The sequence below is a fragment of the Polyodon spathula genome, chromosome 3, assembly GCF_017654505.1.
Source record: "Polyodon spathula isolate WHYD16114869_AA chromosome 3, ASM1765450v1, whole genome shotgun sequence".
In the NCBI taxonomy this organism is placed as follows: domain Eukaryota; kingdom Metazoa; phylum Chordata; class Actinopteri; order Acipenseriformes; family Polyodontidae; genus Polyodon; species Polyodon spathula.
The window spans coordinates 17,068,220-17,352,488 of NC_054536.1; the positions used below are offsets into that span (position 1 = coordinate 17,068,220).

At 37.5% G+C, this 284,269-nt stretch overlaps 5 protein-coding genes and 1 pseudogene across 12 annotated transcripts; 5 read left to right on the forward strand and 1 right to left on the reverse strand.

The window, feature by feature from the left end:
• Positions 1-6,093: 6,093 nt before the first annotated feature.
• Positions 6,094-66,609, forward strand: LOC121312787 (RAB11-binding protein RELCH homolog). Of its 8 annotated transcripts, none has more exons than XM_041244546.1 (31): positions 6,094-6,674; positions 24,767-24,856; positions 31,320-31,391; positions 31,504-31,559; positions 32,213-32,326; positions 33,026-33,217; positions 33,397-33,488; positions 33,671-33,973; positions 35,346-35,421; positions 36,872-36,967; positions 37,875-37,898; positions 43,632-43,744; positions 44,517-44,607; positions 45,342-45,413; positions 45,738-45,878; positions 47,654-47,818; positions 48,850-48,997; positions 50,898-51,054; positions 51,678-51,801; positions 51,942-51,990; positions 52,533-52,612; positions 52,708-52,814; positions 53,290-53,349; positions 54,729-54,828; positions 57,936-58,018; positions 58,263-58,326; positions 58,686-58,824; positions 59,385-59,501; positions 60,339-60,427; positions 63,555-63,625; positions 64,713-66,609. In XM_041244546.1, exons 1-31 carry the CDS (start codon positions 6,227-6,229, stop codon positions 64,831-64,833), a joined length of 3,654 nt encoding a protein of 1,217 aa, XP_041100480.1. In that variant the 5' UTR covers positions 6,094-6,226; the 3' UTR covers positions 64,834-66,609. The 8 variants fall into 8 exon arrangements, 6 of the variants coding, with proteins under 6 accessions (XP_041100480.1, XP_041100479.1, XP_041100484.1 ...); XM_041244545.1 differs by lacking the exon at positions 57,936-58,018 and adding an exon at positions 56,996-57,078 and having other exon boundaries at positions 6,095-6,674; XM_041244547.1 differs by lacking the exons at positions 53,290-53,349; positions 57,936-58,018 and adding an exon at positions 56,996-57,078 and having other exon boundaries at positions 6,096-6,674.
• A 7,940-nt stretch (positions 66,610-74,549) lies between these two features.
• Positions 74,550-101,508, forward strand: LOC121312788 (tumor necrosis factor receptor superfamily member 11A-like). Its single transcript, XM_041244552.1, has 10 exons — positions 74,550-75,090; positions 91,094-91,175; positions 91,324-91,449; positions 92,861-93,007; positions 93,996-94,086; positions 94,646-94,728; positions 95,226-95,327; positions 96,244-96,290; positions 97,180-97,942; positions 100,752-101,508. The coding sequence occupies exons 1-10, from the start codon at positions 75,013-75,015 to the stop codon at positions 101,078-101,080; spliced, it is 1,848 nt and encodes a 615-aa protein (XP_041100486.1). The 5' UTR covers positions 74,550-75,012; the 3' UTR covers positions 101,081-101,508.
• A 10,077-nt stretch (positions 101,509-111,585) lies between these two features.
• Positions 111,586-118,064, forward strand: si:dkey-73n8.3 (uncharacterized protein LOC100150965 homolog; the record flags this gene model as incomplete). Its single annotated transcript, XM_041240177.1, has 6 exons — positions 111,586-111,713; positions 111,961-112,118; positions 112,880-112,984; positions 113,555-113,764; positions 115,342-115,534; positions 117,792-118,064. Coding segments are annotated over 6 exons (897 nt in total), but the record flags the coding sequence as incomplete, so codon positions are not given.
• A 2,118-nt stretch (positions 118,065-120,182) lies between these two features.
• zgc:112332 (uncharacterized protein LOC553712 homolog) lies at positions 120,183-132,249 on the forward strand. The gene is made up of 7 exons (XM_041240498.1): positions 120,183-120,196; positions 120,779-120,894; positions 121,389-121,544; positions 122,537-122,641; positions 124,825-125,034; positions 130,513-130,705; positions 131,417-132,249. The coding sequence occupies exons 1-7, from the start codon at positions 120,183-120,185 to the stop codon at positions 131,517-131,519; spliced, it is 897 nt and encodes a 298-aa protein (XP_041096432.1). The 3' UTR covers positions 131,520-132,249.
• A 663-nt stretch (positions 132,250-132,912) lies between these two features.
• sec61g (SEC61 translocon subunit gamma) lies at positions 132,913-135,073 on the forward strand. The gene is made up of 4 exons (XM_041244553.1): positions 132,913-133,019; positions 133,537-133,641; positions 134,339-134,441; positions 134,920-135,073. Exons 2-4 carry the CDS (start codon positions 133,548-133,550, stop codon positions 134,927-134,929), a joined length of 207 nt encoding a protein of 68 aa, XP_041100487.1. The 5' UTR covers positions 132,913-133,019; positions 133,537-133,547; the 3' UTR covers positions 134,930-135,073.
• A 162-nt stretch (positions 135,074-135,235) lies between these two features.
• On the reverse strand, positions 135,236-196,874 carry LOC121307876 (annotated as a pseudogene).
• Between the last annotated feature and the right edge of the window lie 87,395 nt (positions 196,875-284,269).

Consider the following 284,269-nt stretch of genomic DNA (forward strand, 5'->3'; position numbering starts at 1 on the left):
GTTCATGATGGCACAAGACCCTCTGGTGCTGCCAAAACACTACTGGTAAATAAAAACATAAAGCCAGGTTGCTCAAGAGCAGGTGACAACTAATTGCAACCATTCCACTGATTAGCCTTCTGGGCGCTTGAAGTACTTAAAAAATAGATGGTGAGTAAGTAGATTCAAGAAAATGCACAGAGCCCTTTTCTTCAATCAGTTGCCAGGTTTATTGAAATATGCAGGGAGTCTGGTCCCAGGTACAGGACATACAGAACTCAAAATTACAATGTTTGCGTGACATTAAATACCCTTCTTTATAGATGGTCCACCTCCCCTTTCTCTGACATTAACCAATGGTCAAGGTACAACACTTTATTCTGTTAATTTAGTGTGTGTGTGTGTGTGTGTGTATGTGTAGTCTAATGTGACAACCCCTGAACTCAGTGCATTCCTCACACTCCCGGAGACAAAAGGTCCATACATCTGCCTTTTGTTATCTCCTTGCGACCCCCTTTGATGCCAGTGGGATTATCTCTTTTGATCTCTCTGAAGTCTAGAGCCTGTTCCCTTCTAGTCCACAGCATTGTTATCTCATTAGCTTGCAGTCATTGTTGGGCAGTTTGTAGACGCATCGTCTCTATCAGTGGTTAGCAGAACAGTCTGCTATCTGCAATATTAGTCTCTTTTCAGAAAAGAACACCAGTATAGCTCTGCCAGTCCACATGCGTAGCAAACCCCTAATCAATTCTCAATCCATGTTTTCCAACAGCGCTCTATCAGAAAAAAAAGAAACAGTCCAGTTTGTTTACATTACCAGGTTTTGTTTAGCTTCAGGGCACAAGGTTCCAACCTAAAACTGACAAACTGGGGTGCAAATTTGGCGCTATGGCTGTAGATTCTATAGGCAGTGTAGCTCATATAGGGCCAGCAACATTAAATTCTGCTACTAATAGATACTTAAGGGAGAGAGAGAGAGAGAGAGAGAGAGAGAGAGAGAGAGCGAGAGAGAGAGAGAGAGAGAGAGAGAGTTGTATTGTGTAAACACTGTAAAAGTCATCAGTACCCTTTATGTAATAACTGATGAATTATGAATATTGAATTAAAAAAAAAAAAAAAAAAAAAAAAAAAAAAAAAAAAACTAAGTTTAAAAAAGACATAATGAAAACAGTTAACTCTATTTTAAATTGTAATCTCAGTTAACAATGTGCCAAAGGTGGTCTTCAGACAAATGGCAAGTTTAAAAAAACAGCTATGACTACCCTGTTTACACTCCACTCCACTACACGATTCAACGTACAATAAAACACATAGGAACAAAGTTTAATCAATTGGAATGCTGGTCCAGACTATTGTGTTGCGGATGAGCATGGGTTTGGGGTATCCACCTTCCTTGAGTACATTTTGGTTAATAATTAATCTGACCTAAATTACTAAAATTGCATTTCTAATTCATAAAAGAAAAAGAAAACAACAACTCTGGTTAATTTAAAGTTATATAATTTGCAACTTGAATTAAGAACCCTTCCCTGAATGGAGTGTACATACTCTTATGTTCATAATGACAAACTTGTGGTTTTACAACTATGTTTTATTTTGCGGGTTCAATGACTGTCGCCGGGTCTGCGGTTTTAAGGTATCTTGGGTGGTCTGAAACATACAACTAATTTTAAAACTAAAAGTACCCGAATAAGAAAGCGTTTCGTTAGAATAAGTCCGTACTGAAACGCGACTTGCTTTTCAGATCTAACGAATGAACTACATGAACGCACAGAACCTATGCAGCAGTACTGGTGCTTATTATTATACAGAGCAACATACAGGGCATTTATGTCCAAAACACTCCATCATTGGTATTATTTTAAACTGTTAATAGTTAAATCCAACCGGAAGAAATATCTTCCTAACGACTTTGCATGAATGTCCACAACTTCCTCACCATCTTGTTGACCTCTGAGCAAAACAGTTCCGCAAAGTATGCTGGGAGTTGTAGTTGTTTAGGACAATAATAATAATAATAATAATAATAATAATAATAATAATAATAATAATAATAATAATAATAATAATAATGTCAAGTCAATGGAATGAGTTTCAGTCGAATAAATCAACCCATGAATATATGTCCAATTTAACAGTTAGCTGTTACAGAATGTCCAGTGGCAAAATACCATATACCACTACACCACCATATACCACTATATAAATATATTGTATTTTTTATAAAATGAGGCTGATTGCATTGTTGGCAAATGGCTATGTGTCGACAGAACTATCTTTATTTTACTAACCAATAGAAATTTAGCTAAACTGAGAGACCTCTTCAGCTCGTTTTCTGAGCAAGGTTAGTTCCCTTTCAATTCGAATGACAACCATTACCGAACGGGAAGAGCCTCTCTGACCGTCAATCTCTGCGCAAATATACAAAAGCTGCCCTATCAGGTCCCTGCTGTGAGGGGGAAGTCCCGCCCACCTCCTGTTGAAGAGGGACATCCTCACAGTAACACATCGCCATTTTCTCTCTCATCTCTCTGCTTATGCTTTTCACGTACCGAATTTGGCTAATTTGTTGGATTTATCTGCAAATTAAGGAATAATTCACAGTAAAATCACACTTCAAGCTTGTCTAAAAGAGTGCCCTTGCTTTATTCTCGTGTCAGTTTTTCTGACTAGAGCTTGGTTTCGACCCCTCTGAAGAGATTAGCGAGCCGCCATTGCTTGCGGCGTCATCCTCTACGCCAATTTAATCAGTCACAGCGACCAACAAAAAAAAAAAAAAAAAAAACAGCTCGGGCCTAGCGCCCCCTCAATCCTTGGGCTATCCTCGCGCGGCTGCACTTGCCCTCGATGACCATGACGATTGAATCGGCTGCATACCTCGGCATCGACCGCGGTTTTTCTCGACGATTGCGAGGTTGAGAAAACAGCGCCTACACGGTCCCGATTGACTCGGCACCAGTGTAAACATCTTCGGCTCTGACCGCGCTACATGTCGACACCGACCTCCCGGCACCGGCCGCACTCTTTTCAACGCCGATCCCTGTACTGATTGATTCGGCACCGGGAATAGCTTCGAGGCCGTCTACAGCCTGGTATCAACCGCACTACACGTCAGCACCAACCTCGGCGCCGATCGACCGGCACCGTCTGCGCGCATCTTGAAGCCGACCTTGGCACCAACAGTGCTCGCCTTGACGCCGATCCCGGCACCAGTGAATCGTTTTAAAAATGCGTCTGCAGGCTGCTCATTGAGCACAGCAGTTAAAAAAAAAAAATGCAAACATGTCAGTGCAGTCGAGTGGGTCTTCAGCTGGCTTCCACCAATGTGCCCGGTGCTCAGCTAAGCAGTCCAGGCAGGGCGAACATCAATCCTGCGCCAGGTGCCTAGGGCCAGAACACACGGCCAAGGCACTGGCAGGTGAGCTGGACTGCTGTCCATGTCAGAAGTTCTCGAGGAGAACTAAGCGACGGAGAGCAGCCCTATCCCCAGCAGAGTCTCTCTCCTCCAACCAGGGAAGAATGAGATCAGTGGTCCAAGAGCCTCCGCAGTGGTCATCCAGGAACCCCCTGCTACAGTGACCAGGGAGCTTTCACACTCATCTGGGTCACCCTCCCCTAACCAACCACCGGTACAGAGACGCAGACACCTCTCAAGGGAGGCAAGATGGTCACCGCCGATACGGTACCACTCGAGGGGACGCTCACCAGGGGACAGGCGGTTGCTGCGCAGGCACCGCTCCCCTTTCCCAAGGGACAGGTGGTCGCCGGTCAGGCACCGCTCCCCTTCTCCATGCAGATGCAGACTTTCACCATCACAGTCGCCTCAAAGGCGCCCAAGCTCGGTCGAGTGGCGCTTTGTGGAGCTGGCAGAGACTGTAACGGCTCAGCAGACCATGCTGGAGACCCTATTGTAATCTCAGGGCAGGCTGCCCCCTACCACCGGGCAGCCCCAGCCCCCACAGTCTCGTTCTCCATCCCCTCTGCCTAGACCCCTAGCCCAGGCAAGCTGTCCTTGTCCACATCCAGATTGGACGTCTCCAACCCAGCCACCTCCATCGGGCAGGCCACGGTGGGAAGCTGCTTAATGCCCTTGCCACAGGTGTCGCAGAGGGAAGAGTTCCGGGCCCTAATGCAGCGTGCAGCTGCAGCCACGGACATTCCCTGGCCAGCAGAACAAAAGGGAAAGGGGAACCACTTCCGTCAACAGAAAGGGCACCCACAGCATGCCCTCACCCTATGCCAGGACTTCCTAGAACTGGTGCACTCCTCCTGGAACAACCCAGCGTCTGCACCCTCAGCCTCCAGAACAGTAGAGTTTCTGCTTCTTACTGCAGGAGCGGGCCTAGGCATATTCCCCACTATCAGGGACACGGTCACAGTTTTGGTGCAAGATTCCACCTTCACCAAGGGGGATAAGTACCCAACCTGTCCGTCTAAACCTTACAGAATGACAGATACGATGCTGAAAAAAGGAGGAAAAAAGGGAGGTTGCTGGCGGAGCTGGTGGTCGTGGAGACGGAGAAGGTGGCGCTACTGGACGCCCCCATTACACCGGGGCAGACTTTTGGGGTGACCATTAATGTGAGACTTGAGAGGTCCCACAAGGCCACAGAGGTCGCCTCCAAGTTTTCGTACCTTCTGGCTTACCGTCAGTGGTCAAAGTGGCATGGGCAGCCTGCCAGGGTGAAAGGGTCTGAACATCACCCTCCACTCCAGAATAGACAAGTAGGCAGAGGCAGAGGCAGGGCCAGCAGCAGGGGACTGCCGCAGTCCAGGGGTAACCAGTTCTCTGGCTGGAGACCGAGGCCAGAGCCTAAGAAAGACCCGCCACCTCCCAAGCCCAAGGGAGACCACCCCTGAGGGGCCCTGGCTGCCACCAAACCCCCCTACAACCGGACTGACCAACGGCAACGACCCATGGCAAGGCTGCACCCAGAACTCCTGGGTGCTATCAACAATGAGACACGGATAAGCTTTACAATTCTGCATAGGTCTGCCACCTTTCAAGGGTGTACTCCCCACCACCGTCGAACAAGCAAGGACAATACCCATTCAAAAGGAAATCGCCAATCTTCAAAGGAAGAACGCTGTACGCTTGGTAAGCCCAAGCGATGCCCTCTGCGGTTTTTACTCCAGGTACTTCCTGGTTCCCAAAAGGGATGGCGGTTTCAGACCAATTATGGGCCTCAATGTCCTCCAATTGTTCCTCAAACAGAGGAAGTTCAACATGTTGACAGCACAGGGTATCATCCAGTCCGTCCAACTGGGTGAATGGTTCGCATCGATCGACCTGCAAGATGCCTACTTTCACATCCCGATCCGTCCTGCGCACAGAAAATATCTGCGCTCCGCCTTTCAAGGCAATGCGTATGAATTCTGCGTGCTGCCTTTTGGTCTCTCGCTGGCGCCCCGCACTTTTTCAAAGTGCATGGATGCAGCACTGGCTCCACTCAGGCTGCGGGGTATTCGGATCCTGAACTATCTGGACGATTGGCTAGTTTGCACGCATTCAAAAGCACGCTGAGAGGTGCACACAAAACAGCTCATAGATCATGTGACGAAGTTAAGGCTCTCAATATATCAACAGAAGAGCAACTTCGTACCGTCTCAGTCCACAGTGTTCCTGGGGATCAAACTGAATGGTGTGAGCATGCTTGCCTCACTGTCAGAAGACATGATTTGGTCGTTGGATGCCACACTCAGCTTTCCCATTCGGTAAGGGTTGTCATTAGAATTGAAAGGGAATGTTAGGTTATTACAATAACCCTGGTTCCCTGAAAAGAGAATGACAACCATTACCCTTTAAGGTCGTGAACCCAGTTGACCTTTGTTTTCGAAAGAAAAAGGCGATATGCTACTGTAAGGACGCCCCTCTTCAAAATGGAAGTGGCGGGACTTCCCCTCACAGCAGGTCCCTGACAGGGCAGCTTTTGTATATTTGCTCAGAGATAGACGGTCAGAGAAGCTCTTCCCATTCGGTAATGGTTGTCATTCTCTTTTGAGGGAACCAGGGTTATGGTAATAACCTAACGTTCTCACTTCAGCTGTCAAGCATCCCTCGCCCACACATCCAACCTTGCCAATATCCGCTTTGCATGACCCAATCCCGGCTTCACAAAAAGAGGGCAGGAGGCGGGCCCATGGTGACATTTCAGTAAAGCCCACAAAGTCTCGCGTTTTTATTTATTGATCGCAGATATCCAGGAAGACAGGGTTGAAATAATAAATCTTTAGTGTGAAAAATAAAATGGCTACTGGCAGCAGCGTTAACCCGTTTAATCTCAGCGACTCCGAGGAGGAGGCTGAGCGGAGGCCGGACAGATCAGACAACAAGCGGGGCCCTAGTGATGGACCGGCGGGGCAGCTGAGCGGACCCCTCTCGCTGCAAGCTGACTCAGACCCGACAGGTCTGCTGTCCAGCAATAGGACGAGTCCCAGTATGGAAGGTGTTTCTGTGGCTGCTGCAGCTGGAGGAGGTGGTGCAGAAGTCCGGGTGCCTGTGGACGTGATCGCTGCTCAGTTGCTTCGGGATCAGTATGTCCTCACGGCTCTTGAGTTCCACACCGAGCTGTTGGAGGCCGGCAGGGAGCTGCCCCGTCTTCGGGATTACTTCTCCAACCCGGGTAACTTCGAGAGGCAGAGTGGGACCCCACCCGCTTGCAAGGATCAGGGATTCGGACAGTCAGGACAGCTCAGTAAGTGTCTTTTTTTATTTTTACCTCCCAAGGAAAAAAGTATTGGATACCGCTGTTGCAGTGAAACATTATTCTCTATATAACAAAGAAACCTAATCTGGGAAACCTGCTAAAATAAATATTCAGTATTATAACACAGGTTTGATAATTTCAGGATATATATACGCTATTACCCAGGTATATATATATATCATATATATATATATATATATATATATATATATATATATATATATATATATATACTGTTTTTGTAATTGCTTTTGGCTTTGCTTTTCATCTGTAGACAGTTTTGATCAACGTTTTATTTCCTGGAATTGACCGATATTGGTTATTGTATTGGTCACGATGTTATATGGGTGCACGGACTGCTAGATGGAAACAGCTTGCCTGGGATCACACGTTTAGGGAAACCAACTAGTGTGCAAATCAAAAAAACCATTTGTTTTATATATATATATATATATATATTATATATATATATATATATTATATTATATATATGATAACATAATAATGAACGAAACATAATGTGTCGCTTCTTTACAGTACTGACACTAGTACCAGTAGGTTGGAATTTAATTGCATTGAAAGGGTGTTTCAGATTTCAAGTGCTGTTATTGTTTTTTTGCAGGAAATTACTCAATTCCACAGCAGGTGATAAAACGTAGGTGTATGAAATAAGAAATACAGTACTAATGCTATCAAAGATGTGTTTCCAAGGCTAAAGTAAGTAAAAGATTGGGTGGTTTTAAATGTAAGTCATATTTTCGTATTAATATGGGAATTATAAAGCTGCTTAATGCAAGCCTTCAAACAATACTGCTAATTATTGCATTTTAGGAGAAATGAAAGGAAATAAAAGGGACACTATCCTGTGAAGTGGTATGTATTCGCTATTTTTCTTGTGAAAGGAAACCACATCAGTAATGCTACTATAAACCACTTGGTGGACTTCGGAGCCCATCTAATTAAAACTAACAAACAAAAAATCCTCACAAGTTTTATATCATTGCAGTTTTATTTTTCTTAAGTAAACATGTTATATTTCACACTGGAGTTAAAGTTGTGATAAATAGCTGCATTGTTTATTGAATTCTGTAGAACCAATCACTTGGGTTCTTAATAGTACTGTTCGCGTCTGCCATTTGTTAATATGGCTTGTGCTTTAGTGCTACTGACAAACAGGCTTATGGCATTTTATGAATTATAAAGGGAAGTAAGCTCCTGTTAGTTCATGGCAGTTTATGGCACAGTATTTCATTACATCCCCCCAAGTGTGTTCAGTTTTTGTGGCGATACAGGTGCTCAATGAAATACCCTGCCCTTATTGTCAAATAAAGATCTGTTCCTGCTTGTTTTGTTGTATAAATGCATTCTAGGACAGTGGCTCTACAGTCAGACATATACCGGCAGGCACTATAAGCGTATCCCCTCACACCTGTGGGCTAATATCCACCTGCTGTGACCTGTGTGATAGGAGCTGGAATGCCTTCCTCCCATCTGCTATTTTTTAGGACTAAATGAAGTTGTATGCAGACACCCTTTTTATTTTTCCATTTATTTGCACTGCTGTAAGGTAAAAAAAAAAAAAAAAGGTTTGGTGTTTTAGAATGCTAAAGCATACTGTGAATTTAAGGCATGCCAGTGGTGTAAACTGCTTTGGTTTTGTGTAGCTTATTATAAAGGCATGAATGTAGGCTGACTACATATTTCACAGCACCTGGACTGTGCTGCTCCTGGGTGAAAGTTGTTTAAGTACTGCTCAATAACGTACCACAGTTTCTGAGGTTTGGCATCTTTAGCTCAAAAGTGGGGTGGAAATATCCATTCTGAGTTACAGTGGCAAAGGCAACATATTTTACAGAAAATGGGATTGGTTTAATGAATGTGCCTTAATAACGAATAATTCATTTTTTGCGACCATTAGGCCCTATATCTCCATCCATCAAGGTGGAGTTGAAAGTCTGTATAATCTGTAGATGAAATGAATGCAGAGGTCACTTTTCTGCATATGGCATGGATGCCATTAGAATGTGAGTTAATCAGCGGGGCGAGGGGCTATGCATTCACACCAGTGTGTGCTGCATAGTCCACATGCTTCATGAGGTTGTCTGTATACAGTGTAACATCTCAAACTCGGTCCTGGTGGTCCCCTGTGGCTGCTGGTTTTCACTCCATCCGAGCTCTCAATTACTTAACTAGACCCTTAATTGAACGGATCATTTGCTTAATTAGACCTTTCTGCTTGTTTTCAGCTCTTGAACAAATTTGTTGTTGCAGTCAGCGGTGGGGTGTGTGTGTGTGTATGTATGTATGTATTATATATATATATATATATATATATATATATATATATATATATATATATATATATATATATATATATATATATATATATATATATCTAATATATAATAGTATAATAGTTTTGCTTAGGTTCCTAAAATAGATTGCTTAGGTTCCTTCAATGTAGCTTTATTTGTAGTTATTGTAAGTGTCCTTGCACACAACGCGCAATGTGTATTTCTGTTGGTGGTTTGGTGTTTTGTATTGTAGGGAGTGGTCAGTACTGACTCTAGCTACACCTACAGGAAGTTTTTTTTTCCAGGAGTGGGGTACAGTAGCTCTTAAATTGGGGACATTTAAATTAGGGTTCAACCAGCACTCCCTAATAGAAGCCTAGGAGGTAGACTGGGGGTTGTACGGACTCCCCCTATAAAAGCACCAGAGGTTGTGGTTTAAGGGACACCCCTTATAGAATGACTGGGTTTTAAAGGGGGAGGCAGCTGAGATGACCAGGTGGGGGAACGGGTACTGTATGTGACAGGGTGAGAATCCTGCACGTGAGAAACATGCAAATAGTATAATTGTATTAATATAATTGTATACATATAATTCTTGTAACCTTTTTTCTTCATCCACAAAAGCAAAACTTCTGCTACAAAAGATTTTTTCTAAAATTCATTTGTTTTTGAGAAACAGTATTTAAATTATAAAAAAAATTATACATTTCCATTGGGGTATGTAAACTTTTGACTACAACTGTATTCTAAATTACAAAAAACCAAGACTGTACTCCAAAAACAATTAGTGCTAAATATTAAAAAAAAAAATAAAATAAAAATTGAATTGTGCCAAGTCGAAGGATGACATCTGCACTGGAATTTTGACAAATATGTGATGCAATTTTGGTTAAATTCTTAAGCATGATTGATTTATTATAATTTTGCATAGCGATATCATGTTATATTGTACAGTAAGCCAGTGTTAATAAGAAAGTTAGAACATCAATTAAAAGCTTTTGTGTTCGCTTCTTTAAATAGAAATGGTTTTGCTTCCTTGACGGGTAATTACTTTGCAGTGCAACAGTTTTTCACTTTTGCTTTCCTCTTGTGTAGGGCTGACCTGAACAGTTAAGTCTAGGGAGGAATGAGTTTCACCTTGTTTCGGTTTCTAAGCAACGAGAGTTGGCAGCCTATCATTTTACTTTGAAGCACTTTCTGCATTTAGTCTTTCAGTCTAAGTAAGATACGCCTGTAGCTGACGAAGAGCACAACAGGACGTAACGTTGCTGCTGCTGACAGGGTATGGATTGAGTGAATTGAGGCTGGATGAAGCACTCAGCTTGTGTTGCAGAATAAATATCTCATTTTCACTCAAGGGCAAAGGCACAATTGCATCCCAGAGCAATAGCCATTAGTTTTCAGACCACTGTATTTTGAAAATAAAGGCTTAGTCCCTTCCAATGGCATAACATTTGTGGAGCAATAAGGTTGCTAACAATAAATAGTAGTTGGTGTTATGAGAGTATCAGGCAAATACTGTACAAGAGAGACCGAGTTTGAGGATCTATTTCAACCCTTTCTGTTTGGAAACCAAAAAGGCTTCAGAAAATAAATAACACCGCTCTTCATTCATTAGGGGTTTTTACAAAATATGTGGAATCTACAGTAGGAGGTGTAGAGTACCATTAAAGCAGATTAAAAATACCACTGAATGTGCAACAGAAATAATAAGGAAAAGAGATCTAATTTTGAATAATTTGTGGGTGAGGGCTTAGAACATAGTACTGTACAGACATTTATTTTGATGTAAATACCGCAACTGTATAGACAATTACTTAGAGCTTTTCAGATTCTTCAGACATTATGACAAAAACAAACAAGCGTGGTTCTCTGTATGCAGAATTATGGGGTCCTTAATGGATGTTTTAAATACTGTTGTATTTAGCCACAGACTTTATCCCCAAGGAAGGGGAACATACTGGAGGTAAAGACATTCTATACGGTAGCATGATCTCTTCAGGCTCATATTGCAGGCATGGACACAGACTGATTCCTCATGTTTTACCCAAGAGGTTTCTTACTTTAGGTTATACTGTAGGGCCTATTCACAAAGCTTTATTTTAAGATGTATTACAGTGTACTCTGATTCCTAAGAGACCTATAAGTAGCTACGAATGTGTCTGTTTTACACGGCTGTCTATTTTATGGTGTCTGTATTTATTCTGAGTCTTTCTTGATTCTATTTCTCCAGTTGTGAGAATTGCATTACATTGCATTACATTGCATTACATTAGATTACATTGTCATGTGATTTGAATGGAATGAGGATAGCTACCCCACTCTTGTCTCTACAGAGTAGGTATATAGACAAGTTGTTGAGTAGGTTGTCTATACCAGCTCAAAGCCAGGTCAAGGCAGACCTTAAGCTGTGGTTTAGCTTCCAAATTTGTATTTATTAGTACACTTGTAATGGATAAAGTTATTCATCAGCTAGTTTCTGAATTGGCATTGCATTTAAATCTGGCAGTTTACAATAGCATGGAATTTGATTAATTTACAAACAAGCAGTGTTTTGTGCTACAATGTAAAGCACTGTATGCTTTAGAAAGCAGTTAATGAATGCATGTAATTAGTCAATGTAATTGAATAAGTTGTACACACTATATTGCATTCTCATTTCTTACCCAAGTCTAGCATAATTGTTCACATCCTTTTTTTTAATTGTAATTTTGCTTATTTTTTATAACCCTGTCCCAGTCTTGTTTTGTCCCGTAGTCATACATTGGCAGGTCACCTGCTATACTGTGTGTGTGTGTGTATGTGTGTGTGTGTGTGTGTGCACGCATTGAAGGAATGCTCTGTGCTATAGCTTTTTTCCTTCAGAAAGGTTGCTAAAAGGTACAGTTTGTTACATTAGGTGATTTTTTTTTTTTTTTTACAATTGTTTTTATTTTGTATTACTATGTACAATAGTTATATTGGAGATAGTGTGATACTGTTAATATCTTAAATAACTTCACGTGACTGTAATCTGTATCCGTTGCTGCAGAGAGAGATGTCTTGCAGTACTTTGAAATGTACTGAGAAGCAGTTACATTTTTATCGGCCACATGCACTGTAGCTAACCTTTTGCATCTTTCCTTGTTTGTTGAGCTATGCAGATGTAGGTTGAATCCATAAGAGCATAGATGAGATGCAAAAACACCCAAACTGCATTAACCCTAACACTAACCCTAACACTAACCCTAAACCTAACCCTAACCCTAACCTCTTGCATCTTTCCTTGTTTGTTGAACTATGCAGATATAGGTTGAATCCATAAGAGCATAGATGAGATGCAAAAACACCCAAACTGCATTAACCCTAACCCTAACCCTAACCATGACCATGACCCTAACCCTAACCCTAACCCTAACCCTAATGATGGACAATTTTAAAAACTATGAACAGCAGGGTAGTTGCATTGAACGTGGTTTGGAATCTCATGCAGTGAATCATTCTTGAGAGCAGAGGTTACAAAATGAAAATCACCTCGGAGATGTGGTTCTGAGAAAGTGTGTGAGCAGGCTGAAGAGGGGTGGCTTTCTAATGTGTTACAGTTGTAAGACCAAGGTCATTGCAGTGGAGTACAAAAGCAATCTCTTTATTTATCTTGGTGGCATTTCAGAGGCACTCCCTAATGAACACTGAGAGCAGGTCAGACAAATCCAGTAAGTAACTGAATGTGTTTTCCTGAAGGCTAGTGTATGTACTGTACACGGTCCCAGCCAGAGCCAGGCATGACTCAACAATGAGCCCTCCTCAGGTGCAGCTCCTCAGTCATGACATTGCTTTCATTGCCTTGGAAGCCCTTCCTGATCACACCAGATTCCTGCTCCTCTGTTTGGGAGATGTCGTTTCCTGTGTGGTTTCTAAAGTTCCCTGAATAAATTCTAGTATAGGGGTAGGCAGCTCCAGTCCTGGAGTGCCACTCCAGTGCTGGGTATAATTCAAGTGCTTTAGACTAATCGGTTCAATGTAACGATAACATTTTAGTTAGAGATACAGCAGTATTTCAGTATGGAGTAGTTTTAACCTTCATAGTGTTGTGCAGACATTCTTTTTAACTGATTACCTTACTTGAAAAAGTTTTCCATGTCGGATGGACCAACCTCCTGCATGGTGGCCAGATAAATTCCCTCTTGCATTTAGATCACGGAAATAAAACTCAAATTCTGAGTGCGAGCTGAAAAATAATGCTGACTTGTTTTTAAAAGGTTCCTACAAGAGCAGACCTTCTCACCTCAATAGAAGTAATCTGTCACCCAAATACTAGCGGAAGAGGAGAAAGACACTCTGGTTAGCTGCTACTTAAAGTACTTTACGGTAGCCTATTGAATGAATGCATAAATACAGTAGCCAATACGCAAGATGTGCATTTCTCTTGCATAGCCAGCATACAGTTTAGAATGGAGTTAACATCATGACACAAGGTTACAACCAAACATCGTGGTTCTGACCTGGCTCGGGTCACAACCAGTGCAGGCATGTAAATGCACCCCTGGTCTTGGTATTAATTTATAATTACACTATGTAGCACAATTTTTGTTCCTGGGTAGTAAGTGTTATTTCCTAATTGCTTATGCCTCGAAAGTATAGAAAATGGCTATTATTCCCCACAAACTTTGCTTTTGTGGCCAGGACAGTGATATTTCAAAATATCACTATTTCCAATGGGAAAATGGGCAAATGTGTGTCTTTTCGTTCACAAGTCAGAAAAAAACAACATATGAATCCAAATTAACATGTATTTATACTAAAGTAATACAAAGATGACTACAAAAGATTTAGAAGCGAGTAGTTTGAGATTTAAAATTATACTGTAAATACTGTGAAAGAAAAGACACACATTTTCCCATTTTCCCATTGGAAATAGTGATATTTTGAAATATCACTGTCCTGGTCACAAAAGCAAAGTTTGTGGGGAATAATAGCCATTTTCTATACTTTTGAGGCATAAGCAATTAGGAAATAACACTTACTACCCAGGAACAAAAAAAATAAATGTTTTTGTTACGCAGTGTTACCGTTGCAGTAGGCATTTCACAAACAGTATAATGTTTCAATGATGTCTGAAAATACAAGCAGTAGTCCACTGTGTTTCATTCATCTGTTGCATCCTGATTTCCAGCAGGAGTTTGTATTGCTTGGTATCGTCAAGGAAAACGCATCAGGAGCTGTGAAACACCCATGCACTGTAAAGTGGTTCCTGTCTCTGCTGTATGTGACAATTTGCACGTTGCAGCTGCTGTTTGTAATTTAGCCCAGGGGAACTCTAGCTTAAGAATACGTGCATCCACTGACTTTTATTGAGGTGCACCATGGATGCTAATTCCGGGACGGGAGCAAAAATGTAAACACTGCCCCCGTGCTTCGGGATAGATTGGGCTTGCCTGAACGTTTCATTATCCTGAAGAAGTACTGCATCGTATTTCAAGTTATCCAGGATGATGGAAAACAATGCAGCAAGTTCCATTTCATCTTACATGTGTTATTATTTAGATAGACGTGGTACTGGCTCTTAATGAAATCTGTACTGTAACTCAATACTGAGTTACAGCTTTATGAATTGGGACTCTGGATTACATCTAAACACCTAATCCTCAATGTTCAGCTGTGGAGAAGAAGCAATATATTTTGTTTCCAGAACTGTCATGCAATATGCTGCCACTGGTACAGTTCATTTGTGTTAAGAGATTCAGTCTAGGGGTCTTCGCTTTAAGGTGTATGCATAACAAATTAATTATGCCTTGTTTCCAGTTGCCTCAAGGATCTGAATGAGTTGATCTCAACAGAGTATGTTTCCAGCAGCAAGGAAGAATTCAGTAAGCTTCCAGTTGGTTACAAAGCGGTCGAGTGGGTTGTTTGTGGCTATACTCATGAGTGGAATACCCACAGCATAATATTTTGTTGATATAACAAGTACAATTGGAGGGCTACTTAGATCAAGTGCTGCATCTGCTTATCGACACAGTGGTCATTGTAATATGTTCTGATTTAAGTGAATACAAGAAAGATTCATTATATATATATATATATATATATATATATATATATATATATATATATATATATATATATATATATGGGAGGGGTGGGCTGCAATATAAGAATGTTTTGTTTTATGGCAGGGACAAAGTCAAAGCCTCCCTGCCAAGGTGATTGCTTCTGTTTAATTTAATTTACCTGCACCTGGCAGTTATTGAGTTGTTATTTGTGTAATTTTATTGTTATACTGTGTGTTTACCATAGTTTATGCTGGTTTGCCATGTTTATTAATATGCTTTACCATACTTTGCTATTTTTTTTACAAAGTGCACCTATTCTTTACCATTCTTTTTCTGTGCTTTATTACATTTTTCTAAGCTTTTACTATGGGTACCTTTTATAAATTTTCCCGATTTCCATTACATGAGAGTTGAACTTCATGCTGATTTGAACTTGGCTCTTGCCAAGATAAGCACCAACTAAGACATAGGTTTGCAGTAAACTAATGCGAGCCATCTGCATCTCCATCCGTTTGCATTGTTTTCCATTTGATGATGTAGGTATCCTTCTGTCTGGTGTTGATTGCTGAAGTGTAATGCTGGCTCCAGGGATCAGCTCATTTCGCCTCTCCAGCACATCAGCACACCCAACAGCTGCGATGCTGGCTCCAGGGATCAACCACAGTACAGTCTCCCCAGCGCATCAGCATGACAAACGTGTGGATTGAGCTAAGTAGGGTACATCTCTGGGGTCTTCAAGTGGGCACCTTCCATCCTCAGTGTTTTGTTGACTAGCCCACGACACCTCAAGAGGGCTCAACAGTGATTCTGGCATCCCAGCGTCACCCCCCTCCATCCCCCACTCAGCTCAGCCCAGCTTACTTACCTGTTCATCAGTGTTGCTTTTTTTCTATTGTGCTTGAGATCACCATCCAGAATCTTTCCGTCTCAACCACAGCCAGTTGCTGCTCCTTTCTGCTGCTTCATATAAGTTCTTCACTGTGCGACGCAACTCGTGGCCACTGAACCCGATGTAAAACCGGGTTTTAGAGTGTGCCACAAATCCTCGACAACCCATCTCCACTGGGTAAACCCGGACTCTCCATCCTCGCTGTTCCGCTTCAGCAGCTAGTTGAGCATACCGAAGTTTCTTATACGCCTCATCCACGGCATCTTTCCATGGCACTGTTAACTCTACCAGATGAATAAGGCGTGCTGATCCAGACCACAAGACAATGTCTGGTCAAAGGTTAATGGTGGCAATCTCAGGTGGTAAAATAAGCTCTTGGTTTTAACACCTTCTCTTGGTGGTTGCTCTCCTGAATGGAAGAATATTGTCTTTTGTGTGTAATGCTTTGATGGAACTGGTGGCAACTTATTGGTCAGGTTACGCTTGTCTTCCAATGCTAAGGCCTAACATCGCAGCACCTAGTCATGGCACCAACTAAACAGTCCTTGGCTAAGACCCACCTTACATACTGTCAAAATGTGCCTCAGTGTTGCAGGTGATGAACACAAAGGACAGGAGAGATCCTCACCCACCCAGAGGTTTAGGTTCTGTGGTGATGGGAGAACATCATATGCTGATCTGATGAGGAAATGGTACATCCTGCAATTATTCCAGCTTCTAAGCATTGCCATGTAGTGCTGAATTCTGAAGTTGAACAACTAAATTGCAACTCTCCAAAGTAGGCTTTCACTAAATTTGTTATTGTCATCGGTACACTGAAAAAATCAAATGCTGCCCAAAGAAGTTCATGTGGCACTGAACCATATTCATTAGCCAAATCCAGGAGTGTCACATGGAGCTCCTTCCTCTCCTTTTTTGCTGTTTTGAATTTGTTGCCAGATTACGCTGATATGTTCTAAGCATCCTAGGAAATCTGGAATGCCGGCTTTTTGTACTGAAGTGTCAATGAAGCAGTTCTAAGGTTGACCAGCTATACGCAATAATGCTGAAGAAAATCTTGCCTTCTACGTTTAATAGGGAAATAGGACGAAACTGACCAATGCTTGTAGAATCTTTTTCTTTTGGTATAAAGACTGCACCTTCTTGGCGCCATGCTCTTGGTACAACCTGTTTTTCCCATGCCACTTTCATCAATTTCCACAGGATTCGTAGAACTCCAGAAGCACTCTTGTACACTCTGTATGGAACTCCATTAGGCCCTGGAGATGATGATGCCCTTACTTTTTTCACAGCTTGCTCTACTTCTTTCCACTTAGGTGCACCGTCCTCCATTTGGCATTCGGTTGGATTGATAGGTGGGATGTCTGAAGGAACTGACATAGGCTCCTGCCTTTTTGAATCTGTATGTGTTTCCTCCAAATATCTCTCCAGCTAAAACTTAGATGATTTTAGTGTGCCATTTTTCTGACTGGTGAATATCTTCTTTACTAATTTGAATGGATCTTTATAAAAGTTAGCTCTCGCACGCTCCTTCTTTTTGTAGCGTTTCCATAGGCGCTCAACTCTGCGCAAAGTTGCAAGCTTATCTTTTATGACCCTTTGTAAGGGATTGAGTTCCTCCTTCTGACTTTGTTCTGCTCTTCTCCATTGCTTCCTCAACTGCCTCCTTTCTCTAACTAAGCGTTCAATCTCCTGCTGCCATCTAGACTTTCCAGGAATAGTTTGTACTTTTTCCTTCCTTTTTTCAATTCCAAACCTCTCTCTTCCATATGCATAGATGATGTCCCCAAATTTATCCAGCTTCTTTTCAACTGTGCCATTTAACCTTTCCAAAGTAAAACAGACATACTTGTTTACTGTGTCCCACGCAGTTTTCTCACAAGCTCTTGGCCATTTAACTCCAGGCTTGTGCCCGTTGAGGTTCTTTTATCTCTTAAATTAATTTGTGCTTCAATTGAATATACAGTAAATTTCTTCTTTGATTCCTGTTTTAAAGTAAAGGGATATCAGGTTTATTATTATGGCTCTTTCTGAGCACGTTCAGTAAAGCTGCAAGCAGCAGTCTGTTCCCAGATACAGCACCAGTATGCTTCTTCAGCAAAAAAAAAATGTTGGTGTATGCTTAGCCCTAAACTTTATTTATTTATTTATTTATTTATTTATTTATTTGCTGCTGCGATTTTTCTGAAAAAAAATGTTATGCATTTCAAAAACACAAATCTAAAACATTTGTGAATTAGCACAATAATACCTGACTGGCAGTGTTCCAATGACAGCCCTACAGCCCACCTGACTGGCAGTGTTCTCGAGGAGGTTTTTCTGTTTCATCTATGTCTAGACGTATGTATGTCTCGCACATAAAAAATAAAAAAAATCTACTGATAATATAAGTCATGGTGAGCTATTTTCTGTGATGCTGATTACTTTTATTTAGTATTTACATCATTCGAGAGGTTTTTATTTTTTAACAAAGCATCAAAAGAAACTTAGCATATGCATATGCACTTAGTTGATTGGACACTGGATATGGAGTGATTTCAGCTGTTGAACTGCAAGCTTGAATATAAACAAAGAACAAACAAAAAAAAAATATATATCAATGTCAAGAGAGCAGTGCCTTTGTGCAATCGGCATGTTGGAGGCTGGACTAGGGCAGTGTACTGTGGCTCGCTATCTTGAATGCTCACAGCCAGCAATTTCAAACCTGGCAAGATGGTATAACCAGACACACTCTGTCAATGACAGGCCACGAACTGGGAGATCAAGAGTCATAACGCCTGCCCTGAATTGACAGATTTTGCAGCGTCTTTGTGATGTTAGTTGTTAGTCAGCACAATAAAAATTCACTGCACCTGCTCTTAAACAGAGTTTGTAATTTTTCAATCACATCCAGTGAATTGTATCCAAATATAAGTGCTAAGTTTATTTTAATGCTCAGTATACAACATGAACACGCACTATTTTGTAGCCATGAATATCCAGTAAGACTTGTGTACTGAGTAAAGTGTTGAATTGTAACCTTACTGGTTAAAGAACGCACACTAGACTAACTGTGGTGGAATGTGTTTAACCTCTTCAGAAAACTGAGAATGCCAAGTAAAGGTTAGAGGCGGGTACAAAGATTTGTTGTGGCCTGGGGTGAATGATTTACTGGATCTGGCAAATCCTGTTTTAATTTTCCCCAGCACAGGTCAGTCCTGTGTTGGTATAATTTGTAGCTGAGGTGTTCAAGGCACAAGGTGGTTTATTGTCCTGCATTGTTTGCTTTGAATACTGAAGGGTTCTTCAAGCACAGTCTAGTGATCCTGGCAGCTAAGCTGGTTTTACTACATTCCCTCAACAACCATTGCAAAGTGGACATTCTCCCATTCATTGTATGGACTAGTTTGTTTTCTTTCAGTGTTGAAATTAGTTTAGATTTTTTTTTTTTTTTTATGCAGTGCTTCACACCTGGGTGGTAATGAGATGGATCTCCTAATTGACCCAATATTGCTGAAATTGCATGTACTGTATTGGACATTAACATTGTATACAGTGGGTGTGCCTTCATGAAACAAAGTGCCACATTCCTGGAAATTAAAGGTCTCATTAGCATGTGTTTAGATACCAGTGTCACGGGTACATTTCAGTGCAGGTTTATGAAATTCTGGAAACTAAAGAGTTTAGTGTTGTAGCTCTCAAACATAAGGGCTCCTTTTTAAAAAATGTAAAAAAATAAACTTATTTTTTCTTAGACTTCATTCATCAGCTTTGTATTTCAAGGAGTTACTGTATATTTTGCAGGCCCTAGATGCCTTGTAAAGTAACTAAAATGGTGTGTGATGTTCAACACTGCAGACTCTGAACTGTGCTGGCCTGGAGAAAGGTGTCACACGATGAAGCCCCAGACTTGGCGTGATAAAAATATCAACACATATTTTGTCTTATACCAAAACTGTGGCATATACCAACACTCTAGCAAGGCAGCCTTGTGAAATACTTTGTATGAAGTTATGTTCATTTAAATTAATTAGCAAATTATGGAAGTTTTTAACCTATCAACTTTTGTGTTTTGTGTACTGTGTAAACTTTTCAACAGTGTTCCAATATCGGTCAAAGATGGACCATTTGGTGTTAATTTGAATGAATACAATTAATATGCAGTAAATATCCAGCTTCCTTGCTACTTGTCCTTCAGCACAAGCAGTGACTATCATTTCCTATAGCGGTACAGCTGGTTCTGCAGAGATGTGGAATATGTTTAAATGATTTAATTTGTCCTGCACAATTACACAAGAGTCCTTAGATCTACAAACTTAAAGGGATAGTAGATGCTTCAAATACATATCCCAATATAGAACTTGGGCTGCAAAGATTGCTTGTTTGGCCAAAAGCATGACCTGAAACCTGACTTGCTTATAGTAAGATGCAAGGCCTACACAGTAGCTAACCTTAAGTTTCTGCTGTAAATAGACACATGCTGAAATGTTGCAGACAGTATGAAATTTAATGAGCATGAGCCAGTGTTTTTACATCTATTTTATTCCACCATTTCCAGCAGTTTTTAAGCATTCTCGGAACAGTAAATCAGATTTCTGAAACTACTGGTAGATGAATAGGGTCATGTTAGCCAGCTAGCTCGAATATAGTTTCAGCATCCTGGTGCATTAAATGTCTCGGACAATGAAACAGGAATACAATAATATAAAGAAGGTGTTGCGTTGTTTATATATTTTTCTGCAGACAAAACTGATTTGTTATGGTCAGTTCTAGGAAATTAAAAACAACTGTTGCTATACAGTGACTGGCAAGTCGCTACAAGATTCAGTGACAGGGTAATATTTTGGGTACAACTGGAACAGTGGTAAGAATTGCTCATTACAATCCTGCTGCACATTTGAAAAATAAATAACTCCCATTGTATTGGAAATCCAAAATAGACATTAAGAAAGGCACACAATTTTGTCAACTAGAATAAGATGTTTCCTTCGAATTGGATGACGTCTGTGTCAGAAACAAGCTGGCAAACCTGCAATGACTATAAAAGAGTCATATTCCCAGCTCTGCATAACCAGTTCCTGCAGTCAACCATGACACAGCACCCACTGCTGTGTGTGAACCTGGTTCCAAGGTGATGCAGCACTCCATTGTGTACACAGTAGACAAAATGACGGTTCTAGTCATCTGCTATGTCTGTTTTCTATTCTTATCACAGCCTGTTGAAACCCAGCCTTTCAGGTACCAGAGCCACAACATAATGAGAGCCAGAATACAATAATCGTGTGTGTCTTTGTGTGGTTTAACTTTTCAGACGTGAAACGTGACTCCCTTGAGGATAATATCTCTGTTACCAAACAGTCACAGGGATAAATGATTTTATTTTTATTATTTTTTTTTTTTTTTTTTTTTTTTTTTTTTTTTTTTACAATCTACTGTATTTCTCAATGACATACTGTAATACAGCCTTCAGATATGGTTCGTTGCAAGTATGGAAACTGATGTTTACTGTAGGAGAGAGGAATGTTTCATTGCAGTACACTGAAATGAGAAAAAAAAAGCCAGAATTAGCCCAACTAAATTTAAATGTCAGAGTATCAATGTTAGTGAGGCTTTTAGTAAGACATGGCTTATTGCACTGCTAGATTTCCTATATTACTGTAGTGGTCTTTTCCCTGGCCAGCCCAATTGACGGACTTGGCCTACTTTTAAAACGCTTGCAATGACACAAGTGAGACGTATGTGCAAGACTTGACTTGGAGGACAGGCAGTGTTTCTGATATGCCACTAATCTGGAACACAGAGCATGAAACTGTACTTTCTGTCAAAGTGGCAAGTGTTTCCTCAAATCTCACTGAAGTATCTAGTTCCTGCCTTCAGGTTTTAGAGTTTCTGTAACTTGTTGATAAGTTACTGAGGCATTAATTGGCTTTTCTTATCAGTTTCACTTATGCACATGATCCAGAACTTCTCTATTATTTGACATTAAAACAAAGAAGTACAAATGTATACTGCTTGGCTTACTGTACCTGCGTAGTTTGTATTAATTTTATATTGTGCTGTATTACCACTGTTTACTTGTCATGCATGAAAAAATATGCTAGCAGGCTTTAGGCCTAGCTAATCAGAAGGAAAACAATTGTCATATAATATTATTAGTGCTAGAGATGGAGCCTGGATAACAGTGAAATGGACAAGGAATGTTTGAGTCGTGTGTAAACACAGAAAATGAACAGCCACCAATACACCTATTGCCTTTACATCCCCAAGTATAGTGAGGTTACCATAGAGATATGATGTCATCAGGAGATGTGCATGTGCACTGGGTAGCAAAGTGAGCAGGGCCCAGAGAAAAGTAGGATCTGTAAATTAATAAAGATCTTAATAGTCATACAGCTGTAAGTCCACTTTGGTCTACTTTGTAACAAGAAGTATGTCTGGGTCTGTTCGCTTACATTTGCAGTGTTTTGCCAGAGGTCTGTTTCAAATTCTCAGTAAAAAGATACTGCCACCTTCTGGTGAAGAGTGGTGAACATGGATGTGCAATTACTGTATTAGCAGATCCATTTCTATTATACAGTACAAGTGTTTAGTCATACTTACAGTACATGCTCTTATTGGCCATTTTAATTCAAATAAATGCCACTGAACACCTCTGATTCCTGACAACATTGCCTTCAAACTGCATGTATAAAACCTTGCTCCTGTTTGTATTTTTATTATCCTGCCTTTGCATATTATCCTGTCTTTGTCTACTTCACTGAAAGCATTTTAATAAGATGCGTTTACTGTCAGCTGATGTACAGTATTGCACTGCTGTGGAACTGACTGCAATGCAGATCACGCAGTGTCTTTTAACTGGTTTATCAGTAAATTAACAAACATGTAATTTACATTTTCAAACGAATATAGTGTATACTTTCAAAAAGACATGATCTTTTATTGATTTTACAAAGATAACCTTGCCAAGGCCATGCAGGAGTTCATGCTAACATTCATGCCTTTGCAGTCAGGCCTAGTGTGTTCACTATGGGTTATTAAAGACCTTTCTAGTAAATCCTGTTCCCCTGTGGTGCTTATTAGTAAGGACAGCCCATGTTCTATTTCTGTAAATAGACCTTGATTAATTTTAATTTAATAGAATCCAGAATGTCCGATAGTTTGGATGTACAGCTACTCCATCTCGTCCAATAATAATGTTGTCTGGCTACTGGAAAACTGGATTGTGGGGAGTGGCCAAGTGGAAAGAGAGCAGGACGAAAACATAATATCCAGTCTTGAACACTGCAAAAGTGCTGTGTGCTGTAAACGCTATTTTATTCAAAAAGCCCAAAACTTTCCAGGTACTGCAGTACAGTATCAGTGAGACCCACAGGCTACACTGCTTGGATTGATTCATAATTCACAGGCATTCAGGGCGTTCCAGTAGTGCGCTGTACTGTTCTGTTGTCACCATTTCTCTTAACGTAGCCAGGGGTGTGAGCTGCAGGCAGTTCCAGTGCAAGCTCTCTCTCTTGCTGCTTTAACAGTGTGCTAGCCGAATCAGCCCCCTATGGGGACCCACTACATGTGCAATGTGTTTCTTGTAGTCTTAAAAATTCCTTAACAAAACATTCCTTAAAAAGGTCCCATGACACTTGACCACGACTGAGGAGATTTTAACTTTTTTAAATGCGACATAGTTTTATTTTTTTAAGTTAACAGTAACGTTAGGCTTACATTATTACACTGGAGCAACACACAACCCTGGCTTCAACTGCACTCGTAGCGACACATTTTTTTCAACAGTAGGCCTACTCGAATTTAAAATAAAATTATACCTAAGGCTTTAGATTCACCTGATTGCATTTGGGGGAACAACGTGTTGTGTTTGGATGGGGAAACAAACCACAATACAAATCTACATCATAATAATAATAATAATAATAATAATAATAATAATAATAATAATAATAATAATAATAATAATAATAAAACTGCAGTTTCATTTTAAAAATTGGATGATCTGTGAGCCGAATCACAATTTGAGAAACTGCAGTTTGATTAAAGCACAGAACGTTAATTTGTAATAGAATAGACGGGTAATACAGTAAAAAATTGGATTGCCCGTCGGGCAAACAGCCAAAAAAAAAAAAAAACACACGTTATCCGACCAGATTTTTTTGGTTGTTCTGGAACTTTGGGCTAGCGATTTTGCGAGCCCTTAGTAGTTTCAGATGGGGGTTAGTAAAATTATTGATTTTGCAAATGTTGTAAAAATGTATTTTACAAACCTGCGTTAATGTTGCTTAAGTGTGTATGTGGGTTTTTTATTTATTTATTTATTTATTTTTGTGGTCGGTTGGGGTGGAACAACACATTTTGGGACGGGCCGTGTCTTGTTTCTGTGTTGTGCCCCTTTGCTGCATTATTGTACAGTAATCCCCCAGTCCTGTTCTTTTCACACCTGTTTTAGTTGCCTTTGTAGTCTTAGAGCTGTGTCTCTCTTTTCACACCTCGTTTTAGTTGCCTTTGTAGTCTGAGAGCTGTGTCTCTCTTTTCACACCTGTTTTAGTTGCCTTTGTAGTCCTGAGAGCTGTGTCTCTCTTTTCAGACCTGTTTTAGTTGCCTTTGTAGTCCTGAGAGCTGTGTCTCTCTTTTCACACCTGTTTTAGTTGCCTTTGTAGTCTGAGAGCTGTGTCTCTCTTTTCACACCTGTTTTAGTTGCCTTTGTAGTTTGAGAGCTGTGTCTCTCTTTTCACACCTCGTTTTAGTTGCCTTTGTAGTCTGAGAGCTGTGTCTCTCTTTTCACACCTGTTTTAGTTGCCTTTGTAGTCCTGAGAGCTGTGTCTCTCTTTTCACACCTGTTTTAGTTGCCTTTGTAGTCTGAGAGCTGTGTCTCTTTCTTTTCAGACCGAGCCGGCAGCATCAGCACTTTGGACTCCTTGGACTTTGCACGGTATTCTGATGATGGAAACCGAGAGACAGATGAGCGTGTGGCAGGTAAGCAACATTTTGGGAAAGTATCATATGTACAGTAGAGATCAATATAAAAAATAAATACATACACTACATGTAATGTATATAAAATCATATCAACTGTGCAAGTCAAATGAGGCTACAGTGTTATATTAAGACCCTCAAGCTAAGTACATTTCCATCTTCAGTTCAGTTAAAAAACATCACAGGCTTCTAGAAACACTTTTCTTTGTAGTAAACGGGACTTCATTTGGCGGAAGACATTTGTTTTAGGTGTTGTGTTCGTTTCTATGTTTAGAGGTCTTTGGTGTTAATTTTCCCAGCTTTATATGAGTTGCATTCAGATTTCTGCTGTTAAGGGAGACTGTAACCTAATAGTGGAGACAGTTAGTTACTACAGCAATATGTGCACTACAGCCACGTCATTGGGATATACAGTAAATGCCTACACCTCATACTGAGATTTCTGATACACTTTTTTTTTTTTTTTTTTTTTTTCAGGCAACATTCACCAAAATATTAGTCTGCTTGACTTTCACACTACAGTACAGTACCTCCAGATTGTAAATTAAGCCTAATGCAAGGGTTATTGACAATGGGCTGTCTTTGTTCGTCCTATTATCTTTACTTCAAGTATATATTTTTTGGTAAAACGGACAGTAGTAAGCACATCACATGGTAACAATGAATGAACTAGTTAAGTCTTATTTACAAGATATCGTAATACTGCATCTCTCGCTGGATGAATACTCTTCAGTTAAAATAAAGAGAGTGGAGGAAAGGGAACATGGTTTTCACATCCTACACCCTGTATTGTACTAGCAGGTTTTAAATCATGTCACCAACCCTTACATGTTGTTAATCAATTTGAGAAAAAAAATCTAGATGAGCAGCACATTGCCAGTTTGAATCACCAAGAGGGAGAAAAAACATGCTATGAATCTGTATTCCTCTTAATACAGTCTGCTGTGAATCTGAAACAGTACAGTGCACCCTCTCTATAACAAATCTGTTGCGGTCCAAGCCTTTTGTTCATTATAGTGAGGGGTTCATTATAGTGAAAGGACAACCAAAATGAAGTGTAAACTGTTGGAGTAGGATAATGAGATTCTGAATAAAAGTAGAATTGATGTACCTGCTCATCTCGTGTGTGCAGTATTCAGCCTTTGCTTCATCCAATTTGTTCAATTAAAACGCAGTGATTTTTGTACAAAAATCACTAATTGAAGCAGAACTTTTATTCAAAATTAATCTGACCATCAATCGTTTCAAAGTGCACCAAATCTTAATCCAACATGCAAGAATCCCAAATTGATCTTTTATTCCAAATCAACCCGACATGAAAAGTTCATCAGATCCTCAAGTTGTTGTGTTTTTGTTTTTTTCTTTTAATCAGTTTTTCTTCGCCGCATGGTTGCTGAACAAGCCAAAATACAAAGTGCTTTTTGACAACTTATATCCAGGACAGAGAGATGCCTACGTTACTCCTTTTTTTTTTTTCATACGATCAATATAGTTTCCAGCTTTGTTGCAACCTAAAAAATTTTTTGTTTCGGATGCACAGTTACGCAGCGCACGCTTTCTATTAAACAAAATTGCTGACTTCACTGCGAGGTGGCTTCCCGTGCATACAGACCAGGATGTTGACAGTGTGTTTTGTATTTATCTTTTTAATATTTTTTATTTAGGGTCCAAGGGCCAGGTTCGTTATAGCCGATGGTTTGTTATAATGAAGGGCGTTTTAGCGAGGGTGTACTGTATATCACCTTTTCAGTAAATAAATAAATAAATATGTTGAAATGAAGTGATTATCTTAATCCCATCCACCACCAGCTTTCTTTTTTGGCGTTGTCTGTCCTTATAGTAACAGGGGTTGCGGTTAATTTTTTATAGCAGATGTTGGTTCAGCAGTATTAAAATAAAATAAGTGTTCTCACAGAACAGAGGGATGACCTCCCCCCTTATTTCAAGTCCACATTGACACTGGCCGTATTGTTTTTGACTTATTCTTTTATCTGTGCTGTTGCAGATGAGGTTTTCTTGGGGAAACAGGAAACTTATTGTGAAGTGTTTCTTTCGTAAACTCTTTTGCTGGGGTGTATCATTTTATAGCACCATTGCACTTTTAAATATACTTGGTTTCTGTAAAAACAACAAAAAAACAAAAAAGTCTGACGGCTACATGGAGAGACTGCATGGCATGTGTCTGTCAAAGCACTGTTGGAAAGGCTTCTTTGCATGATTTTCATTGGAGTAAATTGAGTTCAGTCATTGTATTGTACTGTATGTCAGTCTTCATTTTTGCATTTGCATATTGTGCATAATTGTATTCAATAGGTTGTTCAGTAACATTGACACTCATAGCAGTTATCAGGCTGATTTTTTGTTGCATGGAGTGAGGCTCAAACAGTCTCAAATCTCTTGATTTAAAATTCGTAAATACAAACTTGTTCATTAGGTTTATTGAATATTGTTCAAGAAAAGTCTCTGATTGTCTTCTGTTAAATTCACTCCAAAGGGTTTCCATATACTACAAACAGAAAGTCCTTCTGTAACTTGCCACACAAACGCACCATTGGTTTGCTGTTGATGGAAGAAACCATCTGATTGGCTCCCAGATGCCTCTTGCAGAGTCACATTTTGCCTTTTGTCCAGTTTCAGTATCACAGGCTGTATTACAGTAACCTTTGTGTGCTCTGCCAACTTTCTATATTGTGGGGATGAATGATTTTTTTTTAGGAAGGCCTCTGCCCACTTTCTGCCCCCTTCCACACTTTATTTTATTTATTAATTTATTTTTGAATCCTGGGTTTGTTCTTGTCCGCTTCCAGAATAGAGCAGCTGAGAGAGGCCTTGCTGGTGGATTGATGTCTTAATTTTTTTTTATTTTTTTTTTTTATCCAGGCTGCAGTTGCTGTTTTTCTTGCACCTGCCAGGCTTGTTTACATGACTACTGCTGTACTTGAACGTCTGCTTTCTCAGACTTTGATTAGCCAAGTCTTGCACTACCTTACCGAATATATCACTAGATAGTCCAAAATGAGTGCTTGTCAGGGACTGTGAAGCCAGTAGGGTTTCATATTTCAGATTTTAACTGGTTAACATTATGACTACACTTTCTGTTTTAAAAAATAAATAAGTTAGGGTTCATCCCATAGGAATGTAAAATCACAGGAGCATCCTAGAGTAACCGAGGGCATTGTCTGTGTCCAGTAACATCCCCATTAGTGCTGCAGTGCATTTTGCCTTTTTAAGTATATGATTTTTTAAAATTAAAACCTAATAAATTTGTAGTGCTATTTGTTTTGTTTGGCCTGGTTTCTAATGAATTGTATTTCATGGGAGATTTATTTAAAAAAAACAAAATGTAGTCCAATAATATTTTTACAAGAAACTCCTGTCACATGAGGAGTGGTTCAATCAAAACTGTTCTTTTTTTTTAAAGATTTTTATTTTATTGTGTTTAAGAATAATCCATTACTGTACTATAACACGTTTCTTTTAATGGAGTTCATGCTTGCCTTTTTTTAGTTGGTTTCAGTGGTACTGAGAAATCCTCTTTTGTAGCCCTTTCACATGTTAATTAATAGGAAGAAGTATTATATTGTAGCTGCTGGATCTCTCATTTTAAGCTGACAATTATGGAAGGTGATCCTGAATCTTGTAAGTATAGGGGTGTTTTCAAATACTGGAAGTGGGTGAGCTCACCATGACAGTGTAATTCTATGTAATACAAATTGCACAGTTCAATGGTATCGGTATTAATCAGTGGAATTGGGAAAGCTAGTATTGAAACCGTGCAGCAGAGGAGAGAGCCTGTGGTTTCAGGTTAGTAACTGAAAGCAGTGTGGTGCTTCCATGCCTCCTCTCCAACCTTTGAAAAAGAAAGAGATGCTGCACATCATTCTCCTGTGTTTCTGTCCTTACTGTGTCGTATGACATGGGTTTTCCTGGCTTTCTGATACCTTTTTTCTCTTTCCAGTACTGGACAACACCCCATATGTTAGCTAGCAATCCATTTGCCATCAGTAACTGTTTTTGTTTGTGTTTGTTTGTTTTTAAATTTGGTTTCATTTGTTTTGTTTTTCATTTTGTGCATTTTGGATCTGCAGTGTGATACTATAGATCAGTATCAATACAAAATATATAGGAATTGAAAGTTAATCTTTTTTTTTAATTTACATTTTAAGACATAGACCAAATTTTAAATGGCTGCTACTGCTTGCACAGTATGATTGCCTATTGTATACATGTTTTAGTTAATAGCCTAAACAGCATGAGGATTTATTATTTCCATCTATTATCTCAGACAACCTTAAAAGCACCATTGCTGCAGATCATTCAATGCACAGATATATGCAAAGTATTCTGTACTTTTCATGCTTTTTGAAGAGCACTCAGGATCTCTTAAGTCTTAATTCAGCCTTCCTCTGCATTAGTTCGATGCAATGCAGAAAAGAATATGTGGACCATTAAATGAAATTAATTAACATGTCTAAAGTACTTGTGGTTGAAATAGGATAGACGATTCCAGGATGTTCTGCACAATGTTATCTACTTGGTTCCACCATTGCTGCCATACCTGGTGTCCTCGGACATTCCTATTGAGACAGTTCATTGAACTTTTTTCAAAATAGTGCATGGAAGTAGGTGTGTGCAGGATTTAGAAATGGCCCGGGACAAAACCAAAAGTGTCCGCGGTCATGTAGAAAGTGTACAGTACCTCCAATTGGCCTTGCCTACTTTAAAAACATAGTATATGAACGTGTGCAAACCGAGTACACGAGCGTCCTTAACTGCACTTTATGAGGAAATACATTAAGTTTGTGAGTGTCGGTGACAGAAAGTGCAGGAAATCAATATTTTGGAGATGATTACAGGCCATTGCCCCTGCTTGTCCCCCCTTTGTGCACACCCCTGATTTTGACAGATGCAACACTTTAGTACATCTACCGCTATGTTTAAAAAGATGTGTCATAATGACTTAAAAGTAGTTTCGCTATGACCTTTAGGAAAAAGTCACGCAAGATTTCCCAGAAAGTTACCTTTTGATCACAGATGCAAGGTAATCACATCTGACTTATTGATGGACACAGATATTGCTGTTTCCAGCCATGTAGTCCATCAAATTTAAACCTCTTATCTCTGACAGATGTACCTGATCAGCATAAACAGTATTTGCCCATTTCAGAAGTATATTAAATAGGATTCACCTCATTGTGTTTTACAAACTGTATGCAAACCCACTGTAAGCCCCTCCCCTCCATTTAAATCTTAACATTGAACTCTACAGATTTATTATATTATAGCAGTGAGAAGGTTTCAGCTAATCAGCGTGAGCATGCCCCAGTACATCCCATTCATGACCTCAAATGTGCAATATTGAGTCTCCACTGTCCTCTTTTGTCCGGATCGTTGATATCCCCACCTTCAAACATCCTTTACTTAGTTATAACATTCCTCAGAGGCACCACCCTGGGCTCTCTTGAACAGTAAAGTCAGTTAGAAACTGTGAATGGAGCAACAACAGAATGTCACAAGAAAGGCTACTATACAGCTAGCATCAGAAAGATAACAGGGGGTTGGAAATTGTACCTTTACAGCATTTAAATGAAAACTCTGTTAGCACACTACTTTCCAGTTTGTTTATGCTTCTGTGCAACAAAAGAACCAATGTTTGTTGTTGAACGAAGTCCAAGTCCAATCCTAACAAGCTCAAAGAAATGGCATCAAAAATGGTTAGGGAAGAATAAAATAAAGCTACTGTTTTGTTTGAGCTATGTACCTTTTTAATAGCGACATGGGTAAGGTGAAATGTGTTTTTATTTTATTTTTTTACACATGTCATTCAGTAGTGTAATAGCTTTCATATCAAAGTTAACAGTTATGCTTTTGGAGTGTTGTACCCAGTATTCTTGTATGCCTGTTGACCTAAAACAAAAAAAAATAATTGGCTGTAAATAGCCAATTTAAAAAAAAAAAAAAAAAAAAAAAAATGCCTTGACCAACTTAGTCTTTAGTACCTGGCTTTTCCCTCAATTTTGGTTCTTGTTCATTATTTAAATGAAATTGGCTTTTTGCGACATATTACGCAATTCTGTGTTTCTGTCAGTTGTATCAATTACCGGTACAATCTGGCCTACTTCAGCTTTTGTCCCTTCAAATAAATTGACGACTAGGTATGTTTTAAAGTCCTGTGTCAGACAACTCTCAGCATTGATGGTAATGCTGAGCTAAAGTGCTCTTCTGAGTATGGAAATACTATCACCATTCTGCTTTTGAGTAACCTCTGCTACATACGTTCATGAGTTTCGTAGTTTGCATGTGCTCTTATATTTAGTTTTTATTATTTTATTTCAAACAAACTGTACCGTTTCTTTTTTTTTATCTTTTTTTTTCATGCCCATTCTTGTTTATTTCTTTTTTATTTTTTGTTTCCTTTTCTTGGTTGGATACCTGTGTGTGTTTTAAACCACCCCCTGTCCAGTCCTGGAGTTTGAACTACGGAAAGCCAAGGAGACCATTCAGTCCCTTCGTGCCAACTTGACTCAGGCAGCAGGTGGCGTACATTACACTTTTACTTCTTTAGTCTTTCTGCTTGAACTCTGCTCAAGAGCTGGCTGGAAGATGCATGGGTGTATACAAACCTCTGTTTTATTTGTTTGTTGCAGAGTGTGAAGTTCCTTCACAGGAACGAAAGAATTATAAATCGAGTCCTGAAATTCAGGTGAGAATCTTTTTACAATTTAGACAGGGAGAGAGAGAGAGAGAGGGAGGTTTTTTTTTTTTTGAAGCAGGTACAGATGCAAAATTTCTCAGAGCAATAAAATCAGTGGTTCGTTTATACCAGATCGCACCAAATTCCAACAACAACTTAGTTGCAGGATGGAGCTGATTTATTGTTCCGAGTAGTTTTAATGATCATTTTATACAGTTACTACTTTATTCTCTGTTAATTCCAGTGGAACTTTAAAACTGGGCTGATTGCGTGACAGATAGGTCTACAGTATCTTTTTTTTTTTTTTTTTCTTGAGAGAAAAACATAGTATATTTATCTAAAGCTATAAGACTCTCCTGTATTATGCAATTATACAAGTTAACATTTAATTATTACCATAATAACAATAATAATAATAAATAATAATAATAATAATAATAATAATAATAATGTAATAAATAGTCTCAAATCAGACTGTAAACTGTTATTTCTGAGGAAGCTCTTTTGGGAAGAAATGCGATAAGTAAGGCATGTGCCATATGCACACTATTAATAACTGGGAAATAATTTGCCGAGGTGCCAAACAAGCATACCCATTATACTGATAAAATGTTTTGAGTATTACCCTCATGTGTGTGTGTTTTTTTTCTTTCTTTTTCCAGGAAGCAATCCGACCTCTTGAAAAAAGAGCACTGAACTTTCTTGTGAATGAATATTTATTAAAGAATAATTACAAACTCTCGGCAATCACGTTTTCAGATGAAAATGACGATCAGGTAACTGGGATACTGTGTGTGTGACTCCTGGATTTATCAGGCAGAATACAGTACTTGAACAGGCAAATCCAAGGAGCATTTGGCTTTAGAACTTAAAAGGCTATTTGGGGGAAAGTTTTATTAAAAAAAAAAAAAAAATTGAAATCCATTTGTATGTAAAGTTAAACTACACAATTAAAATTGTGAAATTCATACTAAAGCTACGGTATTTAGCCATTCGATGCCAAGACAAAAAAAGACCTACTATACCTCTGATTGTGCCACTAAAAATGGGAGCTCACATGGCCGGAAAGCTGCAGTGTATCATTTATTTTAAGACTCAATTATGTCGTGAGCCTCTCATTATTGGTACGTACAGGAAACAAAGTAAAATGACGAGACTTCTTGTAAAAAGCACTGAATGTTAATGCAGCTAGGAGAATGTATGAGTAAAACCATAATTCCAAAACCTCCCTTTCATTTTATACGAGTTGAAATAATACATTTTGTAATTTTTGTAAAGCTTTTGCACAGAGTGACCATCCCTTCCAAACCACGTTAGTATGGAGTAGAATTAAATAACCGGATTCCTGAATGTTTTCCCTTCCTCATTAAACTCCCCAAATTGGAGCAAGTGAATGGGTTCTTTCTGGTTAAAACAAGGAATCTCTCTGCTGTCATCCTTTACCTCCCATTGTATTCCCGGCCCTGTGTATACAGGATTTTGAGCTGTGGGACGATGTCGGGTTGAACATTCCAAAGCCTCCAGACCTGCTCCAGCTTTACCGGAGCTGCGGGAGCCACCGGACCGCCTCCAGGGATGCGGTCGACACTGCTGTCGGGGAGAAGCTTGGGGAGCTTGAGGTTATCGCCACCACCAAAGAGGCCCTTCGCACTGCCGAGCAAACACAGGTAACAATGACCAGCTATGAGAAAGCACCACACTGAAGTCAGGATGAGTTTCACAAGCTCTAAAGAGAAATAGTACCACTCTTAAAAAACAAAAAAAACTAACAAAAAATAACAACGAAAGGTATTGTAATTTCATAAATATTACATTATGAAGTAATTGGTCTCTGTCTTTATTTCAGCAACGTGCCGTAGTGAAGGACCTGGAATACCAGATCAATCTCTTAAACAGTGAAAAGCATCTTTTAGCTGAACAGATCAAAAAGCTTCAGGGGTAGGTATTATTTTTTTACCTTGGGGGTTGGGGGTTGGGGGTTGAGGAGGAAGCAAATGGTTTTTAATGACATGTTAAACCTGGAAACAAAAAGAAATGTGTGATTTCTAATAAAGGCTATAACCGTTTATACAAACATATAATGTAACTGACTTTTTAAATGTATTTATTTATTTTTTTAGTGAAATAGATGCCCTTAAAATAAAGAACCTCACTGTTCCACCGTTCGTATCAGAATCAGGGAAGCCAGCGTCGGATCAAGTGCCTCTCGCTGTCGCCGTTGACAACAGACAGTATCTGGACGTCACAGGCCCTGACGCGGTCAGCAGAACTGCACAGCAAGATCATATCCCTAATTCCATTGGGACTAACGCAAACACACACTCTGACCTCCCTACTGCTGAAACACTGTCCGCACACTACACAAAGTTAAAAAATCAGATATCCCGGAGCAAAGCATCTGTACAGTTTGATCAACCCAACAGGTAGGACTTTATCATCTGAGAGATGTTGTACAGGTACAGTGTTATTATAATGGGGCAACCAAGGTGCTCCGATTGAATTTTTGCTATTCAATCTCCACACAAGTCATTGGTAACAGTTGAACCTTCTGCTGAAATATTAGCAGTGCTTGGGAGAGGAGTATATTTTATGAGATCTTAAGCAGTACCAAGATTGCAATGTTATATATTTTAGGATGCTTGAGTTCAGGAGCTGCTCTTCAGTTCCTGTTGCCTGTGTAACTCCATACTGAAGTTCTGCAAGAGTCGGCGCCATCTAGTTCCAATGTATTTTATACCGTGTATGCTGGTAATATGGATCTGCACACTATATGGTGCTGGAGATTGCTGATTTACTGTAGAGAAACAAAGAGCTGAACTTCTAGTCCCAGCACCTTGCCACACTGAACTTCTAGTCAAAGCACCTTACCACAGACTTGTGAAAAAAAACTGCAACAAGAAGCACTCGAAATAGTGTCAAACATCGCAGAAAGGTAAGGGGGAATGCCATTTAAAGCTGCTTGCTTTTAGTTTTTGGTGCAGCTGTTTCCTAACTACTAAATGGTCATGAATTGCATTCTTTTTGTGCTAGAAATAACTGCTAAACGTAATGCAAAAATATTGTTAAACAACTTGCTTTAAAATCTAGAGGTTCATTTCTGTGCAGGTTTAGGGAATAATATGTGATGATTAATATATGTATATCAGAATGTACAGCATATACTGTACACTGCTTTGCTACTCTTATATGTATACACAGTATATTATTAATTCTAATCGATTCAGTCTTGTTGCTCTGGCATTTAGTATGCTGTACTGAGAAACATGCAACAGTACTCTGAAAAATCCACAAATACAAAATATCAAGATAAATTGGCTTGTCACCCGAGACTCATTTTCAGTGACAAGCTAGCAATATGTGTATTAGTGGATGAGCGTTTAAAAACCCCCTATAGATACGGTATACTACCAAGGGGTTCAGAAACAATATCCTTTTGACAAAAGAGCAACACACAACTAGGTTTCTGGGTTTCAATCCTGAGTTTCACTTGAGGTGAATTACGTTTGAGGGGGAAGGAAAACGATACACTCATAATGTGCATGCAGATGGCCTACAGATAAGCATAGTGCCTTCTCACCTGGTGTTTCCCTTAACTGCAACAAAAAGCATTCCCCTTATCAGAACAAACTGCTCTTCATGTGTGCCAAACCAAAGAGATACAATATGGCCGGTCATTTGCCAGACATTTCATAATTGTTTGTAACGCAGGTTATACAGTAAGTTGTGCGTGAAGATGAAGAAGCATTGCCCTGTGGCACAGCTCCCAGCTGACAATCCCTCTTTGATTGTTTACAGAAAGCTGTCCCCTGCATTCCATCAAGCGCTGCTGTCTTTCTGTCAAATGTCAGCTGACAGCCGTCTAGGCTCAGAGGTAAACAAATACTAGAAATCCTGTACCGGAAAAAGGAGGGCTACTGACAATGAATATAAAACAACAGCAGAATCTCAAATAAACAGGTTGTTCCTTATTGGGTTAAAGCACATCAGCAGCAGTATTCATCCACACACTGGTTTATTCCTTCTGTTCTGAACTTGCTTTTCTTTAATTTCTATTCTCGAGTCCCTGCGACCGGTTGTAACTTATTGTCTCTTTCATTCCCTTTTCTCTCGCCATTGACCTGTAATAAAGATTAGATCAAGCACAAGGAATCTAGACAGAGCCATCCATGTCTAGATCATGCCTTCTACAGTCCGTAGTCTAGCTTTTTAATGTGCTTCTGGTGACTCCTCTAAAAAGAACAAGCAATAGCAAGACCCTGAAGTTAGCTCACAAATGTATATTACGAAATGCACTCACAATCACTCACATTTTTTGCAATTGACTTAACTCATTGGGTTTGTAAAAACCAGCCCAGCATATCATTGTGCTCAGACGTGAACCTATCCACTGGACCACATAGCTTGGCCAGTGTGTTTTTGTTTATGCTCTTTAGCGTAATAGGTTTGTGATCAATAAAAGAGACCTATACATATATTTTATGGGTCTTGGCTTATCGGTGCTGATATAAAGAAATGGATATAGTCTTCCCCCTTGGGGCACTAATGACATATTTGTTGCTTTTCTCGTGAACAGAACCACATTCTCGCAAGTCCGATTTTGTTTTGTTGATGTTTTTAATTTGTCATGACTTGGGTGAAGTCCATTGTACCTAACTTACACATGCACTGTCTGGTAGAATCCCACCTGGTCCTTGCTGCCACTTCTGTGCTTTCTATAGTAAACTCAGCAAGGTCAGATGAGAGAGTCTGCCTGTTCCAAAATGAAGTATACGATTTTAGCAATGCCAAAAGACGAAATGTAGCATTCAATAAGAAATGTTTTCAATGACTTGTAGTCAAAACATTTGTTGTTTTAATTTTAATATTTATTTTAGCAGTACTACAAGACGTGTACCTCCATTGAGTGTTTATACCATGGATAAAACACAGCAAAGTACAATGAAGCCTGGTGATAGCATGGTAAATCCCAGAGATGTATGATAAAGCATAGTAATGGTCAACCACAATAACACTCAATAAATACATATTAAACACAAGAGAAAAGCATGGTTAACTCTTATAAGGTTTTCTTTTAGTTGTAACACAGGAAGTGAATGGGGAATACATGAGCTCTTTGTATATCATACTGAATACAAAGTCTGGAAACCAAATATATAATTAATAAATCATAAGAAGCTTGTGAGAATGTTTTGCTAATGAGAGGTAGCCAACAATGTCTTCGTCATTACAAGCTATGTATATGAAGCCAGCAAAAGGCTTTGATAAGTCCACCGTGTCACTAGTTTGCTAGTACAGACCAGGCTGTGTTTTGCCCCACACAGGTGTCCCGTATTGCAGACAGTGAAGAGAGCGTCACGCTGATGCTGGGGCGCTGCTTACCACACATCGTGCCCAACGTGCTTCTAGCGAAACGGGAGGTACGAGTCACTGTTTCATTCTGAGATTTCTGGTTTTGTTAAATTTTTTTGTTTGTTTTTTAGTGTTTCATCCAGCGCTCCAGATAAGGTTTTGGGTCTGGGAGTAACTTACCCTCTAATTTTAACACTGAGAGAATAAAATGTAATTTCACGGGGGAAAATGCAACATTACCTTCAAGTCATGACTACTCTCAATAAATACTGTACAGTCTTTAATGGTAATGGGGTAGGCATTAAAAAAGCCTCTATTTTAACTGCAATGTTACTTTGAATTACTGTACAACCACGCATGTGTTCTATGAGGTTCTTTATAGGCTCAGCGCATGTTTTTCGAGGTATCGCTCACACTGACTGCAAAATTACATTACTTCTATTTTAGCATTCAATTCTTAAACTCAGTGAACATATTAAAACTTCATTATAAAGCCATACATATGAAGAAAATAAGGAAATGCATTAATACGTTATAAAACAGTTCATTTAATATTATAGGCACCTTTTTTTTTAACGGTTGCCTCTGACGATGGTTGCAGTTGGATTTGTAGCTGGACTGGGGTTCTTACTGTGATTGGCTACAAAGACAATGGGGCTAGCCAGATATTGGATAATGCTGGTTGGGTTGGTTTTTCTTGTCTACAGTTTCCTAGTAACTGAAGACCTTGTATTCTGGGAGATGTAGTTGTAAGTTTTAGGGAAGGCAGGATGGAAGGCTGACAAGCTGTGCAGCTAAATTGCGATGCATATTTTTACGCATTAAATTTAAATATTTGAGATTTTTGAATGCGTAAAAACGGCAGGTACGCAGCTTATCTGGACCGCTGGTTTCATCTATGTTCATTTTTCACTTTGTGACAGTCTGTTACTTTCAATCATCTTCTTACTTTTCTGCATGCGTCTCTGCTCCCAGAGAATGGTTGTGCATCTTTGTCAGGTGAGTTAAATGGAACTGCATGCTGTCACTGTTTTTCTAATCGCTTAACTGCTTTGCTTTGATTTTACTGCTTTATATACTGTAGGCCAGTTTCATGTTCCAAAAACATCAAGCTGCATGTCTTTATGCTGCCCATATTATGCACTGAAACACACATCTACATATCTGAGTTATCTCATGATATAGTTATAAGGATACCTTAGGGTTAACATTGGTTGTAACTAATGGTATATGTATATGTTTAAAAATCTTATTTCCAGCAAAACCTATAATAATGCTTGTGCATAACAGACCATAAATATACACCAAACTCTAACATTGCACAATTCAGAACTGTTTTCAGAAATGCCCCAAAAAACTTTTTTGTAATGGAATAAAACTAACATGAAAAAACAACTGTTCCTTCTTGTAATTACCCTTAGGAGTAAATATAAATAGGGATGTTGTTATGTGAATAGCAGCCTTTAAAAAGTAAATAAAATAAAATAAATCAGTTTCTGTTAATAATCAAGAGGCCTACAGTATTTGTTGCCCGACAGTGTGCTTTTCCATAAACCCATTTTAATTAGTTTTTCACATTGCCATCCAGACAACATGCTTTAGTGAATGTTTAATGGGTTAATGTTTTAATTTTGCCTAAAAAGGTACAGTATAGGGGGAAAACATTTTTGCTTGGCTTTTATCAAAATAAGTACTCTTAGCAGTCTAATATTTAAACTCCTTTATTAAAACATACTGTTGTATTTGATATTTACCAAAGCTGTTGGTTAGGAAAGTGCTGTTTTCCTTAGCAATGTTTTTTGGTGATGTTTTTTTGTAATTAATTTCTTTAACGGTTAATTATATTTTCAATATGCAGACTTAACAAATTTGTGAAATGTTTTGGAAATAACATTTACTATGCTGATTGGTAACACCAGGTGGAGCTATAGAGCATAGTCTTCACAGAAGTGCTCTGTCAAAAAAGTTTGACGTCTTGTTTTTTACCGAATGGAAAAAGATTGCTTGATGGTTATGTTGACTTGCCTGATTTTTGGCAGTAGTTCACTCTGAAGCAATACTCCCCCGTGCAGGTTATTTGAGAGAGTGCTGAATCAGTGAGACGTCATGCTAAGTCTGTTGGATGCAAATGTATCCGAGTAAAACGAAGAAAAAATATTATTATGATTATTATTATTATTAGGCTGTTTTTGAATGGGCAGTTCAGTGACTCCGTGTTGAACTACCCCTGCTGGTTTAAGGTGCTTGGGGGTGGGACACTTTTTGACTGTTTTACTACATCTCGGTTCCCTTGCTTAGTAAATACCCCTGAATCAACCTATTTTCAATGTCAGTGATTTCAATAAGCACGTCACAACAAAATTGGATCCATTTTCTTCTAATGACAAACAGATGTGATCCGTTTTCGACACAGAACCCTTCTTTACTAAACATTTTGGTATCCCTGAATGGTTAACTGTCCCCTCTTCAAAGTGGTTGACCAACAAGTGCAGTGGTACTCCAAGTGGTACTCCATTCACTGCCAATGCAAAAATAACTGTAAACATTATTTACAGTACACCAAACCCTTCTCTCTCTCTCTCTCTCTCTTATATGAATATGATAACAAAACATAAACTTCATCTCATAGAATATACATATTTAAATATCTGCTATTCTCAAACCCCAACCAAAAATAAAAGGAAAAAACAGGCTCCTCTTTCTTTACTTACAAAGTTATACATCAAGATTTCAGTGTAAAAAAGGATAAACAAGCCTAGTCTTACTGTGTTCCTTTGTTTTGTTTTTTTTTGGCTAACAAAACAATATCATTGAAGGTTTAACCAACGTACTATATTTGCATGACTCGGTTATGCATTAGAAGTGACAGTTTAAGAGGGCTTGGTATCCCTCCAGGAATTGGGGGGGGGGGGAGAAAAAACAACCAGGAGTGGAAGCACTTCCTCATTTCTCCTCTTCCAAACACTGCAAGGCCTGTCTCATAAAATCAGTCGAGTGGAGAGATTGGTAACCGTTTAATGTAATGCACTGTTCACTTTGGGAAATGCTTTGGCAAGGCAAACATTTCAAGCTTGAATTTCTGGATTGAAATAGCTTTATTCTGTTAACCCTCACCTTCTTAAACGTCTGCTAAAGTCACCTTTATCCCATATCGAGTGAAAAGAAACTACTGATGTACATCCATGTAATGGCTAACAGCCAGTGATAGAAATATCTAGCTGCTGCTTTGTTGAGCTGTACAATGTTGCCGAGTACACCCTGGTGGCCGATGGTAACCTCTTTTTAACCCTGTGTGACTACAGAATGTGTTTTGTATTATACAATAAGGTGCATTAGGGTATCACAAGTTGTGTTGTGCTCTATAGAGAATTATACAAATATTATATACACTGTATTTAAGAAGGGGTGTTGAATATATTAGCGAGACCTGGAGTCAATTAGAATTAGAATTGCAGCATAATTCTTTGCTACATAAACAACTGCACATATTAACTTGTTGTTCTAAATGACCAAGCAATAATCACAAGTACAAATACCAAAAAAATGTTTTTAGAACTTTTGATGCAAATGGGGTACCCAAATGTGATTGAAAATACAAGAGTAATTGAACCGTAATCAGTCAGTTATATGGTACAATTACAGGTTCAGCGACAATTCAAATGACAGTGCAATTGCAGTAAATTCCGAATTGCACAACTCCAATTATAATTTCCCTGAACAGTGGAGCTCAAAATGGTATTTATACCCTCCTAACGCTGAGCCTGTTGTGGTAACTTGGCTCTCGTTGCTTTCTAACTTGACTGTTTGCTTTCTTTTTTTGTAAACCTGCGAGATGTTTTTTTTGGTCGGGCAGACATGCAAGTCACCTATATGTTTCTTAAAAGCGCTCTTTCACCAGACAGACATATTATTTGCTCGGCCAGAGGGCAGTGTATGATAAGAAATCTGAAAGGGTTAAACAATGTTTTGAATTTGATATTGTATCAAATCGCAATAAAGGCTGAACATTTGCCAGTAGGACAAATGCTTATTTTAGTGCTTTGACTGGCTTGCTTCTGATCGTATCTTGATCGCTTACAGTAGCTAATCCTTGTTAAGTTACATTTTATTTGAAGGCCAGCAGTTTCCTGTGATTGTATCGCTTTAACTCTCCCACTTTTACAAAACTGCTGAGTGGTTGAAGACTTCAGATTGTATTTGTGAGGACGTTTTTCACGTCTTGCACTGCGGTTAGGGGACATTAAACATTGATAGCTGTTGACAGCTCAAAATGACCGACTTAAAAGGGGCAATTGACACGTCTGAGAGATTAATGTTTCCAGCTTAAAAGGAGATTGTACAATTGAAATGTATCAATTAATCTTTCACTTCACTCAACTAAGGCAGGTGTTTTCAAATTGGGCAGGTGTTCACACTTTTATTTCAAGTCAATACCGTATCTGTCACAAGAGGAGGCATATCAGATATATACTGTGCAATTGTCTGGCTTGTGTACCACAGAGATGTTCTGTGTCTGTTGTATATTTTGGGGCAGAATTTATTAAATCCACACTGGCCAGGGTTTCCTGCATCTTTGATTAGAAAGCGAAGCAGACACATGTTTTGGCTAGCAGTACATTAAAAGGAGGGTTACATAATACTTGCTTTAAAGTGATATACCTGGTTACAGAAAACCTTGCTGATCACACTGACTTCCTCACTGTTGCCTTGTTGACTTTTACATATTTCATCTATCTGCTGATCACTTCTCGAATCACACTGCCATTAAACCACATTCTCAGACTATACTTTCAGTTAGGAGAAGCAGACAGACCAACTCTTCCTTTTAGCTTCTTAGAACACTGTGTGGTGGTTCACATGGTGAACCTGAGGTCTAAACGTTAATGTCTGGCTGTATTGAAAACAACACATTGGTATTCGCTGATTTTTTTTTTTTTTTTTTTTTTTGTTAAACGTGCAGTAAAACAAAGTGTATGCACCCAGTGCAAACACTTACTGTAATTCTGATGATTATAAATATTCCAGGTTTAGAAAGAGAGGATGATAAATACAGGTATGCTTATTTACTGGAGACTATGTGTGAAGTTGAAAACTGTCAGACAATTCAGTAAGAGCTGCATGACACGATTATCAAACTTGTCAATTCATCTGTCAGTTATTGCTTTGATTTTTGGATAATTAACTCATGGGACACTTATGCATTTTTAAGGAGATTTATTTGCCCAATTCAGTGTACACAATTCTGGATGTTAGAACCTTGTATTGTTCTAGTACAACAACAAAAAACAGTATAATTTCTAAAGTGTCTAATATAATGAAGTACAGTAGGCTTCTAAAGAAAGTTAATCATTCACTATGTGTGTGCCAGTAACCCTAGGACAAGCACAATGATGGCAAAACATAGGGAATTAAGGAAACAAACATGCACTGATAACTTTACACACCTTTATATCCATTGAAATGTTTACAATACAGGTGTGTTTTAAGATGTAGATTCTAGGAGGCCCAGAGAGCACAATCTCTTTTAGTGTCTTAAGGGGTATGGAGAATGAAATAAGGTTTTTGTGGTAGAAAGAAAAAAAACAATATTTAATATTTCCCATGTTTAATTAGAACCACCAAACAAAACAAAAAACTGTTTCTATAGCAACTTTATAATGGCCTAAACATGCCTAACTGCAAGGTCCCAGAGGCATCTTGGGATCATACTTGCCACTGATCCTTTTTAGGCACAACACTATACGATAGTTATTCAGATCTTTCCTTATGTATAATCGGTTTGAAGGCAGCACGCTTCATACAAACAGGTATTTTTATATTTTAAAATAGTATGCATCCTATTCACAAATAATAAAATACAGTTTGATATTCATGACACTGCTGTTTTTTTAAACAGCAGCCTTCCATAATCCCATGAATGTCAAACAAAGTTAAGTCTTTCTGAATAGGGATCAATATTTGGAAATAATTTGAAGACGGACATTTCATAAATAATGATATGTTTCTCAAAATGAGTTTTACATTAAATATGAAATGTATGCAATTGTTTTATTACTCTGAAGTGGTGCTAGCTAAGGAAATACAGGATTTTACCTGGCGTTCACTTATTTTCTCCTGTGCAACTTGCACGTGCAGTTTTGAAAATGGCACATCTTGTAACATGTATTTTTCAAAAATAAAATGATCTGGTACTGCCATACTAAATTAAAGCAAATACTCTGCAAGACTGGTGTTTCTTTCAATTTGTTAAAGTTGCACTTCCCAGATCATTTTGGTCACCTCAGCAGTTTCTCCTTATAAATAACCTAGGAAGTGTATGATTACCTGAAAGTAAGGCATGCACAGTTGGCTTTCGAACCAGATATCAACTTTTTTTACTTAGCAAAAAGTTATTTCAAAACTGAAAGACCTGTATAGTGAATTATTTATTTAGCTGTAAGAAGGTAGAGGTTTGCCTGAAACAAAATAATATCTTTACTAAGTCACAACAGACAATTATAGATGACCATATTCACAACTAGCAGTGACAGGGCAGGGTAGCTGCAGATTGACCCAGAGCTGCTACCTTTCAGCTCCTACTGCTGCTTCACCGTGTTCTTAACTGAATGTTTTGACGGAAAGCTCCGTTCCCTCAGGTATAGTTGTAGTGTTTTTTCTTTTTTTTCTTACAAGTAAGCAGAATATTATCTCCTCCCAATGCATTGTACATTAAACGCTATCTTCCCCTTGTAGGAGTTGATCCCACTGATTTTATGTACGGCCTGCCTTCACCCTGAGCCCAAGGAGAGAGATCAGCTTCTGCATATTCTCTTCAATCTGATCAAGAGGCCGGATGATGAGCAGAGGTAAGGGGATTTTTGCCTCAGACCGCAAGGCTGCCAGTCCTGGTTTCACAATACACTGTTTAATCTTGGGACACTCATTTACCAAAAAAGGGAACTGTTAATCTCATATCAGTAGAAGTTCTCAGGCAATACATCAGTAGCCCACAATTCCAGGGAGATAGGAAGTTTGAAGTTACCTTATAAACCAGATGCAAAACTTAATGTGATAGCCAGTTTAGGCACTTAAGAATTGGAGTAAAGTGATAACTAGTTTGAGTGTGGGTCATGGTTTTCGCTTCCGTGTTCTGTATCAACAGCAATCTGTTTAAGGAGACATCTGAAAACCAGAGTTAGAATAATCAACACATGAACTAACAAAAGCCTGATTCAGGACCTCAAATTCGGATGATGATAGCATTGGCTTTGCAACAACTATCACAAAGCAAAAGGAAAATGTGGCTATCCTGTGTTTCTGTCATCCGTCCTGCCCATTGTCAGACTGCACAGAGTCACTTTTACTGTTTGGTTTTGCTTTTTGGTTAAAAGGCTATTATAACAGTGGGTTATAGTGGGTTGTGGGTTAGCACTACATTGTTCAAAGAATTAAACTTTATTCAATTTTTTAATTTTTTTTTATAATTTTTTTTTTTTTTAAGTGGTTAAAGAAATGCGGTGAGTTGGTATGAGATTTCAACCAGAAATCTAAATCCGTAAACCATTACCCAAAATGCTACCTAGGCCTCCATTCCTCAGAGTTGTTGTTAACTCGTTTTGGTTGCCGCTTTTTTTTCAGACAGATGATCTTGACGGGATGTGTGGCATTTGCACGTCATGTTGGAGCAACGCGTGTCGAAGCTGAGCTTCTACCGCAATGCTGGGAACAAGTAAGCACAGACTTCTGGTTTAAAATATGAGAGATAATCTTCATCCTAGTCGTGTCAGCAGAGAGGAATTCATTGTATCCAGTAGATTCATTCTGGAGTGTTTTTTATAAAAAAAAAAAAAAAAAAAAAAATGTATAGAACAGTGAAGTACATAAAATAGAGGTAAGAAAAAGAATCCACTAAGTCTTACCTAATTTGTTCACCTGTATAGTTCACATTTTTAACATGCAGTGTGTTCATGATGCACTCCTTCCCTTGAAGCAGCTGGACTATCTCACATCACAGATTAATTTTGACATTTCAAATAATAATTGTTCCAATACAAGAGTAACTGGTTTTGAAAAAGTCAGTCAATGTTTATGGTGTTTAATTGGAAGTGTGGTATTTCATTGGACTTCCCCTTACTGAGATTACAAACAAATGTGATGTCTCTGTCTGACAAGGGGGGATTCAGTACATTTTAAAATTGAGATTCTCTATCAGAATAGAACACCTTTATTTGGTTTCTGTATCGTTTAATTAAAATGTCATTGCGGACCAGATCTTAGAGAGGCTGGGAGTATTAAACTTTTATATTGAGAGCTTTTTGTTGCCGTAATTTGCCATGCCAAGCAAGGAGCAGGCATCCATTTGCAAAAGCTATCAGGAGCTTGGTGCTGTTTCATTGTGGTGTTTTTTGTTATTCGTGTCCATTGAACTTGAGCACTGGTATTTCCTTTTTAACTTCCCTTCAGATCACCCACAAGTACCCGGAGAGAAGACTGCTGGTGGCAGAGTCTTGCGGAGCTCTTGCGCCTTATTTGCCTGTAAGAAAGCTTGATTCCTTTGCAGAGTCTCCCCATAATTGCATTACAAGATTGTAGAGCACCTGTTTTTGGTCTTATATGTGTGTGTTTATATATAAATAATCCATTAATAAAACTGCTTTTATTATTCCCATTTGCAATGCATATCCCTCCGGTCTCACTTTATTATCTGCAATTATCCATGAATTAGAATCTGGGGATTGATGGAGCAACCTAATGGATATAGTGCAGTATCCTGAGCAGACATTATCAAGCAGTACTATGATATTTATAGGTGTTCATGCGATGCTGTTGAAAACCTATATTGCTGCTTGTCCTTTTCAGAAAGAGATTCGCAGCTCGCTGGTGCTGTCAATGCTGCAGCAGATGCTGACGGAAGACAAGGCAGACATGGTCCGAGAAGCTGTGGTCAAAAGCCTCGGCATCATCATGGGGTACATTGATGACCCAGATAAATATACCCAGGTATGAATCCCACCCACCTGCACCAAGATATCAGGAGCTGGTTTTTAATCTTATAAATGGCGACATAAGCTGGTACATCCAGTAATTTAGTTTCTTAATCATACTGTGTATTGTTGTCCCATTGTGAGGCGCTGACCATACTTGCTTTTTTTTTTAAAGAATTGTCAAAATGTCTACCTGCAATATTTAACACACACTTAAGAACATAACGTTTACAAACGAGAGGAGGCCGTTCGGCCCATCTTGGTTGTTAGTAGCTTATTGATCCCAGAATCTCATCAAGCAGCTTCTTGAATGATCCCAGGGTGTCAGCTTCAACAACATTACTGGGGAGTTGGTTCCAGACTCCAGCAATTCTGTGTTTTTAAAAAAAAAAAAAAAAAGTGCCTCCTGTTTTCTAATCTCTATTTGCGATCCCTTTTAGAATTTTGAAAGCTTGAATCAGATTGCTGCATAGTCTTCTATATTAAATTATTTTAGCATGTCTGCACATGACATGCCTTTTAAACCCAGAATAATTTGGTCACTCTTCTTGGCATTCTTTCTTAGAGCAACTATATCCTTTTTGTAGCGAGGTGACCAGAACTGAACACAATATTCTAGATGAGGTCTTACTAATGCATTGTACAGTTTTAACATTACTTCTCTCGATTTGAAACATCTGAAGACATTTCTGAATCAACATAAACGCCTAGATATTTTTCATAGATTCCTTCTTAAATTTCAGTATCTCCCAGATGGTATTTATAATGCACATTTGTATTGCCTAAGTATAGTACCTTACACTTTTCTCTGTTAAATGTCATTTGCCATGTGTCTGCCCAGTTATTTTGAATGACCTTTGCTGCTGCAACAGTGTTTACCACTCCTCCTATTTTTGTGTCATCTGCAAATTTAACAAGTTTGCTTACTACACCAGAATCTAAGGCATTAATGTAGATTATGATTCATCATGAACAATATTCATAAAGTTCCCTGTATCAAATGAGCTTAACAGGCCTAACAGAGGTTTGGTTGAAAATGTGTTTATCCACTACTACACAGATTCCTGACAGTTCATTTGGATCAGTCTCAAAAATGATGCCTGTGGGTCATTTTGGAAAACAGTTTGACATTCCCAGTTTTCTCAGAAGAATGACCCCCCCTCCTCCCACGAACAGTTTGAACACCTTTTTATGCAAATACATAAATGGGAAAATATTTGACAAGACAATTGCTATGCAAACATTGAAACAGTTCAAGTAACATTTACTGATTGTGTGGACAGGTTTGTAAGATGAACTTGACAACACATTGAAGTTTGACTGCCACTTTTGATTAATTTATGATTTAACTACCAGTATATATGTATTTGTTTGTTTCTGTACACTCATAATATCATCAAGTTACCATGTAAATATGGGCATTTCTGTTTTTGTATTTCTGAATTGTTCTTGTGACCTGTGCAGGTATTTTATGGCATTTTAAAGCATGCTGTGTGTGTACTGGAAAACACTTCATGAAGACCACATTGCACTGGTATAATTACCATTGTAATGCTATTAAAACTTTACAACAAAAAAAGCAAATGTTGAATATTGTAAAACCAGCAGTTTACTAACTTGTCCTGATCAAAAATGCACCACCGGGACCATGTAATTTAAGTCAACTTAATTTAAGTAAATTGATGATTGTGTTACCTCAACATAGTCAACACTATGATATTAATTCTAATTAGTATTGTTTTTTTTAACTTGCTGGTCCTGTCCTAAGTGCGTCTTGCCCTGTGATTGCAGGGCTTCGAGCTGATGCTGATGGCCCTGGGGGACCCATCAGAGAGGGTAATCTGTGCAATACACCAGGTGTTCATCCCAGCTTTCGCTGCCTGGACCACAGAGCTGGGCAGCCTGCAGTCCCAGCTCATTCCCACACTACTCAGCAGGATTGAGAAGCTGCTCAGGGTAGGTTCTCATTGTGTTAGAAGCAAATTATCAACCTTTATGCTAGTGTGATATCACTGTTTGTGCTTCACTTACTTAAGAAATCACTGTGACTAATTGGGCATAGTTTCTTAAACCCTCTGTGAACCAGCCTAGACTATCAGTGCTGACTTCAGATTGAACCTCCACCCAGGCTCTTGTTTGAAAGAAAAATAAAACCTGTAAAGTTGAAGTCTTGAAGGTTACACTTTTTCTATTCTTCTCTGAGAATTCTCTTTGCACTTGCTTCAGGGCAGATAGAGTTTATGTAGCAACTTTTATAGAAGCCGAAAGGGTCCTAGTTTTGAGGTATACCTGTCACTGGTCCTGAACAGGGATAGGAAACCAATGATTGCAGAGCTCAGTTTTGATGAAATGCAAATGCAGACTTTCAGAGGAATAAAATAATATATATTTTATTCATCTCTCAAATGTTGCCAAAAACTAATAAAAATCCACAGCAAAACATCAGGGATTTGAGAATACTGTTCAGCTAAGGAGGGATCTGCTAAGGTTCTGCTAAGGAGTTTTGAATCAACCTGTAGAATGAACACATTTTGCTTCATAAAATCAAATTAAACATGCTGAATAATGTTGCATTAACAAATTGGAGTGCATATCGCTTTGTAGTTTCCCATATATTTAATGAAAAACTGACAAATTGAAAAATGTGACGTTTTGAAATTTAACATGAAATACCGTTATAGCTTCTGGTAGTTTCTTTAATTACATGATGTTAAATAAAAGGGTTAAGTTATATTCATATAGTTGTGCTTTCTTTTATTTTTTAATTACCGGTAATCTTAAAATTCTAGGTGAAGCAAAACTTTTGGCCATAGCTGTACTGTCTGAAGACATTTGATGGAAGAATTTTCAGTTGCTGATTTAGCAGGAGTCCTCAGTAACAGTGAATGTCTTTGGACAGTTCTGGGTGTGGCAAAAAAATGTCTGGCTAAATGATTAAAATGAACAGGTTTTATTTATTTATTTATTTTTTTAAAAATCTTTTCCAGAAAGGAGAGCACGGACTGGATGAACATAAGCTCCACATTTACCTGTCTGCACTCCAGTCACTGATCCCTGCCCTGTTTGCAGTGGTGATACAGAATGCCCCCTTCACGAATACAGCCAAGCTCCATGGAGAAGTGCTGCCCATAGAAGGTAATACAAGTTGTTCTCAGGACTGTCAAGCATTCAAACACAGCACAGAACTTAAAAGGACTGCATTAGCTTCAATCTCCCCTTTACCATTCTGTACGTTTCATAGATATTTGAATTGTTACTGTATGCATTATAATATACCTCGCTTATAGTTTGTTTAATAGACACTTCCCCTGGGTCGTCCCTGTTGGTCATTCATTTTTAAGTAAAAGACTGGAAATAAACACGTGTTGAAACTTTTCCACAGTGATTCATTGGAAGTACAGATTATTCTCTTTTAAAAAATCAAATAATAAATTCAGACAGTGTGGCGCAATATTACTCAGGGTTCTCTGTAATATGACACACCCATGTAACTGCTTTTTAACTGACCTATGCCTAAAGGCACACTCCTAAGTAATGAGATACCGTGTGTGTGTGTGTGTGTGTGTGTGTGTGTGTGTGTGTGTGTGTGTGTGTGTGTGTGTGTGTGTGTGTGTGTGTGTGTGTGTGTGTGTGTGTGTGTGTGTGTGTGTGTGTGTGTGTGTACATATAGTGCGGTTACTATATTACCATTCAAATGTTGACGCTAATGAGTAGTTATGTGTATCTAGAAATTCAGTAAAAGTAATGTACCTACGTGCCTAATCAGCAAAAAAAGGGGTTTCAATTAAAATCGATTTCTAACAAAAAAGCTGGCCAGGGTGCTGACTTCACCCATATAAAAAAGAGCATGAGGCTGTGGTTGCTATAGTGCCCGTTATATACACCCCTCCCCTTGTTTATAAGCTTGGTAGTTTCATGAGTATGGGCAATTCATATCTTTTTTTTTTTTTTTTATTTTTTTTTTTTTTTTTTTATGGAGCTGTTATGAACAATTCAAAGCAAAATAAAAGTTAGAGGTGCTGACATGTTTACTGCCTTACAGAGGCTGTAAACCGACAATTTTAAATGTGTTGTTGTTATTATTATTATTATTATTATTATTATTATTATTATTATTATTATTATTATTATTATTATTATTGAGCATTACCTTGGTACTTTACCATGCTTGTACTCTAGTGTCATCTAATCAGGGATACAGCATTAAGTCATTTTATGCACTGTAAAAATGTAATGTTTCAACCCTTTTAAAAAAAAAAAAACATATACTTTTTATATTGAATACTTTCAATAGATAAGCCTAAAACAGAAGCCACAGCGCTTCATGCCTTTAGCATGGAGGCTGTGTCATTTATACAAGATGTCTAAATGAATGGAGTGCTTCTCATGTGCCACTTTGTCACTTCCCAATTTTGCCACCACGGAAATCCTGCCACCATTCTCTCACCACAGATGTGTAAAGGTTACAGTGTAGGGCTTGAGTGTGTTGTGTGGTTTTTTTGTGTTTTGTTGGTTTTTTTAAACATGACCATGTTGATGCTATTTTATCATCAGGAACTGAATCTGAATAGCAGATGATGACTCAGTTTAGATATAATTAAAATAGAACAGTACAAATCTCTCTGTTTGCATTCTGTTAAAATGATTACGTGTACAATTCCCATGTTAAAATAAAGTCTGTTCTACTGTTACATTTCTTCTAATCACATAATTTCTGACATTTTCCTGCCATTTGGTGCCCCTACCTGCTAAAGCAAAAAATCTGTGGTGAGTCACAGATTAAAGATCTTGTTTTTTCAAGTCAAGAGTTGATGATCTGTACTGGGGGCTCACAAGGAGCGTTGGCGTTGAGCTCCGTTGGATTTCGGAGGAAAATCATGTGGAATAGTTCTCTACTGCAAACCCTGCTCTTCAAGCACCTGCCGAGTCCCGGCCTCACCCACAGGGTTCAGTAGCGCCAATTTAATGTCTGGGACCCTTTGTTTTCAGCCCCTAGCCACTTGAGCTTATTTTGTTCCCTTATGTGGTCGTTCAGTTACCAGGTTCCCTCGGCCAGCCTCTCCTCTCCAGGACGTGGCCACCATCATCGGCAGCAGAGAACAGCTGGCGGTACTACTTCAGCTCTACGACTACCAGCTGGAGCACGAGGGGACCACCGGATGGGAGAGCCTGCTCTGGGTGGTCAACCTGCTGTGAGTGCCTTCTCTCTACACTCTGGATTTGCACATGCAATACAGGCAAAGACTGTTGAAAGCTAGTCCTTCAGTTCACAAAATGAAATGGTATTGTATAGCTGGAGCTAGTAAGAGACATGCCACCCTTTCAGAGGGCCGTCCTTTCATTACATTATGAAAACGTTCTGACTTTTCACGTTGGAATTGAAAAACAGATTCTCTGAAACGTTTCATAGTAAAATCATATCTACAGAAAAACTAATAAATGGATGTCAAAATAAATATTGTTATGAGAATGGCTACACATTTAATAAATCTGACCTAAACAGTGGCTGGTCTAAAAACTACCATCTAAATTTATAAACTTGTTTTTTTCTTTTTTTTTTTAACGTCATTCCACAACCTTTTGCTGCCACTGTAGTCAATATTATCAACTTCAGGCACGACTCCCTGAGACACAACCTCTTCTCTGCGGAATGCTCTGTTTACTACACTAACTAACAGAATCCCCCCATTTAAAATGGGACACACAAAACAGACTGGTATTGAATAGATTGGTATTGAAAAGAATAATACAAATTGAAGCTGTGAAGTTCTAAATTCTGAACTCTCATGCTGTCTTCCTCTTTTGCTTTTCTCAGGCTGCCGCAGCTCATAGAAATAGTTGGCAGGATCAATGTTGCTTCCACAACTTGTGTCCATGAATTTTCCAGATTCTTCTGGAGGTTGTGTAGAACGTTTGGGAAAATCTTTACAAATACAAAGGTACGTGTGGTTGTGTGTGTGTTTGTTGTGTGTTTTTTTTTTTTTTTTTTTAAAAAGACCTATTTATTTATTTTTCTTCCTTTTGGCAGTGAACATGTATTCTCAGTTTCTGTATTTATTTACTTATTTATTTATTTTAGGTGAAACCGCAGTTCCAAGAAATCCTCCGGCTTTCTGAAGAAAACATTGGTAAGTAATGTTTCTGGTCTTTTAAACAGCAGATCCTCATTTTACTTCACCCCCTGACAGTATTATTACTGGTATTAAGATATTAACACTGGAGCTGAGGTGTCTGCATTAAAGTTGTAAATAATAATAAAAATGATACAAAAATTATGAAAAAAAAAAAAAAAATAATAAAAAAAAACCTAAAAAAACCCAATACATAACTAAAGTTTTTTTTTTTTTTTTCATTCCCATTAGCGCAGAGTCTGACTCTTATCAGACCATTTGAACTATGGCATAGGAAATGAGAACAGCACAGCAAGCAGTCATTATACTAAACTAGTTAAAATATACGCATTCCAAACTGAAATGTTTCAAAACAAACTTCATTTTATTCATTAAAAAAGCCTTGTCTTTTAAATGTATTTTAAAGCCTTGGTTCTTTCTGTATGGTACCATCTTTTAAAGCAGTACCCAGCTAATTGTCAAAACAAATGCAGTATTTACAGCAGGATATGGCAACATCAATATTGTTTTCGACCAATGACAATTTTCTTCATTTTTAGATGCCACAGCTGGAAACGGCATCCTGACAAAGGCCACGGTACCTATCTATGCAACAGGTGTCCTAACGTGTTATAATCAGGTAAGAGAAAAACGTTGTGTGGCGCCGGTTCACACCAATCTGTTTAACAACAGTAAGGGGCTTGTTTGTTCCTAAAATGTTTGTCTTTTCTTTAGGAAGAAGACCGAAAGCTATTGGTAGGATTCTTGGAGGATGTCATGACAACCCTTTCTTTGTCGCATGCGCCTCTTGACAGCCTAAAAGCTTCATTTGTGGAGCTGGGGTAAAGCTTTTGATCTGTTTATTTTAAAGTTGTACACCATTTTAAACCCTGCTTTTAGCATATTGAATATAAATGGCATACATAACAACCTCTGGGGATTGGGCGTTAGTTATAAAGCTTTCTGGTCAATACTGCCATGTTGGAAAATACCAGTATTAAAGCTTATTTTGCTTTGGTTAGCACAAGTTATATTTGGATCAGCAGACTTCTCTAATAAAGCATACGGTTGTTACCGTATGCTTACCGTTTTAGTAATATCGACATTTTAATTTTAGTCTTAAATACAGTAGCTTAAATGAAGCACATTTTAACACTACTCACATGGCATAACCTTTCCCTCAAACTGGTTAAAGTCAGCATCAGCGGTCAGTGATCCCTACCCCACCAAAGACTCCTTACGGACGCAGTGACACTTTTTTTGCTAGTCATACCATTTTTTAATTTTTTTTTTTTTTTTTTTAAAACATTTATACAGGACGGGCCTGCTGAGATGTAGCAACTCATTCAGGGAGACATCTTGTCAGCAAACAGCAGGGTTAGTTCCATGTTGGGAACCTACATGGGATCACATTTCATACATTAACTGCAGTCAGGTGTCAAAGTGTATACTGTATAGCTAATACTCTAATCCTTGTTGTATTGCTGAGCAGACCTGGGGTCCATTACTGTTGCTAGTAAATTACAATGTAATTGGTGACCCCATTTGTTTAAAAATAAGTGATATAGTATGTTTGTGTATTTGTACCTGCGATTATTGCCTGGTTGTTTAGAATAAATAGAGTAAACATGTTTGTGTGTAGTTTGTTACTTTTCATTGTAATTACTGCAGCAGAATTGTAATTTGACAAAATAGCATTGTACTGTAATTGTAATTGCAAACAATTTTGCTGTAATTGCAATTATAATGATCATAATTGACCCCAGGTCTGTTGTTGACTGTTTTGTAGCATCAGGCAGTACAACCAGCTGTCAAACAAAAGTGGTTGTGAAACAGCATCCTCAAAGTGTGTCGACTCACACAGCAACACACTCCGGATCTGTATGGGTCTGGTCTGACTTGCGCTTTGCGTGTTCAAGTTTGAATCGTCATCTCAAACTATATTCAAATAAGTAAATACGTAAATTATTTTGCCTTGCCTTACCTTCCTTGGGCAATATTTACCCCTTTATTGCTTACTATACACAAATGCATACATCATTTCTGTCACTCTTTTTTTTTACTTTTTTGCAAAAAATATACTTAACAGAAAAGGTCAAGTTTTATTTTAAGAGTCACGTCATTGCTTTAATTTCTGGGACACCACTGCAGTTTTAGCTGGTGAAATAAAAAAAGAACTCTGTTAATTTTTAAATTTGCTTGTGTGGTTTCTGGTTGATTTTGATATCACAGTTGTTTTTTTATATTAAAGACGACTACATCAACGGGTAGCACCAGAGATCAAAAAGGGAAACGTCTTACTTTTATTAGTGATTTGATTTGTTCTGTATTTTTTTTGTTAATGGTTAGTTCATACATTAAAAACTGAATTAAAAAAACAAAAAAGCACAGTAATTTAAAGAAATTGAACATCTGTGGCGGTTTAAGACAGATTACTTGTTCATTCAAGGTACTGGTGCCTTAAAATACGCCTAATGTTTGACCAAAGAGATATTATGCTCTACTCTTTATATAATATATATATATTATATATATATATATATATATATATATATATTATATATATATATATATAATATATATATATATAAAACATGAATACCGAAAACTTGAAGCGTCTATGCCTTTCATGCAATACATGCCTTCAATTTCATAAGTTAAAAATATAATTTTACATCTCTTGTAGAGAACATGTTTACAACCTTATTATTAGTATTATTATTGCTATTAACAGATATATTTGTTTTCTTTTTCAGTGCCAACCCTGCATACCACGAGCTGCTCTTAACAGTTCTGTGGTATGGAGTAGTCCACACATCAGCACTGGTGCGCTGCACTGCTGCAAGAATGTTTGAGGTAAGTTAGCAATTCGTGCCTCGGTTTGAACTGTACAAATAATCAAACTTTTAAAAAACTGTGCTTTGTATTTGATAGATGCAGATATGTATATAAAAGCAAATCTGTTTTGTATTTGATAGATGACAGATATGTATATAAAAGTAATTGTGTCAGAATAACAGTTGTTGTGTACTGTGTGATGGAGCAGCAGACTAGGCTTGCACTGCAGCAAGCCTGTTCTCACACCCCACTCTCATTACTCTGCTGTCAGTTGAAGCATTGTCGTTTAGGAAGTTGTTTGGCTTTGCATTTTGTGATTCACTTACAGGAGTGTGAAGAACTAAAGCCTCCAAAATGTATTAGCTTCCTTGAACCCTGGTGAAACCAGTGTGGGGTGTAAACACATTCATTATAATGCTTAAAAAATATCTGTTTTACAAGAGTACTCACTGCGATGTGATGTGTAGCTGCCACTTGCTGGTACACACACTACAGTTTGTGGGTTGATTTATGACAAGCAGTAAAATCCCCTGGAAAGCAGCAAACCGGGATAATCCTCCTCATTCAAAAGAGAGAGGGAGACAGTGTCAGTGCTAGAAATTAAACTCCAGTACAGCAGGTTTTAAAAGATGTGTCAGTATTTAAAGAAGGTCGTCTTAGAGGCTAATATTGCAATACGTGTCCTCATCTAGCAGCAAGCCGTGTCATTGATGCATGTTTTCCTGGCAGATGTGTAGACTAATTGTACAAGCTGTTCACACAGAAGGTGTGCGAGATCAATTACACTGATCCAGTTCTAATAAGGTGCAATTGCTAAAATATAAAAGCTAATTTAATGATCTAAAAACAAATATCCGTGCATACAAGGATATGACTCCTACCTTGTATGGGGATTGAAAATATTGTTGGCTGTTTGGCCGTTCGGGGCTCAGCATAGCTAGCACACCGTTCACCGAAAGCTGTTTTTTGAATTACCTTAATTATATTTGATTAAATAATGAATTCTCAGTCACATAGTGGCACTACAACCATGCTCCTCCAACACGAGTCGTATATAAACATGTTTTATGTCAAACCTTATAAATCTGTTTTGGCAAAAAATTAAGTAATCCCGGTAAAAGTTAAAGTGATATTATACCATCTCCATTTTGCATAATATTGCATAGTCTTGTTTTCAAATCCCATTATACATTTTCTGTCTATTGTAGTATTGTTCAGATCTATATTAGGTTTACTAATACCTTTTCAATCATTTTTTTTTTTTTTAAACATTGAGGCAAGTTGAAAAAAAGCTATGTGATTTTTGTCTTCAATTTTCCATTAAACAGAAAGCATGCAAAGAGAGTGCGGGGAAGGGGGCTCCAGTAGAGAAAACACATACACACACACACACACACACACACACACATTGAAATAGTAAGAAATTACATATAAAGAAAACGCACATGATCGAGTATCCCAAGTATCCCATTAATCGTCACTTTTTCCCAGAGAAATTAGGTGTGGAAATACAGCCACTATACGTCATAAAAGAGGAACATTGTTATAATGTAGACAATTGCAGAGGATTTAAATATGTGTCCTTTTCTAGTGTATTGCAGGATAGGTACAATACAAAGTACCTTGTGTTTGTTAGGAGTTGATTTCTATCGCATTTGCCCCTGTCAGCGCTTTGGGCCATAAAAGGCAATGAGCTATGACAAGAGTAGAAGTTAATACCCTTGTAATAAAATGAATTTTTATTACATGATTGGTGGGGGCTTGCGGCTATGACAAGAACAGGGGCTTTGACAAAAGTGTACAGTAACTGGTACCGTGGCTCTGTCGGTCACACACGTCCTGTCTAAACTGGCAGTAATGAGAAAGGCTTTTGCTGCTTGATGTCCGCCATTACTTTCTTTAAAAACTGACAAACCCCCCACTTTTTTTGGTTTTGTTGTTATTTAAACCTGGAGTAGATGAGGAGTGCTAGTATACTGCAGCATTCCTTCGCACAATGTGAAGCAGTAGTGTAGAACTATGCTTGGCCTTTTAAAATTTTGGTTTGCTTTTGCTTTTGTTATATTTTTGTGTTTTTTGTCGTTTTTTGTTTTTGTTTTTTCCTTTTCTCTCTGCGATGTGCCATGACACTGTGCTCGCTCTTTCCATGCATCCCGTGTGACATCACCCTGCTCTGACCAATCAGCTGTTGGTGAAGGGGGTGAATGAAACTCTAGTAGCTCAGAGAGTTGTTCCTGCACTTATTACTCTCTCCAGTGACCCAGAAATGTAAGTCTATTCCTGCCTTGTTCATCTGGCATTCCCTCCAGCCTTGGCTCCTTAAGCAAATCCCCTCTGTTTTCACTTGGTAGTTCATTGCTACACCTTTACATTTGAAAGTAAACATGTGTTGTGTTTTGTGTGGCAAACACAAAACCAGACATACCAAAAATTACCAGTGGCCTTTGTTCAGCCTTTTTTAGGTTCCTCATGTACCTCAAACACACCACAGTAGTCGCTATCAGTAAATAGGACACACAGTATGCTGACACTAGAATGTTAGGCCCTGGTGCTCTAAATTATCCGTTAACTAATTTCAGCAGGCTTCTGGGATTTAGATTTTCAACTATATATACTTACAGACATTCCAGTACACAGTGTGTTCCACGTCTATTCATTCAGATCAAATTGTTTATTAAAATTCTCAGAATTAATTCTGCCCCATTCGCAAAGCTTTCTGTTAATAATCATGACACCTGTTTTGGACCGTTAAAGAACCATTTCAGGAATATCAATCTGTATTTTGTTCACAAAAACAGAATAAGGACCAAAAAGGCATATTGATAGGATTTTTTGATCTGGGCACATAACAAAACTCCATAAACATCTGTTATAGTTTTGTTCAGTATCTTTTGATATAGCTGTATAAGCAGTGTGGGTGACTCTTTGAAGCCAAGGAGGAGGGTGTGTGCTTTGCTGTAAAGTAACCCACTAACCTCTCTCACAGGTGGCTGATGTCGCTAACCAATCGCTTGCATGTTAGGTGACCGAAAGTTTGGCTGCCCATCCACAGTCACAGCTAGCCCAGGTCTTCGCTCCATAATTTATACCTGCCCGTTTCTCTTTTGCATTTTGACCGGTTGCAGCAGATTCTGCGAGGCATGAGCGAAGCCTTAATTGACAAGAGAGTAGCTCCAGCCCTTGTTACCTTGTCCAGTGATCCTGAATTGTGAGTTAATGCAACCCTGAGACCGTAAATAAAACCCTCTGTTTCTTTAGCATTGTTTTGGTTTGGTTTCCACTGACATCTGAATGAACATATCAATGATTCCATGCTTGCATACAATGCCAATTACTTTAACAAATTATTATTATTTTTTTCTTCTAGTAAGATTATTTTTTTGGTCTTTGCTTGTTGATTAGTTTCAGCAGACGTGACGTAAACATGATTGTGTATTTTCCTATTTTTCCAGTTCTGTAAGGATAGCTACAATACCAGCGTTTGGTACGATCATGGAGACAGTTACGCAAAAAGAGGTACGCGTTTCCAGCTTGTATTAATAATACATGGACTTAATTAACAGTGTTCATTATGCTGGTATCACCTTAACCAGTAAGGTTCAGTTTAAATGTGAAATATTTCCACCCACCCATCACTTTTTACCAATAAAATCCAGAGACATTTCAGGAAATAATCTTGAATTGTTGAACCAGTTTGTCTCTCTTGTCAACGTGAGTATGAAATAATTATGTCATTAAGCTGGTGGTTCTGAGTATCCTGGATATTTTCCACTGCAGTACATCTAGTAAGCTGTGGATGCATGCAGTGGACACAGTGGAGGCACCAGTACATGTAGAGGCTTGAATACTGAGTCCAGTGCTTTTGATTGTTTTAGCTGTTGGAAAGAGTGAAGATGCAACTGGCCTCCTTTTTAGAAGACCCCCAGTATCAGGATCAGCATTCTTTGCAGATGGAGATCATCAAAACATTTGGAAGGGTTGGACCGAATGCTGAGCCCAGGTTCAGGGATGAATGTGAGTGACTCCGATACAGCGTTCCTCAATCTGTCACCTTACTGGTAAAGTGCAATCGTCACTCGGACGTAGTGTTCACTGGATACAACTCTGCAGTGACGTACACAGCAATCCAATGAGGACCACTGGTCTAGGCACTAATTCTGAGCGGTTTATACAGGGTTTACTCATGCTTCTGCAAAACAAGAGGTCATGGATGTCATCTTTAAGCTGTGTTGTAGCTCGGGGAATCAAAACAAAAAAATTTTTTTTTTTATATATAATCAAACAAGCAAAGAATGAAACACAAAAGATGAGACTGCTCCTTCTGTTTCTGGGGCTACTGTGTCTTGGCATGCGATGAAGAGCCTCTAGCGCTACAGAAATGCAGAAGATTAACAGAGCAGAAGGATTGGGGGTTTGTTTGTACATGTTTGTAAACATTGAACACATTTACACAGCAAAGTCAAAAGTGACCATTAACAATTTTAAGAGTAAGGGGGGGTTGCTTTGTCTCACCTTGCTGAAACAAGGTGTAATTACGTCGTTTGGTTTTCTTTGCATTTGTTTTTGTTTTTCAGTTGTGCTTCCTCATTTGCACAAGCTGGCTCTCGGTAACAACACGCAGATGGTGGAAAGCAAGAGGCAAGACATCGCCATGCAGCTCTTTGAAGCCTACAGTGCACTGTCCTGTTGCTGTATCCTTTTCACTACGAATTTATAGTTCCATAAATCTGATTTAAACTATGCACCAACTTTTATTACAGATAGTAATGCCATATACTGCTCTATGAATTAGCTTTTGTCATGATACTGACCTCAGTTATCTGAGTGATATTTGAAACTTCCACATGTGTTGAACATCAGATGTGAACAGTGTGTTTTTCTCATGTCTGTGCCATCAGTGCATCAGAAAAACAACAAATACTATTACAGGTTTTTGTTTCATAAGAATAACTCTTTGAAAATGGGAATAGTCTGTCGTTTTGGTCGCATTTCCCAGCACATGCGTAGGTTTCCCACATAATTGTAAAGCCTTGACATGCTTAAGGCTAGATTCGGTTCCAGACAGCCACCTGAGGTCAAACCTTAGCAGTGTCCAACACATTATGGTTTCCAAACCTACCACAGCAGATGTCAGCTGATCACTTTGTTTATTATATATCTGCTATAAAAGCAGGATGTGGGCAAGTAAGATTTGCCTGTGGTCCTGTTAATTTGGACCAGGGGCAATGATGTTACACTGAAAGCAGCAGATTATATATATATATATATATATATATATATATATATATATATATATATATATATATATATATATATATATATATATATATATATATATATATATATATATGTGTGTATGTGTGTGTATGTATGTATGTATGTGTATATGTATACTTTGGGAGGACCCTTGGGTTATAGCTAAAGTAGTTAGCACCATGTGTTTTTTCATTGTGGTATTATAGTAGTTGTTGCTATCTTGGCAACATACATGAAATGAACAGGTAGGCTCCTTAACAGTACTCTCTCAGTTATTTCAGAAGACTTGATGGTAAACCATTTTATGCCAGGTCTGAGGTGTCTAAGAACTGATATGGAACATCTTTCCCCTGAACATGAGGTGCATTGTGGAATGTTTACTCGGTTAACATCTATGGTTTATGCCACTATAATAAAGGGTTTTTTTTTGTGGATTTTTGTAGGTATGCATACTTAAAAGAACAAAGGGTTCTCTTTTTTTTTTTTTTTTTTTTTTAATATTTGAGTTTTCATCTGGGTTTAGGCACTTGGGCGATCCACCATGGTAACCCTGTGTAAGAGATTTGTATTTGATATGTTAATCAAGGTAATAGAGATAATAGATTTGGAGATTTGATTTAGTAATCTGTGCTGAACCTGCTTACTGGGGAACTTCTGTCTTGTCATTTCTGGCACCTTCCCGATACACTAATTGAAATATAATGGTTAAAAATATATATTTTAAAGTAACAAATTGGTGTAATAAATATGTACACTTGGCTATTTAATAGTTACCAAAACAAGAGCAGGCTTTTCCTCACAAAAGCTTGAGGAGTTGAACCCTAAATATGATGCATAACTTATTCAGTTGGTTCAAGGTAGAATGTTTTAACCATAAGATACATTTTAGGTGCTGACAAGTTAAGAAGGACTGCTTCACACACACCTTGAGGTTAAGCGCTTTTGTGCACATTTATTTACACTAACAAATAAACAAAGCAAAAACACAAACAAAATAACTCCCATCACCAGGTTTCTTTCAGACCCAAGGCTGCAGAGCTGTCTGACACCCCCTCCTGCCTCTGTCTCCCAGCTATCCGTTTTACTCAAAGCTTTTTTCCTTGATTCCTCCCCCCCCCCCCCCCCCCAACACTCTTTCATAAATAGGTTGTTGTATTTTTTTATACCTGTAATTGCATAGTGATCAGATACTGATTTCATGTTTTTAAAAATACTGTACAGCTTTATGCTGTAGCTTGTCTAATTTATAATTTAAATTATAATTTAACACCTTAAATACATGGTTATTTAGTTTTATGCATAAATTGTCACCAGATTACAATTTTCATATCCCAGCTCTTTTAAAGAAATGTATTGGATTTAAATAACTATTCATTGCAGTTTCCCAGAACTCATAATCCACATGAAATTTGTTTTTAATAACATGTCCAAATTAGGGCTTAAATGACACGTTACACTCAGTTAGATGCTTATCTTAAACACAATGTTGTCATTGTAATATTTAGAAGGCAAATGTTAATTTTATTCAAATTTCAGTCATGTGGTTCTGTGAACTGTAAAGTAAACATTTAGACCACAATCTGTAAACATGTGCACACATACAGTAGCTAACAAATTACAGGTTGATATCCAACATTTACTGCAAAGTAAAATGGAATGCTATGTAAAATTACTTTGTGGTTGTAGCAAACCAAAATATTCCCAGAGGTGTTAGCTGGCATGCTGTTTAATTCAGGTACACTCGGTTAGAGAGAGCTCTCAGTTGTTAGTCTGTTCTTGTTGCACTTCCTCTTGTCATTTCACTTTGGCAATATTTTCAAGGTCATGTTACAGGTTGTAAAGCAGGGAAGCATCTGTTGGTTTATGACAGGAAGGAACTTTTGAAGAATGGGGACAGCCTCACTTTGTATACAAATACACATATTAACAGTGCTGGGACAAATATCTGAATATTCAAACTAATATTTTTAACATTATTCAGATACAACAATCAGATGTTCGTATTCACCAGAAGTGACAAAAATACCTTGCACTTATTTACTGTCTTACCAGAATTTGCGCAAGTTTCAAAAACTAGCAAATGAAAATGATCTCTGTGTGAGATTTTAGATAGAAGTGACAAAAATACCAGAGAGAGAGAGAGCAATACAGCAACTCTGGAGCCTCTAATTTAAAAGTGCCTCTAATTTTAAAGTTTTAGACAGCAATAAGTAAACAAACCAGATTATGCACATGCATAGTGATCTCTATGGAAAGCCATCTGGGATAAAAATGTGTTGTGCTGCTTTAGAGCAAGCCAGAATCTCATGGGACAGAAAAAGGTCATGTCATTCTGAAATGTCTCGCTTAAACAGTTCCCAGCTTCCTGAATAATGTTGTGAAGTGATTTTTATATAGACTGTATATGCTTTATGAATGTAATAAATGAGAACCAAAGTGATGAGTTTTTTTTTTCCCCTTCACTTTACAATGCCATTTCTATGTTTTTGTTTTATTTGAAGTGTTTAAGTAAAATTTCAGTTTTCGTTGCTTGTTCAGCTACAAAAAGGCACAAGTAACCCTCATGTTATTACTTTATGAAACCATGTCGATGGCCGCTGTTTACTGTGAAGAAATGGCAAGCAGTGAAAATAAACAAAATAATGTTTAACTTGACCTGCTATTTGATATCCTTTGTTTTGTAGTTAATTCACTGGGGTAAAGTAAGTCCTACACAACTTATTCTTTACTCCTGGGATATTTTTCTATTTTAACGTGTTTCATATTGTAACGTCTTGCTGTAAAATAAAGGCTCATGCACAGAGGCCACGCCCCCTTGCCCCTGCTGCTATGCTCTCTCTGCCTGCATCCAGAGCAATATAATGGCTTTTATTACTTTTTGAAAAACAAATAGATATCTGAATAAAATATTTAAATTGAGTGAATATCCGAACATTAAAATCCTGTGTTCGTCCCAGCACTACTTATAAAACAGTTTAATTTAAAAAAGAGCGGTTTCTAAAATATGTATTGTACATTTATATGGGTTATATTTAATATAAGGTTTTCTGAAGCAAGAACCGCGGTAAAAGTTGCCTCAGGTGATCAGTCATTGCAGTTTCCATCTGAATTGTAAATCCTACTCCGTTTAAAGGGAAGCAGTATTTTGTGCTACATCGTCCCTAAGATTTTTCTTTCTTGCCTGTTTAATCTACTATTATGTGTGTTCTGTATGGTTCTGTGTGGTTTCCTATTGAGAGAATTCTTTGTCATGCTTACTAATTATCTCAGCTTCTGAAAAGACTACCTGCTGATTGAGAGAGTGTGATACTGGCTGAATGAGAGAGTGTGATACTGGCTGATTGAGAGTGTGATACTGGCTGAATGAGAGAGTGTGATACTGGCTGATTGAGAGAGTGTGATACTGGCTGAATGTGATACTGGCTGACAGAGTGTGAGTGGTCTTATCAAAAGCTACATTCTTAATCATGTTCTTGTTTATCTTTCAGGTTATTTTAAGTTCCATGATAAAGGAATGCGAGCAAAAGGTGGAAAACAAGTCGGTTCATGAACCGCAAGGGTAATAGCACTTGTCTTCCTTTGAACTAATATTGTGTGAAGTGTCATGTGTGGTCATATGAATAAACAAGGTAATGTGATGTGTTTTTATGCAATTTTATCCCGTCACATTTAGTGTTTTTTTTCTCACTCTTTAAACCTTGCAGCAGGAGTATTTTAGATTTGTGAAGTTAGCTTTTGTCTTGAAACTTACCTGGGGAATAGGTCCCAGTGTCTAGTTTTAAAATATGGAATTCTGTTATTAGATAATGCAAAGCTTCTCTCAAACCTCAGGAATACAAATTTAAGCAGTTTGGTGGACAGAGCTTTATCACTGTATCACAGAGGACGGAAAACGGCATCTTTAAATAAATAAATAAATAAATCCCTGAATAAATCTCAACCACAGATGTATTTTATAGTTGTTTTCCTCTACATCACTGAGCTGCAGAGTAATATCACAATGTGGGTTTTAAAAAGAGAAGAGTGCCTGGGAGAGAATGCAAAGAACAAGCTGAACATTGTGCATCCCACCCCCCCCCCACCCCCTTCTGATTGCTGTGTTGTGCCCTTATTTGTAGTTACATTCAATGTTGCCACTTTCAGTTAATTAAGGAGCCCATCACCACTGCTCCATTTTCTAGTGTGTAAATTTGTGAAGGTCACAAAATGACATTTTTTTTTTAAATGTATATATGAATATGATGCATATTTTCTAGACAGGTTATTGCTGTCTGTATGCAGTAATTATCATTACATTATTTTACATACATCTAAATAATATTTTCTCTGATATGTAATTAAACTTGGTAAAGACATTTTTGTAGCACAACTTACTGAAGTTATCAGAATACGAGACTGAAGAGAGTCTGTCTTGATATCCTTAACCAGACATTTACAATGTCAAAATTGGGGATGCACTGTACCTACAGTGGATGTAGATTCACTTTTGTTTGATGCCAATACCTCTACTGTTTGCAGTCAGGGCAGTGAATACAGTATTTATCTGACCTACTTGTGTACTAAAGGTGTTTTTAATTGTTTATTTGTATTGCGCCCTGAAAGCATAACGCTGCATTTCATAGAATGGGTTTCCCTTTTTCTTACAGTTCAATGTCCATTGCTGCAAGTCTTGTGAGTGAAGACACAAAGACCAAGTTCCTCAACAAAATGGGTCAGCTGACCACCTCTGGGGCCATGTTGGCCAATGTATTCCAGAGGAAGAAGTGAAGTTGAAGGCCCTGCTCTCACCTGACACTAACACGGGCCTCCTGCGGTCCAACACCTGAACTCAACTTGAATTCGGTCATCTGCCTTGTTTGATTATTATTATTATTATTATTATTATTATTATTATTATTATTATTATTATTATTATTATTATGTTTTCTGGTGATAATTTTATTCAAACTTCCAAAGAAGTGTGCATTTCAGTTGGTTTAATTTGCTGTATTTCTGTTGTATTTTGTTTCAATTTATTTTTTTTAATGTGTGGTCAGTTACAAAAAAAATAGTTACATTTGCTCCTCCCTGTCTTGTCTCAATTGTTTTTTGTTGCTGTGTTTCTGACATGGTTTTTATAAAGTGGGTAATAATATTTTGGGCTTAATTTTATTTATTTTTTGACTTGGTTTAAAAGTAAATAACTGTATAATACACTGAATTATTAGATCGGTACCTGTATAATGTAAATTTGAAGTCAATGTCATGAAGTAATAAAAGTGAAGAACACTTGTGTACTTAAATTGTGATAGTCATGCAGACTGCTTTTTATTATATAGTTTCGTAAGCCATCAGCCCTGTGCCTTCTGTAATAATACAACACTCACAGGCTTAAAACAGGATTGGGTTTATAGCAAGGCAGTCACATCTACATCCCCAAGTATCATGCAGAAATATCCATAATCGAATGACATAAGACTTTTAAGTATTGCTGGCAACTTCATGTGAATTCCTGCAGAATCTCCTAAGAGTAACAGTACAAGAGTAAAGAATACATTTTTAATGAAAGCTCTAGTTACACCAATGCCCACGTATTCACAAAGAGGAACACTGTTTGGAATTGGTATAGGTCTGAATTTACAGCTGTTATTTTGTAGTGTTGAATGATATTGTAAAGATCACTTGGATAGTTACAGATGTATTGGAACGAGCAGTGATGTCTCTGTATGAGTTTGAATTTTTTTTTTTTTTTACTATGCCAACAGTAGAATTTGGAAAATACACACACTGGAAAGTTAGAGAGGCATGTGATTAATAAGGGAAAACAATAGGTTTAGGTGTTTTATTGTATATATTTTCGTGGTAAGAGAGCAATGCAGTATGTCCAGCACAACAAACCTCAGGTAAGGTTGGTGTTAATGTGAATTACCTGTGTTGGCAAAGACTAATACTTTGAGGGAGGGACGTAACAGTAGGCTCCCATTGTTTCTAATGGACCTTTTTGTATTTCTGTTAACTTTACTCAAGCTGGTGTGGGTAATGTTATTTCAAAGATCCAAGCCATTGGCCAGTGAGCTGAGCACCACTAGGACACAAATTGCCAACAATACTACCCACATCCACTGAAATACCTGCCAAGTTGAATTACTCCATAGCGTGTACCATTCAACCAGTCATATCTGTGAAGCGCGTAGGGGACTTCTGAAGCACTTTGTACTTATTGGTGCTGCTGCTGGCAGGGAGGACAGGCTGCTGGTTAGTTTGTGTTTTTTTTTTTTTTTTTTTTTTATTTTTTAAAAGGCAATTTTCACTTTATTCTGAATTAAATGCTTCCTGATGGCAGAACGGCATAAAACCTTCAGTAATTTACTTACCTGTAAATATCACATAAGAGAGAGGTGGCTGGAAGTAAGTTAATTGTGAAAGTCTTATCTACCCATGTGATTCTGCTGTTGTCAGATGTAAGATGCCAGAGGCTGGGTCTTGGGAGAACAAACTACATGCAGTTTGGAACATTTCTGTCAAAAAAAGTCATTTTAAACTAATAAAATGGATGTATGTGTGTATGTATCTTGGTTTCTTTTGTTTTAATAAATCACTGTACTTCATTTCGAGCTTACTAATCTATTGATTGTAGTCACCATGGGCAAGGGTGTCTTCTAAGAAATAAATAATAATTGAATTAATGAAGGGATTCCTTTATTACTCCCCATTAGAACTGTTTGTACCATGCATTGTTCACATACGATTACACTGTGTAACAATTATTATTATTTTTTTTGTTCCTGGGTAGTAAGTGTTATTTCCTAATTGCTTATGCCTCAAAAGTAAAGAAAATGGCTATTATTCCCCACAGACTTTGCTTTTGTGACCAGGACAGTGATATTTTGAAATTTACCTATTTTCCAGAACATTCCAGATAGATTCAGTGCTGAGTAAACTTGGAGTAACTTCTAGAACTTTCCAGTAGTATAAATGGTAGTATAAATACAGGGGCCTTAAGCCCACCAGTTCAATTTAGTTCCAGCTGCCTAAGTGGATACAGATCTGCATTTCTCTGAGATGGCATCAAGAGGCTGCAATGGTGGCATTCCTGATGGGTCTCCAAGGCGGTTTTACCAAGTTTCCCTGCCATTTTTGCCTTTGGGACAGCAGGGACACCAAGGTGCACTACCACAGGCGGGACTGGCCACAGTGGACCGAGTTCTCTGTGGGGAGGAACAACGTCAAGTGGCAGCTACTGGTGGACCCCTGGAAGGTGCTGATGCCACCACTGCACATCAAATTGAGCCTTATGAAACAATTTGTCAGAGCTCTAGATGAGTCGGCAGCCTTCAAGTACCTTCAAGACTTCTTCCCTAAGCTGTCTGAGGCAAAGGTCAAAGCTGGTGTCTTCGTCGGACCACAGATAAAGAAGATCCTGGAGTGCAATGAATTCCCCAAGAAGCTCACTAGTAAGGAGAAAGCGGCTTGGAACAGCTTTGTCACAGTGGTTCGGAGCTTCCTGGGCAATCACAAGGCCGAAAACTATGTGGAGCCGGCTGAGACTCTGGTGAAGAACTACAGCACAATGGGCTGTAGGATCTCCCTCAAAGTCCATATCCTTGATGCTCATCTTGATAAATTCAAGGAGAACATGGGAGCGTACTCGGAGGAGCAAGGCGAGCGCTTCCACCAGGATATACTGGACTTTGAACGCCGCTACCAAGGACAGTATAACGAGAACATGATGGGAGACTACATTTGGGGGCTGATTCGTGAAAGTGATTTACAGTATAATCGCAAATCTCAAAAAACTACTCGCTTCTAAATCTTTTGTAGTCATTTTTGTATTACTTTAGTATAAATACATGTTAATTTGGATTCATATGTTGTTTTTTTCTGACTTTATGTGAACGAAAAGACACAAATTCGCCAGTTTTCTCATTGGAAATAGGTACATTTCAAAATATCACTGTCCTGGTCACAAAAGCAAAGTTTGTGGGGAATAATAAACATTTTCTATACTTTTGAGGCATAAGCAATTAGAAAATAACACTTACTACCCAGGAACAAAAATTGTGTTACATAGTGTTATCAGTGCAGTCATATTACATTACTTCCAGGACACCTTTTTCATTCTGTCTGAAATAGTTTTAATGTGGTTGATCGTTGTATCAATTAATACAATAATAAAGCTCACATTTTAAGGGATATAGTCAATAAAACACTGCCTAAACTTTAAACGAATACAGCAAATTGCTAAAATTCACCCCTGACGAAGCTGCACAAGAAACTTTTATGAATAAGGCCAAATGTTGATCTACTCTACTGGTTAGAAATATTTTCATAGCAGGACGAAAACAGGTGAAAACACAGCTCTCTTGAACAGAGGCTGCAGTGATTTTGCATGTTCTATCAGCTTCCGATTGCATTACAAGTTCTCTTGGAACAAACCATTTGTCAAAAGGCCCGCTGTTCTTTTAAACACTCTTAAATGTACTGGATACTGGCCACATATGTAATTATTTTATTTTGTTTTTATTTTATTTGATTACCTGTTTAATTGCTTTAGAATTTAATTAACAGGATAAACGTTAAAATCTTTGCTAAGGGCAGGCTGCAGTCTGTGTGGAGAAACCTGTGTGGGTAAGATAAAGGGTAGTGTGTAAACCTTTTTTTTGTTTGTGTTTATAAAAATAAGTGTTTTGTGACTGGTAAATAGTTTAGCTGTCCAGTTTATTAGTTTAAGAGCTGGATTATTTTTCTTTTATTTCTGTAAAATAATAAAACGGCACAAAAGTGCTTTAAAAACTTCAAATTTTGTGTCTGGATCTGTTTAAAAGGGGCACAATAAGTGAAATCTTTCACATATGGTGGCAGTGGTAAAAAGCCCTACGGACCCAGCAGAAATAAACATGGATATAAAAGAGATGATCAAAGTGATCAATCAGGCCATGGCAGCACAAAAAGAGACCAACCGGGAGTGGAGACAAGGGGGGGTTGCCAGAACTGGAGGTGTCGGAGCTGCTGCTGGAAAGAGTGGTGTTGCCTGCACCACAACAAGAGTTGCCCCCGCAAGTTCCCACTGTCAGCTACGGAGAAGGGGTGGAGGTGAGGAGCCCACTTACCCCCACAGCCCCGACCACCACCCCTCCAATACATTCCGGTGCCACTGGGTACGGTCCCTTGACCCATACTTCCGGACACCCTGTGATGGACCTAGCGCCCAGGTCCGTACATCACTATGCACAGTTGTTCGCTTGGTCTTAATGCTGACGTTTTTTTTTCACAACATGCTACATGGATCAGTTTAGAGAACTTACAAATACAGGGTTTAGAAACATGTACCTTGTTTAAATAATGTCTGATTCTTGAAGTACACTTTTGTGACACTACAGTTGTTCCCTATGGTGGCTCTTTGAGGACGTGTTATCTTCTGATCGTGACATAATACACGTCTGTTTTTTCTACTGTCCTTAATGTGCCACCATAGTTCCCAGTTCTCATCTATTCATTTAGAGATTTTACCCACAGAGCACAATCCATAAGCTTTTATTTTTGAAAGAATTGCATGATAATACTGTATTACAAGTGGTAATATTTAGCAGTTACTGATTATGTAACATACTTATCATGCAAGGAATAGATTCAACTAGGATGCTTATAGGAGGCACCAAACTTCTTTGTGGCTATAAGCTACATGTACTGTAGTGGTCTTCTCTAGCTCTGGAATTCTGAAGGAAACATCTTTGCAGAATATACCGTAGGATGTTTCTTTTCCAGTGGTGCTCCTTCTCTCTCCGGAAGGACGGAGCCACATGAAGCAAAGTGAAACAATGAGTCATTGACTTGGTTAAGATCCAAACCTAGCTCTTCTGGCTCTTATTCTGTTTCAGCTACACATACAGAAAGTGCAATAACATGGATGTTGCCATGGCTGGGAAAGCCCTGGGGAAAATTACGTTATTTTCAGGGTTTATTTAGAAGACATCTTTATCCAAGGCAACTTACAGATACTAAAGTGTGTGAGCTATGCATCTGCTGCAGAGTCACTTACAACAACATCTCACCCGAAAGAGAGACTTGCTCAGGGTCACAGAATGAGTCGGTGAGTGAGCCACGATTTGAACCGGGGACCTCCTGTTTATAATCCCTTTTCTTTAACCACTGGACCACACAGCCTCTTTGTTCAATCTTAAACTTCATGTTTATAATTATTTTAGTTCCCAATCCTCTAAAAACTGATGTACTCAAATTTCAGTACAATAGGACAGTAATATCTACTGTATGTAACAGAGCCACATAAATAAACCCTGCCCATTTTATAATGACGGAATCAAAATCAAGAACAGCCTAATGTTTACTCTGCTTCACTAAGGGTCTTGTTTCCTGCAGGCCTGCTACATTGTTGTAGTTTTGGTTTATGTTTTAGGGTATGTAGAAGTAGCCAGAACTGAAGTATTTCTCATGGAGAGGACTGAACAGAAACACATCGGCCATTTTAAAAAGTAATGTATTTGTCATGTGTACTGGTTTTATTCAAAGCTTAACCTGCAGTATTGAGAAACATACACAGTACCATGTGATGCAATGGGTCAGCAACCCTACTGCCATTTTTTGTACAGAACATTCATGTGTTTTAATGGCCCTTGTTACTTCCACAGGAATGGATAGAAAAGCAGACAAAACAGTTCTCAATTCTGATTATAGGCAAAATACATTTGTTTCCATGCTGTAACTGCAATATAATTAGGGTTTCTGGTTTTCGGGTTTTATTTTTGATCACATGATGTCCCTTTAAACATATTTTGAGCTGGTTCGCTTTCTTAATTAAACACTATTTACCAAAGGAAGTTGTTTCTTTTTTACCCTTGTATCATGATGAGTTAACAAACGCCGTGGATTGATCTCACCTGATTCTATTTGAACCTACATTTCGTTCTGGCTCTAATCGCCAAAGTCAGTTTATTAATTTCCACTGCATTAGTTTCTAGTAGTGCGTACCTAATTTTTAAACAATCTGGTATTCAGTTAAGGCTTAACAACTATTAATTAAGGTTTAAAGGGAGGGAGAGAGAAGGAAAATAAAAACCAAAAACTAGAAGCCCTAACTATAAATGAAACCCTAGATCACCACATGCCCCAGTTGTGCCATTCATGTAAAAATATAAGTGTGATGAAGGGATGAATAGAGATTCAACAATTTGTGGTAAAGAACATTGACGTTTTTTAAAAAATGGAATAACCAGTTCTCTCAATTTGTCTGGTCTTTATTGATCTGACAGTTTATAAAAAATAAAAAAATGCCACCTTCTTGGAAAGTTATGGTGAGGACATAGTAAAGAATGTTTAAATAAAATGTGTAATGTCAAGCGATTTGAAATAATAACCCTGAGATTATTTACCTTTGGATTGTGACATATATTTTTTCCTTGTCCTTGATTATCCAACGGAAAAATGCTACATTTATAAACCAAACCTTATTTTCTAGCACATGCATACATAAATACTCCATATTCCAACCAGGTATTGTTTAAAACTCAAATTTGAAAGTCATATAACATGTAATGGATGATCTGTAATTGTGAATAAAAGTGAAACAGAAAGAAGCTTTTCATGGTTTCTATTCCCTGTCCAATAATACATTTCATAGGGGTGTCGTTTTTTTTTCCCCGCAGATTTTCATCAAATCTACCTGTAAAGAAAAATAGGTGGGAAATTCCATGGTAAAGTGCTTTTTTCCCATTTTAACAAGTTTACATCTATTGTGTAAAACCATAACCTTAAAAACACATCAACACAAAGGAATGTGTTTATTCAGGACAATGTGTTTTGAAGTGATTTACTGTATAATGCAATTCTGACAGCAATGATTCTGGGCTGTACAAAGCTGATTTGATAGAAACTGGGCGAACCAGAATCCTGCCCCCTGGTGCTGGCCAATCCAAAGAATCTGCTGGAAAACACGACATAGCTGCAAGTGGCTGCCTCCGTCAGTTAGTGAATTATAGTTCGGCACTAACCACCTCATAGCCCTTGCAGTGGAACTCTATTATTTGCAACAGAGTTAATTAAAGTATTGGTGCTTATTTCCCTACATTTTAATTGTATAATTGCCAGGCTCATTGTGTATTTACATATTGCAAAGTTGTATCACAAGTAAGCTTGGTATACTAACAATGGTATTAAAATAGTACATCAGTGTATAATACTTTCTCAAACTAAATGTTTGAATCAAAGTTAATGAATTGGTATTGATTGACGTGGAGCAGGTTGAGTAACTGCACGTATCCAAGGTAAACACATTTTGAAAATGATGCGCTCTGCAAATATTACAACAAATATAAATAGTTGGCTATGGAAACACAGCATTTGTGTCTTTAATTGTGTTAGTCTGCTGTAGTTTAGTGGGGGGGGGGGATGAAGAATAAGGAGAAGCTTACAGTCTTGCATTAACTAGAGATTACTTTTATAGAATAAAGTAGTGGCTTGAGACATTGCTTTTGCACTAATGTCTCAAAAGTAAATCAGGGACTTCACAAAATGCTGCAGACTCAAGCTCCGTTGGTGAATTTGGCTTGTGTGATTAATGAAATAATGCAAATTGGTTCTAGGGTCTGAGCAGACACAGGTCTTGGTCTGCCTGGTAACAGTACCGACTTTAGGGGAAACATTACCTTTTATTAATCACATTCTATACTTAAAAAATTTATTGGTTCAGTGTTTTTATAGTGCTATTAACAGTTACCTGCTTGCCTGTAATTTAGTCCATCAGCCACAAGATGTCAGTATTAAGTATAATGCGCAGGGTTATTGTGTTTGTGGACACTTTTGCATAGTGGTTAAGATGCTCACTCGCGTGCGTGGGGTTGCCAGTTTACTCCCAGCCTCGGCTCTGTTGCATAAACAATAATTAAACACTCATGCCATTACTGTTTTTACCATTCATCATCTTTACTACAAACTACAGATTAGCAGTTTATTAAACAAAACTGTGTTGATGGCTACTGGTATTTAACTTTATGCATTGCAGCTTATATCATTGACGCAATGTTCTCGTCTTCTGAACAGCTCATATGAAATACGCCATAAATTAAAAAGTATATATACAGGTATTTATCTATTTTAAAAGTATGCTAACATATATCCTGTATGACATATTTGTAAAATATTGAAACATTAAATTGTTCATGTTCTGAAAATCCTTCAGTTACCTTCAGGAACTTGTGAGTTGGTTGGGGTGGATACAAAATATAGACCAGTCTCAGATTGGCCAGACATTGACCAGGTCAGCTAGTAAGAGATTTAAAGAGAAAAGGGACAGCGGCATAAAGAAAACAAACCCCCAATCCATACTCCAATCCATTTAGAGTTATATGAAAGGAATTTAATAATAATATCACACTGACTGAAACAGAACTGAAACTATAAAGAAAATGAAATTGCTACTGACATCAGAATAGTTAAATTAATTTATATAAATACAGCATGTTATTAAAATAAAAGCAAATTCCCCTCGGATTTTCACAGGTTCAGTACAATCCTATATTTTGTATCGGTATTCTGTGAAAGCACGGCAAAGCAGGGTAAATCCTGGAGAAGTGTGACAAACGTTCTCTGCAGGTGTAATTGAAGCATTCTGGTTGTCACTGTGGCTTTTCTCTGAGAATGGTTTCATATAATTATTTGTTAAAAGGACCTCATGGAACAAAGATTTGTTAGAGTTCTGTAATGCAAATTCTACTTATTCCCCAGCATCAATGCTTCTCTGTGGTTTGATATACTGTAGACTCCTAAAACAAAACTCTACACTAAAGCACTGCATTTGAAAAATGGATTACCACTACTATATGAATAATTATTTTGAATTAAACAATTGGTGATATGTTGTTCAGTAAAGCCAAAATAACCCTGACATACCAATTCCAAGCATGCTTTAAACACGCTCCATCTCCATATTACAGTGATGGTATTCCAACATCACAATCCTAGAAAGAGGGTGCAATCTAGCTTCAGTCAGATCATGTGGCCTACAACAGATAGCAGGATAAATCATTGGATCTATTGCATTGTATTTGAAAAAAAAAAAAAAAAAAAAAAGAATACAAAAAATGTGAAGAACCAAATGATTCTGGAACACCAGTAATAATGCTAATAAGAGACAATAAAATTGATTTGAAAAGACTGGGTAATATTTCATTAAGCATCAGGCAATTCACCTAAATCCTACCCTGAAGAACTACCCCTGCCATGCAAGCTTCCAGACGAGAATCCATCTACTATTGGCACTACTGCACCTAGAAATACTATTAAGTGCCCTTTACTAAAGCAGGAAATGGTTTACATAATATTACTTGAACGGATTAGAGAAAGTTTTTACTCAGTGGGAACTCCAGTATTGTGAAATCATTGCTGTTCAGAATAGGTCTAGCTTGTAAATCCCATGGAAACCCCATTTCAAATAACCTCAAGAAGAAAGAATCATGGGGGCGCGATTCACTTATAAGTAACTGCGCACTATGAAACAGCTATATACAGTAGCACAACCTGCATATCATCAACAAGGACGTTGCTTTAAAAAAAATAAATACATAGAAAAGATCAGTGATGTGGAGGGAGGGGCTTGTGATATGTATGCAAGTTCCTCAAAAGTAGATCCTGTAAGAGCTCACAAGAATGAAGAACTACACGTACAGAGCGTGGGTGACTGCATGCCGACGACCAGGCTGTCAGGAAATACAGCGCACTTGTGAATTTCAGGGTTTCAAATTCAGATACTTTTTTCCAATCTGCTTGCTCTTCTCACCAGAAAAAAATGCACAATAAGTGATTCATACGTAAAATAAGGGAACTCTGCTGGGTAGTGGAAATATATGTGTATATGTGTGTGTGTGTGTGTGTGTGTGTGTGTGTGTGTGTGTGTTTTATTATTATAATTTTTTTTTTTTCTGCTGGAAAGAAGTTGTTTGTTAATAACGTTAAAGAATGGATTTTACAGCAAAGTGGATTGCCCAAGGATGGATTATGCTTGTACTGCTGTGTCAGGTCAACGTTTACACCAAGGTATGTTGATTATTATTATTATTATTATTATTATTATTATTATTATTATTATTATTATTATTATTATTATTATTAGTAGTAGTAGTAGTTTATTTTATGTAAACTTTTGTAAACTGACTGGAAGGACCAATTTGTATTTAAGATTAATTATTCGTTGTGAAAAATGAACACAGAAAAACTAAATTTAAACTAAACTGTAAAGTTTATTTTTACTTTGAACATCTGAAAATGATTTAATAAATAAATACATAAATATAATGGCCTTACTATGGAGCACCACTTGTGCCAAAACTATCCAGCCATTCATTTGTCAATTTGTTTGTCAATTCGTAAATTGGTCTATTTGTCCAGCAATTCGTCCATAAATTTGTCAGTTCATACAGTAATTCATAAACGTATTTGTTAATTCATGTAATAATTAATTTGTCAATTCATTAATACGAAAGGCTTCCGTATTAATGAATTGACAAATTAATTAATGGATTATTAGATTAATTAACAAATACGTTTGTGAATTACTCTATAGATTGACACATTTATGGACGAATTGCTGGACAAATTGACCAATTCACGAATTGACAAACAAATTGACACATTTATTGCTGGATAGTTTTGGCACAAATGGCGCTCCATATTTTACAGTCAGTACTCTATTGCTTAGTAAGCAAAAACGTATTTGCAAGGTAACTGAAGTCTGTGCACCAAACATCTCTTTCCTGCTGTGCCCGTGCATGTTTCTCTGCAGAGCGTATTTTTCTCAGCAGTGGTTGAAGTAGCTCTGAAAATCTTGGCAAGATGTGAGCCAGAATTTGTGCAGTGCAAGCAGGATCCTTTTCAGAGTCTCACCAGTCAAGCTGTTCCTTTCCTTTTTCCATTGGCTTTGCATCAGTGAAAACACTAATTCTACATTTGTATTGTGACAGGGAACAGCAAAGAACTGTGCAATCTGTAACAGTGCTGAGTGACATTCAATGTTTTTGGACTTATCAAAATATTTGGCCCATTTTTGGAGTGCTAGCAAGTTCTTGAATTCTTCGTCACTTTTACAGCCTTCCACACATTTCCTGAAATGGCTGAACTGATCAAAGCACTTACCAAAACAACAAGAAAACGTTTTAAGTTTGGAACTCACTGTAGCTAGCTCAGTGTTGTTTACGTTATCGTCTTTGCCATGCTGCAGTTTGACGGTCAAGCAACATCTTCATATTTTAAGTGATGGAAACTCAAACTTTCAAAGTTTTTTTTTTTTTTTTAAATACCAATACAGTACTAGTAACATTTAATAGCAAACTGTATTTATCTTACGTACCGGTATTTAAATTTCAGCGTTTCCAGAAATATATTTTAAGGTGAATTGTCATACCTCCCATTAACATCTACATTATGCCACACTCGCTTTAGCGTTCAGGGATAAAGAACAGATTTTAACATGAAAATTGAAAGGTCTCATTTTGTTATGCAAATATCTTTGATTTATTTGTGTAGGTCAACTGAATTAAATCATTCCTGTTTATTTATTTATTTGGTATGTATGTATATAATGTATAGGCCTATATAATTTGTATTTATTTATCTATTTATTTTCAGTTTTTTTCTAGTCATGGCCAAAAAACAGAAATATAAAAATGATGAAGTCAGATCTTTTTTTAAATTGGTTACATGTTTTGACAATGTACATATTTGGCTTGTTTAACAATGTGTGTTATATTATAGTAGTACCAAACAATTGTTTTTGGTTTTGTTGTTTTTTGGTGGACGTGATACAAATGTATTCAGTGCATTTATCTGAAGCAAAACTAAAGGATTGCAGAGCACGCTATAACTAACGCAATACACCCAAGGCTTTTGCCGTTCACGAAATACGCAATCTCGTCTTTCAGTCTGTGAGCCGCTGTAGTTTAAATCCCTCCATTTAAAAACGTTCGATCAGAATCCTGATCTGATTGTGATCCTGCTCTGAAGCAAGATCGAGTTAGCAGCAGATTTTGGGCTCAGACTGAGCTCAGGATCAACCCTGATGCTTTTAGTACAACCCAATACGTCACAGGAGCATGGTCAAATCCGGGATCCAGTACAACCAGCCCCAATGAACAATGCAGTCGTTCGAAAATCCTTCCGGACAGAGATCGGTAGGCCAAAAAAGAGGACATGTCCGGGAAAAAACGGACGTATGGTAACCCAATACACACACAGCTTTCCAGGCAAATTGACAAGCTGAATCAGCAGTTAGAAACCTCTGGGTGCTTCCGGTTTGGCACTCAGGGCGGAAGTGCGATATCCGGGATCTGAAACAGATTTGTGGATCGTGTTTGGAAATTAAACGATGATTCTGAGTTCTGGGGTTTGAACCAAAAACACCACTGCATTCCAAGTAGAGCCAGAATATGCGCGCACCTTTCTTTTAACTTTCATTTTATTTTATATGTGTTATGTTTACATGGATTTTAAACATATTATTATTATTCCAGAAGATCAAAACAACTGGGTTCTCAGTTGCTGGTTACCATGCCATTGGGCTAGAAATTGTATTTCATCCAGATGGAGACACATCTGTTTCTGTTTAGGTGAAGACAATGTGCCAACATTGGATGTTTTTTTTGTGGTCCCCAGCTGAAAATTACAGCAACCGCTGGTGAGCTGGAACGTTTACTTTTTTTAAAATTGGATTCCCAGCAGATATACACTGGTTTACAGCAATTTGACATTTACAGTAGATAATCAATGTTGATTATAGGCTGTGTGGTCCAATGGTTAAAGAAACAGGCTTGTAACTAGGAGGTTTCCGGTTCAAATCTCAACACAGCCACCGGCTCATTTTGTGACCTTTAGCAAGTCACTTAACCTCCTTGTGCTCCGTCTTTTGGGTGAGAGGTTGTTATAAGTGACTCTGCAGCTGATGCATAGTTCACACACCCTAGTCTTGTATCTTGTAAAGCGCTTTGGTCCACTATGAAAGGCGCTATATAAAAATAAAGATTATTATAGAATTTTACAGCTCTGAGAAGTGCATTACTAGCTCTGATCAAGGTAGACCACTGAGTTGTTTTTATATACTGAAGGTATTGATAGGTATGCTGAAGTTTCCAGTAATTGAATCCTATTGGTTCTTTGGTATCTAATGGATGGGAAGTTACTTTGAATCACAAAAAGAAAAGAGGAAAGGAGTAGGCTGAAGCATTCAGAGCAAGTACCTATCCTATTTCTGCTGTTCTTTGGTGGTTTTTGTTGTTCTTGTACTGTAAGACACATTTTAGTTCAATGTTTTTCTGGGGCATGACTGATAACAGCCAAACCTTTGCCTACTTGACTTCATTTCTGAGGTTAGATCTCATCCATCAACTACCTGGGAAAAAAGGACAAGAACGTTACTGTTCTGTTTTGAAGTTGTCTCATGCCTCCTTGCTTCTAAAGGTTTCCTGTTAAAATTAGACTTGTGAGTGAGTGTCTGGAAACTGCTGATAGGTCTCATGTCATTTACTCATTGGTCATGTGATGAGGAGATTTTGGACTTTCGTTTCAGCACCTTGTACCCTATCACAGTGATGTAGGTTTAACAAAAAACTGAACAATGTTGTTTGCCTCGTATCCCAACATAAACGTCTCCTATATTGATAATAGGTATAACTGTACACAAAGGATATAACCATATTATAGTTGCACAAGTTGTTGCCTGTTTTTGTTTTTCAAGGTACATAGCAACGTAATCATTACCTGAGTAATTTCACCTGAATAAACACAACTCTGACAACACACTTCTGATGACTCACGTATAGAGCAATCCTACGTTGTAATCTACATTTTGGATATCCCATTTTGTGTGTCCTCTATCATCCCAAAGTATATTGTTATTTCAGAGCTCGGATGATCTTGTCTTTGGAAAGCTGTTGTTTATTGTAGTAATGAACAGCCTTTTTAAAATATCACCTCATCGTTTCTGTGGCTATAGAACCATTAGTAAATCAACAAAGATAATGGCAGATTTAGCTTGATGATGCTGGTGGGGACGAGAAAAAAGAAAATGTTGGTATAGTGTATATTTATTTATTGGTTTACTTAAATAGGGTCAACACAAATGATTCTGTCACAGGCAACATTGTCCGTGTATTTGGTGGGGTACCATACCCATACTATACTGTACTTCCCACAGACCAATCCACATGTCTCAGACTTGCAGTCTCCTGCTATACCCTCTGGAAAGTTACTCAGTCTGAATTGCTTTTTCTTTACTAGTGTAACGGGCAGTGTTGTGTGATACACTGCCATTACAGATTCTGTCTCCTGTCGCAGTCAGTGAGATGAGATGAGGGGAAAAACTTTATACCCATAAATGCAGATAAGCCCCGCTCTTTTGCATTGTGGTTAAGATTCTTGTTCCTCTGCCTTGTTACAATAGGATCCCCACATTCAATCCCCACAGATTCGGCACAGTAATGAAAACAATTCCATACCATTGATTCCGGTTTGTGTCGTGCATACAAAAAGCATTTAAAATGACCTAAGGTTTTAAATAACCTTGGGTTTTTCTCACAGTTGTCCAAAAAGGGTTTTTTAAAGACAGTGGTTGTATAAACTGAGGCCATAAAATCATATTATTTGGAGAATAGGTGATATTTAAGCCAGGGTGAGTCAACTGCAGTATGCATCTGTTTTCCTTTTTTTATTCTCATTGTAAAACCTCAATATGTTCCCACCACTTGCCAACTGTAAGCTGGCCCAACAGCAGAATCTAAAGGGATTTGTTTACAGTGTTCACCAATGAGGAATATTTTCTCATATTACATGCTGCAGAATCCCAAGCTGTGAAAACTGTTTTTCTGCCGTTATGCAAATTTCTCAGTAGTTGTTTTAGAGCAAGAGCAGTGAACTTTAGATGCCTGTTTGAGTGGACTCCTCTATGTGTCTCACATATGATTAATGGTTTAAGAATATGCTTCCCGCAACTACTAAATCTCTGGCAGTCTCTCCTTCAGTTGGGCTATGCCTTTGACTTGATAAACCTTTTTGTTAGTCTCTGTTTTAAACTGCCAAGTAAAGTGGGAGCCATCTCACTGGTGTACAAATTGTTGCAACAATCTGTGCAATTAGATCCACTATGACTGATTCACTTGACTGCCAGTTCACTTTGACAGGGGTGGTGTGGGACTATGGGGTGCTATTTTATAAGCACAGAAACATACTCTAGGGGTTTCAGATAGGAGCCAGTATAGGGGAAAATACTTCAACACTGTAGGGTCTATTCAGTTGACTTAAACAGTGGTGGATAAAACAATAATAACTGAGAAACAAGGTTGGAAGAATTAAATTTCTAGTGGGAAGCTCCATTTTAATGTCCTGTTAAAACAACACGATTTCTAACACTGTATTGCTATAGCCTGTTATATGGAATAATGTGCTTTTAATTATATGTATCTACTCATGTTAACAAATGCTGGACGTAGCAGCAATTATTTAAAAAGATATTAAAAAAAATATTTAAAAAAATGGAAAACATCTCAAAATTGGCACTTTCACTCACTCCAAAACGAATGAACAATTATCAGCTGTAAAAACAATGAACGATTGACTAGATTACATCATTGGGCCTGAGGAGATTGACTAAAACTGGTCACGAATCCTCTGTGATGTGGCTGTTCAAAACAAAAATGAATAGGTCCCCAACCACCTTCCTTAGTTCCTGTTTTTGTTTTATATGAAAGCGATGAACATACTTTCCATGTTTGACCTTTCCAACATGCTTTGTAATGAGAAACCTTAACATAAAGATTAGAATATCCAAAATGTGTGAAGCATAGCAATATGAGTCGACTCACCTAGGAAAAGCAAGCTGCAGCCTACGGTGCAATTGTGATGCTTCCCTATTAGAGATGTATTAGCGCTCCAAGGTGATATTTCTTTGTATAATACATTGTAGATTTTTGATGTTAATGAGTCACTGGAAATTCAGAGCTGGGTAGAAACGTTGCAGATTATGTTTCTAATGTTTTCTTTTTAAAATTATGTATTTATTTTACAGCTGCAATTACATAAATACAGTAGCCAGCTGTAAAACATATAAATCTGCTTTATCATATTCAGTTTCCGCTATATTTGTTATTGTATTCAGTTGTGTTAAGTGCCTAGGTGACACTTCTTAGGGAGATCAGATAATATAATTTGCAAATTGAATTGTCAGAAAATGTCAAAGCTTCACTTTAAATGTCTGCCTCAATGTTCATGTTTAAATGGTTTGCAACAATGCTGCCACCCTTCACACATCACAGATGCCTTTAATACAATTACCTTTCAACCAAACACCTGGCATGTAATTTAAAGTTCCTGTGTGATAGCCAAGACAGTTTGTGCCATGTAAACGGAACCTTTTTCAAACAATAGTATACAATGATACACATTGATACAATACTGTGATTGAGTATAAGCTTAAAGCCCAAATGAATAAGAAGCCTAGAGTTTTGTTTTTACTTCAGATCTCATTTGTATGTTTAAAACTCTATTCAGGTGCATTTAAGTATTACAGGGCCTAAGATACCTTTGAAGAGCTATACTGTAAATGGCAATCACACTAATAGTTTCTGAGTCAATGCTTTTGTGTCATTAAAGAAGGAAACAGAAAACTATTTTTGTAAAACTCCCCAGGGTTGGTTCAATCCAGCTCCCGGAGCGCTATGACAAGGAGATGTGTAGGAAATTCACTACACATTTGGGGCCATTATATCAGGTGGAATGTTCCACTTTCATCTTCACTTCTGAGATTTTATCTCTTTGAGGAAACTGTCTTATTTATTAATCAAATTGTCATACCAGAAGAATAAATGTATGTTGAACGTAATTTTAAGAAGTTTTTATTATTATTATTATTATTATTGTTATTATTATTATTACATAGACACAATATAAAAATACATGTTGTTTCAAAGCAGAAGGAGTATATGAAATGGGTGTAATTACACAGTGTGTGATACACTAAATAAGGCATGCATGTCTTTCATTTTCAAGTTAGATTTATCTTCCCTGTGGATATTGTATAATACTCATAAAACTAAAACCAAAAAGGAGAAGTACAGTAAACTAACACAGTCACCGAGGCCAAGGCCTGGAGCCAGCTTTATAAAACTCACATACCAAAATAAAATAATGTAGTGTCATCCAAAACACACTAGTTTAGTATACTGCAATTCATACTCTATTCTAGGAAGCTACAGTCTTTCTGGACAGCATTGTAGTGTTTTTACACCGATTCTATGGGTTTTCCTGGACTAGCTTACCTACAGTAAGTTAATATCAGTGACAGGGTTCTTGAGAGATGATGGTGTATTCTTTTATTTCAGTGTGATTTCTTCTATAGAACTGAACTGATGTCTAGAAGCGCTTTGTGAAACTGGCCCCTAGTTTAAGATCCGACAAATTCAAATCCCCCCCCCACACACACACACACACAATTTAGCACACTGACAGTTAGTTGGGTGGGTATGTAGACTTCTCTTTCCTCTCTCACTGGTGAGACTGGGCCATGATCAGACTTGATCATGTACTGTATCGTGGGGTAAGAAAGGGAATTCAAACAGCCACAGAGTTCAGTCTCCATGGCCTTCAGTCTCAGCAATGTATTAATAAACCTTTGTGTACTGTGAAATTAGAATTACCACCGCAGACCACGACATGGAAAGGCTGAATCCTGACCACACCAAGAACCCTCAAATCCAGTGTTTGACCTCAAAAGATTAAATTCCAGTGTTGATATTTGCTCTATCAACATATTATAAGCATGTGACATGAACCATTGCCTCGTGTTGCAACAAGTGACTGTAATCTGACAATAAATTCAATAGCCCCCAATTAACCTTAAACGTTCTTTATTTCTGCCAACCTTTCTCTCTGCTGTTTGTTTGTTCGTGTGTCTGCTCACCAGGTAGGGGCTGTGCAGTGTTGCATATTGAAATTCTTTACTGCTGCTCATTTGGGTTATCTTGTTACACAATCTTTGTTCTCCTACAGGAATTTCCGGTAATCATCAATTGTGTTTATAATTTCTGAAATGAATCATACTGTGTGTTTATTGAAGTGTTCAAGTGCTATAAAAAAAAAAAAAAAAAACCTCTTGAATATGTGTTAGACAGTGTGTAGGCGTAATCCACATTTGCCTGTGTTCAAACTGATATTCCCAGAATGTGTATAATTTACAGTAGAGGATAAATAGTGTAAATGAGTTGGTCAGAAGAGAGAATTTGTGCACCTGCTTTCTGACTAAATTTTCGAATCTTACCAAAACATCTACGTTTACATTCTCATTAACCCACTACTTTTAAACCAGTTAAGAAATCATGTTAGATTTTGTTTAACAAACCTATTGGTATTCTTATGAGAAGCCCTGCCCTGCTGCATGTACCAATGAAAACAAAAATATAAACAGTGATAGCATTTAAAACGACAGTTAAGCCAAAACTGAGGCCCTATATTTCGTACAGCCATTTAAAACGTATGTTAACTTACTGTTTTAATCCATAGACAAGAATATTGTAGATCCTATGGAAGTGTGTTACTGATAATGAAGACCGTTTTGGACTGTTTAATCTTTAAAAATGTGTTAATTATTTTTGTTGGACCCTAGTCTTAAAGCTTTAACTTCATTATTTAAAATTATATAACAAGCCTGTTCTAGAGTGTTGTTTAAGAAGACAATAGCAGTCTAAAATGTTTTCTTTAAAAAAAAAAAAAAAACATTCTTAAAGTCATTTTAAAATGAAAGCTTTGTGACTGGGGTCCACTATTTTAGGATTCTGCTACCTCAGCTAAGCTTCATGTCTGATTCTATGAAATGCTATAGTTGAAAAGAATGGCACCGTAATTTAATATTCCAAAATGTTGGTGTTGTTCTTACTGTTAAATATTGTATAATATATACTATGTAGGTCGACTCTTGCAGCCACTATCAGCTTGTATAAATACCAGCACTCCTACAGAGTTTGGCCTATTTTGACTTGCTTGACTTGGCATGAAGTCCTTTGTGGTTAACCAGTAAGCAGCATGGCATCTACTTTGCTATGCGCAGCTCTTAGTCTTACTGATGCAAATATAATATTATTCATACTTTCGTAATTTAGAGCACTTCTGAAGACTCTTAAAGTGAAACGTGGATAGATGTGGATGTATAATTGAATATCTTATTAGCCTTGTATCAAATCACATCAAATCGAGTTTCTTTAATGTCTTGGTAGTTAATGTGTGCATTACTCACACACAAAAAAATACAATATTATTTTCAATGTAAAATATGCATACCAAAATATCAATATGCACACAGAAATGATGTAAAGCTTAAATTAAAAAGAAAATGATGCAACAAGTTGTAAGGTGAAAAAAAAATCCACATAATTACATTATGCGTGACAAAGATCACTGAATTGCGTGATAGGATTAATAAATTAGGTCATTGTTCTTATGAAGTACCCAGCCCAGCAAACACATTTTTGACCAGCTATAAAAATACATGTAGATACACACAAATAACCCTGGGTATGGTAGACTGTGAACTGTGACTGTTGATACAGTTCTAAATCACACAAGTAGCCTTCTTTTGAATTATGTTTTGTTAAAGGTTATGCTCAGAAGTTCAGCCTATTCCCTCTACATTTTGTCAATTTTATTAACTGGCCTCCTTAACTTAAAATGTACTAGATGTTTACACAAAGATATCATGTTTCTAATAATACCCTGTCCCAGCTCCTCCTATGCCCATGGCACATATTTATTATGTGAATGTTTCTATATCAGGCCTCGCAAGTGATGCTGCAGATTTGTACAATGATTTATTTAAGGTTCTTCCTGTTCTGTTAGCAGTAACAGTACAACAGACAACAGTCACAGTTATATTCAAAAGTCCTGAAACATTGCAATGCATTGCTGAATATGCACTCGTCGTCATCAACTACCAATTTAACATTCAGCGAGAAGAAAATGTGTCTACTGTTGTTCACTTTTCACCGTGGTTTCATCTTGAGATAATACACATTGTAATTTTAATGTATTCTCATAAATCTCATACTGCACACAATGCAAATCAATCAATCAATCAATATTTATTTTATATTGTGCCTTTCATAGTAGACCACCATGACAAAGTGCTAGATAGTGAGGAACAATGCACAATACATTAAATAGAGTGAAATACAGGGCACAGTACATTAAATACAAGGCTATGGTGTGAATTCTAAGCATTGTGGATGCGTGTGTCAAACCTGAAATAGCAATTTAGACAACAGCTAAAAACAGATATCAGGCTTAAAGAGCACTGAAAGCAAGAGAGAACAAGTGGGTCTTGAGAGTTGATTTGAAGCAAGCGACTGTGGGAGCTGCACACACTGAAGCTGGGAGAGAGTTCCAGAGAATTGGGGTCAAGAAGCTAAAAGTTGTGCACTTCAGCTTGGCTATAACAAGCAAGCCAGAGTCAGAAGACCTCATCTTGCGTGCAGGGACATAGCATGTCAGCAAGTTGGAGAGATACTCTGGACCTATGTGATGAAGGGCCTTGTAGGTAAGCAGGAGAATTAATTGAAGGGCCTTGTAGGTAAGCAGGAGAATTAATTAATTAATTAAAGTTAATCCTGAACTTTACAGGTAGTCAGTGCAGGTGGGCAAGACGGGGGAATGTGATCATGTTTTTTACATCTGGTAAGGATCCTAGCAGTGGCATTTTGAACCAGCTACAGTTGGTTTATGGGATCACCATAAAGAGAGTTGCACTTGACTGGAGGATTTGACTACAGAGGAGATTTGGGCATCAAAGGAGAGGTTACTATCCAGAAGTACACCAAGGCTTCGTACAGTGGGGGAAGGCAGCAGCAGACAGTTTCCAAGGTTCAGGGAAGCAATATTGAGATTCTTGAGTTGAGTTTTTGATCCTACTAGAAGAAGTTCAGATTTGTTAGTGATGAGCTGAAGAAAATTAGCAGACATCCAGGCCTCGATGTCTTGGATGCAAGCTGAGAGTCGGATAACGGTAGAGGGACATCCAGGGTCGAGTTTTAGGTAGAGCTGGGTGTCATCAGCATAGGAGTGAAACATGAGGCTATGTTGGCAGATGACCCAGGGGATGCATGTAGATGTTAAAGAGAAGAGGCCCAAGAACAGACCCTTGAGGGACACCGCAAGTGACCAGGTTTGCGTCAGCACTGCTTCCATCATAGAAAACAGACTGCATGCATTCAGATAGGTAAGAGGACAGCCAGGAGAGACAGGGATAGAGGCAGCAGCAACATCATCATTATGCAGAAGGTCAATTACAATTCGCAGCAGAGCAGTTTCGGTACTGTGATGCGGCCGGAAGCTAGTCTGCAGATTGTTATCCGTGAGATGTGTCTTCAACTGGCTGGCTACAGCCCTTTCAAGAGTTTTGGAGAGAAAAGGAAGAGGTTTGCATCAGCACTGCTTCCATCATAGAAAACAGACTGCATGTGTCCAGATAGGTAAGAGGACAGCCAGGAGAGACATGGATAGGCAGCGGCAACATCATCATTACGCAGAAGGTCAATTACAATTCGCAGTAGAGCAGTTTCGGTACTGTGTGGCGGCCGGAAGCCAGACTGCAGATTCAAGCAGATTGTTATCCGTAGATGTTTCATCAGCTGGCCGGCTACAGGCCTTTCAAGAGTTTTGGAGAGAAAAGGAAGATTGACTATGGGACTGAAGTTAAATAAGACAGCCGGGTCAAGTGAGGGTTTTTGAGCGCTGGTGTTACTCGGGCAGTCTTGAAGGCAGCAGGAACCAGGCCTGAAGCCAGGGACAGGGTGAGAGTGTGCATAATGGAAGGAGCAAGGTCAGAAGCACAGAGATGGACGAGATTTGTTAGCCAGGGGTCCAAGGGGCACGTGGCAGTAGTTGATTTCAGCAATAGGCTGGAGACATCAGGAATGGAGAGAGGAGAGAAGGAAGAGAGAGCAGGAGAGGCAATCGGAGGGGAGTCAAGGTGGTCAAGCACTATACTGGGTTTGTGGTTTGAAGTCAAACTAATATGTCTGGTTTAAAAGACCCAGATTAGCACGTGGACTACCTTACTTAAGGTACTATTAGGTAATCAAAGATTAGTTCTAATAGAGGTCTGTAAAACCAGCCAATACTGTAACCATTAAAATGAAAAGCCATCGTTACAATGCTTACCTACATGTTTTACCATTCTTTCACTGTGCTTTATTACACTTTGTTATGCTTTTACCGTGGGAATCTTTTCTAAGGGATGGTACGTTGCTAAAGGCTATCGTGGGTTGTATTGTACTTGAAAAGGCAAGAGGTTGTGACCTCATGGATGAGTTCAAGTTATCCTGTTAATTCTTATGCAAAATATCCTATGAGTAATACAAAGGTAAGCCATGAGGCAGGACTGTAGTTAAAATGTAACTCAATTTTATGATTGTCTGTACCAGTCTAGCACAAGATATATGTTTGGAGGGTAGAGTATGCCAACCAAGCCAATGGGTCCCAGTTCAATCGTACAGAACAAGACGCACAAGACCAGGCATTCCTAAGGCTGCATTTTAATACATATTTAGTTTCACTGAGTGTGATTGACAAGGACAACAGGGTTTCCTATTGTTAAAGTGTGGTACCTCAGCGGTACCTCAATCTGGAAACCTTTGAGCATCAACAGGAACGGAATGGGAAGTGTTGTTTGTTTTAAATAAATATATCATCTATAAGGCAACTGATTTTTACGGTCCCAAAACAGATCTTCAGGACATGTCAAACAAGCATCATATCGTACTGTACCATCCTACTGTGTTTAAGCAACATCTGATCAGCTTACCCTGAACTTTAAAAAATGTATATCAAATGCCTGTGACCCTGATTGGACTTCAGAGGGAATCCCGCAGCTGTGGAGCGTTGCAGCTAAACTTCACAGCACTACAGATCTTACCTACCAACAAAATACAAAAATAAAAAAAATACTCTAAGCTGCTTCCAAAAGAAAATGAAAGGGCGTTAATTATATATATATATATATATATATATATATATATATATATATATATATATATATATATATACATAATAAACTACACATACACATGCACATGCATGTAGATATACATGTTAAAAGAAAACAATTTAATTACAACTAAAACAAGTTAATCTCAAGCACAGATGATTACTTTGTCAGTGTCAGGTTTGTTTGGAAAATTATATTTCTGCATGTTATTTTGAGGGGTATTGTTGTCTACTAGCCCTTTGGAAGCTGCAGCAATTTTGCAAGTAATTACAGTACTGTAGATATAAATGTAAGGATCGCAATATAACAGCACGCTTGTCATTCTTATAGCTCACGCCCTTGCGTTATCTGTGGGGTCATGCTCCATGTGCATTTTCTGCTTACAGAAGATAAATACCCCTTGGCCTCTAGTTTAATCTCTTGCTTACAGATAGAGGTACGTGTTATGTGCCAGTGTGGCCTCAATAGAGCTCAGCGATGCTCTGTACTTCTGGTGAGATGTAAAAAATCAACCAGCAGATGATGATACATAGTTCAAGCACTAGTCTATATAAGTCGCTTTGGATAAAAGTGTCTGCTAAATGACTCGGTAATAATAAAAATAATTTAAGAAATACATCAGTAAAAATATCACATAGAACAAATGTGATATTTCTTATGTCCACCAGGTGCAGGTGAGGGGGACACTGGTACTCATCTCTGTGTCAGATGTACAGGTGTGATTCTGAGTGTCACAGGATGTCAAGACTGAAATAGAAAGTTAATCAGATTAAAAAATAAAATACATACTCTTTTATTTCATACCCATACCAAGTTGCTCTTTAAGTGTAGTGTATAACATAGGGAAAATATATCCTATACAATTGCCTAATCTAAACTGTGTACTGTTGACAAAATAGTCCTTTACTTAATTTCCCCCCTTAAAAACAAAGTCACTTTACTGGTAATGCTCTTATAAGAGTTCATTTGTAAGATAGCTTGGGCTGACAATGAATCACAGGATCAGATTCCCAGGCTTTTAATTCTTAATAAATACTTTTGCCTCTTTTCCAGTTCTTTCTGAAAACCACTCTGATGTAGTATTTATTTAATATTTATTGCATTTATAGAGCGCTTTTTATACAAAAGTATCACAAAGCACTGTACAGTACATAGCAGAAAAAAATAACAAACCACAATACATTTGTATAGCATGTCACACATCAACTGCCACAGTCAGAACATTTAAGTAACACATTTAAATAACGGTATACACATAATAATTATACCAAAGCAGCAATTGTAAAGTTACATTAAAACCCACTAAGATAAGAAAGCCATTTTATAACAGTGTGTTTTTAGCCTTGACTTAAAAACTAATGGTCCCAGCTTCCCTGGCAAACGAAAGCAGAGCATTCCATAATTTAGGAGCTCTACAAGAAAAAGCCCTTCCTCCCGTGTTGCTTTTGTTGACCGTAGGAATAACCATTACCCCGCATTCTGTGATCTCAGTGTGTGGTTTGGTTGGTTGGAAGATACAGGGTCAGTAATTCCTGCAAATAACTGTTGGTTCAGTGCTATTTGTATAGGTGTTCCACTGGTCCAGACCAGATAAGAAAGCGACTGCATTAGTTCCCTAACAGCGTCCTTCAGAAGAGATGTTAAACTGAGGTCTGTCCTGTTTGTCTTCTTGTCTTTAGCACCTCAGCTACCTTGGAATAAGTTTCTTTATATTTGTATAAACATGTCTAACAACTGTGATTCTAAAAACATGTTCTTACCTCTTATTAACATACTGGAAACAACACTGTACAAATGCTACAAATGTTTTCTAGTTGTTTTTTTAACAGAATGGCACTTTTATTCTATTTTTTATTCTGCCCCATGTAAATAGATATGAAAGCAACTCTGAATGAAAATAAAACTTTACAAAAAAAGTAAATTTGAGCCTGCATGTTAAATTCCAAACTATGGAGGCTCCCAAGTGGTGCATCTGGTAAAGGCACTCCACGTGGAGTGCAGGATGTGCCCTATAGCCTGGAGGCCACTCGTTCGAGTCCAGGCTATTCCACTGCCAACCATGGATGGGAGTTCCTCGGGGGCGGTGCACAATTGGCTGAACACCACCCATGTGGGGAGGGCCCAAGTTAGCCATGGTGTCCTCGGATCACCACACACTAGCAACCCCTGTAGACTTGCCAAGCACCTGCAGGCCTGCCTGTAAGTTGCCTAGAGCTGCATGGTCCTCTGACACCGTATCTCTGAGGTAGCTGCATGGCAGTCCTACAGAGTGAAAAGAAGCAGGCAGCAGCAAAGGGGTCAGTGGTGAGCCATGTTGAAATAGAAAATAATTGAGCTTTCCAATTTGGGGTGAAAAAATTATTGGCAATTCCAAATGTATTAAATAAAAAAAAAAAAAAAAAAAAAAAAAATCAAACTTGCATTGTTGCAATGCTGGGTTGGAATTACAGGTCAATACCATTCTTTAGAAGTTTTACCAACTACAAAACATAGAGGAGCTTGCTCTTCATACCTCTGCTCCAAAAATCATTTACATGATTTCTCTTTTTAACGAGGGGTCTTCCTGACATTACTGTGGTACTGTAGACCTAATGTACAGCATTAGGGGTGTGCTGATACTTGTACTTGTAATTGCCTTTAAGATGTATTTTTTGGCTGGTATTAAATAAATCCTCTCATTAATGTGATGGCTTCAAAACATGAACGGCTCTCCTTCCCTCACCTTTACGATTGAGTATGTGACAATTAACGTCCGGGTACTGTGTTTTAAAAGCTGATTGGACGCAGATTTTCCACTCGTCCTGGGCCCTGACAGTTTTTACTCTAGTACCCAAAATATGAATTGTCAGTTTATGGCCTCTGTACTGTACAGCAGCTGTAAAAAGATCAGTGCTCGGGATGAGAGCTTCAAGGAGTGTTTCCTTCCAGAAAATGTGGTGCTATTGTGCTTTACCATAAATGGCACTGCTAACAATGAAATGAAGCTTCTGTTGCTGATATAAAACTAGCATTGTTTCTATTTAACAGGTAGCCCCAATGGCATCTTCTCAGTGCAACAGTGAGCGCGAGTACCTGCAGGATGGAAAGTGCTGCAGAAAGTGCAAGCCGGGTAGGAGCTCTTTCACTTTCAAGGACTAGTCCTTCATCCTCCTTCAACTTCCACTCTAGGTGGTCCCACCTTACTCAGCATATCTGAGCGGGAAAAAAAAGTTATAATTATTGAAAAAAAAAAAAAAATTTGTCATTCTTGAATGCAGGAGAGTACTTGTCAGCTCGTTGCACAAAAACATCTGAGACCAATTGCAAGCCTTGCGGAGAAAAACAATACCAACCTTACTGGAACACAGACAACAGGTGCATGTCCCAAAAAATCTGTGACAAAGGTTAGTATCTGTTATTAACACAAATGTTACATTCATAAAATAATAGACAGACAATTTTAAGTAATTCACAATCATGCTTGTTAATTACTTTACAAAAACAGAAAAAAGTTAATTAAAAGTAATTTAGTAACCTTTTCTGTTTGCTATTATTATTGTCATTATTTATTATATTTAAGTAATTATTTTATTTAGAGCAAGTACAAATATTTGCAGCCTGATCACCATTAGTGTCCTACCATTGCCCTTTTTGGGAATAGAATGAAAATAGCACATAAAAGCAGAGAGGTTTTAAACAGGTACTGTACTTGATATATTCCATACAGTATTTAGACTGGTCTTACTAGCCATGCATTAATGTATAGGGCTTTCAAAAAGGCCCCCCATGTCATGTTGAGGTGAAGCTTTGAATTAGGGCCAGACAGTTAATATCCCAGTTCCTCTTGACCTCTGTTTCACTTCTTATCGGCAAGCGATTGGCAAACACCAGAAATGAAGAGATGAAATGTCTAGAAGGAATTCTAAATACCGGAGGAACACTGGATATACTGTAAAGCTTCTGCTTTTTACTTACATTTTAACTAAATAATCATTTGACCAGTGTGGATGTCAGGGATCTTGTGACAGTCAGACACATTCATTGGACAAGATTACTCAAGTGGCAGGTGCTGTTAGAAACTCTGTAAGCTCAATATCGAGTACCTTTGCATTGAAAGGACTCACACTGTAGATTATCACTGTTTTGCACTGCGACTTGTTTTAAAGCTTTTAGCATTTTCAGCATTTATAATATTGATTTTATCTGTTTCTTTTTTTTTTTCTTGGCTGGTCCAAACATGCATGAAAAAATGATTTTCCATACATACTGTATGAATTGCAGAGAGCATCTTATACACCCTCACTAGCCTCCCCATCTGTCATCATCAGTATAGTACAGGTCACCTGAGAGCCAGAGGCAAGGCCACATGGTTTGAATACTGTTGTCATGTACTTTCTTCAGCATGGGTGCAATGGAGAACACAAATCCAAACCGCATTTATTGCATGCAAATCCAGTGTGCAGAACAAGCGAATTTTCTGTAAAATCCACATTTGTCAGGTATTGGAGTCTGACAGTATTGCTATGGTACAACAGATACCTTGGCACTTTGGGTCCAGCACAGAACACCATACAGAACCGTACATTTCTTGAGCCTGGGAACATCCAACTAACTATACGCATCAAGCTTTGTTGGATTTTAACCCTCCCCACTGTATCTTTGCCATTGGCGAGCCAGCAGGCAAGACTGGTACTGGTATGCCACAATAATAAACATTGAGGGCAACTAGCATTCGTAGGATTCTGAAACGTTCCCTTTAAATGTTTCCTTGAGAGATCAATATGGGATTTCATGGTTTATAAATGTTTATTTCAGAGAGGGGCTTGCAAGCATCTCAACATGAAAACAAAACAGCCCCTGTGAAGTGTGAATGCATGCCTGGCTTTCAATGCTCAATCATGGACTGTGAGTTCTGTGAAAGAGTGAGGGTGTGCGGCCCAGGATATGGAGTCATACAGGGAGGTAATTTCTCAAGTGTGGGACAGCGCTCTGTTCCTTGTAAGCTATTGCTTGCCTCTTGTGTAATATGTATTGCTGCAATTTCTTTTCAACTACAGTCAAGATTGGAAATATGGTAACTTCATGATAAAATTGCATAAAATATCTATCTCGATGGGAAATAACCGAAATGAACATTTATTTTACAATTAGCCTTGCACTTGATGTCTAGTAAGTACGGCGAGCCAATAACACTATGTAACACAATTTTTGTCCCTGGGTAGTAAGTGTTATTTCCTAATTGCTTATGCCTCAAAAGTATAGAAAATGGCTATTATTCCCCACAAACTTTGCTTTTGTGACCAGGACAGTGATATTTCAAAATATTACTATTTCCAATGGGAAAAACGGCAAATGTGTGTCTTTTCGTTCACATAAAGTCAGAAAAAAACAACATATGAATCCAAATCACAAAAGCAAAGTTTGTGGGGAATAATAGCCATTTTCTATACTTTTGAGGCATAAGCAATTAGGAAATAACACTTACTACCCAGGAACAAAAAAAAAAAAAAAATTGTTACACAGTGTAATTATATTTAGGCCAGGGCATGTAAAAATGATCCATGCAAGGGGAGAAATCAAACATTGTAACCAAAGACTGTAATTTACCATTAGCTAAGCCAGAGCTAGAGAAGAGAGCGGAGTTGAGAATGGGGTTGTAAAGTGGACTCATGAACCAGAGCGCACCAAAGATGAAGAAACAGAAAAAGCAGGAAGGCGCCGTGCTGACGTTCACGGTTCAGGGCCTTTTTTTATTTTATTTAGTTTTATTACAGACAGACAGAGATACTTTTTTCCTGTAATCAGGTACAACAACCAAAAAAATGCATAATAATTCAGTGTGTGTCACAGTTAAAGCTGGTAATGGTTAAAATTCTATGGTTATCCAGAAGTGTACAGCATTATGTCATTCCACTTGCAACCTCATGAAGTCTTTATCTTCGCTCCACAGTAAATATTCATAACAATCTATGTGAAAGGTGTCCCCATGGCTCATTCTCAACAGTCGCCTCGGCAACAGAACCTTGCAAGCAGTGGACTGAGTAAGTGCGCATTAATGTGTCTACCTTTGCAGTGAGATCATCACTTTAGAATTAATAAAATCTAAAAATGAACCAGCAGTGTCAGTTTCTGAAGACCATAGCAGCTGAGGTACACCCACTATGAAGCCTCAAGCATTACTTCCTGCAGTGTCTAATTAAGCAGTGAGAAACGCCAAGGTGTGCATTGTTGTGAAATTACACGCTTTAAGTCGAGTTGTTAGGCAAGAAGTGAAAAAGTAATGATTAGACAAAATAAATCAATTTCTATGTATTTTCAGTCAATCAAACCAATTCACTGCTTTCTGAGAAAGTATATAAAAAAAGCTTGTTTGTAGCATAAATATCCAAAGTAAGGAACCGTCCTCTTTCAAAAAGCTCCTATAGACTTACTGTAGACTGTGTGGCTTTGTGACTAACTAGTGTACCACTTCTATGGAAAGAATTTACAGTATGTGATTAAATCAAATACATTTGTGGTAAATGCCAGACTAGACGGATATAATGTGATAAAATTAGAAAATCATAAAGGTGTTTTTTTTATGCACTTTTTTCCTTCCAGCTGCAAGTCTCTTGGAAAGACTGAAATTCATCATGGGAATGAGACAGAGGATGTGCAATGTGGGCCTACAGCTACATCTTTGGGTATATTCGGTGTACATTTACAGTGCCTTTCACACTGCATGTGCTTAGGAAAGAGATGAATATCTCTCATTGAACTCTGAATAGAAATATGATGCATATGAACCAACTGTAAATATAATTGTGTAGCTTTTGAGTGCACCAGTCCAATAATACCAATATTCGTTTTTAAAGGATTTCTTTGGAGAACAGTATGTGTATTTGAGTTTGTTTTATGATATGTTATAATTGAAGCTAGCAGTGAGACCAGGAGCAATGTGTTTGTGATTCAGGCGTAGAGCCAATTAAAAAGTTCTTGCTCAGATAAAATACTCAACTGTAGTGTAAAAATAAATACATTACTTTGTTTTTGCAATAACCACCATTATAAATATAATAATACTGTTTCTGTCTTAAATGAGCAGTTCCTGAAAAGCAAAGTGTCTTGATATTTTTGGCATATACATCACATCCTGTACAGTATTTAATGGCATTTATTTTCCTGTCTTTCTTTACTGCAGGGACTGTGATAGTATGTGTAGTTGTAGTTCTTTTAATAATCCTTGTGTCAACATTTGGCATATGCCTGGTTTGCAACAAAAACAAGATGAAAGGAATTTCTGGTAAGATTATGGTGATGGTGATGATGATGATGATGATGGTGATGGTGGTGATGGTGATGGTGATGATGATGATGGTGATGGTGATGGTGATGGTGATGGTGATGATGATGGTGATGATGATGATGACGATGGTGTGATGGTGATGATGATGATGGTTGTTGTTATTTTGAAGGCAGCAGGTAGAAGAGTTTGGTGTTTTAATCTCCTTCATGGGGTTTTAACATCTCTGCTGCAAAAATGAGCATTTCAGTCAGCAAAGTCCCCTTGTATGTCATGTCTGGCTTTTACTACATTAGGTGTGATACAGGTTATCACAAGGCCACGTTTGAACCCGTCTGTCACCTTTTGCACTTAAGCTATTGTTTTATTACTGTATAAATGCTGAGCCAGCACCTTCCCCTGTAATACTACTCCACCTACATCAAGTTTCCAAAAGCATATGAAACTACAGTGGCCCAATGCAAGTAGGGTTCACGGAAACCAAGCCAAGCAACAAAAGACTGCTGTGCACACTGTTTCCTTATCTGTGTTTCATATCAGTTCAAGGGAGACTTTTCTACAGTTCAATCATAAACCATAACAGTGAACCATTTACTGTTTATATAACCATACATGTTACACATGCTACAAGCCTTGTTACAACTGTATCAGTGTAAACTTCAGTATCATATTAACACACATTAAAATATACTTTACATAACTGCATTGAAACCTGATTGACTGCTTTCTCTGTATTGTCCTATTAGTTCAGTGGTTGTTTGTAAATTAAAATCTTCTAAAATCCACTACATTTGGATAATTGAAACTGTTGTTCCCATGTAAACATCAAAAAATCACACCCAATTTGAGTATTTTCAATGAAAAAAAAAAAGTTTTTTGACAGGGTTGTTCCAATTTGTTTCTTTCTTTTTTCTAGAGGATTTTCGAAAGATCTATACGAATGTTCATGGAAGGACACAGCAGGTCAGTTTAATATGACATTATTTATTTTTAACTTTTGTAGCTAATTTTTATATTCCAGGAAAGTGTCACACCTTTGCTGTGAGTTCCATTCTTCTTGCAAATGGTAAAGGATGAGTAACAACAGCTGGGGCAGTGAAATTCTGCCTTCATTATGTTAATTTAAAGGTGAAATCTCAGTCAGGTTGAACTTATCTAAATGACAATATGTCCTCCAATAAGAAGGAGGCTTCTTCTTCCTAGAATCCCCCTGTAAAATGATGTTAAAGTGTGGTCGAGAGTGCACCTCTTAATACATTCAGTAAACCGATTTCGAGAGAGGTGTGAAACCTGATGGAAGGATTTGCAACTTGACACCTTCTTAATTCATGAGTAGGGAACTCAATTAAACAAGTGGGTTTGGTAACAGTTCCAACGTGAGCACTTGTTTTATGGTTTCCAGTGCAGGCTTGCATGGAACATGAGAGTTCATGGGCATAACATACCTGCAGTATAGCAGTCCGACCACTACAGGCAAGCAAAGATTTCACATATAAAAGAAAAACAACATTTGAAAACATGTGGTTCAAAAGCCTGCATTGTATGTATCAAAATTGTGTTTATTATTTAAAATGGGTTTACAAAACAGTTACATTACCACTGTACCAAGGTGGATGTTTTGTCATACTGCACAGAATACTTGACCAATGAGATTAAATGACATGCCATGTCACAGTGTGACAAATACCCTAATTTGCAAAAATTGCTCAGATTCTAAAAAATTGCACACTTCATGCTGATGCCAAATTACACCTGCTGCCACGAAAGAAAAGATAAATTGACAAATATAAACGTTGCATCATGGCAGGTTTACCATTTCGTTATTGATATCTGATTTCCTCCCTCCATTCAGGAGACAACACATCCAAAGGAAAATGATTCTGTCCTAGAAGTCACACTTCTGTTGAAAAATGAAGAGAAACCACGTGACTTTCTGAATGCTTGCTCAACCAATGATGTATTGAGTGAAGTCACAGCTCCACGTGAACCAGCAGCAAGATTTTCTGAACCTGTAGAGGACGAGACTGAAGAGAGTGCCTTGAATTCTGAAGTTGATAGTGCATACCATGGCCCTGCTCCCTTAGCATCTAGCAGCTGCAGTTCATGTAGCTGTGTGTCCCATTTAAAACGACCCGTGGAAGCAGGTGAACAGGATGACTTCAGTCAATTTGTTTCAATAGGAAACTCTGTGAGCTGCGTTTGTAGAGGAAATGGCACCAACAGCAGGCCAAAATCCCTCCATGAGGTTTGCTACTGTAGTCACTGCTGTGGGAGTATCACAGGAAGCGTGGACTGTGAATACAAAGGCGACTTGCAGGATAGTCAACGTCTTTCAGTGGATTGCTGTAGCTGTACTACAAGGGAAGCCACGCTGGGGGAGAAAGATCCCAGCTTTGGGAATCATGCTGGCAAAACCTCTTCAGAAAACAGGTTGAACGGGCACTGCTGTTGCAGTATGGACTCAATGAATGACCCTGTCCAGTCTTCACTCAGTGACAATGGTGAGGGCATTCCCTCCGATGACTGTCATACACAGAGACAAAACTCAAACAGTAAAACTCCTGACCCTAGCTCAAATTCATCAAGCCATAACTCAGACCCTCCATCTGCATCTGGTAAGTGGGTAACTAAGGTTGAGAATAGTGTTACTAATTCCCTTGTGTAAATATATTGTGAAAGATTAATGTATGGTTCGTATCCCCTTGAAAACAGACCCAGACACAAGATTTGAAGTGATTAAGCACTTTCATGCGATTATATTAGTTACAGAAATAAAAGAAAATAATCAAAACAAAGCCTAACTCCCACACGGAGTACTAACTAAACTTATTTTTTAGATCCTAACTAAAATCGGACGGCTAAGCCGTTTACCGATTCAAAAAACATTATAAACACACACAAACAAAATGGTTCACACAGTACCTTTTGATAAACCACAAAGGTCCATTCACAGTGACAGCCTCTTTCTTCACACAGACTGGAGACTGCCCTGAACAAACATTTCTCCTTGTTTAAATCGCAGGCAGGTGGCGTTCATTCATACTTAGAGCCAGATGAGCTTCATCCTGGCTCCCTCCCATGGCATTCTGAGGGATGTAGTCCCTCAGCCCCTCCTGGACTACATTGTTCTCTTCCCCCTAGTCTGCCACTATATATATATATATATATATATATATATATATATATATATATATATATATATATATATATATATAATTAGTCAAGTGTATATAAAACTACCATAGATTACAAAGAAAATTTACCACAGAAAACATTTGTTGAAAATATTAATAATATCATGCTGCCAAAGTAAAAGTATAACATAATTACTAGTTCACATACTACAGTAAAACCTCACTTTTAAAGCCAGTCAACAAATTAATGTAATGTGGCCTTAACAGGGGGGTGACCTTATCACTGAAGGTAGAGTGCATTGCACTTCTTGTAACAAAGTGTTGTGTGATTCACTGCCATTATGGATTCTTTCCGCTGTCGGCAAGTTAAAAGCTCTATAACCACGATTGCAAACGGTCCTGGCTCAATGATGCTTACTTGAGGTGTGCAGGGTTGCTGGTTTGCCCCGGTTTACACACACAATTTTGACAACTGACTATTGAACTGAAACGTGCACTACCTTGCATCCAGGTTTTCAGATGTTTTTTTTTTTTTTTTTTTTAAATAGTTGGTAGTTTACAGCGTGTTGGTCTAGAGATGGTAGCTTGTACACTGATTACAGGGTGCCTTTTTCTGAACAACAAACTCCTCTTTCTCCATAGCTTTACAGAAACCCAGTTTTCTGCGTTAGCTCACCCATTTTACATGCCTGCTCCATTCTCAGGATGCCATATCTATGAATCATTCTGCTTCACACACTCCCATTAGGCACAGCAGTAACACACCCAGCTTGCATAGTAATAACTTTTCATGTGTGCCTTTATTGTGCTATGGAGTATGGACTACTTGTTTTTAATTGTTTTGTTTATTAAATCCCCCAAGAAGTATTTTTTTTCTGTAATTGGTCACTAAGGCTTCCGCAATGTTTCTTTATTTTGAAAGGCAATTTTATATTGTTATAGCACACAGAAAGACTTGCAGCACCATACAGTAGAGTCTGAAGGTGGATTGGGTGTACTCGATAACTAGGTGAAAGTACAGTAACTGACACTTGTTTGACAGCAATAAATGACAGAACTCAAGGCAGGGATTAATTGTAGTCTATAGAAAAGCTCCTCCAGTAGGGTAGTGAAGCTCTATCTGTCCCTAAACTGCATGTGTCTGCACTGCAGCTCCCACAGTGTAATAGAAACATTCTGTTGTTTTGTTACATCTAAAGTATGGAAGTCATTGTAATGGTTAATGTGGCGCATGACTAAGTCATGGAAGAACAGTTACTCACGCTGTCCATCTCGAGCTCACCGTTCTTACAGTTGAGTGTGGTTATTCATAACTTGCAGAGCCCAAACAGTCCTGTCAGTAAATAAAGGAAGCAGACGTGATGTTGAAATCGGAAACATTAGAATAGAAGCAAAAGCCTGCCCTAGACTTTATTTAGAACTGGACGATGTCTATATGACAAAAACAGTCTGTGATGCATTTAACAAGACTATAGCTATATCTTGCACATGGTTCTTATTTTAATTGTGTTTAGCAGTTAGAACAATTCTGGATGGTTGTGTGTCACATTTTGTATAGTGCTGCATTAGAAAGGCAGGGCTTGCTGGACCAGTCAGCAAAGACAGTTTCTATTGCAGGAGTAATAGAAACTGGATATCAGACTTGGTCTGTCTGGTCGCCTATTTCAAGGGCACTGAAAAAGCTGTGGTGCAAAATGTTTATTTTCAGTGTTTGTCAGCAGTGAGACTGCACGTTCTAGGAGATTGTTTTGTGCCATCTGTAATCTGTGGCTGAGGCTTCTTACAACTTCCCAGTTAAAAGTCTTAGTTGTTTATATCTGGTTTGGTAACTTTATTGGCAGTGTAACTCCTTTCTGAAAAAAAAAAAAGAGTAACGATTTTGAGTAAATAGCTTTGAAAATGTAGCCCATTGTATTTTAAAGTGCTGTGGTTCCCAAACTGTGGCTTAAAGTGTTTATTTAAAGATAAATAAAGACATGTATTCTGGATACATTGTCAGTAACTCTTAAATGTGTGTGTGTGTGTGTATATATATATATATATATACACACACACACACACACACACACACACACACACACACACACACATACATACATATATACAAACATATTTTTTTTTTCTTGCATCACATGGCAATTCCTTGATGTTATGGCATAAAGTAAAATAATTTAAAATTGGTGAATTTAAACCAAATACTCCAAGTAAACCATGTTGATATAATAAAACTAAACCTTCATATTAATTGTATATATCTATATCTATATCTATATATTATTTTGTTTTTCAGGAAATGTGACAGGGAACAAAAACACCACATTCATATCTAACGGACAAGTAATGAACTTCAGTGGAGACGTCATTGTTGTTTATGTCAGTCAGAACTCCCAGACAAACACTGACAGGACTGAGGAAACGTTTTGCTCTCCGGTACAAGAGGAGAACAGTGGGGGTAGTTCTAAGGATGACACCAAACAGGAGCAGGATGATCTCCCACAAGTTAATGTAGCTTATCCATTGCAAGAGGGAACACAGCGCAGGAAAGAAGGGCCCGTCAGGAACACCACAATCCCTATTCAAGAGGAGAGCACACAGTGGACACAGCAGAAGTGTGTGTGACATCAGGGTTTTCCTCATAAACAAATGGGAAAGGTGACAAGTCTGCACATACTTGTTATCAGTGGTGCTGAAGTTTGTAGACAAATGGAGGGGGGGGGGGGGCATTTTTGTGAACTTACATGCATTCCTTAATGATAAAGGCATCTGCCAAATAAATAATAATAATAATAATAATAATAATAATAATAAATAATAATAATAATAATAATAATAATAATCATTTGGAATTAAATACAGGTCCAACCTTCTTATCAGCCAACTGAGTCTCTTTTTGTGGGATTTTCCAATGTTGATGACAAAGATGCTGTGAATTTGATAAATGAAGGGATGTCTGAACATTAATTGCATTATGTTTTATTATTTAAAAATAAATGTGTGTGCTCATTACAGTGTTAATAGCGGCTATTTAAAAAACTATTTGAATTCAATGTATGCATTGTTTTTTTATTGCAATTTTAAATGTAACCTCAACAAACAGTACAGTACCTGTTATTTTGAGTGGTTATTAAATGAATCGCAAGCCACTATTAAAAATATTAAATAAGTACAGCAAAGTCAGGCATTGACATGTTCTGGAAGGCCAATCCAAACCAGGTTCAACAGTTATAATTAACAAAACAACTGCTTTAGACCTAGAGGGGCATTTCATTGGCCTGGTTTGAAAGGGTCCCTCCTGGTTTAAGTCACTTCTTCTGGTTTCAGTTCAGTCCTTGGTAGACACAAAGCCAACCACATAACTGTCATTAATTCTCTGCGTTGTGTGTCTCTGGGGGAGATTTACAGTGGGGCTGGTTTCTAACATAGACACTAATTGACCCCTTACATAAGATCCAAGATTAGTGCTTAGCAGAAGCCTTTCAGAGTTTTACATTGTTTATGTCAGAGCTTGAGGACCACAACAAAAATGCAGTGGAACCATGCTGTGTGAAAAACCACTGCGGGAGGTTCATTGTTATAAAACATGTTTGCTCATTCAAAATAATACATTTGACATTTCTGTTATACTTTTGTATATGTTAAGTGTCCTGTGTATTTAACGCACTCTTAATCATTCAGTAAATTGTACAGCACAATACGTAACAGTGTCTAGAGGCAAGGTAGAGACTGGACCAAATCTCGGTAGTTAAATGTTTATTATTGAGTGTTTGCAGTTAAATGTGTGGGAACTATCTCTAAAAGTTCACTATACTGAAACATGGTAGAGCACAGGTAAGCATTGTAAAGCCCATAGAGGTATGGTAAACCATGTTAAAAAGCATGGCAAACCAGGCTATAACATGGTAAATGCATAGAATAACTACTGGAAAAGCTTGGGGGGGAAACTGCAAAATTACTGTGCAAATGTACCTTTTATAAGGGAGGTTTCAACAGGGCACTAGGTATCCAGGCCTGGTTGTGTGCAGGAATACGGTATTTACAGCATGGGCATACACCAACATGGTATTTACAGCATGGACATATACCAACACGGTATTTACAGCATGGGCATACACCAACACGGTATTTACAGCACGGACATATACCAACATGGTATTTACAGCACGGACATATACCAACACGGTATTTACAGCATGGACATATACCAACACGGTATTTGCTATTTAATGGTGTGATTCAGTGCCTTCCCATGGCTTTGTGAAGCAACAGAGGTCCCGAGAGCTCCTGTAGAACCTGGTTGAAGTCATGCTCAAATTATCTATAACAATTGGATCACATTTCTGCAACAAATTAGTTAAATGGTGGTCTTTGGTGTTTTTTTACACCCATCAAGTACTTTTTCATTGGAAAGGTTTGGAAACTTAAGGCAACATGCATTTAGGTGTCCATGTCTTGATTATATACTTTTTTTTTTTTTTTTAATTTAAGACATACAATAAAAAGAGCACAGGGAATCACTTTCACCATGAATATGTACTTGAAGCATGCTCATATGAGCAAGAAGCCTTAAAAAGACACTATGATTTTTATCATGCTCTTGACTTTTGCATTTTGCTGTAGCATTGGAGGGTATTTTTCAGTTATTTTGTAACTTAAAAAAAAAAAAAAATCCCATATTTTTTCAATGTAACCAATTTTGCATTGAAATTGGTCAATTCAGGTTAGGAGAAAAACAATGGCAGGGTTTAGAAGGGTATTGAAAATGAGCTGTAATATCAGTAGTTGCAAATATTGGAAACCCATCATCAGGATAGGTTGCCAATACAACAAAAGACTTTGAAAACTCATATTAAATAACATTCAAGACATTCAGATGCAACGATAAAGCCAACGAGTTACCCAGTATGGCTACCACTGCCACTATTAATGGTAACTGGTGTTTTGTGTCAATACTTATCACAATGGCTACAGTAGAACATCTTGAAAAGATATGTGAATATATCAGAGATTCATGGTTGATCTCCAAGATGAATCAGTATCAGGTGTTATTCTGTAAAAGCTCAAAATAAAATATCCATCTGACTGCTGTATTAACAGATCACCTGATGAATAACTACATTCCAAACAGTGCCCAGACACAGCAAATAAAAAGAAAGGCGCATACCAAGCATGCCACTGGTAAACAAAAAAGGCAAGGCAAGGTTTGGAATGCATTGTATATGATGCACTTTAATAGCATCAAGGAACTAAGGGAGTTTGTATTTATCCCAAACACACCAATCTTTGAATTTTACCCCCAGTTCTTTCTAGAAGATTTTCAGTGGGGGAAAAAAAATAAAAATAATATACACTCCTAAATCTACAACATAAGGGCACTTTGGCCTAACCAATTGTGTTGATAAGATAATACTAAATATTAAGGAAAGCCAACACTTTCCAAAGAACTTAACTCAGAACTCACACTTTTGAACAGTTGCATTCAGTTTCAATACTGCTGCCTAACTTATAGTCAAGTTATTCGCAAGTTCAAACATTTTTTCTAAGTATTTAACTCTTTCCCTTCAAATTATTGGAATTTATAATTAAGAAATTAAAATACTATAAAAATGACATCATAAACATGTCTTTAAAGACATTCTCTCTTTTCTTTATCAACATTTCTTATTAAATACTTTATTGTTAAGTTAACATTTCAAATGACTATCTATCCATGTTACTATTCACATATATTATACAATCTATGTATGTTGTATTAAAACTTCCAACCGCATTTGAACATATTTTGATTAACTGTCAAAGGGGACCTTAATACAATTCCTTGCATTACAAATATATAGGAGTTAAGAAGTAAATGAAAATGTGGGTACAAGATTTTTTGCGTAAAAAAAGTAACAGTTTACTTATTTTTTTTACATACAGTATTTATTTTAATGTATTTTTTGTACGTCAGGAAACTAAAACTCAAAACCACACATTAAAAACCTCAACGGAGTGAAATTGGCTGCCTGTGTACACGTACACTAAATGGAAATCATGTAGCGCAAATTGAGCAAACCTCCAGGACTACTGTGAGAGGCCTGCTCACCTGCTCCCGTGGAACCGTATCACGACACAAACCTGGTTTCATGTACTGAGGTTCCGCTCCATGAAGCGAGTTCTGACTTTTCTTTCTGAATATAGTTCTTATTGTTATTGTCTACCAACTGTTCATTTCATGAAGGGTCCCCTGAGCAATAATGCAAGTGGGCTTTCTGAATGCCAGCCAAAGAAAACCATCAAACTTAATCTGCAGTCCAGTCCCGCAACCCTGTTCGCAATCCTCGAATCGCATGTAGTGTTCTTTATTGTTTAACTAATACACGTCAGAAAGGTGTATATCAACATCTTCTTGACAGCATCTTCTTTAACGATGCATGTTATTCTAATTGTAAAACAGGTTGCTGCAAATTTTGAAATGGAAAAAATAATTACATGTCTGACCACAGACACGCATTTCTCAGTTACAGTTCATCAATTCTGTTATTGTCAGGTTCTACTGCCACCTTGTGGCTTAACGGTGTCCATAAAAAAAAATCTAAATACTGTGCAAGTACACATTGAATAGTACAGCAGAAATTCAATGAACTGTCTGTGACACTGGCATTTGGAATACTTTCAATGATTTAATGTAGGCATACTGTATTAAGAAAAGGTCAATACCTTTGACCCAAGGAATAATAACAAGAAACCACAGGACAGCTGTGTTTAAATAGTAAAAAGTCCATTATGATCTGGAGCTCTGTTTAAAGTAGGGTGTTTGGTTGAATAACACTATGTAACACAATTTTTGTTCCTGGGTAGTAAGCGTTATTTTCTAATTATGCCTTAAAAGTATAGAAAATGGCTATTATTCCCCACAAACTTTGCTTTTGTGACCAGGACAGTGATATTTTGAAATGTACCTATTTCCAATGAGAAAACAGGCGAATTTATGTCTTTTCGTTCACATAAAGTCAGAAAAAAACAACATATGAATCCAAATTAACATGTATTTATACTAAAGTAATACAAAAATAACTACAAAAGATTTAGAAGAGAGTAGTTTTTCGAGATTTATGATTATACTGTAAATCACTTTCACGAATCAGCCCCCAAATGTAGTCTCCCATCATGTTCTCGTTATACTGTCCTTGGTAGCGATGTTCAAAGTCCAGTATATCCTGGTGGAAGCGCTCGCCTTGCTCCTCCGAGTATGCTCCCATGTTCTCCTTGAATTTATCAAGATGAGCATCAACGGTATGGACTTTGAGGGACATCCTACAGCCCATTGTGCCGTAGCTCTTCAGTCTCAATCAGCTCCACATAGTTTTCAGCCTTGTGATTGCCCAGGAAGCCCCGAACCACTGCGACAAAGCTGTTCCAAGCCTTTTTCTCCTTACTAGTGAGCTTCTTGGGGAATTCATAGCACTCCAGGATCTTCTTCATCTGTGGTCTGACGAAGACACCGGCTTTGACCTTTGCTTCAGACAGCTTAGGGAAGAAGTCTTGAAGGTACTTGAAGGCTGCCGACTCCTTATCTAGAGCTCTGACAAATTGTTTCATAAAAGGCTCAATTTGATGTGCAGTGGTGGCATCAGCACCTTCCAAGGGTCCACCAGTGGTTCCCACTTGACGTCGTTCCTCCCCACAGAGAATTCAGTCCGCTGTGGCCAGTCCCGCCTGTGGTAGTGCGCCTTGGCATCCCTGCTGTCCCAAAGGCAAAGATAGCAGGCCACCATTTTAAAGTCTCCTATGACCTCCCAGCCGTACTCATCATACTTCAAGGCGTCCAGCAAGGTCTTGATGCTGTTGTAATCCTCTTTGAGATGCACTGAGTGAGCCAGGGGAAGAGACGGGTACTTGTTACCATTATGGAGCAGCACGGCTTTGAGGCTCCTGGATGAGCTGTCAATGAAGAGGCGCCACTCATTCTGGTGACAGGCGATTCCGATTACCTCAAACAGACTGGTCACATTGTGGCAGAAGCAGAGCCCATCTTAACAGATGAAGAAGCTGGAAAAAGGTTGGTGACACGTCCTCTGATCTGCGACTTGCACACTTTCATCCAACAAGTTCCATTGCTTGAGCCTAGACATCAAAAGCTCGGCATTGGACTTGGTGAGAACAAGATCTCTAATCAAGTCGTTGAGGTCTTTTTGGTTGGGGTAGTATGGGTTTCTCTCCTCAGCTCCACCTCTGAAATTGTCATCTGGATCTACAACGTCTTCCTCGCTCTCTGACTTGCTGCTCTCTTCTAAAGACAGCTGCTCTCTCTCCGGGGGAGTGGGTACTGGGAACTCATGGCAGTGTGGCACTGGGGCGATGGATGAAGGAAGACCCGGATACGTGATAGCAGGTGCATTCTTGCCAGTCCGACGTTTGGAAGGGTCCACCATGCAGAAGTAGCAGTTGCTTGAGTGGTCAGTGGGTTCCCGCCAAATTCTTGGGATAGCGAACTTCATGTCTCTCTTTTCCCCTCTCTACCATCCTACAAAAATACATTTATTTCACCCATGACTAATGTGTAAGAGATTCTCGCAACATTTTTCATATATGACATATTTTTTCAATAACATTGAAAATTGTAAAACATTTTAAAAAATTTAAAACTTTTACAATTTTAAAAATTTTAACAAATTTTATAACAAAATTCCGAGCAACAATTGTCCATCTTACCTTTCAGAGTTTTTTGCAGTACTCGCAGGTGAAATGAGGTGCCCAGGGTTTGTCTTGATCCCCGACAAGCATGCCGAAATATGCCTTGTAGGCCTCACACATCTTAGCAGATGCTTCCACGGAGTACTTTTTCGCTCTTGTCTTCATAAATTGGCCGCAGACATAGCAAAATGCGTCTACCCCTTAACTGGTTACACCACCTTAAGCAGCAATAACTGCAACCAAACACTTCCTGTAGTTATTGATCAGTCTCTCACAGCGCCATGGAGGAATTTTGACCCACTCCTTCTTACAGAACTGCTTCAACTCAGTGACGTTTGTGGGTTTTTGAGCATAAGCCGCTCGTTTCAGGTCCTGCCACAACATCTCAATGGGGTTTAGGTCTGGACTTTGATTAGGTCATTCCAAAACTTTAAATTTCTTGTTCTTCAACCTTTCTGATGGTGGAATAATGAACACTAACCTTAGCCAAGGCGAGAGAGGCCTGCATATCCCTGTATGTTGTTCTAGGGTTCTTTGTGACTTCCTGGACAATTTTACACCTTGCTCTTGGAGAGATTTTGGCAGGATAGCCATTCCTGGGAAGATTCACTACTGTCCCAAACTTTCCCCATTTGGACAATATGGTTCTGATTGTGGTTTGGTGGAGCCCCAGAGCCTTAGAAATGGCTTTATAACCCTTTCCAGACTGATATGCATCAACAACTTTTTTTCCGGATGTCTTCAGGAATTTCTTTTGATCATGGCACGATGTGCCTCTAGAACCTGTGTGCTGACAACTTCACTCTGATGGTAAGGGTCAAAGATAGTCAGATTTATATTGGGCAGGGCTGGCCCAAATCAGGCCCAATTGTTAACCAAAGTATTCAAACAGCTGACCCTAATTATCCCTTTAATTGGGTTGAGTTAACTAGAGAGGCAATAACTTTTTCACACCTGAAGATTGCATGTTTGATTACCTTGCACAACAAACAAATGAAAAAAGCACCAAACTTTGGTGTTATTTTTTTCTATCAGACTCCCTCTATATACTACTACAACCCACAAAAAGATCTGACCAAATTCAATGTAAAAAATGTGCAAAAATGCAGAAAATCAGACAGGGGGCAAATACTTTTTCATGGCACTGTATACTGTAGTGATCTTGGTTCCTGCAGGCAGGCGCATCACACAGGGCGAGGCAATCCACACACAGGTGGATTGAGCTGACTTTTATACAGCGGTATCGGTGCTATGCTTTAGTGCGAGAGTTCCCAGGTTCGCGCCCGCCCTCCGCCTGTGTGTGGATAGCCTCGCCCTGTGTGAGGCACCTCCCTGCGGGAAGTGAGATCGCTAGATATAACTATATGTATAAAGATGATTCATACCTATTAGCTTTAATTATTTAAAAGAATCTGCCAGAATAAATAATATAAAAAATACAAAAATCACATTGAACGTCGATTTTAATCAGAAAGTAGTTCTTTGTTATATCAATTTCTACTGGATCACCAACAAATACCTGTATATAATCTGTACAATATGATACTTATATAAAATATGAAAGCTCAGTCTAGAAAGAGAATAATTTCATTCCTATACCCGTACCACATTTAAAAATAAAAGAACAGCATTATTTTATCAAATTTCCTGGTTGTTTTTTGCAAAGCTACTGCAAGGCTGCATTTAGTCAGCTACTGTATTTATAAAGTACAGATGACAAGCTACATACATTTGTCACGTTACATTAAGCTTACCATTTCCATATCGCTTTTAGCAAGAATGTAACTCAAAAGACTCAATAGAGCAAGGAAAATAACAATATGTTGTGTCCAGCATTGTTAGAAAGCTTGCTATAATATATGCTGCCTGTCATTTATAAATAGAGTAATATATTTGTTCCAGTGTTCACCATTTAAAAAAAAAAAAATACTGATGTACAATACGGGACCATTTATACTTATTAAAAAGTGAAACTAAAGAACACAAGCTATAATACAGTATGTATGTACAGATACACATAGCAAATCGATACAAATTATGTCACTTAGAAGCTGAAAATGAAAGACAAGAATGTGTCGGGCATATTTTGTATTCTGTTATATTTTTGTGAAAAAATAAATAAAATTATTTTTTAAAAGTGAGTCAGACAAAAGTTTGAAGTCAGTTCAGATAAATTATTAAAAAATAATGTCTGAAAGAAGATTATTATTATTATTATTAATAATAATAATAATAATAATAATAATAATAATAATAATAATAATAATAATAATAATAATAATTAGTCATTTAGCAGATGCTTTTATCCAAAGCAACTTACAGAAACTAGAGGGTGAAATGCATTAAAAACTGCTGCTGCAGAGGCACTTACAATAGGACCTTGGTTTTTCATCTCATCCGAAGCACGGGCCCAGCCCCCTTAGCCATTATACACAAAAACTGTACAATTCAATTCTCATTGTGTGGGATAATCTTAACAATTGTTATTTAAATAAAACAGGACACAAGTAACAGACCACCACCAAATCTACCCAAACAATGTTCTTCTCCCTACCTTATATAAAATATATAACACATTATATTTGCTCCCTTCTCTGTTCTATATGCCTATTTTCTAGAAATTTTAAATGGACTACAATTCCATGCACCATATTAGATGGTCTAAATTTGAAAGACATAAAACAAAGAAGTAACCGTATTTAGAAAAAAAAACCTAATACCGGTTCCCAAACAAAGCAACGTACATCGTACAGATTAGGGTTAAACGATGAGGAGAAAACACTTTAATATACTTTAATATTGAATATTTATATATTTATATATTTATAAATATTTAATATTTAATATTTACTTGCAATAAAATATTATAATAAAATGTTGTGCTGGATAAGAGGAATGATCTAGTGGGTTAGACACGGCCCGTGATCTAGGAGGTCATTCTCAAAGTGAGGGTCAGTAAGGGCCCACACTCTGACCCTTTTGGCTCTCTGATTTCAAGCACTGCAAGTACTCTCAGTTTTCACTTTTTCAATCAGTTCTGTATTGGGTGTAATTTTCTTCACCATTTTCCTGCTGATTTTATTCCAGATGTGAGTCATGTGAAAGTGCAATCAGAGGCTTTGCATGTGCTGTCAGACAGCCTGTTCAAAATGCGCTGATAACACCCTGCTGCTGCTGGAAACAAACAGGTTTCTAACACTGAAGCTTTCAACTGTATCTCAGTGGAAGATGAAAACAAAGCAACATTATTTTATAATCACATGGTTTACAGCCTAGGTATGAGAGTAGAACTGAGAGATTTTTCTTTTTTTTAATTTTTTTTTTTTGCTTTTTGTATTAAATTGACGAATCACATGTTCAACCATTACTTTCTTTGCAGAAAATTGATTTTTCCTTTGTCTACTATCTTTCTACTTCCATCTACAGGAGGTCATGAATAGAAGATCCGACACTTCTGTGTACAACAGTAGGGTTTATTGATGGAAAGAAATGTAAACAATATTGATGGGTTAAACTTGTAAAGAAAGGAAGACAGTGCTGTATAGGCATGTTTTCCATGCTCCACCTCATAAATAAGTTACAAGAGTATAACACATCATGCTTTTAAAAATTAGTCACCATAACTTACCAGAAAGAGGTTTTTATTTTTTCACTACCCTGCTGCAAATGTGGGCAGTACTTCACAGCTTGTTATTTTAACAATGAGCACAGTATGTCGCTGACACTATAATTACAAGCCATCATTTTTTACTTAATTTCACGAAATGCTTCAAACTCATCTTGTGTCATTTGACCTTTATAAAAGTGTCTGATGAGACAGAGACAGTTTATGCCTGGGAGCACCTGCTGTTTCACTAAAGGTTAGAGGAAGCTGCATAGGAGGATTTACCTCAGTTTGCTCAACAGAGATGCAACTTGTCAGGTAAGAGCATGATGCTAAAAATTACAAAGAATAAACCTGTTTTGTTTTCTTTTGTGCTGTTAAAATCATGTTTATCACTAGTACAAATAGCCATGGAGAAGGAATTGAAATGCATTTTTATTGGTCAGCTTCCAGTACATCTTTTGCTGCATACTTTTCAAACACAAAACCAACACATAGTTTAGAAGGTTTGGTATTAATGAAACCTTTCTTGATGGTTTCTAAAGAGGGTTTAGTTTATTCAAAACAGCTAGTTATAATAGTTATAATTTGTGTATAAAAACCAGTAAGTGTTACATAGTTCCTGAGTTGCTAATTGCTACTAGCTCTGTAACATCAGTTTATTTTTAACATTAAGAAGAAAAAAAATACCAATCATCTTATTTTCAGAATAGATAGAAAATGTAATCACTTAATATCACTTAATATCCACACAGTGGGCTTTGACTTATGCTGGATGAACCTATGCAAGTTATATGATTTGCAGATCAAGTCTACAGAGTAGAGGAGATCTGTGTAACCTGCTAATATAATTTCTTACAGAAATTTTATTATCAAGAACTGGTCCTCTGATGCCAGACTTGATGGAAAGACTGCCATAGTAACTAATGCCAACACCGGCATTGGCAAAGAAGCAGCTCGGGATCTTGCCAGGAGAGATAAATATTTGCTTGTCCAGTTTACTTTCATTACATCTTTATAAGCATAATTTTATTCACATGCAAATATTAATAGTGTTATGGTCAAGTTTTAGCTATTTAAAATGTGTTTAGATACTTCCTTTCAAAAGTGTCTTTTTAGGTTTAAAGCTAGGAAAATAAATGACAGCATACTGTATGGGATACATTGCAAAGCAAGAGCACTATGTGGAGTCACACCATATCGTCCCTTTCTTTTCTTTTACAGGGGCCAGGGTTATTTTGGCTTGCAGAGATATGGAAAAAGCAAGGGATGCAGCAAACAACATCATTAATGACACTGGAAGCAACACTGTCATCCCATGCAAACTGGATTTGGCAGACACCAAGTCAATCTATGAATTTGCAGACCATATCTACAACAGTGAGCCTCAACAAATAACTCAAGCAGGTCTACAATGTCTACTTTGTCCAAATACAGTCTGTGACACTAAGCTTTTTAACATGTCCTCCACTATTCTGGGATACTTTAAAGTTATCAAACATATATAAATACTGTGGAAAATTCAACGGTCAGCTGCTTTTGGATGAAAGCCAGTCTCATTTCAGCCACTTATGTTTATATGTTAGGAGTCAGTTTGAAGAGTGTCATGCTAGTTAATAGGGTAAAGGGGCAATGCAGAAAGGGGGTAGGGGTTTCAAAAGCTGTCTATGTGCTTCCATGTAGCTTATTACTAATACTAAATGTTTAACCAGTCACTAAACTTTGAAACTAAACTTGGACACACCAGCCACTAAATTCAGTCAGTACGTTATTAGTTTGCATTGGAGTTACTTTACAGTTTATTTGCGTATGTTGTGGTATTGCTTAATAAACTGGTAGCGTTGTTTAATTAAAAAAAAAAAAAAAAAAGGTTTGCTCCTAGATTGTGCCAAATTCACAAAGCAGCACAACTGATGTTTGTAAATAGTTCCATTTAGCTTACTGCTGTCAGTATAAAGTTTGTAAACATGAAAGCCGTAGAGGGGTGACATCATCCAAGACAACCGAACAGCCCTGCCTGCAATGAGGGGTCATGTGACTTGTCATGATCTTATTCTATACCTATACACCCTGACCAATAGATTTATTTTAAATGTACTTCACATTTTGGTATATCACTTTTGTGTCTTCCTATGTTCCAGTGGAGAAGCCAGTCAGCATTTTGATTAACAATGCAGGAATAGCAATGTGTCCATATTCCACCACGACTGACGGCTTTGAAATGCAGTTTGGAGTCAATCATTTAGGTAAGAATTTTATCAAAATTAAATACTGGGACCAAGTATCAATTGTTCCATGGCATCAGCTGAAGGTTTGCCTAGTTACACCTCGTAGACTACAGCACCTCCCCTTTTCAGGCTTTAAAAGGGGGCTTGGGATCCGCTAACAGAACACAGAGACTGTGGTGCCCGAAATGTATTTACGTAATTATGATCTGTTCCATTACAAGACAAACCACACTGTCACAAGAACAGTCAAAAAGAAAACACTTTTAAAAGTCTTTACCTTCATCCCTTTTTTCCTTTGTGAAAAATAGGCATTTGGGCCTTAAAGATTTCCACTAGTCTTTCCCAAGTTCTTTTTATATCTATCTGGAATATGCAGGGCCACAGCCACATCCCATCTTGGTAGCCTTTATACTGCATACAGTATAGTCTAAAACCCAACCCAGCAGTTAAAACACGCCTCTGTGATAATGCAATACTGATTTTTTTTTCATGTCAGTTGTTCCTGTTTTTTAAAATGTATTGTTTTCGATTTTTTTGTTAAATATACACTAGTTCAATCTCTAAACTTGTTGTTTTATTGTACTATAGGACACTTTTTTCTTACCTTTTTACTGTTGGACCTGTTAAAGCAATCTAGCCCTGCCAGAATTATCAACCTTTCTTCTATCACACACTCCATGGGAAAGATCCAGTTTGATGACCTGAACAGTGAGAAAAGCTACCACCCTGTGAAAGCCTATGTGCAGAGCAAGCTGGCCAAAGTCCTCTTCACTCGAGAGCTGGCCAGAAGACTGGAAGGTGAGTGAATCAATAGCAGGCAACCAGCGCTAAAACACAAATGTTTTTCAAACAGAAAATGTAGAACTGTGTTGAATCATCGTCCCCCGCTGACATAGAGGTAGAGGCAAAACATTGAGTCATAATCTGGAGGTATATGGAGGCTGTTAGACTGCCTATAATCATCTGTCTATAATGTATGTCATCATTAGAGTTCCCCCAAAAACAGGTCAGCACCACAGATTCACTCGCAAGAGTTGTTTCGCAAACAAAATAAACAACATACCCTTAAAAGTTTTCTCATGCTTTCCCCTTGGTTATACCATGCATTTATCATGGTTTGCCTTTTTTTTTTTTAATATGCTTTACCACACTTTTCTGAGGTTTGCAATGAATGCTTACCCATGCTTTCACTATGCTTTATTACACGTTGCCATGCTTTTACTGTGGTAAACTTTTACAAGTCTTAGTGACTATTAATCTTACATCTTTCATCATTTAAATATGAATTTGAATGTAACCCTTGTTAGTTCCTTGCTTATTGTGCAGTCTTGTGGGGTCAGTATGGACAGCTAGGTAGATGACTATGGGTTATTTCCCAGACTGCATAACGAACAAGAAGCAACACAGTTTCTACTCACTGAAAAATTTGTCATGTGAGACATCAGTTTTGTAATGGATTAAAAGCATATACCTTAACAGTTATAATTTCCATATATAATCCATTCACGTAGTGGGGGTGCATGAAGAATGTGTCACATGTCAAGTCATGATGTTAACCGCATGATTATAATTTAAAATGTAAGATTTAAAAACAAAAAAAGAGCTGTACAGATTAGTAGCATTGTAAAATGACAATTTTATAAAACAACTGAACCAAGACTGTGTCATAAAGTGGGACTGCTTTCAATCTTCATATTGAATCAGTGACTCCCTGGAGGTTAAGCATAATTCAGTACTTCTGAAACACTTACCACATCTTCCTTTTGTTAGGGAATCGGTTTGCTTGATAGGCCCCATTCAAACTTAACTTTATTTTAAATTGCATTTAATTAGTAGAAATTCTAAATCTTGTTATCATCCTATACTGAATCAAACCTTTCCACAAAAAGAACAAAAAAAAAACAAACCAAGCTACTGCACAACAATGACAATCAGTAGTGGCTAGATGCTCAAACATTCTACTGGAGTGAACCAGGGGCCAATTTTCATGAAGGGATTAGCACAATAATGCAGCGTGGGACCCCTCACCTTGTCAAAGGGACCCAGACAGCTCTCTATATCACCTTAGTGAATTCATATTTTGCCCCTTAAGTCTTTCCCTTATACAAGTTTACCATAGTAAAAGCATAGCAATGTGTGATAAATCAAGGTGAAGCATAGGTAAGAACTATAAAGAACAGAGACTAGGGGGTGAACTATGCATCAACAACTGCTGCAAAGTCACTTACAGAGGACCTCGGTTTTACGTCTCTTTTGAAGTATGAAACTATGCATCATATTCCTGGGTTACCATTTTGTAAAAAAAAAAAATATAATAAAATGAAATAGGCAAGGAAATGAACAGAAGTAATTCTTTCCTTTCTCTCTGTGAACAGGGACCGGGGTGACAGCCTACGCTGTGGACCCTGGAGTTGTTTACACAAGCGCAGTCAGGCACATGAAAAGTTTTATCCAGATGTTTGTGAAAGCATTTCAATTTCTCATCAGAACCCCAGCTGAGGGAGCCTACACCACTCTCTATTTTGCCGTGACACCAGAATTGGCAAAAGAGTCTGGAAGCTATTACTGGTGAGGAAGAATACTAGTGTTTACCAGAGAATAATAATATTAAATTTTTACTCAATTAACTACACAATTTAGGACATACCATAATTGACTTTAACAAAGCATACAAATACTCTGAGAGGGGCTAATGTAACACAAGCAGTAGCAGTGAAAAAGCAATCCTTCTCACATTGCTGCCTCTTATTGCTGCTTCTTTCACAATCTTCCTCTTTCTCACACTGCTGCCTCTTTCTCTTTGCTCCCTCTTTCTCATTGCTGCCTCTTTCTCACATTGCTGCCTCTTTCTCACACTGCTGACTCTTTCTCACACTGTGGCCCCTTTCTCACACTGCAGCCTCTTTCTCACATTGCTGCCTCTCACACACTTCTGCCTCACACATTGCTGCCTCTCTCATTGCTACCTTTTTCTCACACTGCTTCCTCTCTCATTGCCCTCTTTCTCACACTGCTGCCTCTTTCTCACTGCCGCCTCTTTCTCACACTGCTACCTCTCTCATTGCTGCTTCTTTTACACTGCTGCCTCTTTCTCACACTGCTGCCTCCCTCATTGCTGCCTCTTTCTCACATTGCTGCCTCTCGCATTGCTGTCTCTTTCCTACATTGCTGCCTCCTCCTCATTGTTGCCTCTTTCTCACACTGCTGTCTCTTTCTCATTGCTGCCTCTTTCTCACACTGCTGTCTCGTTCCTATTGTTACCTCTTTCTCACACTGTGGCCTCTTTCTGATTGCTGCCTCTCACACATTGATGCCTCTCTATGCTGCCTCTTTCTCACACTGCTACCTCTTTCTCAATGCTGCCTCTTTCTCACACTGCTTCCTCTTTCTCACAATGCTGCCTCTTTTCCACTGCTGTCTCTTTCTCACACTGCTGTCTCTTTCTCAGACTGTGGCCTCTTTCTCATTGCTGTCTCTTTCTCACATTGCTGCCTCTCTCATTGCTGCCTCTTTCTCACACTGCTGTCTCTTTCTCATTGCTGCATCTTTCTCACACTGCTGCCTCTTTCTCACACTGCTGTCTCTTTCTCATTGCTTCCTCTTTTTCACACTGTTGCCTCCTTCTCACATTGCTGTATCTCTCATTGCTGCCTCTTTCTCACACTGCTGCCTCCTTCTCACATTGCTGCCTCCCTCATTGCTGCCTCTTTCTCACACTGCTGCCTCTTTCTCAATGCTGCCTAATTCTCACACTGCGGCCTCTTTCTCACATTCCTGCCTCTCACACATTACTGCCTCTCACACATTGCTGCCTCACACATTGCTGCCTCTCTCATTGCTGCCTTTCTCTCACCCTGCTACCTCTTTCTCACTGCTGCCTCTTTCTCACATTGATACATCTGTCATTGCTGCCTCTTTTACACTGCTGTCTCTCACACTGCTGCCTCTCACATTGCTGTCTCTTTCTCACAGTGCAGCCTCTTTCTCATTCTTGACTCTTTCTCACATTGCTGCCTCTCTCACATTGCTGCCTCTTTCTCACACTGCTGCATCTTTCTCATTGCTGCCTCTCTCATTGCTGCCTCTTTCTCATTGCTGCCTCTTTTTCATACTGCTGCCTCTCTCATTGCTACCTCTTTTTCACACTGCTGCCTCCTTCTCACATTTCTGCCTCTCTCATTGCTGTTTCTTTCTCACACTGCTGCCTCTCTCATTGCTGTGTCTTTCTCACACTGCTGCCTCTCTCATTGCTGTGTCTTTCTCACACTGCTGCCTCTTTCTCATTGCTGCCTCTTTTTCACACTGCTGCCTCTCACATATTGCTGCCTCTCTCATTGCTGCCTCTTTTTCACACTGCTGCCTCCTTCTCACATTGCTGCCTCTTTCTCACACTGCTGCCTCTTTCATTGCTGCTTTTTCACACTGCTGCCTCTCTCATTGCTGTCTCTTTCTCACACTGCTGCCTCTTTTACACTGCTGCATCTTTCTCACACTGCTGTCTCTTTCTCATTGCTGCCTCTTTCTAACATTGCTGTCTCTTTCTCATTGCTGCCTCTTTCTCACATTGCTGCCTCTTTTTCATTGCTGTCTCTTTCTCACATTGCAGCCTCTTTCTCACATTGTAGCCTCTGCCCCAGAGGGAAAACCCTGCCAGTAGGTGAGGAAACTATTGCTATAAGTCCTCAATTTCTGTTTTTGACAAAAGCTCCTTAAATTAAGATGATTTAACTTTTCATAAACCATAATACATTAGTATATTCATAATTCAACTGCAGCTATGTGACTTGATGTACAGTATATGTGACATATTTATTTCGTGCACCAGCAACTGCACCCGAGCCAATTGCTCCAGAGCTGCCAGCGATGATGAGTCTGCCCGGAAACTCTGGAAAGTCAGCTGTCACCTGCTGGGAATCAGGTGGAGATGAAGAGCTGCTGCAGCACCACCCCCTGGACACTATTACTTTCAGTGTCATTATTAACAAATCTTATCTATCTATCAAAGAAAAATATTAATGTAAAAAAAAGCAAAAGACACAATTCATATGACCATGGCAAGCAAGTCCTGGCAAACACAGTGAGGAAATAACAGAAAATTATTTAGGTGCAACATATCGTACAATCAAGATATGAGGAAGCTCTTTTACTGAAAATCTGCAAACACGAGTATGACAGCCTTAATCTTGTTTTCTTATTTTTTACTTCCATCTACAAAAATAAATAAATACATTTGACTATTACCTATCACAGACTATTTTCTTTCTGAGGAAGGCTTCAAATGCATTTTTCATCTGGTCTCATTTCTTACACAGTTCCAGTAACATATTAGAGCAATACCTTCAGAAACCAAACCACTGCTTCTGTCCAACAACCTTAGCTTATAGACATCATGAAAAATAATGACAGGTGCATTGTTCTCTGTGGTTCTCTATTACCCCAGCTTGATCACCAGGAAGTGTGGCTGTGCAAAGTGTATTATTGTCTGATTCTGGAATCATTGTAGCTCTTCTTAGAGGCTGGAAACTGCCTTATAACACTTGGCTTTATATCCAGTGCTTGTGCTTTAACACTAAACCCTCTTGGGTTTTTGGGAGCCTGGTGTATTTATTTGGGAATGCACTGCCTTGACCTTTCATCTTGTGTTTAACTGTCTACTTGGTACTTGTGACCAGTCAACCAGTCAGAAGACCTGCTACATCTCAGCCGCTTCCATTTGTGTCCACTGGCAGAAAAAATGGTACTGTGAACAAAGATTGCATAAACCCAACATTAAGATTCAAGACTCAATAATGCATTACTAGTATAATGCTTAATTTCAATAGAACTTATATCGAGAAAGTCACAGAGTACAGTTTTTGGTTCTTGGTAATGGTACTTTGTGAAAGGTGAAAACAGACATACTTCAAATTCAATAGCAACCAAGTTTGTACTTAATTGTTCAATTCTACAAAATGTTATCCAAATTGGACCATCGAATGTGAGAACATTGAAAACAAAGAATCGACATGGTATTCTGTGACTTTGACCTGGAGGCCAAAAGTCAAAGGCTCCCATAATCCTTGCATGTATATGCCTTAGTCTACCTGTGTATCAATGACATCCAGAATCTACTTAGTTTGCGAGTTAAATAGCGTGAAAGATGGACAGAACGCATCATTTTAATAATCGGTGCCCTGCTTTGTGGGCTGCACATACCACATATATGAAATAAACTAATAGATCTTTTACTAGCCTAAAAAATGTTTAATATTGAAAATGTATTTGAAGCTGGCATTTTAAACATACTATAAAAAAAATCAATCAATCAATATATATATATATATATATATATATATATATATATATATATATATATATATATGACAGAACTTGATTTTTGAGAGTTTTTGTGAACAATTTAGGCTACAGGTAACAACCTTTGTAAGAAAAAAAAAAGTTACTTTGTTTAAATTGTGAAATTGGGTTAGGATGACACCACATGCAATTTCATGAAGAAGGGGTCTGCGCGTTAAAGTTTGCAGTGAAATAAAAGGTCTTGTTTTAATTTTCAAATTCACAGCTGTTTTCATAATTTACAATGCTGTATTGTACGTAGAAAGACATGCAACGAGAAAGGCTGTATTCGTAAATCACACACATTTAAGATTAGTAATATGTAAACTATCTGTCTTAATGTTTGTAAACATTGCTTTAAAAAGTATACTGCTTACTGTGTAAAATAACGCAATGAATTAGAAACACGTGATTCTGTGTTAAGAAGTGCATGTATCCACAGCAACCATTTAAAGCAAGAAACAAGAAAGAAAATTATAGAAAACACACACAATATGATATAAAACTGGCAATTAAATATCAAGAAAATGCGAGATCGGAGAAGTACCCTTTAAGTTTAAGTGTTACAAAAATACAACTTTGTGTTTCTTCAGCAAATTAAAATGATGACGTCTTACTGGAAAAAAAAAAAAAAAAAAAAAAAAAAAAACTAAAACAGAAAACTAAAATAGTTTCAAATTCAAGCATATATTTTAAAGACATTTTTATGCTAGACTTGCTCTGATAAAGGCTGGTGACTCGACTTTAAGTGTCACATGTACAGTATTTGTGCCAGCATTCGGAATGTGAGAGCAGCACTTCATTGACTGACAGACTTCATTTGCAGCAACAGGGGAATACAGCATCGGCGGTTCAATAGAGATACCTTTGGAAATTTGAAATAATGAGTGCTATAAGGTAAGTTATAAAATCGCTAAATGAACATGTTCAGGATATCTACTAGTACTTTAAAAATGCAAGTTACTCATTGAATATCTGTATACATGCAGACAAAACAGGAAGCGCTTACACTGAACATCGTTATACGTACTAGGATTAGTGTTATAATTACCCTCATGAAAATTCCAACAACTACTGGTGGCGCACGAAGAGTTGGTTGTTTTGCTTAGCTTTTTTGCTACCCTTTACAGATGCATGTAAAACTAATCACTAAGCATGCAAAACAATTGGATTAATCCGACAGTGGAGTAATTTGACTTTGTAAAACATTCAATACGATATTAACATAAAACTAAATATAATACATTGCGTTTCGATTTCTAATAATCAATTTAAATATACTAACAAATATATGCAACAGTATGCAACTGAACAGCAGATAACACTGATTTTTTTTTTTTTTCCAAGTTGGAAATTATTTGTGGAAGTGCAGTTATAGCTACTCAAGAAAAAAAAAAATGTTTCAAATGTATTTTTTATTGTATATCCCAGCCCTTTTGTACTAAACTATGGAATACACTTTTTTTGTATTTCTTGTAGAAACTTCTTCTGTCGTCCGTGGTCCTCTGATGCCAGGCTTGAAGGAAAGACTGTGATAATAACTGGTGCCAACACTGGCATTGGTAAAGAGACTGCCCTGGATTTAGCCAGGAGAGGTACTCTTCTCACTCAGTTGGGAAAGAAAATAGTAGATGTGGTTAAAAGGTTAATCAAATTAAAACTCAGATTCCTATTAGAATTACCGTATTTAGTACATGCTTTATTGAGCATTAGGGGATTACTGAAATTTGTTTTTTTTTTTGTCAGGGTATCATGCTAAAGTAAACACAAGCCCATAAAGGCTTGGTTTTCATACTTAAGTTGCATTAGCAGTGTTACCCAGTCGAAAAATAACCTTTTCACGCCCGCATTTTAAACTCTGACCGTATCAATGATACAGACCACATGCTTTGACATGGTTGGTACACAACTGTGTTCTGTGATTCTCTCAAAAGAGTTCCATTACAGGTGGTGTTAATTGAGCATTAACTGTTTCAAAGCCACATTTTTTTTTTCCATGTCGACATTCTTCTCCATGGAAGAGTTACATAACATGTATTTTAATGAATTTGTGCCATATTCATATGATTATTATAATTATTTTTCAAAGGGGCAAGAATTATTATGGCCTGCAGAGACATGGAAAAAGCTGAAGGTGCACAAAAAGAGATCATTGCAGAGTCTGGAAATGAAAACATCATTGTAAAGAAACTGGACCTGTCTGACACCAAGACGATCAGGGAATTTGCAGAACAAATTAACAAAGGTAATTTATTTCAAAGCAGTGACATTATCAACAATCTGTCAAACCCTGGCTCCAGACAGAGGGGAGAGACCGATTACAGAAGCATACACTGGAGCAGTGCAGGTTTCATTTGACATAATTCAATACCAATGAATGGACACGAATCCACCAATCAGGAATCTCCATTAGCGAGCATAAGTAGCTGACTGATGTAACTCTTAGATAGAAACTTACAACAATTAAACTCAAAAGACAAAACCCCTATTGTTTTAAACTAGCTACCATACTAAATACTGTTTTGGAACCCATTGGAAACAAAAGGAGCTCCACAGAGCTGGTAGATTGTGCATGGAAAATCCATCGGCAAGAGGAAATACATTTAAAAACTCATTAGAGTCAAGATACTATACTGCATTCTGGATGCTGTTTTAGTGAACGTGGTATTGCTTGAAAACTGTTCATTAAAAAAAAGCTATTTAATAATAATAATAATAATAATAATAATAATAATAATAATAATAATAATAATAATAGAGCACAAAAAAGATAGGATATATGTTTGTAATGGACCTAGTTATGTAATTGGTATTTGTAGTTGCACATATTCTTCTAACTGAACCTGTTTTGTGAAGTTTTTATTTTTAATTATTTCCAAAAGATTTTTTAACCACTGTTAGTCAGTATCTGTGTAGAATTATATTTGCTTCCACTCACAGAGGACTCTGTCAGCCTGAAATTCTACATTTAAATGTTGCCAGTGCAACATATGTAAAAAGAACATGGAAAATGCAAACAACATACTCCAAATGTTCTTCTTGACAGGGGGAGCACAGTGAATACTGAAGATACTTTTGTGTGGGGTACACAATTGTGTGCATTTGGCACTTAAAGGCTATAGAAAGTGGAACATCTTTTACGCATAATCGTAGATATGGTACAAAAAAATGCAACTCAAGCAACATTCTGACATACTGAAACAAATTAATCTATTCTTTATTCTTCCTTTTTTTCAGACGAGAGTCAGGTTAACATTCTCATTAATAATGCTGGGATCATGATGTGTCCATACTCCAAGACAAAGGACGGCTTTGAGATGCAGTTTGGCGTCAACCACTTGGGTAAGTATGGACACAATTAGAAGTGTAGCCTTGTTGACTTCTCATGTTACGTGCAATTAGTGAACCACGACCTGCATGAAAAGCTAGCCACATCACTGACAATGTTATAAATCTGGTATTAACCTATATAATAATAATATTGGTAATATAAAGTCTTGACCTATATAACCTACTTAACTGCAAATCTCTTTAGGGGTTTTAAATGCTAGTCATGAAAAAAATCTTAATCAGCCTTTTTCTTTCTGAAATAGCCCTATTCACACAAAAAGCATTGCAAAACAAATAAATGTAACTACATTTTGAACATTATTGTTATCCTTCCCGAGCAACAGGAAGCTTGCAGACTTTTAATTAAGAAATTTATTGTCAGAAAATAAAAATAAAAAAATGAAAGAGGCTCAATACTAAAACTTTTTAGAAGCTCCAAAAGTTATATAAACCTTTCTTCCCGGGACAGTTTCTTTGCCATGTAAATATGAGTGCTTAAGCTGTTTTTATAAAATGTAATCCAAGAATGGAACTTTAAAAACTGATTTATATAAACTCTGGGAAATCAAGGCCATATTATTGATTCAGACCACATGCTTTGTTTTTGTTCACAAAAACTCCCATCTTTAGTTATAATAATAATATCTTTACTTTTATATAGCACAGTTCACAGTGGACCACCATCACAAAGCACTTTACAGAGGTAGGCTGTGAACTGTGCATTACATGCAGAGTCACTTACAATAGGACATTGATTGTCCACAGGAGGAGCGGCTGCAGTTGTTTACCAAGGGGTAATGTGTGACGGTACAAAAAGGGGACGAAGTGACATAGTCCGTTCCTTCGTTTTGGTTAAAGAACAACCCGGAAGTACCTGTGTTTTGTGAAACTGTATTGTGACTGTTCGTTTTGTTTTGTCTCTAATTGTTGCTTGTAATTTAGTAGACAGCTATACACACCCGGAGCTGTCGCCAGAGGCCAGCACAAACCCGGACAGCACTTCACTTGTTACCACAAGAAATTGTATTATAGCAACACCCAGGACTGGTGACTGTGTTTATTGTTTGGAACTGCAATTCCATTGTTTAGAACAGTGCAGTACCCATTGCTGGGTATTGCCTGGGAAATATTATTTACGGTCACCAGACCTGGATTATAAATAAAACCACTTGCACTGGATTACCGTTGTCTGCCTTTTCATTTAATCACTGCATTACTCCTGCACCTGTACACTGCAGGCCACTTTGCGACAGGTCCCTATTGGCGCAAGAAAGTATGGTTCTTCTCAGATACTGGTTGATCAGAGTAACACTATTTGTGGTCCCCACTGGACAAAAAGGAACGTAATTTTTGTCTGAGAATTAGCTATGCTGAAGGATGGTCTATATATTTGGTAAAAGTAAAACATTATAAATATTGAAATAAATGAATACATAAACATTTCTTTATTTATCTATCTTGATATTTATTTATTTATTTTTCACTATCATGTAAACACAGCCATTTAATACTGTATGAAACAAAAATACTCAACAGTTCTTGTTCAACAGTATATTAGTGAAGATTTTTCTACATAAAGGTTGTCATGCTTTCATATATTTTTACTTTCAAATTAAAAAATATATATTGTAACGACCCGGGCAATTGCTTTGTTGTAGGACTTGTTGTCTGTTCAGTTTGTCTCATCTGTCTTTTATATGTTACATGTATTGTAAGGGGAACGGGTCATGCTGTTACTTAGCTTGGGAAGGGGGGGGGGGGGAGTGAATGAGTGGGCAGATTCTGTGTTGTTGTTTTCAGGGGTTGCAGAGAATGGATGTGACTGGTTGATGAGCCAGTCCAGTGCTGAACTTGAATGAGAACTGTGGGTGTGACTGTGCGAGCGTGTGAGCTGTGACCAGAGAGAATATGCAGTGAAAGTGCCAAGACTAAAAAGTAGGGTTATTTTTACTGCTTTATGCTGGGCAAGGTTGCCCCAATGGTTTCTTGAAACTTGGTTTGTGTTTTTGGTATCTCCACTTTAAATGGCAGGGTACCTTTTGATAACTTGTCATTTTTTCACTTTCCAATGTGTTTTTGTTTCAGATTGACCCAGATTACTACATATAGTAGTTTACCTGACAGTGTTTATTTTATTAATACCTTGTATTGTTTTATTTTTCAAGCCAGTATTTTTTGTTTTTTGTTGATGTTAGGACACTTTTTGCTCGTCCACTTGCTGATTGATCTGATAAAGAAATCTCCTCCAGCCAGAATCGTTAACGTCGCCTCGGTTGCACACAGGTGGGGAACAATGAACTTTGAAGACATTAACAGTGAAAAAAGCTACGATTCAATGAAAGCCTATGGACAGAGCAAACTGGCAAACATTCTCTTTACACGTGAGCTGGCACAAAGGCTGGAAGGTAAGAGGGTCTGTGAAATTTTGCATCAAAACTGGCTTCTCCTTTGAATCCAGCTTAGAACAGACATAACAGTCGATGATGAAAGAGCGTTGAACTACAGTGGAAGAACATTTATTTTATATACTTTGATATAAACTTCCCTATGAGGGCTTTGTATAAGAAAAAATGACTTTCATGACAGTGTTTTTTTTTTTTTTTTAAACAAATCTGCCAAAGCCAGAATGTGAAAGCCTAATATCTCAGAAACCATTTGAGGTGGTGACTTTATATTTGCAGTGCTCTTTTCAGTGGCCTGTTTAATGGGGTTATGAGTAGGCTACAGCTTGTATGGCTGGACAGCACATTACCGCCTGTGAAAGGGGTGTGGGTAATTCACTGACCAGGAGACAGACAGGTGTATTCGGGAAACACCACACAGGTGCCCAGTTTTATTTTAGACAAGTTATTTTTTTTTTTTTCTTTCTCTCCGGCAGAGGGCACTGTTGACCGTGGGCTGCCTATCAACGATGATAGACAGCACCACGGAAATACCACAGCTGGTACACGAACCGCAAACGCACTCGCAGGTGCTCAAAGAAATAATAATGAAAACAGAAGGCGAAAACAACAAGGGAAAATAAAACAGTAATAAAACTACAAATAAAAGGTGCTGCACTCGGCAGCGTTATCCCGGTCGCCGCTACCCGCACGACCCGGATCACCGTCCTACTCTGTCGGCTATCTAGCCTGCTCTTTTATAATACGTCCGGGGTCTGCCCAAGGGTTCCCCGCTCTCTCTCTCTGTCTCGCTGATTCCCGGTCCCGAATCAAAGTGTCCGCACCCTTAGCGCGTCTAAGTGGGCAGACCTGAGGAAACAACAGAGCGTTATTTTATAGGACCGACAATCACCCAAGACCCGCCTCTCGGCCATTCAGAGAGGGGGAAAGTCCACACTCACACTTTCCCACCTCCCCGTGTCACTGCCATGACTCACAGGCGGTTGTTGGGCGACTGCCGCCCTCTTCCTGCAGCCCGTGAACACGCCAGCAGAGTCAGCACAGATCTCTCCCTGTTACATATCCTTCCCCTCAGAATGACACCACCGGTTCATTCGAAAATCTTACACCCCCATGCCTTCCCGAGAGAAAAAGTCTGCGTTTTGATGCAGCTTTCCTGCTCGGTGGACTACCCTGAAGGCATAGGGCTGCAAGGCCAAGTACCACCGCGTGATTCTGGCATTGCTATCTTTCATCCGGTGAAGCCATGCTAAGGGGGCATGATCTGTAACCAGGGTGAAGTGTCGCCCCAGGAGGTAGTACCGGAGTGACTCGACTGCCCATTTTACCGCGAGACACTCCTTCTCGATGGTGCTATAATTTTTCTCGCGGGGAAGGAGCTTCCTGCTGATATACAGGACTGGGTGCTCGCTTCCCCGAACCTCCTGCGACAACACTGCCCCGAGACCTGTCTCTGACGCATCCGTCTGCAGGGTGAACCTCTTACCAAAATCCGGGCTGCATAGTACTGGCTTACTACACAGCCTCCGCTTCAAGGCGAGAAAGGCCCTCTGGCACGACTCCGTCCACTGAACCGTATTTGGGGCAGCCTTCCGGGTGAGGTCTGTCAAGGGAGCAGCGAGCGTAGCGAAACTCGGGATGAACTTTCTATAATAGCCCGCTAGTCCCAAGAATGAGCGCACCTGGGTTTTGGTTGTAGGAACCGGCCAGTCCGCCAAGGCTTTCACCTTAGCAACTAGCGGTCTGATCTGGCCGCCCCCTACTCGATACCCCAAATACTCCGACTCACTCTTCCCAATGGCACACTTCTTTGGGTTAGCAGTGAGCCCCGCCTCCCGCAAGGATTGCAGCACCGCCGCTACCTTACACAGATGACTCGGCCAATCCTCGCTGTGGATAACCACGTCATCTATGTAAGCAGCGGCGTACTGCTGATGGGGCCGCAAGATGCGATCCATCATCCGCTGGAAAGTGGCGGGGGCTCCGTGCAACCCAAAGGGCATGGTCCTGAATTGGTACAACCCGAAGGGAGTCGAAAACGCCGTCCTCTCTCTAGATTCCGGAGTCAGGGGTATCTGCCAGTACCCCTTCGTTAAATCCAGTGTCGTCATAAAATGAGCCGTGCCTAGACGCTCCAGCAACTCATCTACTCGGGGCATCGGATAAGCGTCAAATTTCGATTTCTCATTGATTCGTCTGAAATCAATGCAAAATCGAGTCGACCCGTCTGGCTTATCGACTAAAACGATCGGACTGTTCCAGTCACTTTGGGACTCTTCTATTACCCCCAGTCTCAGCATTTCGTCAATTTCCGCTTAACATCGCCATCCAGCCCCAGCCAGAAGAACCGTGACACAATCCTTGCTTTAGTTTTATCCCTTCCCAAATGACCAGACAGGGGAATAGCGTGAGCCAGCTGCAACAAATCCTCCTTAAAGGGCTGAGGAATGAGCAACTGATGACGCACTTCACCGGTCTGGGGTAATTTATCAACACGATACAGTAGGTCTCGATCAATTTCAAAGTGGGGGTACGTGGCGGCGCGTCTGGGCTCGACCACCCGACCATTAACCACCGCTGCTTGGTCAAAGAGCCTGCCCAGCACGTCGTCACGCCCTTGCTCGAGTCGGAAGTCACGGGAGCGAGCTAAGAAATCAGCTCCCATGGCTTCCAACTCGGGGTCAGGTCGGTCCCGAGCAGAGGCAGCCGAGCCAGACGCCTGCGCTGGCTCCGCGACCTCCCCCCCGGACTCTTCACCAACCGCCCCCACCTGGAACTTCTCCGACTCCCTCCATTGCCAGCCCTCATTCTTAGCGATCCGACGCTCCCGTTTAGTTTTACGGGGTTTAAATCTATGGCAAAACCATTCTGGATCGCGAAAGGGAAAAATCTCTCCAATTACTTCCTCTTTCTTAGCCAATAAAGAAGACGGGGCTGTCAGAGCAGCCAACCAATCTTTAAACTGCTCACAGTCCCGCCCCAGAACTACTGGTACCGGCAATCGAGGACATAATCCTACCTGCACCTGCGTCACCTGCTGGCCAATAGTCATACACACATTTATCTTGGGATAGGAGCGGACATCCCCATGAATACATTTAATATGCACCCGTCCCAATATACGTTTATGCCCCGGTGAGATTAGGCTCTCCTGTACTAGAGACTGACCACACCCTGAATCCAGGAGAGCCTGGGTTTTTGTACCATCCACTGTCACAGGAATAACAAAACCCGTGTGCTGAAGTGACTGAGGTAATTGAACGTGCTTACCTGGTCGGCTGAGGTCACACTCCATCACGGGGCAGTCCCGGGAGAGGTGGCCCACCTCCCTGCACGTCCAACACCTCGGTGGGCTGGTTTCTCTCCCCGAAGTTTTGGAAAGAGGGGAAAACACTGGAGCCATAAAAGGGGCCCGCCGATAAGGCGTCCGCGCGAGACCCCGGTCCGACACTGCAGCAGCCCGTGGGTATCCCCACCCTGCCCCAGTACCCGGGCCGGGAGCTCCCGCCGACACCCCCCGACCAAATCCTGGACTACCCCTTCCCCCCAGTCCCTTCGCCCTTTCCGGGGCCAGTTGATGGGACGATCCAGCAGCCACACTCCTCCCGGGCAGTTTCGCAGGCGTTGGCTCCGCTGCCTGGTACTGCTCGGCAAGTTCGACCGCCCGGTCCAGCGTGTCTGGTGCCTGCCGCTGGACCCACAGCCGAGGTCCCGAGGCTAGACACTCCAGGAAGCGCTCCACCACGATCATTTCCACCACCCTGGCTTTGGTGTTTAGGTCAGGATTCAACCAACCCATGGCGTAATCCTTCAGACGGTGGGCGATGGCTCGTGGGTGTTCCCCTGCCGCAAACTGCTCCTCCCGGAATTTCTTCCGGTAGCCCTCCGGTGTGGCCCCCACACGGTTTAGGATGGCTGCCTTCAGCCAGGGGTAATCCAACATGTGCTCCGGGGACAGCGTCCTCGCAGCTGCTTGAGCCTCCCCGGTGAGTTGGGGCAACACATAGCTAGCCCACTGGGCTTGGGGCCATCCGGCCGAGATCGCCATAGCCTCGAACACCTCCAAGTAGGCGTCCGGTCGATCCTCGGCCGTCATTTTGGTGGGTCTCTGGATGGAGTGGTCTGGAGCTGCGGGTCTAGCCGCCCCCTGTACTGCCGCGGTGAGCGTCTGGCGCAGGAGGTCCATCATTGCGGCAAACTGAGTCGCATCCATCGCTAGTCTGCTCCTTCTCTAGCTGCACTGCTTGGGGCAGTGCCAGTGAATCCCACTTCTGACACCACGTGTGAAAGGGGTGTGGGTAATTCACTGACCAGGAGACAGACAGGTGTATTCGGGAAACACCACACAGGTGCCCAGTTTTATTTTAGACAAGTTATTTTTTTTTTTTCCTTTCTCTCCGGCAGAGGGCACTGTTGACCGTGGGCTGCCTATCAACGATGATAGACAGCACCACGGAAATACCACAGCTGGTACACGAACCGCAAACGCACTCGCAGGTGCTCAAAGAAATAATAATGAAAACAGAAGGCGAAAACAACAAGGGAAAATAAAACAGTAATAAAACTACAAATAAAAGGTGCTGCACTCGGCAGCGTTATCCCGGTCGCCGCTACCCGCACGACCCGGATCACCGTCCTACTCTGTCGGCTATCTAGCCTGCTCTTTTATAATACGTCCGGGGTCTGCCCAAGGGTTCCCCGCTCTCTCTCTCTGTCTCGCTGATTCCCGGTCCCGAATCCAAGTGTCCGCACCCTTAGCGCGTCTAAGTGGGCAGACCTGAGGAAACAACAGAGCGTTATTTTATAGGACCGACAATCACCCAAGACCCGCCTCTCGGCCATTCAGAGAGGGGGAAAGTCCACACTCACACTTTCCCACCTCCCCGTGTCACTGCCATGACTCACAGGCGGTTGTTGGGCGACTGCCGCCCTCTTCCTGCAGCCCGTGAACACGCCAGCAGAGTCAGCACAGATCTCTCCCTGTTACACCGCCATTTTGGAATCACTTCATTGGCTTCTGTTGCGATGCAGGGGGATGTTATGGTTTAATTACTGACCTACAAGGCCCTACATAGTCTTGCTCCGGCTTATACTGCAGAGATCCTCATTCCATGTGTCCCTAGCTATACGCTGCAGATCTTGGATCATTGGAGGAGCACAGTTCGACTCTACCCGGGGAGCACATGCTTCCTCAATCGATGCGCCTAAGCTTTGGAACTCAATTCCAAAAGGCATTAGGGACTCAGATTCTGTTCAGTCCTTTAAAACAAACTAGAACTTATTTATATAGTTTGGCCTTTGCAACTGCTTAGGCCTGTATTTTTTATTAATTTTATTAGTGTAGTTTTATATGCTGTATGTACATCACATAAAAAGAGCTTTATAAGTCTACATTTATTGTGGTTGTTGTTATGTAAACCCTGTATGTTAAATTTGTTGGTGACCATGAAAGCGATGCATACATTTTCTTTTATACAACAGGAACGGGTGTGACGACATATGCCTTGCACCCTGGGATTGTAAATACGGAGCTAGGAAGGCACCTAAACTGTGCTAAGAAGATGGCAATGCAAGTGGTCAGACCTTTCACCAAGTCATCAATAAAAGGCGCTCAGACCTCAATCTACTGTGCAGTAGAACCAGGGCTGGAAAGGGAAACTGGAGGATATTACAGGTGATTAATAAGCATATTACAGGAAATTAAAAGGGGTTATTTGTCTTGAAGTCAGATACCTTAAGGGTCTACAAATAAATGTATTACTTACTGTTCTCAGTTTTACTGCTGAAGTTTTGTTTTGAAATAAAGCAAAACTGGACATGTCTGCGACTCTGTGTTAGAAGTTCTGCACCAAAAACCAGGGTCTGCTTGGCACACACTTTCATGACGTGCGTCACCTGCAGGATTTACAATCCATAATGGAAGTGCATTACACAATATTGCCAGTTACATTTAAGACAACTTGGTTTGCCTTCCAAACATTTTTTTTTTTTTAAATAATAATAACATATATGAAATCAAGCAATCACTGCAACAGATTTGCCAGAATACCTGTGCATCTGTCATGTGTACAGATGCCCCCCTATGCATGGAACGTACAACCAGAATTATAAAGAGCAATAACCCTCTATGTTTATTAACTGTGGTATTACCACATCTTAACTATTGGAATATCATGTTTTGTTTCAGTGTTTCTTTACAGATCTAGATACTTAACATTGATTGAAAAAAAAAACTGCATTAAAACATATATTTAAGATTAAGTTGTACAATCCTTATCTCCTTTTTCTTGAAGAATAACACACTAACACACATAGTAGGCAAAGGAGGATTCTTGGCACAGCTGATTGTTGTAAACCTTTTTCTTTTGTTTCCTTTGTACCACAGTGACTGTGCCCCTGCATCTAGCTCAAGAAATGCTACAGATGTTGAGGTAGCTAAGAAACTCTGGGCCGTCAGCTGTCATATGCTAGGAATAACATGGGACTGAGAACTCCAGAACTTTACTTACATAGTGTCACTGTGAAATAATCATTTATTGTCTCTCTGAATCTAAGTGATGTTCTCTTCTTTGGTTGCTGTTGGTTATTCAGCACAAGTCTTACAAACCATATTTTTCAGTGAAAATAATCGAAATTGAAATACTTAACTATAAGAATAGAAAAAACATACCTTCTAGTTTTAACATCCACGTTCAGAGTTTGTATACAGTTTTTACAAGAACAAAAACATTATAAAAGATTCAGCTCTGAACATTCATTTAACTGCTTCTGCCTAAATGCAAGTTGTTGTTTTCTTTGTTTTATCAGGTGCTGTAAGTCTGAAAGTGCTATGTAGGGTAGAAACATGCAATGATTATACTCTATTCTGGATTGTATTACTATTTATAAGTGTACCGTTTTTAAGATGCTTTTTCTATGAACCTATATCTGACTTATTCAGGTAAAGCTATATGTTGTAATAGGCTGTTGTCAATATTGCCAATTGCTAAAAACAATGTAATATACAATAAATGATGCTGGTTCTGTTTTAGTTATTCTGACTGAATGGTCAAATATTTTAACCCTGAATTGTAAAACGTGCTTTTTTTGACAATGTAACAATTAAAAAGTTTGCTGTAGTAAATAAATGTATATCCTGGCACTTTGTAGCACTCTTGGAGTTATTTACCAAACTGTATTTCTGCTATACTTTCATGGGGCAACCAGGTCATGCCAGTGTATTGCGGATGGGTATCTCAGAAAAAATGTAATCTACCACAACACTAAGCTGTTTGATGCTCTGGTGTGTGGCTGATCCTACAGAATTCCAAAGCTAAATTGGTCCACTCCAACATCTTTAAAATTGTTGCCGAGTCAGGGAACTCCCTTCGTTTTTTAGTTGGGTAAAGATATGTGGTCAACAGGAGTAAGAGTGAGTATCTAACCAATACTTGCACGAAGATAGTCTCAGAAAAAAACGCCCAACCTGTGTAAATAACATACCTGCACGTATTTCAATCAACCCAGGTAACAGCCTCATATACACTCACAACGCTTACCCCAGCTGACCGCATTTGTATAAGTCAGATTCTAGTCACGTGTCATAACATGGCATGTCTTCGTCCAGAAGCATGTTAATTTAGCATAATAAATACATAAAAATACGATAATTCATTTAGTGCGAAACTTGTAACATACAATCCACTTCGTAACAATCTTGTTTTGTTTGTTACGTGCTCATTTGTATGTATGCAGGATCAGATTACAATGACCAGTCATGAAAAATCAAACAATCCATGTCTCCAAATTTATTTGCTAGGAAACTTCAGGACAATGTGAATTCCAGTTCCAGGTCAAAATCTTGGGGTTTCCGCTCGGCGCTTGCGCAGAACCTACAGTTCCTAATGCGACGTCATCTTTGCAGTATTAAGGTCTTAGAAAAGCTACGTGGACGTTCTAGCAGAGAGGAAACGCACAAGACAGCAGCAGGGTAGGGAGTATTGACATAGGTAAGAAAACATGTTTATTTTAAACTAAAACGTATTATAGCGTTGTGTACTGTGTTTTGTTTTCTTTTTTGAGACTTCTAATTTTGAGAGCTGTTTTTCCTGAAAAGGCAAATCTCAGCTGATTGGAAATGTTAATAAGAAATCACACACCTAGAAGGCCGCAAAAAGAAAGACAAGCGAAGTGGAGGGCAAAACAGTTAAGGGGAAATGGATCCTTGGTTGCAGGTTTGCTACAGGCTAAAGACCGTGAAACGTACTTGCTATGTCAGTTTCCCTGTACACGAATACATAAATACGTGATTTTATTATATAGTAGTAATAAGCGCCGTGCGCCTCCCGACGGATTTTAGGACGACATTATAGTAATGTACTCATCAGTTCTTTAAACGAAAACCTGGATATGTAACTCCATTGCTTTTTTTTTTTTTAATAAAGTGGAGGATCTGTTGATTTTTAGAAACACAAACTTATGTCTTGCTTTCTTCCCCACCCCACCCCACTACCCCACTTTATAAAGCCACAGTCACCATGGACCAGGTTATGCAGTTCGTTGAACCCAGTCGTCAGTTTGTGAAGGACTCCATTAGACTTGTCAAAAGGTGTACAAAGCCAGACCGAAAAGGTAATACATAATTATCTGGATTTTTTGGGTGTCCTGTTGCAAAAGTGATGCTGTGTTAAAGGGTCAGTGAGTGTTCTGTTTCTGTGTTAAAATATTTGTCACCTCTGCAGGATCTAAAATAACACGCCTGTGTGTAGCAAGTACAGTACCAGAGGAAGACACGTTTCATAGTTTTCTTTTTGTGTGATTTGAAAATACATTTCTTAAATCAGCAATATAATCAATCCACTGCCAGGTGAACATCCAAGTTTAACAGTAAAACAGGCCTATCTGTTGTGACAACAATTGTGTTGTAATGTTTATTTTGTCAAAGTATTATTGGTGAACCCCTGATACTTGACTGCTTATTCCTTTTGAAGCACAAGAAAATGGACTCCAGAATTCTGAATTTTAATATTGATTACCAAGATGGTAACTTCATCTAAGCTGTGCACCTTTTCATAACTATTCAAGTTGTAAAGTGTAAATGTTTTGAACATTGAAAAATGGTGGGGGTGGTGGGGATTTGTACTCTTAGTGTGATTCCCTTTGTACTATATGAAATGCTTCAAACTGAAGAGATAAATAAATGTGCATTTGGGGAATGTGGTTTTATGTATTTTACAGGTCAAGTAGGGAGCTCTACTTTAACTAGTAAACAAAGGTATGGCAAGTGACCGTTTTTTTTATATAAATGTTGCCTTTTTAACATTTTCAGAATTCCAGAAAATTGCCATGGCAACGGCAATTGGTTTTGCAATTATGGGATTCATTGGCTTTTTCGTGAAACTTATCCACATCCCCATCAACAACATCATTGTGTAAGTGCCCCATATAGCCGTTATTTTAACACTACCTGCTTTTATACAAGCTGCTTTGTACTTAACTCTAGACAACCATGCTAGTTTTTCCTGACTGGTAAAGTTCTATACACAAATGCAAAGAAGAAAATAAATAATACTGCTCTTGCTGTATAATACACATGCCTGACTTCCAGGTGAAAGAATTTTTGCAAATTCATTTTGTATTTCTTTTATTATTCAGTAATATCATTGTGTACAAAGCTTATAAAAATTGATATTGTATATTGTCAGTTGCAGTAAATAGAAAGTTGATCAATTATTACTAGTACAGATATTTCCAGTGTTTTGCTACATTGTCTTCCCTTTAAAAAAATATCTATCTAAAATCTCGCTGGGAATGTGATAACTGAAACAGCAGCATTTGTGCATCAAATACCATGAAGCTTGAATTTTAAAAATAAATATGGATTTTTTTTTTTTTTTTTTTTTTTTGTAGTGGTGGTTAAACATCTTACCTGCTGAAAGACTATGACCTGACCTACAAGTGTGGACTGGAGAGGAGAGGAGAGGAGAGGGGTGGGGTTAGAGACTGATTTTTTACATTTGTTGTATAGTTGTATGTGTTAATAAATGTGGGAGACAAACTAAAACGGTATTCGTTTCTTCTATTTTTCCAGTACTAGAAACTTAAGGCACAAAGTTTGTTTGCTGTAACCCAAATGAACAGGATGGGGTACGGTTTTGAAATGGAAAACTTTACGCTTTTATATTTCGGGGGGGGGGGGGGGGGGGGGGGGGGGGGGGGGGGGGTTTAGAGTTAGGCTATTAGCATTTTATCTTTTTAAAAATCAGATATGGGCAGATTAAACAGGAGTATGCAGACTGAAAATGTGGAACTCCATTAAACAGCCCCATTCTAGCAGATGCAGTCTATGAGTTAAGTAACGCAAAAATACAAGTCTTTGGCATAATTAAAATAATGGTAGGCATTGGGAGTTGAATCCATTTGATAAATTAGTGGTGTTCACGTGCCTTTTTTTTCTCAACATACAAAAACAGAATTCCCTTTTTACATGCAATTTTTAAACCTACATTCTAGAGTACATGCAAGTATTTGTGGTGCAGTATAACAAACCAACTTTTTTTTTTTTTTTTTAATGGCCTAATTTGGTTGCATCCCCTCGTCCATTTGTTCTGATTTCATGATCCCCATATTCCATACCAAGGGCTGGTCTGTTTGTATCGACACAAGCTTTCTGTCCTCATCAGGATTGTGTGATTCATATGCATTTGAGGTACTGACCAGTTTTCCAAATTGTAGCAGTTAATCATCTGAAAGAAAATAAACAATCAAATTCAAGCAAACAGTGCTTCCTATGACTTTTACCAATTTAGCTGACTCCACTTTGCCTCTTGTACAAATCTACATTTGAGGGGGTTACCAAACCAAAATAGCAGCTTGATGGGAGTATTTTTCTAAGCATTTGTATTTTAATTCAATGTGTAGTATGCTCTGTACCCATCTTTGACCATTTTGGAAAAATATACTGTATCTACTAAAGCTATTGAGCCTCTGGAATACAACATATCCACTACAAAACAGCAGTCAATTATTGTTTTACCAAACAGTGACATCTAGTGGTCAGTATCGGGAGGGACATGATTTGATAATTCATGGGAATTGCTAAATTCAGGCACAACAAATTATTTTTTTAACCTATTGCATTTACATATGAATCCTTACTTAAACGGGATCTAGGAAATACCTCTGCCTGTTGACTAAGACCTCCTTTAAAGAAAAATGCAACTGAAAGTTCTCCTTCACTTAAGAACATTTTATGATATTTAATAACGACTCCACTGTCCATGGCCACACATTCATAAAACTGCTCTATTTTGTTACATAAAGTATTATCTGCACATTTCCAATACATTAGCTGATATACCTGTGATAAATTAATTTAGTTTGAGGCCATTAAAGTGAGTAAACTTCTCAAACACTCACATTTCAAAATGACATCACATGCAAAGGAAAAACACATTGCCCACCCATAGGCATACACTAGATTAGTTTACTTTTTTTGTACTATAATAAGAGCTAAACAGAAACCCTAACTTCAATATTGAACACAATGCATTCAATCCAACCTACACTGTCCTTCTATTTAGCTATTGGAACAATTACATGTATTCTAGTGATTATTATAATCAATATATTGCATAGCCAAATGGGATCTTATGTACAGCTTTTGATTGTCAATACAGATACACCCTACACACCAGCATTTCTAGACTTTAGTAGCACAGAACCTCTGCGTATCTCAACAAGTCCTCCTTCAACAACTGCAATTTATATGTAAAAAGCACTTCAGTTGAACATGTCTTAGTGGGGATGAATCAGCTGGACTTTGGGGAGAGAATATTTATTTAGCCATTGTGAAAATAAAAAAAAAAAATTAAAAATTAAAAAGATGTAAAACACATCAAATTAATATAAAATTGTGTGAGGCAGGATTTTGCCTACATTGTTTCACACCCAGATGTAGCAGTTCCTGTAGTACACTGATATTATTGAAGGGCCTACATGAATGGTGTCATTTACAACCCTGATCTTTCCCTGGTGCAAATCACCTCCAAAACTGACGGGTTCAAAAACATCGAACTCTACATAGTACATGCAAAAGAAAATCACATAATGGGGTATATCCAATTAATCAGCACAATGGCAGATCTTAGTGTTAACAACATTTCAATATTATATTAGGGCAAAACAGGTTTAATATAAAAAATAAATGAATAAGTAAACACTTACTCACAGACACTTAGAGATGTTGATTCTTTCCCAAGTTTCCTTGTTTTAGTGATTTAAACAATGGCAGTGTTTACAGTTGCTGGTAAAAGTTTTGTTCTGTTTATATATATATTATTAATAAAATGTTGTTTGTCAAAAGGTTGTAGTTTCTAATGTGGACAATAACTGCATAGGATAGTCAGGAATAACACCCGACTATATTATGCACTTCCTCCGAGTTCTGAAGTAATTCATTTTAATTCAGCTCTGTTAATTCATCATGATTTAAAAACATTTGGGTTCCCCTTTCCCCTCCATTTGTTCCTAATGAATTCACTGTTTGTTCTTCACTAATTCATACCCTCTTACTCGCTCACCAGGGGATTGTGAGACCTGTTAATTCATGCATGAATACATGCCTTACATATGAAAACACAATGTGTTACAAAGGAACATGGAATGAATACAGGCAATTAAATCCACATTAATTAACAAAAAATCTGTAAAACATTTATTACTTCAAGATATTGCCCCATCTTTCACAATATGTACAATACAATAAATGTTTTTTTTTGAGCGACTCCCTTTATTTCAATAAAAGAAACCCCATCTTAATATGTTTTGACAAAGTTTCCTCAAATGTGTCTCTTCATGGGCCTTTCTGTTGAAGACAGCTGGTTACAATGCAATGCATTTAAAATGACAACTAAAGAAAGATTATTTTAGTTTTTGCTCTCCAGATTTCTGAAATTATAACATTATCAGTGGTGGGTTGATTTGCAGGTCCATTCTTAAGGTGGGTAGTAGTTCATTCAGCTATATGTTTGTTTGTAAAGGTCACTGGGGTCTCTGTGTGGAAGGGAGGTACTACAGAAAAGTAAATTCCATTCTTGTCATAACAGAAACCATTTTTGGGGGCGGGATTGATATGAACTTTGTAGTATTTGAGGAGCACTGCACAATCTGATGAAGAGGTCTGCATGGGGGGTAAATCGGGCAATAAATGCTCATGTCCAATCTGGAGACATGACTCCAATACTGGAACTAGCTATGTGAAAACGAGGCATGCACCTTTAAATTCATAGCAAAGAATGTGCCCCTTAAATTCATAACAATAAAACCACACCCCTTAAAAACCAATACCGGTGCAGCAACACGACATCTATCTGCAATTAGGAGCTGCTCTGTACTTAAATGGGAGCTTTAATATAGGAGTCATATCTACTGAAAGGTACAAGAGCTCTTGCAAACTATATTCTGGGTTGAGGGAGCTTACACATTAATACTTTATCTAATTACCTTTGGTGAGAGAAAGCTTTTGCTGTATAGCTGACGCAAGCAGAAAGACTGGAGCAGCTGATCATCCTCTGATGTATTGTAAATGTTGGGCACTCAGCCAGCCAACCCCAGTCACCGCAGTAATGACTGTATAGCACCACATTTTTAAATAAATTTGCTTATTTTATTAAGAGCTTTCTGGAATGACTAAGCTTTAATGAGTATTTACATGTTTGGTTAGGCTTTACTGGAAACCATATCTGAGGTGATCTTAAAGGGAGATAATCCTGTATTTAAAAAAAAAACAAAAAACAAAAAAAAACACTCACTTACATTTAGTAGTGTCCCCGCTGCAGTCGCCACAACGGTTTATATGTTTCTGTGAAGAAGCCGGGTGACATAAGGAAGTGAGGCACACCCCTCTTATGAAAGGGGCCCTCCAGAGTTTGAAATGATGAAAAAAAACATTGCATGCTATGCATAGAATTAACGGCTGGTTTCACAGATCCTGATTAACACAAATCATGGACTACTGTACCTAAGGTAAGATTAGGTAGTCCAATATTAGTGCTAATCAGGATCTGTGAAACTGACCAAAAGTTGCCAAAATCATTTCATTGCCATTATTCTATATTACACTGTACATACTGTCAATATATTTCATGGTCAATGATTTTGTTCATCATACTGATGGCTCTGATTTTGAATTTACAGCCGTGGCAGGAGGTGTATGTTACTGACATACTTGTTAGAAAGGGTCACGCTGCACAAAAACAGAGCTGGCTCCACTGTCAGAGTGCAACACAATTATCAGGACGGGCTAATTAATCCATCATTCTATGATTTTTTCCTACTGCTTTTAGAGATAGAGTTTTTAATTCATGCATTTTCATATGTGCTAAAAGATTAACAATTTAATAGTCTCTTGCATTACAATGGATGCCACTGTGAGGCTGTATTATGAAGTGTAAATAACTTGGATAAGCAATCCATGTTTACCATCTGATCTGCATCCACAACATATCTGAAAATCACAATGGTGTTTTGACCTATTGCCAAATGTGCTTACAGATTTAGATTGTAGCTCTAGGATGCTTTCACAACAGCAGCTTGCCCAACATTAACAGACAAAAGACTGCTTCATATCAAGCTACCAGCACGACGCGGAATGGCTTGAAAAAGGAGTGTTTTAATACCGTGCAGTACCCTCTACTCGACGCGCTGCAGCTGGCATTGACGATAGATACAAATGACATGTATCATTCTCCCTTGATAAATTATTATTATTATTATTATTATTATTATTATTATTATTATTATTATTATTATTATTATTATTATTATTATTATTTACTTTACTGTAAATACTATTTATTATATTTTGGGTTTGGATTTTGGTTGGTAGTGCTGTGTTTTTAAAACTGAACTCGGACAGCTACAAACACTGCACGTCCAACTTTGTATGTATTTGAAAGCACTGCTAAGTAAAACCAAAGCTTGCAAGAACCCTATTGAACTCTACTGCTGTATGTCGAATGCCTGCTGGCAGTAAAATAACACTTCTGACATGAAAGGAGCCAGCCTGCCAACAGGCCGACATTGAACCCTGTTTTAAAATACGCCCCTATCTAGGATTTTGACAAACTGAATTACACTGAAAAAATATATTACAACATTTGTTTTACCTTACATTGGTAAACAAAAGGGACTGTTCTGGCTACAGTGAATCCTGGGCCTCTATCAAGCAGAGAACAAAAATTGAGCCAAATTGTGTGGTTGTTTTGTGATATGGCCTTATGTCCCTTGACCATTCGTCACCAAATATTAGTATGTTTAAATTCACTTCCAGCTAAAGTAAAAACATTTGAAGTACACCCTTAAGCACAGACACACACAACCAGTAATAATGATTCTAAAAACCCCTGCTGTTCTGTGAAATAAAACTGTCAGGCATCCCAGCATCACAAAACAAATCTGTTTCTTTTTTATTTCATTTTACTTATACACAGCAGTTTGATTGAACTCTGGTATGGTTCTTTCTTATAAGAAGATTTTAATGTTGGATGGTACAACTCAGCATTCTGTTCTGAAATCTCCACATTTTGTAGTGGGGAAAACGTCAACAGCATTGAAAACAACCTGTGAGGTACGCAAGGGAGTTACACTGACTGACTGGACCAAAAAGCAAAAGGATTTCAGCGACTTTGGGAGGGGCTTCATAGTGGATTTCCAAAAACATTAAACCCCATTTTCCACTGTGTTGTGTTTTTCTTAATTGAGTAACCTCGACCGGCAATCGAGTAAGGACATGGGCTGTTTCAGGGGGTTTCTGTGTTATGTGTTGTTATTTTAAATGTTTATAATTCTTCATTTGCTTGTATATACCTGCTATGTCTTTTCATCTACCACTTCTCTCTGTATCCTTATTTTTTCTTTTTTAATTTAATTTTTCCTTCTTATAAGAAACATTTATATTTTTTTAATTTAGTATTTTTATGTTTTGTTTAATTTCTGTAACCTGCTTTTTATAAAAGCATCTGCTAAATATTAAAATAATGTATTTCGCTCTACATACATTAAGACCCTATGGTACACAAATATTTTACATTGAAATGACTAGAATGATGGTTCACCCAGAGCAAACACTCCGAGGTAAGTGTTGCAGCTATTGCTTTCAGTTTTACTTTGGGACAATGGTTCATATTTTACTAGGCTGAGAAAACAATTCACAATAGAGTTACAGGCACACATCTTTAGAGCTCATCTTAAAGCAATCAAGCAAATGTTTTATGAAAATAATGTACCTGAAATAGTGGCCTGAAAAAAACAGAACGCTGAAAAACTCAAACTCAGAATGGTAGAAACAGAAACAAATTACAGCCAGTAAACTACAGTAAATTGCTCCATTTGTAAACTTCAGTTAGAAAAAGCAAGCAAACACACATACACACACACACACACAGATATCACTCTTCTCTGTAAGAATCACTACACAGACTACATCACCTTTAGAAAACTGCTACGGTAAAGCTTTTGATTATATACCTTTTTCATTTCAAACAGCTTACATGATAGAACATTAGCCTCATCTAGCTCAGTTCCCAAGTGAAATGATTTTGATGGCTCAACCTTGCCCTTGCTGCATATTAGTACAGATCATAAAGTCAGCACAGAAGACATCATACAATTGTTAGTCTTTCAGAGAGAGGCTCAGGAACGAATAAGCAAGGAGACACCGAAGATAAAGCAATAGTCAGCCCATGCAAATGGTACCACTGATTTAGTCTAGTTGCAGGCCTAAGATTTTAAAAAATTATCAGATTCTGCATCAATATTCAGTAGTACTGAACCAACAAAATAAAGAAATAGTACTAAGCTGTGTATTGATGCAATGCCCCTCCCCTCCCATCTATGGCTTTACTCCAATTATTGTAATTATTCTTGTTCTACGCATATTAATACTTTTGAAGTTCAGTGGTTACTTTACTTCTCATACATGCACAATAAAGAACTTTAAATATAATTTCTATATTACTCGAAAGAATAGTTTACTACTACTACTACTAATAATAATAATAATAACAACAACAACAACAGAAAAATAATGCTGCATAGTTCAATATATTATCACTGTAGCTTTAAAACATACGTCATGGTGAAAATGTGTATTAAATAGCTGCTATGGCAAGCCAAACTAATTCAGCTTGTGGATGAAGAGAAGGAAACACATGGTTGCATCTAGATAGCTCCTGGGAACCATGCAGTTTAGAAATGAAATGAATACACAAGGCTACTTTTTCATCCACCCTGGGCTCTCGGTCAAATCAGATTTTTTTTTTCTGGAAGCACTGCTAAATTAATAATAAGCTCCGCAAGTCGATTTTAGGAGGAATGACACTTATGAAGTGACACAGGGCAGCAGCACCACTCACTCCTGTTAAAGGCAGAAATGTGTTCCTTTACAATGAATAGGCTCTTATGCTCCAAAATTGGATTTAGTATAAAACACCAATATACAGGCAGTTGTCTTTTTTTGTTAATCTCTATAACCACTCTGTCAATTACCTGGTTCTTTTTTTTTTCAGATTTTTTTTAAAACGAGTGAGTGTGATAACATGCAAATGAGCGGGTCTCACAACACAGATGTCACATGTCTGTTAACATTCTACTGTATGCCAGCTGTTAAAATAATTAACAGTAATCAGCTAACACAGTCATTTTCAGGACCCACAGAAACAACCAAGATGGCACACAGTACTGCTTTAGTGGAACTTAAACAATGGGCCATCTTGGGCTTGCAATTATTCTAATATCGACGGTACCACTTTTCATGAGAGTGACCCTATTGCTGTGCTCTGACTAACTGCAATCCCATGATTTTTTTTTTGTGGTTTATCTATCCTAATACACTAAACCTCTTGGGTTTGTAAGTAGTCTGATATTGAGGAGTTATCCAACGCAACTTGATCATGAAATGGCCTATTTACTGCCCACTAAAGCATTGCTCTGTGCCGCCTTGAGTGGTTTTGCAGGTCGTGAAAATGGAAGCTAATTAAGTGCAAGCTAATTAATGTTAATTATTATAAACGCTGATAAGCAGTATAATGTTAGTAATAGTGTGAAGCTGCCTTTGGAATTTGAAATGTGATAGGGCACTCATCAGTAAAAGAAAACAAACTAATTTAGCAGTGAAGGTGGTTGACATGAAAACATCACAAAAAATGTTAACTGCAGATGTTGGGTGGGACCTAATTCCTTACTTGGAAAGCATTTTAAGGTAACCTACTGATAAACACCAGATGTTTTGATGATCACAATTTTGTGTATTAGAATAGACCAACCACTAACTGCTTATGCATAGAAAAGCCTAAAACTAGATTCATCTTCTAACATATAACAGTCACTGAAACACAGCAATAGTGATCAATGAACAAATTCAGACAAACAAACCAAAACAACGCTGCAAGCAGGACAAAGACCACAGCAGAATTACCAATATTTAAAATATTCTCATCTGCTGTGCAGAAGGATTTCTTCTCAAGCACCTTCAGCTAAAACAGAAGGCATTAATGGATTAACTAACTTGTGTCACTGGAATGAGGTTTGAGATGCACCATGTTGTTCACATGGATGTCCTGATGAGGACAGCAGAGCACAAGTCACAAACATCTCACAGCTCCACGAAGTGCAGCAATGCCTAGGAAAAAAAGTTGAACATAAATTCACTTTTTATGTGAACAAGAATGCAGTGTAAAAGCTAAAGAAGCAACAAGCCTGAACGGGTGCAACATTGTTAATAACAGTTCCTAAGATGATGAAATAATACAAAACAATCTGTTAAAATATGGGTGCACTGTATATGACCGTTGACTCCAACTTACTATGGTTCATCATGTCACCATAATTTAAACATTAACATAACATTTATGGTGCCATCGGGGTACTGAACAAAGTCATCCGGCATGGAGGTCACTATTTTCTTTACCAAAAAGAACTTAATTGACCAACCATCCACATTTACAGCCCCTAATGCACCCAATTGCTATTAGAAACAATAAAGTTTCAGTGTTTCTACCCAAGATCATTTGATCTACACCTTATTGTAAAACAGTAAAACCTACATTATTAATAAATTAACTAACCAAATGGGACCAGATGGGCTTGTATAATCCTATTATAACACACTCTTAATATTGACACTCCCAGTCAGGAAAGAATCCTACAATCACTTCAACACAACCCAATTAAAATAAACTTGCCGAAGCTTCTGTGACACCAGGGCACAAATGCACTGCACACATTAACAGCTGAGGATAAACAGTCTGGATAATGGCAGGCTTGCTGTGCCTTAAGATTAAATCATACAGAAATATTTTGGAAGCTAGGATTTAAAATCTTGACATGTCCCCCCCCCCCCCCCCCCCCCCCATCCTGGATCTGAGAGATGCAAAATGATCAGAAACTCAAGTACTGTAGACACGTTTTTGATAATGCTTTTTTTCAGTGTAAATATTACAGAACTAATGAGACCCCACCACCACCACATATTCTGGCCTCCCTATACCTCTGTTCACTACTTGGCAAAGTGGATGATTCTTCACAATGCCCATGGCATCAGAAAGAAAGAGGCTGGTGTCCCTATGGTTCCCTTTTATATGTTAATAGGCAGCTCTGCTGTTGTGTCCCCCGACTGGTTCACATCTAGCTGCTGAGTTCAGCTCGCTTTGAAGGAGGAGTGATGAAAGGTTGGTAAACTGTTGGGTATATTTACTCAGTATTTCTTTCAACAGAGTTCCTCTAATTTAGAGGACTTGTGACCTCTAAATGTTAAATATCCATGGCTTTGGTTTTTGATTGTTCTCATGATTTTTCATTTGCATTTATTATGCAAATTCAGGATCGGGAACATCACAGTGTCTCAGAACTATTCTCCATGGGGGCTGGAGTGTCCCACTCTTTACTGATTCTGTCTTCTTAACTGCACTCACCGCATTACCATTCCCATTAAGATACCAATGGGACACACATAACTACAGCTATATAACGATGGAAAACCATACTTCAGTAAAATGTCAAGTGCCTGGACTAATATAGGGGATGTAAGCATTCTGGTTAGCTAATTATGTGTACAGCCGGCTGAACATTATCAGCATTTGCCATTTTAAATGTTTCTCGTATAAGGTAATGGTATACAGTACTCCCCATTTACTTCAAAATTAAATAATTAACAAATTTGCTTTTATAAAATTTGCTGTTCTACTCTTTCACAAAACAATGGTGCATGTGAATTTTGGTGGCTGCATCTGTGGCACAGAAATTCATTAAAATGTCACATACAGATGAAAAGAATGTGCTTGCAGTGGCATCACTAAACACCTCAAGAGAGAAAGACCACATTTATTTTCAGAGGTGTTTACAACATTTGTGCCTCTCTTTCCCTGTGGCTAGGGAATAACACCATATAACCACCTGCAAACAGGAATCCGGCTCTCCTAATAAAAACAGCAGCAACAGCTAAACTAAAAAAAAAGCTTCTTTATAATCTAACACAAACAGCATTACAGCAAAATAGATAATGGAGTTGTTAGCTCTGTAATCTTCTAAATTGCTAACAGTTTAACAGTAGGCTATTATTTATTTGCCCTGTGTACTTGAGTTCAGGGTTTTATGTCCAACTACAATTTATTAATACTTAGGCTTAGGGAGGCCAATACAACTTACAAGTTAAATTGTACAGTTTACAAAAAAATAACCATTTATCTAAGATTTAACACAGAAGCATGTAATGTTGTTTTAATTTCTTAGAGCAGGCTCAAGTGTTTTACAGTCAGTACACAGAAAGCTAGAGCCAGACAGCCTATATTAAAAACAAGAAAGAAAACTGTAAATAGCAGCTCCTTAATTATATAAACTTTTTACACGCCCTCTTTAATCTCCTTTCTCACAGGATCACCGTGTAGCCTTAAAAAGGTCACACTGCTGCCAAGCGCTAAGACTTAAAAATACTGGATCCCAACTGCATGAGCCCTGTCGGTTTATCTCAACTCCTGCAGAACTAATTATTAATTCCAGCGGATTTTCTACCTTTTTATGTTCAAATTTTGATGAGATTACCAAAAACAAACACACTGACAGGACGGCAGGCATGTGGTATTTTACACCATTAACCTCTTCCTCTTTAATTTTATAATCTTTGAACTTACTGACTGTGGCTTTATTGTCTGAAGTAAAAGCTCTTTCATACCACACTAAAACAAAGAAACCAACAAACAAGCAAACAGTCAAACAAAACCCTTCACTCAGAAGTAGAAGTATTTTCAACCATGTCTAATCTGAAAGCTTTAAAAAATGACCTCCGTGCTTTAAACAAGCATGTTCAAAGAAGGGCACCGATGTCCACATGAGAACAACAATCCTTTTGATTCCCTTTCCAGTTCTGTCTGCCCTGCCAATGGCTAGAGGTATCAGGGTATGTACTCCAAGGTGCATTGTGCATTCTTTAAACCTTCCCTGTTGTAAACTTCTGTTCTGAATACAGGAATGACATGAAGTATTTTAAAGAAATATCGGGTATTCCATACTTAAAGAAACTGCACAGTTTGCAGATCTTAAATCCAGGTAGTTTGTTATACTTGCAGTTCCTAGGTCATTTCACAACTGAGGTAGCTCAATGGTTTTTGCTTGTTCTAGGGCAGAAAATGTATTAGTGCAGATATACCAACAACTTAGAACTAGACACAAAAAAAAATGGTCAGAATTAAAAAAAATAAAATCTGAAAAGTCATAAAATATTTAGGATTCTGAAAAATGTAAACTTGCTTCTGTACAAGAATATCGGTCAGGTTAAAAGAACTAAGCCCCTTTCACACTGGCAATCTCTATCCAGGTCAGAACTACCTGGGTCAGGACCCGGTGTTATGCGGGTTGGATATGGGATTTCACACTGCTTTTGATAAAGGGTGACCTGGGTGACAGACGCAAGTACACAATGTGCGTACCAATGCCTTCGATACAGCTTGTTACGAACGGTTCCGCCCAAGCTTCTCGGGATTGAACCGTCGGCCCAAATGTTGATTAGAGCAAATGTTTCTTCATCCCTGCTGCAGTCTGGCTCATTGTGTGTCTCAAGCAACAAAAATATGCCTAAACAGAATAAACAAAAACGTTTCTTGCGGCTGATTGTTATTTAGTCATCTTACAAACAGACGTTGTCTCGCTCAACCTGGGTCAAAGCGTGCCCATCCACATCCTGAGGTGGGTCTCTACGACCTGGGTCAAAGCGTGCCCATTCACATCCTGAGGTGGGTCGCTACGACCTGGGTCAAAGCGTGCCCATCCACATCCTGAGGTGGGTCGCTACGACCTGGGTCAAAGCGTGCCCATCCACATCCTGAGGTGGGTCGCTACAACCTGGGTCAAAGCGTGCCCATCCACATCCTGAGGTGGGTCGCTACGACCTGGGTCAAAGCGTGCCCATCCACATCCTGAGGTGGACCCAGGTACGACCCAGGCAAGCGGTTTCACACTCCGCGGGACCGTGACCACGGTAAGGCGAGCCAGGGTGAAAGGGGCTCTAGTTTGCTGACTTTCTCCTTATTAAGTTGTGCTAGAAATGCCCCTTCACTGAAGTTAAATAGTTTTGCTTTGTTTATATAAAGCCTGTTTATCATGTAAACTTAGTTACAAAGCCTTTATGTTACATTGCACTTTTGGAACTCCATAAAACTTTGAATCGATTCAACCACAACTTTCCTATGCGAATGCCAGTTTGAAACACACAGCCTCACCTTTCGCTAAGATGAGGACCATACCAGCTTTTCTGATTATTTGCTTATTCAAACAATGTTATATGCGCTATCTAGTGATATCCAGTGTACTGCACTACCCGGAACCACTGACTCTCCTCTGAAACAAAGGTTTGCAAGAGGGTAATTTCAGACCTGGAAATGAGGTGGGATTCAATAACAGGATCATCAGTTTGGAGGAAAAGCCCATCAATTACAGAGAAATTTGTTTATGATAAAATCCTTAAGTAATAATATAATTATCTAATATTATTATAATTTATATTGTAATTACTCTGGAAATTGAGTAAAAGGTACTGGGCTTTGTAGTCACCATTTCTTTTTGGAAAAAAATAGTATCTCCCTAGACAAATGTAAATTGAATTCCGAAATGGGTCTGAACCACTCGATCCACATTGTCAATCTGTGGGTGTTCTTACAAAAGTAGTTTGTTAAATTATATTTTGTAAGGTTATCCGTGAGCAGGTTTTCCAAGATTTTTTTTTAAGTTAACATGCTATATATATATATATATATATATATATATATATATTTTTTTTTTTTTTTATAAAACATACTTAAACTGTATTACTATTACAACTATAAATGCACCTACAGCAACATTAAGCACATGCTAAACATAATACATTCCTATCATACTGTTGGCTTACTTACTGTAACAGCCAATAATACAAGTCTATCAATATCAAACCAACCAATTTACCTTAAATGACTTATTAGTTAAAGCTCTGTCAATAGACTTGGAGAATCTAATGAAATATCACATTTCCATCCTATTGTTACAGTTCCTTATTGGTGAAGAAAACACAAAGAGAAACAGAAAAATCTGCAGACTAAGAGATGTGCTGAGTTTTCATTGGAAGTGCCTGGAAACTTTTAAAACCTCCGCAACTCTGAGGGAGCAAGCCCAACAAGCAAGGAGATGATCAAGCAATAACTTCAGTAAGTGGATCAGTCCACTACCACATCACATGATATTAGAACCCTGATAGAACACTGGAGAAAAAACACGCAGTCTGATTGGTTACTGAACAGGTCTTTAATTCTCTAGAAAAGGCTCGACAAAGCACAAACCATTTAGCTTATATCACAATTCAATAGAGCTCAGTTTGAGTTTGTGGAACACTTAGACTAGCAGTTATGAAGAACAGGTAAAACTGTTTAAAATGGTGTTTATTCATAGTATTTCACTTGTAATGGATGGCTTATAATAGCTTTTCCTTCGGGCCACCAACTCACCCAACCGGTCATAGATCCCCACGAAATGCCCTTTGCTGAAGTTATTATTGCTTATTAATGGAAAACAATAAATAAATCTCCCTAATGCACTGTAGTTAGAAATACATTGCTACAATTATGCTTTTTTAGATACACATTCTAGAAGAATCTGGGTGGGGATATTAGTCAAACTAATTAAATCAGAAATTGCATAGAATATTAACTGTAATAAGAGAAGGGTCAGGGCTTGCATATATAATTAGTTATCCGTGCAATCGCTATAGAAACACATATTTAACTGCAGGGGGCATGGAATGAGAAATTAATCTAAATGTTTCAACATGCTTACTGTGGAACAGCAGTGTAGGTAACTAGGTGACACAGTGAGCTAACGCACTAACCCAGGGGTCTCCAACCCTGGTCCTGGCTGCTGATTTTCATTTCAACCAATCTCTTAATTTCAACCAATTACTTAATTGAACAAATTATTGGCCTAATTAGTCAAGTGTTCCTGATCTTTAGCCACTGATGATATAAAGACACCTATAAAACCTGCTGGATCCAGGACCAGGGTTGGACCCCTGCACTAACTGATGCATTAGCATAGATGTTGAGGCAAAATCACTTGGATCAATATTGACCCAATTTGCCAAAATTCTGAGATCAATCAGCTTCTTGGAACCAGATGAGCTTAGATAGGACAAATGGCCTCCTCTCGTTCGTACATTTTCTTATGTTCCTATTTTTCTTCAGCGGTTTAATTGTCGAATTTCTAGCAAGCATATTAGTAGCATACAATCCCCTTCCACAGCAATACATACAAAATCAGAGCGATCAGCATCATGAAAATGTGGATGCTTCCAGTTACAGGAAACTGGCTGATAACGCCTTCAAACTAGATCCAACAACCAATTGAAATATTTATACACGAATGCAATGACATGTGCATTTGGAAGATTCAGTATCAATCCCTTGAATGTGATTTCAGTGGCTGCATGATAAATCACATCAGTATAGTTAAAAGTATCCCATAATCACATGTGTGCAGTAACAGAAATGTGCTACTGCAAGTCTATCAAATATTGATGCAGCTGGTAGATATATCTGAAAAATGTTAAACAGCTAGTTAACCTCGTTATTAATACTGCACACAGCTCATTAGAGTCGTTCAATGGACTTTGACATTTTCACAACCAAAAGGTTAATCTTGTTCATTTATTTAACCCAACTTTTTTTTTTTTTTAAGCATACACAAATTTCAATTTGATTTGGCACTCTTGTGAAGCAAACATATCTACACATATATTAATAGAACTGTCTGCATTTCTAATGAGGTTTGGTGAGCAGAGTATAGCACTTTAAGGTATTTAATTGACAATAAGGGTAATAATGACACTAGGACTGAGAACAATATGTGGAATAGCATACTGATTTGAAAGGATTTTTTCGATGAATGACAAGCATTTTTGTTCATTTCTATCCTGGCATCCCTTATTGGATCCACTCTTCAAAATTACAATGATCAAGCTGCCTTTTTGGGACTGATGGCCCACTGGGGGAGGGACATTTATCTTGCTACCTCAGAATAAACAATTATCCCCTAGAAAATATGCAGGAAAAAAAACACTGTGTCACCCCACAAAATGGGATTCTACAAAAGTGACTGCCAAAACTTGTACAATTTTAAATTTAAAAAACCTGAGTTATTTTAAAAAAACATATACAAATTTCTGCACTGAAAGTCATCAAAAGTGACATACACAAAAAAACTGAATTGGGCTGGAAGGCTCTAAAAGACCTGAAAAAGCTTTCAGACAGAGAACATTTCTCAATTAGCAGCAGATGAAAAGAACAGCTGTCAATATAATATTCCTTTCACCTTAAAATATGCAAAACTATTCTACATTTAAAATTCATATGTCTAACAAAAATAAAAAAATAAAATGTACAGCATGTTCATTTCAAAAGGTTTGGAGTGACTTTTTTTTAAAGCAGTGTGATAAATAGTCCACTGGCAGGACTCCGTTAAATAGAGAATCAGACTGTCAGCAAGCACCTTTATGGGGTGGAGTGTAGACTGTTCTGCTCCATTGTTTTCAGCTTTGGCTTATTCACTTTAGAAAGCACTCCTTATAAACCCAACACAAGAATAGTAAGCCATTGTTTTCTTCCTTTTTCATTTTCGTGAGACAGCCAATTTGATAACCAAGCGAAGAAGTTCAGCAGCACAATCCAGTCCCATTAATTTGCATTAGCATGTCACATCATTCCCAGACACTGTTCTCAAGAATATGTTCTAATACTTGGTTTCCAATTACGTTTGAGTTTTATTGTCAGTTTAAAATGCGAGTTTTACTGCTGTTCTGTTTGGTTGGAATTAAAAGCAAGCATGAAATCGCCAGTTGTCGATGTGCACCCTTCATGTGCTGGCAACGTTTACCCTGACAACGTAATATATTCCAGCAGAGAGCACTTAAAAGGCTTTATTGATATGGTGTAGCATTGGATAGTAAGAACAACAATAACAGTATCAATACTAATAGAGTCAAACCTTTCAATACCACTCCAAAGGGCAAGACTAGAAAAGGATGACAAGAGGAGGATGACTATCAGTTCAGCAATGTACACTGCAGGTTCGAGTCCTGCCTGCAAAGTAGTCGGTCTTTGCAGGGAACTCCGACGGGAACATTGCATTGACTCTGGCACTCCCGTGGGTTAGGAAGGCAAAACCAGCAGGGAGTGTTTCTCCTCATCATGCTACAGCGAACCCTGATAAATGTGACGGATAATGAAAGTGGCATTAACAGAAAGGATATTAAGTGAGTTTGACTGTAATATTAATAATAACACCACCTTCAACATGCATGAAGGAGTCAAGTACATTTCTAATTTCTAGTGAAATTACAAAGCCATTTAAACAGTTTAAAAATGCCACCAGAACCACTCGATTAAATTGAGACTCTTACTGTAGGTACCACTCTTGTGTTTCTGGTGGTTGTTTTTTTAATATTCCTTTTAATCCTTCCAAGAGAAAGCATATCACGTATGGAAGCTACAGTTGTTTTTTTTTTTTTGGACAGTGTTCCCCAGAACCCAAGGAATATCAAATTGGTGTACATTAGTGCAAAGCACAGTTCTACCAAACTGGAGGATATAAAATCATATAAAAATCTTGTAATTGTTATGCAATGGTTTTGGCGTCACAATCACAGCAACTACCAAAATTCTTGGCTTTGCCAACACAACGTAACAATTTTTCAATGTAAATCAGAATAAATAATTTCACATTAATTGTATTTACAACAAAGAGACAATGCTATCCAATGGATACTATCCTTAATTTGACTGCAAAGAGCTAAATATGGAATTGAACTAACTAGCAACCTAGCCTGACAATGACTCTCAGCTGCTGTTACCCCCTGATGGGCCTGTTGTCTGGTTACTGCAGTGTTCTCTAAGACACTGTTACTGAAAGCCTAAAAGGACCCAGCTAGAACCCCTGTATCTAAAACTAATTACACTTTAACAGACAAACGAACAAGTTGATATTTCATTCATGCCCCTGGTATCCGACTGCCAAATGAGTGTAACACAATTGAGCTGCATAAAGGGATAGACTATGAACAGTAACAAAAAGAAAATGCTAGCGCTCCATTTTTTTATATATATACCTACCTTATGATTACTGTTAAAAACTGCTCTACTCTGATGAGGAATTATCTGTGATGTGCATCTGTGTGAACCATAGTGTTGAAAATAAATTAGTTCACACTAGTCAAACTATATCTATATTTCTCAAGACTTTAAAAAAGACAGCGGGTAACTGAATTTCCAAAAACTTTTTTTTTTTTTTTTAAATCCATTCTGTTCTGCTAAGACTGGAATTTAGTACTTTAGACCCTTAATAAAATGTGCCTTGCTCAGTTTCCATCTGTACTGTTCAGTTGTTAGCAGCTTGTGTAAATGACACGTGCCAGAGGTCCATCAGCCAGAGGGTATCATATATTACAGGCTTGGATATGATAGGCTGTACTGTATGTCTTTGAATGGATGTATTTATATATAGATTTTTAACTACAGGATATGCCACCCATGCTGAACATTATTATTTAATGGAAATAAAATCCGGATTCCTTTGTGTTGCACTGGCTCAGGCACGCCCAAGGGTTATGGTGGTGAAATCAGAGGGCAGAGTGGATTTACAGAGTCAGTAGGCTCATATTTAGAAAATAATATATTAGCTTTAATAATAGGTTGCTTATGTATCATCATGATTTATGGTTTTTATTTTGTTTTGTTTTTTACTGGCTATTTTAGTTGCAAGAAACAAAAAAGAACATTGCGATTACTGGGTGGCTTTAGAAAGCCACAAATTGAAGCAGTACTGCTCTTCGGGGTCCAAAGCACTTCAGAACAAATGTTAAATCCTGGAGTAGACATGTGTCAAGCACAGAAAATTAACTTTGTTTCGCTTTATAGAATTAGAGGATTTTAAGGCTGTGATTACCATTTTAAATACATGAAATTTACAGAAGAAAAATTCTGTCAGACAGCACGACAGAATGTTTTTTTTTTCTAACTCCTCATAGTTGAATAACCCTTTCAAAGCTAAAACTGTCTCGAAGCTGTACAGTGTGCTCTGTCCAGTTCATGATGTGCTGCATCTGAACAGTTTACCGACACTTGTCGGGAGAACCTCACAGAATTCAAGTCGATGTACAAATATGAACTGAAAGAAACAATATAAAAACACGTCTGCTCGGACAGTTCAACCCTTACAAGAATGGACAAATATCACCCAGAATCTTGGTCAGTATGCTTAGTTAGTGGCTTGTCTAATTTGATGGCTTAAATAGCAAAAGTTAACAAACGTACATTATACAGAATTAACTTGGTGAACAAAAACAATAATAAACAACTTTCAGTTTCACATGGAACTCAAGCATTGTCAATTGTTTTGCGTGCAAAAACACCCGCTTTGAAAGTCCTGCTGACAAACTTGTTATCCAGAATAACCTGAGCTGTAAAGCCAGTTGAACGAGAATACATTTTTTGCTTCTCACTCACTGTGAACCGATACTGTAACCAGCTATATATATATATATATATATATATATATATTATATATATATTATATATATATATATAATATCTTTTAGTCCCTGGTTCTGTGATTCAGCAAAGGTAAGTCGCGTTTTCCACAGCTCAAAAGTGGTCAACACAATTGAGCAGTTGTGTTAACCGAGTTTGACTGCATCTACTTTCCTTAACCAATTGAACCAAATTTATATGATCAACAAGGAGCTCATAATTCCCAAGTAGGGATCTGATGTTCTGACAGTTTTAGCTGGCCTTTGTTTTATTAGTTTATTTATAGGTTACCATTAACTAACCATTATAATTAAATCAACAACAGCTGATGTAGAGTTTAGTAAGTTATTTGGGATACAGCATTTTCAAATGACAAGAAATCGAGTCTGTAATTATACGGTGACATGCACAAACCAGACTGAACTCGAAGGAGCTGGAGTCTCCTGTGGTTTCTTAGGCTGCTGTTGCAAAGAAAGTTTCCCTGTCAACATCGCAGGTGCCTCATCTTGTGATAAGATGCAATTTCATTCTTTTTCATTTCATATATAGATAAAAAAAAAGCTATTAATTTTGTTTAGGAATACAAAATAATCCACTGTATTTTAAATTATGTATTAACATTTAATCATAATGTGATTTGATTTAATTATTTTTCTTTTCATTTACAAAATGCCTCTTGTTTAACTGGGATGGCCTTCATTCAGGACATTTTTTGTTATCCCAAGGTGTCTTGATAAAGCGGCACCGACTGCATTTACACACATTGAAAACATTAATAAAGACTAGTTGTTTGTCATTGAATTTATTAAAGTTTTTTAGTATTTCTGTATTTAACAAAGCACAACAAAAAATGGATAATGTGTTACATTGTCGGTCTTTTTAATAACCCTTTAAGCATTACTGTCCAAACGCAGTTCAGGCCTCAACACTTAATCTCTGAAAATAGGTACAAAACAACTCATTATAACTAACATTAATCATAGTTGCAAATAATGCTATGTATACATATTGAACGTCTTCTATCTACACTACAGGAATAATCAGAAGCCCCTGAATAGCCTCAGATAACATATTCACAATTAGCCTGCATTACCCTTAGGCTGTACTATAAATTCACCTTATACACCAGCTGTCGTTTGAAAACCCTCAATCATAATTGGAGGCTAACACTATAAAACTAGTCAAGTAGACCAATTTCCCAGCTAATTTCTTAATCAGCATTATATACAAGTACTTTGAAATCCTCTGTAGTATTAAATTGGTTTTGTAAAGCTGACAGATTCTTAAAACATACCTTATTGGTTATTCTCGTTACCCACCAGAAATGCAAATCAAAAGCCGCTGTCAATGAGCAGATGCCATTAGGGCTTCTTAATAAACACCCTACGAGGGCACTGTTTGTCATATATGCATAACTGGCGACAAACATCACAAGTCATTATCCCTGCTGATACTACAAATTACATGGCATTGGTGAGGAGGCAGAAGGAAGAAAGACCCAAGGGACCTGGAGCCAGCCTGAAACACAATAATCTGTGAGGATCAAACAAAGTGGGACCTGAATGGGGAGCAGTTATAAACAAACAATTGTTGAGAAAAGTACAAGCAGAAGAGAAATAAAAAAGAAAGTTAATAATCAGTTGGCAGCCGCTTTTCCATCATAATATTCCTCTGAGGGATTTGCTGCTTTTCTTGAGGGGTGTAAGAAAACACCAGGGAAGCTCCAAGACCATATTTCTTCCTGCATTTTTCAAAGAAACCAAACTTTTCTAATGCTTCTCGGAATTATTCTCTGTGCAAAAAGATCAAAGGAAGCATCTGCTTTAACATACAGGGTGATTGGAAAGCCAGTTTACCATGCGAGATATGGTGCGTTGCTGTGATAAACTTACTTTCTACTCACCCTACATTTCTTATTCCTACTGAACAGGATCTTAAAGCACGACCCAGCTGGAATGAGACATGCATGCATATTGCTCCTTTCAGAAGAACAAGCAGCACCAAAATTTATATTTTTATATAATATATATATACACACACACACACACACACACACACACACACACACACACACACACACACATATATACAGTGCTTTGCAAAAGTATTCAGATCCCTGACCAATTCTCTCATATTACTGAATTACAAATGGTACACTGAAATTTCGTTCTGTTCGATATTTTATTTTTACACACTGAAACTCAGAATCAGTTATTGTAAGGTGACATTGGTTTTATGTTGTAAAATATTTTTAAGAAAAATAAAAAACTGAAATATCTTGCTTGCATAAGTATTCAACCCCTGTGCTGTGGAAGCTCCCAGTTTGCACCGATGAAAGAAATTGCCCTAACGAGGACACACTTACCTTACCATTGGCCTCCATTAAAGTTAAAGTTGCTGTCAGATTTTCTGGATAAAAACCCCCACTATTGAAGGATCATTGGTAAGGCTGTGAATCTGAAGGAAAATGAAGACCAAAGAGCATTCTACAGAAGTTAGACATAAAGCAATACAAATGCATAGATTAGAGAAAGGGTACAAAATAATATCCAAGTGTTTGGATATCCCAGTGAGCACAGTTGGATCAATAATCAGGAAGTGGAAGCTGCATTACACCTCCCAGGCACTGCCAAGAAAAGGCCTTCCCTCAACGCTCAGCGCTCAAACAAGAAGGAGACTTGTGAGAAAAGCCACAGAGAGGCCAACAATCACTTTGAAGGAGCTACAGAGTTCAGTGGCTGGGAGTGGAGTAATGGTGCACCAGTCAACCATATCAAGAGCTCTGCATAACACTGGCCTGTAAGGGAGGGTGGCAAGAAAGAAGCTGTTACTCAAAAAGTACCACCTGAAAGCACGTCTGGAGTTTGCCAGAAAGCATGAGAGTGACCCAGCTGCGAGGTGGGAAACGCTTTTGTGGTCAGATGAGACCAAGATAGAGCTTTCTGGCCAAAACTCAAAGCGCTATTTGTGGCACAAACCTAAAACTGGCCATGCCTCAGGACATACCATCCCTACAGTGAAGTATGGTGGTGGCAGCATCATGTTGTGGGGATGCTTCTCATCAGCAGGGACTGGGCATCTTGTTACAATTGAAGGAACAATGGATGGAGCAAAATACAGGAAAATACTGCAAGAGAATCTGCTTCAGTCCGCTAAAAAACTGAAGCTTGGGAGGAAATTTACCTTTCAGCAGGACAATGATCCCAAGCACAAGGCCAAAGCAACATTAGAGTGGGTCAAGAACAAAAAGGTGAATGTCCTACAGTGGCCCAGTCAAAGTCCTGATCTCAATCCCATTGAGAATCTGTGGCACTATCCGAAAATTGCGGTCCACAAGCATCGTCCAACCAACCTGAACAACCTGGAGCAAATCTGCCAAGAAGAATGGGCCAAAATCACTCCGACACTGTGTGCAAAGCTGGTACATACTTACCCCAAAAGACTTAAAGCTGTTATTGCAGCGAAAGGTGTCTCTACCAAATATTAATGAGTGGGGGTTGAATACTTATGCAAGCAAGATATTTCAGTTTTTTATTTTTCTTAAAAATATTTCACAACATAAAACCAATGTTACCTTACAATAATTGATTTTGAGTTTCAGTGCTTTAAAAAAAAATATCAAACAGAACGAAATTTCAGTGTACCATTTGTAATTCAGTAATATGAGTGAATTGGTCAGGGGTCTGAATACTTTTGCAAGGCACTGTGTGTGTGTATATATATATATATATATATATATATATATATATATATATATATATATGAACACAAAATAATAATCTGTGATCAAGTTGATTGATATTTATGGTATTCTGCAAAACAGCAATTGTATTTATTACAGCATTTTTTTTGGTTCCTCGCTATAAAGATACAACAAACATGTCAACCTGCTTATCAAACACTTAACAGCAGCCCCCGACATGCAGTCAGTTCTGGGATGGAACAAACCATAATTGTACCAAATGAAATGGATTTGAAAAGAAGCATCTAGGTTCTGATAATAGAAACTGACAGAAATGATGCATCTGTAACACAATCTAAATTTCCTATCATAGAAATATTATTAAAAGGGTTTCGACTTTGCAGATCCCTTTTAAGATGCTTAAGATTCTCTCCAGAGACGGACCTTCCCTCGCAGTCAGATGAGTCATGAAAAACATTTCCTGGTGCTGCTCCAACTAGAAGCCATGAAGTAAAGCACAAGCACCTGAAACAGCTATCAAAGAGGCAATACCCTTTTTAAAATCTACATTTTTCACCAAAAGACAACATACCAATGCAGAGAAGTTTGCCGTTGATTGTACAAATACTCTTAAACTCAGAGCTTACACTGAAAAGAGTTGATTAGTATACATTATATCATTCTGTTTGGCTGTGGGATGACTTCACACATGCACAACACCCAAATCAAATGGTATTATTTTAAGAAATAGTATTAGATAAGGTGTATTTCAACATGGCTGTTCTGCTGCAAGAGTATTTATCGAATATTCGATTATGCAGCACGAATTGAATGCACTTTTACTTCCCCTTCCTGAGATTTATGCATTTTTCACAATTCAGTGAAAACATTGTACTAGGGCTGTGTATTCAATACTACACCTAACCCTAGTGTGAAAACTGAATTTAAACAATAAAAGTCCTTTAAAAAAAAAAAAAAAAAGTCAAACTGTTAGCATGATTACTCCAACTGCTGTTAACAGCAGCAAATAAGGCAGAGCTATTTTCTGTGAAATAGTTGTCAGAAATCAGTCAGGTACAGCCATGGAACATTGACTTGCTTTCAGGCTACTCCCACCCCCTGCTTCCATTAGAAATGGCTGACCACGTTCTTCTCTGAAAGATAAAGAACAGCCACTTACCAAGGTTCCATTTGAGGCCGGTGGTTGTGGTCTTGCAAGGCCCCCCCACTGGAATCAGGCTGCACCAATCCCCCTCCAATCCTGTGTTCACATTCAAAGTGTGCCGTTTATCCTGCCAGGGAAACAGACATGTCTGTTTAATGTACAGATCGTTTAGTTTAGAATGCAGCTACACCTGTTATGAAGACCACCTGTCTGTATTGTTTGCTGCAAATGCCCAGAGCCACAATGTTGTAGAGCAATTCTACAGTAAGTAATGTAACAAGCTCTTGTTCTTTCACTAGCTTATTCATATACTGGCTCTGCAGTATAAGAATTGCAAATAACCTGTAAACAAATATTACCTGTGCTTTTGTTAAGTATTCTACAATTGCAATAGTGTTCATAAAATTACAACTGACTGCCAACTGTTCATGAAATCTGAACAGTTAAGGAGGAACAATTTCTTCTTGTTGTCATGCGGGACTTTTCTATCTTTTCAGATCATCACAGATTCTCTTATCACTGTCCAGTTTTATTTTTCTGCTTTCAAATGGTTAATCATTTCCCCTTAAAAACATTAAGATTTAAGGAACTGCAGCACTTACATTATAATACTGCTTGTTTAACTGACATCTTTCTATTCCACAGCCCTTCAATGATGTTCTCTTTGTGATTCACACGATAACAAAACTAATTTCAGTAACACACTAATTATACAATACAAATTTATCTGAAAAAAAATGTTGACTGGGGCACATTTCCATTTTACAACTAAATGTCGTTCAAGACAACAAAAAAGAGAAACATCAAATCTGTCACTTGATGACACCACATGTGAAGTCCTGTAAAACAGGAAGCTCTCTGAACCTGTCAGTAAATACAAAAGACTTGACAAGCAGATCCTATAACTCCCACATACCTGTGAAATAAAAAGGAAAAAAAGACAGCCTGACAGGTAATCCCATCTGTCCCTGACAACTGTCTGCACTAGTCAATTTTGAAATATGATGTACTCTGTACCACACTGTAAACTGTGTATTTTAGGGGTTTTCAAGAGCTGTCACGACTGAATCACTTGAGTATTTCCATACTTGCAAATCAGAGAACACTAAAAAGAAAATGTCAAGCGGTTCAAATTTTACTACTCAATAAACACAAAACGTAGTGCCTGCGAGAGTCCATACTTCACTATTAGCACCCGCAAAAGCTTTGCTAGACCACTAATTCAAACTTACAAATTAGACACATTAGACCACATTTAATTATTTTATAAAATGCTGTCAGCACATTACCTCAAGTTAGTTATACAGAGCTATTCATATAGAAGTCCAGGATTCACAGTTTGCCATAAAACACACCATCTGTAACCCTAACCCTAACATTTGTAGATCAAATAAATTTAGTAATAAACACGTTGCTAGTTTGGAATATAACAGTCACAACCATCTCTGCATCCAATACAAAGGGTAAGCCACTAAAATGATTATATTGTATCACTTTGAAAACTAGCTAATACAAAGCAACTTCTACATAATCAAAGCAAATATCTCCCTAATAAAAAGTGACACACCATATATTCAGAAGTGAGCTAAGAAAGGCTGAAGTAGGTGAGATTTACAGACCCTGTTAATTAACACTATTAATCTGATGCAAAAGGTATCAAATGAAGTGGTATCACACGCAAACCTAGATTAAGCAGACCAGATAATGTAGGCCCTTGCTACATCACAGTTTACATAGCTACATTATTTATCCTCTGTGCTTTCAAACTTAATGTAAATGAAGCCACATCCTGTTATGCTGATGGAAAAAAAAAAAAAAAAACAGGGAAAAGCATTTCTCTAAAGAGGGTCCCGAGTGGACTGGTGGCCTGTCTACCTCTGCTCTGGATTTCTCGGCATAAAAGTGATTCTGTATTTAGGCCTGTGAGATTGGAGGAAACTCACACGCCCTCAGAACGTCTGTTCTGTGTGGGGACTCGCTGCAGTGAGGAGAAAATACAAAATTGGACATTCTAAAAAGCAGTATTCGACGCACTGCGCTTGCTTGCGCCTTACTAAACAATTTCCGATAATAAAACAGGTAATCGACAGCAGCACTTAACTTAGGCACCCCAGTACAGCAGAAAGAAGTTAGGTTGAACTGGCTGATTTGTATACGGAACCAAAGTTTTCAAGGTCATGTGGTATTCTGAACTAAATGGCTGTGCAATGAGGACCTTTTCTGAATTGAACATAATGAGGACAGTCAAGACCACCTATGTCCCCACAAGCAGTTGCAAGAGACAGTAATCTTGTTGCATTTCTACCCACAGGGTAAACCATGATGCAATGTATAGGATTTGCACACAAAAACCACCAACGTCCAATATACATTTTCTCTCAATTTTACAAATGAAATAAATGTATCAGAACGCATTAGTTATGAATCCAGCTTCTTAATGAACTTCCTTCCTGGGAAGTTTGCTGATAATTAATGCAAGCTCGGCAATACTTCTGCTAAACACACACTTTTCAATGGCATGGGGATGTTCTCCTCTGGAGTAAGAGCTATATTTAAGGAAATAAACAAGGCAGGCAAAAAAAATGGACCTCTAAATTGATGGTGATATAGCAACAAAAGAACGGGGTTTAAATAAACAAAAGGACTGAGTTTAGTAGAGATAGCATTTATATTATAATGAAAAAGACAACAGCATGTTTTCTGTGTTTCAATACCCAATTTCTTTTCAGATGTTTCCTCCTTCTCCTGCCAAAAGCTTTTTGTCAATTTGAGTTTCAAGATGATCAAGGGTTTACCAAAGATGCACTGCACACTATTAGGCTGATAATACACAAGCACTTGATTTACCTTAAATTGGCAGCCATCTGTGTGTCAGTGTGACAAGATTGTCAACACATGTTTGATCAGCAATCAAGATGTTAAAATAGACCACAGGTTAATTTTAATTGACTATTTTTAGGTGTTCAGCAAACTACTTTTTATTTATTTATTTATTTATTTATTTGTTTATTTTAAAGTGTCTTTCAAGCATCTCCTTCCCTTTGTCCTATCTTCACTTAATTTCCAACAGTGTCCTCTGGTCCTGGCTTCTGTACTGTGCTTAAAGTATTGGTTAGTGTTAAGGTATAGCTATATACCCTCTCCCTCCCCCTTCCCCTTCCCCTCCTCTTCCTTAATTTTTCGATCTAGGCTAAATAAATGTAGTTCTTTCAGTCTGACTTCTATATGTCAATAAATACATTGATATAAATGCAATATATACTAATTAATTTGTCATACTCTTCCCAGCCTTTAACAGACTTATTGGCTAATTGCTAAAATTGTACAGCTGGAATGCTACTTACTTGTCATTTTAATAGACTGAATAATTGTTCAGTCTATTAAAGGCTTGCTCTAGAGAATAAAGCTGAGAAATTATACAGAAGCCCAATAGGAAAGTGCTGCCTGACTGCTACCAAGGGGATGCCATGTTTTTCTATTGCCATGTCCCTGTTTTTCCATACAGAACAAGGCCCACAGCATGGTAGTCTAACCATTAATTATTATTGGGAGCATGTTAATGGTTACACTCTGATGTGCCAGATGTACCTGGAGGTTAGATGTACTTGAAGGTTAGACATAATGCTAAGAGCTATATTGAGACCACTTAAAAAAGTCACCAGGATGTGATGACTGAAATGTAAAAGGAAATGAAGTGAATTAAAACAAAAAGTAGAATACATTAGTTGAGTAGTTCATACCCATGCACGTAAGGATTTGAAAAGCATTGTTCTCTTTTATTAATCTGAAGTGTTATCCCCTTTGTTGTGGTAATACTCCACCCCCAGCCACTGTTCATATTGCAATTCAATCCAAGGTGAGGACGTATGCCCTGGTGATTACAGTTACAAGGTGGAACCATGTGTCCAAAGGTCTTTTGGTAACAATGCATTTCTCCTTACCTGAGGGAGATGGGTACTGTCAAGATAGTGGCACAGGAGTTAAACAATCCAAAGCCTAGGGAATAGTTTAATGAGCACAGTGGGGCGCCACAAACCTTCGTCGAGTTGCACACCAGATCTCAATACAACACCTTATAACAGGGCAGCAATGAACTTGGGGGAGCCCACTGCATGGGATTTCTGCATTAGTTTTGCTCCCATGCGTCTGCATGGGACTAAAACTCATGCAGAAATAACTGCTTTGAAAATCTGACTGGCTTGTTGAATTATGTTTGTTTTGCTATGCCGTGCCTCGTAAGCCCCATAACACAGCATAGAATTCCCAGTTGCCAGTCTCAATAACGATGTCCAGCAAAGTCTGAAATTAACATGAAATCAAACTAAATATTTAAATGGAAATTCCAACATCCTCTTCCCAATCAACCATAAGTCTTAATTAGTGAAGAAAATATGAACACAATTCAGGTACAATATTTATGTGCACTGCAGGGTTTCAAGGAAACTAGGGATGCACCGAAGCCAGGATTCAGATTCGGCTGGAATACCTACTTTTTGAGCAGGGTTTGGATTCGGCCAAATATTTAGGATTCGGTGAACCGAATCTTACATTTGCCCAGACATACATCCATTTTAATACATCCCTCCAATGCTTGCAGTTCAGTATTGAACATAACTGTTCTATTTAATAACAGGTATTCAAGAACAAGAACACATCTGATGAACTCTATCGCAGCTCTCAACTCCTTAAATTATACTGGTGGCGCATGCACTAAACACTTCACGCAGCTGCTGAATGCAAACATACCCCCATATGCAACAGGACATTCACATCACACTTTTCATGGAGTAAAGTTATGCCGTAAACTATAAGATGTGCAAGATGTTGTTGAACATTATGCTTTAGTAAATGACATTGTAAATTATTGCAATGTGTCAGTACAAATTGAACCATTTGGGAACTGCTGTGTTTTATTAAAATAATTATATTTCGTAGCCTTTTTGATTTGGGTTACACACATGGTGCATTTAAATCAATGTGGGTTTTATTTCGCAGGGAGATTCTGGTCATACATCATGGTAATTTTTTCGTAATGTCAATTTACACATGTTTACAATTATACTGTACTTTTCTGTTTCATCTTAAGTGTATGTTTTATTTTGCTTGGTTACAGTAAGTGACGTTGTTTAAGTAAATATGCACAGAATTGTATTTTACTTTATAGTTCTAAAACTTTTTTTGCACAGATTTATTCAATAGATTTGATTGAAACAAACAGCAGCCCCTACATATGCTGTTGAGTGGAGCACTGGAAAACACTGCCTGGCCACAGCGGCCATGAATAGGGTCAAACCCAGCACCCCAGCTAATCCTGGCTCCATCACAGGGAGAAGTGGAGCTCCTGCTGCCGCCGTCGCCTCCCGAGGGTCCACTGCCGCCATCGTCTGGGGCCACTGGCGCGTCACCGCCCAGGGATGCCACCCCCGCTCTGCTCAGGGATGCCACACCTGCATCACCCGGGGTTGCTTGCTGTTCCTCATCGCGTGGGGTTGCCTGCTGTGTCACTTCGCCTGGGAGAGCAGTTTCTTTTGTGTCTCCTAGGGTTGTTGACGGTCCCGCTTCGCCTGGGGTCACTGCCAGCTCTGCTTCACCTGGGGTCGCTGCCGGTCCTGCATGGCAGCAGGAAATACTGTGGCCAGAGCTCCACAGAGGGGGGCTGCCGGCCATGAAGAAGGGAGGGAGTTCAGGAGACCAGCTCTCCTTCAAGCAGTTTCACTGCGGGAGATTGTGTGACTGGAGCCCCAGAAGAGGGAGCTGCCAGCCATGAAGAAGTGAAGGATGAAGGACCTCCCACCATGGCCGTCACCATGGACACCTTGATTCCCCTCTTCCGGGACTTTGAAACTAAGGGGGGAGGTGGCCGTTGGGGCCAAGTGTGCATTTGTTTATTTATTTTTAGAACAGGGTCTCCCCCTGACTGAATCATTTGTGTTATTTTGTATTTGTGTTTTATGATTAATTTATTGTATTTATATATGGATGGCAAAAGCTGTGCATTCTTGTTTTGTTTAAATGTGTTCTAGCAAAGGTGAGGTTGGCAGCCCGTCCTCTGCCAGTTACTAATTAAAAAAACCTTGTGCAGAAGGTGGCCATCTCCTGAGGTAATTAATTTGTTGCTAATCGGAAGGTGGTCACCTGCATATAAACCAGCAGCAGTCTCGGTTCTGGGTGGGTGTTCGGAGGTGAGAACGAGCTGGAAGCTGCTAGAGACTGGAAAATGCTAGCAGATGTTGGTCAACGGCTTATTTTTCCACCTGAGATTGCCACCACTAACCTTCAACCAGATATTGTCTTGTGGTCTGGATCAGCATGCCTTGTTCACCTGGTAGAGTTAACAGTGGCATGGGATAATGCTGTAGATGAGGCAGGAAGAAAGTGGTATGCCCAACTAGCCGCTGAAGCGGAACAGCAAGGATGGAGAGTCCAGGTTTACCAAGTGGAGGTGGGGTGTTGATGATTTGTGGCACACTCTACAACCCGGTTTCTCAAAGAGGTCTGATTCAGTGGTCAAGAGTTGCGTCTTACAGTGAAGAAATGATCTTAAGCAGCAGAGAGGAGCAGCAACTCTACTCTGTATCAATAAAAAAATTGTACTAGTACTGGGATGTGGTATAATAAATGTATTAGGAACACACTGGTATTGTTAATTTATTTCTAGTTATTTTGACAGTGTTTTTACAGAAACAGTCATTTTTATTGGGTTAGGGGAGAAGCAAGAATGCCAGTAAGTTTCCATTTGTGTGTTGCATTATTTAAATTTACATTAACATTTGCAATTCTCTAGGTATTAATTATAACTTATTTTCCAATGTCGATGTATCCAAGAAACTTTAAGCTTTCATAGCTGTGCACTAACTGTAAAGCAAATGGAAGAGCTGCTAAATTAAGCAACTGATTAAGTAAAAATATATTTTTTAAAAAGCTCTAGGATGTTTATGAAGTGTAAGGGACACATCATAATTATGGCAAGGGATTTATGCAGTTATAATTAGCTTGTTGAGATTTTTAATTTTTTTTTTTTTTACTAAATCTACTATGGTTTTATTTACGCAACCAGAACGAGTCTGTAGGTCTGTTGAAGGTGGGTTCCAGTGAGATATTTACAGCTCCTGATATTGAATAAGTTTCCAAGCGAATGTACTCTCTGGTATTTTAATTTCGTTATGGAAATTCAGTTTAAAGCTCCCTCTGAGAGCAAATTGCCTCCCTATTACCAGGCAGATTCCAATACAGTTAGAAAGTGTACTGTAAGTTTATTTAATTTCATTAGGAGTGCAGAGAGTTCATCAAGTTCAGCATGGCTTGAATAAACCCCTTCTTCCTAATATCTCTGTCTTTTTTAATACTTGCTTCTTTCCTATTTTTCTCTCACTGAGCAAATGTTCAAGATCCCACAGCTCTCAATATGAGTTTGGCAGTAGCCTTACAATTAAGTTCAATTATGGCCTTCTTTTCCCATTAAAGAGCCCATGTCTGTACCCTGTTGAGTGAGTAATGTAGTTCTAGGATTTAACATTTTACACCAGCTGACAAAACAAAGGCCTGTTTATGTAAATTTCACCTATAGGTGCTGGTATCCCAGACAAAATAAAATGTTCTGGTTTTCTGGTTACCAAACACAAAAAAAAAAAAAAAAAAAAAAAAAAAAATATATATATATATATATATATATATATATATATATATATATATATATATATATATTGTGTTGATACCGTTAAGATGAAATTTTTGTAACATGACAAAATAGTTGTACTGTTGATGAAAATGACAGCTACTGTAACGTTCCGCTATCTTTCGAGTAACCTTTGTTGTTTGTTCAAGTTCTGCTTCTTTGTGCTGGTCTTATTGTAATTTTAAACACAACATGCTGACTTTTTCCAAGCTGCACTGAAATAGAGCATTGTCCATGATGAACAAAATGTTGACAAGAGACATAAAAAAAAAGAAAGCAGGCCAGACTCTCCTTGGGTATAAATGGAAATAGGAGAATCTAAATCACCAAAAGCATACAAAATATGCTGCACAATTTGATATGCAGTTGGAAATAAAATTGCAACAAACACAACACACTTTTTCCATTACATTATAAAACAACAAGGTATGCTGGATTCATATCACTGACATTTCCTCCCCTCTTAATTCACTGTAGGTCTTTTGTTATTCTTTCATGCTCTTTGTATTCCTCATAGCGAACATGGGTAGCATTCAGTGAAACCATGCAGTGAAGGAAATGGGCCATTCTGTTGGTAATTTTTGTGACCTTGTTACTCCTATCAGTTGCTTCTGTGCTAAAACTTTCCACAAAGACGATAGCACACCTTCTTTAGTATGGGAAAATAAAGCTAAAACAGAATGTGCATATCACCAACAAGACAGTTACTGTTTTAAAAACTCACTTGCACCATTTGCCAGGAGTTATATTATATATTAATTTGAGCTCCATATCATTTGTTGTAGTAATTATTATTTGAACTGTGAATCTGTCAAAATCAGCTTTAAAATATATATATATATATATATATATATATATATATATATATATATATATATATATATATATATATATATATATATATTATGCACATGCTTCTTATCCTGTTAGTTTATTTAAGAATTTTCTTGACATTTAATACATAACAGGTGATGGGACAAAAAAAAGAAAAAGGACTGGTCCTATTTGTTAGATCGTAGTGTAAGAAGATATATTCTTGATACGGAATTCAGCACTATGACTTACACTATAGGGAATTGGGGGGGCTGGAATGGCTTTTGTATTTTATTTATTTTTTTAACGTAATGGTGTTTGTGGTGAACCTCCTGATTACCTGACGCATCTACAACAACTAAGTGTGTTTCTGTTTTATATCCACATAGCTGGTTATTTTTAGACATCTGTTTGTCCATGGATGCTCTGACTTCAAAAAAACAAAATGTAAAAAATATGTAACAGAAATGACATTACATTTCTATTTCCACAGTAAAACAGTTTTTTGAAGGTGCCAATTGGTATCTGTCTTTTTTTATCTGCTGTCAGCTAAGTATTTTTAAACAATCATAAGCATTAGTAAGAACTCATCTTGAATATTGTGTTCAGTTCTGGTCACCTCGCTACAAAAAGGATATTAATGCTCTAGAAAGAGTGCAAAGAAGAGCAACCAGAATTATTCTGGGTTTAAAAGGCATGTCATATGCAGACAGGCTACAAGAATTGAATCTATTCAGTCTTGAACAAAGAAGACTATGCAGTGATCTGATTCAAGCATTGAAAATTCTAAAAGGTATTGACAATGTCGTCCCAGGGGACTTTTTTGACCTGAAAAAAGAATCAAGGACCAGAAGTCACAAATGGAGATTAGATAAAAGGGCATTCAGATCAGAAAATAGGAGGCACTTTTTGATACAGAGAATTGTGGGAGTCTGGAACGAACTCCCCAGCAATGCTGTTGAAGCTGTCACCCTGGGATCCTTCAAGAAGCTGCTTAATGAGATTCTGGGATCAATAAGCTAGTAACAACCAAATGAGCAAGATGGGCCGAATGGCCTCCTCTCTTTTGTAACCTTTCTTATGTTCTTATAATAATGGATAAATAAATTGAACATGAAATAAAATAGTGAAACGATTAACAATTGAAACGATTTTCATAAATTAAATATCTATCTATCTATCTATCTATCTATATCTATATATATATATATATATATATATATATATATATATATATATATATATATATATATATATAGAGAGAGAGAGAGAGAGAGAGAGAGAGAGAGAGAGAGAGAGAGAGAGAGAGAGAGAGAGAGAGAGAGAGACATAGGAACCTCGGGGTAGACCCGTTTTATACTTTCTTAGTGTTGTTTTTTTTATTCTTGTTTTTTATTAATTCTTTTGATAGAATTTGAGCATCTTCACCCACAGCCTTTATCCATAGCAATGCCTCAAAAACTATCTCAGCAACAGTAAAATTAACTTATGGAGGTGAAATACTGTTACATAGCTTGCAGATAAAGGAAATGGAAGAAATAAGTGCAACAATATGATAATATATAATAAAACAAGAATCCATTGTCCATTGTATTTGAATGTACTGTAGTGTTCTTTTTGTCATGCAAACATCTCTACTGGCAAAAGTTTTGAAAATCGGTACACAGTGTGAACTTCCATTGACAAGGAACAGAAATCACAGCTAATGACCGTACCAAACAGTTATAAAGACACTTTCTCCACATTAAATAGTTTAGGCTGGTTACAAAATTGCTATCTGTTTTCTTTGGCTTTTTGGAAAAAAAAAAAAAAAAGTTGCACGCATTCATTAATTGGACAGTCCCAACAAATGAAAGTAATCCATCAAAACCAAAACCATCACTGTATCATGCTGTCCAAGAATAATAAAGAAGAATACAAAAAGGCTTTAACATGGAACAAAATGAAAGCAGTAAATATTTACCTGTAGACCCTTAGTCTTTATTTCGTCCACTAGTATGCGCAGGCACTTGATAAAGTCTGTTAGGTCTTGATCTTCGGTTTCTATAAGCTTGCATTTCTAGTTGGCTGCATCAGGGGAGAAAAAAAAAAAGAAAAAAGATGATCTCACTTAAAGACCTGGAACATATTTGCCACAGGAACCATACTGGTTTGTATTGTTATTCACATTTATAACGTTCTTAAGAGACTAGATTTTCCCTACTTTATATCAGCTGTTAGATTTTAGATGTTCTATTCCCACTCACTCCACAGTATACAGCATAAACAACTTTGTCAGTTTTCTGGGGTTAGCTACATTAAGCATCCCTGCTAGCATCAGCATCTGCTAGTGTTTCACAGATGGTGCAAAATGATGTGTTTCCAATTATTAATCTGAAGTCACAATAACAACATGAACATTTTTTTTTTTTTTAACTGAGAAATGGGTTTCTTCTTTTACACCTCTTCACAGTCCAGGGCAGTACAGCTTGTTCAATACATGTTTGGTCTACTGTGCATTTTGCTGGTAGCCTTTTTCTTTCCCTTTCTGGCAGCAGTTGTATTTAACACATGTACTGTAGACTGACCAGTTTGTAAGGCAGTGTGAATTACTCTTCAGGGGCAAGGGCTGGATTTATATTTATAAATATGTGGCAGAGCACAGCTCTGCTCTTTAGAAATTGGCAGGGATGGGGTTAAATTCCCCTACCTGCCTGGGTTCATTGTGTTCAGGTGGCTGGGGTTGATTAGATGATTAGTTTAATTAACGATCAATCAGCACCCAGCCACCTGACATAAAAGGAGGCCTCTGCTTCCCATTAAAGAGGAGGGAGCTGAGGAAGCGAGTTGGGGTTTTTGGTTGTTTGGAAAGTTTGAATCCAGTGAAGGCATTGCCCAGCCTGGAAATTGTTATTTTTGTAAGTTTTGTTTTTTTGTGTTTTAAATTGCTTTGTTTTGGCCCTTGTGCCCTTTCATTTTTGTGTTTATTTATAATAAAAGTTATTTTTCTGAACTACAGACTGTCTCTGGGCCTCGATCCACTTGCCAGCCTGCCACAAAATACATGTATTTAATGTTGCTTTACAACACACCCATCTAACTGTATTGTAAGTATTTGTATTGTTTTATTTTTTGCAGCTTTTAATGTACCTTATTCTTGTAAAACTCTTTGACTTCTGGTTTAATCGAATCAAAATCTCCAACGATGTAGTTAGGCAGGACGCTAGAAAGCAAGAAGAGAGAAAACACAATAAGAGAAACAATCACTTCAGCAGTTAAGTACTTTCTTCTCGGATAAAACCCCACTGCGACTCTGGCATAGTGAATTCAGAGATAGATCTTTCATAGAACCGTTGAGGCACTGGTATTCTAAATTGCTATCTCCCTTATTGCATATCATGCTGGAGGGGAGGCGTAGGGACTGGTAGAAGACAACCTGTCACACATTTTGAAAATGTAATCTTTAGTATTTGCAAGGCTGAGAGCATTTATAGAAAAAACAAGACAAAAAAACCCAAAACATCTTAAATAGGTTTATACGTGTTTGGGCTTTTGGCCTCTTAAAAAATGGCACAGTTCCACCTAGCTTGAAACAGGAAACACAATTACTGAAAGAGCAACCTAGTATGGGCATAACAGAAAGTAGTCTGTTATTTCCAGGGAAGAAAATAAGACTCCTATCACAGAGCAGTTTCAGCCATTCCAGGTTTTAATATGTGCTTGATTAGTCCCATTGCATAGGTAACAAGTACAGGTGCTTCTTATTAAAAGTCCAATTAAAACCAGTAATGGATCAAACTGCTTTGCAATTGGAGTCTTATTTATATTGCCAGAAGTTTCCATTTCTTAAAAGCTTCAATGCAATAATACCGACCCAAACATGTAGGGTTTACTCTTCCCTGATCTATGAAATCTATCATTTATTCATTTAAAATACTGTATATGATGAGATTAGTTAAGCAGTCTGTTTACACCTCTAATGGGTTTTAAAAGCTCAAGTTCTCTCGTCCCAGTACTGCTTGTTCCAAATGAATCGCTTGTAAACAAGAGGACACAAATAACCTTCAGCGATGGCAGGTCAGCCGTGATATTAAACTGATACCAAACGAGACCTTTCCACTTGACATTTTTTAAGTAACACGGTTTCCTTTCCGTCAGCTATAACACAAATTGAAGACAAAACGTTCAATTTCACATTCAAATTGAAGTGTCACTTAAAATGAATATAAATGTGGCAAGTCTTCCACGACACAAGCAGAGTTTAGGTCCTTGCTTTACCAATTTAAAATAAAATAAATTGAAGTCATTTCTGGAGGTCAAAATAAGAGAAACCTGTAACAGACCATCTTTGTTAAATATAATGGTCAGTCTGCTGCCTACTAACACTATCTACAATTAGCTTTAGCCACACTAAGATATTGGCTGTTGCCTTTCTGAATTATGGCTAATTAAAAATAAGTGCTGGGACTGCGCTGGCTTCTCAAATTCGCATGAAAGCAATGTTACAAATTAAGAACATTTCACTTCCTTAATCTGTATTAACACAAAAGGGATAGACATCTAATAATTTATTAAAGACTTGTCTTGCTCTTTTGGCCAGAGATCTTTAGTTGAGAAACATGCATAGGATTTGGTTATCTTATAATGTAAGCTGAGCTGGTATGACCATCAGAAATGTGCCAGAAATTTAACAAAAGTAACACCCTTAGATTCATTTCCATGGCATCTATGCCTTGCTGATACTAAGCTTAAAAGAGTAAGTAGCGGGGTTCCAAAAATTATAGCATTATACATCCCCATGTGTTGCTACAACTGTTTATTAATGTAGCTGTAATTAACTACCCAACAATGTTTTACACTTAGAACTTTAAAGTCTGTTTCAAAGCGCTTTTCAAAATGTTTGCTCTAGTGCACTGGGGTTTGAGATCTATTCTCTAAATCAATGCAGGAAGAGCGATTTAAAAAAAAAAGTGATCGTTGCTGTCTGGGTTAACCAGTTTGCTTGGTGTTTGTACGCACCTATTCAGAGCTACTATATAAAAAAGTATTTAATGTCCCTTAAAGCTTCCCATAGTAAAAGCATAGTGAAAGCATAGCAAAGCATATGCAAGCACTGTAAAACACAGGGTGATTAGAAAATAAGTTTACTACATCAACTCACTATATCTCATGTGGTAAACTTACTTTATAATCACCATGTATATTAAAAGAAACCATAGCAAAATCATGGTCAACTATGTTAAATGCACAGTAAAACCATAGGAACTGCAAAAATAAAGTGCAAATTTACTGTGATACCCTTTTATAAGGGTACCTAAGAGTTGCATTTGGGAAATCCCTGTATGCTGGCAAGCAAAGTTACCATTAATGTAATGCAGTTTAATACTGTAAACCTTCCACAGATCTTTCTACAATCTTTTAAAAAAATCTATATTTAGGCCCCAATATTCTGCTTCGGAAGTAGCCTAATAACTCTGATAATTTATAATATAGCCTTATTGCCCTTCTCTATAACATCCTGATGTCATGCTTTGTTTTCATTGCAGCTTGCTACTTTCCCCTGAACTATTGTTAATAATAGTTCCAATCTGTTTGTAATGTACATGTGGGTCTTGTTGGTACTGCAGTGCTTAGACATTTTCTGGCAGTATGAAATTGACTTAATTAGATTATAAATACATGCATTTGCTCTTAATGAGAACAAAGTCCCGAAAGAAAGAGTTATTATATAGATGATACACCACATGAAAAATACAAAAAAAAAAATCCCATCACAAAATCAAAATGAACAAAGTTACAGCAAACTCCATGATACACTGGGCGCACTATCTGAAAGGGAGTGGTCTGTATCAGTAATAGAAATAGTTCCATAGAAAAGGAGCAACGCAGCTAAAACTACACCCTCCGAGCCGAACACATTTTGGAAGCATGCATTTTAACAATCGAGGATCTAAGCTGCCGTCCAGGGATGTAAGGGCTAAGAAGGTCCATTATATAACTAGGACCCTGACCGTACAAAGTCTTGTAGGTCAACAGCAATATGTTCAAGGAAACAGGGGACTGGATCTAGCTAATGCAAACACTTAAGGACCGGAGTAATGTGTTCTGTCTGCTTAAAACCGGTAAGAACCCTTGCTGCTGCATTTTGTACCATCTGAAATCGATGCAAAGATCGAGCAGGAAGATTAACAAAAAGAGCATTACAAGAATCCAAACGAGACGTAACAAATGCATGAACGAGAATCTCAGCATCCCTAGGGGGCAGAGACACACTGGTAATTTTCTTTAAGTAATAAAACCCTGCCTTTACCATTGAAGAGATGTGTTTTTCAAATAAAAGCTTTGAGTCAAGTTAAACACCTACGCTGCGGACTAACAAAGAGGCATCTACAAGGCAGACACTAAAAGAGCACGAAAACCCAGTAAAAGACGACACTGAAAGAGTTAATGTTCACTGGACACTTTCTGCAATGGAAGCTTATTGAGGGAATCGGAGAATACAACCGTGCACCAACTATAAAGACCATACGGTCTGTATCATTGGTACGGCTTAAAACAATGCATTAGTGAAAAGGTTAACTTGTGATGGACAATACAGGGACTGTAATAGAACTGTAAGTAAAATCAAAGAATACAGCTTAAACAGCTCTGTTCTATGTGGCTCCATAGATAGTGCAGTAATCTCTAAAAGGCGACACAACCTGACCTCATGAATGTTTGTATTAATTCATTAATATTTTTTATACTGCTTTGTTTAAAGACTTAACCCATGGCTATGAAATGGTCTGTAGGTGCGCCTGTTTTGAATACCCATAAAATGTTTTGGATTTTGCCTACTAAAGCTGAATGATAAGTTTTCTTCTCAATACTTGGGCTGCGACAATGTTAGCAACACCAGCCCAGCATCTTGAAGTGCTAGGTCTTTATCATCCGGAAACCAAAAGGTTGCAGACCCTGATGTGGAGGCAATCTTCGCTCACAGGTCAGAGTGGTTCCATTTTCCTTTTGTCCCCCATCAAAAAACATAAATTGTTTTTTCAAAAGCCTATCCTCTGTATTAAAGGATTCTGCCTAACAATCTCTTCTGCTTTCATTCTTTAGACAAAACAGAAACCATCTGTTCCAGAGTTGTATTTTGGTGCACATCTGTAGAACATGATCCTGTTTGCAATGGCTTTGAAAAGCTGCAGCATCCCAGACCTCAAAGTGTAGCCTTTTAGGACATGAGTAAGAGCCAAGGATACACTTGATTTATGTCAGGATTTACCAACAGGAGTGAGTGTACATCAATTTCCTTGCAGCTTTGTTTGTCACTTCTGAGTAAATGTAATTTGCCAAGTCCCATTTATTGTTCAATAATTAGCATCTTAATTGTTCTATCTGCATAGCTGCAATGTCACTGTAGGAATGTGCAGTGACGGCAGCTTTGGGCAGAACAAAGAAAGATCATCCATAGAATTGCATCTTTCAATCCAATAGTTATATCGAAGGTCCCTTCCTCTGGGCAAACAAATGGCCAGGAGCACAGAAGTCAATCTGTTGTGTACTAGTGCTAAAACGTTTTTTTTTTTTTATAATATCAATTGCTATCAAACAGAGGAGTTGTTTATTTGATGGCCATAGTTCAATGAATTTAAATACAGCTGACAGCAGTTGTTGCAGGGATATGGCCATATTCAATCCTCCACCAATTCCAGCAGCAAGGAAGAATTCTCTCTGCTCCCGGATGTTTCCAAAGGTGTCAAGTGTTTACCATGATCCTCGTGATTGAAATAACCCAGCAATTTGTTGAAAAGAGGTATGTTTAGACTATGTTTAACAGCTAAGGTCGGAGTATTACTTTCCTTAGAAAGCATCTTTTCTAAACCTTCAAACCATGAACTCCCAGTAGTAGAACACTGTACTTGAAATTTTTAAATGCTTTAAAATCAAACAAAAAATAGATTAAAGTTATTATATTATCTGGATGGGTATCAAAAATAATAGCATTATTTCTTGTAGAGTTATGAAGTGATTTTTGAAATTACATCTACACAATTTGGTACTCTGATATGATGAAGATTAAATTGAATCTTTTTACTTGTTCTGTGCCTATGCATTTATCATTCTGTATTGGTGTTCTGCAAATACAAGAAACTCCAGTTAAACCATTCTGGCTTTCTTTTCTTAGACATGTTTTCTATTACAACTTGGGGTCAACAACTGGGTTTCCATGGTAGCAGCATTGAACTGTAGAGTTAAACTAATATTGTTTTAGAACTCCATGAAGCATCAACAGGAGTATAATCCGGGGTTAATTTATGCCAGATGGCAGGCGAGGATTTGCAAATGATGAACTGAAAGTTGTTGTTGCAAATATGAGCTCTATATACATAAAATGAACAAAATAAAAATGATTTCCTGTTTACAACCCAAGCAGCAAGCAGATGTGAGCTTGAAGCATATATGGAAGCAACTGCAAATCAAGGTCAGTACATTAGGTCTAGAAACAAAAATCATTTATAAGATACAGGTACCTTTTTGTCTACAAATTATTCCCAGAGTATAATCATGCCACAAAATATAAATTTAACTGAGGGCTGCCGAACAAAACCAAACCAGGATGCAACAAAACACAAGAGGAGGTGAGGTACTGACATTGGCTTTACAAGCAGTTTAAAAGCTCTCTATTGTCGTGAGAATGTGACGTATTGTGTGACAAGCCAAATTATAATTTAGAGATCTTGAAATGCATTTAAAGATATCTTAAATTGAATTGCAGATATCTCTAACTTGATTTCATGATATCTCAAACTCATTCTCAAATTCGAGATATCTTAAAATTGAATTTGAGAGATCTCAAACTGATGTCCTGTCTAGTTTGAACATGTGAAAATTCTCTTTTGAATGGATTTCTGGCCCATTTCAAGATATCTCAAACTAGACAGGAAGTCAATGTGATATCTCAAATTAAATTTGATATATCTTAAACAGGACAAGAAACCATTTTGAGATCTCAAATTAAATTTGAGCTATCTCAAACTGGACAGGAAGTTATTTTGTGATATCTGGAATTGGATTTGAGATATCTAATATCTGATATCTGAGTATGAGATACTTTGAAATAAAGTTAGTTTGAGATCTACAATTGACGATATCTTGAAATACATTGACATCTCTAAATGATAATTTGGCTTGCCATGTAGTGTGCACATATCACACACATTCCTCACATCCCTATAGAAAGTACAAGGCCAAAAAATGGTACAGCTAAAAAGGGTGGGTAAATCGCATTCTCATGCAAAAAGTAATGCAAATTGACCAAAAATTAAGGATTTACATGAGAGCGAGTTTGAAAGCCATACCATATGTTCACGACAGTTCGGCAGTGATGATACCATTTGTGACCATAGCAACTCTCTGCTATAACTAAACCCTGTATCAAACAATTCTTTACTAACAACTGCGATCTGCTGAAAGTAGCCCTAGCAAACTACTTTGACCAAATTGAAATAATAATAATAATCCCTTTGCAAAGCATAGAAAGATATTTTTTATTCTTTTGTCATTTTGATAGTTAGTTTGTACAGTAAAATGTATATTAAATTAGCATCACTGGGAATTTGTGCCAGTGGTCTCCTATAGTATTACTGTGGGCTACTGACATCAGCACTAGGCTTTAGTGAATATATATAGAGCTGAAATAAAATATCTTCAAACTAAGTCAGGCTGTTCCACATGCTCTCCCCCCACCACAGGCAATTCCTGATTTTCTAGGATGTAGATCTGTTGGCTTCAACATTGTTTGTAGTTGTTAATTGTTAATATTCGGCTACAGAACTGCGCTACTTGCTACATTTTGAAATTATCTTCAAAAAATATGCATGCAGTTACAGGAACTGTCCTTGTTGACTTGGATGGATCACATAGATCCTGGTGCGTTAGTGTCCTGGACGGACCAAATAGCTCCTGGTGCGTTAGTGGCCTGGACGGACCACACAGCTCCTGGTGCATTGCTCAAGCAGAAACAGGCGTGTGTTAAAGGTTACTGTAATTTAGGTCACTGTAGCACTTCTGTTATACAAGATTGGAACTACAGGTGTGATACCCAACAGTTTTTGGGCAGTCAGTGTACAGTGTCTTCCGATGCTTGTCCTGTCGTGTGCTGTACTAACATTGAAAACCAGGATTATTTTGTGCGCCTAGAAAAGATATTGAAATCCTAGGGCAGGTGGCAGGCAATATATCTGTTGAACATTCAGACTGCTGTTGCAACATCTAACTTTCCTTACTGTGTGATGTCAATCATATGTTGCAATGGGCCTTATCGGTACAATTCTTCAATAAGGACATGGTGCTTTACCCTGTTGAGCTCAAAAGGTCAGAATGAGCAGATCCATTCTTCTTTTCCATTCTCTTGACTGTTACTAATCACTTAAAAATCAACACACAGTACTCAAAGTGCTACAGATTTTTTTTTTCAACACAAAATCATCTCCTATGTTTCCTGCTGTTTGAAGGCTTGACTGTGTCCCTGCCAGTGTTCACTTGTCTCTTACTTATGAGCTCCCCTTTGATAATGTGTACTCAAAATATTTTAAAGCAAGTGCAAATGTGAATTTTCAATGAGGAATAACAATTTTACTAGTAGAAAATAAAATAAGAAACCACTTAAAACAAACGGGTCTCTAGATACGTTACAGAACACTCTGCAAAGACTACAAGAAACACGTTTTGTTACCTTTGCTGTGCCCAGTGTTATTTAACAGTACATTATTGTTGTTGCTGACTCTCTTTACATTTTTAAATCAAACATCATGGGTCAAATCAACTGCAAGAGGAATAAACATGTCTTCAAATGATTGCAGTGCATCTAGATCATGCGCCTACTGGTACCTGAAACAATGCCGGTTTTCTGTTCCTACAAAACTCCACTCATTTCAAGCAGTATTAGCATTGCTGCAGGAGGTAGCATGAACTGAATACATTGCGATGTTTAGATGATAACATCTCTTTCTTTACAAATGTTCCAGAGTAAAATTGAAAAAAAAGGAATTCCCTAGTTTATTTGTGAATAAAACACATTTTCAGGAATATGTTGATAGAAACCCTGCTGCGATCTAGGGAACACGGATACAGCAAGGGTAATGTAATGGGTAACGTTCTGCTGGGGGTTCTAGAACACTTTAAAACTAGGTACACAGAGGCAGTCTCTACTCTGTCCCCTTAATCAGGGAAATGCAATCATTTATCTGCTCCTTCCTGCAACCAAATAGTTTCTAGTTTGTCCAGACTGTTTTAGTCCAAACAGGCCCATGGTTTAAGTTTAAGAATTATAATAAAACCAAAGAAGCAAGATTTCAAATTTAGTCTGTTTGCTCTTTTTTTTCATATATACTATGTTACTAAAGGCATAACCTGCTGTTCATACCAACAGACTTAATTCTTCACTTCAATGATGTTTGATATGCTGGCAAAATCAAATGCATGAAGGTGGCTAACATATTATGCAAATCAGAACCCCAGTATGGTTTTAGAAGACATGAAAATAAAGGCTAATGTTTTATGTCTAAAAAAAAAGTAAAGCTTAAATTTCACAACTTTCAACAAAAAAATACCAAGGTTATAAAAAAAAATACATAAAAATGTAAAATCAGTTAAAAATTGTTTTTATATTCAAAATCCTTTCTGAAATGCTGCTTTGTGGCTGCAGATCGAGATACAGGCCAGTAGCAAGGTTAGTGAGAACACATTATACTGATGCCCTGGGGGGAGTCTCATAATGGAATATACAACAAAATAATACATCTGTAGCTGGATTTCTGCCTTTGCCTTGTGAAAATATATTATTCAGTCATATCACCTCATCCATTACTATTTGATTACAACATAATACCTTTCATTCAGAGCTAATTAACCTTTCAGACAATTTCTGACCTTAAATCTCACTGTGCTGGTGCACTGGCCACTGATAAAGGTAAAAAACAATCCCATTAGCATAGAGAAACACCAGCAGCATTCAACAAGCGAGCAATACGATAATCAACTTTCTGTATGGCTTGACTTGCATGCAAGCTTAAAGGTAATCCATTAAATTAAAAGAAGGAAGCATGTAGACTATTATAATATAATTTATGTGAGGCTTCCATATCTGGTAAATAAGCTTTGATTATTTTTCTTTTAAACAACAAACCTAATTATCTGCATTATATTTTGTCACCATAAAAGTTGTAATTATATATATATATATATACACACACACACACACACACACAACTATGTATACACATTGTTCACTCTTTATAACGCTATAATGGGGAGCCATATGTACAAGACCATGCTATTTGTGTTCTGCCTCATAACGAGTATAAAATGGCTACTGTAATGGCATGGAGCCACAAACTTATCATGTTATAACCAATTCTGCACTGTAACGAGGCGCTATAACGGGTGAGCACTGTATGTGTATAATTGACTAATTCAAAGATGACCTATTGTAGTATGAATAATCATCATTGCCTGTCTATCATCTTCACACAAACTGCAACCAGGCGATGGGTTTAAGAAGCAATCTACGCTGGATAGTTTTTTCAAGAGAAAGGACATGTAATTACTGTAATCAGCATGTATGTATACATTCTTTCCTTTTTCATTTCTTTACTGTTTTTTTTTTTAAACATAACACAGGGGGGATTAGTGTTGGTGTAATTTATAAGTAAAACGGGGTTTGTTTTGTGTGCTTTTTGAAGTTGTTATGTCTGATCAAATGATTGTTTACAGACGGGCGCTCGATAGAGACTTGCTGTCTGCCTGTCTTGCATGTGCACCATTGTTGGTAGCATAACATGACCCATTTGTTTACTTTCTGTTTTGTGTTTAATAAATCATGTGTGCCTGTGCCGGCATTTCAACTCCAACTCCTCTGTCTTGCAATGCGGTTACCCACACATGTGACATGAGTACCTTGTCACAATACCATTTAAATATTGATCAATGTGAAGGAATCTTCATAAAAGTACTATATATTGATGTTCAATTCATATTTGGCGTTTTGTCATTATTCTGATACAGAAAAATGCCAAACCCTATTATAATGAGTACCCTTATATAACGAACATTTCTCCAGGTCCCAGGAAGGTTCGTTATACTGAAGTTAGCCTTATATATATAGTCAAAAGTTTACATATCCCAATGCAAATGTAGAATTGCTAGAAATTTCTCCAAAACAAAGAATTTTAGGAAAAATCTTTTGTAGCAAAAGTTTTGCTTTGGTGGATGAGGAAAAAAGTTACTAGAAATAGATGTCTACAAATTTCAATATGACAATGCAGAACCACATTCTAGAAAAGTCTAGAAAAAGCTGGATTGGAGGGGAACATTCGTAGAGCGAATAGAGGGTTAGGCATAGGATGATTGCTGTCACTACTAATTAGTCAATATGGGAAAAAGTAAAGAGCTGTCTGAAGACCTTAGGCAGAAATGTATTTATTTTCATAAAGCTTATTTCAAGCACTTTTAAGAAGGTTTCCCAAAGGGTCAGTCATAACAGTACGGTTTCCACCCGATCAGGGCATTCCAGATTTACTGGACTGACTACCTGTAAAAGCAACGATATACATATAGTATAGTATTATGATTTATAAATACTGTAACTATAAATTATTTTACTCATCCTGTTCCGTCCTTACCTTTTAATACTACATCACACGCCAAGCATACAAAAACCCCAGCAAAATCTATTTTTAAAATCAACACCTATGCTGCCAGTCCACTCCAAATGAATGAATATGACCTGTCAGAAACTCTGTATTGATGAATGAAGAACAAGAACTGCATAACATTCTGGTCCCTTGATCCACTACAGACTCCTAGAGACAAAACTTGGCAACAGGAGTCTTCCCACAAAGATCCAGTAACACTGAACACAAGCATATCCATCCTGTTAGATCACAGGGCCCAAGGTTCTGCCACTAGACAGGAAAAAACCAAAACGCAGTAAAGCGCAATAAAAAAAAAAAAAAAAAAAGGAAACTAAAGTCCTCACCTTTCACGCTTCCCAGCCGTGAGGTTATAGAGATGATTTTGCTGCTTCGTCTCCACAGGCCTTTATTGTAGCTGAAATAAATGAACAGAGTTTAAAGATTTTAGCTGCTGTCAGGCTCAAGTTTGCTAAACATCAACATTAAATAAATAAAGACTTTGACAGAATAAAAAAAAAGACAGTGTTGGGCAATCTGAGGTCCCCATCTATCTTAAACAACCGGACACTGCTCTCTCGTTGTTTTCTAGGTCAGCTGTTCTGTTACAAAGTATGGCTGAGACATGACACTAATTAATGACATCTGCTTACCAATTATCACTTCTTATGGACACTTGAGTCCAACTCTTCCAGTAGAATTTTAGTGGATTACTCGAGACAAACAAAGGTAAATAAACAAATTAAAAAACATTATTTCTTTATTTACCTCTGGTCTCAGGATTTAATGACTTTATTGAGTTCCACTATTACCTCTAACACACCACGTCAATGCTATAATCCCCTTAGTTATAACCATATTTATACTTAAATATAAAAATGCAGGTGACTTCTGATATCTGTTTTCTTTCTCCCATTTGGTCCTTTACAATTATTTATACTTTACTGCCGCATAATCCCCCACATAGTATGTCCTTAGCCTCTTCTGGGCAGGCTGGTTTGATGTTAATCCAGGCCGGAAGGCAGTACAGAGGACACATAGAACACAACTTTCAACTCTCCTTGCTGTTGAGAGATATTCAACAGATAACTTGAATCCATTTTTTTTTTTTTTTGTACTGCTGACAATGCGCAGTGCCTGTACACAACATCTGTTCACTAGATGGTACTAAAAAGACAATCTGACAGCTGGAGCTGCTCCTGAATTGTGGTCAAAGTCCATTAATACTTAGCAAAAACTGAACTGAAAAGAATATTTGCAAATTTGCCATAAGAACCATTCAGAACAGTTGGAAACAGAATAAACAGGTAAGAGGAAAACAACAACAACAAAAAAACATATATGAAGATGTTATTTTAAAGCTGTTTAAACTTTAAGATATAAAAAGAGATGAAATAACACACTTATCTTCTGCTGCATGCTACATGTATGTCTGTGCAGCAGTGTGTCTTAGTTCTTTGAATTAGAGCATGCATAAGTTGTGATGGACAGGTGGGGGAACATAAAGATGCTTTAAAAAACTGCATTTTACGCTAAAGAAAGGAAGTATTTTTGGTTGAGGGCATCCTTCACCTAAGAACACTTCAATGTGAAAACAAGTCAGTAACATACCGCCCCCATAACAATAACCAATTTACCAGCAATTTATGGCAAATGTTTCCAAGTTTTCATAACCAGATAAGCATCTATTGCTAAAGAACAGCATCCCCCCCCATGTATCCCTTCAATTGATCTCAACCAAGTTTTGATACTTGTCATAATTAAGTTACATCATAGTATGATAACAGCATACATACGTAGTGTTATGAGTCTTGTGGTGTACATATGGCACACAGATTATATGCATCCCTGAATAATAAGGTGCCTACTGCTGTGCACTGCTTTTTATTCAATTTGAATGTGGGGTGATGAGAACAACATGAGAATGAGAGACTGCAGAATTTAAACAATGTAATTCTTTCTCTTTTAAGGCATTGCTGGAAAACACATTTCAATAATAATTACTTATAATTCAATTTGTTTAATATATTTAGCCATTTATAAGTAGACCATCACACTTCTGAGGGTCCAGTTTTCCATTAGTGTTTGCTGATCATGAAGTTGATACTACATTTAACATTTTTTTGTGTTCAAAGTTATGTAAAAATGAACAACAGAATTGTATTTTTACTAAAGTACTGATTCTAAATGATGGAACAGATCCAGTGTGCAAAGGCCATAGGCTTTAATATTTTCAAGAACTTGTAAAATAAATAAATAAATAAATTATATATATAAAATGCTGCTTGAAAGTATGTGAACTAGAATACCTATGGCATTTCCCCCTGGGATCACACTTAGCTAAATTGACCTCACTTTCCCATTTTATTTGTTTTCCATGTTTAAGACAATTTTCCAACCACAAAACACAACATATGTAATATTAGTAAAAGGTACAACTTTAAAAAATAATAATTTACAGTTTTGTCTATAACTTTGTACTAATCTAAAGAACAGCTTTATAAACCTATATAAGCCTATGTAGCATATTGGGTATTTTGTAACAATTGTAAGTATCCCTTGATAAGAGCGCCTGTTAATAAATAAATAAATAAACAAACAAACAAACAAACAAATAACATTAGCCAATAAACTGTTGATTTTAGAAACAGTTTTTAATTATTTTTTTTTACCTGTATGCCCCAAGTGTGTTTTGGCATTAAACAAAAAAAAAGTGTTGCAGTGCTTCTATAGAAAATCATGGCTCTTTGTTTAAAATAAAGCTTTATGAGGGGATGAAATAGCAATACAAGGACTATTATGTTTTAAAATTGAGACTGAAAATATAAGCTATTACTGTAATGTTGAGGTGATTTTGCAGCAATTTGATTGCCTACAAAGAAATTATTTTAAGATGGAAATTAGATAACTTCTATCAGTTGATGTTTGCTGGCTATTACAATAGGATTTGGTATGGAATACTTTTAGATTTCATTTTAAAAAGAGTATTGTTGATTTGTAGGGATGTAGTTTCCATTCTTGCAAATAAGTAATCAAACCAGATAAGAGAGGTCTTTAAAAAAGTCTCTGCACATAGTTATCTATTGGTAGAGAAGAAAATGCTGTGTGTTATCAATTTACATATTACTTGTATACCTATATCTTTTAAATGCATTTCACAAAACAGTCACTTCACGCTTTATGATAAATCATCCTTTGATCTCTGTATAGAAGTCTAGTTAAAGTTATGCGGAAATTAAAAAATGAATACTGTGGCCAATTCAGGTCACCTCACTGCAAAAATACATTCCTGCACTTGAGAAGGTATATAGAACTAGACTTTTCCCTTGACTTGGCATGAGCTAGGAGGACATCTCTTTGATCTAGAAAAAAAGGTAATTTAAAAAAAGGAAGGTAGATGCCACTTTTTTTTCTATGGAGTAAGAACAGATTAAAACAATTAGATCATAACCGAAGAAAAAAGAGACAAGGTTCAGTGGGTGAAACAGCCTCTTCTAATATTTCTGTTACCTAATCACTATACAATACAGTATATTGTTTTTACTGTTTACAGTCATTGTTTGGAGACTGGACATGGGAGCACCATGCAGAGAGATGTTCGAGTAGTTGCAGTCTGTATCATGTTTGTGACAAACTCAAATATTTAGTTAAATGTGACTGCAGAAGAGAGGGGAAAAAAAATACCCATTAAAAATAACTAGGCCGGTACTCAATATCATCTGATCCAATGATTGTGAAGGAAGTGATGTCATTCATGACGGCCTTTGAAATGGACGGGAGTTTAAACAGAAGTTTGCTGACATTAATCTCCAAAACTTGACTTTACTTATATGTTTTTTTTTTAAAGTTCGAGTATTCTCAAAATATCATTGATATTATTGTATGTAACAGCAGTGCATTCAGCTGCAAAAAGGTTGACAACTAAAATTAACAAGTGTAATAGATCACCGACATACGTACCATCAAAGTATAAAAGCACCTTACACACAAAACCAACCTCTATCTAACAAGTACAAATACATAATGGTAAAATAGTTACAGCGTACTCTTTATGTACCAGTGCATTTTATTACTTAAAAAAAAGATATTAAATGTTTTCATTATACCAAAATGTACCCATGCATTATCAATGTTATTGGTGCCAAAGGCTGTTCCTGTCTGAGGGAAAAAAAAAAATGTTATTGGCAGATAACCGTATAAGGTTGACTTGTTCAAACGTAACGAAATACTGTACTCTTTTTCTTGGTTGCTTGCGTTACTGTAATGAAAAAAAAATCGCCAGACTGTTCACACATGCATTGTGTATTCAGTCTAGCCAGTGCCAGAAGAAATAACAGCATAAGTCATTTTCAGGGTAAACTCCTGGACTTCACTCCTGGACATTGCTTGGCATAGACTCTGTATAAAAATATATATTGTTATTTATGGCATGACAAAATGACTCAGCCAAGAGGTTACAAACTGAGACAGGAGCCCCTGGAGATTCCTGCAAGAAATTCTGAAGGAAATTAGTATCTAGTGTCCTTTGTTTATCACACCAATGTGCCAGACTTACAGCGCTGACAGGTTAACTGCGCCTTTTCTCCAACAGATTACCTGCAGTTTTTGATGCATCTGACAACATGAGTTTAAGGTTGTAAGCCTGTTCTAGAACCCCACAGATTCTACAATGGATCGTGCAAGAAACAAACTCAAAACTTAAAAACATGCTTCACAAGGAACCAGTTTGCAATATAAAGTGCACCTCTTTTGGAATATGTTGTATTCTGTATCAGGAAGTAACAGCAAGTGTGTTCCGCAAGCCTCTGAAGGAAGCATGTCATGCTTGCATGCTTGTATGTGGAATCATGTTATTTAAATGCAGGTTCAGGCAAAGCAATAAGGAAAACTATGTTTTATGGTTTTGTAAGTTCCGTCATTGCTAGATGGCATCGCAGCTCACATATTGTGGTTTTGCGGGACATGGCTCAGAAACTTTTTTTTTTCTAACAAATTTAACAAACTCAATACAGATTTTTCATGTTGTCCTAATACTAAAATTATAAAACTTTAAAATAGATGCCAACAAAAAGGTGTCTGACAAGCCCATACCATCATTTGAAAAATCTTGATAAGGTAATACATCTTAGTGCAGTGTACAACAACAAAATGAGATGTTCAAAGAGATGGTTAAAAGAAAAATAAAAGTTGCACTAATGCAATTATTTTGTTAGAACCTAAACGACTGCACTGGCCAAGCTAAACAAGTTAGTTTGGAATGTTTGAACAACGTTTGGAACCTTGACACTTTTTGGAATGGAGATCCTGAGTTTTGGAACCATACCCTTTCTTTCTCCCTGAGAAGAGAGTCTTGCTCTATGCCCAACAACAAGGGTTAAGACCTTGTGCATAAATACTACAAAAAGAAAAATCAGCTCTGTATCGCACTGGAAGTCAGTGAAGGGATAAAGGCATTAGACAAAATGTAGATCTACTTGACAAAATGTCATAGTTTTACCTTGAAAGTAATTTGGGCAAAACATGGGCAATGCAGAATCTAGCTCTTTCTTTAAGCTGCAGCCCACTCAGAAACTTATTTGGTAGACCAATAAAAAGAATAAAAAGACCATTGCAGTAATCTGTCTGCATCAAAACTAAAACAGAAACCAGCCTCTCATTCCAAAAGTGAAAAAAAACTAAAACTAAAAAAAAAAAGGCATTCCTTAATAATTTACGAAGGCAAACTTTCCTTTTTCTTGTAAATTCATAAACCTGGATTGTTAAGTTTCTGTTTATTTTATACCAAGTTAAATTAAGGAGATTGTAGCTAACAAAATAATGACAAACATTTCCCACACCATGCACATCCATTCATTACATAGGTCTCAAATGTGTAGTTTTGAAAGAAAAATATTTTAGCAAACATATATTTTAATTTTAAAACATGATATCTGGTACTACACTAAGGCAAATAAATCTCTATTCCCAGGCCTTGCTTTCAAATGGTCTTGCACTTTCGTGGTCATTTCCTATCAGCGACTATTGAACTGCTGGACTGACATGCTTTGCAGTAAAATGCTTGACCCCGAAGACTTCGCTGAGGTGAAATTCCCTGGGAAGTGTATTCGTAACAGATTTCCTGGAGGACAAAGCAACCAAACTGATAACTATTTTTTTGTGTAGTGAAAGATGTCATGTTTTAAAATAAAAATCATATGTTTCTTTAGAAGCTGCACACAAGCCATCTATATCATTGAACAATCACTGTAATTATTATTTGTCATTATTGACACAATTCTGAAAACAGAACTAAAATGGTTAGAATTAGGATCAAGGAAGGATCTCAAACCAATGTACCTCAACCATGCCCTGAAGGGAAAATGCTCTCACAGTAGATAGCCAAGAATTTCTGCCTCAATACAGTATCTTCTCGATTACTTCAAGGCTAAATACCTAATAAGGTGTCAAACCAGGGCAACAGTAGTGCAACATTTTTAAATTCTGTGCTACAACCAGCGGAACTAATTTCCTTATGCCTATAAACACCAGCAACTTAAACCATACATAGGCCCTTCTGTCAATACTCAACCTGAGCCAGTTTCAAATCAGCAAAGCCAACGTTAAAGTCTCAAATGCCTAGTTTCACAGACCCTAGTCAGCACTAATCTTGGACTACCTTAACTAAGGTAACCCTAATCCATGCTATTTGGGGTGTGTGAAATCAGCCTTGACACACTAGACATATTTTTTCAAGCAACATTAGAAGAGCAAACGAAACAAACCCTGAGCTTTTGAAATCTTCCTTTTACATTAATCACTGATATTTAGGAAGCAGGCTACTCTGATTAACTGCCTTCGATTAAAACTTCTGCTGCAAGAACATCTTACAACGGATGACCCTGTAAATTTACACTCTGCAAACCCCAGGGCTCCACACATCATTTTAGCCAGAAGTTTAATCGGCCCGATTTGTGTTTTACTGCTGGTAACTATTGATGAGCTCAACCTTGCTCTGCAGTTTTAATGAATGTTAGCGGGGAAAGGAAAAGAAGTCTGGCAGCTGCAGTAAATTAAATGTGTGACTGGTCAACGTGCAGCATTAAAAGTTAATTATTCTGATAATGATTGGACTGTGCTTTTACTACAGGTGGTATATTAGCATAACAGATTGTGCAAATTATAACGCTGAGAATAAGAACAAAGAACCATTTTCTGTTCCAGCCTCCACAGTAATTTATACAGACAACAGGCCCAAGACAGCTAAACTACAGTATGCATGTGTTTTACATTATACAAACATGTATGCTTGTATACACTCTGATCTGAACTGCAGAACCCCAAGGTCACTGACAGCCTTCTGGTCAATCATTATCTTTAGTGGCTTCTGAGCTCCAAGTCCACATGCTTGACATTAATCTTGTTCTTCTTTCCTACCTGGAGGATCCAACCTTGACTGCTTCTGGTAGGTGTCTGCTTTCTCAAGAACCTACTTCTTTATGAAAATGCTCATTGGGCTTGTCAGGAGATCCTTCAAGCATTGCCCCAAGAATGGATCCATAGCAGCATAAAAATCAATGAAAGCAGTGAGCACTCAACAAGCAGTACCAGAAAACCAAGTTCAGATGTCACCTCTAAAGCACCTATAACCAAGACAACAAAAACTAAAACAATACAACAGAAGAATACTACTAGTGAGGTAGAGAAGGAAATGTGACATCAGAGCAAATTCTCTAAATATAGCCAAGAAGTCTACCATCCCTTTAAAAAAAAAGCCTGGAAAGAAAGCACCTTATGTTCAACAGCAAAGAAGCAGAACCAAGGCAATCTTTTTCATTGGACAGTTGGTTGAAAAAGGTAGTACCCCATAATAGAGTTTGTAATGGAACTCCTGGCAAAATACCACGTACTGAACTGTACAAACTGGAGTGAATGTCCACTGTATCTGGAGATGAATCAATTCCTAGTTGAACATATTCCATAGAATTCATTTGATGACCTTTTTTTTTTTTTTAGTGACAAATTAGTATGTCAGTATATTTTTATGTTCTGTTCATGTTCACAATTGGACACCATTCAATGGTATAATTCACACATTATGCTTACAGGGGTCATGCACATATCAAATTGATACGTGCATACATGGTGCCCTGTTAGTTTTTTTTTCCAGTTCTGTTCTACAGGAAAAAAAAATGGGTATTCTCTCTTCTTCAGAGCATTACTAAAAAATATGATACGTATGGACAGTATTGTGTCTGAGTTTTACCAAAGTGAATTTCCTAACTACTGTGATGAGTTTTTATTGTTCTATTTGTCAATTTGTTGTAGTGTAGCTATTCCTTATTGACTATAATATAAAGAAAGACTAAGTTAAGTTTTCTCTATTCACAAGTGTCCATCCACTTTTACTTTATTTGTAGGTATGCCATATAGTATAATCTTGAGCAATCATTTGCTAAGCACCCTGACCTCCAACTAACAATTTACCCCTAGATCTTGTTGGGTATCTTTTTAGCCTCTGGACCCTCAAATATTTTCAGTCCTGGAAATTAGGAGGTGCTAACACCCATGCAGACAGTAAATGATGGAAACAAATTATCGATGCAGTAACGTTCGCATTGCAAAAGATGCGTTTCCTAGCTACACTGCAGAAAAAGAAAGCTTTAGAAAGTTGTTAAATGATCGACAAGAAATACCAACTCCCAAGTCACAAGTATTTTTCACCAACAGCTTTGCCAACATTGTACAATGACTGTCATGGCGAGTAGCTGAAGAGTTAACCCGTATATCTTTTTTTTCCCCAAATACCGCTGACCATTGAGTCATACGTTAGCCTAACTAAATTCCATTGATTCAGATTGGAATTTATGCAGCAAGTGCTTGCAAATTACATTCTTTCCTGAAGACCACACTGGTGAAGTAATATCACACAAGGTTCGCAAGAAGGTCTGTCAGCCTAGGGCCTAAGAGAAGAGAAACAAATCTGCATCACTACAGACAACTGATCAAACGTTGTCAAAGCTACAGAACTAAATGTGTAACCTAGACTTCAATGTTTTGGACACAGGCTTCACCTTGCTATTGTTAAGTCTTTTATTTTATTTATATTAACAACGTACTTCTCTTGGTGTTATTTAGTCAATTTTTTTTTTTTAATATTGAATATTAAACTATATTTACATACCCAACGTTTCTGTTGTTTTATATTAATAAACATACTTTCTGTATCCTTGGCGATATGATAAAATATTTCTCAGTCTGTTCATGGCCTTAATACATGGAAACTAATAGAAAAGAAAGTATGTTATGTTTGTAAATGATTTAAATGTACAGAATTAGGAGAGTTTGGGATTGTAATATATAAAAGCAGCTTTTAAAAGTGCTTCTACGTTAAGAATCTAGTTCTGCATCAGGCTATTAGATATTATTAGCAGGTTAAAAAAAAAAAAAAAAAACTACTGTCAACCCTCTTTATACCAGCAGGTAAGAGCCATGGGCAAAAACAAGCAATAAGCAAGGATGGCGTTATAGAGAGGGTCCAAAAACAAAACGAAAAAAAAAACCACACACTCACACACACAACCTTCTATGTTTCAAATAAATTCAAACGTTATACAATTACATCATCTCCAGGCCATTTTAATAAAACTTTTTATTTATTTATTTATTTTAAACTAGAGTACTAGTTATTAATACAACAAGGGGTCTACTAGTGATGTTTTATCACATGTTCCCATCTGTATGAATACATGGTTACTTTTGAAGAACAGTTAATACTTTAATAATACTGCTGTTTACAAAACTTTAGTTTAAGTCAGCCTTCGTTTGTGCAAAACTTGGACGTGAACAAACAAACCTCTTACCGTATTTTTCAGTTATTTTTAATATTTACTGTAGTTTTATAAAGTCACTAATTTTAGACTGTGTCAAGCCTTTTTCAGGTTAAATAAATCAACCCATTGCATCACGGTAAGCCATTTGTTTTTATCCATTAGAATGTGTATAATTGTCCTTCGATTAACAGTATATGCCTCATTTAGGCAAGAAAACAGTTCCGATGTCTTCCTGACTTGCTTTCTTATTTTCAGATGCATACATGCAGATTTTTTTTTTGTTTTGCTTTGGTGTTAAATGTAGGGTCGACTCGTCATGCTGTACTTCCTGTTTTGCTTTGGGAGTGGGAGTGTTGATGACATTGGTTTGAACGTTCAGTTAACAATGAACTAGGAAAGCAAGTCAAAGATTAACTGCATAACTTAGTTGTTTTAATTGGCCGTCATTATTTTGCTGACGCTATAATGAGGGAAACTACAAAGCTAATATTTACGTTTGCTTGGCTTGGGAAGTTGGCGGATGGTGGACAGCGGGATGGCGATATAACGGGTAAACATAGAACTGTTTTTATATTGGTGACATTTGTTCAGAGAGAATAGCTGGCGGTATGCAAGGGTGGCATTATAAAGGGGGGCGGTATAACGCGGGACAACTGTAAATACAGTAAAGAAAGGTACAGTTTTGCATAAATTATTTGCAAATAATAATAATAATAATAATAATAATAATAACTTGGCTAATGAATTAACTATTACAATCCCTTATAAAAAGTAGCAATATTTTTGGCTTGAGTAGAAATTAAATGCAGGAGGGAATTGCATCTCTAATTTTATTATTACTTTACATAATGGGATAAAAGGAATATTAAAGTGTCCATTTATTTTAAAAGCTGAAAGTACTGTACTAGCTGGTTGTCATTTGTTTTATCTTTCTCTTACATACAGCAGCATATGCTTTCTGGTGACATTAAGTAAAACTTGGCGAGATCACAGGTTTATATTTTTATATCAATTATTCCTTACATTTGTGTTTTTTTCATTTTTTTTTTTTAAAGAAAATGGCATGAAAGGGGATAAGCACATTGACCGTGCCATTGGAGTGTGTAGGAGGTTGTTGAGTGCTTTCTCTTACAGCTGGAAGAAAAGAAAAGCTCTGAATTTGGCACAAGCTGAGCTCAATCTACCTCAGCAGATAATAACAAAAACACCTACTCGCTGGGGATCACGTCAGCAAATGATTCACAGGGTGCTGGAACAGGAAAAAGCAATCACACAAGTCCTAGCTGCAGATAGAAAAACTAGGCACTTAGTACAGCATGGCAGGACACTGATGTGCTTGATTCATTACATAAGTCTTGAAGAACATTAGTGGATTTCACAGATTCCGTCAGGTGAAAACTGTCAGTGTCTCCTTCCTCAAACCTGTTTTGCATAACAATATTGTGGCCTTTGAGGAAGATGAGACTGAATTCACAAAGTCAATCAAAAGAGAAGATTCTGAGTTACTTGAATGAGAAGTATTCCAAGTCACACACCCAAGATCTACTTGATATTTCATCTTTAATCAACCCTAGATTCAAAGCGCAGTACATCAGTACGGACAAGGCTGCATCAATCAAAGCAAGAGCAGTGTCAGAGGAGGAATCTCTGCTAGAGCAGGAAAAGAGCTTCACTGGCACAGCCAGTCACACTGAAATAGAATCTCAGGGAGTAGGAGACGCAGCACATAAAGGGGCACCTGATAACAAACTTAAGATGACCTTGGGCAGCTTTTAAGTCAAGCACATCACAAGCTACTAATGCCTCCATAGTTCTTGAAAAAGGCAAATTATTACTTGAAGTAAATCACTACATGCATACTCCTGTGGCTGACGTTGAATCAGATCCAATGATCTGGTAGAAAGCTCAACTGATTAATTTACCTAGACTAAGCAAACTTGTAATGAAGTATCTGTGCATACCAGTAACAATTTCTCCATCTGAGAGGGCTTTCAGTATCTGTGGTAACACTGTTACTTGCAAACGTACAAAACTAAAACCTGACGCAGTTGACCAACTTGTGTTTTTGGCAAAAAAAAATTGTAGAGGGGGGAGCATAACTACAACCGGGATAGCTAAGGTAATGAGACCTCTCCCTCCTGTCAGGCATGGGCTGTGTAGCTCGCCTTTTTTGGTATAGTCTTTGTTGTCAGGGAGGGAGTTCTTAAAATGCAAAACTCCAATGTAAATTGTTTTTATACTCAGGGCAAGCCTGAATCAGGGCTTGTTAATTGAAGTTACAGTAATTATCACTCGGTCCTGGGGACCCCCTGTGTCTGCTGGTTGTCATTCCAACCGAGCTCTCAATTAGTTAACTATACCATTAATTGAACTAATAATTTGTTTGATTTGTTTGAAAATAAAAACATTTACCTAATTTTGCTTGGCAGGTGCTGTTTTGTTCATTCTCAAGTATTCACATCTCTGGGTTTGTGAAACCAGCAGTTAAAGTTCACTTACTATTTGGTGTACATTCTTTTGGGGGTAGTGAGGCCTGGCTCCCCGCAGAACCCTGCACTCGTGTTACAAACAAAGAAGTGCCGTGCATCTCATGTACAAGAAAGAGAAACAAACAAGACAGAAAAGTGGGTTAGTGAAATTAGGCTATGTGATTTATACATGCCGTTCAGTTGAGAGGAAAACCCCCCTTTCATTAGGAGGAAACCTCTTGTTGTCTAGACGGTCAGATAGCCCTCACTCCGCGCATACTAACTATGCTTTGGTGGGCAGCAGTAATGTTGGAAATGATGAATGAATGTAGCCCGCTACTGCTGATGATTTACATTACCTTTAGCTGCTGAAGTGGCTGCTCTGAACCTGAAAGAGTGGGGGGTAATAGAATTGAGGCTGTAGCCCTGCTCTAGAGATGGTGGAGGCTAGACGGGATGAGAACCAGTAACTGGTTACTACTGAGCATGAACTGTCATTGAATAGAGGATCCGATATGAGAAAAAGTTTATTCCTGAGAAATGTACATTACTTACCATGGATGTATATGGGCATAATGGAAAGTTGAGTTTAGAAAGTTGGATGAATTGACATTGACGCAGCTGATCCGTTTTGGAGGTGCGAAGGATGGTGATAAAGTGGGAGTTGGGTACTAGAAAAATACTGCTGGAACAGATGCAGAGGGAAGGGAAGCTGGAGACTGATGGAACAGTAGATTCGGCACATCTCTTGAATCCGAAGAAGGCGGTAAGGCATATAGTTTCCATCAGTAGATCTTCTAAAGGAGAAAAACAACCTTTTTGGAGGATCAGAATCAGAAAGAGGGGGTCTGAAGATACAGGTAACCAAGACATGGAATCTGGGGCTGAAGTTTTTGCTATCCATCTAAGCTTCAGCTGTATTGCTGGGATTGATAATAGGATCGGAGACAAACTGACATGAGGCGATAGTGGTATTGGATGCCAGAGATGTACTGTATGTCTTAATGGTTGCTGGTGAGAGGCTTAAGGAGTCTTGGTCCTGGTTAAACTGAATAGACTGATTATGATTGTGGGCACAGAAGGTTGAGAAGGTACACCATGCTGTGGCATATGAAGATCTTGTGGATGTAGCCAAAGCGGCTGCCATGTAGTTTCGGGCATATTGAAGCAGGTTAGAGATTGGTGTATTTAATCGAACATCAGGTCCTTGAATTAAGGGATTTGTAGAGGTTCTGCTGCTGCTGTGGGAACAGGCTGATGGAATCTGGGAACCTGGAGACGAGAAAGAGCATCAGCTGCATTATTATGGATGCCTGGCAAGTAACAGACTTCAAAAATGAAATTGTTTGAAACAGATCCAATGAGCTGGCGGAGTAACTGCATCATGAAAGGGGAGGATGATCGGCCTTAATTGATGATACAGACTGTTGATTTGTTGCTGCTGTAGAATAAAATTGATTTTCTAGACCACTGGTAACCCCAGATATGTGCTGCTGCAACAACAGGTTAAAGCTCTAGAAGAAGCAAAGCTTAGGATGAGGATATAAATCCTGAATCTCGGAAGGCCATTCGAATCCTAGATAGCCTCCGAATCCTATAAAATAAGCATTGGTGAACAAGGATAGATCATGTGGAGCTGAGATTAGGTTGTCATACAATAAAGACAGCCCATTCCAATGGTGGAACAATGCTGCCCACATTTTTATGTCTTTCCCCGATTCATTAGAAATGATAATATAGGAAATGAGGGTTTTTACTGTAGTTGAAAAAGCTAGTAGGTGCGAAATGAATGTTCTGCCCTGAGGAATGATTTGGATAGCATAATTGAAATGGCTGAGAGAGACAGCAGATCTCATATTGATGTAGACATTTGGAAGCTATTGCTGAGTAGACAAATGCATTGCAGTTTAGCAGGAGGCAGGCTGGCTTCGAATTTTAAAAAACCCTGAGTAATGCCTAAAAACTCGGTAGAATTGAGTGGCACGATTGCTTTCCCTTCTGCCAGCTCTGAGTGTTGAAAAAAGTGATTTGAGCCTGTTAATAGCTTGAGCTGGGGATCAAAGGTGGAAATATCAGTAGAACGTCATCAAGAAGGTGAAGAAGAAATTACATATGGCAGGAATTGAGTAATATCCAGCACAAAGCCTCGGAGAGTGAGTCAAATATGTTCGGTCTGCTGCTGCTAAGAATTTACTTTGCCAGCAGATCCCAAAGAGATGGCGCAGGGAGGGGTGGATAAGCATAACTTTAAATGCATCTGAAATGTCAGCTTCTAGCTAGGATCTGTAGCCTGCCATCTTGATGCTTTTGATGGCATCGCCAATTGTGAAGTATTTAAGTGACATATCATTGAATTAATGCTGTTTGTGAATGTCCCTCGGGGGGCTGAAAGGTCGATAATCAGACTCTCTTTTCCTGACACCTTGAGAGTAGCTATGCCTACTGGATCGATTCTGTATGTGGGAAAAGGAGGAGCTGAGAATGAGCAGACCATGAATCCTTTGTCGATTTCTGTTTGAATTAAGGAGCTGGTTTATTCGAATTCGCTGGTTGTGGAGGGAACGTTACTGCAGATGAAAGATGAGGAGGGAATAGTCTATAAGCCAGTGAAAAATCCATTTTGGAGGCCATCAATGAGGTAGGAAATAAATTACCTATGTGGATGATGATGAAGGGCTTCAGCTAAGGCTGGCATGTTAATCGGGGTGGATACTTGCAGGAGAGAAGCTGAAAAGAAAGCGACTGTCATTTCCTGTTTATGGGACAAATGTGTTTTGGATGTGCATCCCTACAGAAGCTGCAGATATGGAGGTACCTGCATCCCCTGGAAAGTTTGTGCAGATCTGTCTGTTGCCTGAGAGTATTTCTCCGTGGCAGTCAAGCAGTCAGGTGGAGCAGAGCCGTGGATTGGGTTGGGAGCTGAAATTCTGGTGTTGACATGAGGTGGGGTGGTGCGCCGGTCTTGCCGGTATGAGGCTGCTTTTGGACATAGTGATCTGGAATGTGCAGTGGAGGTGCACACTCCGCATGCGTAGCCCGCAGACCACTGAAAAAACACTGTCACCTGACACTGCCGCAGGTCGTATGAGAAAGGTATTTTTGGGTGCAACTAAATATGGCCAGAAGTGGCAAAGAAGGTTTGCTGCTGCACTTCCTCAGACAACTATAAGGACTACAATGAATCAAAACACCATGTTGCTTGCTGCAGCTCCACCTACTGTTCAGAATTAACTTCTAAAAAAAAGGCCTATAAATCTTCAAAGCTGCAATTTCAATGGCACTGTTCAAATTAACATCTACAAATAGTGCTTCTTGTTTTTAATCAGTTCAATGTTTATTAAGCATGGTGGCGTGGTGGTTAGCACTGCTGCCTCACAGCTCCAGGGTCCTGGGTTCAATTCCGGCTTCAGAGGTCTGTCTGTGTGGAGCTTGCATGGTCTCCCCTGTGTTCACATGGGTTTCCTCTGGGTACTCCAGTTTCCTCCCACAGTCCAAAGACATGCTGGCTAGCTGGATTGACCTCTCTAAATGGCCCCTTAGTTGCTCTGCAATGGACTGGTATCCCGTCCAGGGTGTAGTCCTGCCTTGTGCCCTATGTCTGCCAAGTTAGGCTCCGGATCACCACAACCCTTTATAGGATTAAGAGATTACACATAATGGATGCATAATAATTAGTAACCCTTTGACTAGTGAGTTCTAAAATGTACTACCGGTCCTACAGGAGTGAGTGTTTTTTTTTGTTTTCTTCTGCATGCGCTTGATTATTACGAGTACAGTGTACAAACAAGCTGAAGCTATATGTTTGTAATGAATACTGATGAAATACAGACAAATCATCCACACGCCTTGGGTGGTTAAAGCCACTCTGCTTCCTTATTAAAGAAGAAAGAATATTTAATAGTATATTATAGTGAAAGAAATACATCTACACATTTGTTGTATTTTTTTCATGTGGTACTGCCCATTACAGTGTGTTTAGGTCCTGGATCCTTGCAACACTGGACTGGCTGAGCATGACCAGTGATTTGGCATTGTCAGGTCTTATTACTTCCCTACAGGTACACATTACTGACCAGAAAGTATTAAGTTGCATAAACATGTACAATATTGTTATTCACAGCTACAATGTTACATTAACGAAGTAAAGATATATGTCTGGGTAACATTTCACATCTTTGTTTAGATAAGTCAGGCCAGATCAACGTTGACATTCACCATCACCCTACAGCTTTGAACCTACTTCCAAATACTCTGAGTTTACATACTATCATTTTTATGTCAACATGGATCCAGACAACCATTTGCTACTGAATGTCAGCGGCTCTGTTGCCTCCCCTTTCCGGGCTTTAATACATGCTTGTTTAGCCACAGTGACAAGTTCAGGTGTCGTGTTAGTAAAAACAAGAGTGAATCAAACCGCTGTGCAATGGGAGTCTTATTTCCATCCCTGCACACTTGTATAATTTTTAACCATTCTTTGCTAAACTTCCATGAGCTAACATGTTCGCTTATGCTTTTGTAAATGATGTGAATTTGGTATTAGACATCATTCATTAACAGGTTTTATGTGGGTACTTTTTGTATTTCTGTTCTTTATAAATAATTAGCAACAGGCAAAGCCTACTTCACAGGTAGCATATTACATAAATTAATAAAATAAAGCGTTAAAAAAAACTATACAACTATACTCAAATACAAAACATGACTAGAAAGATAAAATCAACAATCCGGGTTTATTCAAAGCTGCTTAGCTACAGTATGGAGCCATGAAATATATCACAGTTAGGAATGCTTTCCCATAATAGGGAATGCTTGGTGAAAATCATTTGTTTGCACCTTGGAAGTTACAAATACAGTATAAAATGACATGTAACCTCTTTTAAAGATTCACTAAAAATATTCTATCCAGTTAAAATATATTTTAAATAGGTCTAAAATAACAAATACTGATTGGCACAATATTCTCAGCTAGGTGAATTACAAATCAATGCACATGCATGTACTGGACTGATCTGCCACTCTAGCCTTACTTAAACATTGAGATTTACACTGATAAATGATGCCTTGGAGGTTAGGTTTCAGCTTTCAGTTTGGCGCCCAAAGCTCTCAACATTGTCAGTTATGCATCTTATAACTGACCAATTAAAGAACATTGACCTCCAGGAAGGACTCTTACTGTCTGGACTGCATCCCTCAACTAACCAATGGCTTCCACTAGCAGCGACTGTTAACAAGAAAATGTCAGGGGACATTTACTTAGAAATATCACAAAATCAATACCTTTATTCCAGAGCTGGTGAAAAGTAGTCTTTGTTCAAGGGTTGATTAAGGATCACTAAACATAATTGCTGTGTACCTGGAAGAGAACAGAAAATGAGATGCAACAGTATATATATATATATATATATATATATATATATATATATATATATATATATATATATATATATATATATATATATATAATCAAATAGTGAACTGAAGCCTATCTATTATTTTTTATAATACACAGATATTAGTATCTGTAATAAAAAAGACAATAAACTGGTGTTAAGGTTTAAATTGCAAGTGAATTTAATGAATAACAACAAATTAAGTTAATATGAAATAATCTTAAATATTTTCTTTTTGATAATCTAGGAACGGCAAATTAAGCTGGTTAGATAATGAAGTCGCTGTCAGAGTCGAAGATTATTTGTGTCGCTCGTTTGTTTGGTGCTCCTGTTGGTGGAGGATGATTGTAAGTTTTCACAGATTTGTTAAAAGTGCTTAAAAACCATGAATTGTGGGTGTTGTCGAGTGACTGAACATAAGACATTTTGTGTTTGAAAGTGGTCTCGGGGTGTACAGGAGTCAATATATAATTTATTAATTTATATATATTACACAGTGTATAAATGTGTAATTGTATACAGTTACTTTACACAGACATGGTTGACAGAAACAGTATTTTTACAAACTCAAACCATAAAAGGAACAGAGAGACACAATGCAATGCACACAGGTGACTATAAACTATCACAGGTCTTTAGGTGATTGTTCCATTAGTGGTTTTTCAAAACTTAAAATAGCTACTTAACTTTTTTTATTTATTTTTTTTTAATAAAAAAACCAATATAATTTGCTATACTGTTGTGAAACATAATGATTTTATCTTTTTGTCTACACAGGTGAATCCAAAAATGTAGTATGTTCCTAACGCACAGCAGTACCATGAATTAAATTCACAACACGTACAAGCACTTGCCTGACTGATAAAATCAGCCAAGCCGAACATGTCGTTCAGGATGTTTCAGTCAAAGGCTTATCCAATCGGAAGAATATGGAATAACTTCTCGCAAATACTGTCTGTGTGGTTTCATAAACCTGTGTAATATTAATGTACATTGGCAAAGGAATGTACATAGCAGGTTTAATCAATCCTTGATAAAAACACTTAAAAATACTTCTAAAAAAATTTATGTAGCATACATGTAGCCTTTTTCTTTTTTTGCTTTGGCTTATGATAACATTCAATCAAGTTATTCATTGTCTGCTTTAAATAAATATTCAGGAAAATGGACTGGACATCAATGTAAGTCTTAAACTGAATGTAGCAACTGAAGCAAATGGACAATAAAATGGCCTTAGAAACAAATATAAAAAAATAATGTAGAACAAGATAATGCAGTGCAGTCAATTCTCGCTAATATGAATTTCAAGTGACCAGCAAAACAATTTCTATTATCAGTAATTCACATAATCAGGAGTCAAAGCCAAATGCATACTGTCAGTTTTTATTGAAGTTACAGTAACAATGAAAACACATTTAAATTACAGAGCAATGACAAGTATTATACATTTAAAAGCACTGCGCACTTACGACTGTATTTATACAGTCGTAAGTGAACTTCTAAAAAGTATGCACTGCAAATTAACTGCATGTCTCATTCTGATCACAGGCGTTTTTAAACCACAAAAGCAAGGGTCAAGATATTGATCAAATAGGCAATGCTGGCACCTGCTGTTCATAGGCCTGTATTGTAGAGTCAAGGTTTTTCAAATTGGTTGACAAAGTGTTTGCGGGAATATTGAAATCTGCAGCAACAGCTTTCTTTTTCTTGTATGGTGGTGAATCATCCATTACCTCCACTTTAGTCTGCAAGGATAGTGCACGTTTTTTGCACTGCTTCATGGAAATGGCACTGATGCATGAGATCTTTGGCAACTTGAAATGAATCACAGGATCAGTAGTCCCAAAACTGCACTAAAATACAAACTCGCTAATCTGGATGCAAGTTAATACATTTCCCAATATCCTTTGCACTCATTTTATTCAAAATAATTAGCACGAACGGGAAATTCATATTATCAGAAGTCATTTCCAATAAGCGACTGTTACATTTTAGCGGGGACCACAGAAAATGAATGCTGTCAGGAAACTTGTCTAATCAGAGCTTGTTTTAACTAGAATTGATGATATATTGAATATACTGTACTTGTAAATGTGGCTCGACATTCATGAGAGAAAAGAAAGGGCAACATATAATGCAACATTTCAAGACACATTTTGTGCGTAGGCATTTGAAAACTGAAATTCTAAAGGGCGACCAGCACATTTAGAACTGTATTACAATCAAACCTAGGAACACTGCCAAATGTCAGACTGCAACCACCAAGGAGAATTTGTAATCCATAGGAAGCCAAAGTGAGTTACTTAATTGAACAAAAGCAAAATGTGAAGCTACAGATGATAAACAGTTTATTTTCTATATACAGAAGTGTCCATTTATTTAATGTCACAAATATGTGTATATGTTGTCCTAGACAGACTATCCAGTAACGAATAGACAGATGGACTTGGATTGTTCACAGTAGTAGGAAAATATGTCCAGTATTTGAAAAAACAATAATCATCATACATTGTGTAAATAATACTTGTTCAGAAGTACAGGTCTTATAGAACAACGATTCCCTTATCTTTCTTACAGGTAACACGTGGAAGCACAAACAATCCCACAGATCCCCAAAGTAAAGCAAAATATTTTAGGTTATTTATTTTGTTTTTTAATTACATGGGGAGTGAATCGATATTGAAAGAACAAGTTATATGAGCCTCACCAGATCACGTTTTCTTCAAAGAGCAGCTTGGTACATGTCAGAAATATAACATTGTGTATCTTTTTCTGGTTTCAGTCATCATCAGGGATCTCAGGAATCCATCTGCAGTGGATTTTCTATGTTTTTGGAGTTTTTTTTGTTTTACATTTGGGGAGGGTCAAAAAACATGCTAGGCTTTTATTTATTTATTTATTTATTTATTTTTAATTACGCTTATAATATAAACATAAACACAGGCAACTTTGCTTTAAATTTGTGTAAACATACCTATCTAATAAAACTTCCTCCGGTATTCAAAGTTCAGTTTACTTTAGTACTCAGAGCTGTTCAAAGAGGCTGAAAACAATAAAAATCAACCCCCAAAAAATAGTGTCAACGAGTTTGACAAGGATGAATTTCACAGCAATGGCAACGTGCTGTTTTGTACTTCATGCAGCAAAGCTGTAGATTACACTTGAGGGCAGACCGTTGTAGAACACATGGGAAGCGCTAAACATAAATTTAATGCAAGGAAACATAAACAAGATGAGGCTGAAACAGCAGGGCCATCAAAACACTGAAACAGATCACTGTGTTAGGATCATTTCAGCGTCTTACAACTGCCAAAGAACAGCGTGAAACTGTGGTTTCAGATTTTGTCAAAATGTGTGTAAAAGCTGACAGTCCTCTGTATGGTGGATCAACCGGCAGTTTGAGATTTTTTCAGCAAGCACATTAAGGGAGGTGGTACCATTCCAATCAGACTAATTGTAGCTGGAATGCTTGCAGCTTTATTTTTACAACAGCCATCTGGAGGACGAAGACTAACTCGGAGTTGAACTAACATGAATATATATATATATATATATATATATATATATATATATATATATATATATATATATATATATATATATATATATATATATATCCTGTATGCCTATCTGTAATATTTGAAGTAAAAAGTATCTGTTTGTTTTATAGATTAATGGCACTGGTAAGCTTATAACTTGCTTAGAATTTGAAAGTGTAACCATTTTGATTTTATTTATTTAGCAGATGCACTTATCCAAAGTGACTTACACATGTTACAGTGTAATACAAGGTTACAGTTCAAGAATAATTCAAGTTATAAATTAAAATACAACATAAAGAGACCAAACAAAAAAATAAAAACAATAAATACTCTGTGTTGTCCAGTAGTGTTGTTTGTGTCTTCTAATGTGGCAGGGAAAATTTATATTCAGCTCTTTTATTTTACTCATGGAATAATGCAGATTTTTTTTTTCCTTTTTTTAAAATCTGAGAATTTTTTTTTTTTTTTTTTTTATTGCGGAAAACTAGGATCCCTGTTCATCACACATGTTACTGTTGTAGACTTGACCCCCTGCAAAACTGCCCCCAGTGGATGTAAGCGATACCACATTTGTTCTAGGTATTTCTTAAATCTAAAGACTGATTCGCACAGGACTAAAGATCACCACATAACAAGAGGCATTTTTACCGACATCGATGAAATTTATCCCAGATAATATTTACAGGGCATCAAAACTTTCTGTAAAATTTCAAACTAAGAGGACGCTTTAAATGAATCATGTGAAGGTATGTAGGTGCTGTCAGCCTATGGTAAAGAAGGTACAATCCCACAGATCCCCAAAGTAAAGTAAAATATTTTAAACACGTTCAGTTGATGTGCTTTGACTTCCTCCATCTTGTACAAGTTATTTACATTTGGTTCATTGTTTACAAATCATGCACAACCACGCCCTCTCTGGCCACAACATCGCATTTCATTTTGAATTTACTGACTTTCCTTGATGAACACTAGTCCACGTCTGGGAGATTACTCAACGTCCTCTGTTTTTGACCAACTCTGAGGACACCTGATTTTTAGACCTTTTATTGCTGTACCCCCTTTGGAAATGTTTCACGCTGTGATGATCCCCCCCCCCCCCCCCCCAATACATTATCATATGAAATTACTGTACATACCACATAGGAACGCTACATGAAGCATGGGCATTTCATTACCACAATTTACTATTCTGTTTTCAATTCTCGCTAACTGTAATACAGTATAGCTTTAAATCCCGCGAATAAGCCTTCTACTATGGAGCGTTAAAGGTCAAAATTAAATCTTATTCTTAAACTAATTTGTCAATTCATAAATTAATTTTGAAATCATTTAATTAATTGCATAAGTCATTTACTGTTTGCCAAGTGATCTTTCAATTTCATTTGGCAAACGAAGACTTCTTTAAAGGTTGTTAATCATTTGAGGGGGCAGGTTTCATCCCCATTAAGTGACCAATCAATCATACAAGGGCTGGTTCAATCGACTGTGCTGTAATCGTGAAGCTAGACTCGTTGTGGGGACGACTGTGGGGAAATCAAAAATGGTACCAAATGTTTGAAAGCAGGGCAACATAAAGTACTGTATTATTTGTGGAACTGGAGCTCTTATACTAATAAAATAAATAATCGACTTATAAAAGTCTGAATGCCTGGGATGAGAACTCACACACAGTATGTGTCCTGCTGTTGCTACAGATATTGCATACATTACTGATGCCCTGGCTAGAGGATTCCTTCAGCAATCTTAACTGTTGGGTCCAACTCACAGAAGTTAGCATTTTACCAGTGGTGCTACAGAATCAACCACAGACAAGCACAGTTTTACATTGGCCTGTCTTTCTGCACCATGTAAACAGCGGGGCCCCTCTGCATATATGCCCAATGGATAATGAATGAGAATAGCATTTTTTTTTTTAAAAAACACCCCTGCTCTCTCTGTCTTTAACGTGTAAAAGGTACCTCAACTAGTCTTTGCACAGGGCTGGTGACTTCTCATTATGGCAATCTGAAGCACTGTCACTGGGCCTTACTTTAAGTTGTGTAAGTTTAGGTTCTGAAAAAAAAATACTGCTGCCTCTTGAGAAGCAAGGACAGGGATGTAGCCCTAAACCCTTGAAACAGTTTATCAAGGAATTGCTGTTCCCCTCACACTGTCGACACTGTCTGTAGAGCACTGGATATGTTGCTCAACAAAGATATAACAAGATCAATTAACACAGTCTACGCTTCATCTCCATGTTGCAATTCTGTATCGCTCTTGGAACAACATGTGCTTACTTAACTTACCTAACCCAGCAGGACTCGTACAGGTACCAATAAGGACAGGTATAGAGGCTATGAGAAACATATAGTCTTTTTTCATTGTTGTACATGTAACTCAAGGAAGCTGCAACATATTAAATTAAAATCATCAAGAAAGAAGCAACTTCTTGTCATTAGTAAACTGTCATTTTCTGGTGTATGCTTGTTCTTACCACACCCCTTTCTGAAATTCTGCTGATCAGACAAACATTCACTTGTTTGGTAATACAAGTAAATCACACTTAATAAAAGTACCGCGGGACTACCTCCTTAGTTTCTCAAATATGTCTTAATAGATTTAAAATGTACAGTGTGGTCAGGGCCTTAATTAGCAACAATATTCACACATGACATTATTTGGCCTTCCAGTGGAATCAGATGTCTTAGATTCCACCCCCACACCCCCACCCCCACTATACTGTAGCTTTCATACCAACATTGAGCTTTTAGAGGCTGGCTGTGTTACTTTGTTAGAGATGAAGAGCCTTATTTATTAAGCATCACCATTCTTCTTAATGCATAGAGCTTCACCTCAAAGCATCACTGCTGTATAGGTAGAATACTATACAGAGTTCTACATTTCAATTAAAAAAAGAAAATGCCTTCCTGTATTACTGTACAAGAATGCGCGATCTTCCCTACTGTTTTACTCCATGTATTTGGCTGAAAATGACAGATTTAGCTTGAGTGAATTTAACATTTCAAGGGTGTGTTATATTTAAAAAAGAATGTTGTCCAAAATGCAATTGTTACACTATATCCCAGTTGTAGGGATAATTTGTTTGTTGAGGTGGAAAAAAATCTTGAAGTTCAACCTTTATGTACAAGTGAATCTGTTACATTTTCCCCATCAATAGATGCTGGTTTTCTAATCTGAAATGTTACTTGATTGTTTCTACTGGTGTGGTAGTACTGAATGTACAATATCAGCTACTGTTGAAAACATGTGCCTCCTCATGAGTTGTGGCATCACAGCTAGCAAACATATTTCAAGATAAAGAAAAAGACTTTTGAGATGAATTAATTTAAATAAGAAGGTCAAACTATAAATCAATAGGTCAGTTATTTCCTGCCTCTGCAGTTACAGATGTCACTTTGCCTCAATAAAGTGAAGAAAAATTCTGATTTGGAAGAAAGCAGAAGAAACCGTAAATAGCGATTCTGAGTTCACTGTGACAGTACCAGGTTTGCTCTTCATGCCTGACTGAAAGAGTACCATTGTTAGAACTCTTCCCTCCTGCACTAGGGCCCAAAAACCTCAAAACATATTTGCCAGCTTTTTTGACACCTTGTTTGCTTTATCAAACTGGCTCTTCTTCATCCCTGTGGATTTCTGTGGACTTTGAAAAATTTTCCATGGGCTGTAAAAAAAAAAAAAACAAGCAAAAGCACCCAGTCACGTATCCACAGAGATAAAACTTCAGGTTCTTGGGGAAGACTTGACATTGCGTTAGATGAAGGACTGCGTATACAAATTGCTAAACACAACACTCTTGTTAAGAGAAACAGAGATGTGGTAAAGAGACACTGCCTTCCTTCAAATTTAAGATGCCCTCGAATTTAGATGCAGCACACTCCTCAATCACTTACGGCATCACGCATCCCAGCACCAGCAAGCACGACACAACTCTCCACTACACTACATCACACAACATATAACCCAGCAACCACAATGGCATTTATCGCACTGCAAACACAACAGTCAGAACGGTATCCACAATACCAACAGAACATAACATATGCATATACACATATGAACATTACTCACACCTGTTTTTCTCCCAATTTGTGAACAGTGGTATTGCTTGGCATGTTGAAAAATACACCGGTCTGATCAGCATTTCCGATCTGTCCAAGCTGGTACTGTTTTTTAGAAATGCGGAAATTGTAAAAGCTTATCTTTGAATTCCTCAGGAAGCTAATATGAAAAATGGCTGCCTGTATGTCATGGATGATTCGAGATCGGGCAGTAATGTTTTGGTTTGTCTTTTCTCGGCAGTAAGTCATGTTGCTGCTTGTGTATTCGAGCAATGACAGGAGTTGCCATTTTGGGGGCAAGAAGGTGGTGCTGAATCATTGAATTACGGTTGGGACAATATTGAAAATCTCTGAAATGATAATTGTGGGATAAAAAAAAATTACAATGGTTGCAATTATCATGGTGTTTTCTCATTTAGACACTAAATAAACCATGCCTTTTCTTACACATTACTGTAGAATTTGGAAACAACAAAATGTATGCTAAATTCCTGCCTTGATTTTCAAGACTTACCAGAAGAAAATAATTACCAAAACAAGTGGAACCCTAGAGACAGAAACCTATAATGTGTGGCACCCACCCACACACACACACACACACACACACACACACACAGACAAGCACTCATCCAGTGTTGTTCCATTAGTACTTTTTAATCAGGTTATCTGAAGAATGGATTTGAACAATTTCACCTTGTGGCCTGAGGCAAATTACCAGCATTATTAGTCTGCCAGGACCATACTCTATGAATCAGGTTTTATAACAATGGCATTTTAAACCTTACATCCAAGCTGAGACAGGAAGCAAAGGAAATACACATTTTTTTTATAAAATAAAAATAAAATTGAGTGTCATACACCTAGAATATATGTTTAAAGGTACAGTTTTTCATTCAGCAGCTTGAATGTAAAGTTTTTAGTCAAATAAAGTATGTACCATGTTTTTGTTTTGAGTGTGTTCCGTCATTCAAAACATAAGGTGTGTGATTATATGATGATTCTGGCATCCATTGTTTAACTATACTTTTGAGTCAATGTGAATTTGGGACTGTGCGATACTGGCTGACAGACTACCCTAAATTACTTACATGATATTATTTAATGCAATTGTTTTACATTGCTGAAAGTGTTTGCAAACTATGTACTATAAGCTGTTGCACTGTTCTGCAAAGGTATTCCCTAGTCTTTATCTTGTATTTCAGGAAAGATAAAACCTCATATCACAGGTTATACTTTTTACATGTAGATTATAATGTGCAACTCTGTGATATATATATTACCCGAACTCTAGCCCCTTACTCTACCAAGAGTAAAAGATAAATGCGTGTGCACTAAACACACAGCATAACAGTGTAAGCTGGTAAAGTTTAGTCGGGTTCACAAAGTGTTCAAACAATGTCCAAGACGAGACTTCTTCCCTCTGTACGCTATTTCCTTAGGCACAATTTTTTCTTTTGTTTACTGAATTAAAATACAGAACTCAATGAGCAGCAACGTCACAGCACTTATCTCTTCCAATTAAAGCAACAGTAGCATAATATTGCGCAAACCACCAAATAAGTTTTGCTGTAGTGTATTCAGAACAAAATAACACCTATCATATAGCAACCTAAATATTCTGCATATGTTTAATTCTAACAAATAATATTTATAAAATAACTTTAGTGTAAATATTGTAACCTGGCCAAAATAGAAAATACATTCCAACATTACAATAGTTTAACATTACTAATTACAACTAGCCATCAAGTATTAACTTCAGATGAATCGAAGTCAAGTTACTTTGTTTATTCAATAACCTGTAAATAATTCCAAACAAGGCTCCCTGGTTGTACTTTTAATGGTCAGTGCAAATGTTGACGTTGCTCCAGCCATTCACAGAAAGTTAACAGTAGATGTTTTAAATTGAAAGAAAGTCCAGAGTTAAAAAATAACTCCTTTCCAACTCCAAGTATCTTGCCTTCTCTTATTAGTAACTGCGTTGTTGTGCTTAACATTTACTATGTCTTTATATTCACCATAATGTTAAATTACCTTTCTAATTTCAATGTTACCCAAGTTTGGATTAATTCTTTTAGCACTTGCTATATACATGTTAAATGGCTGAAGTAAAATATATTGAAAGGCTTTGTTTAGCCACTTTCTTTTGAGTACTGCAGGAAGAGGGCGGCAGTCTTTCAACAACCACCTGTGAGTCATGGCAGTGACACGGGGAGGTGGGAAGGTAGGTGTGTGGACTTTGCCCCTCTCTGAATGGCTGAGAGGCGAGTCTTGACAGATTGCTAGCCCTATAAAAAAATGCTCTGCTGTTTCCTCAGGTCTGCCCACGTAGACGCGCCGAGAGTGCGGAGGCTCTGATTCAGGACCGGGAATCAGCGTGGAGAAAAGAAAGAGGTTCATAGTGAGAAAGAGAGAGCGGGGAACCCTTGGGCAGACCCTGGCGTATTGTAAAAGAGCACGCTAGTTAGCCGACAGAGTAGGACGGTGATCCGGGTCGTGCGGGTAGCTGCGACCGGGATAACGCTGCCGAGAGCAGCACATTTTATTTGTAGTTTTATTACTGTTTTATTTTCCCTTGTTCTTTTCGCCTTCTGTTTTCATTATTATTTCTTTGAGCACCTGCAAGGGCGTCGGTATTGTGTACCATCGCTTGGTATGCCCGTGGTTCTGTTTCCATCGTTGGTAAATCAGACCACGGACCCACAGCACCATCTGCGGGACTAAAGAAAAACACCACCTGAAATAAAACTGGGCACCTGTGCGGTGTTGCCAAATTCACCTGTCTGTCTCCTGTGTCAGTGAATTACCCACCACCCTTCCACAATCATATTTAATTGCTCACATAATACATTTAAACTAAATCTCTGGCAAAGCAAAGCATGAGTTTCTTCTCCTTTCCAGGGAGATTTGCCAGAAGTTTTGCATTTGAATAAACAATAGTAGTATTAACTGGCAGCAAGTTCAAATATGCTTTTGTTTTATTAAGGTTTGATTAGTTCAGTATTTTTTTTTTGTTCATAGGTCTCTATGGGTTTGCCTCTGCAGCTTGTTCAAACCTTTATCACACAAGACTTAACGGGAACAAAATCTTATCAGCATATTTCCCCTACTTTATCTCTGCTCCACTGGCTTCCCATTAGGGATAGGATTGATAACAACAATCTAGTTTTCAGCCTAAAGCTGTGAATAGCCTTGCACCGACTTTACCTTCAGGAGATAATAGTTTACACCCCAAGTCACTCTCTGAGGTCCACCAAAGCCTGGATTCTATTGGTAATATTTAAAAACACTCTTAGGATGCATTCTGAAAGATAATGCAATTGAAAAGGTTCAAAAGTTTAAATGACATTTTAAAGCCTATATATCTTGTTTAAAGATACTGCTGTGTTTATTAGCATTAGGACCTACAACAGACGCTCACTTATCCAAAATGCCCTATAATTCATAACACTTTATCATAATGAATTCATGCCGCTAGCCGGTGTAAAAACAAAACCCTAAATATTGTAATAATATGAGAAGTGTGCAAAACGTATACAGCCATCTCTGTATTTTTTATCCAGAGGTTATTTACTGATTCATTAATGGAATATTATTTTTTATCTAAAAAAAAAAAAACACAAAGCAATTACTAGAGAAGGTATCTTGGTATTGTAAAGATCTCAATCCACTCTCTGCACAAATCTTTACTCTGAACAGGGTCTGGCCCCAACTAGTTTAGATTTGCTTTTTGAAATGCTATTATTACCTTATCCAGATACTGCACAGTGTTCCTTCTACAATGCCTTTTGTATTTTTAATTACCAAGGGAAATTGATTTGCTGCAAGCATTTACTTATTGGAAAAATTATATAAAGGTAATTAAAACATAATGTTTAAGTGTTCATGGTACATTAACTTTAGGCTGGTTACAATAACTGTTTTCAGCTGCCACTAAGAACAAACAAAACAAAATGGATTTTTAAAATGGGCCCATCAGGTATTCCTACTCTGCATAGGTCAAAAATTGTAAAGAATTGGTACAGCAATTAAAAGTTTTTTTAAAAATTCATGGGCTTCCTAATTAATGTACAATGCACTGAAGGGTTCTGTATTATTATGCCAAGATAATGTACAGTGCTGGGTGTTTAGTGCAAACTATATAAGTTTTACTTACTGGGCTTTATTCACAAAAAAAGCTCCTTATTAAAAAAAAAAAAAAAGAATTCATCAAACTGAAAAGGGTTAAGAAAAAAGGTGTTAATACTGAACCTGTGTGTTTCATTAATCAGTTTTCAAGGAATAGATTAGTTTGCATATGACAGACACTCTGATATGATGCTTTACAGATATGGGAAAGATTAGGAAGGTCTCTTGCACTCAAACAAGGACAAAAAAAACCAACAAATTTAATAGAAGTAGTATTTGAAAATGCATATTTTAGTTTGATTAAAAATATTTTTTTTAAATGGACAAAAAAAAAAAGTTTGCCCAAAATTGTAAATAAAATTAACTCAGTGAGAACACAAATACAGTATTTTTTGTTGTACACTTTACCAAACCTCCTTTTTAGATATGTTAGCCTAATCATCTGCATTTTCACTTTTCTGCAGCATTAAGTTTGTAATAGTTGGTACTTTCTGCGGTGGCAGTTTTTTCAGGTGCATTGTTTCCACCAATGCCCCTTTGCTCCTGCTACTTGCTCTCAAATGAGTATCCACAGACAAACGTCAATTTTTTTATTTTTAATTGCCCCCCTGGGGGGGGGGGGGTATGATATAATTCTTCCTCATCCTACACACAGCATTCTTTTATGTGCACTGTATGTAAAGGAAAAGCTTGGTCCTACTCTAAATGTTATCTGGTCTACTGCATTATGCATTTTACAAAAATTGAAAACCGAAGTTCTATGGTGTCTAAAACACAAAAATTAAACAGGTCTAAAACCGACAGGCCATTCAGTTACTTCCTCCAGGTGACACTGCTGCATGTGACGCTAGGCAGATCGTATCCTAGCAATCTGAGCAGTTACTGGGCACGTTAAGTGAGCTGCTTAGAGCAGCTCATTGAAAGATCCCATGAGGCATGCTCAGTTCCACTCCCCCTGAGCAGCTCCTAGCAGATTTCACCAGTGATCCAAGTGTGTGAAAGCATTCTCGCTATGAGCCACTCAGTTACTTAACACACCCACTGACTGTAACTTAGCTTGGGGGAACTGACTAGTAACTGACTGTTACTACCTGACCAGAAAGATGGACAACCCTAATTACAGGACTGCAGTCAAAAATGTAATTAGAAAATGGATTGGAGATATCCTTTTCCCTCATTGGTCAAAACGGGGACCTTAACCTCTGGTAAAGAACCTTGAATGTTAACTTTCAAATTATGTTTAATCATTTTTTCCAAATTAATTTCCAAAAAATACGTAAACACAATAATCGTGTATTTTACCTTTCTTTCTGCTTGATGAAAGAAAATCTCTGTTCTAGTACATGCCCTCTGAATGTTGCTTGTCAATGTAGACGAGTCTGCTTCCATGCTGTCCTTTTTAGAAACTTTATTTCAGCATATCACGGTAATACATGATGGTGCTCTCTTCTCTAACAAAGCCAAACCCTTTGAACACACTGAACAAGTTACTGAACAAGCAGCACGATCAGCATTAACACAGACTACTAGATATTTTTAATTACTAAAACTTGTTTTTTGTTTCACTAATTACTGAAACTTACACTAACCTGCACTCAAATCCTAATTACAAAATAATAATAAAAAAAAACGTTGCTGCACTTTCATTCTTGTACATGTTTTATAAACAGTTCACACACTTTGTTTTCTTTTCTGTAGGAGGTACCTGAACTGAAGAACAGCTCTCTGTAAGTAGAGGATTTTATAGAGATGTTCAAACCGGGTCCTTTGAAACTGGGTACCCGGTTCCTGCTTTGGAACCGACTAACCAGATACAAATATCAACAATCCGGTTCCTGCGAGTATGTTTTTAATAAAACTGATTATTAAAAACATAAAACCATTAAAATAATCAAATACTTTGTTTCTGTCAAAAATACATTTGATAACTATAATTGACAAGCAAGATTTTATTGTAGAGACCCGTGCATCTATGTAATTGTGTCTTGTGCACTGTACTGTAATTCCCTGTATTGTGTTCCTTTCTCCCGCTGTACTCCCTGCAGTTGCTGGTCGACCGTCTGTGTCTATGTGTAAAAGTAGCCTGCCCATGTGGTGTTTTCTGTGTCCCCCTGTTATTGGCTGTTGTTTGTCTGTGCCCATTGGTGTTTATCTAAATGCTAGAAGTATCAGAAACAAAATTCTAGAACTTGAAGCTACTGCACTAACAGGTAACTATGATGTGATAGGTGTTACAGAAACGTGGTTATCTGAGAGTGATGGGGACGAATATAATATTTGTGGGTATACACTGTATAGGAAAGACAGGCAGGACAGACGAGGAGGAGGGGTAGCGCTATACATAAGAAACAGTCTTGAAGCCCAGGTGTTAAACCTGGACAAAGAAAATAAAACCGAATCAATATGGGTCAGAATAACAGACAAAAATTCAAAAGGCATAATAATAGGAGCATGCTACAGACCGCCAGATTCAGACGGTGAGCACAATAATCTGTTATACAATGACATTAGAAATGTGTGTAGCAAAGGAGAAGCCATACTAATGGGGGATTTCAACTTCCCCCAAATAAAATGGGAAAACCCGGTGGGTAGCGCGAAGGACGAAATAGAAATGGTGGAAATGACAAATGACTGCTTCCTAACACAATTTGTGAAGGCACCCACTAGAGGGGAGGCATGCCTTGATTTAGTCTTTTCAAATAACGAAGATAGAATAACTAAAACAGAGGTCAGAGAACCACTGGCAAACTCAGACCACAACATGGTCTCATTTGAAGTGTTTTTTAAATCCTCAAAAGTAAAGACTAAAGCTAAGGTTTACAATTTTAGAAAAGCAAACTATGAAGGCATGAAACAGAGACTAACAGAAGTAGATTGGAGTAAAATAGAGAAAACACCCACAGAAGAAGGATGGTTGTTCTTCAAAAACGTAGTACTAGAGGCGCAAAACAATTATATCCCTAAAGTAGACAAATCTAAATGTAAAACTAAATTGCCAAAATGGTTTAATAGATCAATTAAAAAAAATATTCAGCGAAAAAAGGCACTTTACAGAGCATTAAAAAAGGACCAAAAAGAAAGTACACAGAAAGAGTACACAGAACTGCAAATGCAAGTCAAAAAGGAAGTTAGAAAGGCCAAGAGAGAAATAGAAATGAACATTGCTAAGGGAGCTAAAACCAATTCCAAAATGTTTTTCCAATATTACAACAGCAAGAGAACATTCAAAGAGGAGATTAAATGTTTAAGAGATACAAATGGCAAAATCGTAGAGGAAGAAAAAAAAATAGCAAATATGTTAAATGATTACTTTTCACAAGTTTTTACAAAGGAAGATACTGACAACATGCCCCACATGTCATCCAGTTCCTATCCAGTTTTAAATAACTTTAGCATAACTGAGGCAGAAGTGTTAAAGGGACTAGGAGCTCTTAAAATAAACAAATCCCCTGGGCCGGATGAGATCCTCCCAGTAGTACTCAAAGAAATGAAAGAAGTAATTTACAAACCGCTAACCAAGATCATGCAGCAGTCTCTTGACACAGGGGTGGTACCGACAGACTGGAAAATTGCAAACGTAATACCGATCCACAAAAAGGGAAACAAAACTGAACCAGGTAACTACAGACCAGTAAGCCTGACTTCTATTATATGCAAACTTATGGAAACTATAATAAGATCCAAAATGGAAAATTACCTATATGGTAACAGAGTACTGGGAGACAGTCAACATGGTTTTAGGAAAGGGAGATCGTGCCTAACTAACTTGCTTGATTTTTTTGAGGATGCAACATCGATAATGGATAATTGCAAAGCATATGACATGGTTTATTTAGATTTCCAGAAAGCTTTTGACAAAGTCCCGCACAAAAGATTAATTCTCAAACTGAACGCAGTTGGGATTCAAGGAAACACATGTACATGGATTAGGGAGTGGTTAACATGTAGAAAACAGAAAGTACTGATTAGAGGAAAAACCTCAGAATGGAGTGTGGTAACCAGTGGTGTACCACAGGGATCAGTATTAGGTCCTCTGCTATTCCTAATCTACATTAATGATTTAGATTCTGGTATAGTAAGCAAACTTGTTAAATTTGCAGACGACACAAAAGTAGGAGGAGTGGCAAACACTGTTGCAGCAGCAAAGGTCATTCAAAATGATCTAGACAAGATTCAGAACTGGGCAGATACATGGCAAATGACATTTAATAGAGAAAAGTGTAAGGTACTGCACGCAGGAAATAAAAATGTACATTATAAATATCATATGGGAGATATTGAAATTGGAGAAGGAATCTATGAAAAAGACCTAGGAGTTTTTGTTGACTCAGAAATGTCTTCATCTAGGCAATGTGGGGAAGCTATAAAAAAGGCTAACAAGATGCTCGGATACATTGTGAAAAGTGTTGAATTTAAATCAAGGGAAGTAATGTTAAAACTGTACAATGCACTTGTAAGACCTCATCTTGAATATTGTGTGCAGTTCTGGTCACCTCGCTATAAAAAAGATATTGCTGCTCTAGAAAGAGTGCAAAGAAGAGCGACCAGAATTATTCCGGGCTTAAAAGGCATGTCATATGCAGACAGGCTAAAAGAATTGAATCTGTTCAGTCTTGAACAAAGAAGACTACGTGGCGACCTAATTCAAGCATTCAAAATTCTAAAAGGTATTGACAGTGTCGACGCAAGGGACTTTTTCAGCCTGAAAAAAGAAATAAGGACCAGGGGTCACAAATGGAGTTTAGAAAAAGGGGCATTCAGAACAGAAAATAGGAGACACTTTTTTACACAGAGAATTGTGAGGGTCTGGAATCAACTCCCCAGTAATGTTGTTGAAGCTGACACCCTGGGATCCTTCAAGAAGCTGCTTGATGAGATTTTGGGATCAATAAGCTACTAACAACCAAACGAGCAAGATGGGCCGAATGGCCTCCTCTCGTTTGTAAACTTTCTTATGTTCTTATGTTCTTATGGTGTGTGACTGAAGACCAATGGGATGTGTGTAAGCTCCGGTACTCAATTAGAATAAAGGGGCGGAGCTACGTTATAAGAGGGTTCTGCTCTGTCAATTGTGTTTGTGTGTTCTCAAACCTGGTTACTGTTTCAGGATTGCAGTGAAGGAGAGCAGTGGTCTCCGAGTGATTAAAGCAACTGAATTTAAATCAAGCGTGCGAAACTCTGCACTATATGTGTGTTTTGTTGTTCTTGTTTTAATACCGACTGATCACGGCTGTGATGAGTTTAGTTTGATTTATTTTTTGCTCAGTGACTTTTGTGGTCTTTTTAAAGGTTTCTATGCTGATGTAGACCTGTAGGACTGTGCGTGTTTATATTGTAACGATCCTGGTTCGGCGGAGGACGGGCACAAAGCCGGGACCTCTCCCACTAACGCATAGCTCCATTTCCACTGTACAAAAAAGCCGGCTTCTTTGCAAGGAGTGTATATCTGGCTTATGTCTCTCTGTGTGATTATGTCACCTACCAGCCCTGCTACTGCTTTCCCCTGTGCACGCTACAATATGTATATAAGATACCACCTACCCTGCTCACATATTCACATACAGACATGTTTTTTTAAATAGTTTGGGAACCAATGACTGATACCCCATTCCAAAAATCTCCTCAAATGAACATCATTAGGATTTTATTTTAGTATTGATGTATTATTTAGGTTATTGGAAATACCCACGATACAACCTAGTCCACCGCTGGGATAATGAAGCCTGAGTGAAGGCTACCAGACCACAGGTGGAATTTGGAGCAAGCCACATTACTTATGGAATAATGAGAAAAAACTTCAGCGCTGCATAAGATCATGAAAAAAAAAGCCCAGAAACATGCATCAATTTTCTAATGTCAATACAACCCTCATAAGAGGGCTTTACAGTGCTGCCAACAGTACCATATTTGTCAAGGTTCTGTTTACAGGAAAACATTTTCAATTTAACATTTGCAAACATTTCTGGCTATGAGATTTTCTCATTTTACATTTTTTTTTTTTTGTTGGACAGTGTGCTAGTAATAAATGTAAGTTGTATTTGTCAGATTACCAAGCCATTCTAATACAATTCTAAGTAATATACATGGCACTATCCCTAGAGTAACACAATGAATGCATGGTTTGCCTAAAATGACTGTGCAGTTATTAAAAGTTTTTCATTTATAAAAGCTCCTATGTGCTATTGTATATAGGTGTCCAATAATTCATTTGAATTCTGGGGTTAGGCATATACATGTGTGCTACTTGTTACTGATAATTTAGCAACAGAACTTGCAGTATAGCCCATTGAGCTAGAAGAGAGGAAATGAAAATGACAGCGAACCCTAATGAAAAGGAAGTAATGGTGTATAATACCTGAAGATAGCAGGCAGTCCAATGGTGTAAATACATCACCCATGACAGAATACTTTTCTTCCCCCAAAAATGCCTTTTACGATGGGAAAAAAAGAGAGACAATTGTATCATACTGAAACCAATTCCAATTTATAAAACGTATAGACTTGATCACTATTGTAATATACCTATTCATCAGGACTGTCTCTGACTGCGATGTCCTTTCATCAAACCTACTGTATGATGCATGCATTGGATCAGTAATTACCTAGTCAATACTTAAAGGACGATCACCAAAGTTTTAAAATCCATTCCGTTTTATTTTTATGGACACAAATGCTCAACACATATATGAAGATTAAGAAGGTGTTGACCTGCTGCTGAATTTGAAAACAATTAAATAAAACATGCATATAAAAAAATAAAGAAAGTATGAAGAGCCCAGTAATTGCATTGAAGCCTAGGTTATGCAAGTCCCTGTACACTAAACCGAAAACATTGGATTACAGATTTGTTTTGCTAGCCCCGGCAGATGTTACAAGCGTATCATCCTTTGTGATGTGGATATAAACTAAAATATTTCAGACTACCAAACTTAATTCACAGGCCTACACAGATCAAAGCTACAGTATACAACTTTCTAATTTAACATTATAAACATGAAATAAACACAAACCCCAAACTCTTTATTCACTGGCTGAGAGGGAGAACATTGTTACTAACAAAAGTGATGACTAAAGATTCCTCTCCAGGTGTTTTTCATGTACAACTAAGACAACTGTGGTATTTACAGTAGTAAGAAAAACAATGAGTTACATTATATATCATTTTGCAGTTAAGAACAGTATAACAACTCTATAGCACACTGTAGTAAACCCCGAGTCTTTCTATATTGCCTGCATTTGGACCCAGCCACTAACATCCCCAGTTTTCCTTAACCTCACCACTGGCTAACCAGGAAAAACATTTTTAAGATCCAATGCTGTGAAGAAGATCTGTTAAAAAATGAACAACAATGAAAAAATGTTAACCAGTTATTTAAAAATAAATTGGGGGGGATAAAGTCTGTTGTTTGCCAATTGACTTTCCAAGTCCGGTAACAAAATACATTATTTCAGTTGTTGATTTTGTAGACCACTTGTTCATATGATGCTATTTTGGTTAACAAGTCTACCCACTCCCTAAACAGAATGGGTGAGGTTGACTTCCAGTGCCTAAGTACCACTCTACAACCCGTTGTAAGTGCAAGTCGGCACCAGATAGTCTGTTGATGGTTTAGATCTATCTCCTCGGGCATAATCCCTAAAATACGGAATGCTGGGTTCTGATTTAGCAGCATCGCACATACTTTCCTCAAAAGAGTTATTATTTTGGACCACAGAGGATGTGTCATTTCACACTCATATAGCAGGTGTAACAGTGTGCCGCTCTGTTTATTGCATCGCCCGCACAAATCATGGTCCACCATTTTAATTTAGCCATTCCACTGGGGGTCTAGTAGCACCTATTGATTATTTTGTAATTTATTAAATGTGACCAGATTTCTCTGGAGGACATATGCCATGACCCAACCACCTCCTGCCAGCTGCTCTCTGAAACACCTGCTCCAATGTTCCATCCTGAGACCCCCTAACTTTGGACCTTGAGTCTGTTTAAAAATGCTCTAAAATTTAGATGCCCCTCCTGTAGATTGCCAGGAACTTTGAAGCACCTCCTGAATACCTGTTATCGAAGTTACAGGATGTGATTGGATAAGAGGGAGGAGGTTTGTTTGCATGATATTTTCCAACCTTGGAGTGGGCTGTCATGTCAGTTGGAAACCATTTAAACTGCCAGAGATATAGGTCTATAGCTGGCACATTGCTGAGGCTCTTTCCCTGTCTTATGGATTAGAGTTATAATAGCTGCTTGCATACTAGTTGGAAGACAACCCATCTGCACAGCATTGCAAAAGACTATTAATAATTTAGGTGCGATTTCCTCAGAAAATTGTTATAAAGATCTGTAGGAAATTTGTCGCTTTCGAGACTTTCCTGCACTAAGATATCTAATAGCCTGACAAATTTCCTGCAGAGTAACATCTCCCCCAAGTGAGTGTCTTTCCTCCTCTGAAAGTTGGCAGATTAATTAGGGAAAATAAATAATTAAATTTGTTGTCTTTTCTGGGGCTTTAGATGAGTATACATTTTCATAGAATGTCTTAGAGGTGCTATTAATGTCCTTTTCTGCGTACCAGCTTCTTTTCATCATTCCAAATTGAAGACATCAAGGTCTTGGCATGTTGCTGCTTAACCCTTTGCGCTAAAAGTTTTCCTGCTCTTTCCCCCTGTTCACAATATTTATGTCTTGTACGGAATAACGCAAATTCAGCTTTTTTCTGCATCATGGAGTTTAGTTATATTTTAAGTTTACTCAAATTGTTCAATGTTGAGGGGTCAGGGTGAGTTACATACTTTTTATCAAGCGCTTAAATTTCTTCTTCCAGTTCCAGAAAACGCTGCATTCTTTGTTTCTTAAGACAGGAACAATGCTGTATAAGATGGCCTTTCAGCTTTAAATGCATCCCATGTCACTCCAGCGTTGGAAACAGATCCCTCATTAATTTCCCAGTATTCTTGTATTTCTTTTTTAATAAAATCACAATATTCCTTATTTTGAAGTAATTAAGTATTTATACGCTACCAAGGAGAATAGTCCTCTGACATATCATCGTTATTAGCAGACTCTCTCCCTCCTCCTTAACCAAGAACCTTGGAGTAACCCTGAACCCCTCACTCTCCTACGCCCAGCACGTCTCCACTGTCGCAAGCACCTGCCGATTCTTCCTGAGCAACATACGAATAATCCAACCTTTCTTTCAAGCAATTTCTCATTCAAGCCCTGGTATTCGCTCGCCTAGACTACTGTAACTTCCTCCTGGCCGACCTCCTTGCATCCGCCACCAATCCGCTCCAGTTCACCCAGAACTGTGCTGCTTGTCTGGTGTTCTCTATGCTTCGCTTCTCCCAAGCTACTCCACTGCTCCGCTCACTCCATTGGCTCCCAATCACCACTAATAATAAAAGTGTTAGTTCTGTGATCAGACAGGACAATATTGCCAATTGAAGCCTGTTCTGTCACACAGACCATACCAATTGAGATTAAAAACTAGTCAATTCTTGAGTAACAGGAATGTGGGCTACAAAAAAAGGTGTAATCTCTCTCTTGTGGGTGAAGTAAATGCCATATACCAACAAGACCCAGTTCTTCTGAAATTGTATCAATGGCTAAACTACCTTTTGTTACAGATTTTTCAGTACTATTAGATTTATCCAAGAGCACATCTCTGATTTGATTAAAATCTTCACAAATTATTATGTGGTCATGACCAAGCTATCTAACTGCTGCACATATGTCATGAAAGAAATCAGGTGAATCTGAATTACGGGTATAGATATTCATTAAAGTGTATTTTCTACCAGAAATTTCCAAATCTAAAGCCGCCCATCTTTCCGTCTCATCCAAGAGCTGTGTATGTGTTTGTGCATTACAGTTTTTGTGACTAAAAAAGACTAGACCCACTCAGTCTATCCTTAATTTGTCAGATTCTTTTTTGTTTTAGTGAGTTTCTCTAACAGGGCGATATCTACCTTCTTTTGTTTTAAGTAGAAAATATTTTTTTTCCTTTTAATAGGGTGATTTACTCCCTTGATGCTCCATGAAACCATTTTTAGTGCCTCTGCCATCATACTATACTGACAACATATCTTAATAAGCCCTGTATCTTGCCAGTATTGCCAGTAATAAGGTCCCTAGTCAGTATTGCATTCAGTATTTTTTTCCCCAAAATAGTTATCTAGGTTCTGCTGGTTAACCAGCATGTAATAACCTGCATCAGATCTGTTAACTAAAAAGCTCCTGCACCAAATTAAATACTCCACAAAACAAAAACAGTCAGTTCTTTGAATCGCTGTTCCCATGTTGTACATTTTTTGGGCAACTGCAGAAAATAATTATCAGACTTGTGAATGAATATTAGGCTACTGACAAGATCATACTGTCCAAACTGTAACGTCCCAATTTTTCAGTGTGTGGAACTTTTTGTGTTGAAAACAAAACATTACAGGCCAACTAATGACTCAAATGTGTAATTGTTAGATAAACTAGTCATTTTACTCATTAATTTATTTATTTGTACTGAATGAAGCATGAATTATATTATACTAGGGGTCTCTACAACATTTTATTTTTGTGTTGTACAGTGAAAACAGTATTGTATTTATTGAATGTATTGTATTTAGTTAATTCAATTATACTTTTTTTTACTTTTAAATATGCATCTGTGGTCTCCCTATATTAATTTGAACAACTTGAATTTTTGAAATATATATATTAGCTCAAAGAGCCAGCTGCCCAAAGTTTCGATATGTTGTACATATCTTTCTCAAGGGATCCTGTGTTTGAATCAAAACATTGGAGGTATTTATAGGTTGACGGCATGACAACTACTTGTTATTGTTTATATTCAAATCCACGATTTATTCTTACATGATGTAATGGTGTTCTATATGTGACATCACTTTTACTTATATCTTTAAATCTATATTAATTTTAATTAACATTATTTTATATAAACTTATATTTATATTATCATGCAATGCTGGCTCTTAGGATCAGCCTCCCCAACGCATCAGCATGCACAACTTTTGAATTAATTTTGTTTATTTAATTATTTTTAACTACTATATATATTGGCATAATTATGGTCAGTCTATTTATCCATTTACTTTCTTTTATTCTTCTATACGTCACATTATCTAATTTTAGCTGTTCTAATACTACAAACTTTACATCATTTATGTCATGTCCTTGACTGGTGAAGTGTTGTACTATTGGTTCATTCATTTTTTTATTTCTAATTAATGAAAGGTGGTTCTGATTCTTTTATACAAAGTTGTTCCAGTCTCTCCAGCATATTTTATTTTATCATATTTTTCATAGGCTATATACACTTCCATGGAGTGGTGACGTCAGACCCGGAAGAACACAGGCTCCACACAGTGACTGCCGGATGAAACTGAGCCGCAGCGCTCAGTATTTTATTAAATGATAAAACAAACAAAAAGATTTAAACAAAATACACAACACTGGAAAAAAAGGGCACGTTGGCCAAACAAACACACAGACAAAACAGACATGGGCGAACCCAACAAACAAGTACTGCGCTGGCACTTCCAGCGCGTCGTAGCAATTATTTTAGTTTTTAATTCTCTCCTAACTCCACCCGTTCTCCACTAACGAACACACAACCCTGAGTGAGTGCTTTGTGCATCTATATATACAATTGTGCTGGGATTCAATTACAAAATAATTATTCACTTGAATCCCAGCACGTGCACTAATCTGTGTACTCCCGTGCTCACATATCAATACCCACTTAAATATGCACGTGGAGTGAGCTGTGCCGTCCTCGTGTCTAAATACAAACTACACTTTATAACACTCGTGCTCATAACCCATACTTATATCCTGTGTATTTTTTTTACATAAACACCAACATTAACACACTACAAACACAAAGGGGCCACGATATATATATATATAGAGAGAGAGAGAGAGAGAGAGAGAGAGAGAGAGAGAGAATATAGTATATTACATAATTTTCAAACACTATCCTCTCCTGAAGATATAGGGTGTATAAAGTACTGTATTAAATAATTTATTAGGAAATTATTTCACATTTACCTGTATTGTATGAATTTTTACCCAGTTTTCCAATCAAATAATAAAATGCATACCTTTACAAACATTTCATAGCCTGCAAAGTAGGGAACATATCATCCTTTTGTTGTCTTTTTTTTTTTAGATATTCAAGGATATATAAAATCACTTACTAAATCATGTGGAATGTTGGTGAAAGACAGCACCATAAGTGAAAACAATGTGGCATTCAAAGTGTTGAGGATTCGAAGAGCAAGACGAATTGAAATAGAATGTTACATTTTTTTTTAAAATTATTATTTAATTTATTTTTTAATATAGAGTTGACGAACAGACCGGGCTAAATCTAGGAATGACAAACAAGCAAGAGTATTTTTGCATTAAACTACTGTGGTCGAAAGACGGCAGCTGCAAGAGAAAATAAAAGGTGCAAAGATCCTGTCAGTGATGTCAGATGGTTCAACCGATAGCGCTGTCATAGAAAAGGAGCAAGAGGAGCTAGTATATGTATGATTCTGCCAGAAAGGGCTGGTGACTGAGCAGTTTGTGGGCATGCAGTGTGTGGAGAGGACAGATGCCCATCTCAGAAGCTATAGCTTCACTCATAGACCCTGCTGAGACTGTTCCTAAATGTTGATGGTTTTTACATTTTCTTTTGTCGTCCTCGCCCCCTGGAATGATGTTGACCAGTAAAATGTCTGTGTGGCTGATTGATTTTTCCCATCCAGTAGCCAATGTGGCTAGTGCATGGAAAAGTTAATTTCAAGCCCTGTCACAGTATGTAAACAAAAACAGACAGAAGGGAGTACAGTACATAAATAGAAATGCATGGATCGCTACATTATATTCTCCTCATTGTGGCGCTGCATTTGTCCCATATAAACATGTGAGAAACGTCATCAGTGTGTCCATCTGTCTGTGGTTGTTACATAGCCCATACTGTTCTTATATAGTTCTACGGTTATGCCCTAATACAGCACTGTGAACACGGTTTATATTTTTTGCACTCTTAAGATAGTTCATATGCTACAGGGTGCTAGGTCATCCCCATTGAGACCCACTCATATGTGTTCAGGGGTTGCTTTGAGCTCCCTGATATTCGGATACAAACCCAGTATAATGCTAATTTGACATGAATCACATGCAAAATCTGAACTAGGAGAATGCACAAAATCGTATGAATCTGTTAAAAACCTATTCATTGCAAATGATATTTCCTAACTTTTACTTTATTTTCAATGCACACATTTTTTCAGCACCAATCAATAATTATGAGAAAGGGTCTCTGAACTGAATTTGATAACTTTTTTGAGCGCTTTATGTTGGCTTTTTTCTTTGCCTGTCGTAGCTGGGGGTTTTTTTGCACTTGGGTCAAGGTATGCTATTATAATAAGGGTGATTAAATAGTACTCCTTTCAATGCACACTACGTCTTTTCATCTGCAATCGGCAACACAGTGGGGGAAAAAAACAGCTAGTTTAATTACTATTTTATTTTTTTTATACAATGTGAGTGAAGCGGAGCGTGCCTATTTTGTGTGGAGTGGAGAGGGAATCGCAAGCAGTGGAGTGGAATGAAAGAAAGAGCAGTAACATCACCTACAGGAATATTCAAGCAATTAAGAATTCACATTGATTCAGTATCACAAGCTACAATGATAGCCTGAAAAGGAACCAGAGCAGCTGCTGTTTATAAAGATGGATGCTTCCCTTGTTGTAGATCTTTGTACAAGGGATTCAGATATAATTCTACATTCCCCTGTACAGAATACAAAAGGTTTTCTCTCTCAGCTAAAACTATCAACATATGAGAATTAAAAAAAACATGTTTAGAACTTTGAACAAAGTATTCACGGTATCTAAACACCCCACCATCTGTGAAGCCACGAACCTGAAAACAGTGTACTGCAGGAAAAACTTACAATCTAATACAGTGAACAGATTGCATCACTGAGTTTATAAAAACTATGGCCACCTTTTGGGTAGTGTGGGTTTCCATTTAGTTTCCAAATGGAAATAACCAAATATTATAAATATGGCTGAGTATATTTAAATGTTTCTGTCTAATTTGGCCTTGCACCAAAGGTTTTGCATCACCTAGAATTATATTTATATAACTATATGAACATAATTTAGATATTTTATTCAGCATAATTTAATTAAAGAAACTATAAAATGATATTCCAATAGTCTACCGGAAGCCATCATAGTAGTACAGTATTTTATGCTAGATTTTGAAAGGTAACATTTTTCAACTTATGCCAGTTTTACAACCAGTATATGGAAAACTACAAAGCGGTATGTAATTCACTATGTCAACATAACATTATTCAGCAGGTTTAATTTGACTTTATGAAGCAAAATGTTAATTATATAGGATGCTGCAAAACGTTTGGCCATAGTGTACAGATATTGCTCCGATTTCTGAAACTGGGTTTCCACAAAGTTTTTAGTTTGTGTCAAAGCACTGCAGCTTGCCTCATTTGGCCACATTTTTATTTATTTATTTATTTATTTAAACTAAAATAAGTACAGGAGACAAAACAAAAACCGAGGCACAGCGTTATACAATTCCTTAACAAAGCACTGTGTACTAACCTTGTTTTACTTTAGGTTAATGATATAAAAACAATGTAGTCAAAATGTTTTGTACAGTACACTTTCAAAATACTGGTAGTAAATCTACAAGGCTACTCTACTCACCCACACTTCCCACTGCATAATAATAATAATAATAATAATAATAATAATAATAATAATAATAATAATGCAACTTTTTTTCCTTCATGTTTTCCTACTTCTAAACAAATCTTGCTCAATGAATTGAGTTTAACAGATCTGACTTCAACAACCAATTCCCAGCCATACTAAATGAATACACTTCGGGTTACAAATTTGTCTTTTTGTCCTTGGTAGGTACCCATGATGGATGCTACTTAAGGCTAGTGTACAGTGTACTGCATCTTATTGTTAAGGGGCAGGAAATTCTAAGCTTAAAACAATCAGCTATCCGATCACTAAACACAAAAAGAACAAAAGAGTAAAGGATGAAAAAAAGATGTGCTTTACAAAGGGTGTCTTATGTATTTTTTTTATTTGTAGTAGCTTAAAATAACTAAACTATAAAGCGCTATCATTTTATGAGTCAAATGGCAATAATTCAAAATGTTGAACAAATAGTCTTGAAATCAAAGTAAAAGGTAACACACATCATAAATAATCCATACTGTTTGGTTACTCTGCAATAATGACAAAATGTAACCTTATCCTTGAGGTTCTAATATGAGCTAAAGATTTACTGTGACCCCACAGCCTGCCCGATTCACACACCATATTTTACAGTACTTATTTATCAGAAATTATTTCCCCACGAAAGCCTGGCAGGGTTGTAAAACCTCCTGAGTTGGTAAAGGTCACACAGTGCATATGGGCTGAGCTGATATTTGAAATCTGTACCTCCAACCTTTCTGCTGCCTGTAATTAATCTAACTCAAGCTTACTGCCTCCCACTAGTTACACGATGTCTGCTCTTTTAGTCCTGCAGTAATGGTTGATATTAAGTGAAACTGTCAAATTCTGTAATCAACCATTTCGACTACAAGTCTTATTTTATGAATTCTAGTGGAAAATGTTTGTCAAATAACTTAATTTCAGAGACTAATATTCACACAAACACTGCTTTTAAATGCTAAAATTATCATGTTCGTATTCATTTATATACAGTAATCGCATATCCGACTGTGGTGGGCCCAGAATAAGCGCAGACATGTAAAAAGTCGTTTGAATGAATCCTGTTTTAAATACAGTTATACACAGCCGTAACAATTACTATATCCACACAATTATTGTTGAGATTCAGCTTTTATTAGGGAGCTCCCCTAAATCCCTTGTTTAGAAAGATACAGGTTATTAATGGTTGTGACAGAGTAGCCGTCTGCCATGTGGGTGCTGCATTCACTGCTGAGTGACAGGCAGTGTTGAATTTAAGGCATACAGAAAAAAAGGAAAAGAGAAGTCGCGAGCTTCTTCTTTTGGCTTTCAGATAAGTATAGTTTATTGAAGATAAAAGTTTTGAGTTGCAAAGTTACAACCACACATCTTAAAGGTTAAAGGTTTTATAACCCTCATAAAATCAACTGTAATTTCCTAAGAAAACCTGTTTTATTTCTAGTTTGTACTGTCTAAGTAGGAATTTAACCAGAATCTGGCTTAATCTTTAACCCATTCTGTGAGTTGTATTCTAAGACCAAAAATGCATTTATATCTAAATAAAATGTTCCAACAGGCAGATCAAGATGGAGGTTGAAGCTGACACGCCCCATTGGCAAACAGGATTTATTTACACATAAACACACTACCAGCAATGGCAGCGCATGGAGTTCATACACTACAGTGTATGAAAACTTTGGTAGGATCTACAATATTTGAACTAATCTTCTCTGTTCAATAATAAACAAACATTGCTGAAGAGGGTGATCATGGTGGATAAACGGTTATGGCGAATATGTGACGGGTGGATAAACGACGGATACTGTATCATAAAATGTATTAATAGCTGCTAAAATATATCATGAAAAGGAATCCAACACAAACGACTATAAAATAAAATAAAATAATAAAACACACATTCTACTGTCCTTTATTTAACAGCCAACTTGATGGGGATACCAGGTTTATATTACTCTCAAGAGTAATCTTTTTTTTTTTTTTTTTTTTTTTTACTGTAATATGGTACAAATTCTGCTTTTGTTTTAAAAGCTAATAGAAAATTAAAGAATATTCAGATATTTGTTAAATACTATTTGAACATGAAAAACCCATGTTTATCCAAGCACTATCATAAGTACTCATTATTAGCCAATGCAGAGCTCTTATTTGACAATATGGATCCACTGGAGGCTACTGGACTCAACTGCAGGATAATAATCAATGTAAAACACCCCGTGAATAACTCTGGGCAATACCCATAGAGAATTATTCATCAGATTTTGAGACTGTTCCTTGTGAAAGATCAGTAATTTGCTCAGTTAAAAAATAATTAAAAAAACAACACCTGCCAAATAACTTTCAACAGTGAAATGCATTTTTCAACACATTAAAAATATTGTAATGTACTCTGCGTTAAAAGCCGATTAGCATCTCAGCATTATACTGTAAACACAACTAATGCTGAGTATCACTTTCATAGCAACCTAATCTAAGTTTTCCAAAAAAGTGAGATCTTCAAGACTACTTTTTATTTAGAGGCATAGCCTCATGAAAGGCTGTTTCAATTCAATAAAACCTAGTTCAGCAAAGGCCTAAAACATAGGCTGGGTCATGGATGAGCAACTCAATTCACACTGCCTGATCTCAAGAGGGAAATTGAACAGGATTAAAAGAAGGATTTCTGATCTGCAGACATAGACATACAACATTAAAGTGAAGCAGAACATCAAGGGGAACTTTTTTTTTTTTTAATAAAAAAAAAAACTCATTGCTGTTTTTATTCAAGTGTTTTTGGTGGGTATTATGTTGCAATCGTTTGCATTACCAGAATGTCAGTGGCTTGAAATCTAGCTGATCTGTGAATCTTAGTTACTTGCACACTGTTTCTTTACTTAAAGCTAACAGCTACCGTATTTGTGCAAAAAGAAAAGTACTCTGATTGCACACTTACATTCACAGATTTTGGTTGTGAATTTTTTTTTTTCTGATAGATCAAAAGTAACTCCTATCCTACAGTAATACTTCACTTTTACGCCTGCTTTGAGGTGAATGCATCAGCCCCTGAGTCGGCTCATGCAGAGACACATTGTGAGCAATGCCCCCAGTGTCAGTGTCACTCAGCTGTCTGGGAACAGGATGCATAAACACACTCAGCTGAAGCAGGACAGGATGGTGTGATCAGAGCCGGCAGGCCGAACATTTTTTTAATCATCTATTCTGGCAGTTTCACTCATGCATAGGATCCTGTATCAGGTAACAATGACATCTTTTGCATTTGATGAGGCTGGTATACTGGCATATTTATTTTCGTTCCAAGCTTTCCAACAGGAAACTAAATTATTGTTTTTTACTTTCATTTTTCTTGAGATCCACAGGCTCATGAAATTACAAACCGTTTGAAAATGTGAGTATATAGATCATATGTCCAAGTGGAAAAACTGACCTACATTCATAGCATGTTGAATGACTTCTAACAAATGTGTCATGAACTGGATCTCAACATACTGCATCCATTAGTGAAACCATAGCTTAAAATATCCATACTAAGTTTCATAAGTCTTGGAGGGTGGGAATAATAGTTTGACTAATGGTTTTGTAACTACAGATGGAACTTCCTTACAGTATATCCTGTCACAGAGAATATGCATCCCAAGCCAGGGGAAATAAATATTAAATTAAATGTTATTTTAATTTAATAAAAATAAACAAGGTAGCACCAGAAAATCATATATTAAAACAGAAACACAGCTGTTCATACAGAAACTATGTGCAAAGCACAGTACACTGCAGAGATCAATGTAGCTGCTTCACTGATCACGGTGTGACTGAATTCAATGCTGCTCTAATTCAAGTTTCCAGTTCTTAGTCATGACAGGAACGAAAGTCACTCTCCTAATCAATGAGATAACCTACCCTCCTACAATCTGCCAGCAGTAACTGATGCAGCAACTTTCACAGGCTGTGGGAGGCAAGGTTTATACCAATCGAATGTTCTGATTCTTCCATCAAAGACTGATAGGGTAGTAGGCTGTAACCTCTTGATTAAGTTGAATTATGAATACTCATATGCACTTACAATTATCGCTTTTCTAGTGAATGCAGCAATACTGGAAAGACTCTTAAACTATGTTACTGAGAACAAGAGGTAACACTACCAAGGAATGTTCTGTTTTTAACAGAAAGCTAGTTTGTTATAAACTTTTGCCATTTTATTTAACATTGGAGAAGACAGTATCTCCAAAGCTGTACAGAATAAAATGATAACCTTTACATACCTTGCAGGCCTACTCCCTGCATTGATAGATGTGTAATTGAGGTGCTACAGGTAATCAAATGTTAACTACTGCATTACATTGAAGTGGCAATGGCGTTTTGGTTTTTTAAGTTAATTTATGTTTGTTTGTTTATATGCAAGGCTTACTTAGAATCTGAAGAGTATCTGGAGAGATTATTATATTGAGTAACTGTTTACAAGCCATTTATGACAGTAAATGGGATTATTTTGTTAAAACACTCGAAATGAAATGCGGGGGTTTTAGCCCTAATTTAGTGGTATAGTAAGTTAATTATTAATGGGGAAAAAATTAAATAGTGCTATTATGATCTGTAACAGATAAGGTTATTTCGAAAATAAATAAATAAAGATCCAGCTCGAGTTTAGTTTATGCTGCTGAAAAATATATCTGCGCTCATGAAGACAATTCTGCACAGACCAATTCAGCCAATGATCGCAGCCAAACTTTATACCCTGATGGTGTAACTGAAAAGTAAGAACGGGGGAGTACAAACCCAGAAACACAATGACTCTGTAAACTTGGTGCGCAGCATTCCTGCCCAGTTATACAAGGTAAAATGAATTTAAAGTTTTGAAAAATCTATTGATGATAAACAATGTTACTGTTTATTCAATACATACATACATACATAATCTTGATACGATGCGCTATATAAATAAACAGATATTTTAGTAATTAAAGAAACTACAAAAGCATATCGCAAGTGTCTACCAGAAGACAAAACACTACGACTCGTACATGTAGATTTCGAAATGTCACATTGCCAGTTTTGCATTACGCGTATGAGAAACTACAAAGCAGTATGTAATTAAATATGTTAAAGTAACATTATTCAGCAGGTTTCATTCTACTTTATGAAGCAAAATTAGTTAATTATATAGCTAAGGTGATGCTAAACCTTTGGCCATAACTGTACTTCCAACTTACAAATAATATTTTTCAAGTACAAGCTAAGAAACATGCTTCATAAACATAATATACCATGAACGCCAAACTGCAACAACAGCTTGGAATTTAGTTTTCAATTTCAACAGACCTAGTATATTCTACGTACAGTTTATAAGTAAATTAGCATCCGTACTTTCACCACGTCCTATTCCGGTGTACTTAGTTCCACAGTGTGTACTCGCGCTGCTGTTTCCTGTGTTTCTGAAGTCGCTCTCATAGCCAAAGAGCTGAAACCAAGAAGGATCACTAACATTGTCAATATGCCACACACATTGAAATTGCGCCTCTGGGGTTTGAAAAAGAACACAGAAAAATGCAATTGCATTAATTTAAGAAGGGCTGGGGCCTGGGGGCCCTTATAGTTCAAGCCTGATCTGTCTTGGCAGAATCTCCTTTTAGTCCCACCCTCCAGAAATATTCTCATTGTGCATTAATATGATGCAATGGTAAAAACTGTCATCTTCTTTGTCTTTTCAGTTGTTTACAATAATGGGAAGCAGTGCAGGTTCAGAAGCCAGCACGTTGTCCTTATGGTACCGTGTTAAACATTTTACAGCTAGAGTTGCCAACTGTCCGTTTTTAAGAGAATTTGTACCGTCTACGGTCAGAACCGTTGACCAGACAGCAAAAGTCTGGTTCTTGTGAATCTTGCTTACTCACTGTTCATTGCCGTTTGGGTATTTCCATTCTTGCTGAGCCAGTCTACTGTGCAAACATTTTAGTTTTTTAGAACTACACTGAAATGTATTCTGCGGTATGTTGCCACTCACTGCTTAGTATGATCTGATGGTTGATTCTGTGCTAAATCACAAATACAGCAGCTAACTCAATTTGCAGAGCAGACATACAGTATTCAGTCTTTAATTTTCCTCAGGTAGCTTCCAGAGAATGTTCATTACACAATTTAGTGCATTTTCTGCACCGCTGAGATAACCTTCTTAATCGTGCTACTGAAAACTTTGTCACACAGGCCTGTCTAACTTCACTCCTTCTTGTAGATGTGTTTTTAGATCTGATCATGCAAATGATTAAAAGGTACATAAGAACCTTTTAATTTTATTGTGTTACATGTTTCCGTGTATTGCTACAACTGTTTACGTAAGGTGTGTGTATAGTTTTAATTTTAATTTTATTTTTTTTTACATTTTTACCCCTTTTTTACCTTTAAATTGCATCCCCTGCCTCAAGATGGCTTCACATGTACCGAGATGGACCTCTCAGAAATACATTTCCCATCATCCTCCTGCTCACTAGTAAATCCGAACCTGCCCCTGAATGTCCGCATGAGTGGGATTGTTATTCTGCTCCCGATCCAGGTCAGCATTCTGGTTCCAGAACTTCGGTATATTAAGTGGGCTGGAGTAGCTTGTGCAGTAGGGGTCTCAGTAACCCTCCCCCACAGATCACCATGTATTCCAATCAGCAATACAAAAAACGTTCTTTAAGGTCAAAAATGGTTAAAACAAGTAAATAAATCTCATTCATAATCACAAATATATTTAATTATCTAGGTAGAAATTAATTCTGGTCCCGTACACGCTCTCTCTCTCTGCATCGTCGGCGTCACAGCCACAGTCTGTTAAATTTCTGTTTCAAGATGAGTTACATACTCTTTCATTAATTAAAACCCACCATTTCTAAGTGCAAATTAACTCCTGATAAATTATGACAATTAACATGGATTTGCTGTTAAATTCCCACAGAAACAAAAGAAACAGACACAAGAAGCCCTGCTCGTTAAGATATTAACATAATTTTGTAAATCAACATAATTTCAGAAATCACATTAGCACGATTATTTAATAACAAAAAATATGCATAACGACCGCTTGAAAATGCCACAATCAATGCTACGTACTGATTTATTGATTAACACTAGAGTTATCATTTATGAGTTTTTGAAAATCCTGCCCACAGTACTGCATTACTGTAAATAGTTAAGACATTACTTGTCCAAAACATGTAGATGGTAAAGAATCATTTAAACTTTTGAACCACACAGAAAAAGGGGGCTTTTCTGCTATACCTAGGCTTGGCTGTGCTGGTATATCACACTGTGACTGCATGCACCGTTTGAATTCTGTTGATAAACTGAGGAGATTAGACTGCAATGACCTTAGTCTGGCACATATTACAAGCACTAAATTCACCACTGAAAGAAAAAAAAAAACATTCATGCTGAAGTATAAACAAGGGAGAATTTTTATTTGTTGAGGGACACTGAGTTTAAAACTTGGCAGGACAAGTCGCCTAGTCAGGGAAACCGCAAGCTGGCTCAGTCTTGTGTAAAATGATGCTGCAATATAGCAGCATGAGCAGGACTGATAAGTGAGGTGTACAGATATGCTGGAAACCAGGGATATCTCAGGCCATCTGTAGCTGGGCTTTATACTGAATGGCCATGAAGTTTAAGGTGTCATAAAACATTTAGATTTAAGATGTCTTATAAAACACCCTTTGAATCCAATGTCAGCAGAAAAATTGTGGTGAATTCTGATTAAAATGTTTATCTGAGGTGGTTTTGTGCTGAAAAGCAGGACTATAGTGTGTGCAGGGCATGCTGGATCTACACAACGGGGTTCAGTCCCGAAATAATACAACAAGAATAACACACAACACAGACACAGTCACATCTCCTGATAGTGAGTGCTCTTCATGCAGGTGTGGTGTAAGGCATTAATAGCGGAAGTGGTGCAGTGTAGTCCAGACTTGATGCTGGCCTGTAGCGACAGCTCTCTGTTCTCGTAGCTGTCTAGCAATAACAAACACAGACAGTTAGTTTTGACAAACAAACAAAACAAAACACTTAACACTCATGATACATTTCTTAAGTCTCTGTTTCCTTTACCTGTTCTTTCGATAATCATAACAAAAGAACAGATTACATCGTCACATCCCCTATTATACACTTAGTTATGCTCTCTGTGATAACTAGTACAATCACATCTCCTCCAATCCCTGGCTGACACATCATGTACCGCATTAGGGCTACGACTTTGGGGATTGTAACTCCGCCCCCTTCCTGGATGGCTGGCTTTCGACTGACCCTGGAATGAACTGCCAGACCATCCAGTACAAGGCACGCTGTTCCTTTTATATAGCGCCTTCATAGGTCATTTATTAGAAACAAAAGCATGTGTGATATAATTTGTGAAAGATATCTACTCTGTGGTATGATGGATCAAAGATAATGAATGATATGAACAAAAAGGCCTAAAAGGTATAAATAAGCTGATATACACTGATACTGTGAATGTGAATTAAACAGTCCTCAAAAGACACTGAACACTTATTCAAGGTGCCTCTGTCACTGGAAACTTCCTTGCTTTCGTCCCTGCTAACTGTTTTCAAGTTATCAGTATGGTATAGAAATGGTATATTAGAATTTTAATAACGTCTTTGTGCACGAGACAACACTCTTAACAGAGACGTTAAGTGTAGATGCTAATGATATGATCCAAGGGGACTTGACTTAAAAATTACTGAACAACAGAGTGTTCTACTGTATAGAAATTGGCTTTTAGGACTATTTTATCCTATATAATTCTAGTTAGGGACTTGGAATCCCTTGGTTTCATATTAAACACATTCTAGAACCTGCTGTTGTTGTTCAATATAACAAGGGTTCTTTATATTGTAGAACCTAAACAAGGGGGTTCAAAGACAGACCAAAGGATGCAAGCAGTTCCATATAGAATAGACAGAAATGCTTTTTTGTGACAGAGGTTTCACTGGATACAAGTCTGTAATGTTGCCCTGCATGATTTAAAAACTCAAGAAAAGAACAGGAACCCTATTTTAGTAAAATAGATAATTATTCTTATCTCAAAGTGTGCCTTCTCTTTATACAAGAACTTTCCCTACTAACAAATTTAATCTTCTTGAGTGTAATTAAATCCATCCATTTTAGACACAGAGACATGGGCTGTTTATGTAAGTGAAAAGCATTGTTGTGCTTTTAGCAACTTAATCTGTCAATTGAGACTTACAAATAGATCTAGCTTTTTTTTTTTAATGTGAGTGATGTTTTTCCCCCTTGTTGTTGTGATGTAATAAAACATGATGGAAGAGCAGTTCGCCATTCTGTAGATTAGCTTGTATAATCAGATTTATTTGCAAATAGTGTACTGGAAAAGTAAATAGGCAAAAGGCAATATTGGTGTCAAGGTCAATTGCTTTATTTCCTCATCACAGGTAACTGGTACAAATAATAGGATTGTGATGCAATTGCTATCACCAACACTAGCATTTATAGCAAGCAATCTTAGTAACAGAATACGGGCCAGTGTGTAACATAACAAAAAAACTATTGCATTGTTTCCCTTGACAGGGCCCCCGCTTTGCTAATTGCTGCCGCCGTCAGCGCTCTGCACACGTTAGTGTTCTTTGTTTGATTGCATCGTTATTTACATTTCAAAGGCCTATTTATGAACAAAACCTGTATCGTGTTTGTGACGGCTTTCATTATAAAAACAAGTGTGGAGGCACAAACCGTTGCATAAGTAAGATGTTTTAATATGAAGCTTGAGGCATGATACTTTAACAGCAGAAGCAGAAACAAAATTAATAAGTAAACTTTCTCTGGAATGCTTGCTTCCTTTGCAGTCATGGTTGTTTCAAATATATTAGCATAGAAATACAGTACTAACTTTGAAGTGTTTTAGGCCTTTATGCAAGATGGGTCCACTTGGAAAACACGTATGTGAGTAATATACATCCCACAGCATGGCTGGAAATCCACAATTAGAGCTATCATTAAAATGAAACATGATGACCATAACATATATCAAAAGTAGCCTATGTATAGAATTGCATAGAATATGAATTACAATTAGGGCTTCTGATTTTTTGTGTTTTACTCCCTTTTCTAGTCTCCTTTAAGAATTCGTTTGATACCTGTTAAGCCATTTGTGTATCTCGTTCACAACAAGAAATGTATTAATAGTAAAATGCATTTAATTTACGGTTTTGTTTTTCTGTGAAACAGCTAAATTGGTTTTAAATTGGCCAAGCCTTCATTTTTTATTTATAAGCAGAACGTACAAACGAGATCGCAACATGTTAATAAGCAACTAATCTTTATTAAAGATATAATGAAAAATAAAGTATTTTATGCTGGACACACTTTATCATAATAATTCTGTGTACTTGTCTTTACATTAATAAATGACAATAGTACAACCATACTGTTAAATGGAAATCAGGCCACAGATGTATTTTTTCTTACTGCAGTAGATCGGCACAAATCTTACGGGGGATATAGCTGGTATTCACAGATATCCATTGATTTTGTTGAGCAATATTTTTCTAGTCTCAATTTCTCTCTGAAAGGTAAAACAACAGCTCTGCTAAGAGAGGAAGGAACTCAGACCGATGTTTCTCCACAAGCTACACAGATGCTGATGAAGCCCGCAGTGACGTGGGAGCATGAGTACTGTACGTGTTTCTTTATTTATTGATCAGAGAGGACTAAAGGAGCACACAGAGGAACTAAGAGGGTGCAATTCCTGCTGTCTCATTTGCTCTTGGAGAGTATGGTTTAATCATTAAACTACCAGCATAGTCAAAAGAGGGAATTAAACATTAAAATCTCCTTGCAATGACAGGAGGACAGAATTCATATATAAGAATTCTCTCTGTTTAAGGTTAATACATTTCTGTAAATGAAAAAAGGTCGACTAACGTTTTTTATTTGCTCTGAATAGAAGTGCTGGTATATGAATGCAAATTTTAATGCATTCAATTTTAATTTTAACTGTAGAACAATGCAAGCTGTATATTTCTAAAAACTACTAATGGTTGTAAAATGTATTGTAAGAGACAGAAATCTGTATATTAAAATGTATTTGTGTAACTAACCCTTTCCATTCATGGAATTATATTTCTGACATTAAATAGAGACACAATTTCCTGCAGAAGTGACATGAAAAAAGTCCAAACATTAATACTGAGGCGATCAATAAGTCTACAGCTGTATCTGCTCTATTTGTTTATTTGCCTAAAGGGTTTCCCTAAAGGGGGATCATGATCACTGTGTAATATTTTTTTTAATTATAATCTACACCCTCTTTATATTATGTCAATATACTTGTTGTGTTTGCCTTAATAATAAAGTACCATTCATCAAATCTGGAATGAACCAAACAGATGCCTCCTGATATAGTGGTAGAAATATGATGTAAATTGTCATAGTATTTAATTAAAGCTTTGACGCTATACAAAAAACACTCCTCTTCCCTGATTGGTTTACCCCAGTCACTTTCAATCTACCTACGCTATCAATAATGGTTAAACTACTACTTAAATCCAGTTTCTGACTTTCCCAAAATGTCCAGCCTTCTTCATCTCCTCATCCACACTGCTTCTGCATCTCCCTTTCAGATGCACAAGGACTTGGGTGATCTCTGATCTGTCTTGAGGTGTAATCAAACAACAAACATTAAAAAGGTGGGTTCTTGTTAAAGTTGGTTTTATTGAGAACAGTATTGTGGGCATGGGATGAGATGTTAAATATGGTCTGATTTAATCCACAAAAAATATAAATGAACATGCAGCATAGAAAGGGATATTTTTGAAGCGATAGCGATTTTGAAGTTCTGTTTTTGATTCCTTAACGTTTGACCAGCACTATGTAATTGCTTTAAATTAGTATAACTGGCTATACTGTTGTACAGTATATCAGCAATTACAATGCAGTGGTGGTGTTAATATGGGTTTCTCAAATTGTCATCACATTGCGGTCGCACAGGTAACAGCCCAGTTATCTGCATTCTCACTAAACCTGTTTTATAGCCATCTACACTTGGCAGCAAATATAGGTTTAAAAACCATACAGCGTTGTTAGAGACTATTTGACAAATTAAAGAGCTGAATTCCAAAACCATGTCACCTGGGATAAATTAACTCAATGGACTTTTTATACATGTTTTGTATTTGTACTATTGACACCATTAAAACACCATTTTAAAATATTAGGAAAATTCCAGCTGCAACGGTAATTGTATAAATAAAATACTAAGAGCAGAGGTAGGTTTAAGACCATTCTGTTTGTGAGCTGAAAATCAGTGTTTGATTGTCATCTCGTGCCCTTTCACTAACCAGAAGGCTGCTCATTCCAAACAGTAGTACTGACAATGCGGGAGAATGGGCATTTTGTGTATAAGTTATCATTGGTTCATTCTTTCTTTATGTTACTGTAATGTTACTGTAATAATAGAAAAGAATTACAAACACATCTGAATTATCTTTTTGTATGGCAGCATGAAGTAAACAGCATTATAAATGTGCTTTCTTCTTCTTAGAAAGGCAGCATTTTAATAACTGTCACTTTGACTTGTGTATTTTTAGTCGACATTATCTTACATATATTTTTTTTGCCTATGTGTGAACAGGATGGCTTTGCATGGGTGACGTCAGACCAGAAGAAGGAAGAAGAGCAACAAAGGTAGGGCGGTGAATCTGTGACGCTACGGCATCCAGGGTTTTATTGTAAATAATAAACAGAAGGGTTTAAACAAAACACACAAAACAGGACATGGCACTTGAGGCCAAAATAAAAGGTAAACAACATGGACAACAATAAACAAGACAGTGGACGAACAGACAAACAAGTACTGTGCTGGCACTTCCAGCACACTGTAGCAATTGTTCTCAAAACCCGAAAAACTCCTTCTTTCTCCTCACGAACACACAACCCTGGGTGAGTGAATATATGCAGCTTTTATGCAGCTGTACCGAGACTTGATTGCTAATCAATCATTCAATTGGAGTCTCGGTACAACTGCACATGAATTAATAAAAATGCAATTCCCCGTGCTCACATATTATACTTGCACATGAAGTGCTGTGCAATCCTCGTGCCTAAATACAAATATACATTTTAAACACTTGTGCTCATAACCCATATTTATATCCTGTGTATTTTATACATAAACACCAACATTAACACACTACAGACAACATAAAACACTTAATAAACATAGAGGCGGAACACTCCGCCACACTATGTTTATCTTTTTATTCTCATATGTTGTCAGGACCACAGTGTCCATTTTAGCACATCATCAGACATTACTCGTTCCCATATCAGGAACCACACCTCCTCAAGTCAATCGTCAGGTATCAGGCATCAGACCAGTCCTCCTTGAGTCAGGCTCAGTCAAGTAGTACGATATATATATATATATATATATATATATATATATATATATATATATATATATATATATATATATATATATATAATATTTGACAGATAGCACAGGGTGTTCTTACTACCAGCAAATGATCACTTTGAGATTTGAACTTTTGGAACTGAAAGACATTTGTCTTTACTTTCTATACAGACTTTAACTATTTCAGATGTGTTGCTGATCCATGCTCTTATTTAATACATATCCCTAACTGAGTATTCAGGACATGTTCCTGAAGAAATAAAATAGGTATACAGACCTGAAACAGGTGGCACCGATCACCTTTAGGTTCTTTATGCTCTCCATCACTGCAGTTTGTGTTGAATCTGTATTTAACAGTCCACATTTTTGCACTACTTGAGCCCACAAACCTTCACAGCATTTATAACTCTCTGTGGTCAGTTTATCTTCTTCAATGCCCTATTCAGCTATTACTGCATGTAACAGGGTGACCCACGTCACTTTATTTAGACACGTTTGATTTAGTTATTGTAGTATATTCACGTTCTGATTTGTCACATTTGATTTTTCCTTCTGGTATTCTGCCTGACTGATGTCACCCCAGTCGAAAAGAACGAGTGCCCTCCTGGGTGCTGCATTTATATCTCCTGGATAGATAGTTTATTTGCTGACAGCATTAGAAGTTTTTTTAAAAAAAAACTACTGGAAAATTTAGTTGAAGCAAAATGTATACATCCAAAACAAAATAAACTAAAACAAATAGTTGCAATACCACCACTAAGCTGTAGTATTTTTAGGAGGGCATATGTGGACCACTTCCTGTTCTGTTCACCTGAAGAACTCTGAGCAGCCCACTCTACTGGTTGATAACTGAAAATAATCATTCCAGATTGGAAATAGCCCTTTTAGGAATTACTCCCCAGGGCAAAACTATTACAGTATAATAGGGCAGACTCCATTCTACCAAAATGGACTGCAGTTATTCTGAGGACTTGATTCTAAACCTGGGGCAAATGCTTTTGAACAGTAGTAGCTGATATGTAATATACTTATAGAGCATATATGGAAAGTTTGATTGAATAATTTCACTTTCAGAAGTTAAGCAAAAGCCTTGGAACAGTTAAAATAATGCAATAGACCTGGTTTATATCTGTAATTTATATTGTCTTATGTTATATTTTTATATATAAAACTTCATAATAAGAATTCATAATATAAAAAAGATAATATGAAGACATGATTTTGTTTTTTTAAGAAAAGGCAAACTTAAGTTCTGCTGTTCCAGGTTTACCCAGTCCCTACACAGACACACACTTTATTAAATCAAAAAATGATAAATGATGGGGTTATCAAAAAATCAATCAATCAATTTTTATATAGAGCTTTTTATGTAAGACATCTCATAAAAAAATAAAATAAAACATACATCAAAACTGTTTAAAAAAAACAAACCAAAAAAAAAAAAAAAAACAGTTATGTCTGATGCCATATGCTGAGATTTGGCTTACGATTTAAATCCAAGCTTAAAATATAAATATAAAATGCTAAAGAAAGATAAAAACAAATGTTTTTCGTTTTGCTCTTGTGTGATTGGATGATTCAGACATCTCTGTCTGACCCCTCACTCTCTGGAGTACTATACAAGTGTTTCAGTTACGTAGTTATTGGTATTTAATAAATAAAATAAATGAAAGTGTCTGTTCTGCCACCTAGCTAATGGTACTTGTTTTTAATGCATTAATAAAATACACAGACAGAGGGCTTTTAATTTGTATTTATTTATTTACTTATTAATTTATTAATAGAAAAGCAATCTAGTTCACATTTAAAATCTAGCAGACAAAGGTCAAAAGCAATTCGAAAGAATGGTGTCTGAAGCAGCGAATGAAATTGTATTGTGTAATGATTTTTAACCTGCACTGTAATGCTAGTGACATGTACTTGGTTTCACAATGTATTCCAGGATGTTTGGCAGCCTTGTTTATATAAGAGGGGAAATGAGCATTTTTTTATTTGCACATCAGTGGCATATCTGATATTTGACCTAAGCAAAGCAACAGAGGAACAAGAGTGAATCCTTTCAAGTTGGACCAGGGTTATCCTATGTGAATTTTTAGGAATAAATTATCTCTTGATTTTTTTTTTTTTTTCAGGAAATGGGAGCAGGCTTCATCTCAGACTGAAAATAATTTCTAAATTGAGTCTCACTTTTTTTTCTGAAAGCATATTTTCAATATGTTTATATGTTCAAGGGCCTGCAAACATATTGCTATCTTTGTTGGCTGGATGGCTCAATAGATTATCAATGGGATGTGAAGACATTTATAATCCCTCTTAATTTGTAACTATAAAGCATTATGATGGCTATCTTGTTTTATACAGTGTTTAGGCACTGTGCCTTAGCTTATCATTGGTGCTCTACACACAATCTGTTCGTTTGAGCTTTCAGGACTCACATGAACGATTAACTAAATATCAGTTACTATCAGCATTGCAGCAGTAGGGTGCCCAGTTACCCACCTGCATTAGTGGTTTTCGTATCTGTGGGGGTTGACAACGGCTCTGACAATTAAAAGTTCAGAAATTTAGAAATTGTTAATTGTTAGATAATTTCCAAATAAGTAAACTTCTCAACAGAAGTCATCTGTTTGTCAATCATGGGTGGTTTTGAGTTGTGGCCATCTATGCTCTTGAAATAGGGTGGAGCCCAGACAGTCAATGAACATCCAGGAGAAAATAAGTTTCAGTTTCATACAGATTTTAACCTAGGTCCCTGTGGCAAAGTGCTCAAGTGAGTGCAGGTGTAGGCAATGCAACAGTGTGGAAAGAACAGACAGACAACAATTTACAGGTCCAAGTGTGTTTATTGCAGTTTTCAATTTCCAGAGCCTAATGGCAAACAACTGTATATAATAAATGTAATTAAAATGATACAGCGGCATGTATCACTTTGTTTGTAATCCCCGGGTTTGACCCGTAACCAAAAAGTCTCATTTACACCAACACAACACAAAACACATACACAGTTCCTACAGTGAGTGATTTAGTGCTCATCGTGCAAAGACAGTTTTCTCCATGAAAGGGAAGTGCTGGTATTTGGGTTTAATGCTGGCCTGCGGCGACAGCTCCGTATAGGTGTTAGTAGTCTTAGAAAACAGACAAACAAACAGTTAACTAAACAAACTAACAAAACACAACACTCACGTTTCTTATAACACAGGGTCTCATTTTAGGTTGTTTCTAACCATTTACAAAGGACCAGATCACTTTCAGTACGACCCCTATTTATACCCTCCCTCATGACCCCTTGGTTAACAAGTGCTTCCGCTCCTCCAATGTGCGAATGCCATGCCGTTTCCAGTCCAGGTCATCAAGTTTGAGTACCATAGCTCCGCCCCCTTTCTAGATGGCTGACTTCCATCTACCCATGGGAATAAATTGTCATGCCATTTAGTCCAAGGTACTCTGTTCCTTTTACACAGTGCCCTCACAGGTCGGGAGGGAGATCTAACACCAAGAATCATTCGATCTCTGTCACAGTCCCCCACATGAGACAACACCCTTATCAAAAAGATTCCACTGCTTTTTTCAAATTTGTGTGAGGAAAAAAAAAAAGGTTTCAGAATGAATTTGCTGACTGACACATCTTTATATTATTCAACTCAGACAGCTACAGGAAAGAGTTCATTATAACAGACAGAACTAATTTTATAGGCTGGCTGATAGGATCGCCAACAGTGAAACATTTGAACAATGCTTGTTTCCAACCCACTGATTCACAGTACACATAATTTAAGTCTGCATTTCTGGACAAAGTTGTTATTTGGCAGGCACTGTGGATTGACATTTCTAGTTATTTGCTGGGTAATCTGAATGTTGGCAATTCATGCACATTTTATTTGCAGTCTTTGAAAATATGTTGGATTGACCACTAAAAACTGTAGCGCTAACAAGAAACTCAGTCATTATTAAGTAAATATATGTAATTTATGCAAATATATGTCATGCAACAAGAACGAGAGTTATACATATTGGAGTTAATATTCAATACACTACAGAGAAACATGTATAGAACAACCTGAGAAGTCCTGAAGTAAACCCTGGAGTGAAAAGAGCCAGTAACTTATGCAGAGCTAACAAGGTAATCACAATTAATTTTCAGAGAGGAAGACAAAAGGGCTTAATTACATTAGCACTGGGAAGATATTATTGTCAAATTATTTTCTTCTTTAAGAACATAAGTACATAAGAAAGCTTACAAATGAGACAAGGCCAATCTTGCTTGTTTGGTTGTTAGTAGCTTATTGATCACAAAATCTCATCAAGCAGCTTCTTGAAGGAGGTTGAAAGGTTGAAAAACCCCCTTGGGTCAACATTGTCAGTACCTTTTAGAATTTTGAATGCTTGAAATCAGGTTGCCACATAGTCTTCTTTGTTCAAGACTGAATAAATTCAATTATTTAATCTGCATATGACATGCCCTTTAAACCCAGAATAATTCTGGTTTCTCTTCTTTGCACTCTTTTTAGAGCAGCAATATCTTTTTTATAGCGAGGTGACCAGAACTGAACACAATATTCTAGATGAGGTCTTACTAATGCATTGTAAAGTTTTAACATTACTTCCCTTGATTTAAATTCAACACTTTTCACTCTATATATCCAAGCATCTTGTTGGCCTTTTTTATAGCTTTGTGAGCTCGGTCATCCGCTTCAGTAAAAGTGCTAGAGTAAAACTTAAAGTTATCTTGTTACTTTGCTGGGTCGTGGGGGGTTATCATACAGGTTTGTGGCATGTCTCAGTACTGTGGTAGGGTGCAGTTACTAAATGAATCGCCATGCTCAAGCATGTTCCCTGGGTAGTGTTGGACTTGTAACCAGCTTACAGCAGCAGATGCAAGGGGTGGTTTCTAGTACTGGACGCTATTGATGGCTGGTCATTCATAAAACTTTTTTTTTTTTGCTATTGCAGTGTATCATTTTGCGATCCACCAACACTGAACAAATACTGTTGCAGAATCTTTAATAATATGGAATGTCGCAGACAAAGGAGGAGGAGATGTAGCGGAAGAGAGAAAGATGGCACAAAAAATCATTTATGCATAATGTATAAAGCTATTTTTGAAATATGGACATTATTCATAATGCAGAACAATGCTGGGTCAGTAGATAATGCAAGGAAGATTAGCTGAAGAAACAGTCCCGTCTACCACAATTTCATTCATTTTGCTGAAGCAGCACTTTCTGTTACTGGGCCAAAATCAAACCTTTTTTTTCTTAAAATCAGGTTAACAAATTTGAAGCAGTTATTAGAAGTTGGGCAAGAAGATAATATTGTAGCAAGCACAGGAATCACTAGAGACACACACCAAAGTTCTCAGGTACAATGTGGTTTATTAGGCAGCTAATAAGACATTAGCACAATCCACACACACCTACCCCAGAGCACTACCCCACCTCTCAAGGTGAAATTCATACAACAAGAAAAACAAGTCAGGAAGGGTTTCTACAATTACAGGTATTACATCACAACAATAAATGCACTTTCCAATCACTGCAGTGAAACACAACGACAATAACAACAGTTTCCCCCACAATATTTCCCACTCCCAGCGTCCTCTGCTGCTAATTAGCATGTTGCATCTTATGCACTTAAAATATAAACTCTTTGGGGGCTTCCTGTAACATGTTATTTGTTCTGTTCTAATTATTTAAAGGGTAAGACCAGTGTTTTAAAAGTATTTTTTTTAACCTTGAATTAATTGGGTGAAGACCATTTTGTCTCACCCCACAGAGTCAGTCCCTGTGGAGCAGGTATTAGGATCCCATCTGATACAACCTAAAGGTGTTGTTGTTTATAAAATAATTATATGGTACTATACTAGCTTGAGAAAGCTCAACCCCAGGAAGTCTGTTACTGTTTCACTTCCTAGGTCATTTCACCTCAGCATTGATTCTGAAGTTAAGGTGTATAACTGGAAGATTACCAGTTTTTCTAAATTGCACATGTGAGACCTACAGAGTGAATGGAAGTACAAAACAGGTAAGATTTATTTGTTTAGCAGCTACTGTATAATCCCTTAAAAGTCTGTGCAGCAAAGGGGGTTTCGTTTTTAGGGTCTTAATTCCTGTTGCAAAGTGAATAAATCTACAGTTTGGTGGTATGTCAAACGGTCTTCACCATATATTAAGGAAAAACAAAATTCTTGCTCTACAGATAAATGATTAGTTGCTATACGAGAGGAAATAAAATCCATAGTTATTACATCTTTAAAAGTGCTGGTAGAGGCTCCTCACCACCTCATGTCACTGCAGTTGTAGCAGGACTGTAACCATTAGGCAAGCAGATTTTAAAAGGTGTAGCTGCCAACACTGGGAAATTTAAAAAGACGGGATATAACAAAAAACTGTTATTATGCTTATAAATGAATTTCACAAATCTGTGTTCACTTCTAATCCTTATAATATAGTTCTTAAATGTTCAGGTTTATTTTAAAACATGATATCTGTTACCAGATGAGGTTAAAGAAATGTATGTTTGTAAGCCAAACTTTCAGATAGCGTTACACCTGGATGATAAAATTGTTCCCACTAACCAGCTGCTTACCCTATTGACTGAAATGCTGTCAGGCACAAACACGCTTTCACCCTGTCCACTTCCTACTATCACTGTATATGACACTGGTCTGGTACCTCTTTGAATAGCACCAGGAATACATTTTAGTCCAAAACTAAAAATGTGGGTGTAGACTTCATCTCCTGGTGAGAAACGTCTCAGTTTTATGTTTGACATGATTTTCTTTTTGCTTCATTTAATTGTTTTGTATTTTACCTTTTATGTTTGGGTATATGATCTCTAATATTGACCTTAATTTTCTTCCCACGAGCTTCTCTGCTGGTGACATTCCTGTTGTAGATGGTGGCGTGATATGGTAACTAAACAATAACCTGACACTTTAACTTCAACGGGTCTCCTGGCATTTTCTTACGGCTGCATTGACCAATTAGAATTAAACCTTCGCTTACATGACACAGAGCCTGTCAAAAGAAGTTACATGTCTGTACAAAAGCCGCTTTTTCAAGAAATAAAAGAATACTTGAATGATTTAATTGCCTGTGGATGAATAGAGAAATCAAAGTCTCCAAACTCATCGTCTGTAGTATGTGTAAGAAAAAAATGGCGGTTTAAGACTGTATTGATTAACGTGACCTAAACAGAAAGACCATTCCTGAGCACCAAACCAATCCCTAGAGTGCAAGATCATTTGGATGGAATTGCCTGGTTTTCATTATTAGATCAGGGCAAAGCCTACCATCAGGGATTTATGGCCAAAGAAAGAAGACAACTGACAGCATGTATTGATGCCGTGGAGATTAAATGAATAGATCAGAATCCCTTTGAAAGCCAACTTCCAAAGGTGCATGGAAGAGTGTTGGAGAGGAGGGGCTGAGGGATGAAATCTGTGTGCCATATTTGGACGACACCCTTGTTTACAGATACAATATCGAACAGCATGTTGAAGACATCAGGAAAGCAATGCAATGATATAACATCAAGTTAAGGCTTGCAAAGTGTAACAAGCCACAAGTCAGGTATTTGGGAAGAATTGTATTGGTAGAGGGGAAGCCAAATGGACCCAGCTGATACTGCGGCTATCTAAGTACTAAAGGGCAAAAAGCCAGGTACAGTAGGAGACCTTTGTAGAGTGTTAGGTTTGCTCAGTTATTATAAGCAGTACATTAAAGATTTCTCACATATTGCAAAACCATTATACAATCTCTTTATCGTTATACACTACAACAGTTAGTCAAGGAAAACCCCAGGACACAGCCTTCAGAAAGGGGAAAAAGCAAAAATTCACAGTCTCCTCTTCAAGGCCTATTAATTGGACGAGGAATATCAGCCCACATTGGAAAGACTGATTGATTGTTTGCAACAACCGCCTGTGTTGGGTTTCCTTGATTTCTTGTAGCTTTACAACTTGTATACTGATGCTTTGAACGAAGGACTGGAAGCTGTGCTGTATCAGAGCCAGGGAGGTATGCTGAGAGCCATAGGCTATGGATCGAGAACACTTACTGCTGCCAAGAAAGATTACCACCTCCACTCAGGAAAACTCACATTTTTTATTTTAAAATGGGCAATCACTGACAAATTCAGACTATCTATACTATGCACCAACCTTTACAGTCTTCAGTGACAACAGCCCTCTTGCATATGTGTTGCCTTCAGCTAAGCTTAATTCTATAGGATACAGGTGGGTGGGAGAACTTCCACTTTACCATAAAGTATCAGCCTACAAAAGAAAATGTGGATAGAATCTTTAACCTCTTCTCTTCAGATGCAAAATGAATGTGCACTCCAGGTACCAGATTTTGAAGTTATTGTAATTGGTGTGTTTTACCCATTAAATTGGTATAAAATAATAATATTTGGGAATACATTTCTAACATTTTTATTAACCCTTTAGGCTCCTGTGTACTAGTTAGTCATATAAAATAAAGCAAAACAGACACAAAAGTTTTCTTTCTTTTCACATTTTACTTTTGTATGAACAAAAAAAACAAACTATATATATATATATATATATATATATATATATATATATATATATATATATATATATAGTAGCAAAAGCAAAATGTCTAAACAGTAAAATAAATGTTTTTTATATATACATAACACAAATATAATTTTTTTAAATGTAAAGTATGTACAAAATGACACACAATATTTAAAAGGAATACAAAAACAGCTGGAGCTGTTTTTGTTTGTTTATTTGTGTAGCAGAGGACTAGACCACTAGACTAGACTAGACTGCAGCCACAGACCTCACAGCACGACCCAGAACAACAGAGCACCACTGTACTACAACCGGAGCACTTTCCCCTGCACTTGTGGATAACTGTCCTGTGTTATTATTTTGTGAAACCTTTTTGTATGGGACTGAAAACCCACCATTTTACCCCTATACCAGCAATGGTATGGGGTGGGGCGGTTTCACAAAATAATAATACAGTACATTGATTATTATTAATTAAAAACAGACTATTTTGGTAATTATAAGACTGTTTGGACATTCACTTTGTCACCCACACCACACACCTCCTGACAGGCATGTATAAAAAGAGATTAAATTGAAGAAAAAACATAGAATAAATGCCAAAACTTGACAGGGCTAATGATTTCGCTCTCAAATGCAGTTTCCTGAACAGAATACATCATGACCAGTGAGCAGAATTTGAAAATCAACTCTTCACTCAGCTGAAGAAGTATTGTGGGGTGGCTGGGTCCTGAACAACTCCTTAGCACCCACAGGGAAATGGCCAGGTGGAGCATTTCAATAGAACACTCCTGCAGATGTTGAAGACATTGTCGGATCAACAGAAGTCAAATAGGAAGGAATCACTGAACAAAATGGTCCATGCTTAGAACTGTACCCGCAGTGAGGTAACAGGGTTCTCACCCTTTTATCTTCTCTATGGTAGGTCACGGAGATTGCCTATTGACCTTTTATTTGACATAGCTACTGATTCTGGACCCAGTAATTACAGAGAATATGTGGACAAAGACATTAGCATAGTGCTGCAAAAAGCATTATAATCACAAAGCAAGGAGTACAGTCTTATACTCCATAGAAACATCTTATTACCTTGTGATCATCTGCAAGTTGAACCTCAAGCCACAGCTGATGTAGGTCACCACTCTAGAAAACATGCACATGGCAACAAGAGGACTAAAGAAAGTACAAAGATGCTGGAAGAAGCTGTGAATACTACAGAGACAGAGGATGAGATGCCTTGTCCAATGCAATTCAATTAAGTGAAGAGGAAATACCAGACTACCCAGAATTGAAAGCTAAGAGTTCTGCATCAGAGTGTAAAGGTTTTAAGAGAACAAGGCCTTTCACCTCCAGAAACACAAACAAATTAAGATTTTTTGTTGGATTCACCAGCAAGGGATCACACACCAGCAAACCCTGTTGAGGTAGCAGACCAAGGTAGCCCTTATGAAGATCAACCATTGCAATATTGTAAAACATAAGATGCATGTTGATTACTGTGCAGAGATGTGCTTTCCTATACAGTAAAGAAAGAGAGAGACAGAGTTCTACATTAAATTAGCTGTATACTGAGTTTTTTGTTTATTTGGAAATGTACATTCAGTAATTGAAAGATAAGAATGAATGATTGATGCAGACAGTGTTGGTGTATGTGCTATCACAATGTTAATGTATTTCTTATATTAACAGCACATGATGACATTGTAAATATTTTTGTAAGTTTTGATAACACCATTAGTAAATGACTGCCGCAACGGTTTACTTCTGCAGAGGTGATTTATTTCACTTCATCCCTTTTTCATAAAACCTATAATCCTATTTAGTAACTGACTTCCAGAACGATTTCATTTTCTTCAAAGAATACCATAAAATATATTGAAAAAAGCTGCCATGTCATGGGTATTCGTCCAGTAATACAATACACCCTCAGAATATGTACCGGGAGGATACCACTGTTTACAGAAGATGGGAAGCTTGCTATTGGTCTTAGTCACAGGACCAAGGAGCCCTACAGATACCAAACACATGACATATAATACATTTTTGAAACAGTGAACAAAACTGGAAATCTAAGAAATGCAGCATAAAGAGTCATACTTATCATAAATGTGAACTCTACCTACAGTATATAGCAACTGTTTTAAGACCATTGATAGATAGAAATAAAAGATGAGAACAGAAATTAATTTAATAAATTCCCATCATTTAAAAAAAAAAAAAAAATTGTAATAGAGGTGAGGAGGCCCACGGGTCTTCTAATGAAATCAGACTTTTACCCTGAGTGGAATATGAATTAGTGAAAAAAAAAATACAAAAAATGAATTTGGAATTATAGGCGTGCTTTTAGCAATCAGACAATTGCAAAATCAGGCTGCCTAAAGGAAACTGGTACTTAAGGGTTATTGTCTCATCATGGTATTCATAATGCAGGGCGTACAAATAATTTGTTGGTGTCTTTCTGTTTATTTTTGGAATAAAGGATGTTTATTATATAGGATATTATATAATTAAAAAAAAATGAAAAGCCAAAAAACAGTCCAAAACTATTTATCAAAGTATTATGTTAATCTTTAAATAAGCCATGAGCTCATGCTTTGTAAATAGGGCCTGTAGTCCTGTTCAGAGTGAGTGCTGACTGTACTATTTGCAATATGCAGGATTTAAAAAAATCACATGTTTTGTTGATTTTGTAATTTTCAGTTGTGTTTCTTTGTAGCAAGTTGCAAAATCAAACAGGTGAATAAACTCAACTTCATTAAAATACAGTAGTACTAACTACAACATTAGGTAAAGTATTTTTGGGCAATTCCAAGCACAAGAAATTCAAGAAACTTTTGTATGAGCATCTTTAAAAAAAACTGGAGCACTCTTCATCAAGCACCAACACATCAGTCTGTTTTGGGGCATTAAATAGATGTTCATGAAACCTCACGGATAGTTTTAATAAAACAAAAATCTGTTGACAGCTGGTTTCACAAACTCCAATTAGCACTAACTTATAGAGTTTTACAGCTCAGGCATCACTCTCTGGGACATTCTCCAGGCTAGTAGAACACATGAAAACTAGCCCACTAACCCTCTACTGGGTATACAGGTGGACAGACTGACTGACACAGTTCCTGTGCTGTATCACACTGCTTTCTGCTGTCTTCATCGTAATCAGTGTTTAGATGTAATTCTTTTTTTTTTCCAGTGGTAGGCTGGTACACAGCTATATGTCACACTATTTTTTCACCTTATCTGTTTCCTGTTGGAGATACTTGACATTCATTTCTAGGTTACTGTTATGCTGTGGCATGTGCATTGCTGTATGTTGCAGATCATTGAGCATGTTCAGCTTGTCCTGCCTGGTGTCTGGTTTAGCAGTCATTGTACACCATATTGTAAAGACAATGGCTAAGGCCCTAAGCGGTTATGAATAAAAGCAGACAATATTTCAAGATTGTCCTGGTAAAAGTGATGACAGGACCATATTGCTGTCAGATTTGTGGAGAGGGTAGTATATAGATAGGTCCCTTTTTATAATATCAGCAGAGCTGATGGTAGAGATAGTCTATACTATAGTGTCACTATGGACCTTAGATATCAAACTTTTCACATGTGAAGAGAGAGACTAAGCACTCAACCTAATGCATGAATATTCTTACAAAGGAAATGCCTTCCTAAATGACGCTAGTATAAAATAGTCAGAACTATTGTACTGTTAAACACAAAATAAATATGTCCCAGACTGTGAGCTCTGTCTGCTTACCATCAGCTGATATTGGTAATTTAAATGTTATTTATGGGCAACAGACTGTTTTATGAATCAGTTGAATTGCATGCAAATGAACAAAAAAGAGGCTGTTTGAACAGGGTGGCTTGCAGTGGATGACGTCAGACCAGAAACGCAGAATCAACTCCAGGAAGAAACGGGGCAAAACTGAAACACTGTGGCATTCAGCACTTTTATTAAATAATAAAACAAAGATTTTAAATAAACACAAAACAAAAGAGCATGTTGGCCAATCAAACAATAAACAATAACAAGTATCGTGCTGGTTTATTAAACAATCAGTAGCTGACCAGTCATACATCCTCACAACATTTTTTTAAATAAAACATACAAAACAGTAACAAATGGCGTGGCTTTTCGTTCGCACCGCAAACAATAATAATAAAAATAATAATATAAACAAAGGATCGGTGTCATCAGAGTTTTGGCATCATCGCAATGCTGAAACAAAAATGTGAGTAAGCACACTTTATGGATTAGGAAAAAACAACCTGTCAGTACTAAGCCCTACCACCTCGGAAAACCACACAGCACATTTATACATAGCCCTGCATCCCAAAGGACAATGGAAAACAACCGTGCTACAGAATTACAAAGGATTTATAATATCAGAGCTGATCAACAGTTAGGTGTGATCTGCAGGTAAAAAGGAAAGTCTCCAGGATCCTATTACTTTGCAAACACCCAAAACTACTATTGCTGGCTTCATTTCTAATACTACCAACTAACTCTATTCAAAATCAGTATGTTTACTGCTCTCAGTGGCATTGTCAGTTATGAATTGATTTTACACAGTGAACTGAAGTGGATGTTCAATATGTATGTGGAATTTATATTTTTCTGAATTTGTAATCAAACACAGGTTCAGGTAAAAAAAAAAACATTATTACTTATTATTCAATTTTACAAAACAAATCAATAATAATAAAATAAATAAACAAAAAGGACTTTAAAAAACACTTTCAAACAAACTTTAGGTTGTGCCATCATAAGCATTAACCGCTTTAATTGCTAGAAAATAAGCATAATCAGTGTAATGAGTTTATTGACAAACAATATAGCTTTTAATAGTCTATTTTTTCATATAAGATTTTCTGTGAACAAAACAAACCTTAAAGGGTCAAATTGTCCCCCTATGAAAGTTGCTTTACAATGTCCAACAAAACATTTTTACATTAATAAAGAAAGGTTGAAAACCATACAATACAATTTCTTCACTGTGCCCTGGTTACTAATAAAATGTTTTTTTTTTTGGAAACCGTTGATTTAAACTTATCCAGAGTCATACTGTGCACCATCTCTTTAAACAAACTGTTCCTGTATTTTTGCCTGAAGTTGCGCATACAAACACACACACACACACACACAAGCACGCACACACACACACACACGCATGTGTGCACACACACACAAGCACGCGCACACACACACACACACAAGCATGCACACGCACGCACACACACACACACACAGGCACACACAAGCACGTGCACACACACAGGCACACAGAGCCCTATCTCTGAATGATAATTTGGCTTGCCATAGGAAACATGAATAAGTACAGAAGGACTGTCTGGCCTTGATCGTTTTCTTCTGGGATGCAGCTTAATAACCATCTTCCCAAGTTTCAATGAGAATCTGTGATTATAAAATCCTTTCTGGTTATCACTAAGTTCAATTGATATATTTTACTTAGGGAATAGCTATCTTCAATGTTTGTGTGTGCGTGTGTGTGGGGGTGTAACACAGATTGCAGTAGACCAATCCTCTGTTTATCGATTATTCCTCCCAATAGCACAACACACACAACATCCAACACTCCCCTACCCCATGCTATCAAGCCTTAATTGCTTGATTAAATACAGTAGCCTATGGCTGCTGATAAATTCTTAAACTTGTTACATTGGGGGGGTTGGGGCAGTATTATATAAGCTACTTTTCCAAATACCTACTGTAAGTGCCTAAGTTTTGCAGTACTTTAAGCTTAGTTTTGAAAGGTTTCTACAATATTTTACCAACAAAATCTTCTCTTGCCTGCTATGTTTTCTCAAAGTGTATGATAATGGAGCATTATATGCCCATTTATTACAAGGATTCATTACATAAATCATAAAAAATACATGCCATAAATGTAATACAAAAAAAAGTACTACATGTTTGCCTTAAAGACAAGGTTTTAACAGATGTTATAAACTCCATCCTGTATCTGTGTAAAACTAGTACTGAACTCTACTGAGGTACCCAGTACCCTTTTTTGCCTTAAAGTGATTACATTTGAAGGCCAATTGGATGGTGGTATTGCGAAGAGAGCAGCAGGATAAAAGATTACAATTCAGAGGTGAGAAATTCAAGAAAGTAGATAGCTTTGTGTATCTAGGCAACGATGTAAGTGATTGAGGAGATAGCCAGAAGGAAGTGCTTTAACAGGTAATTGCTAGAAAGAAGATGTAATAACAATTACAGGTTCACCGTGTTGGTGCATCACAGCTCTGCAAGGCAGTGTATTCTGGGATAGGAAGAAAAGAGATCAAAAAGCAACTAATCAAGTATGATAACAGGTGGCCAGAGTTATATTTTGGGTTTATCATGAAAGCAGATGGCATAAGGAGGTAGAGAAAATCACTCTGAACTGCTGCCAATTGTGAACTGTTGTCAAACTGTTGCCTGGTAATATGGTCTCAGGACTAACTGGGCGGAGGCCATTGGAATGAGTGACAAGGATGCATATGCAGAGTATCTCAGGGCCCATAGCCTAAAAGTAAGGTACATAAATTTGATGATTATTAAGTCTACAAAGATTTCTATTCTTTCAATTTCGGGGATTTTCTACTAAATGGGGAGGTAAATTCGGTTATTCCCCCTTTTTTATTTAAATTGGTTCGCCTGTTGTGATAAACCCTTTAAATTGACAGTACACTACTCTTAAGACAGTAAACACGTTGATAGCCCACCTTAATATATCAATTCCCTGCTAAGAATATAGGAGCTAGAGTGCATTTACATTGCGGCATTGCTGAACAGCAAGTGGGTGATATTTTATTGTTTTGACTAATATGAAACTATTATCATATCTTATATCTTATTGTACTGTATTCTGCTGTCGCTGGATGTGCAGACATCCTGAAATAAGGAGGATTATATTTGCCGCTCCAAACCTGGTGGCTTCTAACATTATTCCTGCAGAGAAAAATAACCATTCAACTGGAAAGTGAAGATTGCAATCCCCAATTCTTCACACTGTCAGATCCAAAATAATTACCTTGTTGAGTACTTTCACACAGTAGGATTTTCATAAATAAAACCATTTCTTTTCAAATCACTTTGTGACTGCTTGTTATGAGTGACACTGTGATGATGCATTTGCAGTTCAGTAGTAGACAAGACAATCTGACACTCGGCAATGATTTGCGAGAAATCATTTTGTTTTTAAAAATCATAATCCGCCATTTTCAGTTTTCTGTATGGAATCTAATTGAATCAAATATACCAGCAGTGATGAAAATGAGTAAAACAGACCACAGTAAAAGCATAGTGAAAGAATGGTGAAGCATTGGTAAGCATAGTAAAGACCAGAAAGGTATGGTACAGAATATTAATAAACATGGCAAACCATGGTAAAATATGGTAAATGCACAGTATAACCATTGGAAGAGCATGGTAAAACTGCAGAAATACCAGGGTAAACTTTTATAATGTACAACATCTGACCCATCTACACATCCAGGCATCAACTGAGGTCATCTAATGCAGGCCCTCTTGGACAGCCATAACGTTAATTGAGTTAGCCTGAGAAGAGGTTTCTCTTTCAGCTGCTAAGCCCTAGCTCTGTGAAACCGCTTGCTCAGGTCTTATTCATTTTTGAATGTCACAGTACCCTAGGAGCTTTTATCTATTTCACCCAATGGTAACGAAACATTATTTAAAAACTTGGTACTCGGACATTGTTAAAGATCATTTAAATTTAATTTAATTTAAATCAGACCAAATCAGTGTTGAGATTTTTTTCTTCGCATTAGGAAATTTGACTTAATTTCAGAAACATACACGCTAGTTAAAAGCTACACTGAGCAAATATCTTCAGCATTTAGACTGAGTGGTTCCTGCAGATTCAGTTTAACTTTTTTTCTCAGGTGTTGAAAATCCTTTTTTGTTGAAGACTATTTCGAAAAAACTGAATAATTTATGTATATATACAGTACCTTGTTTAAACTCAGTGACTGCTCTGTGCTCTGCCACTGCTTCCATTTTGTATAGACAGACACTCAACAATATCATTCGGTTGACTTTGCTTTTGAATAAAAATTATGATGTGTAGAGTGAGGAGTAGGTTCTGCATGCAGAGATATATTATTGGGGGTATCTAGGGTATTGCCACAACTTTTGTGCTTAGCAGACACAGTTTATTTTTCTTGTGCAGAATACAGCAGCCATGCAGTTCATAAAGGAGGGCTTTCATGAAATCTATCATACCTGTAGGCAGGGCCGGTACAAGGTTTTTGTAGGCCCCAGGCAATGGACACCCCTACCGCCATCACCCCCAAATCAAAAATATTTTTCGGGATCTTGATCACTGTTCTCCGGTGCAAAGGAATTAAATGCCAGCCCTTTAGAAAGGTCCTGATATTTGCTATTACAGCACAGAAGGAGTTTACAAATTCTGTCTTCTATCATTATTTTTCTTTGACTTAAAGTTAGAGATAAAAAGGCAGAACTGTAATGTGCAGCAGGTTAATTGTACTTGGTGATCCTTTAGGTGTAAATGGCCTATGACAAAGCTGAGATATTTTAATACAGGAGTTACATTGGCAAATTGCAAAGTACCACATTCTAATCTAGCTGCATTGTTCTGATTTAATTGGAGTGGAGTTCATGAAGTAGATCGAAGCCCCACCAGTAATGAATGACATTAATCCAGCTCTGAAGTTATCAAGGCACTGATGAATATCAAATTAGTCTCCTGGTATAAATATAGACAGATTCTGAAAATATTCCTTTACAAAAATGCTTGGCTCATACAGACTTGACTTAACATTAAAAGAAACAAAAAAAGCACTGTTAGTATTTTATTCAGAAGTAGTAAACTGCATTAACTTAAATCACAATTTCTATCACCAAAACACCAGATGTTCGCACACTAAATAAACAGGTACCATGCTGGTCCTCCAAAACGACATAGCAATTGCTAGAAATATTCTTATTTTTACCTCTTCACTCTCTCCCATTCCTTTGCCCTGAACACACAACCCCGAGTGAGTGAAACGTGCATCTATATATACTGTTGTGCCAGGATTCAATTACTAATTAATTATTCACTTGAATCCCAGCACGTGAACTAATTTGTCCAACCCCGTGCTCACATACTATTATCAGCACGTGAAGTGATTAGGCAATTCCCATGCCTAAATACAGTATACTGGTTTATTGTGCTTGCCTTAGTATGATTTAGGTATAGAAGCACTATATGCCTGTGTAAGAAGCTGTACAAAGTTACTTTTTTTCCCGCACATGCGTTACTTATTGTTTTTACACAGTCCCAAATTTTGTGGGGTGCACTTTCTTTTTAATTTTATGTGGTGTGCAAAAAATTTTGTGGGGTGTTTGAACCCCAAGAACATACACTGTGTTGCAATCTAATTAGATTAGTTTTGTGCACTTTCAGCAAGGCTCAGGGAGTAAATCACACAGAATATACTGAAGACTTCAGTGACAGGAAATATCTTACACTACCAGGTCTTTTTTCAGGTCATTAGAGTAAATGTAATTGCTTTTTTTGGGGGGGGGGGGTGTTGTTTCTTGAATTCATTGTGGAAGATATACTGGGTTTTTTTGGTTCACATAAGGTTATCATTTATATAAAGTTCAATCAAAAGCTGTAGTGGATACTAAAGTGTGCCAGTGACTTTCCAGTTATAGCACAAAAGACACTGCCGAAGTACTGTCAAAATATTTAACTTTATAACTCTTTTCTTTTTACTAGTAAGTGCAATAGAACCTCAGAGCTGTGAACACCAGAGTTGTAAAGTGACCGGTCTACCAAACATCCACCGGAAGTACACAATCACTCACCCATGAGTGCAATGCAACCACAAAGACACTCCTATAAGCGACGTGCTGGTCACGGAATAGGCAAAAATATTGCACCAACAAATGTATCCAGAAAGGTGATTTCAAAGATTTCAAAGCATGTTCAGGCAATTTTACTAGGAACATTTTAGTTTTAAACAAAGCACATTTTTTTTTCTTTTCAAGCCAAAGTATGCAAGCTGCACAAACTAATTTTGTTAAAACAAGCACTACTTTAACCCAGGTTTTCATTGACATTTAAATCTGTGTTTTTGCTACAGTTACAATTTCAATTGTAACCTCAATTTAGACGACTTCCATTGACAGTACTGTTTTAAAGACTTTAGAACCATAACAATGCATATTATTACTGTTCTGTGTCCTTGTATTGTTTGTCAGATTGAAGGTGTAGACAGCAGGTGTGCATATTTAAAAAAAAACATTTCAGACTTACGAACAACCTCCATTCCCAAGGCCTTTGTAACTCTGGCGTTCTACTGTATAGTACATCTTTAGACCAGGAAGGCATTTGGAAAGCTTACTTGATCTTTTTAAAATTCCCAAATATGATCTGAGGGCAGTGAATGTACTGTTCCAGTCCCCATTACAACTGAGGACAGTGAATGTATCGCTCTATTCCTCACTGTAACTGAGGGCAGTGAATGTACTGTTCTATACCCCATTACAATCACATCTTTGTACCTGTAGTGAGTCAAGTTTCTTCTTATTTCTGGGCCTTTAATTATGTCTGTTTACCATTGAAACTAAACTAAACATTTTGAAAACACTTTGAAACTGATTTTTGTATGTGGCTGTTATTTCCACTTACCCAGGTATATAAGTTGCATAGTATACCTAGTTATTGAAAGGGTAGTGTGCAAGAGGTGCACGCTATACACAATGTGCACATTAGACAGTCTTGTGCATTATTTGCAGGTGGCTCTTTAAAAAAAGGGTGCACATTATAATTCACAAATGACTGTAGTATTGACAATGTAATGTGTTTGCCAGTTAATGGAATTATACATCACTTTAGGATAAGAGAACCACAAACTCCAGCCTTTTTACTGAAATACAGGGGGACCATTTTAGAAATGTATAAATGTATTAAGATAGAAAAAAAAGCTTTTCCAGCATGGCAGAAGGCCACAGTGGATAAGAGTTGGACTGAATAAACACTATGAATTCAAAAAGGGAGCGAGGCTTTCAATCCAGCATATCTGTGGAATTGAATCATGTGTTCAGTTATAGTAGAGTGTTAAGTCAGAACTTGTCAACGCTTTTTTTATAATAAAGAATTCTATCTCAATCAAAAATAATATATTGTCAATGACTGGACATACAGAGAGTGGGAAGATAAGTAAATTATGATTATAAAGTAAAGCAAAAAAAAAAAAAAAAAAAAAAAAACAGGAAGGGATTAGTGCTACAGTATATATAGCCTTGAGGCATGTCTTAGAAACCAAATCAATTGAAGAATACATTTAAAAGGAATAGAGCAAGGTTGTTGCACATAATGGATGTAATTTAAACCTATCAAGCATGTTTAGTGAATCCAGGTATGTGTGGCGTACCTTACAGTATACAATAGGGAGACACTTGTAAATTATTAATCACGTATGAGATATCAACCAATCACCATTATTGTATTGCAACATTGATGGTAAGATTGGAGATTATTTCCATATAGTATGAATTATAGCACTATGGTTTTCTGGCAAAATAATAATAAAAAAAAACTACACAATATACATTTGTGTATAGTATTTTTTTTTATCATGTGATTTTCTTATTTATTTTGGCATATAGGAATTGGCTTTGTGTACTGAATGGCTGGTTTGATCAAAACATAAAACAATTTTTTCTTTATTTATAAACAGAGTGCTCTCGATAGTTGAATAAATTCACATCCATATGCACCTTATTGAAAATAAATAAAATCTGTACCACTGTGCACACAGCTTAAGGCATTATAATCCTAGTCAGTATTTCTACATTATACTGTTGATCCTTTTTTGCTAACTGAATGCAGAGTGTTTTAGTTAGATATTGGATACACAGAAAAACAATCAACAAGACTAGCTAATATTCTGCAGTCTCCATCTTCCCTTATGTTTCTTTTTTTATAGCACTTTTCCTAAAACCTAATTTGAGTTCCATTGATTGCAGGTTCACTTGATATCATCTTAAGGAATTTGCCTCTGTGTGAGTCTTGTATTAAGCAGGGCTGTGGGTTGGCAGATTCTCTTACTGCATAAAAGCTTAATGAAACTACAAAGTGTCCAGCCTTTTCTTTTCAGTCAGGGTGAAAGCAGCCAGTGATCGCAAATATGCTTGATGCTTTCTACATTCTTAGGGGCCGATATAAAGATACATGCAAAGGGATTTGTGGCTGAAAAACATCCACATTGCTGCCAAAAACGTGTTTAGCTAGTGTAAAGTGAGACTTTAGCGGTAAAGTGAGACTTTAGCGGTCACATTAGCACTTTGCCACCCTTAATCCATTTACATGATATTGAAATGTATTCAAATGAAGAAAAGAGCATGCAGTTGGGTTGGAATCTGCAATACTAAGCGGGTGCAATCATTATAATGGGATGTAAGGATTATGCCCTGCACTTGGGCAATTGCTGACACTCCAAAAACTAGGTTTAACTTGAACACTGTAAATTCCACATTTTAATTGCAATTCATTTTCAAAGAGCCCAGAGGATTAAGATACAGGATTTGTATAATATTATAGGCTGATATTTTGGTATTTTGAACAGAGGTCAACTGAACACTGACCCGCATCTCACACTAAACACTACTGTAAACCTGGAAAGGAAAGTATGGTGCTGGGCTTGATTCATTAATCAGATTTAAATAACAAAAATTGCTACAGATAAGCTTGGTTTATTGTATGAATTGAAAATGCTTTCCCCCAGCTGAAAGTTAATTGAATTTTTGCAACTTGTTCACATCCGACCCATGTCAGTAGGCAATAAAAAGGATAGTTGCACAAAGGTTTGGTTCAGTACAACATGAACTCTCCCAACTGTGAAACAATCAGGTAAACAAATTCTCAAATTTTTTATGAAGACTAATGTGTTGATGACTTAGCCGGGGGAGGACAGCTGTTGACATCATGCATAAACAAATAACTTCAATATGATGGATGGACAGCTTGTGTTAAATCCACAGAGGAAATGTTACCTATAAATATACATTTTAAATGATTCAGTATGCACAGTATTTCTCAGTGTGTCATTTGAATTATATTGTAAAAGTGTTCACTTGGGAACAGTTAGCTGATCACTGGACAGCCTTGCAACTTAAATTCAGTTGCAGTGAAACTTGGTGGATTTTTTTTTTTTTTTGCCAAGGTAAAATGACAATTTCAACAGTACTTGGTTGCTAATTTGCTTTACATGGCTGTTTAAATCTTTACTACTAGAATCCCTTGAGGCTTCTATCTAGAATTATGAAGGTTTTGAAAAATAGGCTTTTTTTTTTTATAATGTAGCACATATTCTCGTGTGCTTTGATTTCAAAGGGTAATATCTCCACATGTACACTGTTCTTGAAGATTGATGAACCAATCATTTCACGTTTTACCTTAGGCAAACACATTCACTTCATCTGTTAATTTTTATTTATGGCTTGCAGTCCTGTAATTGCCGGAGTACACAGCGATAGAAGAGCCATACTGCTATATTTCTTTCGGATTAACGGTATGGAAGAACACACATTTTGGCTGCCTGCGATGGGGTGGTGTCGGTAAGGAGACTCAGAAACTCAGTTTAAGCGTTCACTTGCATTTATTTACATTTTCAAACACACAAAAAACCCTACCGCACAACACCTTCACTATCCTCTCTAACATCCGTGTTCACCCTTTAAATACACCTATGGCTCTAGCTACATCCCACAGTACGCATACACTATATACTGAAATGCATCTCAGTATACAATGTATGCATTTCAGTATAGAGTGTTTGCATCTCAGTAGATAGTGTATGTGTCTCAGTATATAGCATATGTGTCTCAGTATGCAGTGTATGTGTTTCATTATTCAACCGTCATTACTGCTCCTGTTAGAGGCTTATTATTTGTATCAACCAGCTAAAAACTCTTCATTCATGATTAAATTGCCAGATAAAGCCGATTAATTGACTCCAGACAAACAGCACAAATCCAAATAGCTTGGAAAGTCAATTTATCATGTAAAATAATGACAGAAGACAACAGAATAACAGCTGGGCTAAAAATAAAACGATTAATCCACTTTTCACATGTAAACACCGCTTGAGGTTCATCACAGGGTGGCATTTATTGATAGCCTAATTAATTAAGTAAATACTGATGGCTTAGAAACCAAGCTAGTGAGCCAATTACTCTTTTGTATGACAGCAATATTCTAAATGTTCTATTTTGTTTATTAATCCGTGTTCAATGAAATATAATTAAGTAAAGATGAAATACAAATACCGGATTCAGGCAAAAAAAAAAATCCAAAATATGGGTTGTAGCCTAACAAGAACGCGTAATCAATCAGACTGAGGAGTCTGTATAATCTGATCTGGAACCACAGAACTCTATCTTTGGTTCATCATCTAAAGAATCATTCAGTGCACATAGAAACTAATTTGGCAAGCTAAAAAACAACAACAACAACAACAACAAAAAACGAAAATTACGTGACGGGTAAGTGCATTTATTTGTTTCTTAATACAAGGACGGTAAAATGCGACTGACGTGTTTCTGACATGAACATTACCTCTAAAAGCAAAACTTTTGCTACAAAAGATTTTTCCTAAAATTCTTCATTTTTGAGAAATGTCTAGACTTTCCATTGGGGTGTGTAAACTTTTGACTACAATTGTATGTATGCAGATTAATTCAGTAAATGCACTGCACTGCAATTAATTTTTAGCAACCCAACATGTTTTGTTCATGGGTGTACTGCTTGTGAAGGTGAAAGTTTGCGAGATACCATTCTATTATTATTGTAGCAAAAGATTAAAGAATCATTTCCAGACTGACACTGTATATATATATATATATATATATATATATAGCGATCTCGGTTCCCGCAGGCAGGCTCCTCACACAGGGCAAGGCAATCCACACACAAGCAGAGGACGGGCGCAAACCCGGGACCTCTTGTACTCAAGCACAGCGCTGATACCTCTGTACAAAAGAGCCGGCTCCTTTGCAAGGAACGTATATCGGGCTTATGTCTGTGTATGTGATTACGTCACCTACCAGCCCTGCTGCTGCCTTCCCCCTCCCCTGCCAGCCTCAAATCCGCCCCGGACTTGCTCACCAGGCTACAGACCAATGAGTGCATGCCGGGGTACCTGCGTCCACTCGACACCAATGTAGTGATCCCGTTCCCCGCAGGAAGGCTCCTCACACACGGCGAGGCAATCTACACACAGGCGGAGGGCAGGCGCGATCCCGGGACGTCTCGCACTCTAGCACAGCGCTGATACCGCTGTACAAAAGAGCCGGCAAAACCTCACCCCAGTTTGGAGTGTTAACTACACTGTTCATAATCCCTCATCTTTATTAGTTATTTCCAAGTGTTAATATTCATCTGCTTAATCATCAACATTGGCAAGATGCAATCTTTTGAAATCCAAGAAAAACACAACCTTCAGCTTTTCATAATCTTTATTCATCCATCCATCCATCTGAAAATTGGACCTTAAAAGTCCCAAGTCAACAACAGCTCATTATTAAGGTATTTGCCAAGTGTCAGGTGAGCATTCACTGAAGTAATAATAAAACAGTGATTATAAATAAAGAGTAAAGCACTGCATAGTGTTCTATGATAATTACCTTTGTGATAGGTCCAACTAATTAAGTTGTTTACTCCAAAATGTAATTAGCTGTTTTATTTTTTGTAAACAAAAAAAAAAGCTACTGTCAGGTTTCACAGACCCCGATTAGCACCAATGTTGGACAACCAAATGTTACTATATGTAAGAAAGTCCAAAACTAGTGCAAATCAGTGTCTGTGAACCAGCCATACATCTTAAAAAATCTTAAAAAAAACAAATACAATAACAATAATAAAATAAAGCAAGAAGATGTGAATGAAAAATTAAGATACTGTACACCTATGCCAATTTGACACATAGCAGAATACACAGTATCCTTTACTTGATTTTTCTTCTGCCACACACATACTGTAACCACAGCAATACATATTTAGTGTCACTGCAGGTACATTATTCAACATCATACCACACACAGAGACATGCAAACCTTTATCTGGCTAAAAAAATCATAATACTAAAAAAAAGATTTATTCAACTAAAACTCATGTTGCAGATCAGCTACAAAATAGGTGAACTCCTAGACAGCAGTATTCCTTGCTTGTGTAAACCTCTGTATATTAGATCATCTTTACTGCAAGGAGATTACTCATATATTAGATGCATCCTTCAGTTTTTGCATTACTGGCCAAAAAATAGAGAATGTAATATTTCTTTAAAGTGAGTAATGTGATCATGTGATGTGTTATGGGATCCACTACACTTATATGAGCTATGTGAGGGTAGTGTGTAAATCCTCAGCAACAATCCTGAGAAGATAGCAGGATATCAGTGGCTTCACAAGGGGCATGACAGTGGCTGCTTGTGTAACCAGCAGAAAACCAACACAAGTGTGATGTAAAGTGAGAAGCAACGGAGCGGTCCAAATCACAAAACAATCAACACAGAATAAGAAACACCTGTTTCTACTCTGACAATGTGCCAGGAGCCACATGGTCCTGGTCACTTTTCTCTAATAGGCCAATCTGTATGTTTGTGGCCAGTCAGCCTACATTAGGGACCTTAAAACCTTAAAAGCATGTAAAATGTAATCATAGAATGATATCTTTGTATCCTGACTGCTTTGTTGTTTGTTGTTTACAGTGAAATTGTGAACTTAAGCAGTGGTAATCTCTGGGTGTGACTCAGGAAGGCTGAACGGAAATCTTGCATTTCATTGCCTGATGTTTTAAGTGTGAAAGCCGGATATTGTAGTGATGATCGATTGGGTATTTTGTTTATTACTTCTGAAAATATCAGTACAACTTCATTGTATTCCTGTCTTATTCAAGCAGAAATATAGTCCACAGAGAGGCAAATCACACACAAGGGTTGGTTGGCAAGTAGCAAAATACAGTCAATAACATAAGATTAAGTGAAATTAAATGCCCTTCATCAAACAAAAGCTAAACCAAACACAATCACTGAATAGAACTGACTAGGCTGTTGTTTCCTTCTCTCTGGTTTATTAAGCTCTTCCCAATCAGGTAGGCTTTCCTTTTTGCAGTCACACTTCACGTTGTTTGTCTCTGTTCATACAAGGATGCCTTAGCAGGGAGCTGCCAGTTACAGGAATGCAGTTATTGGAATGGACAGGAGATATTTGTTTCTTCTTGCTTTGGTTGGATGAAACAACGACTTGGAACATTTTTCTTTTTTTTTTTTTTTAATCAGACAGCTAGTTTAGTTTTACTTAAAATTTACACAACTAAGCTAACATTACAGAAAGTAAAGTCTATTGGTTAGAGATATGTGTGAATAGCAATATGCAGTTCATTGATTCCATAGTCAAACGATTACAATGACCATAACATCATTAGCATACATGGTTAATATACTAATACTGAATATGTCTTATCACACAAAGTGTCTACTTTGCATTAGTATTTTCAATACCCGTTTCTCGTTGTAATCGATTATGTAAATATGCACGAGAATTAATTCAACTTCCCATTCCGAACGGAATCCAACATTCCAGTACCTAATTTAGCAAATTAGTTTTACCATGTTAATTTAGTTTAGACATGATGTACCAAACTAATAATATGTTATCAACCTCAGTTGATTATATATTCAAATTAATTCAGAAATGGGGCAATGATGAAATTCTCTGCATTTGCGAGCCAACTCCTTTTGAGTTGCACATTTCAAACAAACATAATACATTTCTTACACACTGTAAAACAGGAAGTTATATTCTATTTCTAGAACAATTTCCACTTAATTTGATAGCATTTACTTCAGTTACTTTCTCGAGTCATAACGTATTTAATATTAGACATGTTGAATACTTAGCGATTTCCACATACAGACGTCAATCTGTGTCGATGAATACTGCAGCTCTCCATATCCGCAGTTCCAATGTAGATGGTATTTTGCAGTACACATTGTATTGCGTATGCTCGCAATAACCAATAGTTCCTTTTCAAATGGAGATCAGCTTGTTGATCTCCAAGGCTTGCAACATTATCTTTGTTGTTGGCAGTTTTCCCACTGGGAATAGTTCCGATGATCAGCCGTAACTCAGTTCAGCTAATGCGTTGCAATTGAAAAGTTATAGTTTGTAAAAGTGTTTTTGTGGCAATTCTTTGCTTCAGTTCGTTTCGTCCAGATACGTGGAAACAAAGACCCGCTTTCCGATTAATGCAGTATCCCATCACTGATCCAGTCTCTCGTAGGACAGACAGCAGGGCCCTTCCTCAGAAGATGATTCTAGCCATTATTCCGAACATTGGTTCTTCCTTGCCTTCTGTGAATTCGAGCACGTATGCTCCCATGGCTCTGCAACTTTGTTCAGAACAGTGTAGCATCCATTTCGTCCCTCCGGACTTCAAGACAACTCTAGCGGGAGGACACTTGCACACTTCCTTTGCTGTCAGCACGCGGCAGAAGCTCGCTCCACTTCGAATGTCAGCGGGTTTTGTGATTCTCTCTTCAACCCTGTGATTGGCTAGTCTGGTTATTTTTGGGCAGTACCTGAATCCATGTGAAGTGTCTTTCATTGGTTGTTCTCATACCGACGTGGCCCCTTGTCGGCTGGATTTACTACAAGTACTGGTTCCCGTCTAGCGTGAAGACACCTAGAACTGTTTGGCTTGTGGCACCGAATGGATCATTCAGCGATCGTAAAGATATGCCATGTGTCCAGTATTTAGTTTATGAATAAAAAGCATTCTTTGTCAGTGGCGGAGTTGGAGACCAGAAAACAAGACACAGAGAATGGTTTAAGACTCCCCCCTGTATATTCCAATTCTGTTACTTTCCTGCACAGAATGATATGATGGCCCCCCTTCTGATGCTACATTATTATTATTATTATTATTATTATTATTATTATTATTATTATTATTATTATTATTATTATTATTATTATTATCTCATTTAACTAGTTTATTTTAAAAGAGAGTTGTCGATTAGTATTCCTTGTTATCTTCCTGTGGAACATACTGTATATTACTGTAAGATATATTATAATTATTGAAATAACCTAATCATGTAAATGGTGAGACAGACAGCAGGTAAAAAGGTACCACCTTCTTGTAATAATCCCTATTTATAATATTAATATTACAATTGTTTTATTTCTAGTACTTACTGTACTTTGTTTATAATTTGTTTAATGTAACAGTGGGGCAGTTTAAATGTTTCGGACATTGGTCTTCACTTACCTTTCTTCCAGTGGCTGTCATTTGCAGCTGGAGGAAACAATGTGGGCACAGTGACAAACTGTCCAGACAATTGCTTTTAACAAGCTGGAGGGAAAGTAGGAACAAAAATACTAATGCTTTTCCTTTCCCATTTATCCTGTGTAACACAATTCCTCAATCATTCATAGCTCTTAAAGTCATTGGAGGACCAAGGCAAAAAATGTAATTTTTAAAAAAATGTTATTTTTATTTTTTTTTAAATTGCATGGCTCCACTCCCTTTACCACCGTGAAATAAATGCAGTCCTGTAATGAAGTCTTGCCACTTAGATGGCCTCTGGGGAAGAAAAGATCTAATCAATCAAACGGTTACATTTATCTCCTTTGTGTGCATAAAAGGTGCAACCAATTTTTCTTCTGATATTTTTAATATACAGTGGCTCTCAAAAGTATTCACCCGCCTTAGACTTTTCCACATTTTATTGTGTTACAACATGGAATCAAAATGGATTTAATTAGGAGTTTTTGCCACTGATCAACACAAAAAAAGTCCATAATGTCAAAGTGAAAAATAAAATCTACAAATTGTTCTAAATTAATTACAAATACAAAACAGAAAATAATTGATTGCATAAGTATTCACCCCCTTGAGCCAATATTTGGTAGAGGCACCTTTGGCAGCAATTACAGCCATGAGTCTATTTGGATAAGTCTCTACCAGCTTTGCACATCTGGATACTGCAATTTTTGCCCATTCTTCTTTGCAAAATTACTCAAGCTGCAACAAGTTGGATGGGGACCTATGGTGAACAGCAATTTTCAATGCTTTCCACTTATTCCCAATTGGATTGAGGTCCGGGCTTTGACTGGGCCACTCCAGGACATTGACCTTTTTGTTTTTAAGCCACTACAGTGTGGCTTTGGCTGTATGTTTGGGTGTCATTGTCCTGCTGGAAGATGAATTTTCTCCAAAGTCCCATGTCTCTTGCAGACTTCAACAGGTTTTCCTCCAGGATTTCTCTGTACTTTGCTGCATCCACTGTGCCCTCTATCTTAACAAGCTTTCCAGGCCTTGACACAGAGAAGCATCCCCATAGCATGATGCTGCCACCACCATGCTTCACGGTAGGGATGGTGTTCTCAGGATGATGTGCTTTTTTTTTTTTTTTTTTTTTTTTTTTTTTTTTTTTTTTTTTTTTTTTTTTTTTTTTTTATTTTTTTAGTGTTAGGCTTGCGCCAAACATAGAGCTTAGCGTTGAAGCCAAAAAGCTCTATTTTGGTCTCATCAGACCATAGAATCTTCTTCCACTTGGTCTCAGAGTCTCTAGCCAAGATTTGATGTGAGTTTTTTTCAAAAATGGCTTTCTTTTTGCCACTCTCCCATAAAGGCCAGTTTTGTGAAGCACCCGGGCTATTATTCCCGTATGCACAGTGTCTCCCAGCTCAGCCGTGGAAGACTGTAACTCCTTTAGAGTTGCCATAGACTTCTTGTTGGCCTCCCTGACTAATGCCCTTCTCGCCTGGATACTCAGTTTTTGAGGACGGCCTGTTCTAGACAGATTCACAGTTGTGCCATATTCTCTCCATTTCTTAATAATGGACTTTACTATGCTCTGGGGGATATTCAGTGCCTTGGAAATGTTTTTATATCCTACCCCTGATTGGTGCTTTTGAAGAAACTTATTCCGGATTTGCTTTGAATGTTCCTTTGTCTTCATGGTGTAGTTTTTGTTAGGAAATGTACTAACCAACTGTGGGACCTCCCAGAGACAGGTGTATTTAACCTGAAATCACGTGAAACACCTTAATTGCACACAGGTGGACTCCATTCAACTAATTATGTGACTTCTAAAGACAATTGGTTGAACCAGAGCTTATTTAGGTGTGTCATAGAAAAGGGGGTGAATATTTATGCAATCAATTATTTTCTGTTTTAGATTTGTAATTAATTTAGGACAATTTGTAGATTTTATTTTTCACTTCGACATTATGGACTTTTTTTGTGTTGATCAGTGGCAAAAACTCCTAATTAAATCCATTTTAATTCCATGTTGTAACACAATAAAATGTGGAAAAGTCCAAGGGGGTGAATACTTTTGAGAGCCACTGTATGTGGAAGGTGAATGTTTTATGTTCTGGAAATTCAGTAATGGAGCATTCTAAAACAAACACTAGTTATTTGGACATTTTGCTTGTATCCTATATCAGGCTGGGCCACCGTTTGCCATCCAGGAAAAAAATGCATTATTGGTTGGATTTGATCAACTACGATGCTAAACTTTGACATTTGTTCGGCCTTCCAGAGTAAAGAAGGGACCCAGGGAACACCAAAAGTACCAGCCTCACAACAAGGCCATGCTCAATCCCATTGGGTAGACAGGTCCTAATAAAATGACCAGGCAGTATACTTTGTGCTAATTTACAGTGCCTGAGATTTAGAGATTGACTGGACCAACAAAAGCATTGAAGCAGCTTGTGGTTATTTATGGAACCTGATAAAAAATTTTGCTCTGACCAGCACTGGTTTTGAGAAGGTCACATAATGGTTGAACATAATGGTTCAAAGGTATTTAACACAGGTTCAATAGTTTGTTTTCTTGGTCTAAAAAAAAAAAAAAAAAAAAAAAAAAAAAGAATTTGAAGTCAATTCACAGAAATACTGTAGTCAGAAACCACCAGTGGAAAGCAGAAGCCTGGTAGCAACTTGGGTACGATGAGACACAACATAAGTTCAGACATGTGTATTGTTGGGATATATCTACATGGTTAAAATGCTTTGAGTATTGCCAGTGCCATACTATACAATACCATATGACCTCTTTCAGAAGAGATGAAGAAGTGGTATAGTGTAATCTATTGGCACTTATTACAGTTAGGACCTTTAACCTTAACTCCCATTCATCACTGAGTGAGACCTTTGTTTCCTGTTACATAAGCATAAATGAGGTGAGCAGAATGGCTTTATTGAGAGTCTAGAATGAGATGTTCAAGTAGACTGTGTGTGAACATGAATGTATTCCAAGTGGAGCCAATTAAATCTTTCAATATTTAAAGAGCTAATTCACCTATAAAATTAGGTTGCATACTACAAGTCTACTTAAGACACTTGTATCATGAGTGAACAAAGTCATCATTTTCTTCTTAGGTGTAGTAATATCTAGGATGACTCAGATCAAAGATTTTAAATGGTTTTAAATTATTTAGCAAAGCTTCAATTATTAAGCAAACACGAATATATGAAGCTATAATATTGCTATCACATTTTGAATAAAAACTATTACAAATAATTTAAATATATGTTTTGAATATACCAGTAAACAGTTTAATGTTGTTAACATTTTTACATATACTCAAGTGGGAAAATGGATGGCTTAAAAAAAAAAAAAAAAATTGACATTTGACATTTACTGTTTCCGCACTGAAAGGCTGAGAGTAATGAATTAATAATATATACATTTTGTATAATGATCATCAACCTGGTATCTTGATTTTATCTGACAAATTGTATGGTGATTCACTCTATTTCAACTATAATCTGTGGGTTTCTGTTTCCATGACAGTTATACAATCCTAAAATACACTCAAACGAAACAAATCACTCAATTAATCTTTATTTTATATAGCGCCTTTGATAGTGAACCACAATCACAAAGCGCTTTACAAGATGCAGTAACAACAAGAAAATACATAATACTTCAAATACAGATACATGCATAATACATGCTATACAGTAAAGAAAAAAGTGCATAATACATTAAATACAGTGGAAAGTGCATAATACATAATAATAGCATAATATACGAAATAGTACATTAAATACAGTGGACAGTGCATAATACATGCTAGTAGCATAATATATGAAATAGTAGCACCTAATTCAATTGAAATCTATCACTAATACATACAGAGGCCTGTAAGAAATGTGCGTGAGGGGATGCAACATTTGTGGTTCCATCTTTTGTGGAGCTCAACACAACTTTGATTTGAAGACCGACGCGCACTGGGACGTTGCTGCTCACTGCTTCAGTAAGGTTGTGTTCTTGGATGATCTTCAGATTGGGTTCAGGTTAAGTGAATTTTCTGCATTGCGATGGGGTCATTCACAAGACAACCTCACCCCGAACACAAAGATTTCATGGTTAAAAAACATGTAATTAACCCCTAACCATGGCCTTAACTAGCTATGATGACACCAAAGTCGTGTCCTCGGTTGTTTTTTTGCATCATCAACGCTGATGCTCATGTAAAAATTCTGGTAAAATACAAAAGACTCCTTAATTTTCTCTGTTGGTTTGGATCATTTGGAGGTCGAATAATAAAAACCAAACAGTCATATAAATACTGCCAGGTATCGCTTGAAACCTAAGTCTGATCTCGGTAGAATGTCAGGTCTGGTTACAACGCTGGTCCTATGCATTTAAAAAAAAAAAAAAAAATTAGCACAGATGCATTCATTATTGTTTATTTTAATTGAAAAAACAAAAGACATACAGATTTTTTCTCTCTTGCTGGCTAACTGTCTTCTTCACCACTTCTTATTGGTGTTCCCTTTTTGCACTGGGAACGTGTTAACTGGGAATGGACTGTGTAGAATTATTCTACAGTAAGTAACAATTTAACTTAACAGTACAGTAATTCCACGTTCTTTCGAATGTAGGTTTGACAGCAGCCACAGAGGTGTGGCAACCAACAAGTGGACTTTTGAGACGATGTTAATAGCAGGAAAGGAAACATTCTTTAAATCGCCGTTTACCTCTCCTTAAAGATTACTAGTCTGATGATGATGAAATACAGTCAGATGCATTCACTGTTGAAAAAAAATTGAGTGAAACATGTGTGAATAGGAGAGATTGATAAATATTGTGTGTGAATTGAAAACAAATTGCATGCTGGAAAACTGTAAATGATATCATTTTCTACCTGCTGCAACAAGCAAATTAGATATTGACTTGAGAATAATGTTTGCCTGTCATTTATCCACAAATCTTACACCAGTTTACTTATAGCCTTTTGATTGTATATCAGGTTTGAATCCCTATACTGTGCAAAGCTACTGTAGGAGGTAGTATGTTTATATATATATTTTAAAAATATACTACCTCCACACAGCTGAAGAAAGGCTTTTGTCCAAAAAGTCCTGAAATAAATTATTTTGTAATCATTTAAGCCTTTTGTGTAAATGCAAAAAAAAAAAAAAAAAAAAATTTCATTTAATTGTGTGTACACTGCAGTTGTGACGTCAACCCTTTCAAACACACACACACACATGTGTAATATATATATATATATATATATATATATATATATATATATATATATATATATATATATATATATCACAATAAAACTGAGTAGTGTAGCAACAGGCCCACGCACCATTACGACACTCGCATTTTATACGTAACATCATGTGACAGGATGACTGTAGTAGTGACGTCAGACCAGGAAGTGAACACAAACAAGGCAGTACATGCAGCAAATGAAAAGCTGGCTGCGCTGGGATTTATTTACATAATAAACACAGGGAAGGGTAAATACACTGTTAATCCGACTACTGTACTAGTTAATAGTACATTGTATAACAATGTGCTTCTGCTTCATACTTTAAATAAATACCATGCAAATAGAAGTGATGACCATTTTGTATTATTGCTAATCCTTCACTCTGTCAAAAAATGTACACATTATTTTATATCAGCCTAATGGCGGACCGACTGAAATCTTTTGGTGGACTGGCGGTTGGGAATCACTGCCTTAGAACATACCCAGTTGTTTAAAGTTGTACACAAACATTTCCATAGTGCTTACTGCGACTTTTTTTTTTTTTTTAGCTGTTTATTGTTTTGTTTTCCAGATTCTTTAAAATTCCATTTATCCAGTCACAATATCAGATTGACTTTCTGTGTAGCAGTTATTAGGATCCTGTCTCAGCATCAGAAGCACTGGTGGGTTTGGATTCATGGGAGTTCAATGTAATGTAGTTGCAATTGCTCTTTAATGAAGCATGACTTGGAATTTCTGTGGAGTTTTGGATGCACCATGGAATAGGTATGAGTTGGCCTAAAACCAAGCCTGAGCTTGTTTTTGGACCTTATAACAATAGAATGAACTCAGAAAATAAATCACCATTTTTTTTTTTTTTTACCAGCTCAAAACATTTCTATCAAGGTTTTATTTAATGGTTATGTCTTCATTTGCCTTCGGCAGTGCCGAGTGTGTGAACATCGATGGCCACCCCAGATATCCAGGCATTATTCCTGGTCAATAACAATTTAATAAGAAATTTACTTGGTGTCCACAGCATTTACAGAATAGTGTGGTGCGAATTGACAACTTTCACAAACACAAAAGAAACAGGCTAAAGGCGCTCAGACAGTTAATCTTTGACAGAAAGTGGAAAAAGGATTATGTTTCTAGGAAGTGCAGGCTACAGAGTATACCAGAATGTGGGCAAAAGGCTGAGGAGCAGTTGTGCGCCAAGGCAGAAGGATTAAAAAGAGATCACACAGTTTAGGGCAAACTCATTATTCATCACAGAGGCAAAGATGTTCTTTTGTACCCTGCTGAAAAGATTAACACTTCTAGTGGAAAAAATAAGTAATGGAATGCTTGGGATACGAGATTAAGAATGCTGTAAAGGGGGGCTAGACAGTTGGCTGGCCTTGCGATGTGTCTTATGAAATACAGATGATTGGTTTAAAATATACTGTGTCACTTGTTGTGTAAGCACACCAACTAGTAAGTGACTACCATGAGATTAATTAGATAAACTCTCAAGGCACTCCCATTATGTATTACCATTTGGATGCGTGACGAATTGAATTTGAATTGAGATTGTGTTCTACCCAGAATGGACACGGTTCTAAATTCAGTCTGCTAGAATGAATGTTGCATTACTTCTTGAATAGTCAAGATAGACTCCATCACAAGGCCTGTCCCTTGTTTGTCTGCTTCTGAGCAGAACTGGTTAATCCAGATCCCCTGTTTGTTTACTATAATATATAATTTATTTTCCAGAATGAACAATTCCCTCAAACAACCAATTGTCTGTTCAAGTTGCAGATAGTGTGGTTTAAGTTTTAACAAGTGGTAGAATTCTGGCTGAGACATGATCATTGAACAATACTGTAAGGTAAACCTCAAAAACATTTGCTCAATGCGCTTGGACCCCTTTCCCTTTTTAAAATTTTATTTCATTTTGGTTTATGCATTTTTACATTTATTTATTTTTTGTTTTGTGTTGTGGGTTTCTTTAATTTGAGATACATGGCTTTTGCAGTGATCCAGCAATGGAGTTACTACATAAAGTACCCCACGGGTCAAAATTCTGGATCTAAACATGCCCTCGACCTTCCCCTGGATGAAAGAGGAGGCCATGCAATATTATATATTTTACGTTCTTGAAAACCCCCATTATTGGCAAAAGTGCGGTTGGTAAATACTAGAGCTTATGGGAAATAGAAGGTTTGGTTCTCCACGGCCAGAGTTACACTTATCAAAGCCTATCTAAGTTGCATTTTCCTTCACTAAACACAAATCCACAAAAAAATAAAATTATAACATAATAAAAAATAATGCTTTATTTACCTTGAATCTTTAGAGTTCAAGGCCAAGGTGTTGTTGACTGGTGACAATTACACTAAGTTAACACGGAGCAACGAGACCGCAGGCGCACGCTACTATGACTAGTATACGAGACAAAGCGACTGATGATGCTGGTAACGGTAGGGGGAGATGGAAGCGCACAATAATACACAAGATGTAGCGGAAGCAAATGCGAATGCATCATATGTGTCTGCAAAACCGTGTATACACAAAACTATATGCCGCGGTTGGCAAATTGGTATACAAAAGGAAAACCGTGTATACATGAATTCCATGGTTGGCAAATACGCTGTTGGCGAGGGATTACTGTACAGTGCGTCCTCGCTATAAGACTCTTGGTTATAACATTCCTTGGATATAACGCTCCTACAGAGTGTCCCCCAATTCCCTATACTAGTGAGTCATGCAAAATTTCTATTGTAAATACAGTACCGGTGTTGTTCAAATTATAAACAACTTCTCAGTCTAACTTCTGTTTCTGTCTCTCCCTTTTGATACAGTATCTGAACTGAAGAAAAGCTGCACTGACACTATAACACAGACTTCTTATTCAGCTTTCATGTTATAACTAAATAAATATTAGGCCTATTATGTGCTTACTTTTTTTGCTGAGAGAGAAGCTGCAGTTTTCACTGAGATGCTTCAGCTTCTCTTTCGCCCCACTCCGGCAGCCGAACCTGGGGTGAGCCCATTCCCGCTTCCCCTATCCCGACCGGCTCTGCTTCTCGCACTTGGTTTGCTTGTCTGTCGCTTCAAACTGAACTCCCGACTGCCATTTAGCCAGTCTATTTATAGTTTAAAAACTGCTAATTAAAATGATCCATAAGTGGAGTGTTTCAATGTTACCTTTTTTTTGTAAAAACTATAACATTGATTACATGGTGCTTTATGCATGGTTAATTCATGGAAAGTTACATTTTTGTTTCACTATATATGCATTGTAGAAAGGGAGTTATTTTATTTTGTATTTTAGTCAGATGTGTATGTGTCCCGCAGTGCCCCCCCATCCCGTTTATAATGCTCTATCTATCTCAGCTACCAACTCACTGTGACCCTGAGCAAGTCACTTAACCTCCTTTTGCTCTGTCTTTCGGATGAAACTTTGTTGTAAGTGACTCTGCAGCTGATGCATATTTCACACACCCTTGTCTCGTATCTTGTAAAGCGCTTTGTGATGGTTGACCACTATGAAAGGCGCTATATAGATTTAAAAAAATCTATCTATCTGATAACCTCTTGAATTTTATAACTATGTAAAAAAATACAACAGAAGTTGTAGGATATGCTCTACACATACATGCACGTTTGTGTGGATCTTTCTTTCTCTTCTTCAGAGCAATAACCATAGGGCAGCTTGCACCTGACCCATACTGCCTTCAGATTATATCTAAATTTAGCAGGTCAGGGTCGTGTTCGAAGCGTTTTTCGTCCAAAATTCAAACCTGTTTAGATTATTTTCTTCGCAGCAATTACGCTCAAGTATGAAAGGTAGTATTCAATTCAATAGGTTCGATTTTTTTACCCTAGAAAACGCAGCGAATATGTGCTATAGTATGAATAGCCATTACAGGAATAATGTGTTGTGACGGGATACAGCCCGCCCCTGTGTGTATTATATTATCTGTTATATTATTATTTAAAATGTATTGATTGTGTTGAAAAACACAACATTTCGTTATTATTGTTTACAGCCTGGATTGGGTGAAAACACCCCATCCAGATAAAATTGTGAGAATGCGTGGTCAGCAACGAGTGATTATTGACAAACTTGCTGTTTACCACACATATGAGAAACCCCCTACCGAATGTGGCAGAGCAATCAACTAGGCAATCCACAGCCAGTTAATCACTCTGCCACAATATAAAAACCTGCAGCTTTAGCTAACGGGGTGGGTTGACCAGAGGAGGAAAGAGACAAGAACAGATACTGAAAGGAAACAATTGCCTAGGGCCAAATATCCCCATAAGGTCTCAGTTAATGCAATAGTAAACCACTGACTTCTCTCCCTGTTGAAATAAACATAGGAAGACCTAACATTTACAGCTATATGCTGGTAACTTGGAGAAATTAATCTGTCAACTATTTCCTTTTTTAATATGGAATGAAGAATGTGATTATTTCCTTTAATTCTACTAAAAGAGGCACCATGTAATGAAATGTTATTTTATTATATTTATGAAAAAAAAAATCACTGATTTTAATATTTTGTAAAATTTGATTGCTGGGTTTTAAACTTCAGCAACTTTATTTGTATGTATATTATGGTGTGTAAAAGAGCCAGAATCACCTGCATATAAGTTATAACAATACCTGTGAGATATATTGGACCTTACTGTACTATTTCCTTCCTGGATCTCTTGAATTTACTGTTTGGCTGCAGTCCTGGAATTAGCCTCTTTATTCTTTCTGGTCAGGTAGGAAGGAGCATGGTGCACCCTAATAAATCTCAGGGTTCTCACTCCCCTGAACTATCTTTTACATCACATGCAGCCGTGTTTGCCATGAATGTGCTCCCGATGATACTAATTGCAATACAAACTCTTGCTGGCAATAAATGTCATTTTGTATTTAAGACACAAGAGTCGTTCTTTTCCGTTGACAAGGTGGCAGTATATGAATGACAGTACTGTTGCGGTGAGCAGGTATGTCTCTCGCAGCTCCTTCAAGCAGCAGTTTGACAGGAATTATAATTTCCGGGATCTCATTTGAAAATGCACAAAGGATTTTCTCAGGTGGATCTGTTGGACATGGAAAAACAAAGCAGGTAGCTTCTTCAGGTAAGGTAAATTGTTTCTCATTGAATAAGAAAGCACGTACAACACTATGAATGCCCCGATGTCGCTGAATGGTAACAGCTGGTTATGTTAACACACATCTAAGGGAATGTCAATGTTCTTCTGGCATGCTGTTCACAATGATTCAAATCATACAGGATCAATCCGTGCTTGACATGCATACAATGGTGAAATTCGGAGACTGGTTAACAATATTGATAAAGAAATGTGGGTGGTCTCAGAGTGCGGCCACCAACACTTACTGATGGCCTGTGGCAGTGTGTCCCGCCCATGTGTGTGTTTTGTGTTGTGTTGCACGTGGTGTGTTAATGTTGGTGTTTATGTATTGGTGCACAGGATATAAATGGGTTTGTGTAGCATGCATGATTTAAAATATATAGTTGTATTTAGGCACAGGGATTGCACAAATTAGTTCACGTGCTGGGTGTGGAGAGGAGAAAATAAAAAGTAAGCGTAACAGTTGCTACAACGTGCTGCAGCACGGTACGTGTTTAGTGTTGTCCACTGTCTGTTTTGTTTGTCTGTTTATTTGGGCCTCAAGTGCCTTGTTCTGTTTTGTTCAACCTTTTCTTTTCAGTGTGTTAATAAAACACTGAGCGCTGCAGAGTCTCAGTTTTCACCAGCCAGTACTGCCTGTCTGTGTACTCCTTTCTGGCCTGACATCATCCTACAGCCAACCTGTTCACATGGCCATACTGCTAAATTTTCCAAAAACCACCAAGTATATCACATGACAAATAAAAAAAAAAAAAATCGACTGTACTTTTTTTTTTTTTTTTTAATGTATTTCTAGAATAAAAAATGCAACAGCCCCTCTCAATTCTGTACTATATCTTAATTCCAAGGTCCTTCTAATAATAAATTGGAGACAAAAATCTGGTGTTTTGCAAGATTTATTTTTTGCTATTATTGCTCTGGCAACAGGTCCAACTTAATAGATTAATCGATCATATAAATGTATATACATCAATACAAAACTAAAGTACATTAGCAATGTATTAAAGATAAATACAAAAAAACTGTTCTCTTCCAATGTACAATTTCTGGCTAAATCTAACAAAAGTATAATGATTTCCAATGCTGTTATATCATACAATTGTAAGTAAAGCTGTAAAAGCTTTAATCCCCCCCCCCCCCCCCACTATTAACAAAGGATATCAAACAATAATACACTTTTTAAAATTTTTATTCCAGCCATTGCAATTTCTGCACAATAAACAAAGTGGCAAAAGACACATTTTGACATATTTTGATGCATAGCCAGTTTATAATTGCTACTTAAGTTATTTTGTATGATCATTAGGCATCTTACGTGGCCAAGATATGGAAAGAGAAAAAATTGCACTGTAAGCTATCTAGGCGGCACGAGTAGTGATTTAATCTTACAACCGTTTATTTCACAAGCAAGGGTAGTACATTATCTTATTGATCATGTTCATGTTCCCAGTCTTACAAATAGTGATCAATAAATACAAATCCTAATTAAATTAGCTGTCCTCGAAAACTCAGTATTATCATTGAATGCCACATTGTTTTCTGCCTTTTAATCCATGCCAGAATTTAAAGGCATTTAAATAGTTTTACAACACTCATTTATGTTGTATAGATTATTGCCAATACACTCACTTGAATTCATCAGTATTCACATCTTGAAGTGGTTGATTTTGGTCTCAAATTGACATTTCTCCCCAAGGAAATAGCCCTGCTGATATGCTGATGCTAACAGCGTAGTTGTATTATATTCCCACACCAGTTCAGAGAGATTTAAATCAATACTGGTATGTTCTCTTTTACTGCTCTGTTAACTGTCAGTTCTTTATGCTACTTAGGGCCCAATTTTGATCACAGGGCAAGGCACTAAAAAGGTAAATAACATATTTAAGTTCTATATTTAAACGTGCATAATATAAAAAGCCCCAGTTTACCAGTTTCTAATCACAATAAAGCCCTCACTATGGTGTTTGACCTTGGTACTTAACCATGTCTGTACTCTTACCTTCTTAAAGCAATGAATTGCCCCCTAATCTCTGTTATATTGCTTAAATAATTACTTGGTGCATCTTAACTCACAAGAGGCATGCAATTACTTAACAGTGCACACCATTGTGATTTAATTGCTTAATTCTTAGCTCAACCAAAATACCTCACCTCAGGCTTCTCCCGGATGAAAAATGTAATAAGATAGACACTGGACTGTGCATCATGAATATAATCATCATTGTTTAACAACAAAGCAAAAATTAGATTAAGGTATCCTTGTGTTTTAGCATTACAGGGATCATCCTCTAAATACAAACAACATGTGGTCTGTATGTTTGAAAAACAAATATTTTGCTGGCGTATACATAAGGGAATGGTACTTATTTACACAACCTGAGAAATTCACTCTACGAAAAACATTCTAGCCACTGGATAGTTTTAAAAATCAAGTGGACTTTTCCGCTTCAATGAGTAACCTGACAGATTCAAACAAACTTGCTTTTAAGATGAGCTCTGGGATGTTCTGAAATAAAGGCTTTGTTTAAATATGAATTGTGTCATCATTTAAATTAAATGAAGCACAAGTTTAAAAGTTACAAAGTTAGAACTGAACTTCCATGAACATTTCAATCTCACTACTTGAATTCCACCTACCTTAACATCCTCAAACAATAATAATAATAATAATAATAATAATAATAATAATAATAATAATAATAATAATAATAATAATCTTTATTGTATATACAGCAATTCATACGACAAATCTCAAAGTGCTTTACAGGCAATAATAACACCTAATCATAAATAATCACAGCAGGCTATATACTTTAAAACAAAACACAAGTACTGTGCAAACTCATAAAAAGCCAGTTCCTTACACTGACTGAAATGCCATTTTTTTTTTTTTACGAGGAGCCCTGTACGTTTATTTGCTTACGTATTTTTAGAAAGGAGTCTCCCCCTCCATCCCTGTGTCATATTTGTTTGTATTATGATTTATTTTGTATTTATTTATTGTATTTAAATATGATAGGGTAGCTGTGTGTTTGTTTGTTATTGTTTTGTTTTTATTTTAAACGTGTTTTGGCAGAGGCGAGGTAGGCAGCTGTCCTCTGCCAGGAGCAATTAAAAAAAAAACCCTGTGCAGAAGGTGGCCATCTCCCAAATTAATTAGGTGATTAATTTGTTGCTAACTGGGAGATGGTTACCTTCATATAAACCTGCAGCTCTCTGCACTCTGGGTGGGTGGTCAGAGGAGGAACGGGAGAGCGAGAGGAGAGAAACGAAACTAAACTAAAACTACAAATATATAGGAACAGTGAAGGCGATTGCCCAGCCTGACCTGTTCGGTTTTATGTTTAGTGTTTGTGATTTGTTTTATTTAGACCTTTTATTTTGTGTTCTGTGTGCAAGTGTTTTTGTGTTTAAACCTTTTATTTTGCTTTTGTATTATCTAAATAAACAGATTGGTACTTGCCTGTGTGTTTTTGGTTCCTGCATCTGGCCTGACGTCACCACAACGACACCCTGTCACAAGGTGTCTTTTAAAAATATCCACATTCTTTGAATCCTTAATTATCTGTGGATGAGCATTCCATAACTTAGGTGTATAGCAACAGAAAGCTCTGTCTCACATAGACTGGAGCCTGGTTTTTGGGACTCTTAAGAGCCCAGCATCAGCAGATTGCAGGTTTCGCACAGGAGTATATTCAATTAACATATCTGAGATAAAACTTGATGTCAGACCATTCAAGGCCTTATATATTGAGTAATATAATCCTGAACTTAATCGATAGCCAATGCAGGGATGCCAACACAGATGTTATATGTGTGAATGACTTAGATCTAGTTAGGACTCGAGCAGCCGAGTTCTGAACATACTGTAGCCTATTAGAGCAAGTTTAGAGGCACCAGCAAGCAAGGCATTGCAGTAATCAAGTTGAGAGGAGACAAAAGCATGCACAAGTCTCTCTGCATCGGATAGAGAGAAAATAGGTCTTAAGCGGGTTATGTTATGCATATGAAAAAAGACACCTTGGTAACATTTCGAACATGTGCTTCAAAAGTTAGACGAGGATAAAAGATAACACAGAGATTTCTCATTTCAGAACTCGCTCTAATTTCAAACCTGTCAATAACCAAACTGAAGCTACCTACATTACTCAACTAACGCGGAGAACCAAGCAGCATAACCTCTGTCTTAGTACAATTTAGCTGCAAGAAATGCTGTTGCATCCATAATTTAATTTCCACCAAACAGAATTAAAGTACATAAACAGCTATTGTGGTGTCAGATTTAGTTTGAAAATAAGTCTGAGTGTGATCGGCATAAGAGAGAAAACTAACTCCATGGCGACGAATTATCTGGCCAAGTGGTAGCATATAGATATTAAATAACAAATGCCCCAGAATAGAGCCCTGTGGGACACCTCTGGAAACCGAATTGCTTCCTGTTCGACAGATAATATTTAAGCCACCACAACGCAGTGCTCCAGTATCCAGGTGGCTAAGAAGAATATCATGGTTGACTGTGTCAAATGCAGCACTCAGGTCAAAGATTATCAAGATGGATAATGCTCCAGAATCCACAGCCTTGAACAGATCATTTACCATTTTACAAGAGCGGCTTCTAACCTGTGTAGAGGTCAGTAGAAGAGGAAATGGGCCTTTGAATCCAAGAACCTGGATGAGCTGTTTTGGGACATCATAATAAATATTGTAGCACCCCCTAAGATGCCAATAACTTAACAAATAAAGTAGTTTAGCTGAGTAGTCAAAGCAAAAAGGGTAACACAAACACACAGCTTTACAAATCGCTTATATAAAATATCAGCTATAATTCAAATCATTTGCTGTGGATGTTGAAGTTTCTTCCTGGTGTACTGATCCCTAAGCAACTGGCATTGTGAGTTTGATATCCAATGCAATTTTCTGTACAAGGCCGGAAATAACTGAGACACACATTGAGGGCCAAACAACTAACTGAATGTTCAGTTATAAATTTTATTTAAAAAAAAAAAAACATAACATTTGCACATCTGTACTAAAGCAAACCCCATGATGTTAAAAAGCATACCGATACACATGAGAAAGCCATCCCAGATTTTAGAAAAACAAGTTTATCACTGAGACAAGTTCTGCACCCCATTACTGACTTTAGACGCCTATTTACTGTACCTGCAAGCCAGCCGCTCTATGTGAGGTGTGCTTGCTAGCCTCTCGATTATTTAGAGAATGGCAGCCAGAGTTGGTATTAAAAAGAATACTAAAAAGTAACATTAAAAAAAAAAAAACAATCACCCATTGTGTAGTGAGGGTTTTGGTCAGCTGGTTGCTAGGGGGAGGAGTTTCCTTTTTATGAGGAGCAGCATGTGTTCTGTTATGTATCTCTGTACTTGTACAAGCTGTTGTATAATTGGTTAAGTTTGGTATTGCAGCTAACCCCTGAAATTTTGTAAATAAATATATCTGTGTGCCTGCTCTGCGTTTTAACTACAACATCAGTCTCTCATCAGTCAGTGGATTCGGTATACCCCATTAACAATCATATACAAATAACATATAATATCATAGCCTATGTGCTTACCTCCTTTTATCTAGTGTGGCTGACTCGCATCTCAGTGGTATTGTAAGAATTGGCCATGTCCAGTCTTTTGTTATGACTTGCAAAAACAAATAAATTAATAATGCGTTTCATCAGCATTAATGAGTGTATGCCTATGGAATGTATTGGTTAGATTAGTTTATTTCTGCCCTCTGGCAACTATTAGCTGCTGGGCATGAAATAAATCAGCCATATACGTTAAAGAAACCCTTGGCTCTAACCCGCAAGCCTAAGTCATTCTCATACGATCATCAAAAATTCAAAGCCACAATTAAATCTTGCAGCAACACAACACTAACAATGTAAAATATGAAATCAAATCTCTTTTTGAAAGAAGCACTTGATGTGACAAGTCTACCAGAGCAGCGATGTTCAAGGGTTACACAGAGCATTTCAAATATGTTGGACATGGTACAACTTCCTGTGGTAAATTTCACTTAAAAAGCCATCAGCATATCCAAAGAAAAAAAAAAAGCATAGAACAAAAATGTCACACAAAGGGGACATCCAAAATGATGATCAATTATAGCAAGCTTACACAGCGTGCTTGTCCCCCAAAAGGGGGGGGGGGGGATGCTGGAAATGCTGGTATGATTCTCAAATTTTATTGTATTTTTTTGAATGTACTGTGCATGAATTTACAAACAGAGGGAATAAAAAAAAAAACAACATGACCCATATATGTTGAATAATACCTGCAATTAAATGATCTCTCCAGTGTTCATTCAAGCATGACTGAGGAAAATGTGAATAGGCTTTGACTAGCTAGCCACACAACCTCAGTGGACAAAATGGTCTTTGTCTGATAAAAAAAAAAAGCACAGAAAATGTTATTCAGGAATGTACTTAGAATCCAATACTTATGCATTTCTCTGATGGAAGGAATATTGAAATACAAGCAAAAAACATAATTTCTCATTACCATTGTCAGATGTAATACATTTTATATTTATTAATGTTTTTTCTATTAAAGCCTTCATATTAAAAAAAAAAAAACAATTTAAAGCAATCTTTAACTTATCTGTGTTTAATTTAACAAGCAACATTAATTCTCTCTATAATAACAGACAAGGCAATATTCTAGCATGTAACAGCAAAGCCTCAAGTGCTAGCCAAACAAAATTGCACAATTACAATACAGACAAACTGCAGTTTCAATTAATGAAAGACAAAACCTCTCTAAGTGGGAAAATAAAATTCTAAAATGGATAACAAAAATCTCAACAATAAATCAGGAGAATAGAAATGACTTCTTCTGTTTTACAAAATTGTTACTATATGCACTTACATTTGCCAATGATACATTAAAAGTTAAAGAAACACATTTTGTATTGGAATACTGTGAACAGGATGACTTATGGTGACGTCAGACCAGGGGCCTATTGCACAAAAATGGTTTGAAGAGTTATCCTGATAACTTCCAAGTTTAATTGTGAAAGTCAGACATAGAACCCGTTCACACTTACTGAGCCGGCATTGGGCCGTATTTGGGCCACCTCAAATTTCCGTTCACAGTTGAGGTTTTAGATGGCCTAAGTGCGTTCACATATGTGGCTATAAAAAGGAAGCCTAAATTGTGCCAAAGTGCTTGTCGGGAATGCAAACAGTGACGTAAACATGCATTCCTGAAAGTCAACATAAGAGATTGAGCTGGGAAATTTGCAAACGTAAATATGGCAATCTTATTTTTTGCAACACTGTTGGTACTGTACTTATTGCATAAGATATGATAAAGGTGTGTGTTAATAGTGCAGTCGGTTACTGTGGAGTGAAGCGATCATGTTGATCGTGTTGAGAA

What these genes read in the sequence shown, in the direction of transcription:
- LOC121312787 (XM_041244546.1), top strand. Translation starts at nt 6,227, where the DNA reads ATGGCTACTGGCAGCAGCGTTAACCCGTTTAATCTCAGCGACTCCGAG. An exon ending in CGGACAGTCAGGACAGCTCA is followed by an intron (nt 6,675 to 24,766) that starts GTAAGTGTCTTT and finishes CTTTCTTTTCAG; the next exon opens with ACCGAGCCGGCAGCATCAGC. An exon ending in TGGTTGTGCATCTTTGTCAG is followed by an intron (nt 37,899 to 43,631) that starts GTGAGTTAAATG and finishes TTCCCCTTGTAG; the next exon opens with GAGTTGATCCCACTGATTTT.
- LOC121312788 (XM_041244552.1), top strand. Translation starts at nt 75,013, where the DNA reads ATGGATTTTACAGCAAAGTGGATTGCCCAAGGATGGATTATGCTTGTA. An exon ending in ATATGGAGTCATACAGGGAG is followed by an intron (nt 93,008 to 93,995) that starts GTAATTTCTCAA and finishes TTCGCTCCACAG; the next exon opens with TAAATATTCATAACAATCTA. An exon ending in CAAGATGAAAGGAATTTCTG is followed by an intron (nt 95,328 to 96,243) that starts GTAAGATTATGG and finishes TCTTTTTTCTAG; the next exon opens with AGGATTTTCGAAAGATCTAT.
- zgc:112332 (XM_041240498.1), top strand. An exon ending in CCTGGATTTAGCCAGGAGAG is followed by an intron (nt 120,895 to 121,388) that starts GTACTCTTCTCA and finishes TATTTTTCAAAG; the next exon opens with GGGCAAGAATTATTATGGCC. An exon ending in GTTTGGCGTCAACCACTTGG is followed by an intron (nt 122,642 to 124,824) that starts GTAAGTATGGAC and finishes TGTTGATGTTAG; the next exon opens with GACACTTTTTGCTCGTCCAC.
- sec61g (XM_041244553.1), top strand. Translation starts at nt 133,548, where the DNA reads ATGGACCAGGTTATGCAGTTCGTTGAACCCAGTCGTCAGTTTGTGAAG. An exon ending in TACAAAGCCAGACCGAAAAG is followed by an intron (nt 133,642 to 134,338) that starts GTAATACATAAT and finishes TAACATTTTCAG; the next exon opens with AATTCCAGAAAATTGCCATG.